This window comes from Heliconius melpomene, chromosome 3 (genome assembly GCF_056956725.1).
Source record: "Heliconius melpomene rosina isolate 202511_hmr_F chromosome 3, ASM5695672v1, whole genome shotgun sequence".
Lineage (NCBI taxonomy): Eukaryota > Metazoa > Arthropoda > Insecta > Lepidoptera > Nymphalidae > Heliconius > Heliconius melpomene.
This window is the reverse complement of record NC_140391.1, coordinates 6,279,732-6,525,495: the sequence shown is the minus strand read 5'-3', so window position 1 is coordinate 6,525,495 and position 245,764 is coordinate 6,279,732. Positions and strand designations below refer to the sequence as shown.

The window sequence follows — 245,764 nt, the reverse complement described above, 5'->3', positions numbered from 1 at the left end:
TCCAGTCATATAGGAAGTAATCCGATGGTTTAGTATAACTTTATTGTTATAAAGTAGCACGTGAAGGATAAAGGTACCGCCAACTTTTGTCGTGGTAAAACTTGTTTGTAACTTTATGTTGCTGTATTAAACGGCTCATGATTTGGTTATATTATGAGTAATATCTATGTTTAAATTTCTATACGGATAAATTAGATTTTTTATTGATTACATATAAAATGTATATTTAAATTATTTTATTGATTTCTAGCGACTCAAACGCGGCTTCTACTGCTTAAAATTATTCGACTAAATTCGTTCAGTGATTTTTGCGCGAAAGTGAAACGACCATCCATCCTGATAGATTTTCAAATTTATAATATTACAAGGATAAATCATCATTTATTTTATAGTAGTGATAAATTGTAGGTTGCAATTTTATTTCCGTGGATTTTTGTTGCTACATAATTTTTCAAATCTTCTATTAGTGCTCTCCCACTCTCCCACTCTCCCCAAGAAACTTACGAGTATATGCCGCGTCTTCGATTAACTATAGTATAGGTGATCAAAGTTCGAAGCAAAATTTTGTGATAATTGTCAATTTTATTATATTTATAAATCACAGTATTGTACTAAGGAAAAAATTATGCTCATTTTGTAATTTTAAGTTCTATTCATGCTTAAAAATAGTAAACTGTCGAGGCTTTGTCATTATTAATGAAGGGAAGAGGATTTCCTACTGCACTTAACCTGTATTTGATATTTCAAGTCCTATTTCTGTTCAGTCAATGTTCTGTCTAAAGTGTGAATAGAAATACCGTGGTTGAGGTAAAATTAGCGTGTGAGTTTATACGTGCTTGTCCATTGCAGTGTCTGGAACAGGTCAGGACAGCCGGCTAACCGCAGTTTGCGCTAGCCGCATCGAGTGCAACTGCTCCGCCAGACTGACACAGGAAATTAATATAAATTCCTATCACATGAACTCCGAACAGGGCGAGCCTCGCCTCCACAATGTCAGTGATGATCCCATTGTACGTTTCAATTGCACAAACCTGTCCATTGTTGTTAGTTTTGTTTCCAATGGAACGCGTTTAGATTACATACTGAGCTAGCAGTAAGCGTTTAATATGTTTTAAATTTGAATAACTGTATTAAGTCAATGTGAAAAAAAACATTTTCATTAATTAAAAAAATAAGTATAATGATATACTACTTACTTACTTAATTATTTGAATGTCAAAATTACTAAAGTTCCTCAAACCTGAAAAGAACCGGCGCAAGAAACTTAGCGGAATTTTTAAATCAATTATATTTATAAAAATATATAAGTAGTCTAAAAATCCGATAAATTATAATGAATGAAGCTAAATTTGGATGGTAAAATATACAACCGCCAGCCAGTGCCGTGTAAATACTGTGGAAAGTTGATACTCGTTCACATTTCGCTTGGTTTAGACAGTCATATTAAGTGAAATAAAAAGCATCTTTCACAGAAAAGCGTTCAATTTTCATCATAGTATATAATTTCCGTTTATGCTATTTTTATATTGTTATACACTAAATTATTTTAAGGCAAGTAGAAGTGGATATTATATATAGTTCAAGTTATAAAGGTTAAGTTATAAATATAGCAAGTCCTAGAGTCCAAGAATAATTGTAAGATCGGTTATGGAAGAGTCGAACTCACATATCGCCTCTTCTGTATAAATTTCAGGATTATTATACACATGTATATATTTCAGGTCAACGGGAAAAACAACTGATAAAAGTTAACAAACTTAAGTTTGCGGGCGTATGCACTCACTTTGTATGAAATGGACTACAATTATAATAATGATTTTTTTATGAAATGTATATAAATTTTCAGTTTTCAGGTTTTCAATTTTCTTTGTATTGTATCTGTCCTCATTGTGTCCTAAATTTCATAGCTTTAGAATAGAAGAATATTATTTTTGATGCATTGGGAAATGAAAATACTTTTAATATAAGCACTCCCCTATGTGGAAATCGAACCTACGACCATTGCGTCTCATCATTGACAATTGCGACCATAATAACTAAGAACATTCAAAATAAAAGTCTATAAACAAAATCGATAATCCTTAGAATAAAATGGAAAATAACCATTTAAACCTTTAAAATTTCATACAATACGTACGTACGTTCATTTTATCGCGATACCGTCACAGAAATTTTGCGTGTGTTGAAAAGTGCCACCCTATATAAGGAAGAGAGACGCCGGAATCCGCCTACTTAGGGGCAATACTATCGCACAAAAGAACGAAATTGCTTCCATCTCCATAAACAGTTGGTTTGTCGATTTTGCGGGCCTTTTGTAACAACACCTTCATCTGATATGGTACGTATGTAATTGATACTTTACGTTTTTTATTTTTGTGTTTTAAAATGTTATATGTTCGTATACATATATGTATTTGTACATATATGTATACGAAATGTGTAAATATAATATTAATTTAATATCTACTATATATTTAATTTATATAGATTGTGTAAAATATTAAGAATTTGGATTTGAGGATATTTTTAAAATAGTCCATAGTGTATGTGTATAGAATATATTTTTATTAAATAAAAATTTCACTCTATGACCTAGATGTAGATACAAAAATTTAAACCAACAAGCTTGCTTTTTGTATGTGTGTTTGCTTGCTTGTATGTAAGGAGTTTGTATTTATTTTTTTTGTTTTCAAATATACCCTGATCATGTAAGCTATTAACATAATGTTTTCACTTTTTTCTGCCTACTTTAGAAATCCCATATGTAGAAGAGTAGACAGAGGAAACCTAGTGTTACAATACTCCGTTCCCCACTTCTATTCGAATTTTTGGGGCATTGAGTTGAGTGAGTGATTGTTGAGTGGCGGAACTTAGAATCCAGAATTCGGCCGAAAATGGGGAACGGAGTGACTTAACACTAGGTTCCCTCTGCCTACCCTGCTGACTGTGTGATACAGTGTGAAGCTATATAAAAAACAACATTGTAGCAAGCTTATAAATATTAACATTTTATATTCTGATAAAATGGCAAAATTCCTTTTTAAAATTCCTTACAAATTTTTGTTTCTATTAGAAAATTAAAATTATATAATAAAATATTCTCGCTACACAAAATGTAAATAAAATAATTTACAAAAATCGTTGAATGTCGTTGAAACAACGTTTAGGTTGTAAATAAAATAACTGTTATGGTTTTAGTTAAATTTAATTATTTAAATTCTGTCTAGGAATTTTAATTTGGAATATTCTTGCTACAATATTTTTTTATAATATCTTTTAAATTCAGCCATCATGGTGCAATTAGACAGTGTCGGACTATAAGCGATAGCTTTGGGTTCGATCGAGGAATTAAATATTTTTTTGGCAAGAAAAAAGCATGAATTCAGGCACTGAAACTTAATTCCTTATTCATATCCCATATAGCAGTAGAGTAGGTAAAGAGAAAAATATGAGTTAACAAAGGTAGACGTGAAGCTCTATCCAGTATCATGGGGATCATGCTAAACTGTGAGATCAGCTGGCCTGCAATGGTCTTGTTTTGTGAATCAGTCTTCTTACTCGTACTGTAGGAGACCACGGTGCAAGTATGTGAGTCCAGTACTAACGCAGACTCGCTCAACCGCCGTATGCAAGGGGGTAGGAGAAGATGTACAACTTCCTCTATACAATAGGGCTAATGCGGAAGGTTAAGTGGAGAGGGATTTCGCTGGGTTTCGAATATTAGTAGGGAGGATTGGATTCACGGGTGAGTACCCGTGTAATAGTAGAAAATTGAAGGTCTAGAACACCTGATGTGAAACTTTATCAGTCCGCTTTGTGGGCATTTTCTGATGACTCCAGAAAATTGAAGGTCTGAATATCTGGTAAGCATACCCAGAACTTGGAAAAGATGAAGGTTATCTATAAATTTACTACTTACCACTATATTAATATTAAACAGTCAACGACATTATTAGAAGAAACAATAACTTATGCAAAACGAGTCGTAATTGATGAATATGTAGAATACTAGTTGATGTATGTAGTATGTATGATGATATCAAGTCCATCCGGACGAAGTAACGGGAGGAAACTAATAGTTATTATTTCATTTCTCAAACATAAATACACGTTTAGTTGGAAGAATCCCTTTTGAACTTCTTCACTTTCCCATAATTTTCTTAAAAACTACAAACTTTTAACGTATTCTTTGGTGCAGTAAAAGTTTATTTTATTATGTAGCAAGAGAATCTTAATAAAACGAATGTAGGTAGAAGTGCTGTTTAAAACTATTTTCTATAATATTTTAGAAGCTCTTCTCTTCGTCTTTATATGTAATAGAAAATTTTATAATGGACGCTATTGGCCCCTTATCTTAATAAACAGATGAATAAAAGTGACAGATTTAGGCATTATCAACAGAAATATTACACAGAAACAGAAGTTGGTATTCCGAACAAGGAATTACGAACTAATCGTAGACCCGTGAACCCTTTGACCGGACTTAGGCACAGATAACGAATAGCCAGTTTATTACAAAAGGAATATAATAGTGTCCTCATTTTCACATGTCACAGTCCACACACTGCGTTTCAAATGCAAAAAGAGAAACATATCAAAGGGACCTACGTTGGTGTTTTGATCAAGTGTGAAGATATGAGCTGCTCGTTGATGGACAGATAAGAATTTTCTACTCTGTCCTCGGAATTCGCTTTGAATTGACATAGGTATTGCGGCTTACAAATGGACGAGATTATTACAATTGTACAGCTTTCGACTTAATCTGGTTTCATATTCAGACAGTTTGCAGAACATATATCTGTGTAGAATTATTTTAGCACGTATTTTAATTATATAATAATCTAATTTCATATCTATATATATAAAATCGAAAGGTCACTCACTCATCACGAAACCTCAGAAACTACATGTGCTAGGAATCTCAAATTTTGCATAGGAGTTACATATAGGACGTAGGTGCTCATGGAGACAGAAATTAGTAATAACGTAGTTCACGTAGGCGAAGCCGCGGGCGGGCCGCTAGTACAAATATAAAAAGCTACAAATATTTATTCAAAATCATTTTATTATCAACGCCAACACAGTGTAGAATTTTAACGATTTCATTGCGTAGTACCCAGTAGATATTAATGTAAATTTAGTTCTATACTAAACCAAACTATTATTACAACATTTATTCGTGGATAGTCGAATGTCCTTCTTAGATTTGCTCGTAGCTAACGTGAAAGTTAGTTATGAGAAAGTTTGATTGTATGGAGAATAAACATTTGTTCCGCAGCCCATTGTTCTAGTACCAGCTACTAAGTTATTTCAAACCAAATGAAAAGATAACGAAGTGTGATTTCACCCTCCACATATAAAGTTGTTTTGCATAACGTTTTCTGTTATGGCATCAGCGGGGCGTACTGAACGAATATTTATGGTAATAAAAAACTCAAGCTTAATCTATGGCTATTAGTCGTGTTACGACACGCGTTGGTCGCTAGCGTCAAAGTTGATTATTTTACTCTAAAAATTGTGTAAAAAAGATTAGCACATTTACTGTTAACGATCCCGAAAACAGGACCACGTCAGACAACATTGGATGGAATAAAGCGAAATAGTAATAAAAGTAAATCGACGGGCCGACCCGGGAAATCCGACGTGCCGGATTAAATCAAACGTTATACGTCTTAGCAAATTACGGTCCATGCTTATGTATACTCCCTAAATTTAGGGAGAAATAGAAATAGGTAAAATCTTAATTTGTGATGTTTTGTACTCTGTCGTTTAGGCTTTATTGTGTTTTTATTTAGCTTAAATTTCTCTTAATGTGCTTTTAAAGGTTTCCTTATACACGGTCAGCCATTTGCGTTTATGAATGCAATCAAGCGATCTGAGCATTTATATATCGTTTTTGCTGCGTGTTGTAAGAAATTCACCATGTAATCAACGGGTACTTCCGAGTTACAATTATGAAATTTGGCGAAGTGAGAAAATGTAGCATTGATAAAGGAAAAAATTGAAGGATGGAAATTTTTATTTACATTACTAAAAAAACTAAACTAAACTAGCTTCACGGTGTATCCCTAGCGGGGTTGACGCTACGGTCTCTGTATACCTCTTTCGCCTCGTCCAATGTCATCAACCTCTTCATATATACCCTACGGGGGGTCCTCATGCTTTTTACGTGACTTTCCTCCAGTATCTATGATACTGTGTTTTCGAAAGTCAACCGAGGTCTCTCCTTACCTCTCTTGTCGCTCACTTTTCCGTCAAATTCATTAGTATTAAAATTATGATAAACTGAAACGCAAATAACATGTACCTACCTATGAGAAATTGCAATCAAAGAATTAACACTTAAAAAATAATTTGTATTAATCTCATTGAAAAGATTGTAAATATTGTTGAGATTTTCAACATATTAAATATCATTCCTGTATTTGAAGCAGTTTTTACATACATCAAGTATATATACATACTAGTGGATCCGTACGCGGCTACGCCCGCTTGAACTATACGAATATTTATGAAATTATTTTCAGTTTTCAATAGAGAGATGCGTTAAGCAAGCTCATTTTGGGAGACGTTTTCTAACAACAAACTTTGCAAATCTTTGCTTAGCAACGGTCGCCTAGCGACGGCTGTTATTAACATGGCGGAATAAAATGCATGTCAAATTAATAAATATTTTAATATATTGGTATATATCGAAAATATTACAAATATGAGAAAAAAAAATGATCCTATGATCATCCCGAGACCCTCAAGTATCTCTATATGAGTATTTTATCACAATTGAATTATCGGTTTGGCCCTGATTGCGTAAAAGACAGACAGACAGACAGCGTTGCTTCCGAATTTATAATATACTAGTGGACCCGGACGCGGCTACGCCTGCTTCAACTATAAGAATATTTATTAAATATATTCATGAAATTATTTTCAATTCTCAATAGAATTAGTAAGAAAATATAAGCTCAAATAATCAAAAAGAATAATAAGTAGATACACATTATTAGAAAAAATTATCTGAGTTATTGAAATGAACTAACAAAAGGATTAAAAGTAACTAAAGGATAGGTATTCTTAATATTAGAAAAAGTACCTAAAATTTTCCGTACGTGCGTACATAGATATCGACTCTACGAAATAACTAAACATTTCTCTCTATTAAGTAGGATAATTTTAGCGGGCAATATCAAATAAAATAAGAAGAGAATCAAAGTGTATTTTAAATTAATTATAAACAACAAATAAAGTTCGAAAATGTATGTAAAATTTATAAAACCGTCAACGTCATCTGCCCGTTCGCGTCGGTCATACTGTGCCGCCCGCTAGGTGGCTAGGTCATTTGGAATTCTAACTAACAAACTATAATTTCAATCTAGATAAAATGCTAAAAGTGACTATTATATTTATTTTCATAAGGATGAATATCAAAACGTCGCGGTAGCGGTCGCGTAGCAACGACGGTTGTTATTAACATGGCAGAATAAATTGCATGTCAAATTAGAATGTACTTTAAAATATATTAGTATATATGTGTAATGTAATGTTATATAGCCTATAGCACTTCTGAAGAATGCAGCTTTCATACAAAACAAAAACAATGAAAATCGGACCAGTAGATCCAGAGATCTTAGCGTTCAAACAAACAAACAAACAAACAAACAAACAAACAAACAAACAAACTCTTCCGCTTTATTATATTAGTATAGATAAGTAATCCATACAAAACATAACTAACGAATTAATAAAGATACAAACGTCATTAAAAACTTCAACTCCAAATCGAAGGTCGTTAAAACGACAAATTTCGTGCTAATAAAATGTTCTGCATCACGACCGATAAAATTTATATTACGATCGTGGCGTCATAGTCTGGCTGGTTCTGGAAACTTCTGGAAAGTAAAGCTTAGATGTACCGTTAAGTCGTTGTGAACAATATTAAAGCCGCGATAAACTTAAAAACAAGTTTAATCCAAGTTGCCGCGGAGTCCATATACCTTCATCCGGGCGAGCTGCCTGCATTGCCTCGAATTAGCCTTCTTAAACGCCCATGCTCAATTAAAAATTATCCTTTGTTGTTACTTAATTTTCATTTCTTATCTTATTGTGCATCTATCTATTAAGTTAATACGAGTTAATGAAAACTGAAATTATTTATTGTATTCGTCGTGTTCTCTAGGTAGGTATTATACATTTTAGCAGAAACTCTCTCTATTTCTTTTCATGAAGTTTATAGTTGACGTCAGACGTAGAGCAGGGGCCTCGTCAAATGCAACACGTTGTGGGTTCAATTTCCACGTGAAGAAATGAAATATTTAATATGTTCATTTCTTCGCTCTGGTAGCGTATGAGGTAAAACGTGATCTTGAGTTCCGCCACTCATTACACAACGCCTCCAGAATCCAGTGGGAATTGAGGAACGGAAGTGTCTTTACGGGAACGAAGTGTCTCATATGAAAATCTATTTCGAAATATATTAAACAAGAATATATATTTCCATATTAATCATTGCCTTCGACTAAATATATCCATATAAAACATTTTTTTTTATTTCTACGCTCCTCCCGTATTTTGTAGAAAAGGCAGAGAGAAGTAGATAGTCGTATCCAGGCAATGAATATATAATTCATATATAGATTTTAATAATGTATTCATTACATGTTTTATTTAATAATAGCGTTATTGAGGCATTATGATAAATCTATAATTTATGATTAATTATTATTTTCTATATGTTATAATGAACAAATTATATTACTGTATCTAATTTCATTTTATAAATTAGGTATTTAACATGAACATATGCGTTAATATAATTTCAATAGCACGAGTTAAAATTAAATCAGTTGGAATAAGAAGAAATAGAATAGCAAATGAACATACAATATTTATTCTCAAAATGGTTTTGAATTAAGCAAAAATAATAAAAAATATATTTTATTTTAGCTTTACGCTGTATCCCGAACATAGCAGAGTAGGCAGAAGAAACTTGGGAACCTAATTGTTGTTGTAGTTGAGATATTTCCCTTCCCTTCTTTCCGGCGAGTTATATATATACGGCGTAAAATGGGGAACGGAGTGTTTTAACACTAGGTTTCCTATGCCTACCCTGCTGTGTTGGGGATATAGCGTGAAGCTCACTAATTATTTTTATTTATTTTTATATAAAAAAAAAAATCATCAGATCGTACATAAATATTCGTAACGATAATAATAATAATAGCAACAATCGTTTGTTGTATTGTACTAAGGCTTTATAAGGTTTCGCGTTCCAGTATTTTCTTCTAACATAATATTAAAAATTTTCCAAACAAAATTTCCGGGGCGCAGGGCCTTGGTAATGGAAATCTATTTTATTTTTTAGGAAAAAAAAGTGAACGTGATTCGATACGTTTTAGCAGTGTGTAGTGCACGGTTCGCCTGGTTTCCGATTGCATTATGGCGACGGCAGTCGCTAGACATTACTGAAGCCATTACCTTATCTAAAGTCCTTCTCGGATTTATTTAGTTTTCCCTCGCCGCAATTTATCGAAAACCGCTCGATAAAGTTGTCAACAGGAATGGATCTGGAGCCAATTTGAGAGAACGCCTGAAAAAAACGTGAATAGCTTTGGACCTTAGTTCAACTCGCTGTATTAGATGGCTTAAAAGATTTTTATTTGTAGATCTATATAATAATCATTTAAATAGTGGTAAGTTAGTACTAATTTAATTATATATTTTACTTTATTTAATCCATGTAATGGATTTTCTTTGTGTTCACGCTGTCATTTCATTCGCTCACTGAAATTTCATGTGTACTTTATAACAAAATTAATACGGCATTATTATTAAAGTGTTATTACTTTCTTTTCTTTATAGATTTATTACTTATCTAAATATATTATGTACATTTAATATAGTGTAAAGTTATTATTATCATACACTACTTCACACTACTAGCACAATATTATTAAAACTATTTAGACTAAATATTAAAATGTCAACTAATATAATTAATTGAAAAATTGAACCTACAATCGGACGACATCATAACCTATTTTATTTATGCATATGCATTTTTGAGTCTAACAAACTTCGTATACTCTAGCACAGCAAATGGCCTGGCCTTTATGCACTGTGAAGTACTTGATCCAGTATCGGTACAGAGATAACGATCGCTTTCTTGTTAGTAAATAACGCTGTTTTCAACGTAAAAATTTATAGTTTCAATTCTGAAAATTCTTTTGGCGATAGTCCAAAATATACGTATTTCGATATACTTTGTCTGTTGTCTTGTTTATGCCATTTATGCGACGAAATTACGGAACCGTGAAGGAAATACTAAGCGGATGGTATACGTCGCTTTCTCCGAAATTCCTACCGGCGCCACACCGCCTTAAAACTCTAGAGACGTTTTCGAAGGAAATGTGTCCATAAGAGCATTCAACTTGAAGAAAAGTAATAAAACACACGGAATTTTAAGTCGTAATTGAAAAGTTCTTGAAAGTTTATTTTTTATCGTTTCTTTCGAGGAAAATTGAAAGAAATCTGTAATATATTTGGATATCTAATGTTTAATCTTCGTGTACACAGATTGTAATAACCGGTTACTCGTAAATTGGTAGCTGTGGTTAAGCAAGTGCATAAAACGGCATCTACATATATACATACATAGGTACATTGAGTCACTAATCTAAGATTTATATGTGCTAAAATAGATCCCAACAACTTGAAAGGATGAAAACATTGTATACTAGTGGGCCCGTGCGGGACAAACAGACAAAAATTTAAAAATTATTCTATTAGGTTAATAAAGGTTCCCAATAACATTTTTTTTTAAATATCTTCCAAGTACAGACACCGACCCTCTAGTAAAGTTAGTAAAGAGACCTAAATTCAATCTTTGTATAATCTATGTGTTATGGTTGATACTATTAAATGTATAGTGTTATATACGTACTATTTATATTATATTTCTTTAATTATCGATGAAGCATATACTTCAATATATTTTAAAAAGTAAACAAAAAATAAGTATAAGTAAGCCCAAAGAAAGCATTCAAAGGAAGAAAGCATTGAATAAATAAAGATATCGACACGTTTTCGCGAGCTCTCAATTTATCTAAGAATTTTATTCATATCCGGAAAGAGGGAACCGCTTCAGAAGAACTCGACATATGTTGAAAACTCGTAAGCTTTGCTTGTTATTCTATTTTTTTTCTCTTATCGTAATCAGTCAATATACATATTGACATAAATTTTTTGCAACATTTTTAGAATTTTTAAATATTTTAGAATTATCTTTTAACAAAAGGTAAAAGATAATTCTAAGATAATTCTTTTTCTTTAATCGAAGAAAATCAATATGACTAAAGGTTTTTATTTTATCGTTATATTCAAACATCGTTCGAAGCAGTAAGCCCGTTGTCATAAGGTAAGTTAAAATTCAAGTTGAAAAGCGGATTAGGACCGTTAAGTTTGTTGCGAGGCAAACTTAAAGTCTCTAAGGCAAAAAATATCTCCGACGGTGCATGTTTTACACAATTTTATGGCTTTATTTTATGTAACAATATATTATACAGATAATATATATATATATATATATATATATATATATATATATATATATATATATATATATATAAAAATATATTTTTTCATAATTCAATTTAACCGAGAGCAGTATATTTAAAGTGTAAGAATGAATATGTTAAACATGCTTTACCTACCTAATTATTAAAATTAAAAAATATAGATAATTAAAATATAAGCTTCAAATTTGGTAACAGCATTTAAAGTTCAAACTCTATGGAACATTTTAAGGCTAGGGGGAATCCCTCGCTTATTCTTATAATTTCCTTGAATGGCGAACATTTGATTTAAGTAGCGTCCCAGGGCTAACAACGACTCCTAAGGGACCGCCCCGACTATTTTCTTTTGTTTTTGTGCCAAATTTTTACAATTCCTTTTGCAGTATTCTCTAAGAGGTCATCGCGTACGTGATCATTTAAAACAAATTCTGTGATTAGAAACGAAAACTCTCCTCTCCTCCATGAGTTCGTTCATAAGATAAATGGTAATAAAGGAGATGGTAATTACACAGATAGTATGCATAAGTTATGCAAATAGAACTAGCAAAGTTTAAGCTTTGGAATTCTGAAGATCATTTCACTTATACTTAGTTTGTGGGTGTGACGATAAACTAAAATAGTAAAGACTATTAATTGAATGGAAAAGGATGATTCTCTAGCTTTTGCTCTATTTACATAACATTAAACTAGCTTCCTAAGAAAACATTTGTGCTTTTGAGCGTGAAAGTCGAGTCATTTTGTGGAGGTACGAGCACAGGATTATGATGGAGTGGATGGCGTGTACTCGTATTCAGCACAAAGGCTTAACAAGCCAACTTCCACAGATTTGTGCATACAGAACTCGGTTGTTATTAATCGAGCGTCAGCAAGTTTATTCGTAGTGTGTATTTACCTTACAATTTCGTTGATGTAAAAGTGGGAGAATTACGCGAATATCAGTTGTGTTTTTCTTAACTATTTTTTGTTTGTTGTAAGGAAATATTGTGAATAAATATAATTTTATGTATAAATTTATATATAAGCGCGGCTTTGCTTGCTTGAACTATATCAATATTTATTTACTATTATTTAGGTGCATTTAAGGGAAATTTATTGATTATTTTAGTGTGATTATCTATTTAGTTATACACTTCATAAATTGTAATTTAAATCTTTTATGATTATATTTGATTTTGTTATACATCTATAGATGTAAAAGATTATTATTTTAGTTATTTAGGGAACATTATTTGATTATTTTTGTATGGCAAATGTTCTTACTTCAATTCTTTTTTTAATATAGAATACATGGATTATATAAATGTATTTTTCGTTATTGAAAAAAAGTTTTTTTAATTCTCTGGTGTAAATTTAGTATATTTCGGTCTGATGTACGCGTGTAGGTACCAACACGGGTGACATGGAGCTTAGCAGCGATGTTTTGGTTTAGCTGAAAAGTGCTGCAACATTTATGTGTATGAACACCTGTTACTAAATCCAACATACAAGTAAACGTTCGTAAATCTTCAAATTGATTTCAAAATTGCTTATGGACTTAATGGTTGTATTTTTTGTACAAATGTGACAACTTTTGAGATGCTATATTGTGGATGTTTTTTTCCATCCATTCCGTTTCTCACTTTCCGTTGAATTTTGGAGCCATTGTGTGTTGAGTAGCGGAACTAACTAGGAATCGAACTCACGACCAATTGCCTTTACTTTTTTCTTGGTTAACTTATCATAATGCATATCGAAAAGCCTATAGAGATATCAGAGAAGCTATGTTTATAGGTGTTAAAGCCGAACGTTTATTAACAGTTTGTGTTCGCGCCGAACCAGTTGGAAGCGATAATGTTCTGGTGCCCACATTTATGGTCCGCTGCGTGCCGTTTGTTCAACCACTGGGTTGCTGATTCATTTTGTGACGGCACAACGCGTAGATATCGACCTATTTGCCATTTCGATACACTTTATATTAAGTTTCTTTTGAAAATAATTGTAGGTTCGATTCCCACTCGAGATTATTAAATGTTCAATTTTTTTTTGCTTTAGTGTTGGTTCTGCAACTCAACACGCAATATCTCCAGAATTCGGAGGAAAATGGGAAGTGGAGTAAGGTTACTACGTTCCCTCTGCGTGAAGCTTTATATAATATTAATATTAAGCTTGAATCTTAAAGCAAAAACGAATTAAAATTATTTGAATTTCTATCGCAAATGTTAAATAAATCATAGTTCTGCAAAGAATCGCTTATATTTGACAATTTTTAAAAATAATAGGCGAGCACAAAAGTTATTTTGCCGTCTGAGATTCTTATACCATTTGCAGCGACCGTCTCTCTCGCAAGCACTAAATCTTGCTTTTCTTTCTTTTGTCTGTTGAACAAACGGCCTTTAAATCTTAAAAGTTCCGAACTATTTTCTTTAATATTGTAAATGTATCTTACTTTAAGAAACAAGAAGTGTAAAGTATTTATGTTTTTGTCAATTTGAATATACAATATTTGAGTTAAATAGAGTGTTATTTATGTTTATACGAGGTGTGTTCAAAAAGTAAGGTGACTTTTCAAATTTGGCGGGCAACGTACTTTCGATTATCGATTTTTTTATTTTGTTATGTTGGTACACTCTTCCCGAACATCTGTACCAAGTTTCAAGTGTATAGAATTTTTTGTTTGGTTGGGAGAGGCGTAAAGGTTATAAGTGTTTTGCGTGCTCGGCGATTTCTTGCTATCGAAAAATATGGATCAAAGGATTTGCATCAAATTTTGTGTAAAAAATAAAATAAAGTGCTCCGAAACACTTAAAATGTTGACAGTGGCATACGGTGAAACTGTTCTGAGTAAAAAAAATGTTTACAAGTGGTACAAACTCTTCCAAGATGGCCGGGAAGATGCCAATGACGAGCCTCGCTCTGGACGCACAAGCACGTCAACAACTGATGAAAATGTTCAAGCAGTGAAGAAAATTGTTCTGGAAAATCGTCGAATCACTATCAGAGAAGTTGCTGAGGATGTTGGTATATCGCTTGGCTCGTGCCATGAAATTTTTTCTAACGTTTTGGGCATGAGACGAGAGACATGAGAGATTTTTTGGCCAAAAACAACACCACAATCATGCCTCAGCCACCATATTCACCGGATTTGGCCCCATGTGACTTTTTCTTGTTCCCAAAACTAAAGAGACCTATGAAAGGACGGAGATTTGCAACGATTGAAGAGATAAAGACTGCATCGCTGGAAGAGCTCAAGGCTATACCGAAAAGTGCTTATGAGAAGTGCTTTGACGATTGGAAAAACCGTTGGCATAAGTGTATTGTATATGAGGGGGATTACTTTGAAGGGGACAACATAAATATTGATAAATAAATAAATATTTTTTCTTAAAAATACAAAGTCACCTTACTTTTTGAACACACCTCGTATATTTAATTTCTTTTTTCAGCTTTACAGGCAGTGGCAGAGGCTTCGTAGGCAGAGGGAACCTAGTTATAAGATACACCGTTTGGGTAAAGGAGTTTCCGCCGATTTTTTGAGGGAATGCGTCGGCTTTTTACCAGAGAAAAGACATGAAAATATTATTAAATAATAATTCTTTCCCCCGAATGGCGATCACAATAATCTCGTTTACACTTATATTTAATGACAAAAATAGATGTAATTAAAGAAACAAACAAACTCCCAGCATATTTACAATATACATACATACATACTATTTGTAATAATTATACCGGGGTGACGCAAACATTACCATGGTAGATTGACATCGTCGCGATATTCGAGCGCGCACAAAATGGAAAATTTTAATTGGTATCACATTACTGACGTTCTGACAAAGTCTCTTCACATAGACATAAGTAGTAGCTGAAGAGTGATTCGAACTTGTAATTAGTCAATTAAACATTATATTTTTTATTCGTATATATTTTTTGGCTTTACACTGTATTCCGCGCAAAGCAGGGTAGGCAGAGGGAAAATAGTGTTAAGACACTCCATTCCCATTAATACACTTCTTTTTGTACTCCATTATGCACTGCACTCTGGAGGCTTTGCGTATTGAGTGACGTAAGTTAATGCCGCGTTTTCCCTCGCCAGTCGCCACAAAAACGAAGAAATGAAAATATTAAATATTTCATTACTTCGAGTGGGAATCGACTCTAATACCTGTTCCCTTTACATTTACACGCTTATGCCCACTGCCACTGCCCACCACTGCGCCACAACTGGCCTCATAGTTTATAGATAGTATTATGTAAATTTAGTTATTTAAAGAAAAATACCTTCATTCGTATTTTTTTTAGGTTGGGGTTCTGAAAAAGCATTCCTGTGTCTATCTCCGTAGGCTAGCTTTTATGAATGTTTTAACGTGATATAAGAACAAAAATAAATAGCTTAATTGCACACAACCGTGGAATTTTAAGACGCGAAGGTAAAAATTTTCCTTTATTAAATTCTTCTTATCAATTAGCTCATAATCATGTGTATATTATACTGAAAATAACAATTAAAATAAATTGTACATAAGAGGCCGTCATGGCGCAGGGGCACAAGGGTGTGATTGTAACACGACGGGTCTGGGTTCGATCTCCACTCGGGGGAAAGAAATATTATTTATTAATATTTTCAATTCTTCACTTTGGCACCTAGGCAAAAGCTCGGCGTTAAGTTCCTCCACTCAAAACGCACGTCTTGAAACATTAAATTAAAATTGTGGAAATTGGTGAACGAAGTTTATTAACACTAGGTTCCACTGCCTACTCTGCTAGGTGATTTTGATTTAACAAATAAACATGAGTTTTATATTTTACGGAAAAGCTGAATAAAGTGAACACAACATTTGGCAAAGCCTGTAAACTTAATATAATAAATAAAATTAATATAAATTTCTAATTAATTTTTAATATATTTAATTTGGCAACTTTCATAATTAGTACTAAAGCGAGATCAAATACAAACTTTGTTAAGAGTTTCTTAAATTAATTTTTTTTAATTACTTAAGAAATAACGTTAATTATAAACAAATAAGTTGAGTAACTGTATAGTTTATGTATATATTATTAGCTAAAAGAAGTGCGTATAATATACTTAGTACATATTTATTAATATACTAGCAGATTGCTCGTGGCTTTGCCTGATAGAACGACATAATTATTCATTTACTAATCTGACTTACTTTCGTGTTCTAATAATATTTCCATTTTAAAATACATTTACCATATATTGAAAACGAATCAACTTCACGCTGTATCCCGCACACATTAGCGTAGTGTTAAGATACTCCGTTCCCCCACTTTCCGCCGAATTCTGGAGGCAGAATGGAACTCAACGACGCCTTTTAATATAAATTTAAGTAAATATTTCATCTCCTCGAGTGGGGATCGAACTCACAACCAGTCGCGTTAACACTCACACTTTGTGTATACTAATATTATTCTGTAGGAATTTGGTCCAACCAAATGTTTTATATTGACAGATTTTTTTATCTATGAACTGATTTAAATTAAATAAATACTAAATATTAAAGAAAGTTTGCTTATAAATACAATAATGAAAACATCACTGTAATTGGTTAAGCCGATTCCAAGATTACTGTGAACAATCGCACAGACAAACAAACTGGCAGACAAACCGACAAATAAACATAATTATCATTATCTAAGGCACTTTTATATTGATAAATGCTTTATTTAATAGATTTTGTTATACTATATCTTCCATGAATATCTTCCATATTTATATATATAAGTACTAAATATATAGGTGCACAGAAAAATGTGCATATTAAAATTATAGCACATAGTTACGTCATTACATCGCCAACATTGTCCAGTCTGCCGAAGTTTATTAGATTATTGTATCGATTTGGTACAGCACTCCTTCGTTATTGATAACAAACTTTTCATCTTAAGCACTCGAAGGGAAGGATCGACTTCATATAAATTGATCAATTGAAAGACCTCTCAAAGAACCAAGGACAACTTGGCAGACACCTCTAGAAATGTAGGTGATGAACAAGTACTCTTGATCTAACTCCTCGGATCATGTTAAAGTTTATATTTATTAAACAAAGTACACTGTATATGTTAGTTGAACAGATTACAAGTACATTTTACACTTATGTATTTTCAAAATGGCTAGTACTAAACCGACCAGTGATTATTTTTTTCTATTTTTTAGCTTCATGCCGTATGTTGCTTTCGCGATATATAACAGAATGGGTAGAGAGAAACTAGTGTTGAAGCACTCTGTGTTCACCGCCTAATTTTCGAAACAGTCAACGGCGTCGCGACGGCCCCAATATTTTCTTTCTCTCATAAATTATATTTTTCTAACTTCACGTGTATCCCGCACATAGCAGGTTAGGCAGAGGGAACCTGGGAACTTGGTGTTAAGACACTCCATTCCTATTAACGTACATCCATCGTCGAATTCTTGAGGTATTGCGGGTTCACCCGCGCTTTGTGACGTACAAAGCGCACACTTTATCCATGAAATTTAAGACTAAATGTATACTTTTAAATTTCTTTAATTTTTAACCGACCAGTGATTATTTTTTTCTATTTTTTAGCTTCATGCCGTATGTTGCTTTCGCGATATATAACAGAATGGGTAGAGAGAAACTAGTGTTGAAGCACTCTGTGTTCACCGCCTAATTTTCGAAACAGTCAACGGCGTCGCGACGGCCCCAATATTTTCTTTCTCTCATAAATTATATTTTTCTAACTTCACGTGTATCCCGCACATAGCAGGTTAGGCAGAAGGAACCTGGGAACTTGGTGTTAAGACACTCCATTCCTATTAACGTACATCCATCGTCGAATTCTTGAGGTATTACGGGTTCACCCGCGCTTTGCGACGTGCAAAGCGCACACTTTATCCATGAAGACTTTAAAGACTATATTTATACTTTTAAATTTCTTTAATTTCATACATAACTTGAAAAAAAAATACAGTCGAATTGATAACCTCCTTTTTTTACAAAAGTCGGTTAAAAACAACCAGAAAAGCTTCAGTAACGAATCTCCGTAATTTACAGTAAGAAAAAAAATATAACTTTTATATTAAAGTAAACAGAACTAAAAGCAATGAGTACCTAGTTTGCCAAAAACGCCATTCTCATATCTAATTAGTGCTAAAATATAGGATGTTAGCGTAATTAGAGCTGTATGTAGTGAATCTGTGAAATTATTTATGACAATACCTAACATATGGAGCCAATTTACGTTATATGGCATAAACTTAATAAGCATTAACAACAATTACGTTGATATACAATTATGCTGACACGTAAGTACTCATTAGGGGTGAACTATATGAAAATATTCCCCCACTCCAGGCCAGTCGTGGTATAAGGATGTGACTGTGAGCGCGACAGGTTTTAGGTTCGATCCCTATTTGAGGAAATGAAATAGTTATATAATATTTTGATTTATTTGCTCTGGGGTTGAGGCAAAGCTCGGCGTCGAGTTCCACCACTCAACACACCTCCAGAATTCAGCGGAAAGTAGAGAGTGGAGTGTCTTAACATTAGGTTTCCTCTGCCCACCGGTGAGAAGCTGAATAATATAAGAAGAAGAGATATAGGTTTTGCATAATCTATAAGATTATTTTATTAAATATATTTTTTTGTATATTTTGAAAGATGATTCCGATAAATTTAAATGTATTATCCCCTTTTATGAGTTTCGACCTAATTTTATATTGTTTCCTGTTGTATTTAGCTTATTATTTATGTATTTAATGCTGACCTCGTTTGTTACAGATAGCTACTAGTATACAGCGATTCAATACAACGATCATTAATCAAACTGTCCTAAAATATAATAAGCCATATTTTGTGAGGAACGTTTATTCATTTACGTTTTTTTTTAAATGGTAAATATAAGAAATTTCTTTTTTTATTCTCTTTAGTACAATGCTTCTGTTTTGTGTTTCATCGAATGTAAGTGTATACAGGGTGGACCAGAAAGGCGGAAGGATTTCAAATTAACGTGGGGGTAGTTAGTTTGATCTAGTTCCATGCAACGACATGTGATTCAGGGAAAAGTTGAGGGTAGCAGGCCACGCGGTAGATGCGCCATGCGATGGACAGACCAAGTGAAGGCTGCCCTCAATGACCCTCTATACGAGTGCACCAGGCAGACAGTCAACCTCGGAGAATGGCGTCGGACTGTGTGGCGCACCACCAATCTTTGAAAAAGACGACCACGACCTCTCTGTCAAGAGCGAAACGACAAAGAAGAAGAAGAAGTTAGTTTGATTCTCGGATTCGGAAATTTTGTCGCCATGGAGGGTTTCGTCGACAAGCAGCGTGCGTTTTGTGTAAAAGCTTATTATAAAAATGGCGAGCAATATTCCGGTGAGCGTTCACGGATTTGAGGTGTCGACTCGGGGAGTGTGTATGTGAAAATGGCTTACATCTCAATGATGTTTTTTTTAAACATATAATTCTCATATATTTTCTTTATTAAAAAAAAATCTAAACTATATATTTGTAGTTTCTTTTCTATATAATTTAATAGCCCACCTTTACAATACATTGAGTTGAATTTTACAAAAAATCACATAATTTAATAGATTTATTTTGACTGTAGGCCGATCGCAATCACTTGGAAGTCTATTTTTATGACCTGTACCGGATGCGCCATAAACTGTAGCATAAAATCAGTAAGCCTTGGAGGACGGAATATAAACGTAAACAACACTTATATTGGATACTTACATGCATTGGGCGGAATATACGGTTATCATATCGAATGGATTAGCTATTTATAGCACACATGTCGATTTAGTAAACTACATGTAACAGATATAATGTATGAAACTAAAACATCTTATTGTATTCTATTTCGTTATTTATTTCACAATTTTCTATTTTTTATATGACGTGAAAAGATTTTGATTGGGTTGACTTAGAAGTTTAATTCTTTTGTGATTCAAGGGACCATACATTTTAATTATTGATATTAACCGTTGTACATTTGGAAGTATGGAACCCTAAAAATAGAAAAAGGTGTGCATACTAGAGAAATAACTATAGTAATATATTTTTTCTCTGAGTTTTGGATGACCCAAGCCTATCAAGACTATATTGATATAATACGGATATGTAGTTATGCACTCACCCAAACCCTCAGTATTAGGTTAAGCGAGATTATTCCGCTGGCTCAGCGAGACCACCGGAGTATTCCCATTATTGTTATAAGCACTTTTATTGTTTCGTAAAATTCATGTTAAATGTCGCAATACATTATAACTTTTGTAATACAAATACTTTTAACTTTAAGAATTAATATTGTTGTGATCTCCAAATCGATCAGACGTATTAAATAGTTTTAATTTAAATTAGTATTTTATTTTTAAAAAAGTAAATTCTCAATTAGAAAGTTTAACTGGCGCAGCCGGTAGGATAGTCTATCAAAGGTCTGCGTGTCTTGTAGATTTGGGTGTCCAAATTCGCCCAAAAATCGCGAGTACAGTGCGAATAGACTTAGGCTATCCACGAACCAAAGAAATAAGTTGAACAAGAAGATGGGATCAGCGATCGGTCGGTGAGTAAAACTCTTTGCCTTCCTTTTTCTTATATTCCCACATTCTATTTGAGATTTACAATAAATATAAGTGGCGTTATTTTGGGATTGAACGTCTCGCATTATAACGTATCTGGTTTTAATATAAAACTCTATTAAACCTGTAGTTCTAAGAAAAGTATCTCCATAGACTAATTAACGTCTAGAAGTAATATTATTAAAATATTTTAGTAATTAAAGAAATATATATATATAATAATTAATGATCTAAAAATCGATCGTAATTGTTTTTATGTATTATGAAATAAAATAAAAAAAAAAAAAAAAATAATTATTTTATTGTGTTTTATTTTCCTACTATTTTTATATTTTTAATTTACTGTGTGCTATTTTATATACATAATTGTTATATGTGTTTTTGATATATTTTATATTTTTGTGTGTGTTAAATTAGTTAAAAATAATTGTAATTGATTTCAAACTTCAGAGCTCTCTATTAATTTTTACTCTACAAAATGGAACAATCGCGAGAAATTCCTTTAGCATCAAATACCGTAGTACCAATACCCAATGAAATGTTACGACTAATTCCTCTTTTCGGTGGCGACAAAAGAATATTAAATTTATTTTTTAGAAAATGTGAGTACATTATAAATAAATTTCGTGGTCATCAGCAGCAGAATATTTATGTTTTACATGCTATAACTAGTAGATTAATAGATGATGCCGCCGCGTTGTTATCTGAACGTGAGGATATAGAGACGTGGCCTGAGTTAAAAGAATTATTGGAACAACATTTTGGTGACCCTCGTAGCGAAGAATGTATAAAAATTTCTCTCGAATCATGTAAAATTAAATCAGGGGAAAGTTATTTAGAGTTTTGTAACAGAATACAAAATATTCGGTCCCTGTTAATATCTAAAGTAAATTTATCGGCAGATGAAGAAGTTAAAAATGCGAAAATTGCTATTTATAACCACACAGCCTTAAATGTTTTTCTCTATAATTTACCAGAAAATATGGTGCGTATTGTGAGACTTAAATCACCTAGTACATTAGAACAAGCTCTATCAATAGTTTTAGAGGAGGTTAATTTTCATGAACAATATCAACTTCGTAATCGCATTCTTAATAATTCAACGGCCCCGAGGCCAACACCTAACGTCGCAGGGTCGTCATTTACACAAAATAATCTTACCCCTCAGCAAAAATTTAATTTTGGAATCCATACTATTAGACCTCAATTTACACAACAACCAAAATTTGAATATAAACCGCAGCAAACATTACTAAAGCCTCAACCGTTCGGGTATAGGCCTCCCCAAAATCCACAATTCGGATATAGGCCTCCCCAAAATCCACAATTCGGGTATAGGCCTCCCCAAAATCCACAATTCGGGTATAGGCCACCCCAAAATCCGCAATTTGGGTATAAGCATCCCCAAAATCCTACTATGACACCACAACAGTTTGGTCAAAGACCACCTCAGAATAACCGCTTAGAATCAACTGACATATCTATGAGAACGGCACCTCCGCGACCTCAAATAGCGCAACAAGGTTTTAGGTTAAATGAAACTGATTTACAAAATGAAAATTTGGAATACGACTATTACTACGATTATGATCCTTATGACTATATGAATTACGAACCGTATGTTGAGGACGTGCCTTATGCACCTATTGACGAAATAGACAATTATATTGTAACTCCACCAGCCGAGGAAAATTTTCAAACAGAAGCCTCGCAAAAGAAGAAATCATAGAATTAAATTGTGACCCGAATCTTAAATTACCTCATGTTTTTATTCCAGAAATTAATGCAAAATTAATGATTGATACTGGCAGCACTCGCTCGTTTATTAGCCCCCGTATTGCTTACCAATATTTTTCTAATTTTATTAAATATGAACCTTTTAAAGTTATTAGCACACATGCTTCTAGCCTACACAAAGAAATTATTGAAATTCCCTTATTTCCGACTTTTAATACTACAGATTATCATAAATTTCATTTATATGATGTAGATGAACGCTATGACGGACTTATTGGAAACGATTTACTTAAACAATTGGACGCAATTATTGACCTCAAACATTTATCACTGAGAACTAAGACCACTGACATTCCTATAATTAATAATTTGAATTATCTCGTTCATTTACAACCTCGGTGTGAACAACGAGTAAAGATCCCTACTGATTTACACACGGGAGAAGCAGTAATTGAATTTAAAGAGTTTACACCTGGTATACGAATGCCTTCTGCATTAGTAAATTGTATTAATGGATATGCATCAACAATAATTCAAAACACTTTAGATAAACCTATGACTTTGACTATTAGCAAAGCGTTTAAAACATCGAGTATTAATATTTCAGAATGTAACTTCATACAAAATAATAACGAAACAATGACTGACACCGACGAAATATTGAAACAAAATTTAAAAAAACTTAGATTAGACCACACTAACGAAACTGAACGTACTAGAATACTAGAATTATGTCACGAATATAGGGATATATTTTATTGTGATGAACTACCCTTAAGTTTTACCAACGAAGTTAAACATAAAATCCGTACTAAGAGTGAAGATCCTATTTTTATAAGACCATATAGGCAAGCTCCTGCGCAAGCAGACGAAATTAATAGACAAGTTGAAAAATTACTCCAAGATAATGTAATAAGAGAATCACATTCCCCGTGGAATGCACCTGTTCATTTAGTTCCCAAAAAGCGTGATGCATCAGGCTTAGTAAAATGGCGTATGGTAGTCGATTATCGACGTCTTAATGAAGTGACTGTTGACGATCGTTACCCACTACCTAATATTACTGACCTACTGGACAAACTTGGCAAAAGCTTATACTTCACTACGCTTGACTTGGCAAGTGGTTACCATCAGATAGAGGTAGACGAGCAAGACATAAAGAAAACGGCTTTTAGCACGCAACATGGCCATTATGAATTCCTTAGAATGCCGTTTGGCTTAAAAACAGCCCCAGCAACATTCCAAAGGGCTATGGATAGTATATTAAGAGGGTTACAGGGAATACATTGTATGGTCTATTTAGATGATGTCATTATATTTTCAGCTAGCCTAGATGAACATATTCAAAAATTAAGAACCATTTTTGACCGACTTAGACAGACGAATTTAAAAATCCAACTAGATAAATCGGAATTTCTACGAAAAGAAGTAATTTACCTTGGACATACAATAACAAAAGACGGTCTTAAACCAAATGACGATAAAATTACTGCCGTATTAAATTACCCAATACCCAAGACGACAACTGAAATAAAATCGTTTTTAGGTCTCATTGGATATTATAGGCGGTTCATTAAAGATTTTGCTCATGTTACAAAACCATTAACGTCTTGCTTAAAAAAACGAAATAAAATTGTCTTAGATAAAAATTATATGGATGCATTCAACAAATGTAAGGAACTTTTAACAAATGCACCCCTCTTGCAGTATCCTGATTTTGATAAAACTTTTATTTTGACTACTGATGCTTCTAATGTCGCGTTAGGAGCAGTTCTATCCCAGGGTCCCATTGGTAGCGATAAACCAATCGCGTATGCTAGTCGTACCTTAAGTGACACGGAATCTCGATATAGTACAATAGAACGCGAATGTCTTGCTATTGTTTGGGCTATAAAACATTTTAGGCCATATCTTTACGGTAAGAAATTCATGATATACACCGATCATAAGCCTTTATCATGGCTGAACTCACAAAAAGATACAAGTAGTAAACTTACTCGTTGGCGCCTTCGACTTCAGGACTACGATTACGAAATAGTTTATAAAAAGGGAAACCAAAATTTAAATGCGGACGCTTTGTCAAGAATTAGAGTAAATGCCACACATTCAGACGATGAAAAAGACTCTATGATAGTAAATTTTGATAAGAAAGAGAAAGGGCTACGGCAACGCAATGACTCTAGTACAATGTCTATATCAGAATGTAGTTCTAGGGAAAAACCTATAACCCTTTCCGATTCCGAAACTTTATCAGTGCCGAGTTCACCTAGGACATGTGACTATCCGGTTAGGTCACCGTCTGAAACATCCAAAACAGACACAGTTCATTCCGCTAATATTATAGAATCGTCAGGTATACCAATATTGCACGAAGCAATAGACACAAAGCCTAATCAAATTCTAGTATATACATGGTTTAAGAATGATATACAAGTTCGCGATCTTTCACGTGAAAAGCAAAAGGTGTTAGAAGTATTTTTACCCACTTATAATAGAGATTTAGTTAAACAATTTTTAAAGGAGTATATTAAACCAAAAACCAAGTATTTCATTTATTTTGAAAATAATGAACATCGGAAACAGTTTACTAGTATTGTCATAGAATTATTTAGGAAGGATACCGTTCTATTATTCGAATGTACAGAGCGAGTATTTTTTATAGAAAATGAAAAGGAACAAAAAGCTATCGTATTAAAACATCACCAAGGTAAAACATGTCACCGCGGTATTAAGGAAACTCTAGCAAGTATACGTAGGAATTATTTTTGGCACAATATGCAAGAAACCATTTCAGCCATTATTAACGCTTGTGAAACATGCTGTAAAATGAAATACGATAGAAAACCTTTTAAACCTGTTTTACAGTTGACTCAAACACAAGACGCCCCGTTTCAAGAATTATTCATTGATCTTTTTCAGATAGAAGGAAATTACTATTTGACTATTATAGATGCATTTAGTAAATTGGGTCAAGCCATTTCAATAGATAATAGATCAACCGCGGAAGTAGTTCGTGCACTTATGAAATATTTTTCATTTTATGGTACCCCTAAAAAGATTAGTTCCGATCCTGGTAGCGAATTTAATAATGAATTAATGAAAGAATTTTTGAGTTTCCATAAAATCGAAATCCATATCGGCTCCCCTAACAACTCTAATTCGATGGGATTGATTGAGCGTTTACATTCTACTATTAATGAAATTTATAGATGCGCGAAATACGAAGAGAAATGCACGGATGCAGCATCAGTGATGATGTATTCCATTATTGCCTATAATAGTTCTATTCATTCTGTCACAGGTCTAACCCCTTTCGAAGTAGTATTTGGTCATACGGATTCAAGTAGTTTATTTGATATAGATTTAGAGAAACAATACATACAGCAATTGGTTAAAGATCATGCAAAACGTTTAAAAGTATTATATAAACACTTAGCCGAAAAAATGATTGAAATTAAGCAGAAGATAAAGGAAAGTAGAGGTGGTGAAGATGAAATAGATCTTCCATTAGGAAAAATTATATTTACAAAAGACGTTAATAAACGGAAAAGCAAGGATAAACCGCGATATCATAAGGCCAAAATTATAGGAAAGGATTTAAATAATGTTATACCGATACAAATTGGTCAAAGAAAATCTAAAGTTCCTGTTAAAAATATAAAACGCCCTCCGCAGGTGGTGTTTGCTGATACTGATAATAATGGGATCTGTGCTGGCCCTTCATCTGCAATCTCTTGAAAATAATCCAGGTGTGTATCCTGTAAAAGAAGGTCAGGCGTATCTTCAAACAGATTACTGGACTATAATTAAGGTTTTAAATTTAAATAAAATATATGATGATTTAAACTTTGTTATAAATAAATACAATGAATTTAACAATTTAATTAATAAAAATATTTCTTACTTACGTGATTTCCAAGTTGCAAGATTTCACGTTGAATATATTCGCGACATCACCGTACAGAAATATGAACAGCTAGTTCCACAAAGACGTTTCAAGAGAGGCCTTTTCAATCCATTGGGTTCTCTTATTAAAATTATTACTGGGAATTTAGACTATAATGATGCTGTAAGATATGAAAAAATCATTTCTCAGCTCGCAAATGATCAAACTACAATGAGGAACAAATTTACTTTAATATCTAAAATGCTTGATAGTTTTATAAATACTACTGAAGTTTTGAATCAAAATTCTTTTGTATTAAATGAGCGTTTGAAAATTGTTGAATCTATGATCAAGGAGTTAGTTTCTAAGGATAATCATTTAGTGTATACTACATATATAGTAAGTCTTTTTAATTTGTTCGTAAGTAACTTTCGTACTATATTCATTAAGCTAGGAGAAATAGAGACTGCATTAGCTTTCAGTAAAATATCCATATTACATCAAAGTATTATTAATTCTACTGAACTATTACAACATTTAGTTTTAATATCTCAAACTGAAAATTTATTATATACGCCGAGTGCGGAAAATTTGGTAAAATTAGAGGAAACAATCAATATTAAATCATATATTAAGCAAAACCAGATTACGTTTATAATGGAGATTCCAATTACGGATAACATTACTTATAATTATTATAAATTATATTCCTTACCTATTTTTCGTAAATCAGAAAATAAAACATTTTCCATTATCCCTAAATATCCCTACCTCTTGGCAAAGGGTACGAAATACTTACCGATCCTAAAACCATGCCGGTCACTTGCTGCTGGAGAACAATTCTTGTGTAACGAAGATCATCAAACCCTTTATCCTGAGATAACTTGTATCGAGCAGCTCTTAAAATTCGAAGATAACTTAACACAATGTGAGCAAAGAGAGATTGACATAGAGAATATAAGGGTCCAAAGAATCACATCTACAAGTTGGATACTATTTTCAAAATTTAGAAACACCCTAACTCAAACCTGTAATGGGGATGTCAATAAGTATTCTATTATTGGGACTTATGTTATGACCTTAGACGAACCATGTAATGTTGAGGTAAAGAATATAAAGATTCGTAGTCATGTCAACCTCATAGAGAGTGATCCTGTGGGAACCAAGCAAGATTTAGTTTTGCCACAGCTGCCTATGGCTAGAGCCCCTGTATTACCCAGTACACGCGTACTCAATATGAGAGGAATCAATTTGGATGAAGTAAAATATATGTCAGCGGTACTAAAGCAAAGTGTTTTCAGTGATAGTGAAATCATTAATAGTGAAACACATCCTAGAGTCAGTGAAATTTTAATTTACATCTTTATATTTTTATTTCTTTTATGTATACTCTCATTTTTACTTTATGTTTTTCGTTGTAAAATCTTACATATAAATTGTTCGCGAAATCATCGGAAAGTTATTAAAAATGAACAACCCGATAATTTCGCACTTGGGGAGGGAGGAGTTATGCACTCACCCAAACCCTCAGTATTAGGTTAAGCGAGATTATTCCGCTGGCTCAGCGAGACCACCGGAGTATTCCCATTATTGTTATAAGCACTTTTATTGTTTCGTAAAATTCATGTTAAATGTCGCAATACATTATAACTTTTGTAATACAAATACTTTTAACTTTAAGAATTAATATTGTTGTGATCTCCAAATCGATCAGACGTATTAAATAGTTTTAATTTAAATTAGTATTTTATTTTTAAAAAAGTAAATTCTCAATTAGAAAGTTTAACTATGTTGCCATCACTGAAAATAAAAACAAAAAGAAATAATGAATCACTCTATTCACTAATTTATAGTTGGATATGTCAATAAAAAAGTATTTATTTTTGATGTTAAGAAACTCCGTTTCCCTTCCGTTCCCCACTTTCCACTAAAGAAATAAAAATATTGAATATTTCCTCAAGTCGGAATCGAACTCATGACCTTTCACGTTTACAGTCACACGTTTTTCCATAGATATATAAGTATTTCAATAGACAAAAAAAAGGAAAACAAACCAAAAATTTCCCAAACCCAAAAATTAAGTTCCGTAGATTAAGTCTCATTTACATACATACTAATCCTAGGTACGTGTGTAAATAAGACCGAAGTAATGACCGAGCTTAACTTATTCCACATACCCGAACCTGCAGATCTCTGATAATGCACAAGTATTTGTTTTGTTACAATCGATGATGTAGTTTGAAACTGCAACGGCAAATCGCTGGTTTAGTTAGTTTTACTTTAAACGTTCTGTTCTACAAGCACTTATTGGTGCGACGTATGCGGAGTACAGGCTATTTTTGAATTTATTTAACTATTGTTTTACCTATGAAATGCTTTTATTGTGCTGTTATTGGCGCTGAAAGCTGATTTTAATATTATTTTCTCTATTATAGTAGAAAGAGACAAGTTCTCATGAGTTTTGAGGTTTTGCGTAACTGTTTGCAATATAATATCATTATCATCATCATCATCATCAACAGCCATCTTTTGTCCACTGCTAGACATAGGCCTTCCCCAATTCTTATCACCACACTCGATCCTCAGCTCTTCAGACCCATCCGCTTCCCGCCAACCTCCAATATAATATGACCTAAATAAAAGCAAGACTAAATCTTTTATGATACAAGCACCTGAATCTTTCGATGGTTGCTAATAATAATAATTTATTGAGGGAAATTCTCATAGTGTTTGTCCAGTCAAATAAAATTGGTTCTCCATCGACTAGTATGAAGCTAGATCAGATATTTTTTTGTATGTGGTAGATCGAGTGAATTCAGTGTTAAGTGAACAGGGTGTCCATTCTCCACGTTTCGATGAATTTGTCTAGGCCTTTCGTGTTGAGTGGCGGAGCTTAACGCCGCTCTTTTGCCGTGTTACCAGAGACAATAAAATAAATATTTGCATCTAGCTTTTTTTATAGTGTAATGATATTTAATATTTTAGTAAACCATATTTAGAAGTTAGAAAATCTTGAGTCTTCCTTAAAATATTGTACTACGCTGTCGCGTTTCGGTGTTAGTAAATTACATTTTATGAGAAAGTTCATGAGATATTGTAAAGATTAAAACTAAAAATGCAACCTCGTAAATAGGAATTTGGATACTCTTTATATTTTCACATTTTTATAGTAAAGATAATAAATATAAAATAAAAATAAAGAGAACAAGCCAGGGCTTAAATAAAATAAATCTCAATGAGTAGTACAGATAAAGGTTCTACGGGCACATCAGCTTGCCGTAAATACCCTGTCTCCTGGTCATTGATATTCACGGTAATTCTTAATGCTCCGTTAATTCGTATTATTTCTGTCGTCGTAATAAAATATGTTGGCAGGATAAAAAGATAATTGTTAAGCAGATAAGAGCTACATTTTGAAATATCTAGATATTCTTACGGTTAAGTGCTTGATCGAGGTTATGAATTAGTGATTTTTTTTTCAGCTTCACGCTCAATCCCACATGCGTCAGGGCAGGCAGAGGGAGTATAATATTAGGACTCTCAGCTCTCCGCTTTCCGCTTTCTTAGCCTCGACTCCAGATCGAAGAAATGAAAATATTAAATATTTCATTTCCTGGAGTAGGAATCGAACACTAAACCTGTCACGTTTACAGTCACTCGAATGCGACACTCAAATTAATGATTCTTGTATGAAAATATTTATTGTGCGTAAATTTCTCGGCTTTGGTCATACAAAGCTTAACGTTGCTTTCGGCCACATTGTAATATCTCGTACGTCTCGATTTCAGTCGAAAGGCAGAGGAGCATTTAGACAGTGGTTTCTGTCTACTCTGCTATGCGGTTGGAACGTACGGTTCAGAAGAAAAATATATAATAGAAAAAATAACTTACAAAATTCATATAATTATTACTTTACTATAATATAGTGATAATATGTTAGTCTAAAATATAAATACAAAAACTCAAGGCAAAGATTTACTTCTGGCGGAGTAACTGTATTGGTAGGGCTAGCTCAGCTTAAGTTTCTTAACCAAAAATATAATTCTAAAATTTACTAATAACATATGTATATCTAATATTAACATAAATTACGTTATATTTCCACATGATTTATGAAGCGAGCGAACGCGATATCTAGCTATCAGTACTGGCCGTATATTGTGATGATATTAGCTAAGGCATTTTGTGTAAGCAGAGGCAGACAAAGTCTACGCTCGAATCGCCTTGTAGGTACCTACATCAATCACCCTGACACGACGCTAGGTTGTTCGCCTAAATGGATTATAGGAAGTCAGAGCCCCACCCGTGAGAGGTGAGTATCAGATTTGCCTCGCGTAACCCATGTGTGTATATGTTATTTGGCAAAGTGCGGTGATAACGTGGAATCTGAGCTTAGAAGAGGTCTCGATGGACGACGGTAAGCGAGTCAACCTAGTCTAGCATTGTTGTAACAAATGGTTTAAATAAAAGATAATAAATATAAAACAAGAGCTCGACGGCATGTGGGCCTATGGTAGATTTATGACTCCGAGAGAAAGTTCTATAAAAGCATTACGAGAACCCTGCTGCACATGTTGGGGCACATGAACATTTGGATGTCGATGACAATAGGCTCGCTGATTTCCGACTTCCAGGGAATTTCATATAATAACTCCATGAGAAACAAAGCATCGTGGGAAACGAGCCAAAGGGGTGGGGACACCCGAATTTGTATTAAAGCCGACCAACCTTAGGGATAAGGCGAATTCCACTACCAGCACTCTTATAGTTAAGAACTAGTTTTAATAATAATTGTATTTTATTTTAATAAAATAGTTTTTAAATACAAAGTTTAAGATATTTTTACTGGCGCCCATCGGTGGGGCCTAGCTAAGTGAACAAAACGCGCAATCATAAGTAATTCCGCAAAAGTTTCGCGAAGTCTCTCAAGACTATGGCTAGGCAACGAAACCATATAAATACGTAAAAATACTGTTATCAGTGGAAGAAAATGATCAAGGAAGCTGCCGTCGTGAGCATTCTGTAAGTACCAAGTAGCATTATCTTTGTCACCATTCCTTCCCATCTGAAACTCCCAACTTTTGTGTATAATAGCTATAGGAATACTAGTAGTGTTATTCACTCTCCTTCTGATAGTGAGAGTAGTGAAAGTAGCGCGAGTCAGTCGTCCTACCATTTTAGAGTCCCGTGTTTACATTAAACAATGGATCCAAAAATTTTACTTTCGTTCGTCCCTTCGTATAATGGCGACGCATTTACTTTATATAATTATATTAATTGTGCTAAGCAATGGCTACAGATAGCGGGTGGAGATACACCACAAAATATTATGTTATTATTAAGTAAATTAGAATCTAAAGCTGCTATATCAATATCTATGATTGAGCATAATTTTAAATGGAATAATATAGAATTAGCATTAAAAAGAGAATGCGGAGATAATAGAGATTTAAATACGTTATTAATAGAGTTAGCAAATGTTAGGAGAAAAGGTTTATATAAAGATCTAATATTCGAATTAAAACAAAAGTTATTTTTTATTAGAAGTAAATTATTAGATAAATTAAGTGAAAAATTTTTAGTAGATGAGGTAATGGAGCCGTACATAAATACCGCCCAGAATACCTTAAGAAATAGTTTACCGTATCATGACCAAATATATGTATCTAACTGTAATTTTAATGAAACGGTAACTAGAATATTGCAATTAGAAGCAGAAGGGAGATATGACAACTTTAAACAAAATTTTTATAACGTTGTACCGCCGCCGCGTAATGTACATCAAAATGCGTATTCGCAATATAAATCGAACTTTAATTATAACCAGAGACAAGCATATCCGTCCACATCGCGATCAAATCATTTTCCGATGCGACATAATTATAATAATAATTTTTATAATAATAATAATTACAACCATAATAAAAATCAATGGACTCCGAATGCAAATAATTTTTTTACTAGGCCGCAGAATAGTTATTTTAAGAGAAACAAATATCATACTAATACAAATAGGATCTCGCAGGAAATGGGGGATGTTTCAATGCAATCAGCCCCTCCATTGCGTCCTGGTCAGATCAATTTAGGGAAAGATATTGTTGCTGAGGAAGTATTCCACCATGAAAATAATTTTGATAATATTAATTTAAATTTTCACGAAGTTGCCGACCGCGATAAAACATCACATAGTATAGAACATGTGAAAGGTAAAGAGAATCACGTTGCAGTTGCATTAAATATAATTGAAATAGTCCAGACAAATTCGGAGTCATTACAAGCCCATTGTGATGAGGAAATGTCGTTAGACATTAAACCATGTGAAATGAAAATAGAAAATCCTGTAAATACTGAGTCCAATTCACTGCCTTCAGATAATAAAACATTAAGTAATACAATAGATTCATGTCAAAAAGACAGAGATAATGGCGTACCAATTATTCACAGTTATCCACCGAAACGTTTGAGACGTGTAGTGTTTGAAAGTGCGCCTTACGAAAACGCGAAATATGAAAAAAGTATGTGGTATTTCTATATTCCACCAAATAATGAGGAAAAAGTTATTAAAAACTTTATGTTAGAATATTTAAGTAAAGAAAAATATGCGTTTATAATTCCTAATGAAGAATTATTTTTTAAAGTTTCAGTAGTATATAGGAAATATTTTGACCATAGTAAGTTTAAGCCAGTAAGATATACTAAGTCTTTAATAGAGATAGATAATAAAGAGGAACAATTACAATTAATGAATGAGTGCCATTTATTAAATAATAGACATGAAGGTATTAAAAGTGTTTATAAGCAATTACGAAAAAAATATTATTTTGAAAATATGCGACAGATTATTAAGAAATATATTTTAAATTGTGAATTATGTAGGAAACAAAAGAATTATAGGAATGATAGATTGAATAAACGAATTCAGCCTCCAAAAGTATTTAAAATAGATGATAAGGTTTATTTAAAAAATTCAATGATAGATAGGCACAAAACGAAATCAAGATTTCTGGGTCCATACAAAATCTTAAGTATAGAACCGCATAATAAATATAAAATAAGCAATGGAAAAATTTATCACGTAGAGGAACTAATTGTTTCAGAATCCTCTATACTTTCGGATATAAGTTCAAGTAGTTAGACCCTTCGGAAAATGTAGTAAAACCTACTCGAATATTAGAAGGAAAGTGCTTTACAATAAATATATAAGTTAGAAATAAAAAATATTATACATAAATTAGAAAGATGTAAATCACAGATATCAAAGTATACATATTATTTTAGAACATATTAAAATAAAATTGTTTCAGTAAATACTAGATTGTATTGTAACTTTAATATGATTTTTTTATTGATAATTGTGTAAAGTAGAATATAGAAAATATGAAATATTGTACCTATTATCCAATACAACCTTCCCTGTACCTATCCTATAATGCGAACGGTAATTATAGCATACAATGGAAATGAAATATATGATGTCGAAGATTATACTGAAGTAGAACATTAATATGCAAAGGAAATATTAAAAAAAAAAAAAAAGAATTACAGCTGATGAAGATGGAGAATAAATGAAATTCCAACATTTAACTATGAAAATCACGACATAGTATAATATGGTTGACAACTATAATAACTATTATTATATTGATATGCCTAATTTGAGCTTAAATTCTCAGATCCAGGTTTCGTTCGAAACATGTACTTCGAATTTGGAGGGGGACAGTCAACCTAGTCTAGCATTGTTGTAACAAATGGTTTAAATAAAAGATAATAAATATAAAACAAGAGCTCGACGGCATGTGGGCCTATGGTAGATTTATGACTCCGAGAGAAAGTTCTATAAAAGCATTACGAGAACCCTGCTGCACATGTTGGGGCACATGAACATTTGGATGTCGATGACAATAGGCTCGCTGATTTCCGACTTCCAGGGAATTTCATATAATAACTCCATGAGAAACAAAGCATCGTGGGAAACGAGCCAAAGGGGTGGGGACACCCGAATTTGTATTAAAGCCGACCAACCTTAGGGATAAGGCGAATTCCACTACCAGCACTCTTATAGTTAAGAACTAGTTTTAATAATAATTGTATTTTATTTTAATAAAATAGTTTTTAAATACAAAGTTTAAGATATTTTTACTAGCGGGTGACGATGCGAGTTGTTTTCTTTGGATTTTATGTCTATTTGTAATATAAAAGTCTTCATAAGTAAATTAGAATAGCGTAAGCATAATATGTACCGAATGTACATATTATGGAACGGGGATTAAATATTTAATATTTTGTGGGTGGAACGAAGTAACAGAATGGAGTTATGTTATAAATGAGCCATACAGCGTGAGGTAGAAAAAAAAACACAAGAAAAAAGTGTGAAAAAAAATAAAAAAATATATATGAAATCGCACTTTATAGATATTAATTAAGCTTGTCATAATCCCTTACCATTGCGCGTTAACAGTGTATTATAGTAACTTCACCACATATCTACACAGCTATGTATGATTAATATACGACTCGTATTGTATGTGGAACAATGGATTATAAACAAGCCGTAAGCGCCTAAGTTGCCTCATGAAATTTCATGGAAGTGCCTATACGAAAGCTGTAAAGACGAATATGTTTGGTGTATTTTTGACATATATTATATATATTACGTACATTTGTGGCGTGAATGATATTCTGTTTAGGTGATAAAATGAAAATAATTAATGATTGTTGCGTGTAAATATTTTTTTTATAGCTTAACGCTGCCTCCTGCACACAGCAGGGTAGGCAGAGGGACCCTATTGTTAAGTCACTTGGTTCCCCACTTTCCGCCGAACTCTGGAGGCACTGCGTGTTGAATGGCGGAACTCATTCCCGCCCTTTGCCTCGATACGAGAGCAAATAAATGAAATATAAATTTAAATAAATATTTAAATTAAAATGAAACAAATTCTAACTCTAACCCCGACAAATATCCTCGCTACCCTCAATTTTTTTATATGGCCAACGCTTAAAATAATATTTATTTATATACACAAAAAGTATTATTTAAATTTATTTTAAATAAGAAAAAAATAAAATTTATTAACATTAACAGTTATTTATGTTGAAACTTTTAATTCCCCTCAAAAAAACAAGCAAAATGTAAAAAAATACTAAATAGAGTTCAATAAATATAATTTAAAACGACATCTTTTACAATATCATTTTGTAAGATAATATATTAATATGTATCGCGATCAAGACAGAAAGTTGGCTAAAGTGCTAAAGTTTAAACGTTAGTGTTTGAGTTTTGAGGGAACAACTATCTTGAAACTGACTAATGGTTTAACAAGAAAGTTCATTGTATAAAAATGTCCAGCGAAAGTCTCTATCTTATCAAAAGACAGCATTCTAATATAAAATTTTAACTGTAATTATAATATAGACATATTTAAATAATTTATGGAGTATATATATTCTTTATTGCACAAAACAAAATACAGAAATTTAAAAGAAGAGAAATTTTGTTGACAAGGATGGGCTTATTTCTAAAAGAAATCTCTTCCAGCCTACCAGTGGAAGTGGATATATGTGAAACAGCGGGGAGAGTATAGTGCATAACAGAAAAATATTATATTTGAATCTATAAATATATATATACCATAATATATATATAAACTACATATATATATATATATATATATATATATATATATATATATTTATATATATATGTAGTGTATATATATATATATATATATATATATATATATATATATATATATATATATATACACGTATAAATATTATTAAAAAGGTAAAATATCCTGTCATAGCTCCATACTAAATGACACTCATAATTTACCTGCGATTGAACAGTACTTACAGCTGGGCTCGATATTCATGGCATTGATTGTGGCATGGCATTCACTAAATTATATATTTTGTATTATTGACATTTATTTATCTGATTATGGCATAACACTGTAAACCGCTCTCATGAAATCGATTCCGTGGCAAACATCCACTGACGAGATATCGTATTCATTTTTCTAAATTTAAGTATGAAAGACAATTCAGGTATATACGAGTATTAAGCAATTATATTTTGTTTTTAGGGTTCCGTACTTTAAAAGAACAAACTGAACCCTTACAGGAACATTTTGTTGTCCGTATGTCTCTATATATCAACTCCCTGTTAAGATCATTTAACTCCAGATCTCCTGGAATTATTAAGCTCAAAATTTTCAAATATTTAATATCTTCACATAGGAAAAAAACCGAAAAATGGAAATTTATAGGTATGCCATAAAAAAATACAAACTTATGTTTGTAGTTCATTATTTGTCAACTTTTATAAGTCTCTCACGTCACGTCTTATGTTCTCCTTGACCTACATAAACATGAAATTAATACGGAACCCTTGGTGGCGAGATCGATTCACACTGGACCGTATTTCTAAATTTACTTACATACATATATTGAAAAGTTTATTTTTGGAGTAATTTTTACCAATCGCTACGATTACTTCAATACAAACATTCGTCGATATCTAGAACACTTAAATATTTGAAATTTGTACATCAAAGGCATGTTTGCTCTCCAAACAAGCGCAAATTACGAGCAAAGTGATAGATGAAAAATTATTCGGGGAAGAATTTTTCAAAAGATCCAATTAACTCCGAGTACTCGAAAGGGTTTGTGGGAATAGAAGGAGCAGTGACTAACGAATTTCGTTGATGCTTAAAAGCGTTCGAATTTTCGAAGCTATAGCAAAGGAATAAATTATGGCCAACCTCAGTTTACGGTTTTGCTGAGGCACCATCCTACTAAACATTTTTAAAATACAAACGTACAGCTTGCATATAATATGACATGCAGGCTGAGAACTAACGTTATGTTTTAAGATAAACATTTTTGAAACAGTATAATTTCAATTTCATTCAATAATAATCTTTCCATTTTGTTTTTACATGTATTTTAACATGTAGAGGCCGTCGCGTGGTGGTGCAGCGGCACAAGGGTGTGACTGTAACGCGACGGTTGTGGGTTCGATCCCATTCGAGGAAGTGAAATATTTATTTACGTTTATATTATCATTTCTTCACTCTGGTGTCGAGGCAAGCGCGGCGTTCTGCTCCTCAACACGCAATGCTTCCAAAATTCGGCAGAAAGTGGGAAATGGAGTGTCTTATCACTAGGTTCCCTCTGCCTACCCTGATGTGTGCGGGATACAGCGTAGAGTTGATTTTTTTTAAAATTTTAACGTTCTACAACATAATTTTCAAGTAAAAACCAGATTCGGGAGTACTAAATATACGAGTACATATAAAAAAAAGGTAAGGATGACGTTTTTGTTTTCAAGGAAAGCGCGTAGATGCATAAAGTATCTACAGCTGCGGGCGAGAGAAGCGAACACAAATTGTGTCTCTACATTTCTAAAAGCACTGTCGCGAGCGCGCACCAAAGTTTCTAGATATTTATCAAATCGTCCTCTCTGTTTCGCCCAAAGCGGCGCCTGGTATCTATCATCTTATTTCAACAAACATACCCATGGGCCACAATGAAATTTTTACAACGTTTGTTCTATCTTTTATTTATGTTCAAAAACTATATATATTTTTTTAAATATGCAACAAAAAACTTACAAACTACTAAAAATTAGCTAAATTAAAATATTGTTTTAGGCGATGAATCGTTTGAACGTTTAACTCGGAAAATATGAAAATTTACAAGTATCGATAAAGAAATTCATATCGATTCAATTCACAGTTGTTTTTAATTTTTGTTCGCGAAAATTACTTTCATGTTATTATACGAATCATGTTGTTTCATGTTTTAAAAGCATTTCATTGTTCGAAGCGTGCAACGTAGTTACGTAGAGAAAATGGGATGGTGCATTTTCCTTCCTGCGCCTTGGGCTGCAAAATGGAATGACTAAGGCTTTTAATTTCCATATTGTTTTAAGTAGAATTACTCGAGACGTTCGTATTATTTAGTATATATGTACATATAAGAAATCCTAATAATCACGTTAAATTACAAATTTTAACTATTTCACAGACCTGTAAGTAATAAACAGTGAAAAATAAAAATCCAATTTATACGAAATAGAAGGGACAGTGTCTATCTGGAAATGTAATAGCCCACTCTTGAATTAATTATATTTTCGTCCTGGCTCTAGTACAGCGAAGGGTGGCGTAGAGTCCTATCACTCAATTAGTTATCAGTGTTTAAATATCAAATATTGCAATACTAGTAAAATAACATATTATATTAGAGAAAATACTTTTCACAACGTAATAATATTACTGTCTTGTTTCTCCCTCAGTTTCAAACAGTACATAGATAGCTTCTAGGCATTGTAGTAATAAAATGAATACTGAATACAAATTCTAGTGACAATTTAGCTAGTTAACTTAGCCTAGGTTAGATCTGGCACAAATTTGGCTACTTGGTGATGAACACATATTATTAGATTTACATAGAAGGACATTCTACAAAATTATTTTAGAGAAAACTCCAGTCTAGACCAATAACGACGAAACTTTTCGAAATATATTACAAATATTCAATTCATTTTACATTTCTGATATGAATATCAAACGGTGTACCCGATTTCAAATGTACGTCAAATATGTAACACGTAACACGTTTTGTATGAGATGAGATGAGAAAACTACGGTCATATTGGAAAAAGTATTCACAATAGAACTCATATGAGGACACATTGTCTCGAGCGGAACTAATTAGTGGTTTTATTATTAAACTTGCTGGTTTAGTTACGAGTGAAGTTATGAACGTAAAATAAGTAAATAGCAACTTTAGGGCGTCGTTACAATGAAAATGTCACTTTATGAAATGGGCTGCTGTTGATTAATGGAGTTGGAGTGGTAGGCGGTGCTGGTCGGCCGTCTTCCTCGTTTATTCATTTGGTATCCCATGTCAGAATGGAATAATGTCATAAATAATCATCTAGAATATTTTACAGCGTATATGTTGCGATAAAAACTGCTATTTTACTTTTATAATTGTATCTATAGGCGCTATGGCGATATCATTATTATTTCTCTACTGAAATGCAGGCTTTATACGGTAAAAAGGTTCAAGCAAATGGCATTATCTATGGAACTATCAATTAAATTGTGCCGGTTAGTGCGAGCTTTTAATGTCATTCTGATAATTTTATTTATTGATGAGATATAAATGAAGCCTTTTTTACATAATAATATTACTCCAGATTTTATTTATTTACTAATTAAGTATGTAGATAAATATATATTTCTATGCATGCACCTATATTCATCCGTTATCCCAGGAAATAAGCATACTATTAATTTGAGACCTTTTCCTCGTAATATACGGACCACCATGTATTACACTGTAAACGTATTTAATGGTCCATAAAATTGATTAAAATATCTAAACATTTTGAATTAAATATGTAGTTTCATTGTCATGTTAGTTGGAGGTGTAATTGTTTTCACACATAACTTTAAGAGGCAAGATAATTAAGGCCGTCATGGCGCAGTGGCCAAGCGTGTGACTGTAACATGACGGTTATGAGTTCGATCTCCTCTCGATGAAATTAATTGTTATTTATCAATGCAAACCAAGGCAAACGAGCGGCGTTAAGTTACGCCACTTAACACGCAAAGCCGCCGCAACTTAACACTACGTTCCATCACCTGTTTGTGGCACACAACGTGAAACTAAAAAACTAATATTCCTTTAAATAGACTACTATCTCAAATAATTATCTAAATATCTACTTATTGGAAGCATACAAATAAAACAGAAACAATAAAAGTCATACAATTTGATAACAACAGCAGACAGTATATGAAACGTCGGTGCTGATAAATGGCGAGAGCGGCCGTAGTTTATTCATTGCTCCCGCCGAACTCATTACAAAACCCTAAGGAACCACGAACAACCTGTACGATTAATATTAAAAGGTCGATAGCTTTTACTTCGTATCATTTTATTTATTTCAAATTATATATTTTTTTATTTAAACGAATTGTTTTCCATTTTTAATTAGCTTCACGCTATATCCCGCACTCAGCATGGTAGGCAGCGGAAATCCTAGTGTTAAGATACGCCGTTCCTCACTTTCCACCAAATTCCTGATTGCTGAGCTGAGCTGCTTTTATATTTTTTTAAGTAGAAAAATATATATAATTAATAATTTAGCAAAAACCATTCCTGTGGTGGGGCAAGAATCCAGGCCATGTGTCGCTAGGGATCCAAAGCTGTGCTGATGCTGTCGCCGTCTCAAGCAGTACTGATTTATGCATTCGGCTCTCGATTCAACAGTCAAGCAATAACCTCTTGAGATGTAAGTCTAGAGTCTAGACTTTTCGCTATTAAACCGTAACCGAAACGACCAATTTGAACATTGACAGTCGCAGACGTATGGCAGTAGTGTCATTGGATATTACCTTATTATTATTATTATTATGTGAAAGAAAAATAAAATAAATCAGCTTCACGCTGTATGTGAGTCTGTGTTCTCTCTGCCTGCTATGTGCAGGACACCATCTAGTGTCCTAAAACTCCATTCTCTACTTTCAGACTTGAAATAAGGTTTTATTTATCGAGTCACTGAAATGAAAATATAGTCTACGTAATCTAAGATATGTGCTTATATATTATCATTATAGCCTAACTAAATTTCGTAACACGTGGTCTAGAACCAGAGTGAATTAAAATAAATAACGTTTAAATTGGTCCGCTTGACAGTTACGAGGCCACAACATGTGCTCACAGACATACATAAGTAGGCTTAAAACTTGGTACTCCCCTTCTGCGTAGGGGTTGAATATCAAGAACTATCTATTAAAGTTAGCATATTTATCTGATACTAGCGACCCGCTCGCGGCTTCGCCCGCATATACTCATCTGATTTCTTGTTGTGATATAATAACATGATAATTTAAAAGATAATGTAAATGTATTGACTCTTAGGGTAAGTTTTGTAAAAACTGCATTTATGTTGGTTTAGTCGTTTCTAAGACGGCAAACAGACAATTTTAAAAATCATTGTTTTGAAATCTCTCACATTGATAAATATCCCTAAAATTTTATTATTTTTTTATTTTCTCATATATAGGATACATTTAATTTTTTCTATATGTAGGAGATATGCATGTATAAATTTGATGTATAAGTTTTTATATACATAAAAGATATAGAATAAATATACGACAATAGGAACAAATATTTTTTTATTTCCTCTTGAATGACGAATGTTAATGACATTTCGGTTAAAAACAATACATAGCAAATGAAAAATAAATATAACACGCCAGTTCAATTTAGATGGAAATATAACAATAATGCGTGGAACGAAATTAAAAACGTTCAGTAAATATTTTCTGGGGTTGCTATGAATGAAATTGTATTCCAATATGGCGGATGGGGCATTGAGAGATGTTTAAATAGGCTGCTAATCCCACCAATATTGAAATATCTGCGACAATATTCAGGCGGGACGCGGTGATCCGGTTTTATTAAAACATCGTTTTACATGCGAAAGTGGAAAAAACGGAGGTACGCCACTAAAACGTGCTCGCTATCGTCTCTGCGTATTAACTGTGCAACAATAGGTATTACTTTTTCAGGTTTCCAAGAGCGAGCTAAACCTGGACGTTTTGGTGGAAATTCAAAAAATGAGTGACATGAAGTTTTTTCGTATCTACTTATTAGTTTTTGAAAGGGCTTCAAGGGCTCCAGTGCCATTGTAAATCCGACGAAGATATATTATCATTCCGCCACTCAACAAGCATTATCTCGATATTTCAGTGGCAAGTAGGAAACGGAGTGTCTTAGCACTAGCTTCTCTCTATCTACCTGCCGATGTATAGCGTGAAACTAGATAAAAAAAAATATATTAAAAATAATTTATATTAATTTTTTTTTATCCAATACTTATCATCTAAGGAACCAACAAAATAAATCAGGCCAGTAGGCATTATACAGCATGAAGTTGATTTGATTTTTATATTTCTTCAACTTTACAAAAAATATCTATCGACTCGATGTACTCGACACCAGAGCGAAGAAATGAAAATATTAAATATTTCGTTTCCTCGAGTGGGAATCGACTCTACAACCTGTCGCTTTAACAGCGCCACGACTGGCCTCAAATAAAATATTATTCTAGCGATCATATCCATCGATATTGCAATAACAATAATAACATAGTGTTAGAAATCGGAAGCGGTTAGCGTTTTTAAAAAAAACCACGATAAAACACATACCGTCTATATGTTTCCAACGTACTCGTATAGAGGTTCCACGTAATTACAATAAGTGACATGTATCATTCAATAACAACACTACACACTAGATACCTTCCAATCAGGGCTGCCGCCTACAAGCAAGTGTTCCCGTTTGACACAATTCCACTACTTTTACAGTCTTTTTCACCTCAATCTACCCACTTTTACACGAGTACGCTAAAAGTAGATATATTTATAGCTCAACAGTGCAAGGTGAGAGAAAAATATAAATTTCCACGTAGTAATACGCAAATTGGCGTATGTAACATAAAAGCAAGATAGTGGCATCCGACAGAGCAAAATGAAATGTGATTTGTAATATGGGAAAATGTTTTACCTAATTTGTTTTTGCGTTTTACGTACTTTATTCCTTTTTTTTGCTATAATGTAGTATGTAATGTCTCTTAATATTTTAAAAATATGTTGTATTTTAGTAATATTTTCTTTATGTTATTTATTATTTCAAAGCAAAAAAAGTACGATGATTGTATTGTGCATTGGGATTTACCATGGTTGTTTGGTTGGTTGGTTGGTTTGGATGGTTGGTATGACATCTCCATGAGAGAGAGCTTGCCGAGGCAAGTCATGGTGTAGGGGCATAAGCGTGTAAATAAAGGCAACAAGTTCGTTTCTCCCTCGAGGAAATGAAATATTTAATATTTTCATTTCTTCGCTGTAGTGTCGAGGCTAAGCGCGGTGTAGAGTTCCGCCACTCAACACGCAGTGCCTCCGGAATTTAGCGGAAAATGGATTTGGGTTTAATAGGTACTAGACTCCCTCTGCTTACCCTACTACTTGTGAAAAAATTAAATATCTCTTCATGAATGTTATAATATCTTCGCCAATCCAAATATATGTTAGAAAAGCGTAGAACCGAAGAAAAATATTTAAAATATAAAATAATATTTTTCTTTTATATATTTAAATAATATTAGCGAGTGAAGTCGCACGGGGATCGCTAGTCATAAATAAGAACCTAACCTAGGCTAGGTTCTTATAGAACGAGACGCTACTAAATGTTACTTAGGGTGAATACATAATTTTTCCAGAAAGACAGGAATGATTCCTTTTATGTTTCCATGTAACAAGTATTAATGGTCCAGGCGGACCACCTTCCACGGTTTCTGTCATTTGCGAGCAATTAGGACCCTCGTTTCATAAATTGCGTAAGAATATGATTAATATCATTTTTTATTTGTGATTCAAGACTATTAAAAGCTTAGGTTTTCAGTTTAACAATAAATTGAAATTTTCATAATTTATGTACATTAGATGTTTATAATATATGAATATAAGTTATACAAGTACCTACATAATATTTTACAAAGACTTGTATTTATTGTCATTAAAACATATATAAAATCATTAACTTGAAGAACCATAAAATTGTCTACTTACATTATTTTTATTACAGAATACTTGTATTTAATATAAATATTCCAATCCTTTCATATGGAAATTCTATTAGGATTTATCGCATCAAAGCGTAAGGGAAAACTTCGATGTAGAATCGAATTTACAACGAATTTTTAGTGGATGCGCGTTTCTCCTTACCAATCCGTTTTGGAACAGCGTCCAAAGCTGGTTGGAAATACTAAATGAAAAATACAACCAACGGCTTACTCTAAGTTCACGAATAAGCTTCGTTGAAGAAAGGAGTGAAAGAAAACAGAAAGAGTTCTGTTTTCTCTACTCAGCTTACTTTTAATATTTCTTTGTCAGTTCATTACATATCGTATGTTTTTTTTTCAGGTTGACGGTGTATCCCGCATATAGCAGGGTACAAACGGAATCTAGTGTTAAGACACTCCGTTCACTACTTTTTGCCGAATTTTCGTTTTGAGTGGCGGAACTCAACTGTGTACTTATAGAAGAGTTAGTAACAATTACTTACTGTACTTGTTTAACACTAGAAGTGCCGAAGATTGAGACCCCCCTTGAACCGCCGTCGTGACAAATTTGTCCCATTCTACTTATTATGTTGATTGTTGGTATAATACAAAAAAAAAATTATTAAAATAATGCGTAAAATATGTATGCCATCTTTAATAATCAATTCTTATTCTTCAACAAGCATAAAAGTATCAAAAAACAAAACACAAAGAAAGAATCAAATATTTCCAATACGTTCTAAGGTCGTGACAACTAACTGAATAACTCTTACAAAATTTTAAGTTATTGAAATTAGTTAATATTATTATTAGGCCAAGTAATGCATTAATATATTCTTCATCAGTGACACATCACAGATGATTTATAACATTGCATAATAATGCCTCCAGAATTCGGCGGAAAATGCCAGCGGAGTGCATAGCACTAGGTTCCCAGGTTCCCTCTACCTACCCTACAATTGCCCACATTTGGTATCGAGTGTTTTTCTGAAATTCAAGCCTAACTTAGTCATCCCTTCATCTGATACCTCACTTGAACTAGCGGCAAAATTTTGTATTGACACCAATTTTACCCTACTTTTCAGGCTATTATTTTTTAAGATTTATACATAAATGTATAGTTTTCAGATTTTTTCTTGTACTAGTACTACATGTAGATGCTAGCTGCCAAATTTCATAATTCTAAGTTAACTGAAAGTACCTTATTAATTTGATTCCCTTTATAGTGTCGAAATACACGTTTTTTACTATATAAATGGTCATATCTTTTTTTAAGGGCGCTTTTTCAGGAAATCAAGGGATTGTAGATCGTCATATAGTTGATATTCATATACTCATGTGAATATCAACTCGATTTGTCCAAGCATTCCTGAGATAAAGGCACAGACAGACGGATGGACAGAAAAATGATCTTATAAGGGTTTTTTATTTCCTTAAAAGCTACAGAACACTAAAAACTTAGGCATTGACTGCTAAACCTACTATTCAATTTTTTTCCGCCCCCGCATCGCCCTTTCACCTCCACCTCGTCCCCGAGGCATGAAAATATGTCAAATTATACCCTCAAATAATAAAATAATAATGGCGGGACAAAAATGACCCAGCGGCAGTTCTAGGTAAATCTATTTTTTTTTCAAAAAGTATGACTGCTATAAAATTATTTATATTTTTAATTAAATAAATGTGTAAAATTGGTAATAGTAAAAAAAATTCATCAACATAAATTAACAAATAAAAAAGTTATATACAATCAAACTTGCGTTTGGGACAAAAATGGGACGGCGGCGCTTCTAGTTTTAATTCAGTAGATATTTTTCTTTATTTTCAAACAACATCTCTGATAACTGTATTGAGTGATGATAACTTTGTATTTGAAAGGCTAAATAGATTATTTAGGATTCCACAACAATGTTATCCTATCCGTTATTCATTAGATTGTGCTGCTTGCAAATTAAGTTGGCACTGTCCCAGAAATTGATATTTTCAATCTCCTATATAATAAGGCCGGCTGTCTGGAATCCGTTAAAACAATAGATAGCGACGTCTTTTAGATTCACATAGATGCGGGAGGATATTTGTAGGTATAATAACATTTTAAATGATGACTTTCTGTTCGTGTAAGGTATGAGAAAAAAATCTATGTATATATTGGGACTACCTAGTAATAGACTTAAAAAATGATTTTAATTTTTTTTGTCTGTATGTCGGTTTGTCTATTTGTCTGTGCGTTTACGGTCGTTGCAGTTTTCACTACTGTATTTTGGCAAACTTATTTTAACGATTCACGAAACAATTCTTCCACGTACAAAAATATAATCAATTTTTTAACCAAAAATGATAAAATAATTTTTTTTCTTAACTGTACAAGAACTTACAGCTGAGATTAACAGGTACAGTAATTTCAAGTTTTGGCAAGTACTACGATATATTTATATTAGTTGATATACATTTTTCTTATCTTTTTTCATACCAATTCATAAGTGGACACAATTCCATAAAATCTATGTTCATTCATTTTAAAATGCACCGCGGAAAGGAAGTGATTATTTTAATGGTGGGAAGTCATAAAAAATGTTGGTGTTGTCGTCATTAATGTGATGGACAAAAAATTATTTTTATGATAAAAATCCGTAACAAATGTAGGTGAAGTGCCAGCGAAAGATATTTAGGAATAAATGGTTTAACGTTTATAGAGAATACCGCAAAGTTTTTATAACAGCGAAATTATACAAGCAAAGGCTATTGTTATACCGTTTTTTATATTAAAAATGTTTACCATATAAAGAAGATACTATATATTTATATTATCTGTCTACAACGCAGAATAGCGATGAAGATTAAAAAAATAGTTTTCTTAAATTTTGATATTCAAAAGGAGACTAAAACATAATATATTAGTTATATTTTTAGTTTATATTTGATTTAGATGTGACTCATATACATTTCATATTAAAATTATTTCGTCATGACCGTGACCCAATTATGTAGATCTGAGAAAAATATAAATTGAGGAAATTGGGCTTAATGTGCCTCTATCAATATTTATGCTTTAAAAATTGGCGAATGTTTTAATGGCAGAATGGATGGGGTGGATGCAAATTACAGGTGCTTCTTATTACGTTTTATACATACCTACGACGTAGGTCTGGGATCCCGCACACAGCTGTTTAGGCAGATGGAACCTAGTGTTAAGACACTCTGTTCCCCACTTTCCACCGAATTCCACAGACATTATGTGTTGAGTGGCGGAATTTAACGCCGGGATTTGAATCAATACCAGAGCTTTCCTCATATAGGAACCCGGTCGCGTTCTCAAACACATGCTTTAGCCTCTGCGCTACGATTGCACTAAATATTTTACTTTTGTTATATATTTAAAAATCTTTAAAATGATTTATGTTATAAACAAAGTTAGTTCTAAAAGCCTCGTTGGGAGGTCCCGATTGTGTAATCTTTAAACGTCCAGAACACAATAATCGTCGTATTACTGTTCAACGACCCCGCCTCGGTCGTAGATAAATCCTTGTAAACAAAATTGTAACTGTCATCGATATCCTTCTTTATGATTTCACCGTTCAAGGAAACGTGAAATTCAAATCGTATGACGTGAAATTTGTCGCGCACGGGCGCTAACTGTGGCTGTAAATGCTACTGGTTGTGGATTCGATTCCCAGTCGAGGAAATGAAATATTTATTTAAGTTTATGTTGTTAATTCTTCGCTCTGTGTGAAAGTGAGGAACGGAGTGTTTTAACAATAGGTTTCCCTCTGCTTACGCTGCTGAGTGCGGGATAGAGCGTGAAGCTGATAAATAAGTGAAATGAAACCTTTTTACATACCACGCATCGAGCAGTAGAGCCGTATGTCTGTATATACATATATATACATATACCTAATGTATCGTATGTGTAATCTCAAAACAGTTAAAAGCTTTTTAACGTACGCCCCTTGGACAATGACTTTGACGGGGCGTTATTATGTTTTATTCTCCCTCTCGACACCTTATTATTTTTATACTTTTCTTTTATACGAGGTTATCGGCTATAAAAAAAGAAATGTTTCTTGCTTGATTGAACCCTCGTGAGGCGCGTATTTTATTTCCTTATAACTTAGCAATATAATGTGACATATTCTTAATATTAAACAACGACAGTGAATATGTTATTGTTTTATTTTTTTATTAGCTTTACGGTGTATCCCGTATTCAGGAGAGTAGGCAGAGAGAACTTAGTGTTAGGACACTCCGTTCTCCACTATTCGTCGAATTTTTCGAGGTATTGCGTGTTGAATGGCAAAACCAACGCCGGCCTTTTTACATTGGAGCCATAGCGAAGAAATTAAAATATTTAATAAATAATAATGCATTCCCTATTATTTTATTAAATGGTTCATTTTATTAATAATTCTACAATGTAGAAGAACTTTAATAACCTTCTGCCATAAAATTGGTAATATTAAAGTAGTTTACAAGGATCGGGTGATAAGTGGGTGTGATAAATTGATGTCTCATTTTATAATAGAGCGTGCGGTGTTGCAAGGCAGGAAAGCGGGGTTTATGGCTAATATGGTGCACAGGCAACCCACGGCAAGGAACTTAGTTGCATTTTGCATAAAATCGATATTCTTGTGGAGGTCTTGTAATAATAAATGCGTCTGGAAGAGTATTACAGTCTTCTTGTGTTATTAGTACGAAATAATGTACAATGTTATAGATGTATGGCTAAGAATTTGATAAATAAATATGATGGCAAATTGGGAGAAGAATGGAGATGAAGATTTTGGAGTAAAGAGAATATGGAGAGGTGATATCATCGTTTTTTATTTTAGTTTTTCAGTGTTAGGCACATAATGTTAATGATACTATTTTTCTGTCTAATTATTAAGCTATAACTATGGTTAATGTATAATTTAAATGGAACAAGATAATAGCTGAAATTTATTTATCGAATAATTGATAATAATGTGATATTTAGTTTAATAGCTTTTTATGGCCACACAGGAAGTATTTATAAAACGTTTATTTCTAATATTGTTAAATAATTTAAATTATATATATTTGGTTAATTTAAACTAAGAAAGGTTTTTAATATGAACGTTTCACTACAAAACTTAAAAAATAAAAATGCAATAAAATATTATTATCGCATTTTTCAGTTTTTAAGTTTATATTAATTTTATTTTCTACATGATGTTTCTTTGCATTTCTATATCTACCTCGGCCAAATGAAATCGACGGCAGGTACGTAAACCTTATATAGATAGATCCATCCTGACTACTTGAAACATTGAATGAGATAATATTTTTTAATTGAATAAAATGAATATAAATTACAAACGAGATAGACTTGAGCAATTATTATCCTCACAAATGTTAAAATCTTCGTGGCAAGAATATAAACAGAAAAAATAATAACAAGATCATTTATAAAGATTTAAAGGACATTAAATAATGTCTCTCATTAAAACGGTTGAGCGCAAGTATATTTAAATTTTACGTTTACCTCGCTTTATTTATGTATTTTCGTTTCAGTTCGTAGATCTGTTTTAGAATTTTACAAGTCCTTGGTAAAAATTTTCAAATGAGCGCACCTCAAAGAGTTTACGACCGATACGAGAGCTACCTATGTTGGGTGCACCAGAACCAAAAAATCAGTGAAAAGTTGTATAAAAAACGTTGGTTTCCAGAGCGGAGGCACGCCAGGCGTCCGTCCCTCGGGCAGCGGCTGTCATCGCATGCAGTTATGAATAGAACCGACGATGCTTCCTCTAAATTTAAAAACTGGTAGAGCTATATTCTGTCTCGTCAGTTACTCTCAGACTTGGCTGGCGTAAGTGCATTAAGGCTTCAGTGTAGTCAGGTACCCTCGCCTATTATTTTATGCAAAACAAACTTCACCAAGAATAAATATGTAATAATTTTGGAAACAATAGCGGTTTTCAACCCGAGATTTCATGTTTTCTGTTAGCTAGTAATGCATGAGTATCATCGAGATGCGACAGATAAGAAATGAAAGTTTCAAAGTGTTAGTTTCTATTATCACAAGTAGGTCGCGGGAATAGTTTGCGTACTATAATAACACGCCTTGAGGGTATTTGTCAGTGCTTTTCTTTAAATGAGTTTCCTCGTGGAGAATATTTTAAATGTTAGTTTTTTTTCACATTTTTGTTCTTTTTTATTTAGTGAATAGACTTTTTGTATTAGGCTTGTGTGAAGATAATTACTGTAAAAGAAATAATTATATTAAGAGAGGGAATTTAGTGTTAGGAAACTCCGTTTCCCATTTTCTGCCGAATCCCGGAGGCATTGCATGTTAAGCGGCGGAATTCAACGCCGTGATTTGCTTCGAAATAAGATGGAAGAAATGAAAATATTCATTTGTACATATAAAGGATAAATTATAAGCTATTTTTTATGTAAAAGTTTATTTATTTAATAACTTTACAGAAACAGCTAACGCTATATTTAGGTAGTCATCAGTTTCAACAATGAAATGTTACTTCGGGATATGTTTTTCTAGGATGTGGAGTCCATATTAAAAGGTAACCTACTAATTAATACCTATGGTATTAAATAAACATATATGCTTACATTGTTTTTAGCTCTTAAGAAATTTACAACAAGGTTTTTTTTTTAAATAATTTTGTTATAATAAAAATATGCAATTTACGTTGGATTAGAAAATATTATATTATTATTAGTTTAACACGATTCTATAATTAATTACTATGATTAATATAAATTAATTTCAAAATATAAAACATATATTTTTTAAACAGAATTAATAATTTAGTTCTATACAATCTAAGGCTAGGTATTAAGAAAGATAAATTCAAATCTATATGGACATAGTCAAGTTTTTACAATATTAATGTACGTATACATAAGGCTGTTAAATATAAATAATAATAATAATAATAATACTATTTATTTTACAAAGCACACCATATTGTCTTTATTGCCAAATAATAATACTTAAATATTATTTACACATATTGCACTATATTTGGCAGAATAATACGAATTATTTTAACATATATATAGTCGTATGTACAAATGTAAACAATGACTAACTTGTTAATTTCTATTACTAATTATTAAAATACAGTTTCAAATTGTTTTGCTGTTACAATTAATTTAAATTTTTAGTTTTAATTGATTTTTTATTATAATATTTTGAGAATGCAGTAGTTTTTCTCTTTACACACAGATAGATAGATTTTTTACACTTTATTTCTTTTTGTTAAGACAATTATTTGACTATATTCACTTGTCAAATTTAAGTCTTACATATTTCATACGTATATTTTTGGAGTGGATGTTAAAGTTTTACAATATTTGAACACTTACAAAGTTGAGCTCGGTTCGCTTTGAAAATCAAATATGAGGGCAATTAGTATTGTAGAGCTTTCGAAGTGGAATTTCAAAATTATAACAGACATTATAAAATAATAATTAAGTAATAAGGTATAATATTTCGATATAACGTCATTAATACCATAGACGTTATGTTCAATGCACCTACTTAAATAAATTTCAACGTTAAGACGCTATCACAGGCCCTGTTGGACGTCTCTATAAACAACAATTTTTATTATATTTTTAACAATTCTTGGCTCGAAGATTTTAGTTTTCATCAAATTTTTGTTTCGATGTTAGAAATAAAGTTTAGTAAATAAATACATATATAACGTAATAAATAAAATGAATAATATTAATAGTTGATATGTACATCTGGCTTACAAATAGCAGAATTTCGATCAGATAAGATATGGCACGATTACCGTAAAATCTATCAGTCTTTTATAAAGATACGAATCGATTCACATCTACATACAATAGAGTCTATCAATAGCTTTTAGTGAACTGGTTCTTAGTGCAAAATAAATTAAATTGCTGAAATGTTTACTGAAATAAATCAAATTACATTCAGAACAAAATATTTCCAAGTATAGCTAAATAGCACAATTCGCTTCGTTGAAAATCGTTTTAAGTTATAATAGTTCTTCCCTAGGAAATGTATTTTACTTGTGTCTTGAAATTACAAGCCACACGTAGTTAGTTTATTTTTAATGAATACTAGCAAACTGGGTTTTCGATTTATTCGATGTTTAAGAATTTAATTCATATATAATTTTAAACAGAAACTACACATTTACTATATAGTAATATATACATTTTTAACAGCTATAAGTAACGTCTTAAAAATAACCGATGTAAGTTTAATTATAAACTTTCACATTTTCACAGTTACTTGGCACTACGTTCATTGATTAAGCAGTAAGGTGTCAGCTAAGGAGTGCTATAGTGAGAGCACTATACACAATCCCATGGATCGTTGAGGAACTGGAAGACTGTGTCGATTCGTAATCTGCATACAAAATGTTTTATTATTAAAATTTTTTAATAAATTGTGTATTTATTTTATATTAAATACTATTTTTTAACCGACTTCTGTAAGAAAAGGAGGTTATCAATTCGACTGTACTTTTTTTATGTTAGTTACCTCATAACTTTTCAACCAACCTCAAAAAAGAGGATGTTCTCATTTTCAAGTTTCTAGTCGGTTTTTCTTTTTGTTCAACATTAATTTATTTTCTTATATTATTCTCATCTAGTTTCTTTTTTAATACAAAAAAAAACTACAATGAAAAATTATAGCGTCAATGATATATATATATATCAACAGATATACATATACGATCGATATAACACGGATAGCTTGAACAAACGAGACGATTTTTTTATCTTTGGTAATTTAAGCATTTAGCAATGTAATGACCATGTTAAATATATTTTTTACTATGAAGTATGGTTACAGCATATAGTCAATAATAAGAAAATACTAAAAAATATTTGTTCTTTATACAGTTATTTAATTAAAAACACAAACTTACCGACATCTTTCCATTCTTCAACTTCATAATCACCTATGACTCTATTCTCAGCGGAGCTATCCCGCCATCGATTCTTATGTTTACCTTTAAAAACCATTTCTGTTAAATCGAATTCGGAAAAAGGTATCTGCGGAAAGTTTTATTATAACAGCCTGGAACACTAAAGGCTTTAGACTAAGCACGATATATGACGTCGTAAATGTATAGGGAAGCCCAAATTTGTAACAATAAAACGTACATTGAAAGTCAAAGAGCAAACAAAATCGCTTTTCCCTCAATAATATTACTAACGATCCAATTGTACGGAAGCATTGGGCATCGGCGGCGAAACCAATAAATACAGAATTCACCACCGACCTTTCTCGAATGTATAAAAGGCACGTGGGCCGACGGAACTTTTCACAGTATTGCCCTTCTAATCGTGCTATACTGAATTTCAAAATTTTCCAATAAGCAGTTGTAGAGAGAGGTTCGAGATGAACATGAAAAATTAATTTCGGAAATGCCCAACTCGAAAGGGTTTCGTTGGTGTTACCTGCTTAAATATTCATAAAACGAATAATTTTCTATCTCGTTTTGCGTCTTATCGCATTGATTTAGTATAATTATATTCGTTAATAAATCTTTCAATACGGATAGTTACCTTTTTTCCTTTGAGGGAACGTTGGAACGTAATTGATAGTTGTACTCGTGGTTGATGGAGCTGGTATCTCTGTATGAAAAGTAAAAATATTTTGTAAATAAAAATATTTTTTTCTAGCTTCACGCTGTATCCCGCACCTAGTAGGGCAGGTAGGGGGAACCTGGGAACCTATTTTAAGACCTACTCTGGGACATTGCGTGTTGAATGGTGGAACTCAACGTCGTGTTTTGTCTCTTGTTCTTGTTCAAATTATTCTAAACTAGAAACAAATATGTTAGAAATTAAACATAATCGAGCTAACATCTTTCACGGAGAAATTTGTAACCGTCGTCGGCAATTCCATTATCGTAATTATGACCTTGATAACAAATATTCATTATATAGTAATTTATTTCATAGAAGCCATTACGCCCCGATAGCCCAGCACGTCCGACTGTAAAGACAATGGTTGTGGCTTCGATTCCAAACGGGAGAAAAAAGAATTTCCTCGCTCTGAATACAAAACAAATAGCGGCGTTGTGTTCCGCCACTTAACATACAATATCTCGAAAGTTTAGTAGAGAACGAGGAACGCAGTATCCCAAGACTAGCTTTAAACTAATTAATATTAAATCAGTAAAAAAATAAGAGTGGGATTGACTTCCACCACTCAACACGCAATGCCTCCGAATTTCGGCGGAATTTGAGGAACGGAGTGTCTCAACACTAGGTTCCCTCTACCTACCCTGCTGTGTGCGGGATATAGCGATAGCGTGTAACTGATTTAATTTTAATAAAAAAAATTGATGTAGTACCTACAAAGATAACATATGAATATTCTACTCTAGAACCACAGTTGTAAACAGTAATATGTTTAGTAGATATATGCGGTTAATATTCTTACCGTCGAGTCGGATAAGGCCGTCGGTCTCGCCGAGTGAGTTTCTGGCCACACAGCGGTAAGACGAGAAATCTCTGGACGCCACTTTGCGTATAGTAAGCGTCATTTTTCTGCTGTAACCGTCGTCACTTAATACTGTTATATACTTGTTACCTGTAAACAAGATATATTATATTGTGCACTTTTAACTTCTTATTTATATTGAAATTTAAAAAATATTATGCTAACAACATAAATAAATTGTAAAACGCGTATAAAATTTTCGACGTAGCTTAATGAGAACGTATATAGATAGGCTTAGTGGTCAAAGCACTTGGACAGTATCCAAGAGGCGCGGCTTCAAATTCCACTACGTTTAAATTATTACACGTTTCTAAAAAAGTATTTTTCTTTCCGTAAAAAAGTATGGAATTGTACTTTTAAAAGTTAATAATATTTATATTTGCTTCTAATTGAGGTTCAATTAATTATAACCACTATTATATTTATAAGGCATTTTGTTATCTATACCAATTAATTATTAAGTAAATTTGAATTAAATTAAATTAGATACTAACCCGATATAATCATATCGCCGCGTTCAGTGGTCCAATAGTTAATAGGGGAGGGGTAGGCTTCGGTGTGGCACTCCAGCGTTACGTCCTGCCCTACATATGCAGCCTCCAACTGATTCGGGATCGATAACATCGGCGGGACTGCATACAAATATGACATACCAATATCAATATTTTTAAGCGAAAGTGGGTAGTATGAAATTTTATGTGATATTATATAACTTAGGTTTTATTTAGTATGGTTATTGTAAGAAAAATCTGCTATAAAAAAAATGAGAATTCAAAATTTTATATATCTAGATATTTAATATCATGAAAAGCCAGTTCTTTTGCAGGGGCACAAACGCACTGTAAACGTGACTGCAAGGTTATGGGTTCAATTCATATTAGAGGAAATGAAATATTTATTTTTCCGTGTCGAGGCAAACCGCGGCGTTCAGCTCCGCCATTCAACCTTCGATGCCTCTAGAATTCGGCGGTAAGTTGTGCCTACCCTGCTCCGTGCAGAATACAGTGTGAAGCTGTATTTTGTATATTTTTTCTATTTTTACCCAATGTCATCAAGTTAGATCCTTCTCATTACGGTTTAAGATAACAAACGGCGTTATACCGTTAAGATTTAAACGCCGTTACAACGGAATCAGAGGACGAATTCACAAGGAAGTTTCATCGGTTAATCGAGTGAAAGTTACGTGAACATTTTACGTATTTCACAAGAAATGTAGACCTATGAACATGCTGAGATACGGGAAAGAAGAATGAGGGTAAGGGAGAGAATAGGGGTAAGGAAATAGTCTCATTGGCTTTTGAGCCGAGATGCGAACGATGAAGGCGCGTGAACAGATAGCCATAGCGTCCGTGGGTATCCACGTCAGCTTAATACTCTAATTGGGCGAAATTAGCTCCCTTCGAGCGGAAGGCTGTGTCAGGTAGAGGCGTCGTGTTCTCATAAATATTCGTTAACGATGCCCGCCCGCCCTAGCAAAAATAATATTTCAGGACGTTTACTACGAGTGAGAGGAAACGATGTGAAAATGGTCGCGTATTTACAAATGTATGTTTTTTGATAAGTTAAATAAAAACAATGTCAAGGTAATGCGTGGCGTTGGGTTCCGCCAGTCAACACGCACTGCCTTTAGAATTCGGCGAAAATGGGGAATGGAGACTAAATTTCCTCTGCCTATTCTGTTGTGTGTGGGCTATTGCGAGAAGCTGATTTTTTGAACCTACAAACAGTTTATTATATAAGCGCCTATTAATTTGTATAATAATATAATTGAATTTCGATATGCCGTATCTATAAATTTTCATTAAGAAATAAATAAAAATACATTTAAATGGTTAATTTAAATTAAAATGTCGTTCGTTTGGTGAATTATACAACTGTGTAAAAACAAAACGTTTAATTCTTGTTTGTTATAAATGCCAACGGCGTGTGTGTAATTACAATTGCGTCATTTTAATTCGAGCGATCATGACATGGTGATAGGCGATTGTGATAAACAATTATCGGAGCTTAATTAGATACCGTAATGAAACGTTATTTATTGTTATGAATAGATTTAGAATTTAAATATTAATTATTTTAATACATATATTTTACTAGCGACCTGAACAGCGGCTTCGGCAGTTATACATTTTAGCAATAAAATTATACAATTTTTTAATATTAATTTAAGCCTTTGTGACATTTTAATTTTCGAGAATATGCTTTATTACTATAAAGTTTAATCTAAATTCGCTAAGTAGTTTTAGCGTGAAAATGGGACAATCCATCCTCACAAACATTCACATTTATAATATTAGTAGAATTCTTTTTCACGCTTCACGCTGTATTTCGCATACAGCAGGGTAGGCAGAGGGAACCTAGTGTTAAGATAATCCGTTTCCAATTTTCTGTCGAATTCTGGCGGCATTGCGTGTTGAGTGGCACAATTTAACACCTCGCTTTACTTAGACACCAGAGCGAGGAAAAAAAATATAAATAAATATAAATTTAATATACTAATATGAAATGAAATTTTCAGTTGACAAAACTAACAAATATACTTACACTGCACCATCAATACAACTCGTTTGCTAATTGATGGAGGAACTCCGTTAGAAGCGATACACAAATAAGCTCCCATATGAAGTCGTGACACTTTAGATATAGTCAAATTTTCACCATCGACCACGTTAACTGTGAAGTAAGATATAAATATTAATATTTTTATAATTAAACTAGCGGCCCGCTCGCGATTTTACCCGCGTAAACTATGTTATTATTAATTTCTGTCTCCATGGCTACGTCCTAGTGACGTCTATGCAAAATTTGAGATTCCTAGCTCTGGTAGTTTCTGAGATTTCGTGATGAGTGAGTGACCTTTCGATTTTATATATATAGATAGATGATGATAAAATAGAACAACGTTTAAGAGTAAGTTAGCAATATAGTGATAATAACAGAATAAACTGAAATATTCGCTTTATTTTTTTTTTTATTTTTTTTTGATTTTGATTCGCTTTATGATAAGTAGCAGAACTCAATGCTGTGCTTCGTCTTCTTACGAAGAGGAAATGAAAATAATTTAAATATCACAATTTCCTCAGGACCGGTATGACCATTAACAATAATTTACAAACTTGATATTTCACTTATGACTTTCGATTAATTTAGAACATAATTCCATAGAACTGAAAGTGATGATAGTGAGGAAGACAAAAATGCTTATACAGTAAATAAAATTTCTAAATATTTTATACCATATTAATTTTATACTGAAATGTAATTAATATATAAATTAGTTGAAAATATGATGACGTTATAGTGAAATATTAACTCTACCATTTTAATATAATTACATTCCAAATAATTTTATCTATACTAATATAATAAAGCGGAAGAGTTTGTTTGTTTGTTTGTTTGTTTGTTTGTTTGTTTGTTTGTTTGTTTGTTTGTTTGTTTGTTTGTTTGTTTGTTTGTTTGTTTGTTTGTTTGTTTGTTTGTTTGTTTGTTTGTTTGAACGCTAAGATCTCTGGATCTACCGGTCCGATTTACATTGTTTTTGTTTTGTATGAAAGCTGCATTCTTCAGAAGTGCTATAGGCTATATAACATTACATTACACATATAAACGAATATATTTTAAAGTACTTTCTAATTTGACATGCAATTTATTCTAACAACCGTCGTCGCTACGCAACCGCTACCGCGACATTTTGATATTCATCCTTGAAATGAAAATCCATGAAAATAAATATAATAGTCACTTTTTAGCATTTCATCTAGATTGAAATTATAGTTTACTGTATAACATTCTAATAAATAATTAAGAAGATGTCACTGATTCGAAATTATCTAGCCTACGGGCGGCATATTATGACCGACGCGAACGGGCAGATGACGTTGATGGTTTTATAAATTTTCATACATTTTCGAACTTTATTTGCTATTTATAATTAATTTAAAATACACTTTGGTCCTCTTCTTATTTTATTTGATATTGCCGGCAAAAAATATCCTTTTAGGTAGTTTTTAGGTACGGGTTCTAGGTACTTTTTCTAATATTAAGAATATCCTTTAGTTACTTTTACTTCTTATGTTGGTTTTCAATTTCTCATTTTTTCTAATAATATGTCACTACTTATTATTCTTTTTGATTATTTAAGCTTATATTTTCTTACTAATTGTATTGGAAACTGAAAATATATTTAATAAATATTCTTATAGTTTAAGCAGGCGTAGCCGCGTCCGGGTCCACTAATAGAGTATATATATATATAGAGATGAATATCCGTAGCGGATAGTGTATGTTTAAAATAAATTTAGAATTTCTAAAGTTCCCATAACACAAGCAAAGTACCGCGCTCCGAATTCAATTTTGTAAATATTTCTGCTATGCGAAGATTGTACAATTTGGTTGTATTGTACGAAACAATTGGTTCAAGTTGTCATTTCGCCGGAAGGTCGTTTGATGTCCCGAACCATTGGAATCAGACTGACATTTACCTAAACTCGCAAGGAAATTTGAAACTCGTTCCTGAAAAGAATTCCAGCTATTTCAAAGAATCTTTCAACATATTTCGTTTATTCCATCGAAAATTCGTGGTTATGCGAAGCCTTTTAAGTGGCCCGCTATTTTATATGATCTTCGAGTTTTTTGTATTGTTTCTTGTATTTTATTTTTGTAAATGTGTGATATAAAATGTTAAAATGAGATGTAAATGTATATATAAAAAAATAATCAGAATTTTAAATACCTGATTCACCATTACAATTGAATTCTTGGCCATCTTCTCGTCTCCACATCACATAGGGTTCAGGGTAGCCTGTCGCTCGGCAAACCATAGTTACGTTTGTCCCTTCCCGGACAACCATATCCGTTGATGTCATATTGTCGATAATCATAGGCGGAACTAAAACCAGTAATCCATTACATTACAATATAAACTGCCTCGACAATAGGTGACGACAACGTTTGATGTGAGATTGACTTTAAGTATTCTATACGAGCGATGCATAAGATTTCAGTATATTATTTATAATTTTTTTATAGCTTCACGTTATGTTCCGCACATAGCAGGTTAGGCAGAGGGAACTAGGGAACCTAGTGTAGATACTCTTGTTTCCCACTTTCCACCTAATTCTGGAGGCATTGCGTGTTGAGTGTTGGTCAACGCCGTGGTTTGCATTTAACAATAAAGGAAACATACTATAGTAGTTTCCTTTTAAATGCTCACAAGTAGGAAATTCTTTAAGTATTTTTACTTAAGGAAAGTATTTAGGCTTACTCTATGAGCAATATATAAAAAATAAAATAATCAGTTTTTAATACAAACCTACGACCTGAAGGTAACCCTTTCTCGAGCGCATTGGATCTGTATTGACCTGACACATATACCACCCGCGGTCCACTTCCTGTACGTTTTTAATATGAAGATACCATGATCGATGATCATTGTAAGAGAGGCTTATACGTGGATTTTGTGTTATAATGTTATGATGGATGCTGAGGATCGTCTGGGTGTCCACACGGACCCACGCTACCTGTGGAAATTAAATGTAGGTAAAAATTTTGCATTATGTTATTGTTTTTTTAAATAATTTATTATGTTGGATACTAGTTTTAATGTATATAATTTAAGCTCACGCTTTCGTGTAAGTAATATGCAAATTACCATTACAAATCCATTTTAGTTTGTTACACTCAAAACGTATAATTTTATGAGTTTTAAATGCAAATCTATAACATCAATATATTAATGCTACATAAAAAAATACAAATTCAGTAGAAAAACTTATATATTTTTTTACAATTTTGCGTATATAACATTATATATTTCAGACAGCAACTAAAATTTACTGACCAAACAAAAATGCCAACGTCATTTTATATTCGGCGCTATTATTCGGAATTCAGAACACACAATGAAGTAATTCAATAATCTCTTTGTTCCACTGGCACCGTACTACAAAGCCTGAACGTGGACATGTTTATTCGTCAAAGAATATTAAATCGTCTTCTAAAACTCGACCACGGCCAGGACCACGACCACGGACTCGACCACGGCCACGACCACGGCCAGGACCACTTAAATCTAAGCACTCCATACAAACCACTCCAATTTCGCTAACTAGCCGTCCTGCATGATTAATAACTGGCGAATCGTGAATTCTGAGCAAAGTGATATTAAGTTGGCTTGTTAAAACTTTGCTTCCTACGCCGCCACCACACGAATGAAGTTGTATAGAATTTCTGTTATTCTGAATCCGTTGATGGAATGACGGCTCGGTTTTATTTTATTTACTAACTGTATTTCAATACTTCGAATATCAATACTGTATTAGTTATATTTGTTCCAGAACTTTCTGTCATATTCGTTTTGTATTTTTAGTATTGTGGGAATAATATTTGCTCTAATTTTAAAAACTTTATAGTTGATATGTAGGATAAAAATATATTTTGCTTAAATTATCCATACCTATATTATAAATTCGAAAGTAACTCTGTCTTTCTTTCTGTCTTTTACGCAATCAGGGCCAAACCGCTAATTTAATTGTGATAAAATATTCGTATAGAGATACTTGAGGGTCTCGGGATGAACATAGGATACTTTTTTCTCATATTTGTAATATTTTCGATGTATACCAATATATTAAAATACTTATTAATTTGGCATTTATTCCGCCATATTAATAACAACCATCGTTATGTGACCGTTGCTAAGCAACGATTTGCAAAGTTTGTTGTTAGAAAACGTCACCCAAAATGAGCTTAACGCATCTCTCTATTGAAAACTGAAAATAATTTCATAAATATATTTAATAAATATTCGTATAGTTCAAGCGGGCGTAGCCGCGTTCGGGTCCACTAGTGGTAGTATAAGTTAGTGATTTATACAATACCTTATATGTACGTAGATCTTCAACAACACAAGCGAGGAGGGCGTCCCTGCCAACAGTCACCGTGACATTTGGAACTGGCTCCACGAAACGAGGGAACAGCGACTCTGCACACAAAAATGGTAGCATATTCTATTATCTTTTTTATGTAAAAAGCAAACTGCAGTTTAATATATCTTATTTCGGAATTATATTACAATTGAAAAAAAAGGATCTTAGTAATTGTATTTATATTCATAATTACGAATTAAACCTTTTTTCATTAACATTATCTTTATCTATACTAAACTAATTTAAGTTTAAAATGACAATAATTTTTTAAACTTGTTTAAAATTTGCCGCGTAATTAAAACACATAGTACTACTGTCATGGACCTACAGTTATGAAATGGAAACATTACGGCGTATTAAAAACCTATAGGGTATTTCCCGTAGACGATTAGGCAAGAAATTTGGCAAGAAGCGAGAATTTGCACTAGGAATATAGCAAAAAATATGATAAATGGTTTTTTTATATTTTGTACGTTGATAAATGTTTCACTGTATAAAAAATATTTTTTCTATATATTTCTATTACTTTTATTTTTTGTAAAAAAATAAACGATATACTATTAAAACTATATTACCATACTAATCTAACACATAATTGATTTCAATTATTACTACATCATCAACTCAACAGAGGATCTCCTTACGTAACGTCGCACTACCACAACGCTACCAAGGAAATACATTGTATTACGTACGTTAGGTAATTTAATATTTTAACTGGAAATAGCAAACTAGGTTTCTATCTGGTTTCTAGAGCACTGCCAAGTTCTGTATGCCGTGTGCCCCTTACACCGAGTAGTTCAGCGTTTTTAAAGTTTACGTTGCCTATTCTATTGTCGACTACAATGGCCTGTACAAATACTTGCTTATTTATTCAGTTCTTTTCTTTGAAGGAATGTACCTTGTTAATATGAAAATGTGGAGTATGTGACTCACACGATATTATAAGTATCCTCTAGAATTTACACTTATGTTTCCGATACTGTAGTAGTAGCGTCAGTGATATATTAAAATGAAAAGAAATAATGTAATTAAAATGAACCCCTAAAAAAACAAATGTGGTTTCTAATTTTGTTCATTTAAAAATCAGTACGAGTTGTTTTTCTAAAAAATCATAACAAAATTGTACACAAATACGTCATCCTAACAGAAAAAGAAAAGAAAAAACGTCAATTATTAAGCGAAGCGTCCTATCCTTTGAAAATTGAGTTAACGTCAATGCTAATGTGATACACATGTCGATATGAGCGATGCTCGAAGCCTGCAACAATCTATTTAGGCTAAACAACCTGAGACACGGAAAAATATCCGCGAATGATTGATGAGTGAGCCCGAATAGAACAAATCCATCCAGGGCCCATCAATCTTGGCTGTGGAGCCTTTCTTGCCGCGACGTCTTCGTCTCTAATGAAAGAAGCTCAGCTCATATAAACAATCTCAAAATGTTGTTTCTAATATCCAGCATGATAGATGGTTGGTTGAGACTCTATGAAATAACCGCTCTTTAGCTCATTGTGTTAAATTGAATAAAAGTGTATTAAATTGTTTGTTTTGTGTTGTGCCACATAGGAAATTAGTAAATATGAGGAAATTTTGTAGTAATATTACGAAACTAGTGGGCCCATGCAGGGCTACGCCCGCTTGAAATAGAAATATTAATAAAGAAATTGAAAACTAAAGATTCAGTCAATTCAGTAAAACAGTTGTATAAAATAACTGTTATGGCAATTAGCAAATTTGTCGAACTAAATACTTTAAATTGACACAACTTTTTTAATTTATGAACTGATTGTAAATAAATAAACCCTTTATGTTTTCGGACGTTTGCCAGAATCCAATAGTGAAAAGCGCATCTAAATCGGTTAAGTCGATTCTGAGAATAGCGATAACAAACGCACAGACAAACAGTCAAAAATTTTAAAAATCATTGTTTTGGGTTCTATTAGGTTAATAAAGGTTCCCAATATTATTATTTTTTAAATATCTTCCAAGTACAGACACCGACAGAGGAAAAATACAAATAATAAATCGCAATATTCAATTTCAATGGATGATAACTATGTGACTTTTATAGAAATCTTTCCAATTTCTATTCTGTATAAAGTAAGGCTGCTATTATTATAAATACAAAATGCAAAATGACTAAGCAGTATTTTGTTTTATAACGTGAAAGCGCGTTGTCAGCTTCTGCCATCTAAACAGTGTTTATAAGCAAAGAAAGCGAAGTGTGTTAGTGAATTAAGAACTGGTACATATTAGGGTAGGCAAGGGCAACCTAGTGTTTTGTTTTCATCGCTACGCCGAAATATCTAGATAGATGTTACAGCTTTTTTTATGTAACAGAATCAGCTCTCACTGGCTACTCCACTAATAAAGGGTGAAGCTTAAAAAAAAAACTAAGTAATTCAAAGCTATCCTAGTAGGAATAAAGCATGAAGCAAAAAAAAAAAAACAAGTAATTCCACATTCCCAATGAACTAACCAGGAATAGGTTTGAGTTAATTTGTACGAGGTAGGACTCCGAGCTGAAAGGTATAACAAGTAAAGTCTTTTTATATTCTATTAAAAGCGGCTTTAGTAAGTAGTATCATTTAAAATTAGACTAGGTAAAAAGAGAAGCTCCAAAATCAAAACCTGAGTCACAAGTTCAAGGAACTGCTTCGAACTCTTTCTTTTCTCACGCGATGATATACTATTAAATGTTACATTTCCATTTTATTGTTCTTTTTAAAATAATAAATTAATATTTATTACTAATTGAACTAAATATATAAGAAACTTACAAAAATACTATACAATGATTAAAAACTCTGCGAAAAGTAGAAAAAACCGTTTAAAAAAACACAGGATTATGTGCCTGGAATTCATCTGTGCTATTAGTGTTCTCGAATACATGCGCTGGAGCCTTTCGCGGTGTTCGTGTTTACCTAATTGGGGCAGTACAATGCTGCGACAAAAGTCCACGTTGTCCAACACACTAAATTAGATTCCCTAACCCGTGTGCCGGTGTCCCGAATTTACATTTATTTACTGTTTTCACTTGTATTTAATTACCTCTTCTTACTTTTTAGTAGGTTTCTTGCATTTTAGTAGGTGTGCAGAATTTATTACGTTACTCTATTCGACATTTTTAATCAAAAGCTTGCTAATCAAAAACTTACTTGTTTCGACTTCAGAATATTACCGCATTTATCAGTTAAGAGAACTACTACTTAAATTTATCTGAAATAAATAGATTAAGTCATTATCATCATCTTTAAATAGGCAATGCAATGCAATGCTTGCAATAAAAAAATAACTATAAATATCTATATTAAAATAACTATATTATTCTTTAAAATTTAATAGATATGATATTAGCGTTTACGACGGGATGCTCTCGACGTACATAAATGCTAACGGTGATGCAGAGCAGCAAACGTGCAAGTTTGCACTTGTCCTAATTTTATCTATGTATCTTAATTTACCGACTTTATAAAAAATGCCAAATAAATTTTTATATATTAAATTTTATACTCATATCCTTACACGTCAACGTTGAATAATGTTTTACTATGAGATAATATAATATAATGTAATAAATACAGAAACCTATAACAATATTTATGAACCTATTGCACGCATGGAAAACCAATCACTATTACTTTATAAATATGCAGCCGTTACGTATTTGAAAAATTGAATTATCTGTTTCCCATTTGAGAGTGCTGTCCTAAAAATAAAACCGATGCTGGTAAAATTTGTGCTGGCGAGTCTCCTGCGGCTCCACATCGGCTTCGGTGTGGGTACATTCATGAGTATCGATTTTATGCAAAATGCAACAAGATTCACTCGAATGTCTGTCTATACGTATTCGAAACACCTATCGAGCAATTACACAAGAATCGGTATCGCCCTTGTAAATGACTTGGAAACGTAGAATATTGGAATTCTGCTTCTGTTACAGTGATACTGTGGGAAATGAAGTCGTTTACATGAAATATAATATTATATACTAGCAAAGTAGGAGCAAAGTGCGGCGTTGAGTTCCACCATTCAACACCGAATGTCTCCAGAATTCGGAGGAAAATGAGAACTGGAGTGTTTTTACACTAGAATCCCTTTGTCTACTCTGCTGTGTGTGGGATACTGATTTAATTATTATAACAACTGTCTATTAATTAGACGTCTAGGCTTTGCAGAGTTCTAATGCTTCGTCCTTAATTTTACTTATGTATCTAATTAAAAGGCTTCGGATTTCTTAATAATACATGTTCACAGAATACGTTTAATTTATATTTGTGTTGAAACTTACTAATTAATTATTAAAATCACATGTCTCTAGTCTCATTTCTTAAGCAAATAAATATCCATCTGGTACTTAAACGTTGTTATTCTATATGTTACTTAAAATATAAAATATTCAAATTACATCAAACGTTAAAAGCTTTGTCTAATTTATTCAAAAAGGAGTGTCGGGAGAAGCTAATTCCGTGATCTGGAACGTACCTTTAACAATGTTTCCATATTACTTTGAAGACTTTTGTTGTGTAAATTCAATTAAAATTACAACAATGAAATACAATGAAAGCCTTATAATTATAACGAACAAATGTATGGTATAAAAACCGTTATCGTCATTCCCCTGGTTCGTTTAGTTTAGGTTAAGAACCATGCAATAATCACGTACAGGGTATAAGCAAGTCCACGCTGTGTACACGATCATGCTTTAGTAGAAATTGTAAACACGTAGATATAATTAGTGTTTACCGTTTCAAACAATATATACCTACTAGTATATTACATTCAACCACCAAGATTGTATGTACAGTTTACTTTGTTGAATTTAATGTATGTATATTGCGTATGTTCTGTGACAACTAAGTGGTTGGAAAGATTAAAGGATAATCCCACTTTCAGTTTAGAAATGCATTATTGTACTGTGTTAATATTTGTATTATATGTTTGTTATGTAAGGTTTAAATTTTTAATGAAATGTAATTAGAAAATGATAATAATTTTTATTTTCTCGCTCTGGTAATGAGGCAAAACGTTACAGAATACCTAAACTCGGTGGAAAGTGAGAGTGGGTGTGTCTTAATAGGATCGGAGTGTCTTAACACTACGTTCCTTTACTACGTGCAGGATACAGTGTGAAGCCAAGAAAAAGTAAAAATTAAAAAGTGGACTAAAAATAATAATTCTCAGATGGTCATAAAAAAACCGGTTATTGATTTTTTTATAAAATTATATTACAAAAATATAAGTAAGCGGGGTAGTCACGAAGAACGGAGCGCTACGGTCTCTACATACCTCTTTCGCCTCAAAAACATATCTTATTTTCAAAAACTTGTTGGAAATTATTAATTAAATTTATTCCTAAATAAAACTAAATAGAACAATAACAATATAAACAAATAATTGCGTTATTCAAAGTAATTTCTTAAGACTTAGAGATTCTTTTGCAAATTTATTATTTTATTACGATATTAATTTCATAATAATCTGAAATCAATATCGACCCTATGGACAACACAGAAATTAAGCTTTACTAATTATATTCGTAGTGTTCATTTTGAATATTTAATTGAAAGTTTCTCCATACGCAAAACTTAAATTTGTAAAACTTTATAGGTCACGTTCTCGTTGACCTACAAACATTAAATTAATACGAAACCTTCGGTGGGTGAGATCGACTCGCACTTGATTCCGGTTTTTTTTAAATAAGGCGCTTCGCAATTACTTTGAAGAAACCCAGAGGACGCTCTTATTTAACACAAGGTAAATATTGCTACGAATTGAATTTAAAGCAAAAACTGTTTTCCTCTGGAAATACTAGAAAATATTAATCAATTTTATAAAGTGAGTCAAGCACGCCGATGTAGTATCTATTTAGTAGAACTATTTATATAACGTAATATCTTCAGTCTGTCTTATTTTTATTTTTATTTATAGATCTTTATAAAATCTGCTCTAATACTTTTTCTGTTAGTATTTATGATTAAAACAATTTGAAATTATTATGGTTTCATTTACGTAAAAATAAATTAAATATGTGTAAAATTGCATCCGTAAAAACTGCCCTGGCTATCCCGGACACAAAAAAAGATAGAAGAAGACCACAGGCCACGTGGTGGACAACCGTCACCAAAGATCTGGCGCGGGCGGAATTAGATTTAGAGACAATCCAAGATCGTCTGACTTGGCACCGGAAGACGAGGAAGGCCGACCCCAAATAAAGGGAAAAGGCACGGAAGAAGATGTGTAAAATAGCATAAAACTGAATTTTCTTTATTCCTTAAAACAACCAAAGTAATAAAATAACGAAAACAATAAGTTGAAAAATAAAAATAAAGGTCAAGACTGTTTATAAAACACCTGCATGACAGTTCGGCGTTATATTACAGTTATAAATCAGAGACATCGCGACGAAGGCGCGTGGCGCGAGCGCGTGGGGCTCCGCGAGGTGGTGCCACCTCGGAGGCGACACCAATCAGATGCATGAACACCACCCCAACCACCTATGCCTACATTACACGATTCAAATCTACAAATGTCAACTGTTAGATAACATGAATTTACTTCGAGTTATCGCTCTACTAGTGCATTCCTGTAATTTGTTTATTTAAAGACTAATGTTAAACGTCTCTGTAAATCACACGAGGGCTGCGCCCGTGACAAATGTTGTACTAGCTGTGATATTTTTTACGACACATAGATATCTGGACTAAAATATTGAATTTTGATGCTTAGTTTAGCATTTAGTTAAAAATTCATCCTAAAATCTACATCAAGATACCTTGAGCTAACAGCCATAAATTCATAACAGTTTTGATTTAGCCTTGCATAAATCTATTTTATCTGTCGCGCAACAGGGATAAAGCCGGCGATGTGCATACGGGAAGTATCGGCTATAAAGCTGTTTTTTAACGCCAAAAAGAATAACATCGAGGTCAGCACTCGTATTGTAAACGAGTAGTAAAAGTTTAAAGCGTTGTGTATTCCGTAAGCGCTAGCCTGGCAACGTTTCTGGCTCATATCGTCAAATTGGAACACGGGAGCCTCGCCAGCGTGGATTACGTTTACATCACTAAGCTAGTGACGTAGCGAGATTCACTTACAGCATTCGCCGGTTAACAATGGCCAACAGAATGTTAATAAAATATAGTAGCGCGGAAACCGCACATCGAAAAATCTGTGAGCGTCGCGTGAAACGCTACCGGTGCTGGTATCGGCATAGACGTCAAGAAATATGGGGAGCGTTGCGCACATACTAAATATATGGCGCAATACAACGCGGCTCGTGTCGAGCCGTGCCGGTCTCTTTAAGTTTTTGTATGTTGGTGGGGTATATACGTGATGGTTATAGTTATAATCTCGCGTACTTATCAGATTGTTTGCTGAGTAAATATGTAAATTTAATTTAAATTTATTGAAAAAATATAAAGCACTTAATATTAAGCACTTATTAATTTTGTTAGCATTTTCTAAGAATTTAGTATTAAAATACTCTGTTCTTCACTTTACGTCTAATTTACTAGGAATTGCGGGTTAAGTGGTAGAGCTCAAAGGCATGCTTTGTTATCAGAACGTGAAAATGAAGTTCATTCTTCAATGAGAATGGGAATTGAACCCTGTCGTACTGTCTTGCTTAGAGTCAAACACTGTGCTGCTGCACCACGAAGAGAATCGTGTTCAGTCGGTCTTGCCGTCATCCAGCTATCTACGTGTCACCAGTCATCACCCTTTAATTTTCGTAACAGAATACACCTAAATGTAAAGAAAAGCTTAAGTATATAATATTTACATTTATAAAAGTTAAAATTATTTGGATGCAAAATTCAACCACCCTAAAGTTTCAACGTCTCGTTTAAAACTATATGATTAGGTGCAGACATTTTGTAAATTTGTTAGATCATTGAAGATAGTTTATAAATCTGCATTTCGTGACTTTGGTGAACACAGTCGCGTTGGAACTAACTTACGATGCTGCCAGCTGCCGTCAACTTACAGCAAGAAACTTTATTTCGAAATATTCTTAAACATGAAAATCTTAAATAATTCTAATAAGAACTAATAAGAAAGCTTTAGCATGTATAAATTTTTTAATCAATATGTAAAAATGTTATATAAGTTTTTTTTAATAAATTTCGTAGTATTACGTTCTAAACAAGAATATAAAAGTGTCACCTAAGCAACATGCATAATAAATTATCTGAGGAAAACTTTTAAAAGAACATCCGCTTTGTTTTAAGATTTTCTTGGAAAATTTAAGCTTTTGGATGAAACTTATTAATAAATTTTAAAAAATAATATGTGCTTATTAGTTTTAGGTTTAAAATGTCTTGTACGAATAGAATATACTCTTAGGTAGACGTACAAAGATATTTTAAGTGTAGATTTATAACTTACCCTAGTGCTAGACAAAAGCTTTTTTCGTAACAACTACGTATAATAAAAACACAAGTACCTACAACAATAATATATATTTTTATAGTACAGATATATGTATTTTTTTATTACTGTATCTAGTCAATTTTGTAATTTAGTATAATTATATTATTTCATGCAAAAGGCCTTGAGAAAGAAAGTGACGTGACAACAATTTGATCAATAATTTAGTTATTAAGGGATCTGTAATACAATACAATATGCATGAACTGTCGACATTGATACCTACACTAGTTAACCATTAGTAGAGACGCTTTATATGGAGCTTTTCTAATGAAAATATCAGTTTCATATGCATGCATGTTTCATATGCATGACACCACAACAGCTTTGCAAAAATATGTTTATAATTTTTTTTTTCAAAAATATAAAAATACCCTTACTTTATTAAATAAGTTGCGCGTTAAGTAGCAGTAGTAGTAGTTATTTTTAAATGTAGCCTATTTTTTCAATCCTTACACATCTTTACAGTCAGACGTAAACACTGTGTCCCGACGCCATCTTTATTAAATTGAATTCTTTGATATCTATTTTCAATTTATTTACCTACAGAATACCACTTTCGACAATTGTCAATTTTAAAATTTGTTAAGGCTAGACTGGATTAATTTATTCCAAGATTGTGTTAAAAAAAGTTGTTAAATATACAATTACTAGCAACTCAAGTGTTATATTTGAGTTTAGCTTCGATAAGTATATTGTTTTAGAACGATGGCATCGTTACTGTCTGTATATGAGTTTTAAATAGTGTGGTGAGTTACAATATGTAAATAAAAAAACAGGTCAAGTGCAAGTCGAACTCGCCCTGCCAGGGTTCTGTACTAGTTTAAGGATTGTAGTTCATCGGGAAGTACAACTTATACGAGAACTTAAGTATACGGGCGTATATATTTTGTGAAATAAACTATAAATTTTTAGCTTCGAATATTTTTTTCCTTTTAGTTATAACTATGCACAAGTCCACAGGCCGATTTCATACAAAATATACCAAAAACGATACGATACCGATAAAGCTCGTATCTTTTGATTGAGTTGATTTGTTTAACTTATTTTTTTCTATGCTCCAATGAACTGTAGACGTAAATATTTGATATTAATTTCAGTTTGATTCGTCCACGTGATCTCATGATAAATTGTCTTGACAAATGGATAAACGGATAAACAAAAGGATAAATGTTTTTTCCTTTTGAGGTACCCTAAAAATACATAATTATCCTATATCTTATAAAACAAAGTCGCTTTTCGTGTCTGTCTGAACTTTCTAACTCTTCTTCTTCTAAACCACCCAACGGATTTTTATGCAGTTTTCACCATTAGGTCGAGTATTTCTCAGGGAAGGTTTATATATAGTTTATTATTTGTACATTCTTATGTAAATTAACATAAATACGATAAATGTGTATAAAGTCCAACCCGCTGAGACACTTTCGCGCATGCGCTGCTTTAATGGTAAGTACTACATGAAAAAAATGTACCGGAGTATTGTTCCTCTTAATAAGATCTACAAAAAAGTCCGCGAGAGCATATTTTTATCTTTTAAGGATAACGTGTAGTGATCATATTTCTGTCTAAAAATAGTAATTTCAATATATTTTTTATTGTGAGGGATATTTTTCCATAATGGTATTAATCCTTATCCTTTAAAATACTTTATTAATTTTCTACGTTAAACGAAGATAAAATTTGCTTTTTACACTATTTCGAAATTGCGAATAGTATTAGAGAAAAACGCATTTAATTGTTGACACATCCCGCCGTTGACACTTCAGCTGTATCGACTCAAGTTTTACTTATCCCTTACTCTCAGCATATAAATAAGTATATTAGTTACGTTGGCCATTTAATGTAGATCAAAACTGTCTTTTACCGTTTTTTCATTTTAATAAGTACTTTAAAAGTTGTTACAATATCAAAACATCCTTGCCGCCCCGCGACGTTTTGCTTATACAAGCGCGTCATGAGCAGTCATCGGTGGTTCAGTGGTAGAATGCTCGCCTGCCACGCGGGCCCGAGTTCGATTCCCGGCCAATGCATTCTATTTAATTTTCCTCACAGGCAGCCACATAGTGCTTGCTTTTCATCAGGGACAGAATACCCTCTTCAGCATTAACCACAAGTTGGAAAAAAGACCCGACCGCTATAGAGGCATAGCAACGAAGATTTAGATGCGTTTGCACGTATTTGATAATTGGAGTTGAATGTATTATTTCAGCGCGATATATTTGGGTTTTTTTGGTTTAAAAATAGTCATTTAACTATCTAAAAATAGTCATTTAAAAATATTTTAATAAGTACTTGAAAAGATTACTAGCACAGATTTAAAATTACGGTACCTACTAAAAAATCCTTGCTGTGTAAAACAATTGGAAAATCCTTATTGAAACTACGAAAATGCGGGTTGCATTAGGGTTTCATTAATTTTCACATTATCTTAAGTGCTTTGCAAACATACATTATATGAATAATCCAGTAGTAAAAGCGGGCGAAGCCGCAAGGGGGTCGCTAGTTGTACTATAAAAGTTTAGCTCCATATCTGAATACCATATTCAGAAATCGCTTTATGTGAACGGCAAACACTACTCCCGACATATTTCTCCCGCTGCATTCTGTTATCTCAACCTTTTTATACATATACTGAAGGAATATCTCATGTTTTTTATATTACTTCTTTCAGTACTAACGTTGCGTTGCTTCGTTCTTAACTCAACAGACTAAAAATATCTATACATGTAATTTCTGTCACAATCAAAAATAGTAATTACCGATAATAATAGCGTCAACATCATAATTAGTAGAGAAATGGCTTATTATTTACTAATTAAGTTTCAATGGGTCCAATTGGTAATTGGATTCCAAAATAATGCCAAAATTATATGAACAACCCTTTTAAAACTATTAGCGCAGGAACTATAATTTGATGTAATCTCTTTTAATTTGTCCATAAAAGATCGAATTTAATATTAATAAGGAATTAAATATTATACTAAAATACAGTTTAATTACATACTAATTATATTTATATATGAACTTACAAATTAGACTTTTTTGGACTACACTATTAAACTTTAAACAAATAATAAACGTATTTTTTGAAAAAAAGAACAGTTTTGTTTATTTGCTCATAAACTAGCATCGTGCCTGCGGCTTCACCCGCTTGAACTGCACGATTATCGTTTTAATAAGATGAATTGTTCTAATATTTGTTTGCAGCGCACTTATGTGTGAGTTACTTTTAATAGGTATTTTTAATACCTAGAGTTACAGAGTGATTTTTCCTCCATTGGTTATTTAAATGATTAACTTCAATAAAAAAATATTACAGATATTATCTAATGTTTTTTTTTTTCATTTTAATAATAGTTACAATGTATCGTATTTTTCAGTGCAATACCAAATTGCAGCACCGCACGCGACAAAAGCATATTTTTGACAGTTTTATATTTTTTATATAAAACTAGCGACCCCCTTGCGGCTTCGCCCGCTTTTACTACTGGATTATTCATATAATGTATGTTTGCAAAGCACTTAAGATAATGTGAAAATTAATTAAACTCTAATGCAACCCGCATTTTCGTAGTTTCAATAAGTATTTTCCAATTGTTTTACTCGGCGAGGATTTTTTAGTAGGTACCGTAATTTTAAATCTGTGCTACTAATCTTTTCAAGTACTTATTAAAATATATTTAAATGACTATTTTTAGATAGTTAAATGACTATTTTGTGTTTTGCGTTTTTTGCGTTTTTCTCTAAAACTATTCGCAATTTCGAAATAGTGTAAAAAGCAAATTTTATCTTCATTTAACGTAGAAAATTAATAAAGGATAAGGATTAATACCATTACGGAAAAATATCCCTCACAATAAAAAATATATTGAAATTACTATTTTTAGACAGAAATATGATCACTACACGTTATCCTTAAAAGATAAAAATATGCTGTCGCGGACTTTTTTGTAGATCTTATTAAGAGGAACAATATTCCAGTACATTATTTTCATGTAGTACTTACCATTAAAGCAGTGCATGCGCAAAAGTGTCTCAACGGGTAGGACTTTAGACACATTTATCGTATTTATGTTAATTTATATAAGAATGTACAAATAATAAACTATTTATAAACCTTCCCTGAGAAATACTCGACCTAATGGTGAAAACCGCATAAAAATCCGTTGGGTGGTTTAGAAGAAGAAGAGTTAGAAAGTTCAGACAGACACGAAAAGCGACTTTGTTTTATAAGATACTAGCGACCCTCCTGCGGCTTCGCCCGCTTTAACTACTGGATTATTCATGTAATGTATGTTTGCAAAGCACTTAAGATAATGTGAAAATTAATTAAACCCTAATGCAACCCGCATTTAAGTAGTTTCAATAAGGAATTTCCAATTGTTTTACACAGCAATGATTTTTTAGTAGGTACCGTAATTTTAAATCTGTGCTACTAATCTTTTCAAGTACTTATTAAAATATATTTAAATGACTATTTTTAGATAGTTAAATGACTATTTTTAAACGGAAGAAATTATAAACAAAAACCTACCTACTAATAACTACTACAAAAAATGTGAAACCAAATATGTCGCGCTGAAATAATACATTCAACTCCAATTATCCAATACGTGCAAACGCATCTAACTAAATCTTCGTTGCTATAGAGGCAGCCGGGTTTTTTTTTTCGAGCTTGTGGTTAATGCTGAAGGGGGTATTCTGTCCCTGATGAAAACCAAGCACGACGTGGCTGCCTGTGAGGAAAATTAAATAGAATGCATCGGCCGGGAATCGAACCCGGGCCGCCCGCGTGGCAGGCGAGCATTCTACCACTGAACCACCGATGCGTGTAAGGCAGGCGGGCGCGGCGGACGCATGGCGAGTGGCGAGCCGTTTCGCAGCAAGGATTTTTTTGATATTGTAACAACTTCTAAAGTACTTATTAAAATGAAAAACAGTAAAAGACAGTTTTGGTCTACATTAAATGGCCAACGTAACTAATGTACTTATTTATATGCTGAGAGTAAGGGATAAGTGAAACTTGAGTAACATACAGCTGATGTGTCAACGGCGGGATGTGTCAACAATTAAATGCGTTTTTCTGTAAAACTATTCGCAATTTCGAAATATTGTAAATAGCAAATTTTATCTTCGTTTAACGTAGAAAATTGATAAAGTATTTTAAAGGATAAGGATTAATACCATTATGGAAAAATATCCCTCACAATAAAAAATATATTGAAATTATTATTTTTAGACAGAAAAATGATCACTACACGTTATTCTTAAAAGATATTAATATGCTCTCGCGGACTTTTTTGTAGATCTTATTAAGAGGAACAATACTCCAGTACATTTTTTTCATGTAGTACTTACCATTAGAGCAGCGCATGCGCGAAAGTGTCTCAACGGGTAGGACTTTATATACATTTAACGTATTTATGTTAATTTACATAAGAATGTACAAATAATAAACTATATATAAACCTTCTACGAAAAACACTCGACTTAATGGTGAAGACTGCATCAAAATCCGTTGGGTGGTTTAGAAGAAGAAGAGTTAGAAACAACAGACAGACACGAAAAGCGACTTTGTTTTATAAGATATAGGATAGGATAGGAAGTGCCATCACATAAATTATTTTCCAAATTAATAAAAGGTTAAAGCTTTATTTATATACAATGTTTAAAGCGTTTTTTCTCGAGAATGTCTAAAGATATTTTTTTGAGGTTACTGTTGTAAGTCCAGTCCATATGTCGGCTTTGCCTGTTCTTTTTAAATCTTTGATATCTTTTAAGGTGTTTGTTGCTAAATTCTATGCCAAATGGAATTCACGGACACATAAGTGCCCATTTCAGCACAAACATACACATTTAATAGCCTTTAGAAGTCACGTCAAGTCATCAAAACCCAGTGACAAAACGTGACAAATAGATTGTTGTTCACTAAATCAATGGCAACGGAATTTGAAATCAAAAGTAATCTGCGTACGCGGGGACACGGAAAGAGATGAACGTCAAGGAAAATACGCGAGAAAATTCAAAAGGAAGGCGGGCGTGGAAAATTGGCTTCATTAGATAGACTACGGACGGAGAGCGCTCGTGTCTATACACACGGGTGCTAAATTTATAAAACAAATAAATTAATTACTTTAGTAGTAGTTAGTCTAGTAGATAATTATCGGTTACATGGAGTAGATTGTTGACACTATCTTATTATGGGCTCAGCAAAGAGACACTGGTTAATTACTAGTAAGCTGTATAATTTGTTATAATATACATAATTATGTAGATATAAATCGATTTAGTTTGTGGTTTAATATTTCCAACATATTCAGATATTTTCTGTTTATATTTTAATAATAATATTATTAGAAAAAAAAATGTTTTTCACAATATTTTAGCTTTGATATATTCAAAATTATATATAAAACCTATTTAAAAGTTAAAAGCATCTTAGCAAATCCAGACAAAAAATATAAATGAATTTACCGAAAAAAAAAATCATTTATCGATTTTTTTTTATTTAAAAAATTCTTTCAAAGAGTATAACATAAAATAGCTCAACAAATTTTTACTTTTCGAATACTAAAGAGTTTCTACAGAAATAACAAGGTCAGAATTCAATTATGAGTAACATTCAGATAAACTAAGGCGACCTAATTACCAGATTTTAGAGAGAGCTCGACGCTCGACACATCACTGTGTAATCTACTTATCGAAAGCGTGCGGTGCAGCGGGTGTAATAACAGATCGATGATCTATTTAATTTGTTCATACAATTTGTATATAACTGTGCTGGTAGTTAAGCTATGGGTAGAGTGGTTGTGGGTTTGATCCCCACTCGAGGAAATTAAATATTTAATTATTAATTTATTTTATCCTTTTTTCGCATGGTGTCGAGATAAAGCGTGGCGTTGAGTTCCACCAATCTACAAATACCTTCAGTATTCGGGAGAATTTGGGGAACAGAGTATCTGCACACTACGTTCCCTGCCAACCCTACGTGAAGGATACAGCGGGAAGCTAAAAAAAAGGAAATAGAAAATATTTATATTTTCACACCCATGGCTTAACTATTCGACTTGACTTAATCATTCAAATACTCAAACTTATTTTTTTCTGCATAGTCGCGTGTTTTTCGATAGTCGTTAAAATACTTTCCCATTTCATTAACTTATATTACGTCGAATACTGTGATTTTGTCATAGAACATAAATTTTACAATATATATTTCATTAGAAAATGAACTCACGAGTTTCATACAAAATCCGTAAAAAACCGGTCAAGTGCGAGATGGACTCGCTCACATATATCAATTTCAGGATTGTAGTACAACGAGATGCGTCTCGTCAATGTCAACTTATATATTTCAATCATTTAGAGCCACTGCAAATGATAAAATCTTACGGTAATTCTCTACGGGCTCTAATCTCTACGGGCACACATATAGTTACAAACAAACATACATACAAAAATTTAATAGAAAACACATTGTGCGAGTAAAACTAGGCTAAAATTACCATAGAGAATGGTACAACTGCGTATACATCCGTCGACTTTGCAAAATTTGTGAACTTGTGTTTGATATATATATATACTAGCGACCCTATTGCGGCTTCGCCCGCTTTTACTACTGGATTATTCATATAATGTATGTTTGCAAAGCACTTAAGATAATGTGAAAATTAATTAAACCCTAATGCAACCCGCATTTTCGTAGTTTCAATAAGGATTTTCCAATTGTTTTACACAGCAAGGATTTTTTAGTAGGTACCGTAATTTTAAATCTGTGCTACTAATCTTTTCAAGTACTTATGAAAATATATTTGAATTACTATTTTTAGATAGTTAAATGACATTAAATAATACATTCAACTCGAATTATCCATACGTGAGTCAACCTAGTCTAGCATTGTTCTAACAAATGGTTTAAATAAAAGATAATAAATATAAAACAAGAGCTCGACGGCATGTGGGCCTATGGTAGATTTATGACTCCGAGAGAAAGTTCTATAAAAGCATTACGAGAACCCTGCTGCACATGTTGGGGCACATGAACATTTGGATGTCGATGACAATAGGCTCGCTGATTTCCGACTTCCAGGGAATTTCATATAATAACTCCATGAGAAACAAAGCATCGTGGGAAACGAGCCAAAGGGGTGGGGACACCCGAATTTGTATTAAAGCCGACCAACCTTAGGGATAAGGCAATTCCACTACCAGCACTCTTATAGTTAAGAACTAGTTTTAATAATAATTGTATTTTATTTTAATAAAATAGTTTTTAAATACAAAGTTTAAGATATTTTTACTGGCGCCCATCGGTGGGGCCTAGCTAAGTGAACAAAACGCGCAATCATAAGTAATTCCGCAAAAAAGTTTCGCGAAGTCTCTCAAGACTATGGCTAGGCAACGAAACCATATAAATACGTAAAAATACTGTTATCAGTGGAAGAAAATGATCAAGGAAGCTGCCGTCGTGAGCATTCTGTAAGTACCAAGTAGCATTATCTTTGTCACCATTCCTTCCCATCTGAAACTCCTAACTTTTGTATATAATAGCTATAGGAATACTAGTAGTGTTATTCACTCTCCTTCTGATAGTGAGAGTAGTGAAAGTAGCGCGACTCAGTCGTCCTACCATTTTAGAGTCCCGTGTTTACATTAAACAATGGATCCAAAAATTTTACTTTCGTTCGTCCCTTCATATAATGGCGACGCATTTATTTTATATAATTATATAAATTGTGCTAAGCAATGGCTACAGATAGCGGGTGGAGATACGCCACAAAATGTTATGTTATTATTAAGTAGATTGGAATCTAAAGCTGCTATATCAATATCTATGATTGAGCATGATTTTAAATGGAATAATATAGAATTAGCATTAAAAAGAGAATGCGGAGATAATAGAGATTTAAATACGTTATTAATAGAGTTAGGAAATGTTAAGAGAAAAGGTTTATATAAAGATTTAATATTCGAATTAAAACAAAAGTTATTTTTTATTAGATGTAAATTATTAGATAAATATAGTGAAAAATTTTTAGTAGATGAGGTAATGGAGCCGTACATAAATACCGCCCAGAATACTTTAAGAAATAGTTTACCGTATCATGACCAAATATATGTATCTAACTGTAATTTTAATGAAACGGTAACTAGAATATTGCAATTAGAAGCAGAAGGGAGATATGACTACTTTAAACAAAATTTTTATAACGTTTTACCGCCGCCGCGTAATGTACGTCAAAATGCGCATTCGCAATATAATTCGAATTTTAATTATAACCAGAGACAAGCTTATCCATCTACATCGCAATCGAATAATTTTCCGATGCGACATAATTATAATAATAATTTTTATAATAATAATTACAACCATAATAAAAATCAATGGACTCCGAATGCAAATATTTTTTTTACTAGGCCGCAGAATAGTTATTTTAAAAGGAATCAATATCATCCTAATACAAATAGAATCCCGCAGGAAATGGGGGATGTTTCGATGCAATCAGCTCCTCCATTACGTCCTGGTCAGGTCAATTTAGGGAAAGATATTGTTGCTGAGGAAGTATTCCATCATGAAAATAATTTTAATAATAATAATTTAAATTTTCACGAAGTTGCCGACCGCGACAAAAAATCACATAGTATAGAACATGTGAAATGTAAAGAAAATCACGTTGCAGATGCATTAAATATAATTGAAATATTCCACACAAGTTCGGATTCATTACAATCTCATTGTAGTGAGGAAATATCGTTAGACAATACACCATGTAAAACGGACTCTACTGTAAATACAAAGTCCAATTCATTGCTTTCAGACAATAAAACATTAAGTAATACAATAGATTCATGCAGTGATAATGGCATACCAATTATTCACAGTTATCCACCGAAACGTTTAAGACGTGTAGTGTTTGAAAGTGCGCCTTACGAAAACGCAAAATATGAAAAAAGTATGTGGTATTTTTATATTCCACCAAATAATGAGGAAGAAGTTATTAAAAATTTTATGTTAGAATATTTAAATAAAGAAAAATATGCGTTTATAATTCCTAATGAAGAATTATATTTTAAAGTTTCAGAAGTATATAGGAAATATTTTGATCATAGTAAGTTTAAGCCAGTAAGATATACTAAGTCTTTAATAGAGATAGATAATAAAGAGGAACAAATACGTTTGATTAAAGAATGTCATTTATTAAATAATAGACATGCAGGTATTGAAAGTGTTTATAAGCAATTGCGAAAAAAATATTATTTTGAAAATATGCGAAAAATTATTAAAAAATATATTTTAAATTGTGAATTATGTAGGAAACAAAAGAATTATAGGAATGATAGATTGAATAAACGAATTCAGCCTCCAAGAGTATTTAAAATAGATGATAAGGTTTATTTAAAAAATTCAATGATAGATAGGCACAAAACGAAATCAAGATTTCTGGGTCCATACAAAATCTTAAGTAAAGAACCGCATAATAAATATAAAATAAGCAATGAAAAAATTTATCACGTAGAGGAACTAATTGTTTTAGAATCCTCTATACTTTCGGATACAAGTTCAAGTAGTTAGACCCTTCGGAAAATGTAGTAAAACCTACTCGAATATTAGAAGGAAAGTGCTATACAATAAATATATAAGTTAGAAATAAAAATTATTATACATAAGTTAGAAATATGTAAATCACAGATATCAAAGTATACATATTATTTTAGAACATATTAAAATAAAATTGTTTCAGTAAATACTACATTGTATTGTAAATTTAATATGATTTTTTTATTGATAATTGTGTAAAGTAGTATATAGAAAATATGAAATATTGTACCTATTATCCAATACAACCTTCCCTTTTCCTATCCTATAATGCGAACGGTAATTATAGCATACAATGGAAATGAAATATGTGATGTCGAAGATTATACTGAACTAGAACATTAATATGCAAAGGAAATATTTAAAAAAAAAGGAATACTTGCGAATAGCGGAAGATGTCAAATGGTTTTTATTAAATGTCCTCAGAGCTGACAAGACAGAGTCTTCAGATAAAATCATCATTGGAAAAAAAGAATTACAGCTGATGAAGATGGAGAATAAATAAAATTCCAACATTTAACTATGAAAATCACGACATAGTATAATATGGTTGACAACTATTATAACTATTATTATATTGATATGCCTAATTTTTGTTTAAATTCTCAGATCCAGGTTTCGTTCGAAACATGTACTTCGAATTTGGAGGGGGACAGTCAACCTAGTCTAGCATTGTTCTAACAAATGGTTTAAATAAAAGATAATAAATATAAAACAAGAGCTCGACGGCATGTGGGCCTATGGTAGATTTATGACTCCGAGAGAAAGTTCTATAAAAGCATTACGAGAACCCTGCTGCACATGTTGGGGCACATGAACATTTGGATGTCGATGACAATAGGCTCGCTGATTTCCGACTTCCAGGGAATTTCATATAATAACTCCATGAGAAACAAAGCATCGTGGGAAACGAGCCAAAGGGGTGGGGACACCCGAATTTGTATTAAAGCCGACCAACCTTAGGGATAAGGCAATTCCACTACCAGCACTCTTATAGTTAAGAACTAGTTTTAATAATAATTGTATTTTATTTTAATAAAATAGTTTTTAAATACAAAGTTTAAGATATTTTTACTCGTGCAAACGCATCTAAATCTTCGTTGCTATAAAGGCAGGCGGGTTTTTTTTTTCGAGCTTGTGGTTAATGCTGAAGAGGGTATTCTGTCCCTGATGAAAAGCAAGCACTACGTGGTTGCCTGTGACGAAAATTAAATAGAATGCATTGGCCGGGAATTGAACCCGGGCTGCCCGCGTGGCAGGCGAGCATTCTACCACTGAACCACCGATGTGTGTAAGGCAGGCGGGCGCGGCGGACTCGCTTGTATAAGCATAACGTCGCGAGGCGCGTTTCGCAGCAAGGATTTTTTGATATTGTAACAACTTCTAAAGTACTTATTAAAATGAAAAACAGAAAAGACAGTTTTGATCTACATTAAATGGCCAACGTAACTAATATACTTATTTATATACTGAGAGTAAGGGATAAGTGAAACTTGACTCGATACAGTTGATGTGTGAACGGCGTGATGTGTCAATAATTAAATGCGTTTTTCTCTAAAACTATTCGCAATTTCGAAATAGTTTAAAAAGCAAATTTTATCTTCGTTTAATGTAGAAATTTAATAAAGTATTTTAAAGGATAAGGATTAATACCATTATGGAAAAATATCCCTCACAATAAAAAATATATTGAAATTACTATTTTTAGACAGTAATATGATCACTACACGTTATTCTTAAAAGATACGAATATGCCATCGCGGACTTTTTTGTAGATATTATTAAGAGGAACAATACTCCAGTACATTTTTTTCATGTAGTATTTACTATTAAAGCAGCGCATGCGCCAAAGTGTCTCAGCGGGTGGGACTTTATACACATTTATCGTATTTATGTTAATTTACATAAGAATGTACAAATAATAAACTATATATAAACCTTCCCTGAGAAATACTCGACCTAATGGTGAAAACCGCATCCAAATCCGTTGGGTGGTTTAGAAGAAGAAGAGTTAGAAATTTCAGACAGACACAAAAAGCGACTTTGTTTTATAAGATATAGGATAGGATAGGATATATAAAAAAATTAAATAATCTCGTTTTATATAGGACTAGCGGACGCTTGCAGCTTCGCTTGCCTATTTAAGGGTGAATTCTAATAATCCATGAAACATGTGTTCAATGAAATATTTTTAAGAGTCTAAATTTCAAATTTTATAAAAATCGGTGGCGATTTAAAGATTTTTCCATACAAACTTTCAACCCCTTATTTGCACCCTTAGGGGGAGAATTCTAGAAAACGATGAAACACGTGTTCAATTAAATACTTTTAAAAATCTAAATTTCAAATTTTATAAAAATCGGTGCCGATTTAAATTTTTTTCCATACAAACTTTGAGCCCCTATTTCACCCCTTTAGGGTTAAAATTTTTCAAAATCCCTTCTTAGTGGATGTCCAGATTACGAAAGTAAACTTTTGTCCAAATTTAACATTTCTACCATCAGCGGTTAAGGCTGTGCGTGCGTCTTACCTCAGTCAGTGAGGACAAGTCCTTTTATATATATAGATAAACAGCGAAAGCTAGATAGAAACAAGACAGCTAAAACAATTTATTTTTTATTAAAGAGCTAAACGGTTTTTATTGTCTCGTCTGGAAATTTTATCCGAATATATTATTATTTCTGTCACTTATATTATATTATACAATTTATTTCATAATACATATATATGTATAATTAAGATATGTTAATATTGAACTATGTTGTCGTGCTGTCTATATATATATCTAAATACATGATGTATGTATTATATCTGCTATTAGCATAATTATATCGTATGAATTGTGGGGAATGATAAGCCATCTATATCTTGCGAAATGACCCCAGTATAACATTTCATGGGCTATAACAGCCTAACATATAATCTATTGAAGTATATTAATTAAAAGTTATTAAGAAATATCATCATTATTTACTTATAACTTTTGTAGAATAATAACAATTGAAGCAAGATTCATTAGACTAAACTTGAGAAATAGTTTGGTTCATATTTTTATTATCTTTTTTTTCTTAGTTTTGTTTTTATATATGTATTTTCTTACTATCAATAAGCATACATAAATCTATATCATTTTCATGACATCGCTATATTAAAGAACACATTTGATATTGGAAGAAGTATTAATTTATATGTTTTTTTTCTTAAATTTTGTCTCTATCTCTATTGTAAAAAGCTCTACCTTTATACCGAACTTTATTAAGAGGAACATAATATAAAAAGCGTAGCAAGACTTCCCAGAGACGGCGAAGATTTTAATGATATGTTATGAGAAAAGTGAACGAGAAAGTTTCGCTATCGCGACCGCGTAGCTGGTGTTAGCGAGGCTTGTTTATGTGGCAATTGGCATTGCAATGAACTGGCATCCTGGCATCCTGGCAACTTCCAAAGGCGCTCCCGACTTGACTAACAAATTGCAGCATGGCGGCAACTCTCAAATAATCATACACAAGGTACCAAGGTAAGTTCTGAACCGGGCGAGCGTTGGAAGTTCATCCAACTTTAGTCTGATAGTAATTTACTTTGGCACTGCGGTCAAGACAGATGAGCGGCGTTCGGTGATTTTATGTGTATTACGTGCTAATGACAGTTTATATAATAATTTAAGTTTGTCATTTTATATTCACATTCGTTGCTGCGATACGTAAAACCGACAGACGTTAAAATTAATGTTTTTAATTTAGATTAAACCAATTACAAAGAAATAACATTTATTTTGTTTTCTATTCAATATAAATAATTACTTTCCATATATTTTTTTTAATTACTCTCTTTGTTCGCGTTCGTCTGTTTATTTATTTTCAGAGAAGAAATAGATTAAATACAGATTAATTAATACGAAAGATTCAGATCAATTTTAGAGCAACACTCATATAGGTTTAACGAAATCCAATAATACCCTTTTGAATATTCCACGGCTCATCCAGCAAAAAGCTAATCCGTTGAATAATGGCGTTATAGATATCAACGTCGGAGCAGCCGTAGTGAAAAATATACCAGTTGTTCGACGCTCTACGAATATATATGGAATTAATAAAGCTTTTTAGATAATAGCATTTGGTCTGTTGATGGCTTTATAATTTTTTTATTCTATGATGAATTAGAGGTAACATATTATATATATTATTCACGCTGTATCCCGCAGGGTGCATGTTGAATGGCGGAACACAACTCCGCGTTTTTTTGCCTTGGTACCGGATCGATTAGCTGTTATTTTATGATAAATTCTGGAAATTAAAATAGTTTAAGATTATTATTATTAAAAGCAAATATATTTTATTGAAAATCTTTTGTTTATCTGTGTTCATAAGGGCGTTGTGGTGCAGCGGTAAAGCTTGAGTAGTTATTACAATAACTTATAAAATTTCTTTATTTCATTATTGATGAATTCATTCATAGATATATACTATTTTCAATTACTTTCCTTTAACTTTTATATTGTAGTTGAAATTAAGGAAAAATCCTAAAAACTTTTGCAGAACAGTAATTCTTTTTGTTAAACTTTCTTCAATCCGCACACCAAATAGGATCTGTGTGCTTGTAGGTAATTTATCTTGTTGGCTTTAAGTAGTTGTTGCTTATCTGACGTATTTGTTACTGAATATATATGTATGAAATCAAGTTAAAGTTTTGCGTCCAAAAAATATGAAATTATTTTTCCTTCGTTTAAATTGTACGTATGTACAAATGTTTAAATAAAAAATCCAATACGTATAAGGTACTATTAAGCTTAATAACTGTAATATAATGATGATGGTGATGAATTGTATCCTATGTGGTAATGAATTATTGTCATATTATGATATTATTGTTGTCTTTTTGTTGTTTTCTTTTTTTTATTATATAGATGGCTACAGTCACACTTTCTGTCCCTGTGCTACGACTGGCTCTATTATATTTATAAATCTATAAATATAATAAACTAGTAGCCCAGCTAAACCTCAGGAGAAATACAAATATTGCCTTAGGAAAAGTTGTTCAACGTTATGAATACTTCCCTATGCGCCCACTATCTATAAAAATATACCTACCGCTACCTAAATGTTAGTTTATGTGGCTAATTAAAAGAAATAATTACAAATATTATTTTACTAAGTCGGTAAAGCCGGTCGTGGCGTGAACGTGATCTCACGTGACTGTGAACGCAACAGGTTGTGGGTTCAATTACTCGAAAAAAAAAAATATTTGATAGTTTTCTTTCTTTTGCTCTGGTGTCGAGGCAAAGTGCGGAGTTGAGTTCTGCGACGCAATGTCTACAGAATTCGGCGAAAAATGGGAATATAGTGTGAAGTAAAAAAAAAAATTTCACTGGCATTATTGTATTTTTTTTTAAAACTACATACGCACAACGGTAACGGTGATAAATGGTAATAGGGCCAGACTTATAAAATCCACGTAAACGAAACTGCGGACGGCACTTACTATAATAAATTTAACACATAAATGAGTAAAACGGCCAGTGAGTAGTGCATTAAACAAACTAAATATAATATTTTTTTTTTATTTTGTTTTTTAATATTTAGTTTATTCATTTATATATATTTTTTACCTTAACACTTTTCTTTTCACGCTGTATCTCGCACATAGCTGGGTAATCAGCCGGAACCTATAGTTTGTAGATTTGAGCATTAGATAAAATGTAAACATAGAAAGCAAAGTTTCTCAAACCTTTTTTTCGTTTCTATTTAATTTTCGTAGCAAAGAGTTTCCTATATATATTTCCATCAGCTAGCTGTACTGTTTTATGTTGTCTTTTCTGAAAGCCACACTCCATGATAAAAATATAAAAACTAAATGTTAAAATATTGCAATATATAATAAAAATAACAATTATGTATAAATTTAAATAAACTATATTTATATTTGCAACTTTGAATTAGATAGAACAGTTTTGATTGTTCCTGTATCAAAATTCAATTAATTCATATAAGCTAAACATGTAACACATGGTACATCAACAGACGAATAAAGCTACTGTACTAATTAGAGATAGCACTCGTGACGATCAAATTATCGGGAAAAAGATTTTTAGAAATTTCAGTATTTAATAAAATCGCTTATCGCCTCCGTTACTTCACGAGTATTAATGTTTAATGTTTATAGTTTGAATGGAAACATATTTTCTATTAGGAAAATGGTGGAAATTGTGTTCCGTATAAATATATATATACAAATATTCTTATACATTTTATCAGAAATATTATTATAAATACGCTACCATTATAATATAAACATAACAATATTCATGTCGACAATCTGAATTATTCATAGCTTATATAGATATTAGGAATAAATAGAATTCCATTCAATCGCTTGTTCGATTTGTAACAATAGTACTAATTCGGAACATCAATTTGATTTTCAATTGAACTATCAACTTCTCGAACAGGATTGTAGGTTACGGTCATTATTTCAACTACGTATTGCTGTTGAATGGGTTGTATTGTCATTGTCATTGGACGAATGTATAAAATACTTGATGAAAATAGGAAAAAGTGTTAAACTATTTAACACTATACGAGTTTTTTTTTATTATGACATGAATTTTAAAAGCATATTTAAAGTTATTATTGGCGGAATAGATTTGATATAAATTGATATAATTATAGTGATAAAACCGATATAGCGACCACGTCTCGGCAAAAGGAGTATAGGCCGCCCTCCAACCAGGTGGACCGACGACCTCAAGAAGACAGCGGGAACCCACTGGATTCAAAGGGCGCAGGACCGGACGGAGTGGCGAGCATTGGGGGAGGCCTATGTCCAGCAGTGAACTTTAAAAGGCTGATGGATGATAAAAGCTTAGATTAAAATTTGAATTTATATATTTGGACGGTATTACGACTTTTGTGGTATAATTTTACGGTATTTATTATTATTCTTTATGTCTATTATCATAAATACAAATGAAGCTGGTTTATTTTTATTTTTACGTTCTTCTTCCTAATTATAACATAAATGCCTATATAGAATAATTATAAGAACATGTGTAGGAGAAGATGATAAATATCAAATTATGTATAACAGTTAAAACATTTTAAAATTAAAACGATTTTAGTAAATTAAAAATGTATCCTTTTCAAAAATTTCAGAATACACATTGATTTAACTTTTTATATTTTTATATACTGTCATAAGTTAAGCTCCAAAGCATCGCATATTAGCAAGAAATGAAGAATAATAAAAATAGAAATGTCAGTTCAACTATTTCGAAGGAGCGCTAATAAATTTTAAATTCATATTATGAAATAATTTTCATTATTATAAGAATACACTACGTACTATAGAGTGGTGAAACTCGACGCCGTCCCTTGTCATGTCACCTGAATAAACATTTACCGGTAATGCTAGCTTTATAAAATTATTTAAGAAGGCTGCTATCATGTCTCTTAAGCTCTACTATCTAATAACGGTTTATGTTAAATTTATCAATTTATTATACTTTTTAGGTATGCGAACTTATAATTATTAGATATACCTATGAGTATTTTAATTTTTTTAGCTAGGCTAGGTAAACTTTAGGGCTTCATCCATCCATCCATCCATTAGCCTTGCAACGTCCACATAGGCCTCCCCTAATTTATTTAATATAATTTAATTTAGGGCTTAACAGTATATTATTCTTCTTTACGACATATGATAATTTAATTTGTGTTTTTGTTATTCTTCTTAGGACATACTCGGGTCTGTGAGCACGTGTGTGTGTGTCATTTCAGCTTTGCTAAAATGACATAGGTCTGGGGGCTGTGGGATTTCAGTCTATTACAGAAGAATTATTACTTATTGAGAGTAGGTACATACTTTTTTAATTACATCGTCACTGAACGCCACGAACGCCACGTCAATATAGTGGATAATTAGAAGAAAGCGCGGGTTCGAGTCCCGTTATATCTAAATTTTTATTTGTCTCCTAAAATATTTTTCTATATTGTTGGCATGGAATAACATTTTATAAATATTCAATATAAGTAATTTGGTTTTATATTTCTAATATTCTATAAAATTTATTTAATAACTAATTGAAAACGAATAATATATTAATAGCCACATGTTCATTGAAAAGGCATATTGTTACTATAGGTGTGTATAATACAATGAGATGTTATTAACTTAAATATAATGAAGTGAAATTTTCTTGAATATCAAATACTAATATTTAATAATATATTAGATACATAATGATTATAATATAATTGAGTATATTTCACAATATTTTATTGTAAGTACTTCACTTACTTTGATGAAGCCGGTTGAAACATGCTTGTTTATTATTAATTTCCTCTCACCTTGGAAGCGCTAAAACTCTTCTTCCATGAAATTAAATTAATATGTATCATATGACGTTTTATTAATACTTACTTTCTAAATATATGTATTACATAAATATACAAAAATAAATACACAAACAAAGAGACAAATAAGACAACAGATAGGTATATAGATAGCTGATAAAAATATGTTCAATCTCTCTCTATAGTAAAAGTCGTTAAAATATTTTCTTAATAGCAATCAGAAGAGAATTCCGCACACAGCAGGACAGGCAGAAGGAACCTAGTGTTAAAACCTGGAACCTAGTGTTAAAATTCTGGAGGCATTACGTGTTGAGTGGCTGAACTCACCGCCGCGCTTTTTGCCTCGACACCAGAGCGAAGAAAATAAAAGAAGAAGAAAGAAAATATAAATTAAAATAAATATTACATCTCCTCGAGTGGGTATCGAACCCACAACCAGTCGGTTTTACAGTCACACTTTGTGCCCCTGCGCCACGTTTGGCCTCTGGAAATATTTTCTTTATCATTAAATGAATAAATACTAATTACTAATTCAATTGAAAATTTAATTTTCAATTGAATTAAATATTTCTTTCCTGTAAATGGATGTGTATTTTTATGGCTGTACAAAACATTTTGCTTAAGTAAAAATGACTCATTTACTGTACTTCCATTAAAACTAAAAGATTTTTATAAAGTACAAGTATATTCTTTAATTTAATTATGATACATATAAAAGCTGGTACCGTCTCTATTTATACTTGTATAATATGTATTCTGTTTGTCAGAAGCAACTAAGAAGTATACAGTGTAATTACTATGTTACCTGTGTATATTATTTCGAGCGCCAACTAACTATTTTCTATGATGTACTAAAGTTTGAACTTAATTTAACTTAATTTAGAGTAGTTTATTTAATAATTTTAGAACATTAAAAGCTATTATTCATACCTTTAGTTTTGTTAACATTGGAAATTCGTATCTGCGACCCTTTTAGTAACGTTATACTGCTCGAGTGAACGAACCAGGAACAACATTGTTGTTACTATGAAATTTCTATACAAGACTTGAAAAAGTGGCTATAACACCTTTTATTTTTAATCAAGAGTTTATAATATTGATAATAATAATCACCATATGAACGTAAAGTATAATTTTATTACAATATAAAGTAAGGAGAGTGCCAGCAATAAATGTTGTAACAGCCACATTTACAATTCTCGTACAGAAATTTCGCCTTAGCGACAATGCTCGTCGACTCTATAATATTTACAATTGTGAAATATTTAAAACAGTGCTAAGTTTGTAACAGTGTCTGACGTTAACTTCGAAACAACAGTGACAATCGTATTATTACTCGAGTTAAATAAATATTATAATATGAAAAATATTAGTATAATTTTATTTGTTTTATAGTCTATCAGGACATTTAAAAATAAGTATTATCTTTTTGTTATGGTTATAATATAAATAGTTGTCATTAAAATGGTATATTTATTCGTATAAATGTAATTATAATAGTACGCGTAAAAAGAAGTTAATTTATATTTGGAAACATAATTTAACTTTCATTTAAAATCGTAAAGCGTTTTGCAGTTTAATCACTTTTGGCTTTTTCTGGATAGAAGCATAACTTTATTTATCAAAAGTTGAAAACAAAGTTTGTGCAAAGGCAAAACAAGAGAATAAATAAAACTGATAAGTTAAAGAAGAAAAGTTTCATTGTAGTCTCGATTTATTTTCTTTTATCCAAAGGCTATTACAGTAATTTTGAAGTTTTGAAGAATCCTAACTCTTAAAGTAATTAAAACGGAAACTTTAGACGAAATTTATGATTTTCCGAGTTATAGCTTACACGTAAATTGATTTTCTCTGTTTACTTACCGTCGGATGATACCACGGGTCTGGCGATTATTAAAAGTAGCAACAGTACCGTAGAACACGAGGCATATCGTAAGTGATTCATATTTGCATAAATATTTAACCCATCAGCATCGTAGATTAAACTTTTTTGTTTATTAACGATATGTCAACAAAAGTTGTTTCACGAGGCCGGCGCGGTGATAGAGTTCTCTCATTGATTCGCCGCTCGACGTGGAAATCGGTTTGATTAAATATTCATAGAGTGGTTGTGGGAGCGGAGATCGCGGCCGCGGACGAGCGAGAGTGGCGCGCGGGCGGCGGACGCGCGACGGCCTCGTAGCGCTCCGGCTGCGTACTGCCCGCGCTACGGCAACCTCGCCGCTTTGTCTACGAGCGCCTACGAGCGGCACGTAGCAGCGCTTGCGTAGCCCCGCCTCGCTCTCCAACGAAAGGACGGAACATTGCCAGTATTTGTAACAGTTTGCGTCAAATTGATATAAATGGAGACGGTTTTAATAAAGTGTAATTGACTTTTGCCGACTTCGCGTCGCATTAATTTCGGCCACGCTAAGACGCCCCGGGCAGGTGCGGCGTTAAATACCATCGGAGTTACTTCGCTTTTTGCCATGAATAATCTCAAATTTAAATGAATGTTAATTATGACGAGATTTTAAGTTTATACCCTTAAGATTGACGCTAAGTAACAAAAATAAATCTCTCCGCCTTCGAAACTTTATACGTAATTAAGTATGGAATTTTATTTCTTCTTTATTATTTTCTTTTTCCCTGTTTACGGAAAAAGCTTTCAGTAACGGTCTCTTAATTACATTCGTATTTATGGATGTACTCATTGAATATATATTTTTATTTAATTCTGATTTCAGCATTAAAATAGGTTCACGTCGATGCAGTGTCAAACAGATGGCTGAATGCTACGTTATTTTTAAATTCGTTGCATACATATTTATGTTATATTAGGCCAGTCGTCGTGCAAGGGCACAAGCGTGAATTTGCAAACGCGACAGGACGTGAGTTCGATTCCCATTGGAGGAAATGGAATATTTAATATTTTCATTTCTTCGCTCTTGTGTCAAGGCAAAGCGCGACATTAAGTTCGCCACTCAACACGCAATGCCCCCGGAATTCGGCGGAAAGTGGGTAGCGGAATGTCTTTTCGTCGTTCAAGCTCTACCATATTCGGGATACAGAATGAAACTGACATATTTATATGATAATAGTTATAGAAAATTATCAAGTAGATATATTGTTACGTAATGGTTTATTACTAGTTAATATAAGCGTGTAAGCTTCACAGCGGGAAGCGACACGGTGAGAACGCGGCAGGTGCTACGCATTAGACATTGACTTTGCCAGTTGTAAGGATAAAGGGTCACAGTGTCAATATAATCAATTAACTATATTTATATAACCATTATATAACCATTTATATTATAATAAATGGTTCTATAATCGTTGAGTTAATATATATATCGTGTTTGTACTTTTCGATTATCAAACATAAATGCAAATAAAAAGTATTATTGAGTAATATTGATTCAAGAAGTTCCGTATTCATTATTCATATTATATCGATTCTGTTTGGATATTTATACTCTGTTAACTTTAATTTTAATATAATTAGAATTTTATGAGCTTTATTAAGATTTTAAGCTTAAATCTAGATGTTGTTCGAGAGTAGGCGTTAATATCTGCAGCACAGTGTTTTACTTCGCTAATGTAGTTATTACCTTTAAAATCAAAAATTCTGTAAAATATAATTTTCGGCGATGTCATATTTAAATATTTTGAAATAAATAAGCTACAATTATTCTTTTATATTTATAAAAAATATATATTTTTACTTAGTTTTTTGCTAGAATAGTAAAAAAAAATCACAACGTTAGGCAACGGGTAGTTCCGATAAGGATGTAGAGAGCGGCTAAAGCTAGTTGTCATCATGTTTTAACAGTGTAATCCGTGAGGGATAAATCTAGTTTGTGAACAATATTAAATGTTTTTTTTTTTAAATTTTAACTTCGTATCCTGCTTATAAAGAAGAACAGGTAGAGGGAACCTAATCTTCCGAATACTTTTGGAGGCTTTGCGTTTTGAGTAGCTGTACTCACTTACAGACACTAGACATTACACAAGACAAGAAATTGTACCATTAATTACAAAAACAAAACAAACAAATGACATTTTTTAAATGTATGACAATAGCATTTTCCATCTCACTTAAATGTCACATATATATTTGGTACATTTCAATTAGCGTTATTGAAAATTGAATGAATCTTTGCTAAAGGCTCTGGGTCGATGTGTATATAAAAAATATATTATGTTTATCAAGACTGAAACATTGAGGGCATTCGTGGCGCAGGAGCACAAGCGTGGGACTGTTGACGCGACAGGTTGTGAGTTCGATTCTCACTCGAGACAATGAGATATTTAATATTATTATTTCTTAGAGGCAACTCCGCTACTTAAAAAGCAATGCCTCCAGATTTCATCGGAAAATGGATCACTAAAAGTTTTTACACTAGGCTCCCTCTGCTTACCTTGCTATGTGGGATACAGCGTTAACCCGAAAAAAAGAAGAAATTGAATAATCTATCTATCTATCTATCTATTTATCTATCTATCTATCTTATTCATAGTGAAAATATATCATCCGTATTTAAAATTTCACGTATTTTATCGAACATACGGAATAATTAACATCAAAACGTGATTTTAATATGAAGCATTGAAAATACCGTGACAATAATACATTTTTTTTATTTTCCTTGATTTCTGTTTTAAAATATTATTTTTCAACAATAATTAATGTATATTTTTGGTTTTAAATTCTTATTAATATTCAAAGATATTTTTGTAAGAGGAATTAAATTTCCTTATGGAACTATCTCCGCCACACTTTGCTTCGACATAGACAGATACGACGACAGAGCGAAATGAAAATATTAAATATTTCTTTTCCTCGAGTGGGAATCAAACTCACACCTGTCGCGTTTACAATAACACGCTTGTACCCTGCGCCACGACAGGCCTTAAGTTAAGGAAAAAAAATCTGCAATTTTTTTTAATAATAGCAATCTAGCATCGCCTAGCTAATATTTAAAAATTACTATTATCCTAATAATGGATAAAGTATAACAATGAAAACTTTAAATCACTTTTAATAAGTTTTTAAATTGTAGTACAATTGTGCTCTACAATTTCAGCTATCTATTTACCCTGATCAATCACTGTCTCTTCAATTTTGTTGGTCTTAATAACGAATTTGTAAAAACGAATGATAATTAATACTATTAATACAACATTATTTGTATTAATAATATAATATAATACAAATATGTTTTGAAGTTATTATTTACTTTACACGTAAATGCCACAGTTATCTAACATTATTCAAATTAGTCAATAAATATGAAAAAAAAACAAATATTGAACATACAATATTTACGCTACCGTCACGCAATCTAATATCAGACTATATATGTGACGATTATAAATTTAATTCCTTGATTTTATTTAAAATATTTCTTTTCTTTTCAATCATATTAGCCTTTTCGGGTCCACTGCTGGACATAGGCCTCTCCCAGGGTGCGCCAAAGCTCCCGATCCTCCGCCTTCCGCATCCAGTCAAAGCCAGCAACCTTCTTCTGGTCGTCGGTCCATCGAGCTGGAGAGCGCCCTATGCTACGCTTGCCTCGTCTGCTCCAACGGCCATCGGTCCTTCGACAGATGTGTCCAGTCCATTGCCATTTCAATGTACTAATTGTTTTCTTTTATCTTATATCAACTGAACTTAACGCTAAAAGATAAAATCTATTTTCATGGATTAGATCTAAAAGATTATATAAAATACAAATAAAGCATTAAGATAAATCACCGTAAACAATATTATGATAATATAGTTCGGAGAATACAGACATTTTGAGGGATTACTTGAAGGCAAATCCCATCTTGTTCGAAAGTCTCTTGATTTGGATATATTCGATAATATTATTGTATATTACCAAATAAATAGGGCTGAGCTACGATAAGCGTAGACAGGAAACGGGTCGGTATTGGCGATCCGTCGCGAGTAAGCCTCGGGAACCCTTTTTTCCCCTCTTCGCAAATCGTCGGAGATTAAGCCAGAAGTGGTTCGCACCTTCCCTCCAATATTTTTTTGTGGTTTAACCAAATAAATTGCTGTGATACAAAGTGTTTTTGTTGCGAAAGAACATTTTAGGTGTTAAGAAAGTTTGTAAGATTTTCGAGTGTAATAAATAGAGTTAGTACAAATTGTTGAAATATATTAAAATGTCTCGCTTTTTTTTTAGCCTAGTGTCAAGACATTCCGCTGCCCATTTTCGTCAAATTCTGGAGGCGTTACAACTCGACGCCGCGGCTTGCATCGACACCAGAGCGTATAAATGAAAATATTAAATATTTAATTTTCTCAAGTGGGAATCAAACCTACAACCTTACTTGCTTGTGATAATTTTCTTATATTATTGATTAAATGTAACTGATCAAGATGCAAACTATATATATAAATATATGAAGTATACGTATATTTTCATTTACTAAAAACCTGCGACTACCCCCGTATCAGCGACATGAATCACGTCACGCGAAGTGAAAAAATTGCATTGTAAACATTTAGAGAAAATCTTTTTACACGCGGCGGGAAGAACGTTAAAGTTTGTTCGTTTCAAATTCAATATATTATGGCGGGCGTGCTCTCGCTCAGCCGACACCGAAACTCACTCGAGCGTTGCTCACTGAAAATTTATTGTTTTTCTAAGAAAATTTCCTTCGCACGATGTTATATCCCCCATTGGACCCCTGGGGAAGAGTTGGAAGAGGTTAATGACGTTTGGCGTTTTTATATAGTGCTGGTAGCAGCGATCGCGCGGACCCTCGGATAGACTACAAAATTGCATCAATAAAGGATACATGCAACATACGATTGTACGATATACTAATTTATTGATGTTTGCATAGTAATTCTTAAAAAGCATGTATAATTGTTTAGCTACACGCTGTATGTACACAACAGGTTAGGTGGAAGGAACCTAGTGTTGAGACAGTCCGTTTTCTATTTTCCGCCGAATTCTGGAGGCATTGTGTATTGAGTAGCGGAACTCAACCCCGCGCTTTGCCTCTAGTCTAGAGCGAAGAAATGAAAAAGGGTTTTGAACCCACAAATTATTACGTTTACACGCGTGTTCTTGTGTATTAATTACTTTGAAATTGACATATATTGGTATAATGTTTCCTTTATTTGCGGAAATTATAGATAGTTACAATAAAATAAACTAAATAATAACTTCAAGCTTATTTAGAAAACTTTCGTAAATTACGAAATAATATTAAAATATTAAAATTTTGATAATATATTAACTCCACCAAATATACATACAAATAAATTATGGTTAAATGTCGGTTCCGGTGCGATATTTCACCTTTTATCGCAGAGAACAATAAAATTGTGAGTGAAAATAGAAAGACAATGAAATAATTGCCTCCTGCAAACAAAACGTAGCTATATAAAAATTATCTACATAAACGCTATAAAGGTTAAACGTTCAATAAATGGAACACCATGTATAATCACAAAAAAGGGTCCATACGCCAACGGCAACGGCACAGTTTAAGATAAAGTCTTTTATCGGACACATAATAACCTTCTGTGAGAAATCGTTAGCCCGTGCTCACGTCGCGGGGACACGTGCGCGGGCACTCCTGAGACTGATCCCTCCATGTGCTTAGATTAAATTTGTTCCTATAAAAATGTGTCCTACAGTCGATAACGTTGAAAATGTGCAGATGTCGGGGCAGTATGAAGTCCGCGATAGGGTACGACGTGACGCGCCTACTGACGTGACGTGACGTGACCCAAACACTACTGGTTGAATGCTCGTAGAAGATATAAAATGGACTTGCTGAATCTTTGTCATTCGATTACTGAAAATATACCCCGGAAATACATACAACCTCACGCTATTTACAATCTTTTCGTATATCATTCGATTAGATTTAAATTTGCTTAATATATACCACCTTACAATGATGAAGCACAAACGTAAGCTTTAGATTTATCGCCTTAAAAGAATTAAGGAAAGTGCTCTGACAAAAACTTTTATTCTGTGATAGCGAAGAGAAACTTGTACATTTAGGTATCAAAAAAATGCGAATCACTCTCTAAAAGCAAATCAATATTCAAACATAGGAAGTTTGAAACGAACTTCTTACTAAAGAAATTTGTTTTTCTGCAATTTTTCGGAGTTTTAGTTTTAATTATAAATGAGTTTTGTTTTTATTTAATTTACTTTGGAATAAATATTTTGTTATTATCTGTTTCGTTCTTCACATACACCCACTTTCAGCACACTTATAAAATTTCCGGTCTCTCATAGCAAAATTCCATACAAAATATATACACTTGAAATTTACTATGTATTTACTTAAAAGTGATTCTTTGTATTATGCAAAAAAAATACTTTAGTAAAATCTTTTCAACGTCTGCTTATATTTCTTAGATATTATAACAAAAATAAATAGCCTTTCGATGGCTATACAATTAGATTACAATAGATTTCTGCGTCGGCCATTGTTTAGTTTGGCAAGAAGGCGCTGAGGAGGAGGTGGCAGAGGCCGCGGAGGCTGCGGAGGCTTCGCGGAGGCACAATGCCCTCGACCGATAATGCTTGCAGCTCGAACGATCAATCTTTGGGCTATTACGATGGTTTAGCGCCTTGATGTATTGTTTCAACTTCAATAAAGTTTTGATGAATTTTCTCATGTTCTCCAAGCCTTTGTTGGAGAAGCTTTGGATATTGATGAATAATTTGGCGGTTAAGTAATGTTATTATAATTATTTAATGGCTGTTGTCTTGTGAGTATTCAATTTAAATTTTGCTTTTCTTTTAAATTTAAACAATTCGTTAATTAGTTCGAATGTTTTCCTATAAGAATGGAATGATTGATTACTATGATAATACAATACATATCTGTCAAGAACCCATGTCATATGTCATATATTCTTAAAAGCTATTATTATAAACAAAAAGAAATAAATTATATAGTTTTGTTGACATAAAACAAGCAATATTTACAAAAATGTTATTCATATGAAATACCAAAACAAAATCGTCATAGTGAAGATGAAAAAAATATACTTTATATAGGTATTTCCTTTACCATATAAACATTAAAGCGTAAGCGCCATCGAAGGCAAAGGGCAACAATTGTAATACCATTCGTATCTTTAGACAGCCTTTCTCTTCAAATTTTCTTATATAAAACGAGCGAGGTAATATGCGTTTTATTGGACCGTTTTTCTTTTGAAATAAAACGGAATCGTTCTTGTATGAAAATGTATTTTCACAACACGTTGCAACCCGATGATAATGGCTTTTGTCTAATTTGAATAAAATAAAAGGTCTTAAAGTAAAAGAAACGTCTCTTACTTTAAGTATAAATGACGTTTCATGTTCATGTATATGCATTACAATAATAACCAATTTCACGCTGTATCCCGCACACTGTTGTGTGACATAGGTAAGCAGAGGGAACCTAGTGTTAAGACACTCCGTTCCCCACTTTCCGCCGAATTGTGGCAGCATTGCGTATCGAGTGGCGGTACTCAACGCCGCGCTTTGCCTCGACAGCATAGCAAAGAAATGAAAATATTACATTTAATAAATATATCATTTCCTCGAGTGGGGATCGAACCCACAACCAGTCGGTTTTACAGTCATACTTAGTTCCCCTGCGCCACGACTGGCCTCAAAAACATAAATAAGAAAACAGTAAATAAACAAATAAACGTAATGAAACAAACGTACACTTAATGCTTAGAATAGTTAAAAAATCTGTTAAATGACAAATTTTAAAGCATATGAAAAAGCTTTACGGACTTTATAATGAAACACACCGATTTTTCATGTCGTTTGACACAATGGACTTCAAAATGAGAGCAAAGTAACTGTAGAGTTCAAGCGCGAAAAAGTGCTTAGAAAATTATGAAACGGATCAAAAGACTCCGAAAAGCCATCTGATTTTTTACTATATATCAATAAGCTTTTCAAACGTTGCTGTTTTCTAATAAATGAGATTTTCATGTAAGTACTTCAATATTTAATTCAAATATAAATTGTAATTAAAATGGTATGTTACTAACGATGTTTATTAACAAATAAAAGTAATCATTTTAATAATAATTGTAGGCATTTAGTGTTATTATCGAACCTATATACATACATGTGGCGGTAAGTGGGGAACGGAGTGTTTTAACACTTAGTTCCCTCTGCCTATCCTGCTAGCGTGAAACTGAATATATAAATTTATATATGTACGTCTTTTATTTTTTGTATTTACATACAATTAATATTTGACATTAAACATAAAAATATAATATAAGTACTATGTTATATTATTTATAGAGACATTACGAAAAACCATAGACATCACGTTCCTTTATACGTACATACTCGTATGTATAGAGAACAACAAAAATATTTTAACAATTTTGCATTTCAAAGTAGAAACGGACCAATACGATGAATGAGAATTTGGTATGTTGCGAGCTTTTTCGTTTCCTGTGGTTTGCCCGTTCTTCCTTTAGCATACCGGAATTGATAGATCACAACTGGCAGTATAGTGCTATTTGAAAAAAGAAAAGAGGTATGAAAAAAGAAAAGAGGTATAAAATCCGAGTGTACGGCGCAGGGCTTCGTTTCGTGGCTCGCGTTTCGCTTTACGCTGCGGTTCTGGGCTTCTGACAGATCCATGAATCGTGTGGCCGAACACGATAGACTTTTCAATAGAGGATTTTATTTTTAAAAGAAATACATTTCAGATGGAAATAAAAGGTAGACAATATTTAGGGTTTCATAGATTAATTCTATAAAATGACAACATAGTAATTATATAAAGGTTACTATTACATACACTCACCTATTCCCCTTCCGTTTCTAATTTTTCGCTAAATTCTGGGGGCATTGCGTGTCGAGTGTCGGAAATATTTTAATATTTTCAATGAAAATATTTAATTTTTCATTTCCTCTAAAAGGAGAATCGTCAGACCAAAACGGAGATGGCGGGACGAGCTGGACCATTATAGGCCTGACTGGTGCTCAATAGCCCTAAATAGACCGGAATGGAAGAAATGGAGAGAGGCCTTTGCCCAACAACGGGATGGAAAAAAAAAAAAAAATCCTCGAGTGGAAATCGAACCCTCAACCTGTCGCGTTTCTTTCTAGTCGCATGATTGTACCTCTGTAGCACGACTAGCTTCAATATCATAATGTACCTACATGTAAATTACGACATTCATGTGTACAATATCAGCTTATAATTGAGCTAAACATCAATGCGAAAGAGAAAAATCCCCATATCAAATATAAAAATAAAAAGTAGTAGTAATAATATCTTATTTTTACAAAAAATAATAAAAATAATAAATTGTTTCATAATATGTTATTTGCACATACTAGAGGTAAATTCAATTTAATTTTCCATCTTGTTAGAAAAGTTAATAAAAAACTTGAAGTGAACTTTCTGTTTTACTGCCTACGTGCTAGCATATAAAAATGCAAAAATAAAGTAAAAATATATTCTGCCAAGTCGTTAAATTCACATGGAATCAATTCACGAAAAATATGAGCTTGGAATGTGGAAACAATAGGTACCTATCGCCAACTCGTGTGTTATAAATATTTGACTTTTTATAAATTGACATTTTTTTATTTTAACAAAAAGATAACACATTTTGGGAAACTATGTAAAAATATTGTTTTGAAAAAGAAAAATAACACTAATAAATTAGGTATATAATATAAATAACACTAAAAAGGAGCTATTTATTTCAGGACGTACTAAAAAGAAGAAACCTTCCAATATTATAATTAATTCAGCTAGTGAGGCTAGTCGTGGCACAGGGGAACAAGTGAAAATAAATAAAGACTGGTTGTGGGTTCCTACTACTACTACTCGAAGATATGCAATATTTATTTAAATTTATATTTTCATATCTTCGCTCTGGTATCGAGGCAAAGCGCGGAGTTAAGTTCCGCCACTCAATCACCCAATGCTTCCAAGATGTGGCGGCAAACGAGGAACGTCTTAATACTAGGTTCCCTCTACCCACCCTGCTGTTTGCAGGGTACGGCACGAAGCTAGCGAAGCAGAATGCAAATAATGCAATAATATATATTTAACTATATTTTATATAAAATATCCTACTTCCTAGAATCCTTTTACGTAATGAAGAGCAGTGTCAAGTAACTTTTTCAAACTTTTAATAAGAAAAACAAGTTGCTGGAGTCTGTTTGCGAGGATCGTATTCTCAGAATCAATTTAACATTATTAAAGAATATATAGACAATTCAAGTAAATTAAACATTATTTACTGAGTTATTAGTTGGCATGTATATAAATATTATTAAAAAAATACATTATTAAATATATAATCGTCGATTAAAAATTGTCATCTAAATACTTAAAAATATATGCAATCGTCATACATTTTAGCAACAAACTGGTACATTTTATTTTACTCCAGAACAGGAATTTCTCCAGTTCCATAGCGAGAACGAAATTACACAAATCGATATAGGTATTACAAAATGACGTGCAATATTTTGTAAACGGTACAATGCACGCGAATTGAAATACCGCGTTCGCTTTGAAAACGTCGAGATAAAGACATCAATCACTTACCTGAGAACATTCAATTCCCCAGCGACTACAACTGAAAAGGAAATAAAATTCTTTAATAAATAGCATAAACGACTCAATAGCCGCCTTTACGTACGCATTTGTTTACATTTACCCGTAAGTTTCCCACTGAAGCGTAAAACCAACGCAATTATTAAAACGTAATATATATTTCGGAATTGGATTGGTGGCGATTTTTCACAAAGTTGTAATCAATTTGTTTCACACGTCATTAATATGAAGATTGATATCGAAGTCGCTAACGATACATGAAATATTCTCTCTCTCTCTCTCTCTCTCATTAAATCACGTGGTACGGAAGTGGAGTGGTGACGAGGGCTCTTGTGCTATCACGACCCAATAAACATATGATGCTCATCGTTTAATAATTAATACAACTTTCAGGCTTCCAAACAAAACATTATACGCAAATATCCGGCTATGGAATGCCAAAGTGGGTTAACCAATAGTTCGTACTGAGTTATGATTCTGGGTATATATATGTAATGGTAATATTTATATGAAATTATGTACATATTAAAATATATTTATTTAACTTACTTCTTTGTAATTAATATTTTTTTAATATATACGACGACCTTAAAAAGACAGCGGGAATCCACTGGATTCAAAGGACGCAGGACCGGACGGAGTGGCGAGAATTAGGGGAGGCCTATGTCCAGCAGTGGACGTTGAAAGGCTGGATGGATGAATGGATGGATTTTGTCCTAATAAAAATTGAAATCATTTTGTAACTTTATTAATTAACATATCATAAAAGTCCATCTTAGACTTTATGTATCGAGTATATATTAAAGCGTATAAGTGCAAGGAATTGAAATTAATTCTTTTCCCCCCAGTGAGACTCGAACCCACAACCGTCATTATCAGTCAGACGCACCACTACAGCCTCTCTGATCTTGCAAATAAAAAATAATAAAACTTCCAATTGGTTCAGTGTTTACCAGGAGACAATCCGATTATAAATCAATTAGAAAGTATCATAAAACTATTATTCAAACGGAATGATGTCTCGATCGTAGCTTCGAACTGTAGCACAGCGATAGCTGGCTCCGCAAAAGTTGGCACGAATGGCGTACCAGACCACTGCCAATTTCCATTAGCCATCATGCAAAACGAAAAAATGCATAGACGATCACTTTTTCATTCAATTAAAATTGGCTACCAACCAAAACGGTTACCCATTTTGAAGGATAAGCATGACCGCATTTTAGAATACCTTCAATTGTATTGAACGAATGTGGCTGAACAGGTGTTTATTATATAGAAATACGAGCCATTACGTATTTTAACCGACTTCAGGATTATTATCAAATTGTTGCTGAGAACATTGAAAATCCATAAGCTTTCAATATTGTGAAGTTAACTGGGGTTTTGTTCTCAGTGGTTGCACGATCTGAATATCAAAAATGTGAAAGGGGTCGTCAGTAACCGGGACACGTATATTGGGACCCTATCACTTCGCTCTTTACTTACTCGCTGGGCGCCATCTGTACATTCTACCTAATTCAGTAACAAATTTGATTATGTAAGAATATACGAGAATATCGGTTTTTTCATATTAATAAAATATTATATTAAAAACGATTGTTTTATTAAATATTATTAAAAGCTTGACATTTAAAATCGTATTTCGTCACATTCTTTATTTGTGACAAGTGTCGTTATTGTAAAAGTTAGATGTGGTACTTAAGAAGATGGGCATGCTGGAGGGCGTTTTAATGGCCTCTCGACAGGATCTCACCGGGTGCTTCACGTCACTTCGTTGCTCTGATTGTACAACCTGTTATGTGTCCTATGAATAATCTAAAAGCAACTTCGGTTTTTAGGTTTTTTTTCATTATTTTAGTACGAACTTTGTCTATTCGACTAAACACTAAAATCTATAATGCGTTAATACTAATTTTATCTGAATAATTTCAACAATATTTTCTATATTAAAATTAAATGCGAAAATTTCTACAATCTTAATTACTTACACCATTATATATTTGTTTAACATATTATATAATAAATTACAATTATCTGTTTTAATTAATTTATTTATTCCATTTGATTGTTGTGGTTATGGTATATATTTGATAATAAAGTATGATCAAAAATATCATCGAAATAATCTAATTTTCGATGCTGTCAACAATTAATTTGGATTAAATAGCTGCTATAACATTCGCCTATAGCCATCTAGTACCTAACTCAGCTAATTACGTCGGGCTTGCATTAACTGACTCTCTCGTAAACAATATCGAGATCTAACAAACACAGTTTATATATTAATTTCGCTTGCACTAGTACTGTAAACATACTGAAATACACATATTTATTTAAATTTTACAGGCTTGGGAAAGCTTTTCGTTATAATGTATAATGAAACCATATTTTGCCTTTTGTGACATAGAACTCGGTTCAGTAAAACCATTTAGTATTGGAGTTAAAGTATATGTTTCTGTACTTGTTTAGGTAACGTATAAAAAAAATAATTTTAATTGAATTTAAAAAATTTAAAACGTCCAAACCTTTTGACTACTAAGCATATACGTTCTTCACCAAGCTACCTCGAATTTTTTCTATGCTTATTAATATTGTTTGCAAAGGGGTTAGCAGGTTCATATCCCGCTACTTTTATACGTTCCGTAAATAAGTTTTTTTCTAGTATGGAATAACACTTTAAGAATGTCAATAATATTTAATTCTGTTCCAGGTGCCTGTATTGGAAGGTTGAGGTTCTATTTATATTTACATATATGAAAACGTTACGTTAACGTTATAATGGTTTCCCTTTAAATAAACACATAAGGTTAATTAGAATTATGTTTTAGGATTCGGGTATCAAAATTAATTCTGAATATAATTATTCTAACATGGTGAATTTTGTCGAAGACTTACTTGACTTGTCCTATTATCTTTACTTAAAATTTAATTAGATATTATTCTCTACAGGATTATCTATGCATGTAGGAACAACTATGTTAAAGATTGGTTATTGGAAATTTCAGCTACACGCTGTATCTCGTACAAAGAAGGATAGACACAGGGAACCCCCAGGTTCCCAAACCTGCTGATAAAATATTTCGTTTAAAATAAACAAGTATGAAATATTACACATTCTAAGCGAGTTAAAATTGACCGCAGGAATAATGTTATATAGTCTATGCCTATCTACCAAAAAAAAATATTAACCAGTAAGTTCCTGAGATAAGCGCACTCAACCAAACAAACTCTTCAGATTTGTACTATTTGTAAAGGTATTTCTAATAACTAACTTTATTACTTATTTTATAAATTCTATTGTTAAATGTTGTATTCTTTCTGCATTCTGCAATTTATTGAGCACATTTCGTAACTCGGTCACGGACAAAGTGCAATAGATAGATTGCTCACTCAATTAAAGTGTTACGAAGATCTACAGTAAACTTAGAATAATTCGTATAGAGCGGATTCATTGAAAATACCTATATTGGTATAAATTTTTCAAGATGGTCTAAATCAAATCTTCTCCTCTTAGACGTCGTTAAATGTAGCACCGATTTAAAAATTTTGGATATTTTTTTAATGATTTCACGTATTCCGCTGATGGCTTACGGAACGTAAATTAATGTTTTGTTTTACTCGACCGTAGAAATGATAACAAATACTTCTTATCCGGGTTGGAACTTAGAACCATCACAACTACAATTGGACACTGTCTCACTGCGCTACAGTGGCAAAATTAAATTATATTCATAATTTTTAGGCTTTTAAAACTTAGATAAATATAATAAAATAATTGATGAATTGATGAAATTATTTTATGCTAAGTCATATAATCTTTTTACTAATAATTTAGGTAAAAAAAGCTTTATAAAACTTTATAATCTGTTGGCAACGACGAAAACTTCTAAAAACCGTATAGAAGTGTTCACGTTCATGTTCTACATCCAAACTTTACTACAATGAAAATATTATATAACGCTTTGGTTTTCCTAGAATTTGATTTACTAATTCTATCGCGTAAGTATATATTTATTTAAATTTATATTTTCATTTGTTCGCTCTGGTGTCGAGGCAAAAGTCCGGCGTTAAGTTCCATCAGTCAACTTCTACCACGCATGCCTCCAGTATTCAGCGAAAAGTGGGGAACGGAGTGTTCAATAATAGGTTCCCTCTGCCTACCCTGCTGTATGCGAGAGATAGCGTGAAGTTGATCTAGATATTTCTGTAAATTAAAGTAAACACAATTTATGAATTTTACGTCAAAATTTTTAACACCCCAACAAAAATAATCGTTAGCCTAAAACAGAAATTTAGGACAACACTGTCTAACGAATGAAATGGTGCATCGCTTTACGCGTAATTAGAACATATCGTATGTGTTTCAATAGAACAGCTTTACTATCTATACAAAAGTGGCGAATCGATGTAAATTGCCCATCCAATGGGCAAAGCAATGGGTGCTCGTATCTCAATGGCCCATAAACAACACGGCCGTGAATACAAATCGCATATTAGAGCTTTCATCGTTCTCGTATAGACAGTTACGCAGCGTACATACAGTAACGCAGTGATAGCTATTATCAGCTGGAGGCATGAGTGATTATCAGGTAACGTTACGGTTGTTACCCCTTAGCCCGCCACTTCATAAACTTTATCACTACTCTAGGTAACAAATGTTCGCAATTATGTACTCAACCGCTGTGTGTTATCTAAGCTGATTGCTAACTGTGTAAGTTAACTGCGAACTACACGAAATCGGTACGGCGAGGGTGTTATAAATGAATCCAATTTACGTTCATCAGTTACCTTTTATCTGTTTAATATGTTAATATTTATTAATGTTGTGTTTTTTTAAATGTTTTACAAAAAAGCAACTTTTTCTTTTCAAATATACTTTTTTCAGCTTCGGCAGAAGGTGCGTAGTGTTAACACACTTCGCTCCACACATAGTGAGAAAATAAAAATATTAAATATATCTTCCTCGAATGGGAATCAGTTGTGCTTACACGGACCTTTTCTATGTGTGGATATATGAATATTTACATATCTTTCATGAATATACTATTCGTAAGACGCGAATTGCATAACCCAAGTAGAAAAAAATATATACAAAAAACAATTCCGAGCATCGAATATCTTCTTTTTTTTATATTTTAACTTAATAAAATTATAGTCTAGTCATATTAAAGTTATAATTTAACAGCACAGGAAGCAGGCACAGGTCTCACATCATATTACGTCGGAGAGAAAACAGATGGTTGGATTTCATTACAATATCTCAACGGTGCGGAAGGCGAATCGCAGCCGGTACTTGTAATGTTACTACGAGTAGATTATACAAGACGTATGGATCACTCTTTTGGATTTGATAATGTGAATTCTCTATATTGTATTTCGTTTTAAATATTTGAACCCACTCAAAAGAATCAATTGTTATTTAGTAGTATTTTCATTTCTTCGCTCTGGCACCGAGACAAGAAGCCCGGCGTTTAGTTCGACCACTCAACACGTAATGTCTCCAAAAATTCAATGGAAAATGAGGAACAGAGTGTATTAACACTAGGTCCCCTCTGCCTGCCCTGCTGTGTGCGGGATATAATGTTGATTTGATTTTTATTTTGGTTAAAAACAACAAAAACAAATTAGGCATTTTAACCTAAATCCCATTCACTAAAATAATTTTAGCAATCATGTCACAAATCCAATTGAAATATCAGTAAATAATACAAAGTATATCAAATGAGCGCAGTACTCGCTACTTAATTGAGGTTCCATCCAATATATTACACTATTATCGTAAACAGTAGTTTAATTAATGATGTTCAATACAAAAATCATGTGGCTGTTTAAATTTATCACTTTTACACAGATACTGGGTACATTCGGGTAAGCTGCTTTTGTATTTGTATAAATTATACGCAACGAGTTTAGATTCGATTCCCGTTTGAGGAAATTAACTAATAATTTAATTCCATCCCTATTGAAGGTCAAAATGCAACTTTCAGATATTTCAGGGTGGTGTGGTATTTGCTTCTATTTTTGATAATTTTTTTGATGAATGAATTGATCAATTTGAAACAATTTTCATGTAAAATTATCGACAAAATTCAACTGAACTGTATATCTTAACCTTTTCCTTCGTAAAAATCTTTTTTTTTTATTTCTTTTTAGACCATAAATTTTATTTTTAATTGTTAATTAGCAACATATGTAAAAAGTTCATTTCTTTTATATTCACTCCATGTTTCATGTATAAGTGGAAACTTTATTGGCAAATGTAATATGGATATGTATTATGCTAAAAAGTATTGTAAATGCTGTTTGTTTTCCAATTTAAAATAAAATAAAAAATAAAATAAATAAAAAATGAAACGCTCACGTAACCCACGTTTCTTAACAAGCATTCATTTTATTGCAATTTTACCTTTCAAACAGAAACAAAGCCGCCTGTCCATCTTTATTATCTAGTTGAAATTATAGTCATTAACTAATGAGAAAATGAGCGGTGCCTCTCAATTTTCCTTCAGTTTTAAAGACGAGGTTTTGAGTTTCCCAACACTTTGTGTAAATTGAAACTGTAAAATTCTTAATTTAAGTGTTCGTTAACGAATTTTAACGCAGTCATTTGTTTTTACAGTAGCCTATTGATGCTATTTACAATTTTTTTATAGTACCATGTAACATTTTTTTTAAGTGGACTTTTTTTTGGAAATGATATAGTGGCCACCCGCAACTTTGCATGGACTTTATCATCATTTCCATTTACTTTATTTACCATCGTCTTTAAAACTTAGATGCGAAAATTCAAGACACTGCTTGTATTGAATGGCGGTTCTTAACGCCGTGCTGTCGCCGCGCTACGACGCCCTCAATTTTCAATATTATATATTGGTCAATAAACTGCTTAGGTACTTTTTGGTAATATACTATTTCTTTGTTGCTTAAACAAAAACCACTACAAGTTTATTATTCGTAAGTTAACCTATTCGTAGTACGTTTGATGTTCTTGATTTAATTTTTTATATGTCAATGAGAGACGCCTACTAATGTAATAATGTTAAGGCGGCATTTCATAATTTCTTATAGTTGTGCTAATTTAATTTATCAGATGTTTCAAAATTTTGTTTTTTTATGTATATATATAAAATCTATTACGCTGAATGTTTTAATTATTAAGACAACATTTAACTGTTTCTAATTATTATTTACATGGACTGGTAATATACAAGAAAAAAAAGGGTTGGAAGGGAAAGAATGTTTCAAAAGATTTGCGTATATAGTTTTCAGTTTCTTGCCGTATACCGTTCATAACAGGGAACACCTACTGTTAAGATACTCCATATCCCATGGAGATTTCCTTTCCCCACTTTTTATGATGAGATAGCATAGAGATAGATACACTATGGCGTCAACAGCAACAATTTTCTACTGACTAATTATAATTTATAATAGTAGATTTCTACTATTACTAGGTATATACATATTTATTGGCAACAAGCGGAATATTTTTAGTCCTACATTTGATTAATGCTCATCTTTAATAAAATAATGTAAGCATTGATCACTATAAAAGCCAATATCCAAGAATCAATTGCGTAATTTATCTCATGGCCCGTGCTATACGTAACATCATTTGGGTGATCTATCTCACTGTTTTATAGTATATACCCCCCCCTATAACCCCCTATAATAGAGTGGTGGTGTACTAACCACAAAATTAAGCTCTACAAAGCTGCTGAAATTGAACGTATTAATATCTAAATAGGTAAGTTTTTGTCTGTCCATCTATATTATCACCATTTAATACTTTGGTTTCGATTAGGACTCGAATGGTATTGAAACTTTATTCTTATATACTACCTAATGTTTGAACTTAATTTCTTTTATCATATTGAAAATTAGACATAATAGGCTCATATGAAGATGTAATTAAATCGATGATTACTATTTTTTCACTTTTTTAATATATTGTAAATAATGTATTTGCCCCTAAGTACTCGTACCTATGTCTGTAAACGAGCCTGATTGTGGGTTCGATCCCCACTCGTAATAATTTAAATAATTAAAAATCGAGTCGAATAATTTAAAATTATAATATAAAGATATTAATAAATACAATATATTTTATTCTTGACACATATGTATAGTGAGGAAAAAGTTTCAGTTCCCACCCAAAATATAATATAGCAAGGTATGAATTCCTTATAAAGTCCAAGATCTCAGGTTAAGTTAATAACATAAAACACCGTTTTGTGTGAGTCTTTAAAAATGAATCAGGGTGACATTAAGCGGCCATTCCCAAACTTTGCTAATATGTGCCCAACCTCTGTCATCTCATGAAATAATGGAGGTAATATTTGAAAAGTTTCCGGAGGTAACCCCCTTCTAACGCCTACCGCAAAGAATTTTGCTACCCCCAAATAAAATCTGAAGTTTCTAAATCATTGAGCGCCGCTCCACAGTAAATTATATTTTGGTACAATGTTTACTGTTTTACTTGTTTTATTTCTTCCTATCTAAATAAGAAAAGTGTAAGTAACTTTATGATTAATATTTAATAGAGATTTTGTTTTTTAGTACTTCTTTTTAATTAATTAATTAAATTATATTTTGTATTTTTTTACATTTACCGATAACAAATAAATATCTCTATTAACTTGTAATGGCAACACAGTACTTTAATTTGGGTAATGGCAGCACTACTGAACTGTATGAAATATGGTATTTACTCCTACCGTCACCTACACTCAGGTACAACATCTAGGAAATTTTCCGAGTTCAAGCATTTATATTAAAAAATAAAAGGTGAGACTATCGTGGTGCAATGACACAAGAGTGTAATTGTAACTCAACGACTGTGGGTTCAAACCCCATTCAGGGAAAATGAATTATTATTTCTTAATATTTTAATTTTTTCGGAGTGACTAGGCTCCCTTCGCATACCTTGCTACATGAGTCATACAGCGTAAAGCTGAAAAATGTTCTATCCGTATGCATTCATTCTATGCTATAAACAAATAAATGATTTAAAAGCACACAAAAAATATAAAAAATGTTAGCGAAAATTTAGAAATAGACATTTCAATATAAACTTAAATATTTAATACGATAGTATTTCTCATGTGAACATTAACAATATTGAATTCCACGCATTAACAATTAATAAAGCACGAATGTGAATAATTCATTCGTTTTGCTTAATAATATATATTTATCTTTAACTTTAAATTGTTGAAGTGGCATTTTAATGTGAGGTATGGTTTACAATTACGAGTAATTAATATTTTATATTGTGCTTGTTAATTAAAGTAACACAGTATACTAATTATCTAGACAATAAAAATAAAAATCTCTTGACAATAATAATAATTATTATTAGACCGAGGCTGCCTTCATGGTCTTATTTTCAGGCACATGGCCATAAGCGTGTGACTTGAAGCGCGACAGGTTGTAGGTTCCATTCCCACTCGAGGAAATAAAATATTTTCATTTCGTTGAATTCCGCCGCTCAACACGCAATGCGTCCAGATTTCGGCGGAAAATGGAGAGCGGAAGTGTTTTAATGGTAGCAGACTTAACACTAGATCCCAGGTTTTCTCTGCTTCTTATGAACCTAATTTTTTTTTCAAATAATATACACATTTAACCTTTCGCACATAATCGAATTATGTGAGAATGGTTAAATGTGTTATACTAAAAATGTTAATAAAAATATTCTTCCTATATCGTTGCTGTACTCGTAGGTGAAACGTAATAAAACTGGTAGCACTAATAAGCGTGATCATTTTTTACCAGACTTCCGAGTGAGGTTTCGCAAAGCCAAAACAATAAATCACCAAGGCGGGCTCTGGCTTATTATTTCTAGCCACACGGTACCTTTCTTTCCTGCTAACTAACCGACGCTGCGTCGCTATATATTTCTTTACCTCCTTCTCGTAGTCCAGTTATTATTAATCAACTTCTTCAAGTTCTTGCTTCAAGCTAAATGGATATCCAAAATGGTGGGGGTCAAATCTCACGAGGTTAAGGTTATATTATATGCAACGTTTGCGACAAACTTGGGATCCTTATGAATAGAACTTTGAATTGGACTTGTGCTATATTAGTTTCTGGTGAACTTAGCTGATCTAATATTTTTGTTTGACGTCTTATTATTTTAATTATATTCTTTTACTTAAAAGATATTAATAAATATTTGATTTAAGCTTCTGATTTTTAAGATAAAAATAAAAGAGGAGAAAACTAATATATTTTCCGACACTTGAGCTTCCAGGTAATTGTGGCAGAAAGTTTTGGAACGTGCGCGCAATATTGATGAGGTACGCCACAGCTTGCGGTCAGTGGGTATAACTGACTTATTCTCTGTTAGTTTGTTATATTTTAATAGAATTGTAAGATATTCCAATGGTATAGAGTTCGAATATCAAACTGCTAAATTAATGATAGAGAAGATATCCTCGATATGATATATGTAGACCTTCCGAGGTACCGATATATGAGGCCGTCGTGGCGTAGCGGCACAAGGGTGTGACTGTAACGCGACGGTTGTGGGTTCGATCCCCACTCGAGGAAGTGAAATATTTATTTACGTTTATGTTTCCATTTCTTCGCTCTGGTGTCGAGGCAAAGCGCGGCGTTGAGTTCTACCTCTCAACACGCAATGCATCCAAAATTCGGCAGAAAGTGGGGAACGGAGTATCTTAATACTAGGTTCCCTCTGCCTATCCTGCTGTGTGCAGGATACAGCGTGAAGCTGATTGAACATCATATAAATCAATTTAATTTAACTCACCATACATGCGGTCTGACTTACAAGCCTCAATAGTTAAATGGTGTCAATTTGTCATATATAATTCTTAGTTATTTCCAATTGACCAAACGGGCGAAGCCGCAGGTTAAATCTAGTTATATAAAATAAATTTATCTTTAATAGAAATATACGTACAATATGCACGTAATAAATTGTTATACATACGAGTATAAGATTCGTCCATATGTGGTCACCTGAATCCGCAAGATTTGCACATAAATTTAGCACGGAGCCTGCACGAAAGGTCGAAGTAATTTATATTATTCCGCATACAATTCCATTTTCCTATCACAAATTACTGACGACTAAGGTTTCGCATAAGTTGCTAAAATTTCCATCTCTGTATTTACGATCGTTTTGTTTCAAAACCGATATCTGGTGCACGTGAGGGAGGGCTCGTGAAAAACAGATAAAATTCACACAATTCACGTTTTCGGTAAACACGTAATACGAAATTTCACGCTAAATAAATATCTATTGGTTTAATCGTTTTGTTTATTCGAGCTGTTACTTACGAATCCTGTACGTTAAGTAATTCAAGACGTTTTAGGTAGTAATTTTCACATATAAAAGTAAGTTGCATTTATAATAAACAAAACATTCCTTATAAATATTTTTTATAGCTTCTCGTAGTATCCCACATATAGCAAGATATGGAGAGAGGGCCTGGGGATTTAGTGTTCAGACACTCTGTTCCCGTCAAGACACTTCCGTTCCCCACTTTCCGCCGAATTCTTTATAACATAGATGGATAAGTATGAGAAATAAACATTGAAACTAAATCTTATAAGTGTATTTTGTCAATTCAGAGTCTCAAAATAAAGTTAAAAAGGCTGACATAATAAATAGAACAAAAAGCTTGTTTTCACGTTTACGACATCCTTTCGCTTATCTTAATACGACGATAGGTGCCGAATGAAGGATGTTAGGCATAGGACGGATTACACCGGATAAAACAACTGTAAATCAGTGTAGATTTAGTAAACAAAGATTTAAGAGAAATAAATTATACCGTCTAACTTTAGTATCGCAACCAAAAAGTTTAATTTTGGTAAATAAAATACGCTTCCAATTTCTTTTGCAACTTCACGCTGTTTCCCGTAATGAACAGGGTAGGTGTAGGGACCCTAGTGTTAAGGTAATAATCTAATCTGCTCTCCACTTTCCGCTGAATTCTGGAGGCATTGCGTGAGTGACGGAACTAAACGCATCGCTTTGCCTCGACATCAGGGCGAAGAAAAGAAAATAATTAAATATTTTATTTCCTCGATCGGGAATCGAATCCACAGCCTGTTGCGTTTACAGTCGCATAATTGCGCCCTTACGCCACGAATGTATAATATGTATTTATACGTTATTATACCTATTGTATAAATCTATTGTATAAAAATACATACATATACTTGTATTTTATATAAGAGTATCTAACATATCTAATTACAAATACTCATTTTACTCACCTTTAATTGATATTATACACCGTTGAACCAATATTGTATTTAATTAATTTACCGAGTTAATTCATGTTACTAATTGGATATGTGATAATTTCCTCGACGAGCCGAACGGTATTGAAGCTGTTGGAGCACTTGGAGATACCATCACAGTTATAGATTTATTTGTGAATAGAAAATTGTATGGTTTTTGTTTAAGTTACCTTGCTGTAGAGTGTACGACTTGTAATTTAACTTGACATTAAAGATGCATTTTTTTCTGCTTGAAACCTTTTTAACACGCTTTTATTATGTTGAGTTGTAATTAAAAAAATGTATGTAATATCAGCTTCACGCTGTATCCCGCACACAGTAGGGCAGGCAGAGGGAACCTAGTGTTAAGACATTCCGTTCCCCATTTTCTGTCTAATTCTGGAGGCATTGCGTGTTGAGTGGGGGAACACCGCGTTTTGCCTCGACACCAGAGGGAAGAAATTGAAATATAAATTTAAATAAATATTTCATTTTTAGAGTAGGGATCGAATCTACAACCATCCGAGTTTACAGTCACAATTTGACACTTAATAATTCTATCAAAATAGAATTTGGCAGTAATACGATTAATAATAATTAATATTATTCAGGTGTTGCGTTGTTTGGTTATTTGTGCCCTTTTATGGCAGTATATATTTTAAATATGACGTATGGTAATCAAATTTTAAAAGAAATAATTCTACTAAATCTTAAAAAAAAATATCAAAAACAATATCGAAATAAAAACAATCGAAATATTGCCCCAATACAACACGTACGCACCGAATAATTTTACTTAAACACAAGTTGTTTTCCAAGGAAGGGGCATCTGCTCAAAATCGCCCGGGGGCGCTACAAATCACGCGAGAACCTGTTGTAGGTAATTTCCTAAGGCCCGTGATCTCCAACGCCGCACTGGATGGGTACGCTTACAAATTGCGTTTGATCTTAACCGACCATATTTCATTCCTTTATTTATGGCGTACGTCTGTATTGACGGGTCGATTCTAATACACATATATTTTGAATGCAACATAAGATTAAATTCGCAATAAACGAATTTATTGCGAATTTAATCTTATTTTTAAAAAATAAGTAAAGCTTTTACGTTTATCCCGCAGATATAGGTAGAGGTATGCAGAGGGAACGTAGTGTTAAACTACTACATTCCCTACTTTTCACCCAATGTTTGATATATTACGTGTTGAGTGGCGGTGCTTAACGTCACGCTCTGTCCTGTTGCTACCAGAGCAAGGAAATGAAAATCCAAATAAACGTCACGTCGACAGTCACTCACTGTGGCTCTGTACCACCCAATTACTCAACATTAATTAAGAAATAGATACTCATTTTTATATCAATACGCAAATATTTGATTATTCAATGGAATTTTAAATGCTGATATAAAATTCATATTTAGTTGGTTAGGAAAATTGTATTTATACTCTGTATATTTGTGTATTTGTCGATAGCAAATACTATAAATGGAGACTGCTAATATGAGCAATAGGTTTATTATATCTATAAATATTATGAAACGAGGTTTGGCATGCATAGTATTTTATATGGTGTTTTTGTCATTTTTATATGAAAATTAGACTTTATGATAATATGGGTAATTTTTTTTGGTAATACTTAAAAAAAAATCTGTGTCCGAAGATGCCTAAAACGAAATTATATGAACTATTTCATAACTAACTTTTGATTATAATAATTATCTTTCTTTTCATGTATATACCAAATGTGTGCATAACAATAAAACCCCTAGTTAAATGTATATCACAGATATCCTATATCTTATAAAACAAAGTCGCTTTTTGTGTCTGTCTGAACTTTCTAACTCTTCTTCTTCTAAACTACCCAACGGATTTTTATGCGGTTTTCACCATAAGGTCGAGTATTTCTCAGGGAAGGTTTATATATAGTTTATTAATTGTACATTCTTATGTAAATTAACATAAATACGATAAATGTGTATAAAGTCCTACCCGCTGAGACACTTAGGCGCATGCGCTGCTTTAATGGTAAATACTACATGAAAAAAATGTACTGGAGTATTGTTCCTCTTAATAAGATCTACAAAAAAGTCCGCGATGGCATATTCGTATCTTTTAAGAATAACGTGTAGTGATCATATTTCTGTCTAAAAATAGTAATTTCAATATATTTTTTATTGTGAGGGATATTTCTCCATAATGGTATTAATCCTTATCCTTTAAAATACTTTATTAAATTTCTACGTTAAACGAAGATAAAATTTGCTTTTTAAACTATTTCGAAATTGCGAATAATTTTAGAGAAAAACGCATTTAATTATTGACACATCACGCCGTTCACACATCAGCTGTATCGAGTCAAGTTTTACTTATCCCTTACTCTCAGCATATAAATAAGTATATTAGTTACGTTGGCCATTTAATGTAGATCAAAACTGTCTTTTACTGTTTTTTCATTTTAATAAGTACTTAAGAAGTTGTTACATTATTAAAACATCCTTGCTGCGAAACGCGCCCCGCAACGTTTTGCTTATACAAGCGCGTCATGAGCAGTCATCGGTGGTTCAGTGGTAGAATGCTCGCCTGCCACGCGGGCGGCTCGGGTTCGATTCCCGGCCAATGCATTCTATTTAATTTTCCTCACAGGCAGCCACGTAGTGCTTGCTTTTCATCAGGGACAGAATACCCTCTTCAGCATTAACCACAAGCTCGAAAAAAAAAAACCCGCCCGCTATAGAGGCATAGCAACGAAGATTTAGATGCGTTTGAACGTATTGGATAATTGGAGTTGAATGTATTATTTCAGCGCGATATATTTGGTTTCATATTTTTTGTAGTAGTTATTAGTAGGTAGGCTTTTGTTTATAATTTATTCCGTTTAAAAATAGTCATTTAACTATCTAAAAATAGTCATTTAAATATATTTTAATAAGTACTTGAAAAGATTAGTAGCACAGATTTAAAATTACGGTACCTACTAAAAAATCCTTGCCGTGTAAAACAATTTGAAAATCCTTATTGAAACTACGAAAATGCGGGTTGCATTAGGGTTTAATTAATTTTCACATTATCTAAAGTGCTTTGCAAACATACATTATATGAATAATCCAGTAGTAAAAGCGGGCGAAGCCGCAAGGGGGTCGCTAGTTTTATATAAAACTTAAGTGTTGTATATGCAGCCTCTCAATCTTCAAGTCTGTACTACTAACGAAATAGTTTTAGTTTTCATCTTTAATTGGGGAAATGATTATAATTTTTGAATAAGAAAAAAATATCGTAATTGCTACACGTTGCAAATAACGTTCTTATAAAAATTACTAGAGACATAAACGAGGCTTTGCTCACTAAAACTTATTTTATTTTTTATTGCCGATATTATAGCCAAAGGATAATATTTTTGTTCAAATATATATTTTTTAATAAAATGCATCCTGTGGCCTTTCTCATACCTCCTAGAATATGTATACAAAGTTTCGTGTAAAACGGTTCAGTAGTTCTTACGCGAAAGTGTAACAGACAAGCTTACATTCACATTTATAACAATTTGAAAAATTAATTCTCACAGGAAACACCTTAAAGGTGCGAGGTTTACACATCAAACGGTACGATGTAGGCTTAACCGTTTTATCTTGGGATTAGTATATCCTAGCCAATTTACGTGACTCCCCGTTACATGATGAGCCTGTGTTTGCAGGATCAGGTGCTAACTTTTTGTTTTCCAGGAAAAAGTATTTTGATTACAATTGTGACCTTTCTCTTTTGTATTAGCTGCTATGCCAATAAATAAATATTGGATATAATTCTACTGTGTTATTATTTTATTTTGTAAATAATTTTTAAAGGTATTGTAGCTATAATTAAAAATGTGGCTTATAAGGTAACATAATTAGAGATACGGATCCAGCCACGGCGCAGGAGCACAAACATGTGATTGTAAGCATCCGAGGAAATGAAATGTTTAATATTTTCATTTTTTCGCTCTGATGTCAGAGGTTCTGCCGCTTAACAGGCAATGCCTCCAGAATTCGGCGGAAAGTGAAGAGCGGAATGTCTTAAGATTAGTGTCCCTTCTGCCTACCCTTGTTATATATGGAATAAAACATAAAAGGTTAAACAATAAACAATAATAATGATCTATAATAAATTGATGACTAATGAAGGTGTTCAAATGTAACTACATAAATACTTATTATTTTACGTATATATTTCCCGTGCTTAGAAGCAAACATAGATGACCAGATTCACATTTCTCATTTCATTAGAGACTAAACATATAAAAAAAAATAACTATTTATCCAGATTTGCCCCAAAAAAGAGGCATATGAAGATAATCCATGTAAATTTTTAGGCTGGACGTTGTAAATACGATTTTTATTTCCTTTTCTCGCGTCCTTTTGTACAAAAACTGTTGATAGCTATTTGCATACCATCTATGTACGACAGTCCGCACATTAAATAAGCTTTTGCGTCCTTTTTTTAAAATATTCAGTTACTTGAAGCAGAAATTTAGACTGAATAAAAAAATTCTCTAATAGTCTCAACAATAGTCCTTGCTGCTGACATTGCTTATTAAGAGTAACAACGGCTTTCCGTTTTTTTTTTTAAAGCGGACTCTAAAAATTGCAGTGCACGATGACTTTACTTTTTAGTTTTTTGTTCAAATTGCAATTAGTGAGGAGTTTTGCGAATCCTCGCCGTGGTGTCAGAGATTGATGACAATGGAAATTTTATACATCGTTAGTCGAGACCACGTTAGGTGAGTACGCTCTTTTTTCAGTAATCCTTACTGCTCAAGTACACCTTGGCTTATCGAACTTAAAAGGCGATGTATGATATTTAAAATATTAATTATATAAAAATATTGTAACCGCTTGTTTTCGTTGATTGTTATTGTTAACTGGCTGCAAAGGATACTGATAATATAAATGAAGGCTTAAAAAGTTTCATTAAGTAAGTAAGCTTTATAGGCGTAGAGACAAGAGCGTGTGACTATAATGTGACGATTGTGGATTCGATTCCCATTCGGATGAATGAATTATTTATTAATATTTTCGTTTCTTTGCTCTGGTGCCAAGGCAAAAAACACAGGGTTGACTTTCGGCACTCAACACGAAATACCTCGATAATTCGGCAGCATGTAGGGAACGGAGTATTTTAACACTAGGTTTCCTTTGCTTACCCTGCTCCATGTGGAATTCATAGAAAACGTAAAAATAGAACATAAGCTTTAAAAGTATAGTTTAAAAGTATAATAAAACTTAAGTTTCTTCCGCATCTATCTTATACTTGTGCATATATTACATACAATCTAAAACATCTACATATATAAACTTATAGTAAAAAAGAACAATCTATTTTACGAAATGTTTACACTTTATGCATGATGCTCAATAAATGGACCTACAGTTATAAGGAAGTTGATTGTCCAAAAATACACAAATGACAAGGATAATTTAAAACAAAAAATCTATAACAATTTAAGTAAGCACCAGTTATTTTTGTGCGTCAGCATTAAACTGATCGTCAATTAATCGGCAGCTAATAGCCTATAAATTGTATAACCACAACAATATATAATGAAAATCGAAAGCGATTATTCATTTTTAAAATACCTTCCTTGTTTTCAAACAATATAACGTAAAAAATACTTATACGATTGTGCGTAGGTACAATCAATTTTTATCCCGCGGATTGTATTATTGCTGGGCTGCACACCCGGACTCATTCGTTTGTGTTTATCATCAGGGAAACCGATAACCCTCATTCCGCTCGGTCTGACGCAATGCAGAGATTAAAGGCTTTCGCTCGTAGTGCCGCGCCGGTAGATATGGTGTCGGCGGGATCCACTATAAATTTGAACTGACATATTTTTGACATTTGCACAGATAATCTAATCATATTTTCAACAGATAATAGATAAAAAATAATTAATAGATAAAAAAATATGTTTAAGATTTTAAAAAGAATTTGTCTCTAATTAATTAACAAAGACATAATAGCTGAAATAGTTAGTTCGAAAATAGTAAGAACGTTCGAAATAGAGCACAATAAAGAGATAGAATTCCTTGTGTTCGTGAAATAAAAGGGAACCCTTTTAGAAGCGAAAACAAAGGCGTAAATCTTTGTTGGGCGACTGGCTGACATACTGTTACATTCGCTTAATCCGACGATCTGACTTGGGCCCTGGTTCACTTGACATCGGAACTCTCCTTTATGTCACGCAGCGTTAAGTCCTTCTGTCACATGTATGTATACTTCAATAGTATCGTTTTGTATCGAATAAATATGTTTTACCTTTGAAAAAAGAAATCATTTAGATATTTTAATCGGTTGATTGGCATTTGATAGACTGGTTTTGTTTTGCAGAATTATTGGTAGTATTTTTTTAGACGTATACATATGTATGTATATATATAGACGTATATTTTTATAAAATTTTTCCACGCTATTCCACACACAGTAGGCACTCAAAGGGAACCTAGTGTTAAGATACTCCGCACCACATTTTTCGCCGAATTCTGGAACCCAACGCCTTACTTTGCTTCGATACCGATATTAAATTAAATATTTAATATTTTCTTTTCGTCTATTTCTTCCAATGGGAATCAAACCCACAACCTCTTATTAATTTTTGATTTTATTTACTGTGCAAAAATAAATTTATAGGAAAGCCACTAATGAAGAACTATTATTATTTTAATAATAGTTATTTTTATGTTTACCAATAAAACTTTACAAACATTATGTAACTCTTAAATTTCGTAGTACTGGTAATATGTAAAACAATATCAAAATATATTTCATTATTTGGAATTATTGTTTCTGATAATATTTGTCTTGAAAACAAAATAATCACGAAGGCGTATCGTTGATTGTAAATGTACCGCACAAATAAAGAGTCTACCTACCTACCTGTATCAACCTACATATTTGTTTACTATACGGTCCCAGTATAAACTGTTAATTTATTGGCATTCATACTGTCAATTTTCCAGATTTCATGTAATAAGTTAAATATCACACCGCGACTATAATAACACAGTATTTACTGATTCAGCTTTAAGCTGTATAGTATGGTAGGCAGAGGGAACCTAGTGTTAAGACACTCCATTCCCCCCTTTCCGCTAAGTAAGCAACGCCTTGGTACCTGAGCGACGAAATGAAAATAATAATAATTAATGCCCCGACCGGGATCGAACCTACAACCGTCGTGTTACAGTCACACTCTTGTAATCCTGCATCACGATGGCCTTAGACTACTTGCTAGTTTTATAATACTTTTTCTAGTTTAAAATATAAAATATTGGACAAGAAAGACCCTCACGCTAATGAACATGAATAAGAAAGAACAAATTAAGAAAACTCAGAAAGTAGAATAGTTCAAATATATTTCTGCTAAGGGGAACACAGAGATCAGTGAAGTGTTTAAGACATTTCGATAAGTGCTCCGGCTATCTTTTAATTTAGTTAATTGTCACAGTGGAGAGCTTCAAGTTGTTCTTGAGATATCACGAATGTCTTTATCCAATTTATTTAACGATGGAGGCGCTCTCATTAGAGATCGTAGTGGACGGGCCCGAGGCGCCTCGGCCGTCGAATGTTGGCTGCTTTCGCATCGCTAACGTCTTCTTCGTTAGTTCCGAGGGTTGGTACTTACTCGTAGATATCTACAATACCTTTTGCTCCTAGCTTGTTACAAGATCTGAAAAGCGTTATGTTTAGAACTACGATGTTTTTAATATTTATGTAATATATAACGTCTTTCTTATTTACATTTTACTGTAAGATTAAGGTCGTAGTGCGATGAGGGTGTGGCTTTAAACAAATGAATTATTATTCATTTCTTCGCCATGCTCGAAAATTTGGCGGAAAATGGAGAACAGAGTGTTTTAACACTAGGTTCCCTATAGTTATAGCGTGAATCTGAGAATTCTTCATATAATTGATATATTATTGCCAGAAACTCATATTTGAACAGCCCGATTCATTGAGAAATATTACTAACATAAACTTTTATCTTCACGGACGTCTTTTCGCCACGTGTTCCTGACAATATGATATAGACAATGCCTCACAAAAGGATTGTGCTTCGTTTGCACACTGTAACTTACTTTCCTACTACTAGAACGTCATTTTTACACTGTGGCTGAAAAATATTCTACGCTAAGAATAGCAACATAGTCCAGTGGGGCGTATAACTAATGTAGATCTAAACGAGGCACAAGAGACAATGCGTTTGAAAAGGGTGAACTACATCGTCCTCACGTTCCTGAAATATGATTTCGATAAGTTGTAAGCTATTGGACGGGGTTTTTCTTTTTATGAAATTTCTTTGTTATTTACTGTTTCAAATTGTGATATTATGTAGGTACTTGTACACAATTTTTTTAAATATTATTTTTTAGGGCTCCTTGTACCTAGAGACAGTGATACATTTCCTTCAAATTTGGTGCTATAAGTGCTACAAGCGAATTTCGCGGTATCTCTTTTGTATCATACATCTCGATCGTACGCGAAAAACTCGACGATTTTGAATATTAACATCAAATAGTTAACATCAATTAGTTATTAAATATTAATACTTCAAGTTAATTAAAACAGAAGTCGTGCGAGATTGAAGAAACGGGTCCTAAGGTACAAGGATCTTAAGTAAATTTAAACGAAGTGTAACGGAGTTAGTTGTTATTTTTTCATCCGTTGAACTGCACCAGACAAAGAAAAATTTATATTTTACCCATTGTTTCTTCGGTAATTAAAAATATGAAATAAGATGCAATTTATGCAAAATTGCATTTAAATGAAAACCCTGAAACTATACCTAACCTATTTTTATTTTTTTGTCTTTTTATCTGTGCATTTATTAATACTAATCTCAGAAACGGGTTAACTGATGTAAATACAATTTTCTATACTGTATTTTGGAAAGCGACTTTTAATATTTGGTGCTAGTTTTATTTCAATTGAAACATTAAAATTTAAAAATTGCTTACGGTAATATTGTTGTATAATAAGTATTTTATTGAATTGGGTGAAACTTTAGCAATCATGTATGAATATTGTCTTTAAAATGACCATGTTATTAAATGAGAAAATAAATAGTATAGTACAAGCGTGTGAAGCCGCGAACGGGTCGCTAGTTATTAATAAAAGAAAAAAAATTATACTTTATTATACGGCAAAAGAACAGATGAAATACGTTATTAATCACTCGATATGTTTCTGAGAAAAATATTATCGTCACATGTTCCCGACACACTGAGATTAACACGTCCGTTCGTAACTTCATCATAGAATGGAGAGTATAAGAATGTGGATATTTTATATAGTTGTTCATATAAAATAGGCAACTAAGCTTTTAAATTTTTTTTCTATAATTCTTTTCTTGTTTGTTATTTTTGATTGTGAAACACATACACTTGAAAATATTGACGTGAATGTGGACACAGATATTTTCTTACCGTAATTATAATAAATAACTTGTGCTCATTAAAAAATAATTCAGCTTTACGCTGTATCCCGCACACAGCAGGGTAGGGAGAGGGAAACTAGTGTTAAGACACTCCGTTTCCCACTTTCTGTCAAATTCTGGAGGCATTGCGTGTTGAGTGGCAGAACTTAACGCCGCGCTTTGCCTCGACACCAGAGCGAAGAAATGGAAATATAAATGTAAATAAATATTTCCCATCCTCGAGTGGGGATCGAACCCACAACCGTCGCGTTACAGTCACACCCTTGTGCCGCTGCGTCACGACTGCCTCTGAAGTATTTTAATATACCTACATACAGACACTTTCGGCCTATGTATGTATTGTAAAAATATAAACCTTACCTTGCTTACCAAATCAACACACAGACACCACATATCGTTTTCTATTGTATATAATATAAACACGTTATTTTCTAGAATAATAAATGTAATATTTTTCTGTCAATTGAACTATATTCGGGAGAGAAGGCTCGAATAAGCATGAAATTCGGCTTCGCCGTCGCCTGTCAACAGACAGAAATGATACGCACCATCAAGTAATTATCTCGTTTAACTGGAAATATAGGGTTACCAATTAACAATTGTTACTGCTGACTTCAATAATATAGGAATTCATTTTAATACCTATTTTCATTCGTGTTTCACTCTATGAACATCAGGAATGTTAAAATAAAATATATTAAGTATTCCTTATAATAAAATACCTGTAATAATAAAGGTTGATATTTTAAACAATATGAACAATTCCTCGTCTAAAAATAGCTAAATTTAATCCGCAAACAAGTTTCCAGCTTGCATATTTATGAGATTTCAAAGAGTTGAGTGACGGAAGCTAAATAGTAGCTGGTGTTATTAAAATAAATTCCAAACAAGAGTTCTCTCTTGCAAAATTATTAAATTAACTAATCCGTTGTATATATAGAAATATTGTGATACTTTCTATATATGTATTCCGTTGCCCATTTTTCGTAGAATTCTGGAGGCATTTCGTGTTAAGTGGCGGAACTTAACGCCGTGCTTTACCAGGGCGCAGATATGAAAATATCAAATATTTCATTTCCTCGAGTGAAAATCCCCCCGACGTTTGGCTTCTATACAACGATATTTAAATTTAAATTAAAGTACATACATATTATTATGTCTAACTATAATAATAATTAATTGTAAATAAAAAGTAATGACCACGTGACCACAATTGACAAACTCAAAAAAAAATTATCACTTAACACTAGAAAACATATTTAAGTAATATTTAAAAATTTCTATATATATACCAAAAATATACAAGCCACTATAAATTTTAGTTGAAATATTCAAAATTTTCATATCAAATAAAAAGGATGGTAGCAGTTATGCATTGCGGTCAAAGAAAACTATAATAGTTTCAAAAACTACTATTGTATGAGCTGCGGAGCCGTCGAAGCGTGTTTATTGTTTTCACGCGAACAACTTGCTTGAACTACAAGAAAAGTCAGTTACTTTGACTGAAAAATTCTTATAACCGTCGTAGCTGTGAATGTAGATAGCTTTAAGAAACAATAAAATATTTATAGCCAGTTACGTAAAATCTTAAATATTGTATATAGAGGAAATATATTGCATAAGACGAGTAAGCAAAATATTTAATTAGATTTATATATTAATCTGGTGACGAGACAATGAGCGGCGTTAAGTTCCGCCACTTGATTCAACAAACAAACTCAACACGTAATGCTTCTAGAATTTGTCTACCTATCTTGCTATATACGGAATACAGAATTAAGCTAAAAAACCTAACACTGTATTTTGCACATCTAAACCGGAAGTACCTAACATTGAAATTTTTTTTTTGATATACAAGTACGCATGGAATATGGGGCGTTTGTTTTGAACTTTTTACATTCGTCGAATCAATATTATTCGTTATTTACGAAGATCTTCCTAAGCGCTATTTTTCAATGGCATAGTTCATAATATTTCTAAACTATTAAGTTTATAAATATACTAGCGGCCCGCCCGCGGCTCCGCCTGCGTGAACTACGTTATTATTTATAAGTGACGTCCATGCAAAATTTGAGACTCCTAGCATTTGCAGTAACGAACTTTCATTCAAACTTTCAACCCCAAAAACAACCCCTTAGAAGTCGAATATTGCAAATTCCCTTCTTAGCGAACATCTACGTTCTATAAATAACTCCTATGCAAAATTTCAGATTCCTAGCACATGTAGTTTCTGAGATTTCGTGATGAGTGAGTGACCTTTCGATTTTGTATTATTGGGATGGTATTGGGATTGTATTATTTCAGCCGCGAGAATAAATAATAAGAAATAAATAGACACTATTTATTTAACTTTCACTCTATTTATTCAGCCATATCAATATAAAACCATATATTTTAATATATTTGTCGGAATAATTCTAAAATAATACACCGAAAAAGATCCAAAGAAATGTTGTAAGTAACAATGAAATATATCAAGACAACATTTCATTTGCGCGACGCAATTTGAAAAGTAACGAATGGGACTGAGAAGCTTATTCGTCTAAGTATATTTTTATTCGTCAAGCGCGAGCGCGACACTAAGCTAAATAACCTGGCGCCGCCTGAAATAAGAAGCTTAATTTACATTCTGTATACAAATTGCTCAAATGCGAGTATGAAAATAAAATTCTCATCGTGTATGTTTCCTTGGGAGGTGGTCTCTTTTCGCATTATGTAAATTCTTAATATGAATTCGGACAAATAAGTTTGTGTAATTTTCGTGGTTATATATGTAGATCACATTCTTAAATTAAATTTATTATTATACTATATAGTTTTGTTTTTTGAGTATTGAGACTAGTATGTTTTTCTTGTTCACATATTGTAGAAGTCAGATTTGTCATATTATCTATATATATAAAATCGAAAGGTCACTCACTCATCACGAAATCTCAGAAACTACAAGTGCTAGGAATCTCAAATTTTGTGTAGGAGTTACTTATAGGACGTAGGTGCTCGCTAAGACGGGAATTTGCAATATTCGACTTCTAAGGGGTTGTTTTTGGGGTTGAAAGTTTGTATGAAACTTCGTTACTACAAATGCTAGGAGTGTCAAATTTTGCATAGACGTAGTCATGGAGACAGAAATTAATAATAACATAGTTCACGCGTGTGAAACCGCGAGCGGGCCGCTAGTATGCTATAATTTTGATAACTTTTTTATGAAATCTAAAGGTAGTTATGGCGGCGTATCTTAAGTTCAGCACTATAGTATTTATAATACTTTAAGTTTTCAGTGCTATTAGATATCTATATTCATATATTCTAAATTTTTTGCGAAATTCTGTCTTAAATATGTCAGAATAAATATACATAAGCATTTTTCTTTGCAAATAAGACGGTTTAATGTCAACGTTGCTGATTTTTCCTGACATCACCGATCCCATTTTAGATATACCGAGTGTGAAAATAAAATCTTATTTGCAAAAATCGATACAGTGAAAGAAATAAAATATATGTATAGTTTTTTATTTCCGCCGAATTCAGCAGGCATTGGGTATTGAATCTCGGAATTTAACGCCGCACATTGCCTCCTTACCAGAGCGAGGTTGAATGGGATTCGAACTTACAACCAGTCGCGCTTACAGTCAAACGCTTGTAGCATCATAACTGTCCTCATTTAATTATATTGAAATGTTAATTAAATGAAATTATAAACCATATTATTTGAATCTAATTGTAATTGGCAAATAAAAGGTAGTAATAAAAAAAATCATAGTCCCGTCCGGTACAGATGCAGGCGATAATTGCATTCTAAAACAATTTTATCGACAAATCTCTTTTAAACTTTATCTTCGTGAATCTCTCGTTTCGTAATAAAATATTCTTTTAGTGAACTTTAAAAAAAACACTTATTTTATCGTATAAATGAATAGCATAAATAAGATAAAAACGAGTTGGCGATGTGGTTTGTAACGTGGGCATCTGTGGGATGGAGCGAGCGTTTGAATAATAAACCGATCAGGAAACCGACTTTCGTTGTTTTAATTTTGTTTCGTCGTATTCACGAGTTTCTAAAATCGTTTAACCACATACCGTTTCATTAAAGTTCTTACAAAAAGCAAAAATATTTTGGTATTTCCACGATTTGTTGTGAAAATAGTATACGAGTGTAGTCGGCGACATTGTATTGAATGTACCAAATGGAATCCGTGTTCCCGGTGGGACGAATGGAAAAAAATGTTTTGTATTGAACGCGTTCCCGTCGCGCTGTCCAGTGGGAGATTTACAGCGTTCTATTACTACGGCAGTAACGCTACATCCACATCTGTTTTCGGCTATTGACTGAGATCGTAAAGAGCTCACGAGGTATTTTAACTATATGATTTAGGCATGTTTAAATCTAGTTCGATAAAGACAAATATTTTCTTTCTCCGCTCATTAATTAGGAGTTTTGGAGTTGGGTGGAGGATTTGATAGAAGTTTATTATAAGCTGAAAATTTAACGTTAGTTACAATGTCTATTGAAAAATGATATTATTGGATTAAATTTTAATTAAAGAGGTTAATATAAATTTTACATTGGCTATCAATATTTTTATTTTTTATTTTACAATAAATTTATTAATGAGTAGTTTATTAGAGAATAAATTTATTAGAGAGTAGTGGTAGTTTATGGCGGTAATTCTAAATATATTGGTAAATATCTTCTTACGTTATCGCTATATCGATTAATTATTTGAATCTAGGATATTCTCATTCTCTATCTTATAGGACATAAATTAATTAATAAATATAATACAAATATTAATGTATACAATTAATACTAACAATGCAATACTTAATAATCCGGTCTATTTTAACGGTATCATTGTCATAAATGGTAGTAAATTAGTAACTTTTTAATTTCAATAACATTGTTATACTTTAATATTAAAACAGTAATCTTATAAATGTAATAAATATTTAATAGAGACAAACTACGAACAGAAATAAAGCTTCACCAAATTCTCCATATTTAACAAAAATAAAATCTAAGCTAACACAACTTGCTCGAAGACCGTTCCAAAAATAAACAGCACTACGGCCGTATTTGAGATATGAGTTTTTCAAAAATATCTCGAGACACGGATCTCAGCGGAGCTCATAATAACTTCAACTAGTTCTTACGTTACTTCCTTCATTTCTTTTTGAAGTCAAGACTTTAATTTTAAAGTAATTACGTTCTAAACTTTTCTCATTGCTGGAAATAGTAAGTTTATGAAAGGATTTGCGAACACTAATAGATACGGAATACGCCTTACAAAGTTGCACTGCTTCCAAATAGATTCAAACTCACGTATTTATGTAATTGCATAGGTCTAACATAGAAATATTTGAAAGACAGAATAAAATATATTAAATTAAAAGTTGATGGAGGCCTGTGCCGTCACGCTTCGCTTCGCTTTTTCGCCCCTGTGGGGTGTGACTGTAACGCGATGATTGTGGGTTCGATCCCCACTCGAGGAAGTGAAATATTTATTTACGTTTATATTTCCATTTCTTCGCTCTGGTGTTGAGGCAAAGCGCGGTTGAGTTCTGCCACTCAACGATGCCTCCAGAATTCGGCAGAAAGTGGGGCTAGATTCCGTCTGCCTACCCTGCTACGTGCGGGATACTGCGTTAAGCTGATTTACAAATGTGAGCTGGACAGATGAAAATATTTTTTTCTACGAATTCTATTTCTGTAGTACACGTTCTTACAGGGTAAAGAACATCTAGTTGATTGTGCAGGCCACTCACGACGCCAACTCGTTTGTGAAGGTAACAATGTTGGGAGGAAAAGAGTTAAAAGGCTGCTCCCCTCGCGGCTTCAAGTGTGCCTCGGGTTTCGGTTACGGATCATTAAGCTTATTACATTTGCGGGAAATTCCTTTTGTGTGTTTTATATGTTATAGATAGATGTACTTTAATTTTATTTCTCTTGTTTTTGGTGTTTCTTTGAACGTTATATGGAAGTAAGCAACTGTGAAACATGTGGAAATATGGTACATCACCTCTCCACATTTTAATACAATATATTAACTTTTTGTAGTCAGTTAATATGGAAAAATTTGCAATATTTTTTGAGAACAAAATATTTTTAACTAAAAAAGTGTTCAAATAAAAATTTGCCTAAACTAAAATAAAATGCAATAGTATTTGTTTAGTCTTTTAAAGAAAACAAAATTCTTAATGCTAATTTCAGTATAATATACAACGTGTAAAAGATTATTCAAAAACTATGCTAATCCTAGGATATTTATTATATAACGATTGCTCTCTCCAACTTCCTAGGATAGGAACGTAGGATCTAAAGGGATAGTAGATATCTTAGACAGAGATTGGATTTAATTTAGAAGTTTCGATAGTCTACTCTATTCAATTAGAATCTATAGAATTTATTATTTTTTTAAATAATCATATATCTGGAAGTAATATAAGATATTTAGAAAACGTATAAAAATTACGGTTTCCAAGAGGCACGGGTTCAAATCTCGCTACGTTTAAATTTATATTCGTTTTCTACAATAGATTATTTTTTCTTTTCTAAATAAAATACTTTAAAAATGTCAAAAAGATATAATAATTTTTTTCCTTATTATAACTTTGAAGGAAAATAATTTGACAGTTTTACTTGAGTTAGCGCGTTTTTTCGGTATCACACTACATCTTGTATTTAGCGAGGTAGGCATTAGGAATATAGTGTCAAGAGAGTTCTCTTCTTTATGCTTGTACTCAGCACCCTACTGTGTCTTTTAGAAACAGAAAAATAAAAACATTTAATTTCCACTAATAGGAATCGAACACACAAACATGTACAGTCAATACATATAGCCTATTTACTTGTTTTAATAATTATAAGATAATAACTTAAATAATTATATTATAATGATAAGAAACCACCACCAAACCAAACGAACAAGCTTAAAATAAAACGATTATGCTAATATAATCACCATTTATGAAATATAATTAATATTTATAAAATACAAAGATTATTCGCTTAAGCTTTCAAACTTAGAAAGATCTATTCTTAAACTCAATTCATTATCAACTTTGCAGCAATGTTAGGCTTCACAAAACATTCAAAGCGAAGGCCAAACATCAACTTATTCATTCATCGTCTGTCGCCGGAACCTAAACACAAATGGAAATGTACCCAACTAAATCGCATCGCAGGTATACAAAGGTAAACAATTGAAGCTTATGGAAATCAGGGTCCCTAGTATTTTACAGGATTAAATATACTAGCAATTAGTGCCACCCGCCTTACCCTGCCCACTAGTTATTTATCGCGAGGTCTTAGACTTAATTAAAATATCTTAGTTTAAAACCCAGAACTATATGTATCTGTGTGTATCTCTTTTGGGGAAATTAAATTAGGGCCGCTTAGGAGCCTCGCAGCAATGAGTACATAACCGCTTTACCGAGCTCTGTGCTGTATTTAAATGTAAAATTTTCATAGTTACATTTTTTGAGATCATGCTAATATTAGTAGGTAAAATTTTTTTTAGTACTTCTATTACTTACTAATTCTCTTCTAATTTTATTTTACTTTAGCTTCACGCTGTATTAGTAACGGAGTAGTCAGAGAGAACGGAGCGCTCAGCTCTACGGCCTCTACGTATCTCTTTTGCATCGTTCATCAACCTCTTCATACATGCCCTTCGAGGATCCTCATGTCAATTGGTTTTTGACTTCCAATCTATCAAAAATAATGAATGAATGTAGTACGAACTATTTTTACTTTAGGTTCTCTTTGATTTCTCAGCTATATGAGAAATGTGTTAAACTAAAAAAAAATATTATTATCTTTTTTATATGTATCTATGAAAGGGGTATCCATATAAGAAATTGCCCAAACCCATTTAAAAATTCAGAACATTCAAGCAAATTTAAAAGTTTGGAATAGAAGAATTGACTTTGTTTTAATTACCGTCGTGGGAGGCCGGATCAACTCGCCTTCTGAACGTGCACCTCTACTACGGAGAACTCCAGCAGAATGCAAATTTAAATTAAAACTCACTTTCTAAAGACTGCTCGGATAATTAGAACATGTTTGGATAAGCTCATCTTGCAAATTAATTAACTAATTTCACGTTTAACCTCAAAGTTCCCTCGCGGAATATGAAAAATTTTACTTAAATTTTATAAAACTCCATAAAAATTTTAACACAAAATATAATTTTATAAAAGCTTATGGCCGTCAACCACCACCATTAATTTATACGAGAATAAAATATCTACAATTTTGCTATTTGTATACAAATGCGAAAAACAAAAATATCGATAATATAATTTACCATATTATCCCGCGGGTGCTTAAAGGGTATACAGTAATGTCGTTATACAAATAAAATAGGGGTTGGCACGGTTATTTAACCGTAAGTACGCGTGTGGAAATACGCGTACAGCCTATAAACAATTAAACAGTCTGCTTAACTGCGTTGTTCTCTGTAAGCACGAAATGTACGTATTTGGTAATTGTGGTGGTAATATAGGAGAGAGCCGCGCGTGACTGTAATACGGTCGAAGCGAAAGCCTTTTTGTTCTATTATAATTTATGACGAATCCTGAGCATCTAAAGCCTTGGTTATTGCCTATTCGTAGTAAGCTTCAAAGGGTCATTCTTACCGTGTTTTTATAGAAGTTATTTGGTAAAACTATTCCGAACTACAAGTAACATAATAAAGTCAAAATGTTTTCTACATAACACTCTCCTTTCATCTTATTAAAAGAGGTCTAGATTGAAATAAATGCGGCTAGGTATTTAATATAAATAAATAAAATCTTTTTGGGTAAGAAAGTAACAGCAACTCGACCTGGCATTCAGCCAAAGCTAAATTAGATAATGGAGTTTGCGTGCAAAAATATAGGAAACGAGAACAAAGACAAATGGGGTCGACTTTGACTCTGAAATGGTGAAATAAAATAACAGGAGAGATTTCGGTTGGGCCAAGCAGCCAGATCTCCTGTTATCGTACTTCGACGTGTGGTTACACTCGTACAGATATTAATACTCCTAATGGGGGATTAGATTCAAAGATTCTAATCTATACAATTACCTAGATTTTCGTACATAAACATATGTGTGTTATTATTTCTTTTAAATTAGTCAGCTTTGTTCCTAAGAATTTTTATTTTTGGCTTTACGCTTTCCCTCGCATGTAGCAGGGTAGGCAGTGACCTTAGTGTTGAGACACTCCGTTTCCCATTTTTTGCTAATTCTGGGAGAGTGAGATAATAAAATATTAAATATTTCATTTCCTCGAATGAGAATCGAATCCACAACCTTGGTCACGACTGGTCTCTAATATTGGAAACATATCATAATTAACATTTTATTCTTTTTGATATAAATTATACATTTTAAATATTTATAGATATGTAGCTTTTTTTCTCAGCTTCGCGCAGTATCCCAATTCTAAAGGCGTATTACACTGGTCTCAAATGTACCTATCTGCATATATATTATAATGTAAGAATATTTTATTTAGAAAATATTAAGAATTCTCCAAAGAAATAAAAGCAATTATATTTCAGACATTATGCTTATATGGGAAACGATCAGAGAACGCTATTTCCCTATATTTCTGAGGATTTCCACAATTGTTATTTTGATAAACTTAATTTTACATGTGGCAAAAATCATCCGGACCTAATAAAGAGAACGTGATGTTGGCAACAATGATTTATTATATCGCTTTTCTCGGCCGCCCGAATGAACCGCATGAAAAATGGTCCCGGTTATTGCTAGCAGCAACCCTGCAGTTGACGCTTTGTTTAAGCACAAATGACTCACACTGTGGACTGTGGACTGTGGACTTGTGTTTTTACTGGGCCACGTCCGTGTGTGTCGCCGTTAATGATGGATCGCTTTTATCCTGAGAGGCGAGTGGCCTCTCTCAGTCTCTTGGTGGGTGAGGGTTGTAAGAAAATATTAATGAATATAGTTTTAGTGGTTCATGAATGAAATTAATGATATGATGCGAAATTAATCAACTTTAAAATGTTTAGAGTTCTGTTTTTAAGTCTTGATAATTTAAAAATTTTAATAGAAATAAAAAAATATGTTTCCTTAAATTAATTATCCTTTTTAATTTTTTTTGTAAGAATATTAGAAATAAAATTCTGAATATATCTAAACTAGCGGACGCGCGCAGCTTCGCTTGCGTAGTTAAGGGTGAATTCTAATAACCCATGAAACATGTGTTCAATGAAATATTTTTAAGAATCTAAATTTAAAATTTTATAAAAATCGGTGGCGATCTAAAGATTTTTCAATACAAACTTTCAACCCCTTATTTGCACCCTTAGGGGGTGAATTCTAGAAAACCATGAAACATATGTTCAATTAAATATTTTTAAGAATCTAAATATCAAATTTTATAAAAATCTGTGGCGATTTAAGAATTTTCCCATACAAACTTTCAACCCCTTATTTGCACCCTTAGGGGGTGAATTCTAGAAAACCATGAAACACATGTTCAATTAAATATTTTTAAGAGTCTAAATATCAAATTTTATAAAAATCGGTGGCGATTTAAGACTTTTTCCATACAAATTTCAACCCCTTATTTGCACCCTTAGGGGGAGAATTCTAGAAAACGATGAAACACGTGTTCAATTAAATACTTTTAAAAATCTAAATTTCAAATTTTATAAAAATCGGTGCCGATTTCATTTTTTTTCCATACAAACTTTGAACCCCTATTTCACCCCTGTAGGATTAAAATTTTCCAAAATCCCTTCTTAGTGAATGTCCAGATTACAAAAGTAAACATCTGTCCAAATTTCACGTTCATACTATCAGCGGTTACGGCTGTGCGCGCGTCTTACCTCAGTCAGTGAGGACAAGTCGTTTTATATATATAGATTACTTTTTTTAAAGTCTAAATGTTTTTGTTTTTCTTCTCAAAGATGATTCTTCAAAAGATGAACAAAATACTTACTTACTAAGAGCAAGCCAATTTTACAGTGCAAATATGTAATGAAATGGTTGTTAGTTCGATCCTGACTAGAGGAATTATTTTCAAGATAATTAGACATTGCAGAATTTGAACACAAAGCTATTTTATTAAATTTCCACAATTCCACAGCGTTACAATATTCACAATTTCAATTATTTACAGTACAAAAAAGTAAAATTTCAGTTCCAGTTTAAAATAAAGTATGATATACTGACGTAAATACACACTGATTAATGACATTATTAAGAGGTCACTTTTACGAAAATTATTTTATATTAAAGCGTGATGACAAAGGATGTTTATAGTAAAAATGTCGGAGCAGGCAAAATTTTAAACTGGCAACATTCACGGCATACTTTTAATTTGATTAACATGTTGGTAGGGTCACCCCGCCGTGGTCACGAGCACACTGAATATGCTCGGTAAATAGGGAAATGATCCGCGAAAAATTTATTATAAGGATAAACTTTGGAAGGGTTTTAAGCAAAAATAACAACTTTTATTTAAAATTATACCGCACGATTACACTTTTAGCTGCTTATTTAATGTTACAGCATTTTAAAGTTTAATTATTTTTACAAATATACGTTTTACTTATGAATAAAATGTTGTAACAGGCTTATCCATTAAAATGTACATAAAAACTCGTTTTAAGCATATTTTTAGCTGAATATTTTTCAAGATTTCAGTGCTAGCGCATAAAGTCGAATTAAAACAAAAAGCTACCTGTGATATATATTTTATTTAATGTATAAACACAAACTTGAAACTACCTTGAAATTTATACTGTCAACTCTATTTATTCTGTTCTCCCGTATCTATATATATAAAATCTAAAGGTCACTCACTCATCACGAAATCTCAGAAACTAATTGTGCTAGGTGTCTGAAATTTTGCATAGGAGTTATTTATAGGGCATAGGTGCACGCTAAGAAGGGAATTTGCAATATTCGACTTCTAAGGGGTTGTTTTTGGGGTCGAAAGATTGTATGAAACTTCGTTACTACAAATGCTAGTAGTCTCAAATTTTGCATGGACGTCACTTATAGGACGTAAGTACTCATAGAGACAGAAATTAATAATAACATAGTTCACGCAGGCGAAGCCGCGGGCGGGCCGCTAGTATAAGTATATTTAGTTCTGGCGCTAACTGTATTACCAACTGTTGTAATAAAACAAAGCCCTGCGGAGCTATCGTCTAACTCAACTGGCAGTTTAAAATGATTATCACACACCTCATTTGACATCGCCTCGTTTCACGTTGCTAGTTCATTTTGTGATTTATTAATATATCATGCTAAAACTGTTCTGTAAATAAACGGTAAATGTCGAATTGGTTTTGACATATTGATTTTGAATTATTTATTAAATTTTACTGGTTCAAGTGGTAAAATATGTATTTTTTTAATAAGATACTTATAGACGGTAATATTAACAAATATAATTCCAACTGTAGTTATAAAGATTCTCTATATTAAAATTTATTAAATCTCGTTGGTGTTGGTACAGTCCCCACTTGCGCGGCGTTAAATTTTGCCATTCAACCTACATACCTTGAGGACTTCCTGGCGGAAGGGGCAAAACTGTGCGACTATAAACACGACGGTTGTGAATTCCCACTCAAGTGAATAAAATATTTAATACTTTAATTTCTTCTTTAATTAAGACAAAGAGCGGCGTTGAGTTCCGACACTCTACACGCATTGCCTCAAGAATTCTTATCTTCTGCCCTTAAGTGTCTTAATGAGTACACTATGTTCCTTGGTTTCTTCTGCGTACTCTGCTGTATGACATAGCGTGAAGCTACTGAAATGGATATGTAGAAAGATATAGAGAATGAAGTTTCTTATTTTTAAGCTTCCTCTGTCGAAAAAAAGATAGATATTATGTAGAACGTATTTTCGATAAAAGCCAGTGGACATTTAAAAATTTCTATTATTATGTGTGAGTCAGGTTCACTCTGTTAATCAGAACGTAATATCATAAAGAACTATTTAAGAAACTTCAAATGAACTCCGTATTAAGTTAGCTCTACCACCTTTTATTAGTAAACCAATGCCTGAGTAAACTTCTTAAATTAAATATTTTTGTACAAAACTTCGTTTTCTACGACGTACGTTGTTAGTGGGATTCTCTTTTATGTCGTTTAACTTACGTGTGGACTACCAATTTTTCTATTAAAAATAACTGTACAATACGAGATTAATTCAGTTATTATTATTTTTTTAGTTATATTATAAGCAAAAATAACATACCTTGAAACGTAACAGTTTTCTATCCATAGGTTTATTTTTCAGCTTTACTCTGTATCTCACATAACGGAGGGTAGGCAGAGGGAGCCTAATATTAGCTTCAACACCAGAGCAAAGAAATGACATTTCCTCGAATAGGAATAATCCGTTCCATAATCCGTTGTTACGACATCAACATCATTTTTATATAAATACTAGCGACCTGCTCGCGGCTTCGCCTGCGTGTACTACTTTATTATTAATTTCTGTCTCCATGAGTACCTACGTCCTATAAGTGATGTCCATGCAAAATTTGAGACTCCTAGCATTTGTAGTAACGAAGTTTCATACAAACTTTCAACCCTAAAAACAACCCTTTAGAAGTCGAATATTGCAAATTCCCGTCTTAGCGAGCACCTACGTCTTATAAGTAACTCCTATAATTTCAGATTCCTAGCACATGTAGTTTCTGAGATTCCGTGATGAGTGAGTGACCTTTCGATTTTATATATATAGATAGATAATTCATAAAGTAACATTATTATTTTATTATTTATGAAGTATTGTAAACGAATATTCTTTGTCTTTCAAAATTGATCATTGCCAACTGAAAATGTAATTATGTTTTGTCTAAAGGCATACCTACCTCATTAAAATCAAATGTCACTCTTCATTAAAGCTGTTCTCTATCTCTAGTTCATTTAAATGTAGAATGAAAGATCTGAACAGCTAATTAAATTTATTATTTTCACTACACCCAAGATCAACTAAGATAAACTCTAATGGAATTTAAAAATACAAGGCGTTTTTAAAATTTGTAGCCTTAGAGTGCGTTCAGACGAGGTAAATTACGAGGAAAAATAACTATGAGAATAACAGATCTAATTATTTTTCATCTTCACTCTGTATCCCGAATATAGGAGGGTGGGTAGTAGAACATAGTGCTTAGAGATGTAACTATTTATATTATATGAATTATCAATCATGTAAAAAAAAGGTTTATTTATTAAAACAATAGTGGTAAAATTATACAAATTTTAAAGAACTCAAATAGTTTATGTATTTATTTTCTTTATATAAGATGTTTTCTCAAGTCTTAATGAAAATATAGTATTACTTCAGCAAGTGTGAACACCTCTTATTGCCACTTTTGAATGGAGAGCGAGCCGGTAGTGATAAGGGTTTTCTTTTTCTGCTCGCCAACGGAAATTAATTGTCACCGAACGGAAAATAGGGTGAAAGTCCAATTAATTATTAGTCACTTCATTTATTTAATCCGAGGGCCGCAGGGTTCTTTTTGATATAAATGCCCAAAGTGCCACACTAATCGTAAGTCTACTTTACCAGTTCTTTATTACATTTTTAAAAACTGCTAAAATCGCTTTAATTTACACCGAGTCATTTTTTTTACAATTAATACAAACTTTTTAATTTTCGACAGTTTTAAAAATTAGGGTGAGTTGATTGACATTAATTGAATTATTTTTAAATTAGACAAAGGTAGTTATTGCTTTTGTAAGGCGTAGTGGAGGTGTGTATATTACATTACCATTTCAAATGTGTGTAACGTGTACTATGAAAATATATCTTAAGTTTGCTTAAATGGAAATTCTCTTTGAGAATAAATTTAAGTAATTTCATGTCCATTTAAAGTCCAAAGGCGCAGGGACACGAGAGTGTGACTGTAAACGCGACTGGTTATGGGTTCGATCCCCATTCGAACAAATCAAATGTTTATTTAAATGAAAATTTTCATTTTCTTTGTATTGGTGACGAGGCAAAGTTCAGCGAAAAAATGGAAAGAATCTTAACACTACATCTTCCTCTCTCTCCTCTGCTGTGTGGGGAACACTGCATGAAGCTGATTAAACATTAAAGTCAAATATATAACAAATTCATTTATACAAAGACTTCCTTGACAAAAAGGACTAAGCTTGGGATACAAATAAAAGTTTCTTAAAATTGGAAAAAGTTTGAATTAAGTGACTTGCCTTGTAGCGTTTAATGCCATCAGCTGGAGCGATCCCATCGCCTGCGATGTTAGCTGATAAAAGCAACAATCGCCATAATACAGCGATCATATCATTTTGACATGATATTTATTTGTTACAATATATTTTTTTCTTTAAATACAATGTTATGGTTTTTCAATATTTTTTTATTAATGTTAAATGTTTTAAGTGCATAAAAACCCTATTTGAAAATTGGGGAGAAGATATACCTTCTACTTTATAAAGTAGCGTAATACATAATTATTTATTTTAAATATTAACTTATTTGTAAAGGAAGCATATTGTTTCGTTTTTAAATTTAAAAAAAGTTGAGGAAGGACTTAAAAATAAATAAATCAGCTTCGCGCTCTAGGTATCCCACAGCAGGGTATGCAGGCTTGAAAAGCGTATTATTGTTTTCAATTTAAATCTTAATATTAGAACTTGCACACTTGCAGTAGTTTGCTTTTGAAAATTAGTGATTATTTAACATATAAAAAAATAAAGATCTAGACATCTAGTTATAAAATAAACTATTAAACATATAGGTATGTTATACAGATGAATTGGGGATTAATTGAAGGGGAAAGGGGTTATACTATGTAGCCCGATATATTATTTTATAATATTGTCTGCACCAAGCACAAGTATTATGAAATTGTCGCTGGTATAACGTAAACTACCTAAAACCCACCCGGAGGGCATGTATGAGAAAGTTGATGACAATGGACGAGGCGAATGAGGTATGCAGAGAGATGCTTATTATAAAAAAATCTTTTATTTCTTACTGTATATTCACATTTTATATGATTTACAATCAATTTTGATTTTAAAAACGCAAATTTTACAAAATATAACATAAGTATTTCTTCTATGCCGACGAAATCGACAACAGAATCGCAATTAGGTGAACTCTAAACAATTGATCAATTACTGTGGTAACTTTAACATTAACTCAAATATTTTTAATCGCAAAAAGGGAAAAAAATCTGTTTTAAATATTAATGTTCACAGAAACAGGTTCACTGAATGGTGAAAACGAATGAAGTTTTTTATAAGAAATTTTTAAAGTTCACCAGAAAAATAAAGGAGGACGCTATTTCTACGTATACATTCAGTAAACTGAAAAGTTTTACAGCTGCAGCGACAAAAAGGAAGACAAATATATAAAAACTCAGTCAAGTCCTAGTTGGATTCGCCCACTGAGGGTTCCGTGCCGATTTAACCGTTTAATCGTTTTCCGTGTGATTTGTAAATTTTTAATAGTTTTTATGAAATTACTTGAGAAAAAAACTTGATTTTAACAGTTTTTATCTGTAACATAAAGATATGTTCTTATTTCTTACCAAATTTCATAATTATAGGTGTACTAGAAGTACTCTTGTTTTTGATTGTGCAGCGAAATAACTCGATAAACTTAAGTTCTCAGAAATGAGTAGAACTCCATAGTCAAAGAGTAAATGGGTCGGTATTTAAGTAACTCTAATCTCAAAAGTCCCCTAATCTACAATAACTATTAGTTAAATAACATTTTATTTGTTTAACTAAACTAAAATGCGGTAAAACATCAAAATGCGTTTGCATAATTTAAGAATTCCGCAAATGCCTGTATTTTGACCAAGACGTCTGGAAAGTTAGCAAACAAACGATGTTGGCGTTGCCTAATCGACGCCATGGGAGTCGCGCAATGCGAACTCGACAAGCTATTTTGCATTTGGATTTCTTCTTTTAACATGAGCGTAAGATATACTTAAAAAATGATATTTTTTTAGGGTCTCGCAACTCATAAGGAAAAATAGAACCCTTATAGAAACAATACCTCATTTATCAAATTATAGTAAGTGGCTTAGAATATATGAGGGATCAAATGAATAAACGTACATAATATGTACGTTCATAATAGTCAAAATCATAACCCTCTTTTTCGCTTTGCCGTAGTTGAGTAATAAAAAATAAAAACACTGACTGGTGCCTAATGATTTTTTCAGGATGTATTCCTTAAAAACCTACCTAAAATGGAAGAAATATATATTAATAAAAGTTTGTTAAATTACATTTCTTGCTTTTATCTACTTCAATAAAACCCCTAAATATGTTTCACGATCAAAATTTTGTAAAATAATGCAAACATATACCATTGGAAGTTATAAACATAAAAAATTATGTAGGCTTCGAAAGGCAATGTTTGAAAAACAGCAATATCGATGAATTTTATTTCGCATAGCTTTAGTACTTTAGGGAAATTTGTCCCCTTCAGAAATTTCTTCCGGATCCCCTACCATTATTGGCTTCCTGCATCTGTGCTACCAGCTTTGTTTACGAATCAAAGTTTAGTAGGGTTTGAAAATCTTACTTCAAATGTTTTTTATTCAAATTATTTTAGAAGGCACATAGTAAGGGTGCATAAATCCACTACAATCAAATCTTTATAAATAATTGATTTTGAAAATTGCTTATTCGTATTTAGTATTTAGGATTACATGTAAATAAAATATGTTTTTTATGTAAAGCTTCAAGCTGTTTTTACACCTAACAGAATAAGCAGAAAGAAAATGGGATCCTAGAGTTAAGACACTCCGTGTGCATTAGGAAGTTTCCGTTTGTCACTTTCTGCTGAATTCTGGAGGCATCGCGTGTTGAGTGGCACAACTCAACACCGTGTCAGAGCAAGAAAATGAAAATATTAAGTATTTCATTTCTATAAGTGGGTATCGAAACCCTTCCTTGTCGCTTAATAATATCTACAAACTTAAAGTATCTAAATGAAAGTACTAGGTAAATGGTATTGTACATCAAAATATATACCTGTATACCTACGTAACTTTACTAAGCTTTATTAATTTCGGCTTTTGAAATAAAACTACATAAAAATAATCTCAAAAATGAATTTAACTTAAAAATTAAACCCAAATCCATTAACTTAATGACAATCAGACTCCAACAAAATTCCTATATAATATTCCCGAATCAAAGTACACGGAAGCGTTTGAAAACCGATATATTTATCACGTCTCGTGGAGAAGTCAGTTGTTGCAGTTGGATATTTTAGGTGTAATAGGAAAATCGGCGGTAACCCCCTGCGGTTCGGTCTTGCGCCTCGGGCAGGGCGTTCCGACAAGCTATAAATAGGGGGGCAGGCACCCACTCCTATTAATCACGGCCTCCACCTGCGCCCGCTTCACCTGTGACTGTGCCACTGAGGAAATGCAAGCAAAAACATTACGCCACATTAGTACCCGTAACGTCACAAAACTAATCTTTTCTCGCTTTTTTGATTCTCCATTTGTATCACCTAAAAGCCACGTGGAAAACGCACGCTAAAGCCAGGATTTGGCGGAATTTTGCTGATATCTTTTTTAGTTTTAGTTGTTGCAATTTACCTTTATATTTCCACTAAAGGCACGATAAAAACGAGCTTTCAGCTTATTCTAAGAAAATGGGAGGGGGAATTGTAAATTAGCTTATCGTCTTGAATAATTTATGTCATCGAGTGAAATTGTGGCATTTGAATGAAAATAATAAGACTAATATGGTGGGATCGGTGGTGGGGTGTTTTGATATGATACAATACAATACAATACAATATCCTTTATTGCACAAAAACAACAAAATTTTACACAATTTATATACAAAAATGAACAAAAACATGTACAATAAGGCGGCCTTATCGCTTGAAGCGATCTCTTCCAGGCAACCTTTGGTTGTTGGAATTGTATAAAAAAGAAGGTGGTGGGTGGTGCATTAAATTATAATATAAGGAATTTAATAACAATAATAATATAAATAAATAAATATATATAATTAATATACACTAAATAAATAACACATACATATACGATAAATATACATTACTATACAGTAAAATAAACATAATAAATAAATAATACATATAGTACACATAGTATATAAAGATTTGTAAAAAAAAAAAAAAAAGTTGATGTTGAAAGTATGATATTCTTATTTCGACGACAATTGGTGCGTTACGTTTTCTAAAAGTTTTTATTTTTATTTAATGTTATATAAAACTTACTTAAAATATTAATAAAATTACTAACTGATTTATTATTTATGTAACGAATGGGAGAAGTCGCTAAGGATAAAATAAATTTAAAATTTTCAATTAAATAAAAATTCAAGCATCTTATTGTTTTTCACAATATAAGTACGTTGTCAATGAAGTTTATAATATACATACTCATAATATGTTATAAAACAGGCTAACATACAAATAAGAAACATAAATAGAAGCTTTATATATTTTTACAAGCTCCAAGCAACGTAAAAACTACTGCGTTCCTTTACTGTGCATAATTATAATTAAATAACTGGAAAACCGTTTTTGCTTTTAAAATATTTCATCATGTTTTAAAATTTTAATTAAAAATATTCACATAAATATAATTCTCTATATTTTCCTATGAAATAAAAAAATCTTTTGAAAATTAACAAAATAGATAGCGAATCCCGGCCAACAGAATTAAAGGGTATTTGCGAATGATATCAGATTTGCAATTAGTGTAACGCGAACACGGCGCTTGTCACGATTACGTGAATAAGCGAATAAATGCGTCTCCTAATTATTAATTACTTTACATATTTGAAGATCTAACTTTATTTTCATTGTAAACGTTTAAGCGAAAAATTTACAGTAAAGCCCTAAATACGGTTTGATAACTTTTAAAAAGTTTTAATAAGCCCTAGCTGCAGGCGGTTTTTAGTTGTGGCGTAGGAATTATAGTTTATGCATAAGTTTAGTTTTAATTTTTAAAGCATGTGCATGTGCATGTGTGTTCTTATTTTAAGATAAATTTTAAAGTATCTATTAAATTAAAAATATGGTAAGTTCGCATTAGTTCTGCTTATTAATATATCGTACTGAAAGTTATTCGGTAAAATATATATTTAGAGGCAGCTTAATACCCGTCATCCAAATTATTTATGAAATATCTTATTTCCAATATAAAATATATTAATGTTACCTAATAGCTTTTATTTTTTTTATCAAATAATAAAAAAAAAAAGGATACATTTTTCCCTAGTGAATAACAGTCAAACAGATTGTACTAAAACGACGAGACACATACGCCTTTATACAAATAGCCTACCGAGGCCAATTAATCACGCGAACCACCTGCTACTATACAAACTGCCAAGGGACGTATAATAGACACGAGCGATCCTTAACGGATAGCTTCTTATTAACAATGTGATGCCTGGCTTCATCAATATTAGAAAAGATAAAAGTTTTGTGGCAAAGGCAGTCGAGAAAATGTCATTATTTTCTCTATATTATTATTTAAGTTATTTTTTTCCCATTCTAAAATATTTAAAGTAATTTTGACTTCTGCCATTCGATACGGAAGTATCACAAAAATTTAATAGAAAGTATAGAGCCAAGTCTCTTAACATTGAGTTGTTTCTGTTTACGCTGTTAGATGGGGAAAAACATGAATCTGTAAAAAAAATGTTAAAACATTTTCAAATGTAGGTAAATGTAAGTAAAAAATGGTAAATATATAACTAAATTATCTTCATAAGTTTTATAAAATATAAATAACAAACTTTTAAAACCAGATTTTGCCTTATAAAGATAAGCGACTTTAGACCTGAATACTATAATTTAGGTAATTACCCCTAAGCCGACTGTGCGAAATGAAATTTAAATTATATATTTAGCTTTACTCAGTCACTCGAAAGGAAACTTGTATAATTTTTAAACTCTTTACATTTAAACTCATTATGTGTGTGTTTTGGAAAAACAAATAATTAGACTGCATTGCCAAAATGTAAAGCAGTTGTTCTATGGGAGAAACATATTAACGTATTTAATGAATTTAATAAACAAATAAAGAATAAAATACAAAACCGGTCAAGGGCGAGTCGGATTCACGCAATGAGGTTTCAAAAAAATCCATTGTCATCAACCTCTCTCTAAATGCCCTTTGGGTTGACCTCATAACTTTTACTTGATCGTCCTCCAGTATACCATACCGTAATATACTGCATGCACCATCGATATGATCGACATGGATAACAAAATCATTCTATAAGGGTTCTATTATAATCTTTTAGAGGTATGGAACACTAAAAAAAGGAAAAAAAAGCTTGGGCGCCATAACTTCTCAGTGTACTAAACTCACATACATATGAAAAATATATATAACTACGTATCTTAAATATAATATATGAACATAGCTTGTAATTCTGTTCATAACATCTAAGCTCCTAGGCGAAATACTGGCACAAAGTTTCTCTTCAACTAATTTATATTTAGTAGTATTAAACACTAACAATACGAGTAAAGTGCATATTTTGGTATTATTTAAATAAAGATAATAACTATCAGTTACTTTGAAAATAAATGTTTCTAATCAGCTTCACGCTCTATCCCGCACACAGCAGGATAGGCAGAAAGAACCTAGTGTTAAGACACTCCGTTCCTCATTTTCCACCGAATTCCAGAAACATTGCGTTTTGAGTGGCGAAACTCAACCCCGCGCTTTCCCTTGACACCAGAACAAAGAAATGATAATATAAATTTAAAAAATATTTCATTTTATCCAGTGGGATCGAACCCACAACCACTCGCGTTAAATGTCACACACTTATGCCCTTGTGTCACGATTACCCTCTATAATCCTTCGTGTGTTTTCCATACAACGTGACATTGGCGAAATGAATTGTGCTCAACTGGCACGCTCGAAACGCCGTATATCGAGAAATCAATCAATCTACCCTCTATAATAAATGTTATTAACAATTTAATCTACGTATGTGTCAAAATGCTATGCATAATAGAAAATTAGCTTTATAAATGAATAATATCGCTCATAATAGCTGTTCCTTTGTAGCGACATGCTCTCGCTGGTATTATATTAACTGCGATGACATGTATGTCACTCAAACGGTCAAGAGTAATTGTGTCGTGATTATAATTTATGTGTAACAATATCAGTTTATGAGAGTTTAATCAAAAATTAATATAATTTATTAATAAATAATATTAATATAAATAGTTAGGTCAACTGTATAGTTATATCAATTTATTAAGAAATAATTATGACCCATTCGTAAAAGAAAAGAAAACAAAAAAGCGGGTATCTTTCTTAATATCTTCATAATGTTTTACAGCCATATATTTCTTGATATTTTTAATGAATTCAGTTAAATTTTAATATCTAAAGGTATTTTGGGTTATAGGTTATTTTGAATTGCTTTCTCACTCATTAAGACTATTTAGGTACTATCTTGATAATGTATCGATCATATTACGTTTAAAAGCAGGTCGTAGATACATTCACGGAATACTAAACAGGTACGATCTTAATTAGTGGAGTCAGATGGCACAATCAATAACTATTAGTGAGAAACTTCTTAGATTAAGGTGATATTGGATGTAACGGTATAGGTTAGTTTGGACTCGTTATTGCTTTCGCTTTATACGCACAGAAACTAAAACATTAAAGATATCTGAGGAACAATTAAAAATTATAATATACTCATAATACAATACTAATATCAATGTCAAATGGGGAACGGAAGTGTCTTAATAGGAACGGAGTGTCGTAACATTAAGTTCTCAAGTTGTCTTTATCTACGCTGCTATGTGATTGATTGATTTCTCGAAATATGGCGTTTCGAGCGTGCCAGTTGAGCACAATTCATTTCGCCAATGTCACGTTGTATGGAAAACACACGAAGGAAATTGACCGGTAATAAAAAAGATAAATATACACAATTATAGAATACATGTAAAAAAAAGAGATCCTGTGTTAGTACAGCCTTCACCTAAAACAAAACAAACACAAATTTACAATATATACACAACACATTAGATTAGTAATAAATAATATTTTACATGGGGGTTAATTTAAAGTTTTATTTTGTTAAGTTTAATATATTTACATAAAAAATTACATAAAGGACTAAACACAAACATTAACAAACACTGAACATTTAAAGGACGAGGGACTTTATGAGGGAGGACATCATATAAGGGACGAGTTAACTTAGGACAAGAGAAAAGGATGTGGGAAGGGGAGCCGTCGTCCAGGCCACATTCACACAGAGAGTGGTCCCTGACCCTGATCTTAGCTAGATGTACAGGAGTAGAAGCATGCCCAAGACGTAAGCGACAGATTGTTGTAATAATCCTCCGTTCAATAAACCTTTGAGAATAAAACCAAGGTCGCCTAGGAATATCAGGTTGAATAAGGGCGTAATACTTACCTTTATGGGATTTTGACTCACTCCAGGAATTATTCCAGGACTTATGCAGATGAATATCCGCAAGGGACATCAGATCTTGGGCGGAATTGGAGAAATGGTCTAATGTGCCACACTGAATAGCTGATTTAGCGCAGGAGTCTGCAGATTCATTCCCACTGATTCCAGAATGTCCTGGAATCCACACCAAAGTAACATCCAAACCCTTTAGATGACAAGAGTACAATTCTTTACGAATCCTTAAAACAATTGAAGATCTCAATCTACTATAAAATGGGCTTCCCTTTAAGGCCATTAAGCAGCTTAGTGAGTCAGTAAAAATAACCGTCTGTTTAAAATTGTGGGAATGTGTAAACAGGACTGCTTCTAACAAAGCAACAGCCTCGCCTGTGAACACAGATGATTCGGGAGGGCATTTAAATTGTAATATAATTTTGAATTTTGGTATCCAGCAAGCTGCACCAACACAGCTTTCTTTTGAAAGCTTTGATGCATCTGTAAAGATGAGGATGTGATTTGAAAAATTTTCATTTACTATGGATTGAAATTTTGTGTTGGTGCCAGGATCTCCCTTGGTTAGGCCAAGATTTGTGACGATACAAGGAGAATGAACTAGGGCGTTATACGGTGTAAGGAATAGTGGATTAGAAGGAAAACACGTCAAAGGATTAGGAAGAGAGGTAAGTCTAAGGAAGCTATCAAGCAGGTATGGTAAAGGTTTGCCTTGAGGAATGAGATCAGCTAGCTTAGATAGCTTAGACCGTAGAGGATGGGAAGACAGCTGCAACATTTTACTCACAAATCGATCGGAAAGGAATTGTCGGCGGATAGGAAGTGGAGGATCTACACACTCCACCTGCAATGCATTGGTAGGAGTAGACTTCATCGCACCTAGGATAATCCGAAGACATTTATATTGTATTCGGTTTAATTTTTCAGTAGGTAATTTATTAAAGGGGTCTAACACAAATAATCCATAGTCAATATGACTGCGAATTATAGCATTGTACAGCAGTTTTTGAGTATAAGGGTGTGCGCCCCACCACACACCAGACACAGCTCTCAAAGCATTAATGCCTTTTTCACATTTCCTGCTGAGATATTCAGCATGAGCAACTCCGTTCAATCGCTTATCAAGTATTATGCCTAAAAATTTGACGTTTTCTGTTAGATGAATGGGAATATTATCACACAAAATTTGAAAATTTGGAATTACTCTCTTTTTTGTAAACACGACCGCTTGACATTTAGCTACCGACAATGCCAGGCCATGCTCAGAGAGCCACTGGTTAAGATAGTGCAAGGCAGTATTTAAGCGAAAAGTTATGTCCTCCATAGAATTTGAGCTGTAATAGAGGACGATGTCATCAGCATACTGAAGGATGTTACAGAAATTATTAACAGATAATTCAAGGTCATGTGTGTATATGTTATACAACAGCGGACTAAGAGCTGAACCTTGAGGAAGACCTTTCCAGACAAGTCTGGAAGGTATAGTAAGAAGCGGATGTCTTACAGATACCGATCTCCCGGTCAGCAGATTACATATGTAATGGGACATCCTCGGCGGAATACTCAGCTGACGCAATTTCTGCCTGAGCACCGGAAGAAGAACATTATCATATGCAGATGCGACATCTAAAAAGACACCAACCAAATACTCTCCTTTGGCAAAGGCTCGTCGAATATCTGTAGTAAGAATACTGAGACTATCAATAGTACTTAGCCCCTTTCTAAAGCCAAACTGAGAGGGCGCTAAGATATTCCTACTTTCCACTATCCATTCCAGTCGATTTTTCAAAAGCCGTTCAACAATCTTAGATATAGTAGATGCCAGGGCAATGGGTCTATAGGAATTAAAATCTGAAGGACATTTTCCAGGTTTGAGGATAGGGATAACAATTTGGGACTTCCATGAGTTGGGTATATTGCCTGATTGAAATATTTTATTTATCATGTTTAGAAAATGGTGTTTAGATTTATCATTTAATCTTGTAATAAAGGAGTAAGAAATACCATCCTCACCTGGACTGGTATCCTTTAAATCCGTTAAGACGTTTTTAAGTTCTTCAAAGGAAAAAGGAAGATCCATTTCCTCCGAAGATTCAACCGGCGTGGATATAAATAAATCTTGGGATGGGACAAAAGGAGGAGCCAATTTGTTTGCAAAATCGTTGAGCCAAACAGAAGGATTATTGGAATTGGGACTGCTGACATTGTTAAGAGATCGGCGAAATCTCTTAACATTTGTCCAAACAAGGGAAGGAGAGGAACGAGGACTAAGGGATTCACACAAACTTATCCAACCACGTTTTTTCTTTTTCCAAATGCAATTTCTAAACTTCGCATCCTTGCGTCTGTAGTCGATAAAATTTTCCATAGTCATACAGGCTGCGTATGACTCCTCGGCAGATGTTCGCCGAAGGACAGAATCAGAGCATTCCTGATCCCACCAGGGATTGAAATGCATCCAATTCTGAATGGAGCGGTATTTGGGGATATGTAGGTCAGCAGCAGACATAATAGCAGAGACAAACCCTTCATAGTAAACAAAGATACTCTCATAATTACCAGACTCAGAAAGATTGCACAACATGCAATCCACAGAGTCGGCGTACTCGTTCCAGTTGGCCTTTTTTAAATTAAATCTATGGGGAAGGGAAGGACTAGGAGTGGAAGGAAGTCTATTATTTAAGGACAGCAAAATCGGGAAATGATCACTACCATGGGTAGATGGAAGTACAGACCATGATAGTTGGGAAGCAAGAGAAGGAGAAGATAAGGAAAGATCAATAGCAGACCTAGGGTTCTGATTTGGATTAACCCTACGAGTCGGTGATCCATCATTGAGAATGCAGAGATCCACATCATCAATCATGTCCAGCAACGAAGGCGAAAATCCATCACAGTAGTAACACCCCCACAAAGTGTGATGGGTGTTAAAATCACCCAGGACCACCACAGGGCTGGGAAGCGAAGAGATAATAGACTTAAGCTCTAGAAAGATGGAAGGGGAAGGATGAGGGATGTAAACAGAAAGGAAGGAAATACCAAGGGTCCTCACAGCAACAGCATTCAACTGTTGACTATGAGAAGGGAGAGGAATACGGGAATATGGAGAAGAGTGCTGGATGAGGATAGCACTACCTCCATACCCGTCATTTCTGTCCTCCCTTAAACAGGCGAAACCTGGCACCCTGAATCGGGAGTCAGGCACCAGCCATGTTTCTGAGAGGGCAATAATGACAGGATTATGCAGAGAAATAATAGAAAGTAGTTCATGCTTTTTAGCACGAATACTTTTACTATTCCACTGCAGGAAGAATAGTGGAGCCATTGTTGAGGATTTTAAAGATTTTGAGTAGGTTTTGGGCAACGTAGGACGGTAAAGGAAGTTCATCAGCAGTTGAGATTATGCTCACAAGAGTGTCAGTCAAAGCAATTAACAGATCCTTTGTAGATTCTGCTGGACTGTCAGAACCTTGATTTAGTGCACAACCATTAGGAAGGGACGAGGAACAATTGCTAATAATGGACTGGTGAGCTTGTCTATTGTATCCCTTTGCCATAGGAGCGTGGGGACGGGGAGCTTGGAAAACTGTTTTACAATAGGATTTAGAGGAAGTAGCAGGTCTGCTTTGTTGGGGTTGGGGGTTTGTGAAAACAGGAGGTGAGAACATTTCCTTAGCAACATCTGCATAGGAACGTTGGACAGATGGGAACCGAGAGGATGCTTCCATATAGGAAATACACTCTTGCGACATAACCGTCTTAATGTTCTGTTGTCTTACAAACTCAGGGCACCCTTTATCAGTTGCAAAATGTTTAGCTGTGCAATGGATGCAGGTTGAATTTTCCTGCCGGATGTCACATGCATCACCAGTATGAGACTGGGAACACCTATAACACCTTGGCTTTGATCTACACTGTGACTTAACATGACCAAAACGACAGCAATTAAGGCACTGGATTGTAGGATATTTATAAAGTTCAATATTAAGGACAGATTTATAGGAGAACACTCTTTCAGGCAATTGTTGGCCACGTATAGTAATTACAACAGTTTGAGTTGGAACCCATGTAACTACACCCTCACTTACATTCTTGCGGTTCATTCGTCTTGCTTTTATAACTTCTCCGCATGCACTAGGGAATATCAGTGAGCCAACAAACTCTTCCAAAGACCATTCAACGGGAATTCCTTTTACAATTCCCATCCTTGTAATATTAAATGTCGGGATTACACAAACATATTTACATAGACTAAGAACAGGGTTATTCAAAAATCTATTTGCTGCATCAGCAGATGTAAATTGGACACTGATTTTATTGCGACCCACATTTTTAACTCCATCATTAACTATATCAGTGATTTTATTAGTATGGAGAAATTGACCAAATTTAATGGCTCTTATAGAGGTCCCTGCAGATGGATCAGGAGATTCCCTTGACACATACACAATAAAGGGACCTTTATCAGTACTAATATAGGATTTTGGGGCATCGGATAAGGCAGGGTGGGTCCATACATTCTGGATGGAAGGAGTGGCGGTGGATGGGTCTATAATAGTTTTTTTAATAATATCCTGGCTTGAGGATGTTTCCTCAACTTGCCTCTTTCTATTAAACACTTGAGCTGTAGAATTTACATTACCCCCCCCAGGATCAGGGGGGTCAGGCGGAGGATCAGGGTCCATCTTAAAATAAAATAACCTAACTATTAACTAACACTAATCTAAACTATAAAACAGCACAACTACTCACTATTACCAATTACCTTATTAGTATGGATCTATTTACATTATTATATAATGTTTCCACTAAGTAAATAAAGAGTTTCAACACTAAAAAAGATATATTTTCACTAACACGTGTGTCAACCAAAACAAACGTCAGCGAAAAAAAAAAACCGCTGCTATGTGTAGGATGTAGTGAAAAGTTATAAAAAAAATGTCAATCACATCTGTCAATCAATAAACATATAAAATTTTACATGCAAAATTTAAATTTAAATTTAAAAGACGCAAAAGTTTCGTAAAACTTTAACCACAATTATTTACAGCAAATCTAAGAAAATCACGAAGATTTTCCTCAAGATACCTAGTTAAGATTCAAATGTAAGCAGGTTATAGCTGCATGTCCATCTGCATTTCTGCAGCGAGAGCGCACTCTCGTAAATAATCCTTTGGACCTGAAAAACGTTTCAGTGAATCCAATAAAATACGTATCCGCAGAGACTACGCCGCAGTGAGCTCGTTACCACGCCTAGACGATTTATTGAGATTTGAAGGCTGAAATATTGTAGGTATTCCATTTTAAAATCTTTTATGAAATACTACTTCAGTATCTCCTTGTTTCAATATGAGATGCTTATGCATCTTTTGTGAAAACGTCTTAGGATCGAACTAGAATTATATTTTTTTACGCAAAATATAATCCCAGTTAATGGAATATCGGTGTGTTATTCCTAAGACATAAAATTACGATTGTATTATACTATTTGTATAGATATTAGCAGATTTCTACTAAACTTATATATTTTTTAAAGTTTTACTAAAACAATTGTTATCTGTTATTCATCAATATGTTGAAATATAATGCAAAAAAACAGCTGATTTTTTTGTTTTCATAAATATCTTTAAAAATCAACCGATTCTATTGATAGTTCGAATTTTTCCCCCTAATATTGTATAATTATTGTGTTGTTTAGTCCATATATAATTATTTTATGTGAAAATATGTTCCAAAATTATACCTTGTAATCGTAAGTATAAGTGTACCGTGTCTTGAAACTGCTACTATATCATTAATAAAGCAAAATCTTTGTCGTCATATTTAGAAGAAAGTAATAATTTTCCCCACATGTAATATATTAAACATGTTGCCAGGCCAGTGATTGTAAACGCGACAGGTTGTGGGTTCATTTCCCACTTGAGAAAATAAGTCACGCGGCGTTGAGTTCCGTCACTTAGCACGCAATGCCTCCAGAATTCGGCTAAAAGTGAGGAGCGGAGTGTCTTAACACTAGACTTCCTCTGCCTACCCTGCCACATGCGGGATAGAGCGTGAAGCGTGCTGCCAGGTCTCACCAAGTTGCGGACATAATTTAAATATTTATTTAGTAAAATAATAATAGTACTTACCTGTAAAAGTTTTCTGTGGAAGTGCTAGATGCGGGAACTGTTGTCAGACGGTCGTCAAAATATATACTTCTGTCTAATCTATAGCTAGATTCAAAAGTTTCAGGTCACGCCATAAAAGAAAATTGCACTTTCCTTGTTGGAATGACAGCGAGGACTTGGAGTCGGTCTAATTTGACAACATAACGACTTTTGAATATTGTTAGTTAGTGGAATGAATGAAAGCTCGAAAACTTCTTTGTATTGATTGATTTTTGAATTTATAACATAGATCTATATTAACATTTAGATCGAACCGTGCTTTTATGTGACATAATGTGTACAAAGGATATATCAGAATAATCTGGTTAATCTTTGTGAATATGAAATATTTCCATCGCCCGAGGCTCGCGCTCGTATGACATGGGGCACAATGTAGTAAAAGATAAGGTGTTCCCTTCCGAGCTACTGACTCTATTGTCAGATCTACGCAGCCTGGTATGTTGAAAGGCAGCAATGGCACTATCGCCATTAAGCCTTAGCGGCTGTATAAAATTATTATTATAATTAAATATAATAGGAATTATGCAGAATTTCATATAAAAAATATTTCCACGATATTCTGTCGGTAAAGTAGTATTATAGCGTCCGAAAATGATTTAAGAATTTGATACTTCCGCGCAAGCAATAAAATGATAAGCGGAATAAATTTTAGACAGTTTAGTTCTCCTTTAGTGAAAATGGCTTCCTTTAGATAGAGAAAACGTATAATGGAATGCAATAACTCTTGACCGGGTGTGCGAAGAAATAACAGTGTGTCATATTTCACAACCCTCTAACATTTTTATAAAAGCGAACCATCTGCTTTTGACCCCTCATTCTTTTTGTTTCACGAATTACTTCTATATTAGCAACGTATATATCTTTAATTGAAGTCCATGATTCATATAAAGATATGTTATCTAAATTTATTACCTTTAAAGTTTATTTTAAAATTGGAAAGCTACTAAAAATATGAACGACTTTTCCAATAGAGCGACAAAGAAGTCAGTCATTACGTGAAGTGCTCCTTGCAAACTTGTCTAGCAATTTTGGGCAAACGGCCGACACTTTAGTATTCTAAAAATATTTTTAAAAAAGGAGATTTTGGACACATTTTCGATATAAAATACACAAGTGACTGAACTAAACACCGTGCTTTGTCTTGACACTAGAGCGAAGAAATATAAATACAAATTTAAATAAACATTTCATTATATTTTGGACATAAATCTCATAAAAAAAGAAATATAAACGAATTTATGTTGTCCAAAAAAAATCAAGCGAGGGTAACTGTTCGTTCAGCCCATAAAAACTTTGGGGAGTGAACGTGTAAGGAATAAACGTCACCAGACCGGGGTGACTGCGGTCATTTCGCTAAACGAAGATCAGAATCGCAAGCTGTTAGCATAGAGATTGCGATCGAATGAAAGCCCAAAGTATTCCATCGCTGATTCGAGGGGCACCCAATATAGCGACCCCCGAAACAACGCACTTCTGACTCCACTAATATTCTGGTACGCATTTATCTACTGATTGCAATTTTATTTTTCAAATTATTTATTGACTTTACTCTCTCTGATAAGAGTATATTTCTAAAAACACGTGTTTTATTTATTAAAGGATCAAAGGCATCAATGTTAACTTCTAAATTTTAATAATTTTTATGAAATGTTTTCGTTTTTGTAAATACTCTACAAAATAAATTTCTCGATACTTATTGAAGAAATTCCTTTAAAATGCGAAAAACATAGTCGAATGAAAGGAGAAAAAACGCCTTGCGAAATTTTCAAACCCATCAATTGTTTTGTATTGGGAAAACTTTCTTTGTCATTTGATCGATGGCCCCTTGTCCATTAGGGCCTTTAGAAGTTGTCCTTTTATTTATTGTATATTTTAACAATAAATGTAAAGTTCGATAAGAAACTTTGAATTTGATGCAAAATAAATAACTATTAATCATGTAAAAGCCTTCTTGCTTGAATAGAATTTCTAAAATGAAAGATTATTTGGATGAAATAAAAAATCCTTTAATCTTCAAAGCCTAAAAAAATAACGAGTGCTTATAATATAAAGAAATAACATGTTAGAAAATAAAAATTGAGCATTTATTTATTACCTGTACCACAAATATTATTAAAATATATAAAAAAAATAAAATACAGTAATATATTCTATTTTAAATAACCAATCAAAGCAAGATTGCAAATGTAAGATTAGTTGCGGACAGAGCGATGGCGGCGGTGCGGTGGCCAGGCTTGCTGAAGGTGCCAATATATTTCCTGACGCTTGAACGGTCAGGTAATTGTGGTTGAAACTTATCTCAGAGAGCGAACGTGAAAAGAATACTAAACAGCCAGTGGTTCTTGTGCAAATTATGAATATTTCCAATGTTTACTTTTATACAATAATACAATTTAGTTGAAGGATGAACTTTTTTCTTAATTAAGCTTTAAAAGGCTTAAAAAAGACTTGATGCAGGTGCAATAAAAAAAATAATATAAATTTGTCAAATAGGTACAAATGTTATCTTCACTCTATTTTCCATTTATAGCAAGGTAGGTAGGTAGAAAGAACCTAGTGTTACGACTGGCGCAGGCGCACGAAATGTGACGTGAGCGCGACAGGTTGTGGATTCGATTCCTACTCGAATAAATGAAATATTTAATATTTTGATTTCTTCGCTCTGGTGTTGAGGCAAAACATGGCGTTGAGTTCCGCCACTCAACGCCTACATAATTCGGCGGAAAATGGAGAACGGAATGTCTTAACACTAGGTTTCTTTTGCCTACTCTGCTGTGTGCGGGATACAGCGTTAAATGACGTGTTGCCAAATTAAGTCATTACTATATTTAAATGCATATAAAAAAATTACAAAATACCAGTATTATAAATCACAACTTTAAAACTGTACAAAACTACCATCGTTAACGTTAATACATTTCAGATTAATAATCCAAAGTTATAGAAAATATTTGCAACTGACGTAGGAAGCTTACGGCACGCCACTGTCATTGCGAAAAATAAAAGTAAATTCGTGCCGACCACGAGGTTTTCCAATGACCCCGCACAACGATATTCCACTCGGTGAAATATGTGAAGTATTTTGTTTTTTTCATTTCATACAATCCAGATATATATAGTGTTGTGAGGTTTCACTTCTAATGGCCGTATGTATTTCCGCAGAATTTATTTGGAAAAATAAGAGGAAATAAATGGAAATAAAAACTTTTAATGTTATATTAAGTTTGAGTCTACATGAGAATGCTGAGTTTGTGCCAAGAAGTGATATTTTTTAGCTTTTTTTCACAAGTCGCCGCGAGTCTCTGTTAAGTATCAAAGGTTGCTCGAATCTCTCTGGCGTAGACTTTGTTCAAGTTATTTACTTTAGAGCGAGCTCATTAGCTAAATGACCGTGTCTTATTGAAACAGTAATCAAAAGGGGACCTAAATTAGTAATGATTCTTTCTATCTTTTAGGAAAACTTGCCAATTAAAAATATTTATTATACGAATTGAATAAGGGGCAAATTCGATTTTAAATATTAAATGTTGTAAACTTTAACAGCTCACAGAATTGAGTTATTTATTTTTTTCTTGTCTATAAATAAAATAGTTCTCCTATATATTTAGAAATAAGTGATTCAACAATAAACCTTTAGTGAAAAATTAAATAAAATATCAATATTGCGGTGACAGCATCCGTGGTTCGCTTATTTTTGGGAAATGTAAATAAATAGATTTATTTATAGTAACTTGTTTATGTCGAATAAATTCAATTCACAATGCAAATCTATAAAGTGGAATTTTCCTGTAAAAAACAACTATAGAGTGTTCTCTCTGGCTCATGCACATTTGTAGTGTACTTCGAATTTATTTGTATGTGGAACAGTTGATAGTTTTTAATAGTGTTTGAAATGTTTCACTTTTGCACCCAACTGTGGAACAATATTGTTTTAGCTTTACCCTATCTAACCCGGTCTTTAGACATGGATATTATTGTTGACGGTTCACGCCGTTGCAAAACATTGTTTAATCAGAAAATACTGCGAGCTATACCAAACTTGAGGTTAAATAATTACATTTATTCAATGCCCGTTCCTCATTTTCCGCCGAATTGTGGGGAATCCCCCCAAATGTTTTGAGTGGCGGAATTCAAACCCGCACTTTGCCTCGATATATTTCATTTCCTCGATTGGGAGTTGAACCCGTTACCTGTCCCATCTACAGTCATATACGCAAATACCCCTACGCCACACTGGCCTCATGTATATAGTTCACAAAAAAAATTAAACAAAATAGTTAAGAACTTTTAATATTTTCGTAACAATCACAAAGATAGTTTATTTTATAAAAATATTTTACAAAAGAATAGTCATTACATTCAAAGGTTCAAGTTACAAACGATCCAACTTGATCTTTGCTTTTGCAGAGCAATGGCTATAAAGCTCTTTCTATTCATAGTAACAATTTCACTTAATGTTTCTGAGTCTCAATAAACTTAGTTGAGACTTTCATAAAATAAGTAAAACAGGCTGTTATAGTGCAGTGGAACGAGACCAACGATGGTTGGTCTGAGGTTATGGATTCAAATACTGTAAAATATTATAAAATACACGTTACTTATCGCTTATATTATATATATGTATATTAATATTAATTTAACTTTCGGGTTAACCAATGAAAGCTACTTGATATTGCGTAATGTTTAAAATAATGAAAATGGAAAACAGCTCTCCCGATCATTTATTTCCTCAAAATATAAGGTTTAAATAAGTTTTTTGTACGAGCAGGATGAAATGGTTTATAAATTTTATACTTCTATACGAATGACCGCGGCTGTAACGAAATAACTGAATTCAATACATGCACAATTTTAAATCACATTGGTTTTTAAAAACCATTGACTTTTATTTACTGAGAAAATTTCAGTTATTTTTTTGTTCATTTTGATTTTCAGGTTACATCGGGCATATAACAGAGTAGACAGAAAGAGCCTAGTGTTAAGAAAGAAGAGAACAAGAAGAACTCCGTTTGACACATACCGCAAAATTCTGGAGCCGCACTTTGCCTCGACACCAGACCGAAGAAATTAAAATATTAAATATTTAATTTCCTCGAATGAGAATCGAACCCATAACCTATCGGGCTTACAGTCGCACGCTTGTGCCTCTGCCCCACTACTAGCATTATTTTTATTAAGCACATTACAATATCAATTATTTTAATGTTAAACTAGTATTTGAATCGTAACTTTACCCGTTTTAAACAAAGCTAAAATGCTTTAAAATGAACACAGACTCCAGCAACCGCAACAAGCTGGTGAATTATAAATCAATTTTATTACAAGGAATAAACAAGACAAGAAACCGCCTTCCTATTTATCTGAATACCATAAATTAGAACAGCAATGAAATAAATAAGACGTAATGCCGATGCAGGTTAGATTCTCCCGATCATTGCTTAGTTGGCTTGGCAGTGATTGTGGCAATTATTCACTTCACCGCCTCCCCTCTGGGAGGAGGGAGGGCCTCTGTCGCTTCTTTAACGGCGCCGCTTAATATTGACACCGCAGTAAACAAAGCTTCATTACCAACGTGAGATACGTTTTTTATTCGAGTTAATTGGTATAATTATGATGATATTTCGTACGGTTGGTGAACGGAGTGTTCTAATACTAGATTCCCTCTATATTCTCTGGTACCTGCTACATGCGAGAAAATCGAATACCTGTAAAATAATTTTAACTAGAATATGCTTAGTTTTGTAGTAGTTCTTTTTATTTTGACCAGGATTTCTTTTACCTTCGTTTTTAGTATTCATTTTGATAAATTGCTATTATACGTAGAAAGTACACAGTGCTTAAGAAAAAATATAAATAAATTTACTACAAGAAATGCAACATAACATTACAAAATAAATAATATTTATTCATGCATGTATTCTCTTAAAGTATATATTTTTCTACGGAAATGCAAATTTATCTAATTGATTTAATCTTTTTACAAGTTTTTCCAATCTATATTAAAAAAAAATGCAATCAATATACGTACGCTTCCTGAAAATAAGACAAACTTTGACAAATATATATATATATATATATATCAAAACAGAGAATCTTATGATAAAAACGAACAAAGGAATAAACTAACCTTCGAGTGCATCGTATTGATTGAGCTCGAGCCGGCCGCAATATGGAAGATTTGTTGAGAATAACGGCTGAGCAGATAGCTCGAGTGGCCATTACAGATATCATGAGCTTGGTACGATCGAGCCCACCCATATATACTCGTACCTAGCTCGCTCGAGTTTCTCCTCTCAATGGGTCCTGGGTGTGGTGCACACCGTTACTGAAATGGAAGATAAATAAATTAATATTTAAGTTATTTTACAATTAATTTCTTATTGAGGACAGTTTGACGGTACATGCGGCAGATTGTGGGTTCGATTCTCAGTTGTGGAAATGAAATATTTAATATTTTCATTTCTTTCTTCACACTGGTAATAAGGCGAAACGCGGCGTTTAGTTCCGTCCCACTCGAGGATGAAATATTTATTTAAATTTATATTTCCATTTAAATTGAAACGAGTGGGGATAGAACCCACAACCAGTCGATTTTACAGTCACACTTCGTGCCCTTCCACCACGACTGGCCTTTAAAATTGAATTTATAAAAAAAATAAGCTTGCCATATGATATTATATTAAATTTCATAATATCCAAGCGGTTAGTGCCCAAAACTGTTATGCTACGTTGAAAATGACTCCCGAGCTAGTGTTATACCTCGCCCGCAATTTAGATATGCATATCAGATGCACCATTATAGATATAAAGTCCGCTATGTATTTCATGTATATCAACTGAAAAACTTATTGGTACTTCCTGCTTTTTACTAGAAAGACATAACAGCCTTTTGACCTAATGAGTAAAAATTATGTTTTAAAATAAACATTTAAATTAGAAAATTAAATTTGAGAATATTGTTTATTTAATTGCTTTCTTGATACTTTTACAGATTTTAGTATAGAATAAAATGTTATTTAAAAGTACTCTAACGGTGTATACGTTAGTGGTAAGCCAAGACGCGTTGTCTCGCATTTATATGATAGCAATGAATGTAAAGTGAAACGCAATGGTTGCTAGGTTGATATTTATTTTATTATTTCGATGTATGCGATTTCATTTTTTAAGGCCCATGTTTATAAAACTTAGAATCGTTGCAACGTCATCACGTATAAAAAATAGTATAACTTAGTTTATTAATAGTATAGCTTAGCTTTAGAATTATAGTGACCTAATAATAAAAAACTATGATTTTGAGAAAGAAAAAAAAAATATATAGATAAATAAATTAACAATTAATTTAATAATGCGATTGTGAAACCCTCACTGCGATTAAATACTATAATAATTTGGATGGTGTGAAATCTCATATGTCTAGCAAATATTACCATTGTTCTCCACATATGAATACAAACGTATTTTCATATTATTACCGTTTTCGACTTTCCGCTCAGTTTAGATACAATGTGCATTGAATAGCGGGACTGAATGACCAAATGTCCTGAGATAGCGGAATTTCTTATAACTTCACGCTTTATCTCGCACATGACATGGTAGATATAAGGAACCTGGAAACCTAGTGCGGCACTCCGTTCCCATTAAGACATTTCCGAATCCACTTTCTGCCGAATTCATTGTGTTTTAAGTGGCGAAACTTGACGCCGTACTGTGTCTCGTTACCAAAGTGAAAAAATGAAATATTAAATATATCCTGGAGTGGGCATCGAACCCAAAACCTGTATAAATAGTCAATATCACGACTGGACTCTTTAAAATCAATTAAAACAATAATTACTTCAAGTGGCAAGTGACGTTCAAAAAGCATCCACTACCCCAATAACCCATAAAAGAAATAGAAATACAACTATAAAAGCAAATTATATCGAAATAATTGAACCGTTGACGCCGCCAGCATATTTAACCAATAGATATATTTATATATATACATATCCAGGTGAGCGGTGAACCCCCGGGAATCGCTATTTTGCGCACGTTCGACATCCGATAAAAGTTTCCACCACAATCACCTAAGAGCTCAGCTGTCAGGGAATAACCGTATATCGGTTTTGTTTCTGCGACCTCGAGTTATGAACATCGTGAATGGTCGGTAATATGGGTGTGATTATTTGGATATTACGGTAAATAGATTTTTACGAATGTTGAAGGAAGAATGTTAGGTTGAATGTTTGTGTTGTCTTTGGGTAATCTTAGAAACTATTAAGTCGATTGGAAGACTATTTGTTAGTTTTTATTAACAAAAAGTCTTTGCTATGTAAAGAAATGTGTTTTTAGATTTTTTTAGCTTCACATAGCGGGGTAGGTAGAGGGAACCTGGGAAACTAATATTAAGACAATTCCCACAAAGACACTTTCATTAATTACTTACCGCTGCATCCGCCGAACTCAACGCGGCGGTTAGCCTCGACACCAGAGCGAAGAAATTAAATACTAAATATTCCACTTCCTCAAGTGGTAATCGAACCCACAACCCGTCATAGATCTTCGGCCTCGTATATAGATCAGAGTTGAAAATCACAATTTTACCTATAATAGCATTATATAAATATACTACTAGATATATGTAAAAAGCTTTCGGTATAAGAAAATTATGTACTCCGAATATGTTAGTCAGATTCAGTCTAGACGCTTACTCAATTTGAAGTAAAAGCTGTATGCCAATCGTTATTTTGCGATTGCAATACTTTATTAACATAAAAAGTTTTATTGTAGATACTTTGATTAGATTATATTTTTTTTATTATTATATAGCTTCCCGCTGTATCCCGCACATAGATAGCAAGGTAGACAGAGGAAGACCGGGAACCCAGTGTTAAGACAATCCATTCCTTCATTCAGAGACACTGCGTGTTGAGTCGCAGAACTCAACGCTGCGTTTTGCCTGGTTACTATAAGGAGGATTTCGTCCCAGAAAAATGAGGCCACTCGTCACAGGACACAAGCGCGATAGGTCGTGTGTTCGATTCCCATTCGAGTAAATGTAATATCTATATATATAAAAGGACTTGTCCTCACTGACTGAGGTAAGACGCACGCACAGCCGTAACCGCTGAGGGTAGAAACGTTAAATTTGGACAGATGTTTACTTTCGTAATCTGTACATCCACTAAGAAAGGATTTTGAAAAATTTTATTCCTAAAGCGGTGAGATAGGGGTTGAAAGTTTGTTTGGAAAAAAAATTAAATCGGCACCGATTTTTATAAAATTTGAAATTTAGATAGTTTCATGGTTTATTAGAATCCACCCAAAAAAATAAGCAAGCGAAGCTGCGCGAGTCTGTTAGTTTGATTATAAATATAACAAAATATATATAATATAAATATACTATGCGACATACTTTCTAATTCTAGTAGCTATCGTATAATATTAAATGAAGTACTCTACTACAGATATTAAAGTTTTCTTTTGTCGCGTCGCAAAGTCGGCGTACTTATGAAAGCTTGAACGTGAAACTTTGCCCGTTCACGCCGCGCTAGTTAATCGAACTACTATGTATCGTAAATATTTTATCAAGAAAAATAGTTCCGGTTTGTGCTATTTTTTTATATATACAGTCTAAAAATATAAGCTGAAATTATTGTTTGCATTAAACTTGTAATGCTTGTGGGTCGATTCCCACTCCATAGCTGCATCCCTCATAAAAGAGGGTAGACAGAGGGAACCTAATATTAAAGCACTCTGTTCCCCATTTTCCGCCTTATTTTTCATATCATTGAGTGGTCTAACTCAACGCCGGTTTTTTGCTTTGGTGCCAGAGCGCAGAAATGAAAATATTAATAGATAACAATTAATTACCTCGAACGAGGATCGAATCCACAACCGTCGTATTGCAGTCTACGAATTGAAATAGAAAAATAAATAAGATTTCTTGACTAATAATATAATATTAACTACTAAATGGCAATAAACTTATGTCAAATGACACCTAACAACGCAATTAACGCTCTGTCAGTACTAAGGCCTTACTTGAATGTATTAAAGCGATCCCACATCCCTCTGTGATATAAGAAAACCTTTCTAAATGAAAATAGGCATTCACACCCGGAACGCCTTTACAACATTCAGTCGCACTTTATTGGGCCTTTTCGAGCAAATAAATCGACTATTCGGCAAATATTTCAAGAATTTGCATATTTTATTCCCTACTTGCAATATTAAAATTAAATTTCAGTGGATATTTGTAAAAATATTAAATATAAGCTATTTTTTGTATAGGAATTCTTTCAAAAATATTAGGATCACACAACAGCAGGGTAGGCAGAGAGAACCTTGTGTTAAGACAATCCATTCCCTATTTTCCACCGATTTTTCGAGGCATTGCGTGTCGAGTGGCGGAACTTAACGCCGCGCTTTGCCTTCACACTAGAGCGAACAAAAATATAAATTTAAATATATATTTCATTTCCTCGATTGGGGATCGAATCCACAACCTGTCGCATTTATACACTTTGTGCTTCTTCCACGACTGTCTGGCATCTTGAAATGTTCTATTTTGTTTATATTTACAAAAGTATCAAGCGAAAAGAGCTATTCTATTTAGCCAATGTAAATGTAATTACATTTTCCAGTCTACTAAGACGACAGTGCTCAGTCGGTAAATTTACAGCTGGACCTGGTCCCCGGGGAGCAGGATAAATGAGATGCGAGGTAGCGATACTAATTATCCCATAGGTAGCTACCGTCTCTGGTTGCGCTCGTACTAAATCTTCTTCAGCTGGCGAAATCTTACTACTTATATTAAATAATGAATTGTATCTTGCATTTACACCTGACTAACTCTAGTTGTAACAGAAATATGATAAAGGAATTCTCATATACAAATCATAATAATATTAATTTGTTTCGGTTTCGCTCAACAAATAGCAGATATTAGTAGCAGGTAGGCAGGCTTAGTGTTAAGACACTCTGCTCCCCATTTTCCGTTGAATTCTGGAGACATTACGCCTTAGTGGCGAATCTCAACGTCGCGCTTTGCCTTGATATCAGAGCAAATATTAAATATTTGATTACTTTGAGAGGGAAATGAACCCACAACCTATCGCGCCTTTGCGTCATATTAAATCGTATTTTAAAATTCACAACACCATTTCAAATCTATAGGATTCCAAATAACCGTGTATCTAAAAACAGAACTGTATCCGTACAGTACAGTAATGGACATATGGACGCCATAATCGAATCAGGTTTGCAAAATAACGTAGCGTCCAGTTAACTGTGCAACTATCGGAATCCTATAGAAAATGTTCACAGACAAAGCTTAGTTTAACGAGGCTTTCGGGGGCGACAGAGTTGAATAATTGCGGGAAAACCCAATGACGACTGATGTACGGTTATTTCTTGTTTACTAAATATATTTAGTAAATATTGCTTTTATTGTAATTCTATATTATGTTATGTATATATATTGAAATCGTTGTGGTGCGGTGGCGCAAGCGTTAAGGCTATGGTTGTAAGTTCGATTCCCACTCAATGGAAAGAATTATTATTAAGTAATCTTTTCGTTTAATCGCTTTGGTACCGAGACAAATGCGGCGTTAACTTCCAACACTCAACTATATATAATGATAATTTGGATTAATATTATAATCATTAAAATATTTAGTATTAAAATATAGCGTAGTATAAAATTCGAAATAACTATTTTATATATGACAATTTAAAGTTTTAGTTCAGTTTGAGTTTAAAGTTCTGTCCATTTCCTTTCTAAATTAAAGATCTAAATTTGTATAAAACATTTAAACTTTACAACCCTTTATATAAATTTTGTTTCTTTTACAATTACGCTAAACAGGGAGTAGAAAATATTAGCTGGTAAGGTGTCAAGCCAATTCCGCCCAAGCGCCAACAATAGATTTAATCAAAGTGAAATATAGTTAAGTAAAAACAAGATAGTTATTTCCTCTGCCAATAACAGCTGAGCTTATTGGAATGAAACTTTAGTAATAATTAAATACTTTTAGAGATTTATTGATTAGTGTCTAAATATTGAAGAATCATTAAACGTAATGCAATTTTGTTACTGTAAACGTGATAGTTATGGGTTTGACTCCCATTCGAGGGAACAAATTATGTGATATTTTCATTTCTTCGCCCTGATAACAAGACTAAAGGCAACGTTAAGTTCCCACCACTCAACAAGCAATGTCTCAAAAATTCACACAGTTATAACACTAGATTTCTTTTGCCTACCCTGCTATATGCGGGATACACGGGCGTGAAGCCGAAAAAGGTCTCTATGACCACATATAATATTTAGTAAATATTATAATAAAAGTTTTTGTTTAGCGGAACTTAACGCCTTGCTTTATCTAGTTACCAGAGCGAAGAAATGTAAATATTGAAATTTCCTTTTTTTCAGTGAAAATCGAACCCGCAACCTGTCGCACGCTTGCACCTCTGCATCACAACAGGCGATTAGTGTACACATATAAAAATTCATAAATTTTAAAATGCTAGACTACCAGTACGCTAAACTTTCTCCAAGTTCTTTAAATACCGTAAAATGCATATTCACGAAGCCTCGCAAATGCTCACGTACGTACACAACTGTTTCAGCGCTCTCATTAGTACCACCATATTAACCTGTTTAATGTTTTATCTCAATTTCTCTTTGAAAGAAACACGTTTCTATTATGGAGAATGCTATATCACTATTTTCGTCAATTGTAATAAATATAAGTGTTTTATGATGTTCTACAAGTAATCTATACTAATATAATAAAGCGGAAGAGTTTGTTTGTTTGTTTGTTTGTTTGTTTGTTTGAACGCTAAGATCTCTGGATCTACTGGATACGATTTCCTTTGTTTTTGTTTTGTATGAAAGCTGCATTCTTCAGAAGTGCTATAGGCTATATAACATTACATTACACGTATATACTAATAAATTAAAATACTTTCTAATTTGACATGCAATTTATTCTGCCATGTTTATAACAACCGTCGTCGCTACGCGACCGCGTTCGTTACCGCGTCATTTTGATATTCATCCTTATGAAAATAAATATAATAGTCACTTTTAGCATTTCATCTAAATTGAAATTATATTTCTATAGAAATTATATTCTTATATTTCAAGCAGGCGTAGCCGCGTCCGGGTCCGCTAGTATATTTATAAAAATGCATAATAAATATTATTAGGGAAGGCATTTGTTAAGTTGAGGCCAGGTCGCACAAACGTGCAACTGTTAGCGCGAGAGGTCGTGGGTTCGATTCTGACTTGTGAAAATGAAATATTTATATAATATTCTCATTCCTTCAAGTAAAGTATGGAACGGAATGTCTTAAAACTAGGTTCCCAGGCTCCATCTACTCATCCTGCCGTGTACGGGATACAATATAAAGCTACAAAAAATAGAATAAAAAAGGAGATCTCTCAAATTTAAAATCCACTTAGAATTGGGGTATTGAGAAGCGTTTACCTGAATGTATTTCTACTTTCATAATATAAGGAATCAGGGCCCACGCACAGAATAAAACAAGTTATTCACCGCCGGCGTTACTTCCTCGGCCTAATGATGTAGAACGATGCGACAGCCCCTGCATATTCAAGATAGCCCCCGTCATTTAAAAAAAATGGTTTCTCTTTCAACTCCCTTTCCCTACATAAAGAACCCCTTCGTTATTCAAAAAGACAGTCGACTGTAGTCGTCGGTGACTCTATTTTATTGGAGTTTGTAACAAAATTTATTAAAATTATCTCCATTTTAATTAAGTTTATAAATTACTTTAGTAAATGCTCATTTGTCCAAGCTATAAGATAATTTACAATACTGTAAGTTTGAATTGTATTAAAAATAATCAAATCTTTTATAAAAGCTGTCTGGATAATTTTCACTTCAAATTAACAACTTAAAAATGTAACTTATGTAACGAACTCAAATAATATATTAGTATTATATTATAGTACTAGTGACTTATCCGCGTCTCTTCTCTTCCGCATAAATATTTAAAATCAAATATTTTTTGTCCCACAAAATATAAATCTCCGTAGTTCTTGGAATTCTCTCAAAACAAAATAAATAGGAAAGAAAAGGAATAATTATAGAAGGTTTCATAAAAATTCATAAAATTCTTGTTTTTCTTCATTCACAATCCACGACGTTGAGTTCCTCTACTCAACTCGCAATGTCTTTAGAATTCGGGAGAAAATGGGAAACGGAAGTGTCTTAATAGGAATGGAGTGTATTAACCCTAGGGGAAGTTAGGGTCCCAAATTCCCTCTGCCTACACTGCAATGTGCGTGATATAGCGAAAACCTAAAAAAAAACAAATAAATAAACCAATTTAAAGTGACTTATCTGTACCCCGCTATGTAAATAAGTTTACTTAGAAAATTTTCTTCCATTTCTTGGCTTTTGCTTTACACAGAACGTGATCTAATGAATCACGCCCTTTCCACTTTTTCACCTTGGTGCCAAGGTGAAGCACGGCGTTGAACTCCGCTATTCAACATGCAACGCTTTAATTTTTTCCGGAAAGTGTTAAGTTAAAATTTAATGTAAAGTTCAAAGGATTCTCTAAGGTTTCTTTAAGGTAAGTAGTTAGCGTAAAGGGTATGATAATATAACACGAAACGAGGAACGTGTCGAAATAAACAACAACTTCTTCAGTATGCGACATTTGAATACAAAAAAAGAATTGTGATATGAATTTTTGTTTCTTTCAGTTTTTAGCAGACAAAGCAGAAATTGGTTTGTTAGTAACTGGTACGAGAGCGTGAAAAATCGTTCGAATCGTCTTAAAATGAGTTTTTAAATACATGCAAAAATATCCAATGATAATTCTGTAAGTTATAAATTTTACTGAAATTATTATAAAGTATTATTTTTTCAGTTTCACGCTGTATCCCGCAGGGTAAGCGAAGGGAGCCTAGTGGTAAGACACTCCTCTCCCTACCTTGTAATAATATATAATATTTCAAGTTCTCGAGTGGGCATCGATCCTACAAGTCGCGTTTATAGCCTCTCGCTTCTGCCCCTGCACCACGACTGGTACAGGATGTTAAGATACTACGAGTATATATGAGTTCATTAAGATTTATTAAACATTCAAATTATATATAGTTAAAAAACCTGTTGATAACAAGCAAACGTGTATGACTAAATGGCAGAGAAAACCTACAATTTTACTCAAACTTTCCTTTTGTAAAAGTCGCGTGTCCGAGTAGAGGTACCTACTTATAAAAACTTTACAGAACTTTCCCTGTCTGCATTGACTTTTGGCTGCAACGAGTTAATTTAAATAAAGTATTTTTTAAGAATATAGTTAAAAAGTGTTATTTTTCAATATTTTAAATGTATTACGTTGTTTGTGTTTTATTGTAAGAAAAAAGGCCACGCACCAAGTGTCCGTAGTAGGTAATATTAAAAAAAAAAAGAAAGCTGTATTAAGCACATTTTAAAGATCTAATACTCAAATTAAAGTAATTGGCAAAGTTAAATCTAGCATTACATATTATTTCAAAGTAGCTATAAAATAAATAGCGGATGTTCCAGTAACGGTCGGTAAGTCAGGGAAGTTGGAAAGTAAATGGTATTAGCATCGTCTAATCACTATCTGGGGAGCATTCCATCTGGAGAGCTGGATCTGAGTGCTAGCGTTACCTTTACTCTTGTAGGTTAAGCAGAGGATGGAAAAGAAGTAAAAATTTTGTATATCCTGTACCCGTTATATATGGTTTTTATTAATAGTTTAATGTTAATGACAAAATTTAAAAATAAAATCTAGAAAATAACCGAATTCCTCTTGAACAACATGTTTATCTCACAATAATTATCGTCAAGGCGGATTCTCGTTTGAGTAATTAATTTTGCAAGCGCGGCGTTGAGTTACACCACTTAACACGCAACACTTAATATGCCACCTCCAGAATTCAGCAGAAAATGAGGAATGTAGTATCTTAAAACTAGGTTCCCTTTGCCTACCATGCTATATGCGGGATACAGCGTGAAGTTAAGAAAAATAAAAAAAGAAATATTAAATATTCGTGATAGAAATGATAAGAATATAAAAAAATTAAACAAAAAAAATACACTTTTAACGTAATTACAAGATAACTAACACCTACGAATGTAAAGATCCAACGGAGCCATGACGCGTTTAATTATAATCTCTCTGGGACCTTAGACTGCTTTAACAGGCATTATATAGTTATTAAGAAAATTATATTTTATTTTCATTTAAAGTAGTTTTAATTTCTTTTTTAATAATAACTATGAGCAAAAAAGTATACGGTGGTTTAAAATCTTATAATAAACTACCATACTTTTGAGGCCAATAGGTTATGGGTTCGATTATCACTTTAGGAAATAAAATATTTAATATTGCAATTATTACGTTATAGGGTCGAAGCAAACTGCGACGTTAAAAGTTGAAAAAAATAACCATATTATTTTTCAACTACCCGCTTTATTCTGCACTCCGTTATCCACTTTCCATTCAAATACGAGATAATGTGTGTTGTGTGAACACAGTGGGGAAATAAAATAAACAATCATTTTGCTAATATTTTTACGAATCCAATAAATTCGTCATTTGACACTGATTCACATGCCAATAATGCTACTGATTACATCTCCAATTTCCAGTTCTTAAAATAAGGGTTACAAAACAACAGTTTTTAAAAGCACAATACTTTCATGCAAAAAATACATAATTTACAATACTTTTAAAAATAAACGAAAAATCTTGTAATTGTAGTATGTACATAAATTAAAAATTTACGGTTCCCAACATCACTTACTTATCAGGTTCGTTGTTCCAATAAACATGCGATTCAAGAGTTGGAACCTTTCCAAATTAAGGGGTACAATTCTTTAGTTTTACTGCAATATCATAATTTTTTTGACGATAGTGAAGTATGCTAAGAGCTTATCGACATTCTTATGGAATTAAAAGTGTAATATTATTTTTTTATACTTTCTTTTATGCAGCAGGGTAGGGTAGGGCTTGTTTCCTATACTAGCAATGCCTACAGAACTTAGCAGAAAGTCCGCAATTTCTGCTTTCATGGAAGTATCTTATTCTACCTAGGGTAGGTAGAGGGAACCTAGAAACCTACAATAGGTTCCCATGTTCCCTCTACCTACCCAGCTATGTACGGAATACAAATTAAAGATTTAAAAAAAAATACCAATAAAAATCATACCAAATATATTTCATTTAAACCTATATAAATCAATAATAAAGCCGTAAAGAAACAATATTTAATGTGCAGCAGTGCAGCATGTGAAAGCCATGCTGTTTTTATGAGCTAAGTTACACAACATCTTACAATGTACGAAGAGAACACTAAAGTGCAACTTCTCTTGTAATGCGGTGAAATTTCTCGCGGTCAGCAGTACGAAGGTATACATATATACTAGCAGCGAGATATAAATTTATTGAATTATACAGTAGAAAACGCTAAATAAAACAATATTATTATTGTTGTTGTTGTTCTTTATTTACGGCGTTCCGAGCGTGCCAATTCAGCACTAATCACTTCGCCAATGTCGCGTTGAATGGAAAACACATAAAGGAGAATGTACGGTAAAAAAAGACGATATTACGCAATAAGAGAATGCACGTTAAAAAGAGATCCAGAAGAGAGAGATACTGCCTTCACCTATAAGTAAAAAAAAATTTTTTATATATATATAAATATTACAATATATACATAGTAAAAGGTTAGTACTAAGTAACAATATTATTATAGCGTTAACAATACAATTTTTATATTATGATACAATTGACTCCGTAAATTTTAGAATCTATTCAACAATTATTATTACGCACCAACGGAACACCGAAGACTTGATAAAATAACCTTTATAATTTTATTACTTCAAAAATATCTTCGCTTCACTTAAAAATACCATAGGAAACTCTCTCTCTCTCTCTTGTCTTTTAAATAAAAATATTCTTTGAAAACAATGCTAAAACTACTCCAAACATTGGAAGTTTTAATGCTTATACGGAATAGAGATTTTTAAGTTATCCACCATAAGTAATACAACTAGAGGAGAATCGAAAACTTTAGTTTCTTGGAGTAGGTACTTTTAAGCATCTTATGAATATTCACATACGCCTCTGGATTGCTTACGAACAAAGATGTTTAATTTAAACACATTACGTAAAGTATGTATACTCGTATACGTTTACCTAATTTCTTATTTATTAAATTTTTCGATCATGTATTTTTAGGAAATGAAATATTTTATACCTTTTTTTTAAATTTTATATTTTGGATAAGAAGGCAAACCGTGGCGTTGAGTACCGCTACCCAACACGCAATGCCTTCAAAATTCAGTAAATGAACAAAAACATGACAGTTGGAATATATCACTATACTATGCGCACGTCTCGTCGCTTCGTATGAAGGTAATATCATATACAAAATTTTTATAACTAAGTAACTCTAGGTTTTTTTTTAATTTTAAAATGTATGTAATTATTTAGAAAACGCATAAAAATACGTTTTATACGTTTCTACATTTTGTAAATAAATATTTTTCTTTCCTAAATGAGGAATAACACTTTAAAAAGGTAAAAAAAATAATAAATAGCGTTCTTTCTCATTAAATGATAATTCTTAACAATAATTTCTGGATAGCGAGTAAAAATCTACCAACACAGTGTCGACCGAGTGTCTTAACACTATGTTCCTTTTGCCTGCTTTGCTTTGTGAGGGCATGGAATAAGCAGATTTTTTTTAAGTGTATAATAATTTCAACGCTACACAAAAAGCAGGCCTTCTAGGTTTCTAGCTACCATGTCCATCTAAAACGTTAATTCGAATAATACTATTAAAATGGAGAAGCTGTGCTCACGTACCGTTATAAGTGTTGGGAATGTAATTGTATTAGAAACATGTAATGTAATGACTTCTGGAGCAGTATCGAGTGTCTAGACCTGCTTGTAATAGCTCTGGAACTCCTTTGTGCTCTTGCCATTTATTAGTCAGTCTTTAACAATTTCTCAGATTACTATTAATTAGTAATTTGGAACATTCAGTTTCTAAGTTTAGACGTCTATTTAGACTCTAACAGTGGATAAGTGTGTATTCAAGACGATTGTTCAAGCATTCGGTAGTCTATTAGTATAAGAAGAATTTAAAGTTTTAGTTATAAGTAGAATTTTAATTGATAGTCAGTTATTTATTTATTATATTCAAGTATGACTGTCGGGGTCCTTAACTCCTATTAGATTTACGTACTCGAGTCTGTCGGCGTGATGTCACAGGCGTGCGACTTTAAACGCGATGCAGCGGGTTCGATTCCCATTCGGAGAAATTAATTATTGAATATTTTCATTTCTTCGTTCTGGTAAGAAGGCAAAGCACGGCATTGACTGAACACGCTGTCTTGAAAACTTGTCGAAAAGTGGATAACGAAGTGCTTTGACACTAAATACCTCTGCATACCCTGCTCTAAGCGAGATACAGCGCGATCTAAAAAAAGGAAAAACCTACTACTATATATCACTTATTTTTTTGTAATTTCTCTATCATAAAATAATAACAAAAGAAGGTATATAAATATAATATGTACATTAGTATTCACTTACAGTTTGCTTAATTAATGTATTTATTATAAATAAATACCTAAAAACATGTCTCCAGATTAAGCGGATAATGAGAGCCAGTACCAGGTTCCCTCTGCCTCCCCCATCCTCTGTGAGGGATTATAGCGTGAAACTAAAAATAATACCTGAGAAAACATCTAACCAGCTATAATCGCGACCACCGGACACAAGCGCTTGTTCCTATCAAAACAATAAATTGTATACAATATATCTGTTTCATTATTCATTAAACTTTGCTTGTATCGCAATAACACTAACAACAATTTATGACGACATATCTAATATTGTTGGCCTGAACGATATATTGAACGTATGGACCAACACAACAGATGTTTTACTATATGGCGGCTTCATCCAGTCTTTTATGTTCGTTCTCTCAGTGGAATACCCTATCAGATTTAATGATGTCCTGATACTGCTTCTAGCCTCATATATCTTTCTTCTATAGTACGAGTACATCTCTTCTATAAGGCGTGTACATCCTATCAGCCTTTAATGAGAATTTGGAAGAAAATAATTTGGAATTAATGAATAAATATATATAATAATAATAGCTTGGCTTTTTTATAAAATGTAAAAATTATTTTCTTATATAATAAAAGTATATAAATCTTGTACAGCATGGTCATGGTCTAACCACTAAGGTCGCAAAAGATCGAGCAAAGTGGAGTAGGTTGAGTAGGAAGGCAGACCCTGACAATAGCCGGGATTAATGCCAGGAGGAAGAAGAAGAAGGAATCTTATATAGCATGGATAATATAGAATGTAATAAGTACAAAATTATATTTTCTAATACATATTTTTTTATATTTATATCTATTTATAACATCACACATGCAAATTTCATTTATTGGAAGGAAGAAACTAGTGAGGGATATTTCTTTCATAATTATAATTGACCTCCGAACGAGTATCGAACACATCTATATTCTATATATATAAAATCGAAAGGTCACTCACTCATCACGAAATCTCAGAAACTACAAGTGCTAGGAATCTCAAATTTTGCATAGGAGTTACTTATAGGACGTAGGTGCTCGCTAAGACGGGAATTTGCTATATTCGATTTCTAAAGGGTTGTTTTTGGGGTTGAAAGTTTGTATTAAACTTCGTTACTACAAATGCTAGGAGTCTCAAATTTTGCATAGACGTCTCTAGGACGTAGTCATGGAGACAGAAATTAATAATAACGTAGTTCACGCGGGTGTAACCGCGAGCGGGCCGCTAGTATCGTAAAGTTGACCACACTGCGGCACAGCTGCAATTAAAAATAATTTTAATTTTAATTAATTTTAATGTTATTAATTTTATTTGGAATATAAATTTCACAAAATATTACAGACATATGACATTCTTATTTTACACCTACCATAAAGTTCTTTTTCATTAGTAAAATGGTTTCCGTAAAAACCTACGTCCCGTAGAATATTTTATACGATTTTTGTAAATTGGTTCAGATATAACGCAGATTAATACGAACGATGGGACAGAAAAGAGTTACTGTTTATTACGTGATATCGTGCACTTTCCATTCTATACGTATACGTGAAAAAAATGTAATTTAAAATCGCACGTTTTGAAAATACGTGACTTTAGGCCAGTAGTAGCATGTGACAGTAAAAGCTGCACTTTGTGAATTCAATTCTCACTAGAAAAAATTAAATATTTAATATTTTTATTTCTTGACTCAACCGTGAGAAAGCACGACATTGACTTTCGACACCCAAGAGCTAATGCCCCCAGAATTCGGCGAAAAGTGGTGAGTGGAGAGTCTAAACACTAGGCTCCCTCTGCCTATCCTGTTACATACGGAATAAAGCATGAAATTGAAAAAAAAAACTTTTCAAAACATTTAAATCTTATTAAAATATGCAAGTATTTTTTAACTATACAATTAACTCAGCTAATTCAACATAAATATATCGAGGTTCAAAGGTTTATACCTATTAAACTATACAGAATCCGGGTGCTGTGATATAGAGAGGCGTAAGATAATGTCTCAACCCTATTAACCCAATGTGGTGGATTAATGGTCAGAACCCTGCGGCGGCATTTATTAGACACTTTTAGTTATTTACGCTTTTTTTTTCTAACTTTAATCTTACTTAGACTTTATACATTTTTATTTACTTTCAACTTCACACTGTATCCCGGATACAGTAGGGAAGGTAGGGGGAACCTAATACATCATTTACTAACTTATCAGAGAAATAATACAATAATTTCAAAATATAACTATAATCACAAAGAAATCTTTTAATTGACCTAGAAATCGTTTTTCAGTAAAAAAAAAAAATATATAAAACAAGACAAATTTTCCACAGAGAAACATTTTAATAAACTAGATCGATGTCATCATATTTTTAAAAGAAATATGAATTTCCAGCAGGTATTATACAAATGCGTGACACAGTAATCACCATTAAAATTCAACATATAGTGTTTACAGGCGCCTGGTGCGGCGCTCGCGTCCCGCGCATACAAATAAATTGAGTACGAAATAGTCCCAGCAAAGCGGATATACTTCTCGCATGAAACAAACAGTCGAGGTTTATGCAAATTGGGCTCCTTTGTATTTTAGAGGATTAAAATATAGTGGGAATTAGTTCCGTGTCAGATATCCGACTGGCGAGGAACCGCTTGATTTTATTGTGCTAGCGGTACTTTGTTGGGAATGCAGTCTTATCTTATGTTTATTTTCTTTGAATTTTGTTTAATTTTAATAAAAATATTTATTCGACGCATTATGTAGTGACGGCGTTAAGTTCCGCCACACACAATACCTTGACAACTCAGCGGAAAGTTAAGCGAAAGTGTGAGCAGAGTGTCTTCACACAAAATTCACAGATTCCCTAGATTTCTATTAGTATTTAAATATTTATATTATAAGCATTTTTAATCATTACTATTTACATAGATTCCTTTTGTCTGTAAATAATATTCTTAAATCATTTAAATATGATAAATGTTTCACAGTTCATAAATAAACTATTAGTTACTATATTGATATTAAGCTTCACCTTTAAAAAGTTTTTCGGTCAGTTTCATGCAATTTTAATGCTTTCCCGAGAGCTTTTGACACTTTCAGCTTGATTATTTACTAATCCACAAAAACCTATATTTTGGTTTGTATTAAGAAATAAACTTAAAATTCTCTATATTTACGCCACGAATGCGAAATTTTAAAAATATAACTTAGTATTTATAAAAATAAGGACAATTTTGATAAGATAAGGAAGAATTTGCATCCTTTGTTGCACAGAAAAATCCTCCTTTCTTGTTAGCTAGACGTCCCATGTGTCAATTTAGAGCAACTTTAGTGCGCAGTTGTACTAAATAGGGCAGATAATACGTACATTTTTTTCTCATTTATATAATATATATATTTAATATACATAAATTTCATATTAATAAATAAATATTTTTGTATAGATTAAGAATTTATATTTTTATATATAGATATTTAGTTAAGCTAAAGTTTATTTTGACTAATTATTATAGCTAAAGTTCATCGGACAATTTGCCTTCGATGTAAGATACTGGTATTGTTAACAGAATGGTGTTCAAATTATTTAAGGATGCCATAAAGGTTAACAACCGAGATATTGACTTCCCAAAGTCTAAAATTATAACAATTCTGCTCCTTTCACATTATCCTAGGTTAATCTTCTACTTAAATCATGAATATGGGATTTTTTCTCATTCTAAATTAGGAAGGATAATGTAACAACTTTGAATTTTTAACTTTGGTAGATTGTTTTCCAACTTAACTAAAATTTTAATTAGGTTATTTTAATCACTTTAAATATTACTATGTTTTAAATTCAATGAACATATAATAGGTTAACAATAAACTTAGTGACTCGCAAGCAGAGGGTTGCAGGTTCGATGATGATAGTTGCAGGACAATACAGTACATAAAATAGTGTCTCTCCTTTAATATTTGAAATTTGGAATGTAATATGATTTTTTTGTTATATTAGCGTGACTTTATGTGACTTTATTGTAATAAATGCCGCCTATTACCTGTTCTCAAAAGTCCAAGTTTACATTTACAGATAATCTAAAAAAATATATATTTCCAAGCCAGATTGTCAATTCTCTGACACACGAATCAAAAAATAGTTTATACCTTATATAAAAATATTATAGTTTTTATTCAATAAGCTAAACTGATAGATCAGCTGGAATATAAATATAACGTCATCCTCCACGATCGTTGAACTGCCACTATTTTAAAATATTACGATTTTTCGTGCTGCATGCATATCACAAGGAGCAATGGAAAAAAGCTTTTTAAGCTCCAAAATTTATGAAATTATAAAGTTAAGTCTTTAAAATGTTATAATTTTTTAACAGCCACTCTCTGTGAATAAAATAGTAAAATATTTATACAAGTATTTAGTGTACATTTATAAGAGAATAAAATGGAGGATTCGTTATAGCTCCATTTCTATTCAATCTTTGGGTTGATACAATAGTTTTGTCTTTATCACAGTGCTGTGGGTTATATTTAATGAACCTGGAAAATGATAGAAAGATTTTTTATCACTGTTAATTTCTCTTAAGATTTAAAAATTAAAAATTACTTATTGTATTTTCGGATTTTTTACGTAAATACATTTGTAGGTAAAGATCTCAAGTGACGTTCTCGGGTGGCCTCGAATCGGTCGACGCTCAATGGGCAGGTACTCTCCCAGGTGGACCAGTTCAGTCAGTCACGATCCTGGGAAAGGTAAGGTCCACTGGATAAGGGTAGTGTTGGAACGATCGTGGTGCAGATTTTTGAGAAAACCTAATATGTCCAGCAGTGGACGTAAAAGTGGTGGTGTTCAGTGATGATTATGATAATAGTATACGACAAAGTGTAAGTTACCTTGGTATGGCAAATTAAATTTTAACTCAACAACAAAAATTAAGATTTTTAAACATTAAAATATCAATTATTCAGAAAATTTAAAGATTTGTCACTACAACTCCTTTGTCTTAAACTAGCGCCGGTAATAGAAGAATTAATTATAAAAAAAACTATCAACCAATTTCCTTGTTATAACGCTAAAATTTGGTTTGTATGAAAAACCACACTTAAAAATTAATAAGATGTTTAGCGCAAGAAATGCGGTTTTCCTTAAATGAGGTCTTAATATTCCATTTAACTACCACCAAGGGAGCCTTATAATGTTAAACCAAAAAGAAAATATGATATTACCCATCTCCGGAATTTAACCTGCAAGCTATTTATTTTATTTACATGTTTTTTATTTATTTATTTATTTTCTTTAATATACAGTATAATAAAATTATTATGTAAGTTATTTAAAAGGTTAAATCAGAAAGAGACATACTTTTGAACGTCGTGTCACATCACGTTTCGTTAGTTTTTTCAGTACAAAAATTTACACAATATAATCGTACATGAGATCGTGTATGTAATATATTTTTTTATTATCTGCATTATTTAATATATATATATTTATATATATAGCGTAAAAATATATAATTTAAAGTATGCCAAATTTCACTCATCCTGAACTTCACAATTGCAATCTGACGATTCTGTTCCTGAGAGTTCCACTTTTCTATATATTTATTATCCACGTAGCATGCAATTATCTTAGAATTAGACAGACAAACAGTAGGAAAAAATCATCCTTAAATCACTAGACATAGTACATCTCACAAAATCTGAGCGACACATAAAAATAAAAAATAGCAATAAAACTCTCTCTCAACATTATTAGAAGACGTTATTTCTATTTTATATTTTCGTCTCACATATAGAATTCATAGCTCTCAAGCCGAGCTAGTAAAACAAGTTGTATGAAACTTGGCGTCTCTATGTCTGGTTACTCAAAGACATTTTATTGATAATGAAATTCGACATAGAAAGAAGAAGTTATTTAATTACGTCGAGTACTATCGATCGCTTTTCTTTAAGTGTTTGCTTTGGTGATGTGGTACGAGTGTATGTATAGATAATAATACGTGTATGGGAGTACCTGTCATGTTTACAATGAAAGTTATTGCTTGATCAATAAATTTAAGTGGCTAGAAGAATAGATGAAAGAAATATATAATTTCAATATCTATCCTATCATATAGATAACATTAATTTAATCTATATATATAAAATCGAAAGGTCACTCACTCATCACGAAATCTCAGAAACTACAAGTGCTAGGAATCTGAAATTTTGCATAGGAGTTACTTATAGGACGTAGGTGCTCGCTAAGACGGGAATTTGTAATATTCGACTTCTAAGGGGTTGTTTTTGGGGTTGAAGGTTTGTATGAAACTTCGTTACTAATGACATTTGTCTTTGTCATTCGTTACTACAAACGCTAGGAGTCTCAAATTTTGCATAGACGTCACTAGGACGTAGTCATGGAGACAGAAATTAATAATAACATAGTTCACGCGGGTGAAACCGCGAGCGGGCCGCTAGTTATACATATAAGTCGCTATAATAATATGGCGTCGTGGCGCAGCGGCACAAGGGTGTGTGTAACGCGACGGTTGCGGGTTCGATCCCCACTCGAGGAAGTGAAATATTTATTTACCTTTATATGTCCATTTCCTCGCTCTGGTGTTGAGGCAAAGCGCGGTGTTGATGTCTGCCACTCAACACTCAATAAGTGAAGAACGAAGTATCTCAACACTAAGTTCCCTCTAACTACACTGCTGTGTGCGGGATACAGCGTGAAGCTGATTTATTTATTTATTTTTTGGAATATATTATTATATGTATAAATGAAAGTAGAGCACATAATAGTAGGTTTTTCCTGCATTCCTGGAACTACGGTAAAAAACGAAAAATCGTTATTACATTCGTCTCTGGGAATATTCAGCTTTAAATCATTGCTATTGCGTCGTGGCCGACTTTGGACATGTAAATGTCATAGCTGTGTATTCTAGTCCCATTTCGAGGTTTTGGTGTCTCCTAAGTCAGGTTAAACTAAATTTGAGGTAGGTTCTACGGTCAATTTTGTAATAACTCTAAGTGAACGGAAAGCTGAATAGAATGAAATATTTCATATTTATCAAAGAGGATCAAGCGTGTGCCTATAAACACGTCTGATTGAGGATTCGATTCCCACTCGAAGAAATGAAATATTTAATAATTTTATTTCAGATGTCAAGACAAAAGCGCAGCGTTTAGTTCCGCCACTCAACTCCGGTGAATAGTGCAGAGTAGACTACTCGTATTATAACATTAGATTCCTTCTATTGTTTGCGAAATACATTACAGAGTGTAGCTAAAAATTATAGTAAAAAGAAAATCAAAGATTTTTACATGACAGTTTAAAAGATTTAAATACTTTAAAAACGTTCAAAACTAAATCAATGACATCTAGATAGTTTATATTAAAGTGTAAAAACTTACATTACTTTCACTAAGCCAAAACAAAACGCACATTCACTGTCCGTGACCAGCTCGAACTAATGGCGACGCATTTTTCTTACTAACACTGACTCATTCACTTTTAAATATTAATATTTTCTTGCAATAATATATTTTGCTTGCAATTCTGTAGCAACATCTTTCATCTTTTATTTTTCAATTGTAAAAATTTAAAAGTGGGGAACGGAGTGTTTTAATACTAGGTTCCCTCTGCCTACCATGCTGTGTACGGGATACATCGTAAAGCTGATTTTTATTTAAAACATAAATGTAATGTATATCTAAATGTAATCAAAAACTTTAATATAGAAAAATGAAGAAAATAATAGAGTCAATAGAGATAAAAATAATATATCTATACACAATACGAAAACACAAACAAATATATATTTTTTTTTATTTGTCTGTCTGCCTGTCTTTCTGTTTGTCCAGGCTCCGGAACACCTGCACCGATTTTTATGGAACTAACTCTGAAAGATAGAGGAGGTTATGGCGCAGGGTATAGGCTGCTTTTAATCCCCGAATTCTCCCGGCATCAGGATTAGCGTAGGAAAAAACGCGCTTCTCGTTCGTGGATACATTAAAGTTTTAATATAACCGTAAGTCTAATGTATATTGATGAAATATAATTAAATTTACTTATATATTTTCATTCACCTAAAAAAGCGTCTAGACGCCCGTATACGCAGCGTAGTATTTACGAAAACAATAACAGCCCGAAATCTTCCAATACAACGTATACGCAAAAAATTATCCAATTAAAACGTTCCACTTTGAAACGGGAAAATCAAGAGAGGAAAACATTAAGCAAAATAATTTCATATTTTTGATTAAAAGTAATATATCCATAAAATGGAAAAAAAATACGCAATCTCGAATAATAATTAATATAAATATATTAGCATCTATTATTCATATGTAACTTTAATTATAATATTATTACTTCAGCAAAAATCTTTAAATGGAAATACATTAACAATAACTACATTTAAATATTACAAACATTAATGCTATTCTAAAACTCACAACCATTTATGAGTTTCATTTATGAATTTAGCAGTACTTAGCATTTATATACAATACATACATATTATTTAAAAGTAAAAAGGATTAAAATTTAATAGAATGCATAAAATCTACTTATACGAATTTATATTTGTATATAAATTTCCAAAAATCCATCGCGGGATTCCTCAAATTCAACACGGACTAACGCCTGAACTATGCAAGGAACGAGGACAGAATGTGGACAATTTCACAAAAGCCCACCGAGTGAGACATTCCCCCATGATAGGCGTAAAGAGGCTAATAAAATTGTAGGCAAAGGTGGCGAAACCAAATGCGGTGAGGTGGCAATACCAAATGCCAGCTGCGGGTTTATTGCTGCTAATATGACGAGGCGCGCCGCTGGGGAAGGAGATTGTGTGCTGATGTCTTCGATTTAGCAAATAATTTTGTCTTCATCATGTTACTTAGAGGCCAGTCGTGGCGCTTATGTCTGTCACTGTGAAAGGCGACAGGTTGTGGGTTCGATTTCCATTTTCCATTTCGGTTTGAGGAAATATTATATATTATTTGATATTTTCATTTCTTCGCTTTGGTGTCGAGGCTAAACGCGATATAGAGTTCTGCCACTCAATGGTTGGGGAGCGGAGTGTCTTAACATAATGCTCCCTCCGCCTACTCTGTTACACGTAGAATACAGCTATGAAACTGAAAAAAAAGTTACTTAGAGATAATTATTAACCTTATAGTACAACATGTATGCATATATTTTAATGCTTTTAACAGGATACAAATTTCCTTTCAGCGATTAAATGATGAGAGAATGAGAGTAAACAGCTTACAGTGAGTGTTTTCAACGCAAACATGTTCAGATTTCAGATTTATGTTTTCTGGATCCATCCGCCGTGCCGTTTCGCATAATATTGCGGTCGGACTGGAAAAATAATAAAGGCAGAGAGGGATAAGGCTCTCGTCTGCTCCGAAAGAAACGTTCAAATTTACTTGGGACAATTTTATTTTTCATTTTCCACAACGCAAATATGAAGGAAAGCGTACAATTGGTGAGCTATATGAGAATGCGGTTCCATCTGGATATTTAATATATGATGTTTCGTATTAAGGCACTACTATTTCAAGATATGTTTCATGGTTCATAAATTATTAAGATTATGTTCATCTTTATGAAATGGATGATAGGTTGTGAGTTCGATTCCCAATGGAGGAAATGAAGTATTTAATATTTTCATTTCCCTGCTCCGGTAACGAGGCAAAGCGCGGCGTTGAGTTCTGCTACTCAACACGTAATGCCTCCAGAATTGAGCGAACAGTGGGGAACGGAGCTCTAGATTTCTTCTGCCTATCCTGCTATGTGCGGGATACAGGTTAAAGCTAAATAAAATTTTAAATTTAATTAATTAACATTTTATTGTGGTTTCATCTGGATTCATAACATGGATATTTAAATAATGATGTCTCGTATTAAGTAACTACTATTTCAAGACGTGTTTCATGCTTCATAAATTATTAAAACTATATTCGTCTTTATAAAATGTATTCGAATGTTTCTCAAATAAATTAGCAATTTCTGTGGTTTTACTAAACAAACCTTATTACAATTATTATAAAAATTGCCCAGAAAAAAAATAGGCTCAAATAGACAGAGAAAAAGGACAAACAGAACGAAATGATTATTATATCATCAACGGAGAGATTACCTTTTTTTATATTATTTACTTCTACTATTCTTATCGCCTAAATAAAATATAACTCTACATTTTGTAATATCATATAAAACTATTTTTATTTCTATCGAAAGAATATACGACGACAATATTGGACGAGAGATTAAAACATCCATAACATACCGAAGTAAAACGAAATAATAAAAATAGGTTTTACCGTAGCAAGTTTCTTCGGGCAGTGGAGCGGCAAGAGGAACCAATTTCTGAGCCGATGCGAACCGTTTTGTTGGAAATAGCTTTCCTTCAATCTGCATTTTCTTGCTGATTTACCAACTTTCATACAGAACGAGAACTTTCATGAGATATATTCAGAGAAGAGGAAGAACTCCGACCGAGTCGACACATTAAGTTATCATTTAAAATTATGTAAGTTATAAGGAATTTATATTTGACATGTTATAATTATTTGGATATTTATTTTACGATTATTAAATATAAACATACACACATGACAAAAAATGATTCTAATTTAATATCTTTTTTGTCTAAAATAAGCCAAATAACGTAATGGTTGTAAATTAATTGAAAACAAACACTATGCTATAATTTTAATTAAAATGATTGCTCGGGATCGTTTTTTTAATTATGCTGTAAATATCGTAACGATTTTCATCAAAACAAATTTAAATTTACAACACTATTAAATTTTCTTTTTTCTATTGCAAATATAAAAAACGCTTATCTCTAATCACTTGTTAACTGAAAAGGTATAGAGTTTCTTCAGTAGGTACCTCCATTTTAAGCCTCTTCTCGAATCACTCAATGGTACGAACGTGAGAGGAATTGCTGTTAAGGTAAACTATAAAATTAGATTTACAACTGTAAATTATATCTTAATTTATATTCAAAAGGTTAATGCAATTTTATTTTGTTAAATTTTATTTATGAAGAACATAAGTTCGAGTTTGTAAATTCAAATTCTTAAATTCGTGAGAAACAGGCCAGACTGTAAACGCTACAGGTTATGGGTTCGATTACCACTCGAAGAAATGATATATTTAATATTTTAATTCGTCGAAAAGTAGGAAACAAAGTGTCTTAACATTACGTTGTCCATGTTTACCCTGTTGTGTACGTAATACAGAGTGCCGATCGATCTCAATATAATTTTAAAAGTTGCCATTCATTTTATATTTAAATTCACGTGGTTAAAATAGCTAATGCATCTTAGATATAAAAGAAAATATTTTTTTAGAATTCAGAAAATACAAAAAATATTCCAGAAAAATCATTTTCTTAGTTGAAACGAGATCAAAATTTTATGAATATCCTGTTATTTGGTTAGCTTTGATGGCAAAGGAGACTGGTCGAGTGATTCTGTTCAAGAGTTTTAGCCTCTTGGCTTCTTTTCCTAAGTGCCACACAAATAATAACATGCTTTATAAGGGGATTGTGGAGCAATGGAAAAATATCTGAATGTGAGCATGATGGTCGTAGGTTCGGTATGTAGTTAATTTACTATTTTAATGTTAATCTAACTTATTAACAAATAATTTTAACTATTTTTGTAGTTCTATTTAAATCACGTTTATTTTCCAGTTCTAATACGAAAACATAGTGACTTGGCACTATATTATTTCTGTCTACCCTATAAGTAAAAAAAAACGTTAATCTTTATTTCTTACTGAAGGGCGTCGTGACATAGTGATACCCTCACGGATATGAAATAAGAGGGTCGGGGTGTCATTTGGCGTTTCCTGACAACGTAGAGGGGTTTTATTATAACCAGTATTGTGCGTATCCTTTAAGAATTATATTTTTAGTTGACTAAGAAATAAGTTAGTAATTTTTCAGTCTATTTTAAATAAACACAAAAAGATGACGCATTTGCGCGCTACCGCTAGTTAAAGAAAATCATACGAAAGACACCCTTCGAATAATAACGAAAGCAACTTTCTACATGAATATGACCTGCAGTAAGGTTTTTAAAGTTAAAAGCGTTCTGGCAGAAAACTTTAACTTATGTAACTATAAACTTTATCAATTCAGCATTTTATGCTACTAAATCAGCATTAATAATTTATTTCTTTATATCAAAGATGAGCGGAGGTTTTCTTGTAAATTATGATAACGAAACCTAATCGACTATGTAAAATTTTCCCAGAGGGAAAAGCCAAACATCTGCAGTGCGACCATAATTCATTTATCATTAGTCCTTAATTAGTACATTCGAGGGCTTCTCAGAAAAATATTTCTACTAAAATAATATAAGAAATAATAAAATATTAGAAAAGAAAATTATTTAGCTTTTAACAAATGTTCTTACACTGCTGAAATGGTTAAAATAGTGGACATTGAATAGACGTGCGTACAAATCATAATTACATACAAAGTTTTGTGCATAATAACTCAACTTACTATACTTTAATTTTTTTTAACAATAACACATGGCGTAGTATAAATAAGACGATCATAGGTATTTCAAATTTATTTACCAATTTCTACCTTTCCACTTCCGTTACCAAATAATTACCAAGACGTGCCCGAAATAATTTTCATCGCATATTGTAAGTTACAACGAAACAATTGCTGTCATATAATAACCAATAGCCTTCCTCAAGAAATAGATCATTCGACACAAACATAAATTTACAATTTGAATCAGTATTTGAGTCAGGCACCACTCAACACTCAGTGCCTCAAGAATTCTACACAAAGAGGAGAGCGGAGTGTCCCAACACTACGAGCCCTCTGCCTACCATGATACATACAGGATTCAGAGTGAAGCTACAAAAAAACTTAAAAATAAATTTTCAATCTGCCTAAAATCTGTAAGTGAAAGCTCTTCCATCAAAAAGTTATCAAAAACAAGTAATTTTCTTCTCTAATTAGACTTAATGTTTTCGAAGGACTTAACCACATGTGTGGTTTTAATAAGCTTACGATTGACTAACGCTTTTGTAGTAGAGTATCATTGTTTCCTTCCTTTGTGTTATAATAATATAATGAATCAGTTCGTCATTTGAAGTCAGAGCTAACGTGAATCGGATTAGAATTCATTAATGTCGTTACACATGAGAAATTTACTTGTAAAAAGTGAACACTTACTTGTTTGTCCCAAATGTACAATAGAATTTGTAAAGGCGACGTTTGTGGGTTCGGTTCCCGCTCGGAAAATTAATTGTTTAATTTCTTCTCTTTAGTAAAAATATAAAGCTTAAATATGAATGTCTCGAAAATTGGCCAGAAAATGAGAAATGCTTGAAGCTAAAATAAATAAGTAAAATTAGATTGTAAGAATCTCATGGTAATATTAATAACTAGCGGCCCGTCCGCGGCTTCGCCTGCGTGAACTATGTTATTATTAATTTCTGTCCCAATGAATACCTACGTCCTATAAGTGACGTCCATGCAAAATTTGAGACTCCTAGCATTTGTAGTAACAAAGTTTCATACAAACTTTCAACCCCAAAAACAACCCCTTAGAAGTCGAATATTGCAAATTTCCGTCTTAGCGAGCACCTATGTCTTATAAATAACTCCTATGCAAAATTTGAGATTCCTAGCACATGTAGTTTCTGAGATTTCGTGATGAGTGAGTGACCTTTCGATTTTATACATATAAGAAGATAGATGAATTAATAGGTAATCAGTGAACAAGTAAATTGTGATATAAAAAGAATATAATTTACCTTTACCTAAAGAGACATGAATGAGATAGTTAACATTAACAAAACTTTTAGTGAACTTTATTAGAATTATGTGAATTAATTATGTAATTAATTGTTTATAGCTTCACGCACACATAGTAAGCAGAGGGAACCTAGTGTTAATACACTTGGTTTCACTTTTTTATTCTGAATTCAGGACACTCTATGTATTGAGTGGCGGAACTTAACGCCGAAAATTAATTATATATCTACGAAAAATTAAACGAAATAATCAATTATAAATCGAATCTTAATAGTATTTTAAATACGTATTCACACAACATTGTTGGGTTACAACTAGCAATTATTTTGAGCGCATCCATTGCTTCGAAACTACGTTAAAGAGACACTGGTGGTCGTAACAAACGTCGTTATCCTACATTTCGGGGTCAACAGACGAAGCGGCAGCGGCGCGACACTGAGGCGGCACCCCGGCTCACTTCTACCGCCACTTGTTCAAAGGACAAAGTTCCAAAAAAATCCAATTCTTCATAAATTTTCATGTCATTCTCTTCGTAAAACAGAAAATTTAATATTAATTTAAATGCTATGCTAGTTTGAAAGACTTATATAACTGAAAAGACTGACTTATATAGCTGACTCAACGCTACAAATAATGAAATTTCAGGACGATCTACTTTGTGAGTTTGATATTGCAGAATTTAGAATTTATTACATTTTTTATAAAATAAAACTTGAATCTTGTGATCATTTAAAATATTTTATTTCAATATTTATATTTTCATTTTTTCACACTACCAATGTGCAGCACGGAGTGTCATAACACTAGCTCCTTGTGCCTACCCTGCTGTATACGGGGTAAAAAATATAAAATTTACAAATTTCTTTAAATTAAAAATAAAATATAAAATTTATTTTCCACATGCCTTAGGTAGGCACTTGTTTCACGCAAGCTGATAACTACGTTGTTTTACTACTTCGATAAGAGCACTCGGGCGCGGGTGAAGCAGCTACACTTAAGAACAGTATTATTGCTTATACAGAGAATATCTCCATGTAGGACAGGCTGTTGTGAGAATACTGTATTTCAGCACTCATTAACTACGACCACTTATAAATGCAATGTATTGATGTTAATTATGTAAGAATTTTATTTTTTTCTTGTTTATATATTAATAGATATGTTAATATAATATTTTCATTCGTATGTTTTCTATTCATTTCACTAGTTATAGCAATTCAAATTAAAATTGTTTAAATTCTAATAAATTCTTAGATAAAGTTTAAATATAATTTTTAAAAAATCTGAATTTTATGATAAAACAATTTAAAACGAGCTTTTATAATATTTTCTCGCAATACTTCATATTTTAGTCAAAAACTTCATTATAATTATTATAGTAAAAAAACCGTTTAAATACAGTAAGCTTATTAATAGCCTAGACATTATATTAAACAACACTAATACAATTTATTGAACACATTATTTTAACAATTCAAATTAGCAACTTAACTTGAAAAATGACACCAGCTTATTCAGACATAGCTTTTCACCCAGATTATGCATATTTGACAGCGAGCCGTCTACAACGTCAGATGGCTTGGTTATTCGTGTTTTGTCTTATTTCATTACACCATTGGAGTTGGAGCCTATAAAGGCTAGCGAGACAGTTTGTCTGCGTGTTCCGGGATTTCTCACCCTTGTTTATCTGGTTGGGGTAGTTAGCGCGGAGGAGCTCGCCCCGCGGCAGTGCTTCCGCGGGCCGCCCAGCGATGGCACGCGTGCTCTACGCCCTCGCCTATATTACGTGCGATCGGGATATACATAGGTGAACTTCTTCAGTAGTAAATTTAAGGAATTTGGGGTTTTTTTCTTATAAACAATGACTCTTTTTATACATTTATATTGTGTGATATGGATATCGTTATTCACAGCCTGCTGCAGTACGACAGGTGAGTGTGTGCAATTAGCATTTTTATTGAGTTTACCGGCAACTTGTGAAAAAGTTTTTTTATCGATTGGAAATATATATATTGCTATTTTGTTTATTTGTTAGATACATTAGTTATTTTGCTTTTAGTTTATTTATATTAAAATTAACGTAAATTTTCGTTTATATATTAAAAGACTAATTTAATCTTTTTTATCTATATAATGCATGCAAAAACATAAAATAAATAACTGTATAACAACTAATCTCATCTAATTTAAATTTGCTTATATATATTTACATTTGATATATTTATATACATATACGTAAGTAAATACATAGATCTATATTTATAATATGAGTAATAGAAAGATAAATTAATAGTATAATTTATGTTTTTTAACATGTAAAGCTATAGAGCTAAGCTATATAGTAAAATTATAAAATATTAGAAATTTAAAGAATTATAAAGTTATTTTAATATATTATTAATTAATACACACAGTATGCAAAACACTTAAAGTCCTATTTATTATCTAAAATGACGTTTCAACTTAAAGATCTTTAACCTCTATTTAACTAAGATAATAAATGCTTTATATAATAAACAACAAAGACATTTATTCTCTTAACATTGATGTGAAGTATTTCCACGATTCCCAGCATTCGAGTCAACTCGGTTATTTTAATTAGAGACCCCGAAATTTAATTTGATAAACATTACGGCGTATAAAGGTGGTCTAAATTATAACCCAGAGATGACTGCTCTCAAGAAAGGGAGGATTCCTTAAAAGTAAGATTTATTCAGAGGGTTCGAGATAAGGAGCTCTTGTATTTCTTTAATATAATTCAGTTAAGAAGGGGAGGCAGCACAAACAGAACGGACAGGGGTCGATCTGTGAGTCATTCGCGGATATCTGGTGGCGTCTCGACAGTGACAGATATGGATGCTTTATTATTGCAATATATAAAATTAGTTATATCAGAAGGTCAAAGAAAAAATATTTATTTAAATGTATATTTTCATTTCATCGCTCTGGTGTAGAGGCAAAGGCGTTGAGTTTCAACACTTAACACGCAATGCCTTCCGAATTGGGCAGAAAGTGGGGAACGGAATGTCTTATCACTAGGTTCCCTTTGCCTACCTTGCTCTGTGCGGAATACCTACAGCGTGAGAATTGAAAAGGTATAAAAATTATTATTAAAATTAAAGTTCAAGTCGCATATAACAGAAATAGCAATCGAGTAGGTATCTCAGAAAAATACAATTCCTAGCGAATTTTTCAATTCGATGGTTAATAGCCAACTTAAACTTAATGTTTATTTTTAATTACTTAGTTTCTAATGAAGAATATAGCTTACTCAAATATAAAAATTTTAACAAAAAAAATCTTTTAAATTATTCAATACCTACTGATACTATTTTTTATATATTAACCGACTTTCAAACAAGGAGGAGGTTCTCAATTAAATATTTTAAATCGATATTCGATTAATTATTTATTTATATTTTGTATTCGATTTCGATATTGGATTATTCGATTCGATTTGGGTATGTTTTGTAATATGCAATCATTACAGTTATTTTACAAATAATTTTACAAATAAATAAATCCTTACCCAAAATCAATAATTTAGCATTTAAGGCTGTTTCTGAACGAGTAAATTAAATTATTCATTGACATCAACACATTTGACTGTCAGCCAACTCTGTTTATTAAATGAATAATCATGTATTTCACGCGGGCGAAGCCGCGAAGGAAGTTAGCTATAATTGAAATGAGAATAACATATTATAGATCCCAAAATAAAAGTTATGCAACAGGAAATACAATGATTATATACAGTATTACTAGTGCTCTGTAACATATGATTAGATAAATTGGCTTAAACGGTACGGCTTATTAGTAGAAACAACAAACTGAGTGCATGAATTATTTATTATTTCTTTATTAAAATAGCACTATTTTAGTCGTTGGTGCAGGAGCACAAAATGTGACTGTAAATGCTACTGGGTGTGGGTTCGATCCTCACTCGAGGAAATGAAATATTTATTTAAATTAATATTTTCATTTCTCTGGTGTCGAGGCGCGGTGATGAATTCTGCAACTGAACACGCAATGCCTCCAGAATTTAGCGTATTTAAGTCTATTCAAAAATAAAGATAGTCTAGAAATTTTAATAACAAATAACTTTTTTATTCGTCCTACTTAATGGCGAACCTTAATATATATTATTAATTATTATTATATTCTATATATATAGCTCTCTAATAGACCAAAAGGGTGATATGTTAAGACACTCGAATATTATATATATATTTTTAATAAGAAACTACAAGAAATTTTAAAATTTTTATATTATGTGAGAGATAGAAACGTCCTTTTTATATTCAAATTTTAATATTGTGGAGCACTTGAAACGTATTACTATATATGAAATACAATATTTTCATTTTCTCTTCATACATTCGTAGAAAAGAAACATAATATGTACCTACAATCTACATACATGTATTTACATTTTCCTACCATTCTATTCTACATCTTGGAAAATTAATGAAAAAACAAATCCTACTAATATATAAATGTGAAATTTTGTTAGTATTTGTTAGTATGGATGTTTATTCAACTTTGACGCAAAAACTACTGAACGGAATTAGATGAAATTTTAATGTAATATACATCTATATAAAGACTGGCTACAATTTATATAAAGATTTTGCATCATTTGAATATAATATAACAATAAGTTAAAACGGGCGAAACCGCGTTATACCACTATCTTTTCTTATAATGACTTATGTACTTTATGTTTACCGATCATCTACATTATAGGGATTAAATTAAATAAAAAATGTTAAATAAAAAATATCGCATACCATCGCACCATATTGAAACTCAGATATACGTATATACATATTTATTCGACTTAGTAAAATAAGAACATTTTCTACACATTTTTCACTGAGTGGAATAGCAAATTACCTACAAACCTTATTCTATGTTATTCATGAAATAATATGATTATTAAGACTTAACCCATCAAAATATTTAATTATGAATCTAATGAATACTCGTGTTTTCCCATAGGTAACGAAAGAATTCTTAAATAAAATTTAAAAATAAAAACATTTGTATTCAAAGCAATTTAGATACAAATATTTTTTAGAAATTCCATAACTATTACATATTTACTGAAGGACGATAGTACCTCTAACATTACATTTCAAAATGACAAAAATAAATTTATTTACGTTATTTCAGAATGTCAGAAGCCGCGTTCGGGTCCACTAGTATAATATTTTATACTAGTGGACCCGAACGCGGCTACGCCCGCTTGAACTATACCAATATTTATGAAATTATTTTCAGTTTTCAATAGAGAGATGCGTTAAGCAAGCTCATTTTGAGTGACTTTTTCTAACAACAAACTTTTCAAATCGTTGCTTAGGAACGGTCGCATAGCGACGGTTGTTGTTAACATGGCGGAATAAATTCCATGTCAAATTAATTATTTTAATATATTGGTATATATCGATAATATTATAAATATGAGAAAAAAAGTATCCTATGTTCATCCCGAGACCCCCAAGTATCTCTATATGAGTATTTTATCATAATTAAATTAGCGGTTTGGCCCTGATTGCGTAAAAGACAGACAGACAAACAGACAGAGTTACTTTCGAATTTATAATATAGGTATGGATTATATTTTTAATATAAAAAAGCGGCCTTAATAGTTAAAAATTTTACTGGCCAAAGGGATTGCAAATACAGCACATCCACAATGACATTTTTTGACTGATGGATACTGAATTTAATATGAGAGCGCTTCAAGCACACATTTAAACTATCTGTATTTACCTACTATATTTGTTATATTTATGCTTCGTGGTAGGCAGAAAGGAAACTAGTAATAAAACACTCCGTTCTCCTATTTTCGCCGAATTCTGCACGCGTTGCGTGTTGAGAGGCGAAACTCGTAGAACTCAAACTATGAAACTCAAGAGTAAAACTCAAGAAATAAAATATTTAATATTTTGTTTCCTTGAGTAGAAATCGAACCTACCACCTGTCGCGTTCATAGTCACACTACAATTATTATTTATTATTTTTATTAACATACAATATTCTATATCTCTATTATTAAGAATCATTTTTTCTGTATTACATCAAGGCTTTTAACAAGTCTTGTCTTTAAGTTACAACTAGCAACATAATGCTTAAACTACAATTTTAGCTCAATTTGACCTAACAATTGAATGAACTTGCACAACATTTATAAACGGTCTCAGTAAAATCTATAGTAACATTCAAAGAATATAAGAAAAAAAGGAAATAGAATAAAAATGTTTAAATATGATTATTTGATCGTTAGTTTTATTTCTTTTGTAGCTTGCCGCATCCTAGCGGGGTAGTTAGGCAGAGGGAACTTGGGAACCTAGTAATAAAATACGTCCCCATTAAGATACTTCCGTTCCCCTCTTTCCTCGAAATTCTTGAAGCATTGCATAGTGTTGTGCGCAACTCAACACCGCACTTTCCCTCGACGCTATTTGATCAATGCTATAAATGTTTACAATTAAATTTTTTTGTTATGCCATATGACACTACCGGTTAAGTACTTGGTTAAAATTTCATTACATTCCATAGATAACTTTGCCAAACGAAATTTTCCAATTTTAATCAAACAACATCAAAGAAGTTCCCACACGTTTTATTTTAACGTCATAGCAATATTGCCGAATTATTTATTTAATATGAATATTTTTAGTACAGAAAATTTTCTTTTATCCTTTACAATTTACTTAGAAGTTTTATTATTTGCTATAAAAAGGAAATCGATAAATGTAAATGGCATATTCAAAACAAATGAAGGGACATAAATTTTTACTAAGCACATTGAAGGTATAAGGTAAACTTACATACACATTACTTAAGCTTTTTTTCTGGCTTCACTCTCTATCCTATATGCGGGATCGAGCGAGATAGAAAAATTGGTAGAGGGAACCTGGTGTAAACACTCCGTTCCACTCTTTTCGGTTTTTTTTTTAAGACATTCCGTGATGAGTAGCGAAACTCAACGCCGATTCATGTCCTCAAATGAGAATCGAACTCACGACCGTCGCGTTTACAGTCCACACGCTCTAGCACTACCTCAAGATGGTATGGATGGTGGATGGATAATAGTTTTGTAGTAGATATGTTACTCTACTTAATATGTAAAATTAAACAACTATATTATTACACATAGAATTGAAAATATTAAATACTTAAGTAGTTAATTTCCCGAGTGGCATCGAACCTAGAACCGTTACATTTACGGTGACAGGCTGTGCCATCGCACCGCTACGGCCCCAGCCTACGGCCTAAAAAAAGTTGATGATAAATGTACTCAGTATAAATAAAGTATTTAAATAAGTAGTATTTAAGTATTTATCTTTGTATATTATAATATTTGTTCACTAAAGTCGCCATTCTTTTGCGTAACAAGTTCAGAAACAAGTGAATTGTACGTTTTCTTACTTTGCATAAAACAAAACTTTTCTAAATTGGTTTTAAGGTTTCGCAACTTTTTTCATAAATTAATCATATAGAATTGTTTTTTTTTTATTTACTTTCTTTTGTAAATGTACAGGTACATTTATTAAGACAATAAACAAAATTTTCAATAACTGTTTTAATTATTATACGAGGCAAAGGCGTTGAGAAAAAATATATATTATAAAGTTATACTTAAAAGCCTAAAATTATATCCACCAACTTTTTATCCTATCTTCAAAATTGTTTCATTTTGCAGTTCACTCCTTATCATTGTACGAGAATACTTTTGATCTACTCGTATTATTAAAACACTGTCAAAAGAAATATTCTGTAAAATTGCTTTCTATATAAAGCACGATCAATAACCCATGCTTAACTCAAAATTTCCAATAGTATTCTATTTTGAAAGTTCTGTGAGACAGATTTATAGACAGAATACCTGCAGTCGAAATAAGGTGAAATTCGCGGAGCGCTACCGGCTTTTGCCAATTACAATTATTCACAAGAAAGATTTATTATATAGGAAACTTTAACTTTAGCTTTAAAACGTTCAGTTTATGTTATTTTTAGAGTTCCGTACGTCAAAAGAAAAAACAGGAGCCGTATTTTATATGTAGTTATACATTGCGTCAAAAGGAAAAACAGGATTCGTATTTCATATGTAGTTATACATTTTGTCCTGGTGCAATAATTACATCTGTACTGGTATAACAATACTGCTATCCATTTTCGATAGATGTTTCCCTTCGGAAGATGACAATTTGATAGTACCCCCCACTCTCACTCTCATTCTCCCCACTCTCACTCTCATTCTCATTTAAAGAAATAAAGGTGTCTCATTTATTATCGGTTAAACGAAATCTTATATTAAAAATATTATATTATATTAAAAGATTTATATCGCATATAAGAATAAAAAATACTTATATTTAATATATCTAGACTTACAATATAATAAAAAGTAATGTTAAAAATTATAATAACTTTAAGTAACAATCAAAAATAACTTTCTAAGCCATAAAGCGTTCGAGAAGAGCATAAACTTAAAAGCTCTCTCTCTACCAGGGATAATAGTAAATATCAATTATTCATCTGTATCGATAATGGAACAACCTTGTCGTCAGAAGTGTGGTTGTCAACGCGCCCCGTAATGGTATATACTCACTCGGTATGTATTTCTAAAACAAAAACCAATTCTGGCTAATGTGTCGATAAGATGGTTAGAATAGAATCTGTTAAAGATGATTGGAAGTGACGTTTATTATATGATAGTGTATGAAAAAATTATATAGAAATCTATCTTTAAGTTTCTCTTTCTTCTTCTAAATCTTCTTAATCTTTAAGTTTTTTTTTGAGAAGATAGCTTAAAGTTTCGTAAAATGGTGATGGTTATAATAGCTCTTTATCTTTTTTTTTGTGGGAAACGGAAGTATCTTTGTATTTTATATTATACATTAGTCAGAAATAAGTATAGAAAAATAATTTACTTTTTTTAATATAAATATTTTAAGACCGTTGTGACGTCAGTACGGTGAGTTTGTCCTACTGTAAACACGACAGTTCGTTTCTTATTCAAAAACTTCATTATTTTATTTTTCTAGCTCTGGTACCTAGATAAAACGCAAAACCCTCAAAGCAATATTTCAAAACTTAGACAGAAAGTGGAAAACGAACTGTCTTATGGTTCCTAGAAAAAAATACTAATCCTTTTGTATATATCTTATACTATATAAGTAATATAGCAAAGTCCCATATCCCGTATATAGCAAAGCAAGCAGAGCAAACCTGGGAACCTAAAGTTACGATGCTCCGTTATCATTGAAACACTTCCATTCCCCACTTTTCGCTGAATTCTGGAGACATAAATGGCGTAATGAGTTCAACGCCTTTGCCTAGTTGCCAGAACCAGAAAATTAATATAGGTATTAAATGCTTCATTTCCTCGACGGGGCATCGAACCCACAACCTATCACTACGACTAACGTTACATAAAATACACATACTATAATATCTGTTAGACATCACTAAATGTTATATCGATAATATAAAAACTAAAGTACCTTTTATATTCGTATAAACATCATTACGTATACTGTAATACAATATATTTCCGCATTATATTGCTTGTAGGGATAAAAAGAAACGTGGTCTTACTATAATGTCTTACTGGCTTCTTCGTCGTGTGCGTTTTGCTTCTTTTAGTTTTCTTTTTTCTATTTTACTTTTCAACAACTTCGCTATTTTAAAGTTTAACGCAATTTGTTGGCTGGTAAATAATAATTTCACATTTCGCAATCTTCCTTCCACTGGTATTTTTCTTTTTTAATATTCATCCTTTCCTTTCGAAAGTTTTCCAGATGAGATGCTTTGAATAAAAATTACATTCTGTGACTCCATGTCTAAATTATCTAGTCTCAAAAATACAGTTATAGATTAACTGTAAAGTCCAATGCAGCTAGGCTCAGAAGCATTAGCGTGTGTCTGTAGAGGTAACAGGTTGTGGATTCGATTCCCACTGAAGAAAATAAAAAAAATGAATAATTTAGTTTTTTTGGCTCTGGCGTCAAGGCAAAAGACGGGCTTGAGTTTGAAAAGGTGGAAAGTGGGGACCGGAGTGTCTTAACACTAGGCTCTCTCTGCCTACCCTGCTACATGTGGAATACTTCGCGAAGTTGAAAAAAAAATATCTCACTGAATGTGTTTTCACATGACATTATCTACTATGTAAACACGGTATAATAAAGGATTAAATAATAAATATCTGTATATTTATGAGTAATAATAAATTATACAAAAAATTTAATAGTAAATATCTGTATATTTCTAAGTAATAATAAAGTATACAAAAAATTAAATAGTAAATATCTGTATATTTCTAAGTAATAATAAAAAGTATACAAAAAATTAAATAGTAAATATCTGTATAATTATTTTGTATTACAAATTACTTTATATTATAAATACAGGTTACATATTAAATTATAAGCATTATTTTAATAACTCACCGGAGCGCACATTAAACTCTAAGTCCCCAGAGCGCACAATGTTGACGTAATAATATCATCGTTGTCCATCATAACCATAAAATTATCAGCTTAGGTAATAGAGTTATCCTATTTATATGTTATACAAAATCATGTTTATAAAATAATTTTAATTTTTCTAATAGCACAATAAGATGTACCTACATTCAAAACGAGTAACTGTTAACGCGATTTTCATTTTATCGCTCTGCTGTCGCGGCAAAACGCGGCGTTAAGTTACGCCAACCAATAATCAATGCCCCTAGAATTCAGCGGAAATGAAGGAACGTACCGGTAGCTAGGTAGGGGTAGGTAACGCCTGACTTGCTGTGTACCTACGATATACAATGTGAAGAAATTTTAATATAGCTTTTAAAACAATATTAATTATGCTGCAGTATAATTTTGTATAAAATATGAAGAACTGGAAGTTATATATTATTATACATGAAATGTTAATGATGGAGTAAGAACAGCACCGTATCCGTAGCCTTTAGCGCTCTGATTTTATCAAGAAAAAGAAATCAGCTAAATTAAAGTGCAACTACATATATATTTTTATCGTTTATCGTTACCATACATATCAAGGTAGGCAGAGGGAACCTAATGCTAGGACGCTCGGTTCCACATTTCCGCCGAATTCTGGAGACATCACGTTTTATGGAGCGGAATTCATCAACTGGCCTTAATTACATACATATATAGAATACTAGCGGCCCGCTCGCGATTTCACCCGCGTGAACTATGTTATTATTTATTTCTGTCTCCATGACTACGTCCTAGTGACGTCTGTGCAAAATTTGAGACTCCTAGCATTTGTAGTAAAAAAGTTTCATACAAACTTTCGACCCCAAAAACAACCCCTTAGAAGTCGAATATTGCTAATTCCCGTCTTAGCGAGCACCTACGTCCTATAAATAAGTCCTATGCAAAATTAGAGATTCCTAGCATATGTAGCTTCTGAGATTTCGTGATAAGTGAGTGACCTTTTGATTTTATATATTAGATACACAGGGTGGAAGCGTCAACGCTCCTTTTACGAGAACAGCATATAGGGTAAAATATTTCAAACCCATACCTAAAGAAATTAATAAATAAAAATTGCAAATTGATATTCTTATTATTAATAGATAATAGCATTAGAAGAGTGATAGAAAGAACTATAGAAATAATGATTTAGCCGCACAAATGCATTGTTGAATACTTCGCAATAGTCTCTTCATTATTCGCGTATTGTCACAAAACAACTGAGAAAAACCTTTTATTGCCTATTGCATTGCAAAGTATGCAATTATAATGGAAACATTTAACGAGACTATAAACTTTTCAATATTATTAAAAAAAACTCTTTGCTGCTTTCCGCTGTATAACGCAAATAGAGGGACCTTAGGGTTAAGACACTCTATTCTCCATATTATTCCGTCGCTCGCGGCATTCCCTGTTGAGTGGCGGAACACAACACCGCGTTTTGCCTTGTCACTAGCCCAAAGAAATAAAAATGTTAAATGTTACATTTCTCGAGCGGGAATCGAACCTATAACCCTGTCTACAATCACACGTTTGTTCTACTGGGCCACACTGATCTACAAAAAGTACCACTTAACTTATAATATTTGATATCGTTTAGTGGACGATGTTTTAATATGATAATGATTCGTTTATCCTTGGCGAAAGTACTTAGTATATGTAGGTGTGTTGTGATGGAAGTAGGGCAGTTATTATCTCCATACTAAACTTCAATTTAATAATTATAACAACTTTATAGTTTGATATTAGTTAGTAAATTATAACGTTTATTGGTTCCAATATCCTTAAAGAAACTTCTGCTTATTGTATTTCCCCACTGTGTACAGTATGAAGAATACTGTTAATTATGAAATATTTAAACACTATTAAGTATTAAGAAGAATATTATTAACTATTAAGTGTATTAATTAGACTGATAAAGGTATAATTATACTATTAACTAGCGGCCCGCTCGCGGTTTCACCCGCGTGAACTATGTTATTATTAATCTCTGTCTCCATGACTACGTCCTAGTGACGTCTATGCAAAATTTGAGACTCCTAGCATTTGTAGTAACGAAGTTTCATACAAATTTTCGACCCCAAAAACAACCCCTTAGAAGTCGAATATTGCAAATTCCCGTCTTAGCGAGCACCTACATCCTATAAGTAACTCCTATGCAAAATTTGAGATTCCTAGCACTTGTAATTTCTGAGATTTCGTGATGAGTGAGTGACCTTTCGATTTTATATATATAGATGATGTTTATGTATACTTCAAATCATTAATTTCTTAGTCTGAAGAAGTTTCAAGCTCTTCAGAGTAATTCAACAAAAGGGGTTGAAATATCGATACCGTAACAGCCAGAAATTTGATGTACCTGTATAAAACATTAATTTAGTGTTTCAAGAAAATATTTCTTAATTAGATTTCTTTTTATTTTAAAATATATATGCATATGCCTACAGCAGGGTAGGCAAAGGAACCTAGTGTTAAGACACTCCGTTCCCCATTTTCTGCCGAATTTCGGAGTCATAGTGTGTTGAGTGGCAGAACTCAACGCCGCGCTTTGCCTCGACACCAGAGCGAAGAAATGGAAGTATAAACGTAAATAAATATTTCACTTCCTCGAGTGGGGATCGAACCCACAACCGTCACGTTACAGTCACACCCTTGTGCCGCTGCACCACGACGGAGTCAAGGTAGAGACATGTTATTTAATAGTAAAACAGTCTAGATTAGTATAACTAAAACAAGAAACACCAATTATTTTAATTTAAGCTCGGAAGAGCTTGTGCATCACAGCTAATTGGATTGAATTGTCGCGGCAAGTAAACGGGAAATGACTGGTTAATAACGTCTCTTTTAGCACAAATTTTAATTTGCATACTCGAAAGTTCCACAGTCTTAGTTGTTCTTGAATTAAGCCCGTTATATAATATTGATTTTAATATCTTTACTTCGTAATCATTTGCTAGCTTCGTAATCATTTGCTAGCTTATAATTTGTGTATGTTAGGAGAATAGAAGAACAAAAATATTAGAAATATAAAAAACAGTAAATTAAAGATCTCAGATAAACAGCACGTTAAAAATATAGTTAAATTCTAAATGATATTTAATTTTAACTTTAAATTGTTAAAGATATAATATATATACAACTTTGTAAGCCCATTTATATAACATATAAAATATTTGCAGGTCGAGAGTTTAACAACGCCCAGAATGTTGTATCCGTAGCTCCTATAGAGGTTTCTGACGGTAAGTCAATGCTATTTTATATAGCTTAGAAAATTGTTAAAAATATCTAATGGCAGAGAAAACCTGGTGTTAAAACACTCCGTTCCCAACTTTGCCAGTGCGAAGAAATAAAAGTACTAAGAAATAATAATTCGTTCTCTCGAATTCAGATCGAACTCACAACCGTCGTGCTACAGTCACACCCGGTCTCGAGTATAGTTAATATTAAGGAATACGTGTACTAAACCAAAGGTATACTATAAAGAAACAGTTATTTGAATGTAAAAATTATAATATTAAAATACTGAAGCAAAACAAAAATGCTTTTACACGGCTTAAGTCGTCAGATATTAATCGCTTTGAAGTGGTGAAGAGGTAATTTCCAAATATTTTGTTTTTAATGGCCATTAACAATAAATATTTAGAATTCTAAGAATAAGATTACCTCAACTTAAAAATTAATCCTAGTTAATAATAATAAAATATTACATTATTTATCAAATAGGAGACGTTTTCCAAATGTAAACGTAACGGGACTCGAACCTGTTCCTATTGGAAACCATCCAAGAGCTGTAAACAATGAAGCAGATGAAAGTTTCTTATACTATGTTTAGTAGCTAGGTCGAATTTTTTACACTTGTTACAGCTTATTCTTGCTGTTATAATACATTTCCAAATATTTCCCAAAAAATAATTCTTGGTATGTAAACAAAACTTAAAAAATGTTAGCGATTTCCAAAATGGGAAGTCATATATGAATTATAAAATTATTTCAATTTTAACTAAAACAAAATAAATTATGGATCAAATTTAAAGTTTTAATATTAATTAGTTAGATCATTCATTTGAAATATATAAATTCAACGACGTACATCATAATTACATTCAATTCAATGCAAACATAAAGCAATTTTGTTAAACTTATTTGAATTTCCAAGTGGGTCGCCTTAACTAATGAATAGGATTATTATTACCCAAAACGTGTATTTATCATTCGTGTGTCGGGAAGGCACAGCTGCTTTCTTCTCAACATCGATTATTTAAATTACCATGAAATAGTTATCTTGTTCAGCAAAAGCACTATGAAAAAGCCGCGACTCCGTTCGTATTTAATCTCCTAGGTCCAAGGTTTATAAGACAGTTCTCTTTGTGATAAAACTGCATAACACTGAAAAAAACACTTCAAGTCCTTTCGGCACTTTTGTGTGACATCGTTAAAATTCTACTGGAACGGTTCTAAAGATAATTGTGCCCGCCTCCGCTAGTGCCGCATGTCTTTAAAATAGAAAACTTTAAAATAATGAATGGACAACGTTGCTAAATTATATAAAATATTTAGTTCTGACAGTTTGCTAAATTACATAAAAATCAACTTCACGCTGTATCCCGCACGCAGCAGGCAGAGGGAATTTAATGTTAAGACGCTTCTTTCCCTACTTTATGCTGAATTCAGGAGGCAAAGCGTGTTGAGTGGCGGAGCTCAACACCGTGATTTGCGTCGGAGCGACCAGAGCGAAGAAATATATAAAATAACATATTAATTTTAATAATTATAAACAATAATAGATAGATATTATCTATACATATGTAGATAGCGGTCATATTATCCCCATACAACGGAAGGCTTGTCGGCCTCGGTTATCGGACATCTAAGGATAATCGCTTAACGGTTGAGCCAAATTGATCGGGTTGCAGATATACGACACCAACCACCGTACCTACCCTTATTATATATAAACAACTTGTAATTTTACTATGGACAAATATTTAATTAATTAATACAAAAAAATATATTATATTATTCAAATTAAAATATGATTCATATATACGTAAAACTTCGTTTTAAACAATATTTTTTTATTAAGTAGGTATTCAATGAGCATTATTATTAATTATTATTAACCTAACTTATATTTTTTAACTCATTCGTTTTTTTTTAATTTTGTCTAACGTCTTAATAACCGTGCTTCATTTACCAATTAGTAAATATTTATTTTCGTTATTAAACAAGCTATTCCGTCATAACTATCAATTCTATAACGGCATTCTAAAAACACAATGGTAGAACAATGTTTTTGAAATCAGAAACCAATTTCGAGACAACTTAGTTAGGACTCATCATTAATTTTGATAGTTCATGTCAGACAATGATTAATGAAATGAGATATTTATCATTATTTTTTTAGCTTTTTATATTTGTTATTATAGACAATAACTAAATACAGAAATAAGCTTGTGCGCCTGAGCTACGACTGGCGCGATAAGTTGTGGGTTGGATTTCCACTCGGAGGAAATTAAATATTAAATATTTTTATTTCTTCGCGTTGGTATCGAGGTAATGGGCGGCGTTAAGTTCCGCCACTCAACACGCAATGCTTCCAGTATTCGTTGGCCCCTTCAACCTATCCTGCTATGTGAAACTGTAAAACAATAAATACATGTAGGTATATATTTAAAATACAGCAAAAATATAACTAAAAAGAAATATTCTAAACGAACCTGGCCGGTGATACATTATTTCGCCGGAGAAAGAGTGATACGCCGACAAACCGCTATTTGTCGTGAACCACTACATATAAATCACGCACCCCTCGCCGCCAGACCCGACGGCACCCACCTTTTGTCGTGTCCTTAACCTGTGAACACGGTACGGACGGACGCGACTTTCATACTAATGTCCAATTTTCTATACATTTGTTTGTAAATTCAATTAACTTTCTGAGAATTTATTTCTGTGTCGAATTGTTTGAAGTCATTTTCTGTGTTGATAAATAAAGGAATTTAAAGTTTTGAGAAAATATTTAATAAAAATTAGAGTCAATGATATTTTGCTCAAAATTCTTCGTTTAAATCTAGACATTTAAATTTTTTAAACCTGTAGATCAAACGTAAAATTTACTAAAATTCTTTAAAAATATAGCGATTTAGCTGAAATTCAACAAAGTTGTGTTTATATTTTGCTTTCTATGAAAAAATAATTCTTTTCATTTGTGGCTGAAATTAAAGGCAGTACTTACTTGCCTTTCATGATTTTACTTTTGTGCCAGCAAATTTTAAATAAAACTAAAATATAATTCTTAAAAAAGAAGAACACCACATCGCGCAATTATACTGAAAAGGGGAATGGCTAAAATTTAAAAAGTATTTTATAAATTTTCTATATGAACTTGGTTTATTATTCAAATATATATAAACAATAAAATAAGTGAAATTTCTAATAATTATTTTATTTCAGAATCTATGTACCCAAGATTCGCCGAGCCAATACCAAATGTTACAGCTACAGTCGGCAGAGACGCTTTGTTAGCATGCGTCGTAGATAACTTAAGAGGTTTTAAGGTAATATTAAACATAATAATATTATATATGTGAATGTAAGTTTGTCTGTTACGCTTTAACGCCATATCTACTCAACCGATTATTATGAAACTTGGTACACATATTCTTAGAAGTATTAGAAAAGATATAGTATACTATATTTTTAAAGAATTAATATCCTTTGTCTATAATATAAAAACTAATAAGCGAACTAAGCCGCGTTTAAGTCTCTAGTATCTATATAAAGTAGTATCGTAGGTATATATAATTGTCATATTGTTCTCATTGCAGAAACCTTATCACTTAACATAAAATTATTTTCGCAACGCAATTTAAATTAATATCTCAATGCAAAAAACTTGATACCAAAAACATGTATTTGTTATCTATAAATTTGATATGTTGAAAAATGTTTTATTACGCTCTGGTATTAAATTTATTATAACTAAAAATATATATTAATTAAAACAAACATGATCGTATGTAGAGCATGTTTTATTTTTAGCTTCTTGTTGTATGTAGCATGTAGCAAAGTAGACAGAGGGAGCCTAGTGTTAAGACACTCCGCTTCTCACTCTCTGTCGAATTCTAGAGGAAACGTATGCTGCGTATTGGAACTCAACGACGCGCTTTGCCCCGACATCAGAGTTATCGAAATCGGAATCGAATTCACAACCTGTTACGTTTACAGTCAGTACACGCTTGTGCCCCTGCACCACGACTTCACTATTTTTTATAATTATATATTAAGAATATGACTTGTAATTTTAACATTTTCTTGTTTTCTCCTAGGTGGCCTGGGTCCGTATGGACACTCAAACCATCCTGACCATCCATCATAACATCATAACTCAAAACACGAGAATTAGCTTGTCGTACAACGACCACCGCTCGTGGTTCCTTCAAATAAAGAATGTTCAAGAAGTGGACCGCGGATGGTATATGTGTCAGGTCAACACAGACCCGATGCGGTCCAGGAAAGGATATCTTCAAGTAGTGGGTAAGTGTTGATTGGAGAAACAAATGGTTTTCCTCGTTTTTTTTTTACTTGTGAAAAAGACAAGGCAAACGGGCGTATAGGGCGACTTGTTTGTAAGTGGTCACCACCGCCCACGATCTGGTATTACACGTACCAGAGGAGCTACAGGTGCGTTACCGACCTTTGAGGTGGAGATAGACGCGTTTTTTTGTTTCTTTGGAGATGGAGAAATTTTAAAAGATTTTATTGATTTAAGTTAAGACATAACATTAACTGTAATCTCAATCATATGAATACATTTATAAACTTGTTTTGAACCCTTACACTCACACATTAGCCCTGAAGGCTGAAGAACTAAACATAATATATCCGTTAAAATTATTTTATTTGATATGAGAAATAAGTCGAATAGCAAAAACATCGAATAGCTTCTTAATTATAAATTCTTTATTTTCCGAGATTTTTTTTTAAATTCACATTTTTGTATTCATACATTATTTTTTACACAAAGGCAGTAAAATTATTTGTTATTTTTACAAACATTAACTCGTTTAGCACCGGACATTTGAATGATATCCGCATACTCTGATTCTGACAAATTTGATTACTGCGGTGTAGAATATTTTTTTTGGTATAGAATATTTATTATCCTACAGTACTACAATTATATTACACTGTTTTATATTAAAGCGCAGCATCGAAAGTGTGGAACGGAAGTGTCTTAATGGGAACGGAGTGTCTTATCACTACGCTAGGCTGGCTAGGGGATACAGCGTGAAATTAAAAACAAAAAAAAAACAATTTCATGCTTTTAGATACATACATAATATACTTAAATATTATATACTTTACAAATGTTATAGCTATAACTAGAGCTTAAGATATCCCAATCTCTTAAATTACTTATCGGCTTGTCCAATACGATCATCTATCATCGACAAAGTGACGTCTACGGAAGCGGCAAGGAAAGGCAGGGACGCGACCTTGAAGTGTCGTGTTTCGGTGGATATTCAGGAATTATTTGATATACTAGTAGTGACAAGTTTATGTTCTATATAGACCTTTATATCATCTACTAATTTAGCGAAAAAAATCAAGTTTCAAAAATTGTAATAACGCAAAGTAAGGTAGACAGAGGGAACTTATTGTCAAGACACTCTTTTTTTTATAGTTAATGTGTATGGAATTTTACAAGCTCATATTGACCTACTTCCCTATATTCGATTGAGCTAAAATTTGAATTACGACTTCAGTTATGATGACAATGGAATTGCATAATTATAATCAATATTGTTTTTAATACAAAATGGGATTAGATTTTTTTGCAAAACCCTCCTAATATGGATATTAATTAAAATGGCTTTATTTATAAAATACAATACAACAGAAATTAAATAAAAACTTGTTTTTAATAATACTTTTTTAATTAGTATTTCATTCACTTTTCGCCCTAATTGGTGACTCTGTTTTTTGAGTGGCGGAACATAATACTCGTAGGTAAAAACAAAAGAAATTAAACATTTATCAACACGAGAGACCTTAAAATATACATACTGAATAAAAACATAATTATACAGACTTTACTCCTCAAACAAAAAAATATCCTACACCCTATTTTTGGAACATAACAAGCGCTGATAAAAATGATTCAGCAATTGCTTCCCCAATAAATAAGATACGAATTGCTGAATTTCGTATTTATAATTTCATTGCACATCATAAATACCTAATATAATATAAAACATTTTTAATAAACAAAAACATTTCCGTATATATAAGTAATTACTCATCGTTGTCCAGTGCCTCCATCAATCATCGACAACATGACGTCCACTGACATGGTAGCGAGAGAAGGCACGGACGTGACTTTAGTGTGCCGAGCTTCTGGTTACCCTGAACCGTATGTGATGTGGAGGAGGGAAGATGGCCAAGATTTCAATTATAATGGAGAATCTGGTATGATATATATTGAATTATAAATAAAAAATATAACACTTCTTCTTAAGATATTTAAAGAACATAACAATAAAGTATTTACTTAATTCTTTTACATTATTTCTAAATCAGAGCTAAAAAAATTAGCTTGTGCAAGCAACCCATTAAAAAATCGGATAAAAGTATTGGACAAAGGCAGTCTAGCTCACGGCTGTCAGGCAGTACCCTAAGTGCTGTAACCAACTTACCAATAAGTCTATTCATAACTGCAGCACAACTTTAATAAGAGCAAAACTTTTGCTTTCCTTTTCACAAGAAGTTCCGTTGTGTAACACATTATGTGGTATTTAAATTTATTATTATATGAGTTTTAAAAGGAACAATATACATTATTTTCATTTCTCGCTTTTGTAAGACGAAGTTTACCAAATGCTAAGTTGCGGTATGGCAAAAATGTATAACGTTAAAAATCTGGTGGTGTATCAAGTCGGTTTACGGACTATGATTTTACGTAATAACACCATAAAAAATGCATTTATTATCACTCAATAATCATTATTTTATATAAAACAGACAAAGGAAATTTAGACTTAGAGAAACAAGAAAATTAAACTTACAAGAAAATTACATTTTTCGATAACTTAACCCTTGTGTGATGGCCAATCTTGCCTCTCTATTTGTTTCACTCTCGCTTGCACGCTCAGCTCCGGTGGAACGTGACAATGAGTCATACTTTTACATGTGTTTGTCGGCGTTTATCGTTTTATAAGACGTTATAAATGTAAAATATTAAAAGAAAATCAAACGATATTACTGTCATAATGATAGATATTCTATATTGTATGTATAAATAAACGTCTTTAAAATTGATGATGCTCTTTAAAACTAACAATGCCATTTTTGTTTATAGTAAGTGTTGTTGACGGCGAAACGCTCACCATAACAAAGGTATCTCGGCTACACATGGGCGCCTATCTCTGTATCGCATCCAACGGCGTTCCTCCATCGATCAGTAAACGCATCGTGCTCATGGTTCAATGTGAGTAGATAAGCTCATCTGATCCAATCCCCGCAGACTTGATGGAGAACCCTTTCGAATAACTGTTATTAGTTTTATAACTATTATTAATTACTAATTGATTTACGTTAAAAACTTGTGTAACAATGTACTCATATATGTTGTAATGTCTGTTATTCTAACTAATCCAATTTCTGTTGTGTATTGTATTAGAGCGAAACTTAACGCCGCATTTTGCCTCGATACCAGAGCGAAGCAATGAAAAAAACAATTTCTTCGATTAAGAATCGAACTCACAACTTGCATACGACTAGATAAGCTGATGTGATCCAATAACGCCGCAGACTTGATGGATAATCCTAGTCGAATAACGGTTATTAGTTTAATAATTAGTAACCGATTTACATAATACGTGTACATGTAGTGTCTATTATTAAAACAATATTGACTTGGTTAGGAGGTCGTTAACAAATCCAATTTGTGTTGTATACTGTGGTAATTAATTTGATCGATAAATTTACTTACTGTTGGAATTTACTTAAATAATAAAAATAATTGTGTCATTTTGCATTACTAAAAGTGATTTATTTATTATACTATTATTATACAGTTCCACCAATGTTGTCTATTCCAAATCAATTGGAAGGAGCGTACATCGGTCAAGACGTGACGCTGGAGTGTCACACGGAAGCTTACCCATCCTCAATCAACTACTGGACCACGGATAAAGGGGATATGATCATTTCCGGTGAGATTTGTTTGAATTTATCCACTTTATACGTTCACGATTAAACGTTTCTTTTAGCTTCGGGCTGTATCTTGCATGCATCGAAGTATATAGAGGAAAGCGTTAAGACACTTGGTTTTCCACTGTCCGTCGAATTTTTGAGGATTTACGTATTGATTGGCGGAACTTAACGCTTTTGTTTTAGTACTAGAGCGAAGAAATGAAATTATTCAAAAACAATTCATTTCTCCGAGTGGGATCGTACCCTCAACCGTTGCGTTATAGTCACACGGTTGTACCCTTGGGCCACGAAGACCTCTTTATCATCATCACATTTCCTTTATATTTATTTATTTATGAATTAGTAATAGCAGCATTATAACAATAAGTAAGTTTATCTAATTAATACATAGAATTAAACAACTAATAACTATAATATTAGGTACACGTTAAAGTTTGAGAACGTAAATACCTACGCTCAAATCTCAACTTTCCAAGTACTAATCACAACAGAGCAACACAATAGAACTGAAACAACATTTATCATGTCAGCTTAAATAACATGTGTCTCTGTCAAATATAATACCGCTATTCATCATTGATTTATGAGCTGATAATGAAAATAGTTTGTGTCGAATGGAGGAAGTGTACGACACAATTGGTAAAAGCGCCAACGAAGGCTGTTTATGAAATGGAAATGTACAGTTTCGTATTCCTTTGGGGAGTAAAAGTTGTAAATTTTTACCTTATTTTCAGCTGATTAACGAATAAACTTATATATTTTATTTTTACAAAGCGCAGCTTATATTATAAAAGGCATATGTTTTGAATTAATTACTACTTTCACTAAGCATATAGTGGAAATTAGTAAAGAGAAATTCTACAAACTGCTTGTTCCAATGAAGTCAAATAAAAGCAATAACTAACATGAAACTGTTAGAATTTTTATTTACGACACTTACAAATAAAGCTTATAAAGATAATTAGATCTTACTCTTCTTGAGAAATAATAACCACCCATTGTAATTAATTAGTTTTTTCAGGAATAAAAGTAGTCAGTCAGTATTTTAACTTATACAATAAAATCTTACATAAATATACCCTGAAACGGAAATAGAACCTACAACTATAAAATGTTTTAAATAACTAATTTAAAACGCGATGGCGTAGAGTGAATATATAAAGTAAATGAAGAAAATGAAGAAAAACATAACTTTTCAATTCTAAGTAAATAACCAATATTATTTTAACGTTATTTTTAGATTAACAAACATAATAATAATATTATTCGTGCGTCGTTTAGTCAAATGACAATAAATGAGTTCTGGTAAAAAGTGATTGGTATCTGACCTATACAACCCATTATGAGGTACACTAGCAAAGTTTGGTCAGATTAATCAAGTCTCGAAGGTGTTAGCGATTACGATCTTGTCTTTGTTTCCACACAACTATGTAACTAGTTACTAAGTTGTTTTAGTATTTTTTTTCGATATTTACGTTTATTTGATAACATGCGATGCTAGCAGAGATAACACAGTGGTTCACCTTGTTTTTAGATTTACCCCAATTATAGGAACATGTCGTGTTTTTTTCTATCTTCACGCTGCCTCTCGCAAAAGCGGGGTAGGCGAAGGAAACCTTTCCCAGGTCCCCTCAAAGTTAGCACTCCGTTCCGATTAAGACATTTTCGGTTAACTCTTGCCGACGAATACTTTATTAAGCGGCGCACTTTGCTTCATTCCCAGAGCAAGGAAAATGAAAATATTTCATTTCCTTGAGTGAAAATCGAACCTACAATCTATCACACAACGGACCTCAATGCGATGCAAATTAAAAAAAAACCTTTGATATCATCCCCCTAAGTGGGAGGCAAATCTACGTACAGTAGAATCTATATACTGTAGAATAAATACTTCCGAAATACACACATAACTAGCAACGTAAAATAATATCGTTTTATCCATTTCTGAGTCATTTTATTACCTATTTTCAATATTTTTTAATTCTATCCTACACAAGCTAGCGACGCACAACCTTCTAGGCATCCTTCTACAATTTACGGAATGTGATTCCATTATGATCAAGCTCACCTTTTAACTAGTATTCATAACACAAATAACAAAGTCAACTAGGTATTTGAGAAAATTCACTGTACATAAATGATTTTATATATTGTCAAATTTCATATTTAAGAGGCATTGACGTCCTAGCATAGTGACGCAAGCATGACGGTTGTGAGTTCGATTACCACTCTAGGAAATGAAAACAATGAAAATAGTAGCGTTAAGTTTCGCCTCTTGAAACGCAATGTTTCTTAAATTCGATGGAAAGTATCTTAACACTAAGTCTCCTTTGCCTACCTTGCTATACGCACGACACTGTGTAAAGTGACTAAAAGTAGAACTAGAAGAGAAAATAGATTTCTGTTAAAAAAATCAAATTCCTATTTCTGCTTTCTTAAAAACATATATTTAGGTCTAGAAATTAAAATTATATTAATTCTAATCTAAAGTAACTGTTAACGCGCTACTAACGCTTCGCGCTTCTAACATTATTTAGCCCTCCTTAATTGATATTCCGGTATGAAATCATTAAATTTATTACGAGTGTATGAAAATTATCTGTTATTACCATTAATAATATGACAACGTATACCTTTGCTGTATGCCTACTTGTAAATTATAATTCTCAATTATTTGTACTAACCACAGTGTACTTATATATAGTTAGTATAATTATTACATACAGAGGCCGTTGTAGCGTAGGGCACAAGGGTAACGCGACGATTTTGGGTTCAATCCCCACTCGGGAGAATGAAGTATTATTTATTAATATTTACACTTCTTCGCTCTGGCATCAAGGCAAAAGTTCGGCGTTGAGTTCCACCTCTCAGATTGAAATACCTGGGAAAATTGGGTAAAAACCAAGTGAACAGAGTGTCTTAGCACTAAGACCCGTCTACCTAACCTGCTGCGGGATAAAGCGTGAAGCTGTTTTTTTTAATATAAATAGATTATAATAAAAATACCCCAAAAGTTATTGTAATTAGTTCCACCTAGCACAGGTTTGTTATTTGAACTTGTTTCCAAATTTATACGGACTATAGTTTTGGCCGGCGTCCGCCCAACTTTTCACTTCACACCGGCGACGTCATACTGCCGTTTGCAAGGGAAATTAACTTCAGTAAACTCTGTGTTTTTTAAAAACTTTTCTTGTGGCTTACATCTTATTTATGCAGTATAATGTTGCTTTACCTGCATTGTTTACATCATTTTGTATAATATACACATATCTTAAAGATATAAAGTATATTTCTATGTACAGCAATTATCAATTCATAAAAAAGTTATATCAAAATAAATTAACATCACGCTTTTCATCTTGCTGTGTGCAGAATAGAACTAGGCTGAGAAAAGCTAGTGCTGAGACACTCTAGAAGAATAGAATTCTAGAAGCATTGCATGTTGAGTGGCGGAACCCAACGCCGCGCTTTGCCTCGGCACTAGGGCCAACAAATGAAGATATAGATTTAAATACATATTTCATTTCCCCGAGTGGGGATAGAACTCACAACCAGTCGCGTTTACAGTCACACTTGAGCCCTTGCGCCACGTTTGGCCTCGTTATATCAAAAATATATATTATCATAAAAAACAAAATATATATATATTTTTGTATGGTCGTATAAAAAACCTATATCTGAACAAAAACATTATAGATACAAAAATATATATATTATTTAAAAATATTTTAACATTCACCCCTCGCTATGAGTCGACATTCTTTAAGATCAAAATACGAAAACAAAATCTCGTTCGATTTCTCCTTTTATACGTGATTTATTGTTTTGTCTATCGGCTGCGATCGAATGGCTGGCTAAATTGGAATATAATAAAATAATATCTTGGTATTTCTTCTGTATTTTGTTTTATGGTACAGTGTTATTGTTAAATATTTATATTGGAATGTCTGGGGGAAATTTAATTGATGATGAAATTAGTGAGGCCAGTCCTAGCGAAAAGCTATGGGTTTGAATCCCACTCGAGGAAAAGAAATATTTCATTTTTAATTTTTTTTCGTTCTGGTATCGAGGCAAAACGCGGCGTTTAGTCCCGCCACTGAACAGGCAATGTCTGAACGATGTGTCTTAAGGACCTTCTAGGATAGGTGCTCTGCTGTTTGCGGGATACAGCGTGACGTTAAAAAATAAAATTAGTAGATCTTACACTCATTCACTTGTTAGAAAGATATATAAAAAATCTTTTAGACGTGCTCCCTAACCTTGTTTGCAACCTGGGTATAAGAAATTACGTGAAACATTGTGTGGTTCCCACAGAGCATTCTTTAATTAAAATAATTATAATATGTATATATATCCAGCTTCACACCGTAGGGTAGGCACCGTAGAGGGAGCTTCAAGCAGCAAGCAATCCATACACGCACGGAAACTCTCTCCGCTTTATACCCTAAACTTGTCCACAACCTAATAAATCTAAAGACAGTAAATTCAAATGGGTATCCACGTTCTGAGACCACAAATTCACCCCTTAGTGAAATCCACATCCCCATTCGTACCTATAACATGATCACACACCATTTATTTCCAACAGTCCATTTATCTCATAACTATCAAATGCGCTCACTGGTTTGCGTCTAGGAACAAGCAATGTGTATCTCTCTAGATAAAATGACTCTATATCTTGAGGTTTTCAAAACATTTTTTTATTTGTAAAATTTCTGGGAAGGGCACCAGACTATTCTGAGATGGGCACGGACCATCCGGTTTTATATACAGGTTTTATATTTAAGTAGAAATGGAAATTGTAGGTGGCAAGTATGAAGCGTTCCCGGTTGATAGCGGTTATAACAAATTTATGATGCTGAAGATACGGAACATCACCAAAGAAGATTTTGGCTTCTACAAATGTATTGCGAAAAATTCTTTGGGTGAAACCGATGGCATCATCAGGCTTGACGGTATTTAAAACTCATTTAAAATTAGTTTTTTTTATAGATTCATGGTCATCCTACACATAGCAGGATAGGCAGAGGCAACATGGGAACTTAGTGTTAAGACACTCTGTTAAGTTGTATCCTACTTTCTGATAAAATCTGACGGCATAGCATGATGAGCAGCGGAACACAACGCCGCATTTTTGTTTCGATGCCGGAACGAATAAACGAAAATATTAAATATTTCATTCCCTGGAGTCGGAATTGAACCACAACCTGTCGCATTAACAGTCGCACGTTTGTGTCCCTGTGCCACGTGGCCTCTACGAAAATAACTTAGGCGTTTTAATTTAAATTGACTGTGTACTCAAGTATGTCTTTTTTTAGAAATACCAGCCCCTCCATCCGCTTTCACTACTACGCAGAAATCTATTCTGGATAATCAAACAATAAGGAAGAAAGGTCAGTTAAGATATGAATTCTACTTAAGAATTATTATTTTATTTTATTTTACTATTATAAAATATTACTAACTTCTTTTACAGGACAATTGCAAATATTTCAATCAAACGAAGCAATCAGTTCGACATTCCAAGGTGAAGCATATGGTGAACAAATTCGTGATTTTGGTAACATTTCTTTGTACTATATTTATGTTTTTCGCGGTTATATATGTATGTATGAAATATTCTTTATTACCTCATATCTCCAGAACCGCTGTAGGTACGTATTTAAATCGTTAGATTCGTTTCAGCAGCCCAAGTGTTCTTAAATAAGTGACGTTTAAAAAAATATCATGGCGGTTGTGCGACCACATTGGACTTAGTAGAACAAAATTGCTGACGGCTATTCTAGAAATAAATGTATAAGGAGGTGTGAAATATCGATCAAAAACCGCAAAATTGCCGCACTGAGTTGGTAGAACAATGTTTATAGGGCTTCAATTGTCAACTTTTTTACGTAGTTAAAACCTCAACACGTCATTAGAATTATGGGGTAGACTTTAATTCAAATAAAACTAAATATATTTCTACCGTCACCGAGATAATCTATCATTTCCTGCTTAATTCTGTGTTCTGCATTTCCTGCTTCATACGTGTTGATTGGCGGAACTTAACGCCTCTCTTTGCCTTAATATCGATGCGAAGAAATTAAAATATTAAATATTTCCTCGAATTGGAATCGAAGCCTCAACCTGTCACGTTTACAGTCACACTTTTTTATACCCCTGCACCACGACTTTCCTCCAAAAAAACAAACAAAATAATAATTATTTAAATATGCTTTATGTATAAACATTTCTTTATATTATAAAATATTTGATCTTTACGACATCCTCCTTGTGCTTAAGTGGGATTAAGGATCTTCCGTGCACTCAAACGATGTCCAATTAAGAATGAGTGTCGTTAGAGAGCTTTGTGAAAAAAATAATGCCTCCATAGTCTATATTTTATAGCAAATTTGATGCAGAAGACACAAGTAGTAGGTTTGATCCCCATTTGGGACAATGAATTATTATTTATTAATATTTTCATTTCTTTGCTCTGGCACCAAAACAAAAAGCCTGGCGTTGAGTTCTGGAAAAATTCATCGGAAAGTAAATACATATTATACAAAAAGGGAAAGTACTTCATATACAAAATCATGACTTAAAAGAAATTCATAATCCATCCTCAGTCAATCTTTACTTAAAAAATATTTTTTTACAGATTACTACGAAAAAGAAAACTCGGCAGCCGCTCCGAAGTTAGAAAAACTTTTGTACGTAACGCTTTTAATTCACCGAATAATAACACTTCGTGTACATTCTTGATAATTTAAGTGTAAATGAAGTTCTTGTTTTTAATATAATATATTATAAACGTATGAGTTTTTCAAATAGAAAATTTTCTTTTCGGCTGAACAGACAATAATCACTCGTACGAGATCAACATTCCATTTAAACTTCATATTTACCTGTTAATTACGCACATAACATATAATATGCTAGATTTTATAATACTATACTATATTTCAATATGTAGAAGTGTTTTTATGCAAATCTGCTTTATAAAATAGTATGAATGGTTTTGCAAATGAATGTTGATCTAATAAAGCTTTGCATAAAGCCAGACGTTGTAGGCCTGCCTATACTAGTAATTCAACATGCTTCGAAAAATAGGAGTCGTTTTTAAATAATTTGAATGTTATATTAAAAATTGTGTATAGCTGTTTTTTTTTTATATATGTGAAAAAATATTTTAAGTTACCAATAAAAAATAAATAACCATTTGTAAATATTATATAGCTGTTAAGAAACACTACGTTATTTACAATTTTATTACCATAAATTATAATATTGATAACTCAGTCGATCCACTTTTATATAAAAAAAAATAATCTCGAAAAACCGCTTTAAAATTTAATTTATTAGGCAGTAAAAATTGTAATACGCGAAATTCGTGCCGTTGCTAATAAATGTTTTCTTAACCTGACTAAAGTACCTGACGTTTCCGGTGAAATCCCGGCGTAATAATTATGGTATCTTCACCGACCCCCATATTTTGTTACGAGATCCTCTAAGGATTCGCGACCTACAATTTAGAAACCCCAGCCTGTTAGGGATCTCTTTCTTTTGTGCAATGATAGATTGCAAAGCGTATGAACCCTTAAATTTGTTTTACCTGCCGACATTTTATTTTCCAAATAATCCTTTATTGTTTTGAATTTATTCTACTTAATATATTTTTATTTATTATGTAAATACAATTTATGATAAGTACTATCTTATATTAAATTTACTATTAATAATCCGGTCCTAATGAAATATTTTAGCAGGGTTGTTTATAATTTAAATATAATATCTAATAATAATAATTACAACGAATTTGTCCAGATGTCATCACATTTTTATTCAGATGAAGAAATATGTATATTTGAAAACTAATCTAGATTATTTATATTTAATTTTGTATAATACTTTCATTTTCATTGTTTCGTTTTAGAGCAGTTACGTATATATTTTCTTAAATAAGCGCTTGTGAAGAAATTACTATATTCAGAAAAAGATTCCTTAGAACGAATTAAAGAAAGTTTTGTGATTTTTTTATATAAAAAGAAAAATAATAAGATACAGTCATAAAGCTCACCCAAGTTATAGAATCCGCTATAAATGTTAGACTTAGATTTATGACGATATACATATTTAGAATTTATTGTTTTTCTTTACTTGCTACAAACGCAACTGCCAAATACTGTAAAAATAAATTGATGCTTCATTACTAAGTTTGTTTTATTTCACTTATATTAATATTAACTAATATCATTAAGAACAACAAGGAAAAGATTTTTTAATATAAAAATTAAATATTAGCTAAAAATTAAAAAGTTGCTACGAAAAGCTTACCTTAGTAGCTATTAAGAGAGGTCGACTTGAAAAGAAAAGTTAAAGTAAAAAAATTGAATGTTTTAAAAATATTTAATTATTAAACACTAATTAGATAACTGGTACATTGTTACTCAACGATAATATAAAAGTGTTTCAAATAGATAATAAAAAAATGTTGTAACTCTACGGCTTTTTAAAATTAAATCTTACTTTGGAACGGAGTGTCTTAACACTAGGTTCCCTCTACCTACCCTGCGGGATACATTTTGATTTTTAAGTAGTGAAAACATATATTTTTTATACCATTGGAACACAACATTTAACGCCATACTTTACTAGACGGCTAATTTTTAATCCGGATCTAAATTCAGTAAAATCCGGGGATTTGGCCTTCGTGGCGCTAGGACAGGCGTGTGGCTGTTGCGTGAAGATGGGTTCGATTTCCACTTCCATCAATTACTATTTGTTAATATTTTCATTTAATTCCTGTGGTAGGCGGCGTTGACTACCGCTCAACACACAATGCCTTAAAAATTCGGCAAAGTGGGGACCGAACTACTATGCTATATACTATATGCGGGATGCAGCATTAAGCTGATAAATAGATAAAAATTATTTAGCTATTAAGTTCAATTAAACGTGAATTAATAACGAAAATTAAAGACCTTATTAACAGAGTTTGGATCTATACTAAAAACTATAAAAAAACATATACATAACATTACATTATATATGAAAAACTCATGTTAAAATACATCGTAGACTCGTGTACTATGATAGTACGTCGATATTATAACAGGCACTAGGTTCTTTGACACATTTACCAGGGCAAGGTCGACCTTCCAACAACACGAACGTGGCATCATAACGTTTTTCCGGCCTCAAAAGATTACTGATCAAATAGCCTTACTTTTTGCGTAGGTATTTGCCTCGCAAAGGCTATGTTATCCGGAAAAAACAAAAGTTTCCCGAGGGACGAGGATGTTAAGTCCAGAGCGGCGCTGGAGGGCAAAAGGCTAGTTTTCATTACATATCTTGATTTACTGTTTCATTTATATTTAGACATATTATTTTATTTGTAAGCTTCGTTCTGTATAAAAAAATCTAATATAAGTATTTTAGATATGTAGAAAAATTCTATATTTTCATTGCCTCCTGATTCTTTCTGGTGTCGAGATAAAGCACGGCGTTGAGTACCGCCACATAACACGCAATGCCTTCTAAATTCGTCAAAAAATAGAAGGGGGGGGGGGGTGGGCGGATTGTCTTGACACTAGGTTTCCTATGCCTTCCATTCACATGCGGGATACAGCGCGAAGCTAAAAAAAAAGAAAAGTGTTTCGCGTCGTAATAATACATATGTGGTTTTATTATATTAAAGAATATTTACTATTTAGAAAAGTGTAACGGAAGTTACAGATTCCATGAGACCATAATTTTTACATCTATCATATCATTTTCTGTGATAGTTGCATAATAAATGACGTTATTCTAAAAATTTAAATTATATGAAAAATAAATATTAATTTAGTAATATTTTTCACCTCCTTTTATCTTTTCTACAAGTGCATCTCGAAGTCTGAATTTTTATCAACCTACAGTGAGCTGTTATACTATAATTGCATATTTTTATTTCCATATTCCATGTTTTAACCATTTCTCTACGCCTGAAATGGCCGATTTCTTCTCATCGTTTCAGCACGTTAGTTTTTATAGTCGAAACCCTTTAAACTTTTATAGACAAAAATAAATAGATTTTGAATAATAATATGATTTTACTTTACAATATCATTCGTATTTAAGTTTTTACTTTTATTATTTAGACTTCCTATAGCATATAAAAGTACCAAGGAAAAAAAACGCGGCGTTGAGATCCGCCAATCAACATGCAATGCCGTGAATATTCAGATTCAAAAGGGGACCAGAGAGTTTTAACACCAGGTTCCTTCCTACCTTGAAGCTACAAGCGGGATATAGCGTGAAGTTGAAAAAAATACATACAAATATATTCACGCGTTCATAACAATTTTATTATTTTAAATAGCTCTATAATCCGTATTAAAGGCGACGTCTACGAGATATATTTCATTTAATAGGTCTCTAAGTTTGTTTTGCGAAATAAAAGCAAAAAAAAATACTGAGAGAGTAAGCCTTCGTTGTGTGAGAATAGTGAGATGTTTGTCGGCCTGCAACTACGAGTACGTCAGACATAATCGCCTTGCCGTCTGTCACCTCATTGTTTCTGCGATAGGAATAGTTCATTCAAGTCATATATTCTTAGACTAAAATTATTTTTCTATTCATTTGTAAATGATAATTACTATGGTTTTTTTTTAATTAAATATTAATATATTATCTTTAGATTGAGGCCGTTGTTGTTTTTTGTTCCGACTCGAGGAAATAAGCGCGGCGTTCAGTTCCGCCACTCAACACGCAATGCCTCCAGAATTCGGTGGAAAGTGGGAAACGGAGTATCTCTTATCACTATGTTCTCTCTGCCTATCCTGTTGTTTGCGGGATACAACGCGACGCAAAAAATATATTAGCATTTCTTTCTATTATAATATAAAAATAATTAGAAAAACACCACTGAGAAAGCCAAGAAACGAAAAATTTAAATATTTCATTTCCTCGAGTGGGAATCAAACCCACAATCAGTCGCATTTACAGTCACACACTTGTGCCTCTTCGCCATGACTGGCCTCAATACTAGCAATTGATGTAAAACATTACGTCAGGAACTCTAGGCTAGGCTATTTAAATTACATATCTACAATGGCCTATGTTCCTATAAAAGCCAAACAATTCCTAGTAACATGTTATACATAATGAGAAAATTTTTGGCCCATTCCCAAAAATTCTATCTAAGTAGAGCTTATGTTGAAGATTGGGAGATTAAAGCACTTAAAATAAATAAATAGCGCCAACCATTTTCAAGCGGAAACTTTGAAATTGGATTCCAAATGTTTTAATACTTTGCATCAATATCGTCAAAATTAAATATGTAAAGGTGGAGAGAAAATAAAATTATCTCATCTGTTTTATATATATAATTTTGCATGATAAGTAAGTATGTAAGTTTATTATTTTTATTATTTATTCTTCTGCAGATTCCATATTAAAAGGAAATTTTATATTAAAAGGAAATATTATAGTTATACTTATTTTTAAAAGTACAAAAAAAATTGTTTCAAAAATAATTTGAATGCGTTATTGAATTAATTTTTGGTTTGTCTTTTTTTCTCCCAGTTTTTGGCTTGTTACACAATTTAATATTAAACTGATCAAAAAATAGCCAGAGGTGTTAGAAATTTTAAAAACCTTTTTAAAACATTTCTTACATACACCTAGGTGTATAATAAAATAGGCGTAAACACAGTAAAGTAATTTTAAAATCTTCCAATTAAACTATATTGTAGATTTTAACTAACAAAGAAATCTATCCGAGTATAAAATTTGCATTGTCTATTTTTTTAATGAAACTTCTTTAACATTTAAATTGACTGGCTCCACCTCGGAGCAATTTAGCTCGTTGCTCTCCTCGAAATGGTCCCTGCGGCCTGTAATGGGTTTCTTAAAAGGAAATCGAGTTAAACAGGCGTGATTGACTTAATTGTAGTAAGGTTTATTTCCCAAGAAAGATTAAAGAATTCCTTCAAGGTCGGATAAATGGATTTTCCAAATCTCATTCAATTCCATCAATATTATATCTATGATATTTTTGATCATTTAAACTTGCTGGCCGTAAAATGGGCGGGTACGTATTCATTTAACGGCTAGCACTTCGAAATTGAACAGCTTAATCGTAGCAACGAACGTGGAGCTAGCGAGAAATCATTGGCAACCCTAACTCGTAATTACGTTGAAGCACCTCTGATGCGTGGAACTCCCTGGAGATTGAGCGATTTTCGTCGTTAATTCTCCCTCTTTGTTTATCTTATTTAATATAGCCATTTAAGTTTCCCTAGTGGGAAGGGATGCCTTATTAGCGGTAATAAAAATGATATATTACCTAAAACAGGTAGACACAACATTCTTATAAATAAAAAAATATCTTATTTAATATAATTTCGTATTAATATAAGGTATAGGAAGACAACGAGTATAAGGTGGCAATACACCTTTTATAAGGATCAGTAGGTAAGCAAGTGCCGTGAACTCGAACACGAACAAGAACCGCCATTTACATTAATATGTAACGAAGACCAATCTCGGTGCGCTGGCCTTTATTGTCTCGACCAAATCAATACCCCCCACTTAGCTATTTACCACATTCCAGTTTTACATTATTACATTTCCAATCATTGCACTATTTGTACCAGTAATGTGTTACCAGTAAACTTTCGACTGTTCTTCAATTCGTAATGACTTCCGCTGTCGATATAATTGATAATGTAATTTTGTCTATATATGTGAGAAATAGATAGATGGACAACATTAAAATGATTATAATTAAGTAAGTACTAAGGAAAATTTTTAAATTTTAATTAGTTAAACGAAATTATTGGTTTCAAAATTATAAGTTTAAATAACCTTCAGTATCCGCCTAAGATTTGGACGTTTTGTCGCAAGTTATAGTAGGTAAGCGTGTTATTATATGGATATTTTTTATTGACTTTCTTATTATATTGTTCTATTTGTATACGAGTATATCTGAACTATACAAATAATTTTGACAAATTTCAAAATTTCTAGAAAATAAAGTTATTTATTTTTACTGTTAATTGCACTATACTCTCCCCGCTGTTTCATAGATATCCACTTCCACTGGTAGGCTGGAAGAGATTTTTTTTAGAAATAAGCCCACCTAAACTAAATTGTCAACTAAATTTTTCTTTTTTTAAAATTTCAGTATATTTTGTTTTGTGCAATAAAAAATATAAAAAAGTTCTTTTGATTATATTACGACGTATATTATACTTGATGATACTTTGAGGAAAGGCGGTAACCATAAGGGTTTTAGTTTCAAACGACGTAAACGTTAAAAGATTTAATCCAGCCAACGTAGCAGGTCAAGTAGACATAGTACTCATTTCATATTCTGCTGGAACGCCTGGACTAAGAGGAGTTTGTCTTACACGTATGGACTGTGTGTTATACCTACAATTTATCTTCTATTTGTACGTAAGTTCTTTATTTTCTTCTTATATTACTACTTTTAACAAATTGACCTACTTTAGAGAACTCATTACAAATGTATCAAGCACTTGTCTTGTTTCTACTCAACTGACACTTTAAAATCGTTTAATTACACGAACACGAAGCAAAGAAAGTCACAGCCAACTAATTAATCCAAATACGAGCATGAGGTTGAATTTCACATTTATTTCAATTATATTTAAACTTTTTATATGAATGTGTTTAAAACTTTGTATTCTTCAATAATAATGAATAAATGAATAATGATTAGAGTCCAATGGCGCAGTGGCACAAAGTGTGACTGTAAACGCGACGGGTTGTGGGTTTGATCCCCACTGGAGGAAATTATTTATTTAAATATATGTTTCCATTTCTTCGCTCTGGTGTCGAGGCAAAAGGCGGCGTTAAGTTCCGCTACTCAACAAGGACCGGAGTGTCTTAACACTAGGTTTCCTCTGCTTACCCTAATGTGTGCGGGATACATAGAGTTAAGACACTCCGTTTCCCACTTTCCGCCATATTCTGGAGGCATTGCGTGTTGAGTGGCGGAACTCAACGCTGCACGTTTCCCTAGATATCAGATGATACCAGATGGATGATGATGATGATACCATGAGAATATGATACCAGAGCAAAGAAGCTGAAATATAAATTTAAGTAAATATTTCGTTTCGCCTCTGCACCACGACGGGCTTCAATAACTAGTTTGCTTATTAGATCTCATGCCCATTTTATATTGCATTTTTATTTGAGTATATACTCGTATGTATGTATATGGGTTCTAAGTATGTAAACAGAATATAATTAGTATTAATAAATTAGGTATTATTTAATACGAAATTTTTCAAAATTTATAAACAGACACGGTGAAATAAAGTATGGGGAATTCTAATGAATTAACTGCAAAAATAACAGTTTTAGTTACTAAATGCTTGCATAAAAACATTTTCTGTTGTAAAATGAAGACTATAGCTTTACATATCTACAATCTTTTGAACCCTCCCTGCCAAAGACCTATTAAAATTTTGGAATAAAGCCAATTTCTATTATAAATTTTGTTATTTATAAAAGACAGCGTTAAATTGTTACTTTATATAGTGTTTTAGTCTTCGCATTACATTGTAAAGATTATACGTAGAGATTATACAGATATATTTGTATATGTAGACATCTCTCTATTATATATATATATAAAAAATTGTCGGCTTAAATTACGCAGGCGAGAAAAATGCTTTTTAAAAAATATATTTATTTAAATTTATAAACCACCTTTAGGTAAGAAAGCGAGTTCAAGACGAAGAAATATTAATTTAAATTATATATTATTGAAAATAGATAATTCAGCATATATTTGTATGCAAATATCTCTTTCCTCGAGCTGCAAGGGCGGCGTCATCGGCGTTTTTATACATTGTTAACTGCATCGTGCATTTTTTATGTATCGAATTTTCGCTCGAACATCATTGCAAAGCACCGGCATGCGAGGGCCGTGATAGTTTTTTAGAGCTCTTCGGCATCGCGGGTGATGTGATGATTTGTATTAGGTATAGTTAACTAGCATTATGAAGAAAAGAAGAATTGAATCAAAAACAATCAGCTTCATGCTGTATCCCGCATTTAGCAGAGTACCTACGGTGAGGGAGAGAGGAAGCCTAATGTTAAGACACTCCAGCTCCCACTTTCCGCCGAATTCTGGAGGTATTATGTGTTGAGTGGAGGAACTCATCACTGCGCTTTTGCCTCTAAACACAAATTAAAATATTAAATAGTTAATTGCCTCGAGTGGGAATCGAACCCACAAACTGTCGCGTTCACACGTTTGTGCCACTGCGCTACGACTGGCCTCAAAAATTGAACGTAAAAAAACGCGTAAAAAATATTACATTGTGTTTGTTTGTAGTATGGCGATGAAGCGGTCGTGAATGCCTATGATGCAAAAAAATAAAAAATACAATTGGTATTGTAAACTGAATAAATTTTTTTATCATTTTTTATCATTGCAAGTGGCTTGACAAGTGTAGCGAACGGAGCTCCCTTGTAAAACAAGGTTGTTTTATCTAGCAATATACATATATACATATATCATACGTCAGAAAATATTTTATCTTAGTTAAATGTAATAAAAAAAGATTAATTAATAGTATTATCTATCTTCTACGGAAAAAGAAAATTGTAAAAACTAAGTTCCGGAATAAAATACGAGAATTTTTTATGAAAAATTATATTGGAATTGACCTGCCCAATTATTTAGACGAGGAAGGCTTTTGTAAATCGAGTGCTTTTACTGCGACTAAGATAAATATTTTTTTATCATTCCAATAATTAAAATTATGATCGATAGTAAAAATGGTAAATTATTTATAGACGATTTAAAATTTAAGTTGTAAATTTAAAAAGGTAAAAATAAGATGGATGATGATGGCTTGATGGGAACGTACTGCAGTAAAAACGTATTATATAATAACTATTATTAATTACTAGTTAAGTATTGTTAACTCATAGTTTTTGCTTAACCAATAGTTATAAAATTTGTATGGGACAACTTCTGAAACATGTAAAACAAGTATCATCAAAATCTATTCAAAAGTGGCTGAGAAATCAGTGAACATAGATACAATAAAAAACATTTAGTTAAATTGATAACGTCCTCTTTTTTTAAATCGGTTAAAAATCCAATTATTGAAAGGTCACATTCTGAATATACAAAACTACTTTGAAAATTTATAGCAAAAAACCCAAGCTTATAAATTGCTAATATACTTATTATGAACTGTTTAATTAAATGTGAAAGTTATTAATAAACAATTATAATATCGAAAGTATTTTATTTATTATAAAAAATATATTAATTTAATAAGAATATGCTTATTCGTTCAGAACAAAAAAATAAATGAATTCCTATGAATGCCATTTTTTATACGTTTGTTATTATATTTTCAATATGAATTGAAATTAATAAAATGAAATTAATGACATCTAGGTACACGTTTCATTCTTAGAATAGAACCTTATGTTAATACTAAATTTAAATGAAGCGAAAGTCGTTTTGTTAGAGCCTTCCTTGAATCGCCTTGGCGGCCTGAGGATAATTGGTTTTTTATAAGCAAATCTCGTAGCCACGTTAAGCAAGCTTAATTGGCTTAATTGCAAGGTTTTTCTTATTCATCTCTCTCAAACAAAAGGAAAAAAAAAATTACAAAAATCCGCATTTTTGTTACCTCTTATATAAATAATATCAATCTATAGATTTCTTCCTCCATTCGCCGCCCCATTTGGTCCCTGTGCAGTGGAAAATAGACTCCAAAGGCTTTATTTAACGCCTGGCACTTCGCAAATTGAATCGTTTAATCGCACCAACTCGGCGCGAGTGAGACATCATTGGCAGACCTAACCCGTAATTATTTTGACCCATTCATGAGGTAATTGTGATATTGATAGTATTGTAGCGTGCGATTCTAAATATTATGTAAAAATAGTGAAGTTCAAATTTTACTAAGTGAAGTAGTAATTCGTGTTACTTTTACGTTATGGGTTCGATTTTCAGTCGAGGAAGTGCAAAATTAATTTCATATTTTAACACTCTGGTGTCGACTGACGAGGCAAAGCGCGGCGCTGAGTTCCGCTTCTTAACATGCAATGCCTACAGAATTCTGCGAAAAGTGGGGAGCGGAGTGCCTTAACACTAGGATTCCTCTACCAAAATTTAATCGATCTATTAAATTAATCTATAATATCGAATAGTTAGAATAATTGTTATATAAGATTTATATATTTGTTTAAAATATGACAAATTACTGAATAAAGCTATTAATTAGGTACATATAAAATGACTATGCCAAATCTAATTGTACTAACGTCTGCAAATATATATTTCAAATCTATACATATAAAGTAATTATATTGGTTAGTTTCGTTAAGACTTTATTTCGAAATTTACATCATAAATTAAAACATATTTTGTTTTTATTTTTTGAAGCAGATACGAAACCATTCTCGAATATATATCTATATATATAAGATCGAAAGGTCACTCACTCATCACGAAATCTCAGAAACTACATGTGCTATGAATCTGAAATTTTGTATAGGAGCTACTTTTAGGATGTAGGTGCTCGCTAAGACGGGAATTTGCAATATTCGACTTCTAAGGGGTTGTTTTTGAGGTTGAAACTTCGTTACTACAAATGCTAGGTTAATGCTAATGCAAAAATTAATAATAACGTAGTTCACGCAGGCGAAGTCGCGGGCGGGCCGCTAGTATATATATATTTCTTGCAAAAGTAATAATTCGAGCAACATTTTCGCTTTATTTTCTCCCCACAAAATATATTTTGGTATTATGTTTGGTCGTGACTGATTTATTCATACATGAATGGACGAAGAAAATTGAAATTTTCATTAACCGGTGAACGTTGAAAAGACTAATGTAAAGCGTGCGAGGTAGTGCCACTCGCAGCTAAGACCAACGTATTTTTTGTCAAAATTAAAGTATATGACATGGCTTATTTTATAGGACATTACCATGTTTAAAATTGCCATCCCGCACACAGCAGGGTAGGCAGAGGGAGCCTAGTGTTAAGACACTCCGTTCCCCACTTTCTGCCGAATTCTGGAGGTATTGCGTGTTGAGTAGCAGAACTCAACGCCGCGCTTTGCCTCGACACCACAGTGAAGAAATGGAAATATAAATGTAAATAAATTTTTCACTTCCTCGAGTGGGGATCGAACCCACAACCGTCACGTTACAGCCACACCCTTGTGCCGCTATGCCACGGCGGCCATGATAAAAATAGAATATAATAAGCATAACACTAAAAAAACTATCTGATTACTATATTATCTTAAAACAATGCATTCCTATATCTCAGAACCCGCACAAAATCGGGTATATTGTAAGATATAATTAATTACCTGGTCTCTTCAACAAAGATTCATTTTCATGTTATAATGGTGGCATTTTAATATATATAAAATGAATATAACTGACACAGGATCTGACAAAAATATATGAAAATGTCAAAAAATACATATTGCAAGTTTTCAGTCGCAAGCTCTGGGTTCGATTCCCACTCGGGGGAATAAAATACTTAATTCTTTTATTTCCTCGCTTTGGTAACGACGTTGAGATCCTCCAATCGACTCGCTATGTCTTCAGAATTTGGCAGAAAGTGGGCAATGAAAGTGTCTTAATAAAAACGGAGTGTCTTAACACTAGGTTACCAGTTCCGGTTTCTGTTTACCCTGCTGCCATTTCGATTATAGTATGTACCTGCATACTAAGCGCAATTTCTAAGAGTTATCTTAGCAATCTCCTTTTTTAATATAAATGCTGATCTCTACCATTATGATATTATTACGAGTAGAATAAAAAATATTCACTCTTAAAATATTAACAAAATGCTTTATTTAAATATTCATATGTCTATAAAAAATCTATTAAGGTGTATGTCTGTACATGGAATGTTCGGTTCGGTTTCCACATCACCTATATCCACAAATAATTCAGTGAAAATTACAGAAAACTAAGAATTTCACTGAAAATTACAAAAAATAGTTAAACACAAACACTTTTTACTTTCCATCCATCATGGAAAATCCCTTTAAGTAGGGTATATTTAATTAAGTTAAATATTCATCTAAAACGAAAAAAAAAATCATTTCTCCTAAACTCAGTTAAGCTCATCTTAACGTCGTTTATTGCTTATTTAATTGGCACAAACAGACTCCATTCGTGTAAATACGATTTAATTAACAAAGTGGTATTTGAAAATGGGTGGACAGACGGTCATCATACTGCCGCTTTAAATTCAGAATAACTTAATGTAATAAAATATATCCACTAAGCCGTTGTAATACCTCGGATTTGACATAGCTTACTCACGCTTATGAAGGCTGCAAAACTCCTCCCATATGCCTACAGCCACTGTCTCCCCTTCTCCGCATATACTCTCCATGATTTGTGACATTCGTAATGAATGAAAAAAAAGAAAAAATGTAATATGAGAAACAAGATTAATCTTATGAAGATTTGTGAAACACATTGTGACGTTTCTGATGCTCTTCTTTCTTGCTATTACTTGTTTATATTGTATATATTTGGGGCACAGCGATCGCTTCAGAAGGTAGCGTTATATTTAAATGTAAAAATATTTTTACAAGTGCCGCCATAATATTGGAATCAAAATTGAGAAAATATTACAGCAAATATCAATATTAATGAGTTGTGAGAAACAAGAAGCTGTATACATGGATCGTGGGTCCATCCACGCTCTCGCGTTTGTACCTAATGAACCGTGAACGATGCAGCTTCCTGAAATATAAGTATAATTCAATGTAAAATTTTCCTCACAATATCGTACGAAGGTGAGTATCAGCTAACATTGCACTCTAGAAATATGGCGTTATAACCTTGCGAATTAAATTTTCTGCTATGAAATATTATCTTTATAGTGCAGGCAGCTTAATTAGGTGTTGCAGACCGTTGACCAGACGTGATCGATTAATACTTAAGAACTTTAAGTGTAAAGAAAGTTTGCCGGTCTACTCAGAGACGTTAAGAAACTCCAAAGAAAAATCTCTTGGCCACGAGAAGCCATCCATCAAATACTTCATCAACTGCACCATTTCTTATTAGCGCTCACTTACAATAACATATTGTGTTCGTGTTCCTTCATTTCTAGATTAAAACAAACTAAAATATAATGGATTCAGAAATACTTGTTTATTATTTATTATTAGTTATTTTAAAAGATAAATAAATGTTAATTATTCATATAAATAGAACATTACTTATTGATCCTCTACTTAGTATAAGGATAGCACGCTTGAAGGCTGATGTTTCGACTTCGTGTCCATTGTGTATAGGACGAGGGTCTGTGATTTATGGCAGGACATTGACAACAAACAAACGGTCGGTCGGTCTGTTTGTCCACGTTAACTATAACAAGGATTACTTTATATTAATGATAGTCAAAATTATTCAAATTTGTATAATTACTATATATATACATATAGAAAATGTTTTAGAAAACGAAGAAAAATACATTAATACTTATTAATTCAATAGTAGCTGACAGAAAATTCGTTTGCGTGGAATTTATAACCATTATTACTTCCATTTACTACTATTATTTATTTAGTTATCGAATTATAGTTGATATTTAAAGCCAAAATTTCGTAATTTTTCCCGTATTTAGTAGAACTTAACGCCGCGCGTTATTTCATTGGAGTGAAAAAGTAATTATAAGAAAAAAAGTCATTTCGCGAGGTTTTTTTTCTTACTCCAACAGTGGGTAGAAAGTTAAAAACTCATAGATATAAAATATTATAATAAAAAATACCATAACTATAAATAACTGTGAAAAAATCCGAGGAAACGGATTTTATGCAACTAAAATGTAGTTTCATCTGGGTGTTAATTAATTGGATTACACAGCCTTTCCCATTATACGAAATAGCCCCTATTTAGCGAATGGATTTTGTACGCGTGACAGCGTAAAATCAGTTTGTTTTCAGGCTAATAAACGTTATTAAATGTTTTATTATAATTTTTAGTATGGTTATTTGCTTTTAACATATATGTTAATTTTACCCTCTAATAGGGTTTAAGCAATAGAAACCCCCAAAGATGAGAACACGTCACAACTCTATAATACACTCTAGACGCCACGGAGACCTTCCAAACGACTCCATTATTTCATTCAGTGAAATCGACTGGCAGAGAAGGGCAAAGGGCGGCTACTGAAAATGAAGATCCCGTTTGTTCATAACCAGCCCGTTAATTTCATTATTACAAGTCAGAGGAGCGAAGCAAAACGGTAACAGATGTGCCACTTGACTCGTGAATCCACCGCCGCCTTGAAAAACTTCCACAATTTTAACGTTGAAATTTCGACAGCTGAGTAATTTTTCTTGGCAAAGACAAAACAATCCACAGCATTTTTTTCTTTACTTTCAAGTATTAAATTAAAAATGCCGCGGTTTCTCTGTGCAAATCCTTTCGTTTCATATGCTAGACATGCATGCAGGTAAGTGAACGCAGTCAGAATTTGTTATGTGGCATTTTAAATAGAGATGGCTAGTCTCGAAAACAAAGTAAGCTGTCATGTTAAGCATGGCCCCGGCTATAAGCTGTATGAAAAAGTTATATTTATTGACTGGTATTCGATACGTGTACTTTTAAGAAAATATTATTGCTGCTATTTTATTACAATTTTTAACCGACTTTTTTTTTAGTTTCATTCTGTATCCTGCATATAACGGGGTATACAGAGGAAACCTGGTGTTGAGACACTCCGCTCCCCACTTTCTGTCAAATTATAGAGGCATTAGTGAGGTGAGTGGAGGGTTTATTAGATAATAACTGATTAATTTAATTTTACGTGTTCTTGTGCTTTGAATGTCGTTTTTTACAAATAAATAATAAGATGTCTAAATTATCCTATAATGTTATCGCTTAATAGCCTTTTTCGGAATTACTTTCCCTCGCTCAAGTGAAATGTCATATTTATATGACGTGGATATGAAATAATCAGTACACTTGTCATATGAGGCACCATCCTGGTGTTCCTCACGCAGCGGAATGATTATATTTAAATTATATTCATTTCCTCAACCCCGTAAGAAAATGTCTAATATCAGAGGAGGGATCCTCCACTAGGCATGCAATGTTTGTAAAGAGAAGGGAAATGGAGAACGGAATATGTTAATAGATGGTTAAAAAAACTCATAAATATTGCACAGAATACAGTCTTTTCTTTTTCAGCTTCAAGTTGTACCGCCCAAATGGGAGGGTAGGCCATCGAACTTTCGAGGCATTGCATGCCAAGTACCAGAACTTAACGCCGCGCTCTACCATGGCGAAGAAATGAAAATCAAATCAATAATAATTAATTTCCCCAAGTGGGAATCGAACCGCCAAGTTTACAATGAAACGCTTGTGCCACTGTACCACGATGGACTCAACAGAATATAGTCGTTGAGGTCTTACAATACCGATAACTTGCCAAAACTGAACAAATTGAAGAGAAATAACTAATTGAGTTCTTAACCATTAATAGGTAGGTTTTTTTCTCTTCAACCTTCTTCAACATTTACACACCCATTTTCTAACTATTTTTTATTGTATACATCGATTAAATATCTGGGCAATGGTTATAATAAAGCAATACCGAACTGACATTAGTTGATTTATTCGGCTATTACAACTGTTATAATCATAATATCACCTTTTACGAGGTCAGTGAAATGAAAAATTGGACATTGCTAACAAAAAATGAATCTAGACACGAAAAAATGAAATATGGTTGACGCCTGATACCATCTACGCTAATTGTTTACGGACCGCCTAATAGTATATTTTAATAGCATACTTTCTGTGTTTTAAGTAAATTAATATTGTTATTTCTTTTGTTTTGACGCGTGAGGTATTATTAGTATTCGGAATTACTGTCCATTATAAATTAATTACCTGAGGGCACTGAGATTTAATACTTGTAAAACATTTTTATACCATTTTTACTAATGTAAAGAAAGACTCGAACTTGCTAAATTAACAACAGGTATGTTTATGTAAATTTAAATTTGTGAACTAATTTGGAGGAGATCTCTTCAGTGTTTCGATAATCCTTTGATAATGATATAGTTCAAGTGAGAGAAACCGCGAGCGAAGCCGCGAGTCGCTAGTATAAAATAAACTTCACGAACATTGCGATTATATAAAAATATTTTTAAAAAACTATATGAACAAAGAAAAAAATAAATATATATTAAATCACGAGTGATAATTATCTTATTAATATAGGTTCATTAAAATAATAAAATGAAATAACTACATAATGATATAAGCTTAAAATCAATTCATTAATAGTGAAATAGTAGATATCTATCGATTTTTACCCATCGGTGGATGTTTGTTCTATTTATTATTCATGGGAATTATGGCACGGGTATGGAACTAAGGGGCGAAATCGCATAGTCATTTTTGAAAGACTGCACTGATTCTGAAATGAAAGCACCTATCTATTGTAAAAATTATAGAATTTTCGCCTCTCTTCTATTAAATAGTTATAAAATGGTTTCAAAAAGTAAAATATCGAAATTTTACTTTTCGAAACCATTTCTTCATCAAAGAAAATCGAAATACTTTTGAGGGTTAAAATAAACTAAATATAAAAATATATGATTAATTTGATGTACCCACTCGTTACTCCGGCCCCCAATATTTCATCATAAACAAATTTGAGTCAAGAGATTCCATGTCGTTCAATGCAACATAAATCCTAAGAGATGAGGGTTCTTCACTACAATATCTGGATGAGCCAATTAATTTCGATCTTGGGGTCTACCCTTAATCTGATGGTCACTCACGCCCAAAACTTGTAATTGAATTTCGGCTTAGAATATTCAGCATTTGGTTCAAATATTGCTATATTACAAAGCCTCATTTGAAACTTTACGCCAATATTAACTTAATAACTGTATTGTAAATGTTATTCGACTGTCAATACTAAATTAAATATTATGTTAATTTGTGACTAAAAGATAGATATAGACAAAATGGATACGAAAAGAATATAAATATGGAAAATATTTCTTCAATATTTCAATCTATTGTAATATTGATATCGTGTAGAATTTAATTATTTATAACTTCTTAGTGCGCCGGCTAAGAGAGGTTATAACTTTGATCTGTCTGTTTGTCTGTCTGTCTATGGCACTGTAGCTCCAAAAAAAATGAATCGATTTGAGTGCAGTTTCTTTTTATTTGCAATTTAAGACCTACAAGCAAATTTTTGAATTATACGCATCTTCGCTTTTTTTGTATATTGTTATAGTTTCTTCAATTTCTCAAAAATCTACCATGTATATAGTGACATGTGTATTAAATCTCTCGTCTCGTCTCATCTAAATTACCTGGTGTAAAACAAAATGTGTCGCGCACACACAAGATTGATTCGAAGACGCCAAATTAGACTTCATGGCATCAGTGAACCGATCACGTCGATCGTTTATGTGAAATCGATTCTAGCGTTTTATTTGATATTCCGACGAATTTAATGGCCGACGAGATGACTGGACGAAAGCAATAAATGGAATAACTATTTCTACACATTAGCCGATAAACATTATGGGTTAATGCTGGCGCTGATTTCTATGTGTATATTTGCTATTTCTGTGTTCGTAAATATTTTTATTTTACATCTAAATATAAGATTTCATTTAATTTTTTGGTCTTATATAGTAAAATTTAAATATATCTGCATCTCTCTTTATAAAAATCTAAAAAAAATTCACCAAAAAAGTTCTATTTTGCTTTCAAACAAAGATTAATATTTTATTAGTGTAAAATTTATTTCAATGCTTACATAAAGAAAGAGTCGTCTTGTAACTGTTCGTCACGCTGAACTGCCAGTTCCAATTTCAAGACACTAAAGTGATGAAATTCAAGGCAGTGCTTTGACGATTTTCTCTTCAAGTGGGGGTCGGGGAATGTGGGAGGGCACTACATCCCTCAAATGAATGTATGTACATGCGAAACGCGGTCCTGTTACACTTTACACTGGTAAACTTTAAAACAATCAATTTTAAGTCAACTTTAAATCGGATACCAGAAAAGAAAAAATCTGAGATGTCTCCATTAGGAATATATTGAAATTAGTCTTTAAATGATATAATTAATTTGACTGGCACATGCTTGTGTGTGCATTAGTGTATACATTTCTTCAAACTAAGTTTGTAAATTATTAGTTGCTGTTGAGAATATGAAGATGCACTTTCAAGAACTCTATATAACATAGCTGATAGGCTAAAATAGTAACGTATTGAAGAGTTAAATAAAAAGTTTGAAGTGTATCATATTTAATTATAAATTTTTGATTATGTTAAATATAAACAAGCCATCAATTAATAAAACAAGTGGAAGAGAAATGGAGTATCATAACACTAGGTTCTCTCTGCCTACCCTACAATGTGCAGGATAGAGCGTGACATTAAAAAAAACAAAAAATAACTTCCAAATAATTACTATGTAAATGGAAACCCTTATCACTTATATGAATTACAATATCAGTATCCGATGTAATTCCATTAACGGAACTATATTAAATAACGGAAACACCTGCTTCAATAATTATACCGATCAAATAAAATGACCATAGCAAAGTAGCAAGTATAAAATTAATGTAAATAAACACGTTATGCTAATTGTTTAAACACGCGTGCTATGAATTTATGAGCACAAAAATTGTAATACACACATTATGATATTTGCGGTATGTAGCTCAACTAGCGGACGCAGAATAATGAAATATCAATAGGCTTTTTTTAATGGAAAAAGGACAAGGCAAACGAGCGTTCGGGTCACCTGATGGTGATCACCGCCACCGACGACCCCGTGCAGCACCAGAGGAACTACATGTGTGTTGCCGACCTTTGAGGTGGAGATAGACGCGCTTTTTGAAGGTACCCATATCGTACCGACCTGGAAACACTGCCGCGGGTTGGCCATTCCACAGTTCGGTGGCGCTTGGAAGGAAATTTCTACGAAGCCGCACAGTAGTGGAATGCCACGTATCCAGGTGGTGTGGATGATATTTAAGTTTGTGAAGGCTGTCTTATAATATCAGATTTTTATTAAAACTACATAAGTTACTAATCCTTTATCCTGTAAATGTAATAATAACTACCAAGACTATTATTACTAGTAGTAGCACAGGGGGAAAAGCGTGTGACTAAACGCGACAGGATGTGGGTTCGATTCTCACTCGAAGAAATTGAATATTTAATATTGTCATTTCTTTACTGTGGTATGGAGGCAAAGAATTCGGTGGAAAATAAGTAACGGAGTGCCTTAAGACTAGATTCTCTTCCTACCCTGCTGTGTGTGAGACTTCCAAAAGATCCAAAAACAATTAGGAATATAAGCAGATAAACATTACCTTTCATAACTTATTATTACTACACTAATACAAAATAATCTTGTAGTACAATTGCATTTTGTAATGAAATATTGATGTAAGTTATAAATTTTAACACTAATTATAGTTCAGAATTGAGTGCTTGCTCCTAGCGTGGTCTGCGGTCTGCAGAACACTGGAAGAGGAATATACATCTCAGGGAAGACACTTTATGTGGGAGGCGGAAATACATTAGCAACACAACGTGTCTCAAGTGTCGCAAAGTAAACGTTAAATAATAGAGTACATGTAATTCTATGTTATACGTTTTACAAATTATTTACTTTTTTTTTCTCTCCTTATTTTAATGAGTATCCCGCATATAGTCGTAGTAGGGTATTCAGAGGGAGCCTAGTGCGAAAATTCGGCGAAATGTCGCATTTGGGGAGTCTCAACACTAGGTTCCCTTGTTTATGTATGCGGAATACAGCTTGAGGCTTAAAAATCTAAATGTAACAATGACTCTATATTTTATAATCTGATAGAGACTACAGTCGAAGCAACCAAGTATTAAATATACGAACATTATTATTTCACAAAACATTACCCACGTTTTGTTTTCACAAGAAAATAATAAAGAATATTCAAAATATTTATTAGAAAACAAAATAAGAAAACATAGAAACGTCTAACCTTTACAAAGTTCATAGAGTTGATTAAGATTTGTGAGATGACTGGGCATAACTGGCCATATCCTTTACTTTCTTTATCACTCAAGGTTGTCGTCCACCGTCGCTATAATGGGATTGTTTTCGGAATAAAACGAAGGGCTACTATGCTAGGGCTATATTTCAATCCAATAAGGTAAGATAGTTTGATAAATAATTCAGAAAGTTGTAACATGTAAGTGGTACTCCCGCGTAACGGTCGTCCCGAGAGCGGAAAATCTGCTACAGCCACTCCGCGGGATAAGTGGAGAAATTATATGAAATGTGACATTAGTTGTTTGTTGTTTTATTATTAGATACACACACGGTTGGAAAATTAATTTTGTGAAATGCTTATGATAAAGTTTTTAAATATTTGTTATTTTTTTGGGAATTCAGTACTGAAATGTAAAATTTAATCTGTTACTAAATTCGTGTATTCATATTTTTGTTATTTTTTCACGTTTACTTATGTGTGGAAAGTTTTACTGAATCTGTTTGGTGTATAAATAAGTTTTACCGTTAAATTAGTTTAGAATTTTAATGGTAAATCTTATTTAATGGAAACGGAACTCAACGCCGCTCCATGCCGCGTTACCAGAGCATGGAAATGAACATATTCAATATTTTGTTTCTTCGAGTGGGAATCGAATCTATAACCGATGCGCTTACAAACGCATACTTGTACTGATCCGCCAAGCGGCCTCATAAGTATACTTTTAAAACAATAATAAGGTATAAGAATAAAAAAAATGCGTTCACTATAATTGAAAAAACAAAATGCTTATACGAATATAGGGAAGATAAACATGCTCTTAAAAAGCGTCCTCTAGAGACCAGGCAGAGATTCTATCAATCCAATAAATTATTAACGCAACGCGACACGTCCCGCGTCACGCATAGCCATTATGCCTCGACGGGACTCCGGCGTCGTCGTATCTCGATAAGCTTATTACTAATGCAATAGGTTTTTGGTACGCGCTAATAACTTCAAGTTTGGAAAATTGGGACTTATAATAGTATATATAATTTAAGTTAATAATTGAATTGAAATTAAGATAAAGAGAGAGAGAGGGAGAGAGAGAGAGATATTAATAAATTTTTCTAATCTAATCATGATTTTAACTGGGAAATATCTAGCATTGTAATAAGCAAAAATTGAAAAAGACAAAACCACGTACGTTGATGATTTCTCAATGTTTTTCTCGTCATACTCAGTTTTAGTAAATACCTTGAGATCCCTCTCAGGGATAAGGTACCTATTACTAATATATCATTTATAACTTGGTAGCGACCCGCGCGGCGCGGCTTCGCCCGTTTAAATAATTAAATAGCCTTCCTCGATAGATGGACTATCCATACAAACGTTATTTTGAATCAAACCAGTTACTCTCATGATACGCCTGCTTTATAATATTAGATATTATATGTACACGCCGCTTTGTTCCCCTATTTTAAAACTTTGATATCTTACATATAATTTTTATTGTTATGTTATAAAATTCAATTTAGACCTATATAAAGTACACAATGTATCTATTGTATTTTGTATTAAATTCTATAAGGAATTCAAGTGTACATATTGTTTTAAATTGTATCGAAATTTTCCCTTTATATTTATGTACAGTATATATAGTATTTATGTATGTCCATTCACTATGATTGAAAATATTTTGTTTTTGAAACTATTTCAAAGCTAATAATTGAATTGGAAATGATAAATTCATTTCCTTACACTAACAAAACATATATTTATATGTAAAAAGTGTCAAGAATTATAAATAAATATTAAGAAAGTTTTCTACAAAAGCACTTATTGCTAAATTAGTTGCTTGTTTCAATGTTATTGAAGTTAGTTGGGATTATCCCATGTGCCGATACGTAATTTAGTGGAAAAGGTTGCGACCCCGCTAGTTTGTATTACCCCGACAGTGATATAGGGTATTAAGTTACCCTACACTGCCTCCCTTAACGCGTAAACAAGACGGAACCTTTCTACGTATCGCCTTTACAGAGTTAATATTTTAAGAGACTAAGCGAAAGATCCCTTCAGATCACATTCTGTGAGAACTAGCACTTTGTCACTTATCTGGTCACTTAACGTCTTGGAATTCATAATATTTGTACGGAATATACTTTTATTAAATAAGCGAATCAATTTTACATTTTTAAATATAAATTATTATAAAAAAGATACATTTAAAAATATAAAAAAAAAAATAATATTTGCATTTCAGATTCTGTTTCCTTCAGAACTCTTGGTGAAGGTGAGACTTATAAATATCTTGGAATGTCTGAAGCATTGGGTATTGATGAGCGGAGCATAAAGCAATTGGTGAAGGAGCGTTTCTTTAGCCGCCTGAAAAAAGTGCTTGGCAGCCTTTTATCTGGTGGCAACAAGGTGCGTGCTTTCAACGGTTGGGTTATGCCGCTTTTAGCCTATACTTTTGGCATTGTAAGATGGACACAGACTGAGTTAGACTCCGTAGATCGCCAAATACGTAAATTGTTGACGACATACCGAATGCACCATCCGCGTTCGTCTGTAATGAGACTGTATATCCCGCGTAAGTGTGGAGGTCGTGGCTTTTTGAATGTCAAGAACCTTCATAACCACGAGGTATGCAGTCTTAGAGAATATTTTCTCAAGATTGACGTGGATATGCACAAGGATGTGGTAACAGTTGACAAAGGCCTTACTCCTCTTTCCTTGGGCAAAGAGAACTGGCGTCGGCCTGTAGTACTTACTACTTCTGATCGCATGGCTGTATGGAAGAGCAAGGAGCTGCATGGTAGATTCCATAGAGCCCTAGTGGGCCAGGACGTGGATACTGTTTCATCATTATCTTGGTTACAGTTTGGGGATCTTTTCGGAGAAACTGAAGGTACGGAATATTATTATTATGTGAAAGGCCGTTGTGACTCAGGAACTGCAACGCTACGGTTGTAGGTTCTATTCCCACTCGGGGAAGAAGAATTATTATTTTTTAATACTTTCATTTCCTCGCTCTGGTAAAACGACAGAGCACTGTGTTTAGTTTCGCAACTCAACAAGCAATTCCTCAAAAATTCGGCAAAAAGTGGGGAACCCTCTGAAGCTGTACGAAAAAGAATATTATCTCCCAAAATCCTTTATTAAAGTGTATCAATAAAACATGATATTATAGGATTTTCGAAGGTTTTCGCAAGTTTTTAACTTTTTTGAACTTAGTTCATATATTAAAATATATTTCATTTTCACAGGTAGATTGACTGTTAATACAAGTAATTATGATGCATGCGTAAAATATCGAAGATATTTAAACACTGAACTGGAATTATTTCATATGAAAATTAATTATATGTGACATGATAAAATAGTAACTACACTTAATATAGGCTTAAACATTTTTTGTACAATTTAAATACAAAAAGTCCGTGGCCGTCGTGGCGCACAGGCACGAGCGACTGTTACGGATTCGATTTCCACTCATGAGAATTTAAATATTTAATATTTTCATTTCCTACAAAGCGCGGCGTTAAGTTCCGCCACTCGACATACAATGCCTCGAGAGCTCAGTGGAATGTGGCGGACGGAAGTATCTTAATAAGAATAATGTATCTTAGCACTAGATTCTTACTAATTCGAATTCAAATTCAAAATATTCTTTATTCAAATAGACTATTGTGAGCAGTTTTGAATCGTCGAATGAACATATAAACAATGATAACCTCCTTTTCTTACAGAAGTCGGTTAAAAAGTTACCACCTGTTCGGAAGGCAGTTCTGCTGAGAAAAGCCGGCAAGTAACTCAACAGTTGGTCTTTTAATAGATTAAAATTAAATTAAAATAAAAGTAGAAGTTATTCCCATGTTACTTCCACCTAACATCTGCGGGATACAGCCTAAACCTAAAAAATATATATATATCCGAACACGCATACCCCTACGTAACCTTAATAAAATATACACTCCATACAATATAGTTAACGAAGCGTAAGCCGATTTGCAAATTCGATAAGTTAGGTGAAATCGCGTGGACACATCCCAAGTAAGCCGGGTTTGATCCTATTAACGCACGGCTAACGGGGATCCAGCATCCCCGTACTGTGACAGTGCCGTGATCTTTGTGTAGATCTGCCGGGGGATTTAACTCGTTTGCCCTCTCATCACTTTTTGCTTAATTAATATAACGTGTTTCACGTAAAACACGATTTTACGTAATATGATTTGTTTTTATAATTGTTTTTTTATTGGTAACTAGCGGACGCGCGCAGCTTCGCTTGCGTATTTAAGGGTGAATTCTAAGAACCCATGAAACATGTGTTCAATGAAATATTTTTAAGAGTCTAAATTTCAAATTTTATAAAAATCGGTGGCGATTTAAAGATTTTTCCATACAAACTTTCAACCCCTTATTTGCACCCTTAGGGGGTGAATTCTAGAAAACCATGACACATATGTTCAATTAAATATTTTTAAGAGTCTAAATTTCAAATTTTATAAAAATCGGTGCCGATTTTTAATTTTTTTCCATACAAACTTTGAACCCCTATTTCACCCCTTTAGGGTTGAAATTTTTTAAAACCCCTTCTTAGTCGATGTCCAGATTACGAAAGTAAACTTTTATCCAAATTTCACGTTTCTACGCACAGCGGTTACGGCTGTGCGTGCGTCTTACCTCAGTCAGTGAGGACAAGTCCTTTTATATATATAGATGACATTTCTTATTATAGTTTAAAACTAACATACTCGTATGTAATTACCGAGGTCGTCAAGAAAGGGGATGAGAGTCTGAATGTAAAGCGACGATTTTGGGTTCGATCTCCATTCGATTATTGGTTCTTAATATTTTCTTTTCTTCGCTCTGGCACCAATGCAAAAGCTTGGCGTATAGTTTTGGTGAAAATTCTGCCGAAAGTGGAGAACGGAGTGTCTTATCACTAGGTTCCCTCTGTCGGGTAGACGATATACAACGAGACACAACGTGAAGCTTATTTAATTTTTTTAAATGCCTCCATGGTTTGTAAGTTTTTTATTTACTTTTACAAACAACGTAACGCGACACCACGTAAAGTGTAAATTTCAAACATTCTATATCTATTCGTTCGCTGGTTGCTTTGCTGGCACTATATTTAGGTATAATTACGTATAAAATTAGTTTTGGTTTGATAGTTGTCGATATATCATGTAAAATAAAAGTTTTCGCTTTTTTTCCCACAAAAAACAATTTAATAAAAAATACACAAAATTCTATTATTACACATGTACTTTATATTAATTATATATATTTAATAATATAAATTCTGCTTACTTGAAAGAAGATTAAACAAGACAAAGCGAAACCAACATAGCTTGATGACTTTCGAAATTAGTTTTGGGAAATTCCTACAATCTTACGCGTGGGTTTTGTTAGATCTTATCCAACTGCTTCAGAAGATGGTATTGTTTTTTGATTGTGTATAATATTTGACTTCTTTATATGTTTAATTCCAAAAATATATGTATAGAGTGTTAGGATTAAAATTGCATCATTTAAATCTATTATATTGGGTAGATCTTATCTTAGCTTTGCAACCAAAAATGTTGCTTTCTAATCAATCTTTTTGGAGTTCCAAAAATGTACGTGTATAAATAGACAGAATAAAGATTTAAAACTATAGTTTAATATTCTACTACTATTTTATATATTATATTTTTTTGAAAGAATATTAAATGTACTGACATTGCTTTATTACATGGAAGATTAAATTAAAAAAATACCAAGATACAGATGAGTTATCACACAAAGAACTTGTTAGTAACAGTTAGCTATATTACAAAAATAACTACGTTAGGATATCGCCAGAGCAAAATTTTATATGAAACAATGTTTCTAGTATTGCCTTCTCGTTTATGCCTTCTCTTTTTACACTAGAATATATTAAAATTATCATTTTATTTGTTTATAATTTTAAAAAATACTAATGTAATGATAAGCCTTTAATGCAAAAATACAATGAAATACAATATACAATTAAATATATTGAAAAAAATATAGTAGGTAATTAATTATGATTATTGTAAGCCCCGACAAGTGTAAGAAATTTCTTTTCAGATGTGTATTATATTGTATATTATAAATTAGATGGGGTGACGATATTCGCAAAATAGCGGGCAGTGGCTGGATGCGAAGAGCTGAAGATCGAGCTCAGTGGCGTGCCATTGGAGAGGCCTATGTCCAGCAGTGGACGAAGACAGGCTGATGATGATGATGATGATGATGATGATATTATAAATTATACCGTATAACATATTGTGTTCTTTTAACTTCTTTTAATCACAGAAATGTTCTTTTATTTTAGGACTTTTATAACTAATTAGCAAAAAATTGGCCTTTAACAGTTGTTTGCGTTGTTCCAGTACCTAAGTATTTCAAAGGGCGCAGGACCGGATGGAGTGGCGAGCATTGGGGGAGGCCTATGTCCAGCAGTGACCTTTATAAGGCTGATGGATGGAGGTATTTAATTATGATAAATAAAATTACGAGGAGAAAAAGATTCCTATTTCAGAAAATCTTAAGAACAAATAAAATACATTTAAGTATAATTAAATTTATAAATTCTTAATTAATTTTTGATTAATATTTTGTATTTTGGTAAGTATATTTTTTATAGTTAGTTACGTAACAAAACCTAAATACTAATATTCTTATAGGATTAAAATATTGCACCTACAAGACTTAAATTCCCTCTTGCCATCTTATTCACTAAGCTCATAGAGAGCGATTGCCATTTGCTGTATAGAAGCCCTTATGTATTAAGAGCAACGCAAACATCCACGTGTGCAAAAAGTAAATGTAGAGCGGACTACAAAAATAATCACAAAATAGTATATGTAACTAAATACATGTATGTTTAATAATATATATTGTATGTATCACGCTTTAAGGTCAGCTGTAAAGGTTGGAATATACAGATGGGAGGGAAATGGAGAGCACAGAACTGAAAATCGCGGCGTTAAGTTCCGCCACCCAACATCAGCCACGAAAAGGGGTGAAATTATATACGGGTATATTTATAAGATATACTCTCCGCTCTCCGCTCTCTTCTTCCACTTGCTGGAAATATACGAAGCAAATGATACATTTCTCTCCACAAAATCATGGGTTAAAAATTATAATTAGGAAGGGTAGGTACATGTTCGTTCTTGTGTACTTTATTTGTATTGTGTATTGAGATCTTGAGATAAATGATCTTCACAGATGGATAGACATACATACAGACAGACAATAAAGTGATTCTGTTTTTTAAGGTACAAAACCCTAAAAAAACCCAACATTTATTATTTTCTTCTTGTTCACCATAAAAAAAATTATAAATTCAACATAATCAAATATTTGAGAACCCACTAAAAATATAATGTTCTATCAAAAATGTAATAAAAGAGCTAATTATATGGACGCTTGTGGCGGCAGGTCATTGCTTATGCATTCAGCACGCCTTAATGTCTTCATTACCAGTTTAAAGTATTAGCAAACTTTAGAGCTTGAAGACGTCTCTGAGAGATTTGTATAAGTGGTACATTCACCGAAATAGTCAACCGCAAGTGTTTTTGTCAAATAAATTATACGATAACGTAGAATACAAATATCTGGCTAGTCTATTGTTATTTCAGAATTAAGTAAGTATTTTTATTATAAACTAGTAAGTCGCTCATAGCTTGCATCCACTATCTACTCGCTGCTTTTTAAGTGCGTTTTATTTCATTGTTCTGTTTGCTAACGTCGCATTGAAATGAAACGGATAAGATACATGTGAGTGCGTCAATTTGACCAAAAAATATTTTATCAGCTTGGTTATAACATAGCTAAAAGTTGTTTGAGTGTACGTAATTGGTTATAGTTTCATTTTACTCTGGAGAAACGTTTATTTCATTAAATACTATTGTTTTAAACGCGGCTTCGTCCGCTTGAGCTTATTATCGTTAAAATAACAAAATTATACAAAATCTTTACCATAAATAGTAGCCTATGTGTTATTCTAACTGAAACTTAGGTAAAAATGAAATCACCAAACATCTTGCTTCTTTTTTTTCCGAATAAAAGAAATTTATTTATTTATTGGTGTGACGTGCGAAGCCGATGGTGGACCGCTAGTCGTTAATATATAAAAAAATCCAATACGTTACAATAGTGATTTCCAGCCTAAAAAATTAGATCCAAATAAAATAAATGTGTAATAAATTATTTAATAAATTACGCAATATACTTAGTATTTCAAACTTACTAGTCATTAGCTTGCACTTATCACAACATAAACTTTAAGTCCAATAGAAAAGTTTATTAGTTTACAAACTTTAACTTAACTATCGGTCGTAAGAAAAATAGCAACTTCGACAAACTCTAACTTTAGCTTATATGAAATATTTTTAATTTTCTAATTAATATGAAGTAAAAGAAAATTTAAATTAACTAATGTAAATAGTCTTTCGCTCTTTAAAACTATGCCCAGTAACATAAATAAAGTAAGTAAATTCCTAGGCTTAAATTGTAACTCGACATTTGAAAACTTCTTATAACTTATTTAACTTTTACTTAATGAGAACGCTTTGAAAAAGACAGTGAACTGTCCCTTTCAAATAATATTTTTAAATATCAACATTCCCTCGAGTCGAAATCGAATGTACAACAATCACACGAGATTCTCTTATTTTATCATAAAACTGAATATTGTTAATAAATAATTATATATCGTTTTACAAAAAAAACTTTTACAACTGTATATATAATTTTTTTTCAAAATAGATATTTGAGTAAAAGATATATTTAGCGATTTTCAATGTAATCTATCTATATTAAATCGAAAATCGCAAGGTAATGGAAATTCAATATTAAATTTGAGCCAACAAGAAAATTCAACCGGATCCGACTTTATTGAAGTTAGATTTTGTTTCACTACAAACCAGGAAAACATTTCAGTTAATTTGTGTGCTAAGTTAAATGATGTCTTAAGAAACTGGGTGTACTTACAAAGGAGGAGGTTATTCTGCCCTTCGAAGGGCAATTGCGAAGTGTTAATAGCCCGGTATTAGGGCCATGCTTATGAGTTTCATTAGTAGTGGGGCCACGAGCGATTCATATAAGAACGTGCCTTTATTAAAAGCGACGTGGCTGTTTTGAAAATTACCTGATAACCGAGGTATGGACGCTTCGTGGTAACACTGGAAATCTTGGTTCTGATTTTATACTGATGTTAAAGTTTCTACAGTGTAGAAATATGCAAAAACAAAGCAATATTACCACCTTGAAACTTGGCAATTACTTTTCTTTTGGCAATTATAATTCTTCCTTTCGATAAAGTAAAAATAATGAGCCAGGCCAGTTGTAGCGCAGGGGCACAAGTGCGTCACTGTAAACGCGACTGGTTCGATACCGACTCGAGGAATTTTTATTTTTAATTTTTATTTCTTCGCTCTGGTTTCGAGGCAAAGCGCGGCGTTGAGTTCCGCCACTCAACACGCCTTCAGAATTCGGCGGAAAATGAGGAATGAAGTGTCTTAATATTAAGATCCCTCTGACTACCCTGCTATGTACGGGATACCACGTGAAGCTGATAAACAGAAGAAAAAATAATAGACTATGAATATAACAATTCCAATAAAATACTTATGCTTAATACACAAATGTTCATACAATGATTTTTTAAATACAAAAGTAAAATAAAATTCACATTCAAGATTTCGTAAGTAAAAGAAACGTAGTAAGTAGGTATGAGTATAACAGTCAGAACCTAATGCGTAAAAAGTGACTACGAACGAAGTAACTTGATTTTCGGTGCGCTTTCTTGTAATTTATGTATGACGGCGCAAATGCCAATTTATTGCTGAGTAATGGCACCGTTTGGAGATCTGCAAATGGGCTAGCCGAATAAGAAGAGAAATGGTTTGAAACGTTCGCTAAATGTGTTTATAATTTATTCATCGGCTGATACAAATCCAAAGTGTTATTACAAGAATTGTACCTAAAATACTTCTCGAGTTTTGTATTCGAATGGCGATGGCGGGGCGAATGTAGAAATATAATGACTTCAACTACTTACCTGAAAATTTCAATTTTCATACGGAAAATTGTTGCTGACTTCGAATGCTGATTGTTGGTGGAACTAACACACTTACTATATCGAGTTAGATATTGCAACTAAGTATATAAACTTTTGATATAGCTATAGTCAAAATGTCAGGAGGGAAGTATAAGATAGCACTTAATACACTTCGTACACTTCACATTACACTTTCTATATGACACTTTACACTTATACACACTTATCCACGTTTTTTAACGCACAGTTTCAGCAGTGACACAGATTTTAAATACTTAAACACCATTATAATTTAACACCTTACGAGAGGCAGAATAATGACATACTGACAGCTGACTCAATCCATCAAAAACGTCACTTAATACGGCCATTCCCACCTCTTTTATAATTTATAATGTGGGTATTTTACTTTTTTGTAAATTACCCTACATTGACGCTTTCACGCTGTACCTCGTACACAGCAGGGTAGGCAGAGGGAACCTAA

General features: G+C 32.6%; 3 protein-coding genes across 6 annotated transcripts; 2 read left to right on the top strand and 1 right to left on the bottom strand.

Moving 5' to 3' along the window:
• Positions 1-21,589: 21,589 nt before the first annotated feature.
• Positions 21,590-22,867, top strand: LOC146539979 (uncharacterized). Its single transcript, XM_085207952.1, has one exon. The coding sequence runs from the start codon at positions 21,590-21,592 to the stop codon at positions 22,838-22,840; it is 1,251 nt and encodes a 416-aa protein (XP_085064078.1). The 3' UTR covers positions 22,841-22,867.
• A 27,914-nt stretch (positions 22,868-50,781) lies between these two features.
• LOC146539977 (lachesin-like) lies at positions 50,782-245,487 on the bottom strand. 2 transcript variants are annotated; one of them, XM_085207266.1, is made up of 12 exons: positions 245,281-245,487; positions 159,186-159,383; positions 101,724-101,754; positions 61,737-61,840; positions 60,170-60,377; positions 59,591-59,746; positions 57,403-57,531; positions 55,353-55,490; positions 54,799-54,948; positions 53,916-53,984; positions 53,273-53,356; positions 50,782-52,746 (listed from the first exon to the last, which is right to left on the bottom strand). In XM_085207266.1, exons 3-12 carry the CDS (start codon positions 101,731-101,733, stop codon positions 52,664-52,666), a joined length of 1,131 nt encoding a protein of 376 aa, XP_085063392.1. In that variant the 5' UTR covers positions 101,734-101,754; positions 159,186-159,383; positions 245,281-245,487; the 3' UTR covers positions 50,782-52,663. The 2 variants fall into 2 exon arrangements, with proteins under 2 accessions (XP_085063392.1, XP_085063391.1); XM_085207265.1 differs by lacking the exons at positions 101,724-101,754; positions 159,186-159,383; positions 245,281-245,487 and adding an exon at positions 91,026-91,345.
• LOC146539978 (lachesin-like) lies at positions 188,094-216,373 on the top strand. Of its 3 annotated transcripts, none has more exons than XM_085207691.1 (11): positions 188,099-188,391; positions 200,145-200,204; positions 203,419-203,522; positions 204,294-204,501; positions 206,281-206,436; positions 207,326-207,454; positions 208,044-208,181; positions 212,973-213,137; positions 213,501-213,575; positions 213,659-213,742; positions 214,823-216,373. In XM_085207691.1, exons 1-11 carry the CDS (start codon positions 188,322-188,324, stop codon positions 214,924-214,926), a joined length of 1,293 nt encoding a protein of 430 aa, XP_085063817.1. In that variant the 5' UTR covers positions 188,099-188,321; the 3' UTR covers positions 214,927-216,373. The 3 variants fall into 3 exon arrangements, with proteins under 3 accessions (XP_085063819.1, XP_085063817.1, XP_085063818.1); XM_085207692.1 differs by having other exon boundaries at positions 188,105-188,391; positions 212,988-213,137; XM_085207693.1 differs by lacking the exon at positions 200,145-200,204 and having other exon boundaries at positions 188,094-188,391.
• Positions 245,488-245,764: the final 277 nt, after the last annotated feature.

What these genes read in the sequence shown, in the direction of transcription:
- LOC146539979 (XM_085207952.1), top strand. Translation starts at nt 21,590, where the DNA reads ATGGAACAATCGCGAGAAATTCCTTTAGCATCAAATACCGTAGTACCA.
- LOC146539977 (XM_085207265.1), bottom strand. Translation starts at nt 91,107, where the DNA reads ATGAATCACTTACGATATGCCTCGTGTTCTACGGTACTGTTGCTACTT. An exon ending in AAGATCTACGTACATATAAG is followed by an intron (nt 60,378 to 61,736) that starts GTATTGTATAAA and finishes TAATTTCCACAG; the next exon opens with GTAGCGTGGGTCCGTGTGGA. An exon ending in CGGCCTTATCCGACTCGACG is followed by an intron (nt 53,985 to 54,798) that starts GTAAGAATATTA and finishes CTTTTCATACAG; the next exon opens with AGATACCAGCTCCATCAACC.
- LOC146539978 (XM_085207691.1), top strand. Translation starts at nt 188,322, where the DNA reads ATGACTCTTTTTATACATTTATATTGTGTGATATGGATATCGTTATTC. An exon ending in ATAACTTAAGAGGTTTTAAG is followed by an intron (nt 203,523 to 204,293) that starts GTAATATTAAAC and finishes GTTTTCTCCTAG; the next exon opens with GTGGCCTGGGTCCGTATGGA. An exon ending in TCAAACAATAAGGAAGAAAG is followed by an intron (nt 213,576 to 213,658) that starts GTCAGTTAAGAT and finishes CTTCTTTTACAG; the next exon opens with GACAATTGCAAATATTTCAA.